Source organism: Hippopotamus amphibius, chromosome 11, assembly GCF_030028045.1.
Source record: "Hippopotamus amphibius kiboko isolate mHipAmp2 chromosome 11, mHipAmp2.hap2, whole genome shotgun sequence".
NCBI classification, from domain to species: Eukaryota; Metazoa; Chordata; class Mammalia; order Artiodactyla; family Hippopotamidae; genus Hippopotamus; species Hippopotamus amphibius.
In genome coordinates this window covers 5,242,565-5,530,922 of record NC_080196.1, presented here as the reverse complement: position 1 = coordinate 5,530,922, position 288,358 = coordinate 5,242,565, and the positions used below count along the sequence as shown (strand labels likewise).

The 288,358-nt window shown below is 45.4% G+C and overlaps 2 protein-coding genes across 2 annotated transcripts; one reads left to right on the top strand and one right to left on the bottom strand.

Moving 5' to 3' along the window:
- Window positions 1-49,663: 49,663 nt before the first annotated feature.
- On the top strand, window positions 49,664-75,340 carry TXNDC5 (thioredoxin domain containing 5). The gene is made up of 10 exons (XM_057698344.1): window positions 49,664-49,968; window positions 53,751-53,900; window positions 59,160-59,265; window positions 63,113-63,209; window positions 65,922-66,037; window positions 67,526-67,612; window positions 68,187-68,330; window positions 70,895-70,977; window positions 72,396-72,525; window positions 73,654-75,340. Exons 1-10 carry the CDS (start codon window positions 49,700-49,702, stop codon window positions 73,774-73,776), a joined length of 1,305 nt encoding a protein of 434 aa, XP_057554327.1. The 5' UTR covers window positions 49,664-49,699; the 3' UTR covers window positions 73,777-75,340.
- Window positions 75,172-216,473, bottom strand: BMP6 (bone morphogenetic protein 6). Its single transcript, XM_057698343.1, has 7 exons — window positions 215,059-216,473; window positions 99,835-100,027; window positions 86,120-86,268; window positions 85,203-85,400; window positions 77,736-77,812; window positions 76,767-76,877; window positions 75,172-76,665 (listed from the first exon to the last, which is right to left on the bottom strand). Exons 1-7 carry the CDS (start codon window positions 215,681-215,683, stop codon window positions 76,516-76,518), a joined length of 1,503 nt encoding a protein of 500 aa, XP_057554326.1. The 5' UTR covers window positions 215,684-216,473; the 3' UTR covers window positions 75,172-76,515.
- Between the last annotated feature and the right edge of the window lie 71,885 nt (window positions 216,474-288,358).

The following is a 288,358-nucleotide window of genomic DNA, read 5'->3' as shown; positions in this document are numbered from 1 at the left end:
CAGTTGCTTTGGTTAAAAAATACATGATGGTGTGACGAGATGAGGGTTTGATTGACTTACTGACATGGATCACCCTCTCAATGTCTGACGCATCCTTCCTTCTCAAGGGGTGGCTTTGATAACCTGGAGATGTGGTTGAAGGTGTCTAGGAGGCTGGATGTGCTCATTCTGAGCCTCCCAAAGGGCATCTGAAACTAGTATTAACTGTTCTACTCACCTCACTTGTCCTTAGATGTCGGGATGGTAGACATGTTTTGCAGGCTGTGTCAGCTCCACAGGTTAGATGCAGGAAGTGGCACCATCCTTGCCAGTTTCTGTTGTCAGTTTTTAACGAAAATTTCCTTCCTGGTCTCATAGAACTTTTTAGAATGATAATTAAAACAGCAATAAAGGAATGATTGTTTTAGTAAGAAGTTCAACACTTACTATAAATCACTTAAACTACAAGTTCTGTGCAGCATAAATGCTCATAATCTTTATTGGTTTGAGAAAGGGCAGCGGAGAGCAAGGCATCTGACTTCTGTTTCAAAGTCACAGAGCTTGTTCTTCAACAAGGGCTCAAAGCAGATGTCAGAGTTGCCTTATGGGAATCTTGATACATAATTGATGTTTACAGAGTGATTTAAGCTTCCACCTTGAAAGCTCCCTTGTCAGTGGTAACTTAATTACACTCTGTGTAAATACAGTGTACTCTTTCCCCTCACCTAACACCCACTCCTCTTCTGTTAGTTATTGTAAACTAATCAGCATCATCTCCAGAAGTATTTATCACACATCTATCAGGGGGTTGTGCTAGGTCCCCTAAAAATACCTCTCTGGATTTTATAGTCCTCCTTTTTTCTTGATATGTGGAGGGCTTTGTTTTTGTATGTTGATCATTTAAATCCCCTGAAGAAAGGGATCTCAGAGTATGTCTTCCCTCAATGAAAGCCATGTTTCCTGGCTCTTCTACAGCATATTTTCAGTAAGATTTTGGCAAGTGCAGATGAGGCTTAGCTACAGATGCTTCAGTGTGGGTAAGGACCACACATTTTGGTTGAAGCACTGGCCTCTTGGTCTGTTTAAGATCGTGGTTAGCCATCTGATGTGAGTAGCAGCTCATTTCTTGCACTGGGCAGGTCACTAACCTCATAAAGATAACTCAAAAGTGTCAAGGTCAGAAAGGCATAGTATTGACTTACTTGTTATGAGGGAATTTGAATGCACAGAGCCCTAAAAATAGAATTCTGAATTTTGTGGATCTACCTCCCTTTGGCTGGCCATCTGGAGGGCAGGTGGGAAGGGATGTAGCATTCCAGAAGCCCTAAGGGTGTCTTCTGAGTCATCTTCTCCATATAGAAAAATGGGACCTGGTGGGGAAGTGATTCCTCCTTGCTCCTTGTGTGTATATGAGACAAAGCTGGTTTCTGTCAGAATAGAATGTACTAACGGGTAATTGGTGAAGAATTATTTTCCAAAATTCTGTTAATGTGATAGATTTTTTTTTTTTAATTTTCAGAATGCTTATAATGGAATGAAATAGGCCCTTGTCTTAGCCACATTAGACAGCTTTTTTTTTTTTTATAAACAATTATGCTTTGAGGCAATAATATTTTAGAACAGAGAATGGATTAAGGGAAAAGTGATGACACTGAACACATTTAAGGCAAATCATCTGAAAGTTAAAGAGAAGCAAAGACAATTACTACTATATTGCCATATTTTCTCAAATCTAAGATGCACTTTATTTTTTTACATGTTACATTTCTGAAATGGATAGCATCTTACAATGGATCTCTATATTTAATGTGACAGTGTTACTTTCCTTCCTCATCTCCCCCAAAAGCCTGTTATAAACTCATCATCTTAAAAATCAGTGGCACCAGGCCTCCCTGGTGGCGCAGTGGTTAAGAATCTGCCTGCCAATGCAGGGGACACGGGTTTGACCCCTGGGCCAGGAAGATCCCACATGCCGCAGAGCAACTGGGCCCGTGCACCACAACTACTGAGCCTGTGTTCTGGACCCCACAAGCCACAACTACTGAGCCCACATGCTGCAACTACTGAAGCCTGAGTGCCCAGAGCCCATGCTCTGCAACAAAAAAAACAAGCCACTGCAATGAGAAGCCTGCGCACCACAACAAAGAGCAGCCCCTACTCACTGCAACTAGAGAAAGCCCACACGCAGCCACAAAGACCCAACACAGCCAATAAATAAACAAATAAATATTAAAAAAAAATCAGTGGCATCTTAGAATTAATGGAATACAAAGGCCAAGAACGAAGCAGAGATAAATTTTCCTATATTTCCTCAGAGGCTGTCATCTTACATATTAAAGTTTCAAGATTGGTTTCCTTTTTGATCACGTGATTTTCCTCACAGGAGTGCCCCACGTGAGGGTGATCATCCTAATCTGTTTCTTAGATAAAAAATGTATGCAAAACCGTCACCCATTGTGACATTTAGAACTTCCTAATTATTATCGGTTACTGGCTCAGCATGGTGAGAGAGAAAATATAAAATTCAGTAACGTTTCCATTTGGAGCTAGGCTTCTACACATCCCTGAACACCTTCGCAACTGCTGTGTAATACACGTGGCACCTCGGACACGCTCTGTTTGCACACCAAGCAGGTATCCTGCAACACAGTCTGATACCAACTAGCTGGAGTGAGTGTCACACTGCACGGGGCTAAGGCTTAGTCTCACGAGGCTGCTCCTCTTCTGACACCAGCCCGAAGTCTCAGGCACCCGCGCTTCTGACGGACTGGCTGTAAATGCCAGGGTTCCCCTGGGATAACCCATGGAACTCAGGAAAGCGCCGTACTTGCGAACATGGTTTTATTATGAGGGATACAAATGGGAGAGATGCCCAGGGCCAGGTCCGGGAGGGTCCTGGGCAGAGGACTTCTGTGCCTCTCCGTGTGGAATCTGGGTGCACCCTCCCGCAGTCAATGTGTTTCACCAACCAGGAAGCTCCAGGGTTGGGGGGTGAGGGTCTCGTTAAGTAGCACAATTGATTAAATCATTGGCCGCATAATTGAACTCCATCCCCAGTCCCCTTTCTGGAGGTTAAGCCAGTCCCAAATCCCAACCCTTTGACCAAGTGGTTGGTCTTTCTGGTGACCAGCCCCATCCTGCAGCTCTCCAGGGACCCACCTTGAGTCATCTCATTAGCACAACAAAGACACTCCTGCCACCCTGGAAATTCCAAGGGTCTCTGGATCTCTGTGACAGTAACTGGGGACAAAGACCAGATATATATTCTCCTTGGTGCCACGGAGCACGATTCAGATGTGGTATAAATTTCTATCTTGTGTCTCTGGCGGTCCTTTCCGTTGGCTTTCTCCGCCCGCTGCCGGATCCTGGGATATCCTGCTGCCGTCTGCAGCTCAGCAAATCCCAAACCACGCTCAGCTTCATGCCCTGGATGAGCTTGTCCTAAATCCCCCATCTTGGTTTATAGAAGCCACTGTCCTCCTGGGCATCCAAGCTCCAAGTTTTGGATTCATCCTCGACTCTCTCTGGTTATTAAGATTTCCTGTTAATCTTGTCTGATCCCATTATTCAGATCACTTTACAGCTTTTTTGAACCTGGGCTCCCTGATAATGTGTTAAAAGATCCAAAAGCCAACAAGTCATTAGAACCCAGACCATGTTCAACTCCACACACTTCCTCACTTTGTCCTTCCCCCCGGGAAGTCCCCTCTGGTTGAGAATTTCTGGGCTAGATTATAACCAAATCACACATATGACTGTAGTCATCCTCAGCCCTTCTGAATCAAAGATCATCGGTCATGTTCCAAGGGAACTTCCTCCCTGTGCCTCTGACCACGATGCCATTAGGTATCTCGCAAGGCAGGTTTGGGGATTGAACTCTGGGGTAGGGCTGGGTGGCTTGGGAGTGGCAGGGAGAGCTGGCAGGCAGTAGGTGATTGTAGGTTGCAAACAAACTAATCTCAATTTTCCTTTCCTTTTCCTTGTTATTCTATTTTATACATCCCACCAATCAAAATTTCCTGCCCCACTTCTTCTTCTTTTTTTCTTTTTTAATATTTATTTGTTTGGTTGCACCAGGTCTTAGTTGTGGCTCACGGGCTCCTTAGTTGTGGCATGCATATGGGGTCTAGTTCCCTGGTCAGGGATGGAACCCGGGCCGCCTGCATTGGGAGTGCGGAGCCTTACCCATTGTGCCACCAGGGACACGCCCCCCCCCCCCTTTAGTGCACCCATTCATTCACTTGACCCTTCATTTCTTCAATCCTCCCTGATCTCCTGAGCACTTCCTTTAGACCAGGCGCTGTTCTAGCATCAGGATAGAGCAGCATTTACCAAAACACAGCCCCTGCCCTCTGGAGACCCCAGTCTGGCGGCAGGGGCCACAGGTAAGTAAACAGATACAAGAGAACTTCAAGATGTGCTAAGTGCTATGAAAACAGTATTGAAATGGGCTAAGATGATAGACAGTGCTGGGGGGTGATTGGATGCTCAGCGAGGATTCTAGGATTACACTGTGCAGAAGCCAGCGGGTGTGGAGTTGAGAACACGAGATTGGAGGCGAATAGAACTCTTTTAGGACCATGAAGGACCACTTGACCTTAACTCTGAAGGTAGAGAAATTGAGCCAAAGTTTGTTCAGCTTGAGTTGGCTCCTGTTCCCATCAGGGAAAGCCTGTGCTTTGAGAGAGCCCCAGAGTTGTCTCCTGGAAGCCCAGTGTGACAAGGCCACCCATCCAGCTGCTGTGTCCTCCCACGTTGCTTGCCTCACTGTCTCCACAAGAGCTTCCAGGGGCCCGTGCTGGCTCCTACTGAAGGGAGGGCTCAGAATGACCCTCCCTGCTTCTGCTGCTTCAGATTCCGCGGCCCCTCTCTCTCCCCTCTCCTCTCTCCCCATAAATAAACCTTCCTTCTGTTTATTCAGTCTCTATTTCCACCACACACAAGGTCACAGTCAGCCTAAGGGCCCTCCTTGAGGTATTCTGCATTCAGGAATCTTGGTGGGGAGCACCCCTCTCGGGACGAATAGGAACAGGCACAGCAGTGACAGTGAAATGTGAAGAATGTCTAGGGGTGGGGAGCGCCCTGCAGGCACGCGGTGCTTTTTCACAGGCAGGCAGCCCCTCGATGACTGAGTGCCTTATTATTAAGTCATGCAGGGGGAAAAAGTCACTTTTGGCCTGAAACCAAATATGGGAACTTTCAACACCAAAGGCAACTTTCTCAGAATGTTTTATAAGGAGCTCTGAAGTTTCAAGTCAATGTAATGCCCGGCTTAAAGATATACTTTTGTTGTAGTTTTTCATCGTAACTCATTCGAAATACAGGTATGTCAAGTTCTAGTCGTCTGCTCTGATTCATCAGGACAATGCTATGTTTAATCCAAATTAATGTAATAGATTACAAAATACCTTTTTGTCTATAGTTGTGTCCAGAAGGTCTGGAAATGCATTCTGGCTTCCTGTTGTTTTCCTTCTACCCAATCCATGCCCACTAAGGGCCCACATCCCTCTGCATGGCCTGGTAAGAGTCTCTCTCGCTTTCTCTCTGTCTCTTTCTGATCTCTGAGCAGTAGAAGTGGAAGGAAACAGAAATTAAAAGAGCTTTCTCATTGGTGTTTCCTGTAAGCTGGAGTGCTTTTTAGTGTTTCCCCTTCCAGCTACTGCTGAATTGGTGGCTCTGCCCGCTGTGAGTCCACAGAAAAAGAAAGTCAGCAGAGGAACTGACCAAACTAGAACACTGTCATCCGCCTAGCTACACCAGAGCCGATTGTGTAAGGACTTCACCAAATATCAGGAAAAGCCTGCTCACAGATAATTAAATTAAAAGTTGCTCAGGGAGACCGTGTTACATTCAAGAGTGTCAGTGGTAACGGTACTCCAGGTGGAAACAAACAAGCAGGCAGTTCCCAAGACACCTCCGTCAACAGTGCCTCAGGCCTCCGAGAACGTGGAAGCCTCTGGGGTTCATCAGCTCCTGAAGTTCTGTCCCAGTACTGGACGGCTCTCACTATTAGACAGTTTTCTTTCATTGTACTGAAATTTCTCTACCCACTGGAAATAGCTCTGCGTCTGGGGAGAGGGGGAAGAGTGCACAGAAAAAGCCCAGTTTTTCTTTGGGTTGCAAACACCATCCTATCTTACCTCTGGGTTAAACACATGGATTTAAGGGAATAATTTTCAAATGAAGTTTTTTCAAGTCCCCTCAGCATCTTGCTTTTCCTCCTTCTGAATTGTTTGTAATTTGCCTCTGTCTCTCTTACATGGTGACGTTCTGAACCCCTCCTTTCAGTGCCATCTTCCCTCCCATCATGGTATTTCTGCAGGACCAGTGCCTCAGGCAGCGCCCCCATCTGGGAAAGAACCCACTACTTAAACTGATACCCAGGACTGAACTTCATGGAAATTGAAGTTAATTCCATTAGCAATATACAGATCAATCTGTTTAATAATTTTAACGTGAGTGTCACATTTGCTTTCTAGACATGAATAAATAGCTTTCTATCTTCTATATTTGGGAATGGTTTTTATACTATAGAATTTTTTTTTTCTTTTTTTTTTTCTTTTTTTGTAAATCAAATAAGATTCACCAGTGGAAATATAGAGCCTATTGGGAGGATTCTTTGATGACGGTTTACCATTCTTTCTTGATATTTGGGCTATCCAGAATTTCATAAATTTTGGTAACATTTTTTTCCAGAAATGTTTTCTAGCTCAATGAGTTTGCTGAATCTATAAGCATGCACTTATACAGAGACTCCTCTTACAATATTAGTGAATTTTCTGATTATTTTTAGAAAGTGAAAAAAAATCAGGGAGATGGTTTTTAAGATTGTTTTAATATTTTGTTTGGCTGGGAAACCCAGAAATCTCCAAATCCGGCCGTGGTTCAGTCAGCCCTCTTTTCTGAAGAGACTCCAAGGGAAATATAAGAACAGGCAACAATAGCAAAATGAAACAAAGGAAAGCCAAGTTTAATTTCAGCTGGGACTTTGCCTTTGCCCTGCAGGGTGGACTGGCAGTAGGCTGGGCTGGGGCTGGATTGCGCAGCGTCTTCTGGGTAATTGAGGATGAGTAGAACCGAGCAAGCATATAAAATGTTCATCTATGTTTTATTACGTGAGTAATCAGATATTACCAATAAATTGGACTGACGTCTTATTTTAAATCGATGTGAGGCTAATTAGAAAGTTTGGTCACATGGTCGTTGGTATCATTCTCAAGTTAAGGAAGGGTAAAGATGAAACAGAATCCAGCTATTTGGGCTTCCATACGCCCAAGCGCAAGGTGGAAGCAGAAGAGCACACTTTGCCACACGGAGAGCTGCAGCTGAAATATCGCGTCTTCATATTTACTTCCATTTTTCTTATTTTTCTAAGTAGTTATAATTATTGTGTTATATTGTTTTAACCACTTGTGATTTGGGGGAGTGTTTTTTGGAATTTCCAAAGAGTTCTTTTTTTAACCAAACTGGTACTTACTGTATTTTCTTTGTGTATTCTGCATTTTTTCAAAGACACTTTTTATTCTGTTTGATGCATTTTTGAATTCTGCCTGTTTCAAATTCATATTGTTGTCCCTGATTTCTTTTGGTTTTTGTATGCCTGAAATATCATTTCCCCATTGTTTTGGTTATTTATTTATTTATTTATTTATTGGCTGTGTTGGGTCTTCGTTGCTGCACAGGGGCTTTCTCTAGTTGCGGCAAGTGGGAGCTACTCTTCATTGTGGTGCATGGGCTCCTCATAGTGTGGCTTCTCTCGTCGCAGAGCACAGGCTCTAGGCCTGCGGGCTTCAGTAGTTGCAGCACATAGGCTCAATAGTTGTGGCTCACAGGCTTAGTTGCTCCGCAGCATGTGGGATCTTCCTGGAGCAGACGTCAAACCTGCGTCCCCTGCATTGGCAGGCAGATTCTTAACCACTGCGCCTCCTAGAAAGTCCCCCCATTGTTTTTTTTAATTCTAGGAAGATATACATAACATAAAATTTGCTATTTTAACCATTTTTAAGTGTAGACATTGGCATTAAGTACATTCACAATGTTGTAAACCATCACCACTCTCTGTCTCCAGAAATTCTTCATAATCCCATGCAGAAACTCTGTCCCCATGAAACGCTAATTCCCCATTCCCCTCCCTCCAGCCCCTGGTAACTTCTATTCTGCTTTCTGTCTCTATGACTTTGCCTTTTCTAGGTATCTCATATACGTGGTCTCACACAACATTTGTCCTTTTGTGTCTATGTCACTTAGCATAATGTTTTCAAGGGCCATCCATGATGTAGCATATGTCAAAATTTCATTCCTTTTTATGGATGAATCATATTCTATGGTATATATATTTGTATTTTGTTTATCCATTCATCTGTCAGTGGACACTTGGGTTGTTTCCCACTGGCTATTGTGAATTATGGTGCTATGAACATTGGTGTACTAGTGTCTCTTTGAGGCCCTGCTTTGAATCTTTGGGGGTATCTACCTGGAATTGCTGGGTCACATGGAACATATAAAGTTCTATGTTTAACTTTTGGAGGAACTGCCAAACTTTTCCACAGCGGCCTCTCTATCCTTTCTTTCTTTCTTTCTCTCTTTCTTTCTTTCTTTCTTTCTTTATTTTTGGCTGTGTTGGGTCTTCATTGCTGTGCAAGGGCTTTCTCTAGTTGTGGCAAGCAGGGGCTACTCTTCTTTGCGGTGCACGGGCTTCTCTTGTTGCAGAGTACGGGCTCTGGAAGTGTGGGCTTCAGTAGTTGCAGCATGTGGGCTCAGTAGTTGTGGCTTACAGACCCTAGAGCACACATGCTTCAGTAGTTGTGGCTTGCAGGCTCAGTAGTTGTGGCACACAGGCTTAGTTGCTCCTTGGCATGTGGGATCTTCTTGCACCAGGGATCGAACCCCTGTGCCCTGCATTGGCAGGCAGATTCTTAACCACTGCACCACAAGGGAAGTCCCTATCCTTTTATTTTTAACCATTATGTGTGGGTCTGGTTTTAGTTGTGTCTCTTGTAAGGCTTTTCTTTTTTACCCCAAACTTTCTTTGATTTTTAACTATCGCAGTAATTTGGCACATATATACTCTTTTTATTTTATTAGGACTTGTCTTTAATAATTTTCAAAAAATAGTCTCCAATCTCTATTTCCTAACTCTAAAGTTAAAAAATTAAAAAGATGCTTTTTGACCTGCCTTCCTGCCTACAATTCCCATGTAAGCTCTGAAATTTAAATTGTTTTTGTGTCTTCATTTTTACTCGGTACTTTTACCTCCAATCCTGATCTTCTTTAATAAAAATAGGAGTTTGAAATTCAAGTTCTTGTTACTATTTTGTCGTTTTTATAGGTGCATGCATGTTACTTTTCAGATGTTATGTTTCACATTTGCCTTGAGTTTAGCAGCCATATTTGTGACCATGTTTCTACAACTGTACCTTTAACTGCCTTAGAGCTCACAGCTAATGCTTTTAGTCTCGTTTTCAGCCTTTTTGGTTTCATTTCTTAATCATCTAAATAGACTATACCTTCAAATAATGTTTTCAAGAGGAAATGAGTGCCATGTATACTCAGATACGAGGCAGCTTTACCAGGAGGCTCGTAACCTTTAAGCTTCAGGTCTTCTCACTTGCAACACCCCTGCCAGTTCCTCATCCCTAACGTTGCATCCGTAACACTACGTGTTTTGTGAAAGTTCCCCAACTTGAACTTTAGAATCCACAAAGGATCTGCCCTTGGTTCTTACTGATTAATCCCTGAGTATATATATTTACTGCTTTCGCATGGGAAACATTTACAGAGCTCAAAGCAAAAAAACCAATCAGATTTTTAAAAATTTATTTATTTATTTATTTATTTATTTATTTATTGGCTGTGTTGGGTCTTCGTTGCTGCACACGGGCTTTCTCTAGTTGCGGCGAGCAGGGGCTACTCTTCATTGTGGTGTGCAGGCTCCTCACTGTAGTGGCTTCTCTTGTTGTGGAGCACAGGCTCTAGGTGCGTGGGCTTCAATAGTTGCGGCACACGGTCTCAATAGTTGTGGCTCACGGGCTCAATAGTTGTGGCTCATGGGCTCTAGAGCACAGGCTCAACAGTTGTGGCGCACAGGCTTAGTTGCTTCATGGCATGTGGAATCTTCCCAGGGCAGGGCTCAAACCCATGTCCCCTGCGTTGGCAGACAGATTCCCAACCACTGCGCCACCTAGGAAGTCCCCAATCAGATTTTTAAAATCTTTCTAGGAAATGTATTTTTCCTCTCCAGAATTCATGTGAGGTGTTTGTTTGTTTTTGTAATTCAAAAATTTCGCTAGACTATGTCACCCCCATCCCCCACCAGTTCCTGCCCTGGGTTTCCTCTTCCAGCTGTCACTGTCTCTGGATGATTGTAGAAAGAGAGCTGTGGGAGCTGGAAGGAGGACTTTGCTCTGATTGTCAGAAGCAGCATAACAGAGGAGGTGGCCAGGTTTGAGAGTCCAGGCGTCTATCCTGGGTTTCAGACCGTGGAGTAGGAATGACATGTTGGCCTACCTTCTTCCAAATACGGTAGAGCTGTCATAATGTGTTAGAGGCATGGGTTATTTTTCTCAAACCAGTTCCACTAGCCTTATAATTTGTGGCAAGATCAGCCAGATTATCTTTTAAATAACAGTGTTATTGACATATAATCCACACACCATATGACTCACCCTTTTAAAGTGCCTAATTCAATGTTTTTTTGTATATTCACAGATATGTGCAACCATCACCACAGTTAATTTTAGAACATTTTCATCACCTCGAAAAGAAAGCCCGTACTCCTTAGCTGTCACTCCCATGCCCTTATCCATTCATTCCCTCCATCCCTAAGCAACCACTAATCTACTTTCCACATCTGTAGATTTACCTATTTGGCACATTTTGTATAAATGGTATCATATAATGTGAAGTCTTTCGTGATTGACTTCTTTCACATAATGTTTTCAAGGGTCATTCATGTTGTAAACCTATCAGTAATTTGTTCCTTTTTTGTCCAAATAACATTATGAATATTATATTTTATTTATTCATTCATCAGTCAATAGACCTTTTGGCTTTTATGAACAATGCTGTTATAAGCATTTGTGAAAAAGTTTTTGTGGGCATATGTTTTCATTTCTCTTGGATAGATAGCTAGGAGTGGGATTTCTGAATTATATTCTACCTCTACATTTAACCCTTTGAGGAAGTACCACACTGTTTTCCAAAGTAGCTGCACCGTTATACATTTGCACTGGCAAGTTTAGAAGGGTTCTGATTTCTTCACATCCTCGTCAACACTTGTTGTCTTCTGACTTTTTCTTTATGTCAATTCTTGTGGGTGTGAAGTAGTATCTCATTGTGGGGGATAATAATCTCATTGCGGATTTTGTTTTTGTTTTTTAATTTATCCTTTGATGTCTTTTTTATTTTTTTTAAAATTTATTTTACTTTTTGGCTGTGTTGAGTCTTTGTAGCTGCATGCAGGCTTTCTCTAGTTGCAGCGATTGGGGGCTACTCTTTGTTGCAGTGCACAGGCTTCTCATTGCAGTGGCTTCTCTTGTTGCAGAGAACAGGCTCTAGGTGCGAGGCCTTCAGTAGTTGCAGTGGGTGGGCTCAGTAGTTGTGGCTCGCAGGCTCTAGGGTGCAGGCTCAGTAGTTGTGGCGCACAGGCTTAGCTGCTCCACGGCATGTAGGATGTTCTCAGACCAGGGCTCGAACCTGTGTCCCTCTGCATTGGCAGGCGGATTCTTTACCACTGGGCCACCAGGGAAGTCCCTCTCATTGTGTTTTTGATTTGCATTTTCCTAATGACTAATGATGTCCAGCATCTTTTCATGTGTTTATAGGCCATTGTATATCTTCTTGGGAGAAATGTATATTCAGATACCTTACCTATTTTTATGTTGGATTTTTTTGTGTTTTTATTGTTGAGTTCTTATTAAGAGTTCTTTACATATTCTGGATACTAGCCTCTTATAAAATAAGTGATTTGCAAATATTTTCTCTCATTCTTTTTGTCAGCTTTTCAGCTTCTTGATATTGTCTTTTGAAGTTTTTATTTTGATAAAGTCCTATTTATCTAGTTTTTCTTTTGTTGCGTGTGTTCTTGGTGTCATATCTAAGAACCACTGCCTAATCCAAGTCATGAAAATTTGTGCCTGTGCTGTCTTATAAGAGTTTTATAGTTTTAGTTCTTACATTCAGGTCTCTGATCCATTTTGAGTTAGTATTTTTATATGGTGTGAGGTAAGGGTCCAACCTCATACTTTTGCATTGGACATGCAGCTGTCCCAGTACCATTTGTTGAAGAAAAAAAAACTATTCTTTTCCTAGTGAACTGTCTTGGAATGCTTGTCGAAAATCAATGGATCTTAAATATAAGGGGTTATTTCTGGACTCTCTACTCTGTTTCATTGATCTATGTGTCTGACGTTATGCCACTATCACAGTCTTGATTTCTGTACCTTTGTAATAATTTTTGAATCGAGAAGTGTTAGTCTTCCAACTTTCTTCTTCTTTTTCAAGGTTGTTCTGGCTATTCAGGGTCCCTTACAGTTCCGTATGAATTTTAGGACCAACTTGTCTATTTCTGCAGGAAAGCCAGCTGCAATCTTAATAGGGATTGCATTCGCTCTATAGATAATTTGTGGAGTATTGCCATTTTACCAATAATAAATTTTCTAATCTGTGAACACAAAGATCTTTCCATGCATTTAGGTCTTTTAAAATCTCTCTCGGTGGTGTTTTGTAGCTTTCAGTTTACAAGTCTTGCACTTCTTTTGCTAAATTTATCTCTTTTTTATGCTATTGTAAATGTAATCATTTTCTTAATTTTATTTTCAGATTGTTCATTGCTAGAGTATAGAACTGCAATTGGTTTTTGTACATCAATTGTGTATTCTGCAACCTTGCCAAACTTATTTATTAGTTCCAATACTGTTTTAAAGATTGTTTAGGATTTTCTCTATGCAAATAGGGTTAATATTACTTCTTTCCTCCTTTCTGGGTGCCTATTTTTTCTTTTCATTGGCTAACTGCCCCAGCTAGAATCTCCAGTTCAATGTTGAATACAGGTGTTGAGAGCAGACATCCTTGTCTTGTTCCTGATGTTAGGGGAAAGTTTTCAGGCTTTAAGCACTAAGTATGATGTTTGCTGTGGGTTTTTCACAGATGCCCTTAATTGGATTTCAAAAGTTCCTGTCTATACCTAGTTTATTGAGTGTTAGAATGAAAAGGTGTTGGAATTTTTCTTTTTTTCTTTTTTCTTTTTTTTTTTCTTTTTTTAGGGGTATACCAGGTTCAATCATCTGTTTTTTTTTTAATTTTTATTTTTTTTTGGGGGGTACACCAGGTTCAATCATCTGTTTTTATACACATATCCCCGTATTCCCTCCTTTCCTTGACTCCTCCCACCTCGAGTCCCCCCCACCCTCCCCGCCCCAGTCCTCTAAGGCATCTTCCATCCTCGACTTGGACTCCCTTTGTTATACAACAACTTCCCACTGACTATTTTGCAGTTGGTAGTATATATATGTCTGTGCTACTCTCTCACTTCGTCTCAGTTTCCCCTTCACCCCCCGCCCCCTCCCATACCTCGAGTTCTCCAGTCCATTCTCTGTATCTGCATCCTTGTTCTTGTCACTGAGTTCATCAGTACCATTTTTAGATTCCGTATATGTGAGTTAGCATACAATATTTGTCCTTCTCTTTCTGACTTACTTCACTCTGTATGACAGATTGTAGTTCTATCCACCTCATTACATATAGCTCCATCTCATCCCTTTTTATAGCTGAGTAATATTCCATTGTATATATATGCCACATCTTCTGTATCCATTCATTTGTTGATGGGCATTTAGGTTGCTTCCATGTCCTGGCTATTGTAAATAGTGCTGCAATAAACATTATGGTACCAGTTTCTTTTGGGATTATGGTTTTCTTTGGGTATATGCCCAGGAGTGGGATTACTGGATCATATGGTAGTTCTATTTGTAGTTTTTTAAGGAACCTCCAAATTGTTTTCCATAGTGGCTGTACCAACTTACAGTCCCACCAACAGTGCAGGAGAGTTCCCTTTTCTCCACACCCTCTCCAACATTTGTGGTTTCCAGATTTTGTGATGATGGCCCTTCTGATCGGTGTGAGGTGATACCTCATTGTGGCTTTGACTTGCATTTCTCTGATGATGAGTGATGTTGAACATCTTTTCATGTGTGTGTTGGCCATCTGTATGTCTTCTTTGGAGAAATGTCTATTGAGGTCTTCTGCCCATTTGTGGATTGGGTTATTTGCTTTTTTGGTATTAAGCTTCATGAGCTGCTTGTATATTTTGGAGGTTAATCCTCTGTCCATTGTTTCACAGGCAATTATTTTTTCCCATTCTGAGGGTTGCCTTTTAGTCTTGTTTATGGTTTCTTTCGCTGTGCAAAAGCTTTTAAGTTTCATGAGGTCCCATTTGTTTATTCTTGATTTTATTTCCATGATTCTAGGAGGTGGGTCCAAAAGGATCTTGCTTTGATGGATGTCATAGAGTGTTCTGCCTATGTTTTCCTCTAGGAGTTTTATAGTGTCTGGCCTTACATTTAGGTCTTTAATCCATTTGGAGTTTATTTTTGTGTATGGTGTTAGGAAGTGTTCTAATTTCATTCTTTTACATGTTGCTGTCCAATTTTCCCAGCACCACTTATTGAAGAGGCTGTCTTTTTTCCATTGTATACTCGTGCCTCCTTTGTCAAAGATAAGGTGCCCATATGTGTTTGGGCTTACTTCTGAGTTCTCTGTTCTATTCCATTGATCTTCCTTTCTATTTTTGTGCCAGTACCATACTGTCTTAATCACTATGGCCTTGTAGTATAGTTTGAAGTCAGGAAGCCTGATTCCACCCACTCCATTTTTCCTTCTCAAGATTGCTTTGGCTATTCGGGGTCTTTTGCGTTTCCATACAAATCATAAGATTTCTTGCTCTAGTTCTGTAAAAAATGCCATTGGTAATTTGATTGGGATTGCATTGAATCTGTAAATTGCTTTGCATAGTACAGTCATTTTCACGATGTTGATTCTTCCAATCCAGGAACATGGTATGTCCCTCCATCTGTTTGTGTCGTCTTTGATTTCTTTCATCAATGTCTTAAAGTTTTCTGCATACAGATCTTTTGCCTCCTTAGGCAGGTTTATTCCTAGGTATTTTATTCTTTTGGTTGCAATGGTGAATGGGAGAGTTTCCTTAATTTCTCTTTCTGCTCTTCCGTTGTTCGTGTATAGGAATGCAAGAGATTTCTGTGCATTAATTTTGTATCCTGCTACTTTACTAAACTCATCAATGAGTGCTAGCAGTTTCCTGGTAGAGTCTTGAGGGTTTTCTATATATAATATCATGTCATCTGCAAAGAGTGACAATTTTACTTCTTCTTTTCCAATTTGGATTCCTTTGATTTCTTTTTCTTCTCTGATTGCTGTGGCTAAAACTTCCAAAACTATGTTGAATAATAGTGGTGAGAGTGGACACCCTTGTCTTGTTCCTGTTCTTAGAGGGAATTCTTGCTGTTTTTCCCCATTGAGAACAATGTTGGCTTTTGGTTTTTCATATATGGCTTTTATTATGTTGAGGTAATTTCCTTCTATGCCCATTTTCTGGAGAGCTTTTATCATAAATGGATGTTGAACTTTGTCAAAAGCTTTTTCTGCATCTATTGAGATGATCATGTGGCTTTGTTCTTTATTCTATTAATATGGGGTATTACACTGATTAATTTTCATACATTGAATCAATCTTTCATTACTGGAAAAAATCTCACTTTATCATGGTGTCTAATCTGATTTATACATTACTGGATTTGGTGTGCTAGTATTTTCATGAGTATTTTGCATCTGTATTTTTAAGGATATTGGCCTCTAGTTTTCTTCTCTTGTGAAACATTTTTCTGGTTTTACTATCAGGGTAATGCTGGCCTCTTAGAATGAATTGAGAAGTGTTCTCTCATCTTCTATTTTTTGGAAATGTTTGTGAAGGATTAGTGTTAATTCTTCTTTAAACATTTGTCAGAATTCACCTGTGAAGGCATCTCATTCTGAGCTTTTCTTTGCAAGTAATTTTTGATTAATTAATGTGTTTGCTGCTATAGGTCTATTCAGATTTTCTGTTTCTTTTTGAGTGAGCTTCAGTAATTTGTGTCTTTCTAAAAATTTGCACATTTTATCTGGGCAAACAATTGTTCATAGTATTCCCTTATAATCCTTTTTATTTCTGTAATGTCAGTAGTAATGTCTCATCTTTCATTTCTAATTTAATAATTTGAATCTTCTGACTGTTTTCTTGGTCAATCTTCTGACCAGATTTCTAATTTCATTTCATTGTGGTCAGAGAATATACTATGTTTCATTTCAATCTTTTTAAATTTATTGAGACTTGTTTACAACCTGTTATACTGTTTATCCTGGGTAATGTTCTGTGTGTACTTGAGAAGGATGTGTATTCTGCTGTTATTGGGTAGAGTGTTCCATAGATGTCTGTTAGGTCTGATTGGTTTATAGTGTTGTTCAAGTCTTCTATTTCCTGTTGATCTTCTGTTTTGTTTTATTCATTATTTAACATATGGTATTGAAGTCTCCAACTATTAACTGTTGGAAGTTCTATTTCTTTCTTCAGTTCTGTCGGTTTTTGCTTCATGTATTTTTGGGTCTCTGTTTATTAGGTACACACATGTTTATAATTGTTATATTTTCTTGCTACCTTGACCCTTTTATCTTTATTAAATATTGTTCTTTGTCTCTGGTCATAATGTCTACTTTGTATGATAGTGGGATAGCCACCCAGTTCTTTTGTGTTTAATATTTGCATAGTATATCTTTTTCTACTATTTTTCTTTCAACTGATTTGTAGCTTTGAATCTAAAGGGTGTATCTTGTAGACAGCATATAGCTGGGTCATTTTTTTTTCATTTCTTATCTATTCTGCCAGTCTCTGCATTTTGATTGGTGTTCAATCCATTTAAATTTAATACAATTACTAATAAAGTAAATTTTATGCTCGCCTTTTTCTATTTGTTTTGTATATGTGCCTTTTTTTTATTCTTCCTCTATTCTGCAATTACTGCCTCCTTTTGTGTTAGATATTTCCATTCTTTAGGAATGGGCCTTTGGAGGAGCTCAAGTCCATCTGCCTCCTCCAGTGACTGCCAGTCTTATTTTCACTGTGATTGTGGGGGCTTTTGGTTTACAAGGTTGTCACAGAGGCTGGCAACGGGAATGGGTACATGGAAAGTTAAAACATCTCAAAGTTTGCTCTTCTTACTGAAATTCACGTCTTTATATTAGACACATGCTCCTCAGATTGTTGCAAGTCTTTAGTTAATTTCCAGAGTTTGGAAAAAGTTGATTTGGACAAATTTTGAGTGTTCCCGTTGCTTTTATGAAGAGAGATGGTTTTCAGGAGTTTTTACTCCACCATTCCTGCCCACATCACCCCTTTTAAAATCTTTAATCAAATTATATCACAACCTCCTTAAAATCTTGCAAAGCCTTCTCTTTACAGTTAAAATTCCAATCCCTCCACAGGGCTTATCAGGTCCTGCATGACTTTGCCCCTGCAGCCCCTCTCACCTCACTGCCTGTGGCTCTGCCCTTCTCACTAGATAGCCTCTCTGTCCTTTCTCTTCCTTGAATACACGGGGCTGGTCCTTCTGTCATTAATATCTGAGCTCACTGTTACCTCCTCATAGAGGTTGTGCCCTCCCCCACCCTTTCCCTCTTTATCCCATTACCCTGGCTTATTTTATTTTTAACATTTACCACTATCTGCAAGATCGTACTTTTTTTGTACGTTAGCCCTCTCCCTCACTAAACTGTAAACCCCATGAGAGCCAAGGCCCGATCTGTCTTCTTCTCCGCCACATCCTCACTGCATAGAACACTCTTTGGCCTATAGTTAGGTATTTACTGTTGAATGAATTAAGAGCTAAGTTCACAGTTTACAGGCAAGGAAAGACCCACTTCGGTTCTTAAAGAGGATTAGAACTTTTTCTCCCCTAAAATTTCTCCAATCTATAGTCTGGCTGTTAAAATGAAGTTCATAAACTTTCTCCTAAAAGACAGTTTTTACAGTTGTTTTATGAAACTAATAATAATCTACATTAACTATGCCCAATATATATTCTTAATCCCTGGCCTCATATCTTAAGATCTTGGTTTATTTTAAAATTCAACTTTGTGTGCTACATAACCCCAAAGATCATTTTCCTTTCGTTAACACTAGGGAAAAAAAAATCACAGGAAATTCTGAAGCATTTCAGTCTCTAAAGTGGGAACCCTTAAAATCTGAAAGGAAATTGAATGGTAATGAGCTGTAGGAGGCAAGACCTGTGTGAATCTATTCCTCACGCTATCACTTCATCTGCTCAGTGCTACGTGATTCCCACAGAGTAACCAAACCCCAGCTGTATTTAATATGACTTTGCAACTTTTCCCTGCCATTTTTATGTTTAAGAACCGTTTTTCCCCTTGTGCCAGTCCTTGCAGGGAAGAAATCTGTGAAATTATTGTGGGTCCTCGTGGCGAGCACACTGGGGTGTGGCCTGATGACACCCTGTGTAACTAACGCCACTCTATCTATCCAGGAACTGAGCCGTGTCCATAAATGTAGGGGTTCCAGTACCAGATGTCAAAGAGTCAGGGTTTATTTAGGGAAGGAAATATGTCATTGAGTGATTAACTCCTAGAAGCAATAGCTAAACTTTTGAATCACCTGAATTTATTTTAAAGTGCCACTTTTCTTCTTTACTTCGCAGTTGGAATTATTTACTAGACACTTGGGTTTTCAACGAGAAAATAACATGGACACCTGTCAGCATCAAGAGTTTCCTTTTATGGTTTGACTGTAAAATTAGCCCAGGAAACTCAGCAGTTAGTAATTTCCTACGAGAGGAGCTTTTGAACCTTTCCAGGATTGTACCTGGGTGGATTCCACTCAGGTGTATGTTCCTGGAGTCAGGGAGCTGCCTGTGCACGTGGAAGGATGCCGGGAGCCAGACCCACGTGGCACAGTGACACGGTGGGGTAGGCTGCTTATAAGAAAAGTTTCATTCGAGGAACATGTGGCCCCCAAAATCTTTCCCAATTAAAAAGGAGAGCAAGGGATTTCCCTGGCGATCCAGCGGTTAGGACTCAGCTCTTTAACTGCTGTGGCCCGGGTTCAGTCCCTGGTCAGGGAACTAAGATCCCACGTGCTGCGCAGTGTGGTCCCAAAAAAATGGAGAGCAAAAGGTGGCCCTGTGCTTCCACTGCATGCAAGTGTCAGGCTATCTCATTGGCTTGGCTCACCCCAGGCTGAGAGGCACTGGCGAGCCTGCTTTGTTGGTTTGGTTGGTTACAGCACGATGCTAATAGGGCCCAAGGATGCCCTGTCTGGTTTCTCTCAGGTCAGTTTGCTTGGTTCAGGGAGAGTCTAACCCAAGGTCACAAGCATTACCCCTGGCCATTCACCTAAACCCAAACCATTCCAAATTTTCTTACACAATTACGTTCTTGGTCCCATAGTAGGAGATAATGGTAGACAGCCTGTAGAAGTCACTTTCTAAATGCTCTCTTCTTGGTTTGTCTAAGTTCAAAGTTTGATTCTAGAAACATTTCTTATGCAGATGAAGGCATTTTAGTAGCTACTTAATGGGAGAATTGACCAGATTGTATAAGACATACTTAAGCATTTGTTAGCTGATTCATTTAATGTATACAGAGTATGTGTTTGGGACCAGGTTCTAAGAATACAAAAGCCGGAAAGAAATCATTCCTGCCTGCCCTCAAAAAATTTACAGTGTAATTAATACCCAGATTGAGTTATTCAATATCTGAAAGGCCGTTGGAGGAAAACTGTAGGGGCGGGAAAATGTAATATGGGGTCACGTGAAATTCAAATATCCTCACACAGTCCTAAAGATAAGCTTTTTATTTTTTCTTCTCATTAAAAATATCAAATCTATTTCTCTTGCTGCTGAAAAATAAATAGTAAATAACCACTCTGAAACTTTATTGCCAATAAACATAACATATACATATAATAATACAGAAAAATTAATGCCAGGTACTTTTAAAAAGGAATATAAATTGAGTGTCCTGTTTAAGAATATAGTCCTAAAAAAACCTAATTTTATTAGTTTTTCATTCTTACAGATTAATCGTAGAAAATTTAGACTACACAAACCAAAAAGAAGAAAATAAAAATTACCCATCATCCTATTACTCAGATATAAACAGATACCACTTAGATATATGCCTCAGGAGATACCTTCCAGCCTTTTAATTATATAATAATAATGAACATTGGTTGTATATATAACAATAGTTAACATGTTAGCATGCTGCTAGGCCTATCACTTGCAGCATCTCATTTAATAAATGGGCTCAGGCTTTGCACATGTTTTGTGGCAGTTTTTTTTTTTAATTTTATTTATTTATTTATTTTATTGGCTGTGTTGGGTCTTCGTTGCTGCACACGGGCTTTCTCTAGTTGCAGCGAGCAGGGGCTACTCTTCATTGTGGTGCACAGGCTTCTCACTGCGGTGGCCTCTCTTGTTGCAGAGCACAGGCTCTAGGCGCATGGGCTTCAATAGTTGTGGCACATGGGCTCAATAGTTGTGGCACACGGGCTTAGTTGCTCCGTGGCATGTGGGATCTTCCTGGAGCAGGGATCGAACCCGTGTCCCCTGCATTGGCAGGCAGATTCTTACCCACTGCGCCACCTAGGAAGTCCCTTTGTGGCAGTTTTTAATTTAATATATTGTATGATGCTTTCCTTTTCACTAAATATTCTACTAAGGCATCATTTTAAATGGTTGCATGGTGTTTTAATATATGATGTATTTAACATAGATGTATTTAATCAAATGTTTAAATTTTTTGAACTTTTTTTCATATTATAATAAATGCTAGTGATGGGCATATTGTTTATAATAACAAACAAAACAAAACAAAGCCCGACAAGCAAGAAAACGTTTTGTAACCTCCAAGATTATTTCCTTAGGATAAATTCTTAAAAATAGTTCTGAAAACAATCACTTGAACAATTTTAAGTTCAATAAGTATTGCCAAGAGATTATCCCTTTTTGCACTCAATGTCCATATTTCCAGAACATAAGGATGGGCTGATATTTTTCCATCATGTAAACCGTCTGTTAATTTAGGACACAATGAACTATGTTACTCCTCTTGGTCTGTCCCTTCAGCAGCTGCAGCTTTGGAGTTGCCAGGAAGTCACCTGACTGGCAAAATCATGGACATTTGGGCTACCGTCAAGAAAAACACAAATAACAAATGTTGGTGAGGATGTGAAGAAAAGGGAGCCCTCTTACACTGTTGGTGGGAATGTCAATTGGGGCAGCCACTCTGGAAAACAGTATAGGTGTTTCTCAAAAAAACTAAAAATAGAACTACTATATGACCCAGCAGTTCCACTCCTGGGTATATATCTGAAAAAAACAAAAACACTTAATTTGGAAAGATATACACATGCCAATGTTCATAGCAGCATTATTTACAATTGCCAATATATGGAAGTAACCTAAGTGTTCATCAACAGATGAATGGATTAAGAATATTCCATTAACAATGGAATATTACTCAGCCATAAAAAAGAATGAAATTTCGCCACTTGCAGCAACATGGATGGAGTTGGAGGGCATTATGCAAGTGAAATAAGTCAGACAAAGACAAATACTGTATGATATCACTTATACGTGGAATCTAAAAAATACAGCAAACTAGTGAATACAAACAAAAAAGAAGCAGACTCACAGATATAAAGAACAAATTAGTGGTTACTAGCGGGGAGAGGCATTACATGGATGGGAGAGTGGGAGGTACAAGCTATTGGGTGTAAGACAGGCTCAAGATGTATTGTACAACACAGGGAACATAGCCAATATTTTATAATAATTGTAAATGGAAAGTAACTTTTAGTGTATAAAAAATTTTATACACTAAAGGTGAACCCAGTGACCTGTTAAGAATAAAGATGCAGATGTAGAGAACGGACTGGAGGACACGGGGTTGGCAGGGTGGGGGTGGGGCAGTGGGGGGAGGTGCGAAGGGGAAGCTGGGGCGAAGTGAGAGAGTAGCATAGACATAGATACACTACCAACTGCAAAATAGATAGCTAGTGGGAAGTTGCTGTATAACAAAGGGAGGGCAACTCGATGATGAGTGATGCTTTAGAGGGCCAGGACAGGGAGGGTGGGAGGGAGTTGTGGGAGGGAGGGGATGTGGGGATATATGTATAAATATAGCTGATTCACTTTGGTGTACCTCAAAAACTGGTATAAGAGCATAAAGCAATTATATTCCAATAAAGAGCTTAAAAAAATAAAACTTTTTTAAAATAAAAAATCATGGACATTTTAGTGGGCTCATGGAACCTACTTATAACACTGGGGGAGGCAATGCAGTTGCCTTTCTTTCAATTCAAAGAAATGAATCACAATAAGCTTGTATAAATTCAAATAGGTAGTGAAAGTTTTTATGGGTTAAAACATACACTGCAACTTTTTTTTCCCCATAGTCCCTCCTATCACCATAACATCCAGTTTCTGAGATGTGGCTGAGGAATTATTGAGAAAGTTTAGAAGGAGGTGGAAGTCTAGCCCAGCACTGTGGGAATACTTGAACTTGGAGATCACATCTGAGAATCTTACACCCTTCTGGACTCTGGGCATCTTGAGACGTGCAGGATCTACCGTCAGCCCTGGAAAAGCCCCCAAAAGTTTCTGGCTGTTCTCAACTGTGGCACTAAGCAGATCGCTTAGATCCTGAGGATCCTATGCAATGTTCACATCAAATAGTAGAGACATTAAGAGGTCAACTCTAATAGACCCTTAACACAAAAGAAGTTTATTATTGTCTTTTAAGACCAAAGAGGATGCCGGCATTGGTTACATATTAGAGAACTGTAAAAATTCCATCTTGGGAGACAAAAAGAATAATAGTGATCAAGGAAATTTGACCTCAAACCTCTCCCCCACTTATATGCTTCCCAGTTGCCCCATTGGTTTAGATTTTATTCTGAATCTTTCTCTCTGGCATCATTTGCTACTATACTTGTGAATTCATTTTGTCCCCTAGAGAAAACTGTGTAATGTAATTAGAAACCTTAAAAAAATTTCTTTACTCACAAAAATACCAAGCACAAAAATTAAAAAAACAAAACAAACAAAACCCTAATTATGAGTCTCACCCCCTCCAAATAAATAATTAGACTCAAGTTTGGGTCCTTCAGAAAAGGATTTCAATGGTGACTGGTAATAATAGTTCCTTTTTCTTTGCGGATTCAAACTGTAAAAAATAGTTAAATATCACTTGCATGCGGATGGGCTTATCAGTATTTTGAAAGACTCAATCTACTTCCTGTGTTAGTTTAGAAGGTGGAGAGTAGTAACATATTTACTTTGGTCACTGGGGCTGCTGGTTGAGTGTTCTATTTTGTTCCAAATTATATTACTCATGGCGTCATTTATAATAGGCTTCCTGAGTTTATACTCTACCTAGAAGCACTTAAAGTCAGTCCAGAATTATTTCTTAGGTTATAGTATTTTTAAGGCTAAAAAAAGTCTTGTACCATCAATTGTACATTTATTAAATGTTCATTGATAAGCATGTGGTTTAAAAAGATTAATGTTTGGGGACTTCCCTGGTGATGCAGTGGTTAAGAATCTGCCTGCCAATGCTGGGGACACGGGTTCCATCCCTGGTCCGGGAAGATCTCACATGCCTCGGAGCAGCTAAGCCCGTGAGCCACAACTACTGAGCCAGCAAGCCACAACTACTGAAGTCCAAGTACCTAGAGCCGGTGCTTCGAAATAAGAGAAGCCACTGCAATGAGACGCTCGAGCACCACGATGAAGAGTAGCCCCCGCTCGCCACAACTAGAGAAAGCCCATACACAGCAATGAAGACCCAACACAGCCGAAAAAATTTAAAAAGAAATGTTTTGCCTTGAGGAAGGAATAAAATCATGAATTTAATTTAAAGTAGGATACTTTTCTGGCTTCTGTTAGATTTAGCTAATCCCCAAAGAATAGAATTCCTGGTATAACATTTTAAGTCTCAGTATTATACGTTGAGTTTAAATATTGATGTTGCTTTCCGAACAGGCTTTCCAATGAAAGTATTACTATTTCAAATTTTCATACTTCCTCACTATGATATTTATTGCATGTTGGGATATACCTTCAATTTTATAAGGAAAGTTAACAATGATAAAATAAGCATAAGCTTATGTTCTCGCCAACCTTCAAAAAAGAGCTCTACCCAGTGAAAGAGATATGACTTGGCTAGTGTGAAACTATTAAAATGTACTGCAGCTTAAGTGATTATATGCAGTATTTAACAATATCTTTTACTGTATTCAGTAGACTTAAGAGTTATTACTGTTGTTTATAACATGTATATATGTATGTATACACACGCACCACTTCTTAAAATTGGGCACAATATTTAAAAAAGAAAACACAATTCTTGTATATTCAACAAGAACATTTATTAACCATGTATCAAACACCTTTTATATGCCAGGTCATTACAATAGTTTTGTTGCTGTTAGAGGAGATTTGTCATGGCAAATGTGCCCTTTGTCATGGCAACTAAGCATTCATCTTTAAAGCGGCACTTATGGCTATTTTAGTCATTTGTGGATGCTTCCATTTATAAAGACAGCTTTACTAACAGTTCTCAAGATACGTGGAAATGCTTAATATAGGATCCTCAAGTTCTTTTTTGGGGGGTGGGAGTTGTGCTGCTTGGGGTCTTAGTTCCCTGATCATGATCAGGGATTGAACCCAGGCCCCTTGCAGTGGAAGCGCAGAGTGCTAACCACTGGACCGCCAGGGAAGTCCCTCAAATTCTTAACGACGCCCTCACCATTATTTTGCCTCTGTGTGTGTGTGTGTGTGTGTGTGTGTGTGTGTGTGTGTGTGTGTGTGCGCGCGCGCGCGCCTTTCCTTAAGCGCCTTCATTTTCCCCCAAATCTCCATCATGTGGCTGGATTGTGAGAAATTATGTGCCTTTGAATTCACCCAGAGCTGTTGCAAAATCTCTCTTCACGATAGTTCTTCCTTCTCGGATGGATTTCCTTTCAGGGTCTCCCCTTAAAAGATGCCCATCCCTGACTTTATTAAAACTAGGACCTCCAAGAAACATTTGGGTGACTGAAACAATACAGAACTTACAAATGGGGGCCGAGGAGACCAGTTTTCAGGAACGTGATTCTCCCCTGTCCACCTCTGGCTTGTAGAGCTTTCACATGGAAGCCGCTCGTTCTTCCCCGAGATGCCCCCCAGGCTTGAGAGACGGGGCGGGTGTCCGCTCACCCCTCCCTGTTCCTCAGTGCTGATTTTCACAGAGAAAAGTCATAAAACAGAAGCAGCTTTTCCACCCTCAAGCAAAACAAGTCTTCTCCTTTGAAATGGGAGAAATGCCACTTTTGTCATTAATTCACAAATCTTTATTGAGGGCCCCAGAACTGTGTTGGGGCTTGGGGAAACAGAAATGCAGAAAAGACAAACTTTGATGTCCCTGAGCTTCTGGTTTAGGGAAGGAGGCAGACCATCAACAAGTAATGACATGGTGAGCAGTCTCGAGAAAAGAGAAGTGTCTCCTTGACTGCGGAGGGCAGAAAATCAGGAATGTTCGCAGAAGTCAATACCTGAGTCTCAAGGAAGGACCTGGCCAGTCACAAGCACTACTCTCTTAGTTACAGACTCCATTCGATACCTGGTTAGGTAAAACAAACCCTCGTCTTTCATGATAACCCTCTGTTCTCGAGAACTTTCTGTACTTGCCTCAAGGATGTTATGTGGGAAGATTTCTCGAATATGTCTGTAAGTGTTCTTCCTTGAATGGAAAAGGCTTTCTTGGTTACTGAGCAGATGTGTTTCTGGAAGGGGGAGGCACAGACTAAAAACTCTGGAAGCCAACCATAGAAGAGTAAGCAATCCTAGTCCTTCTTCTTAGAGAATTCAGTTTAAAGACAAACAGACAATATGTGGAGTTATTTGCACTGTTTGTTGGGAGTCATGATACAAGTATGGGAAAGGTGATTTTCGAGGACCAGAATCAGTGAATCACACACATCATAAGAACACGACAGTAATTTGAGAGCAAATGAAATGGCCAGTTGAGGAGCTGCGGGGAGGGGATTGGATGGGACATTATCAAAATCTGGCAGAGTTCCCCAGAACTAACCCAGGAACGTGTGAAACTCGCAGGCTAAACGGGGGCAGGAACCGGGGGGAGTAGGTGGGTCCCCAGAAACCTGGGAGACTTGGTCGCCCTTAATTTAGGTGAGTGCGTGTCTACCCACCAATGACCCCTGACCCTTGACAGGGTATTAAGAATCTGCATGATGGTGGAAACTATGTTGTGAAGGCAGAGAACACAAAGAATGTTGTGACTCAGAACCTTCGGGGCTTCTCCCGTCTTTGCCGTTTGCTGAGTGCATCATACGCAGCACAGATCTTAGTGTCCTTAACCGCTCTTTCCCACATGGGACACACACCACAGTGCATCATCAGGAATGTGGTAAGGAAGAGTCGGGGGGAGGAGGCAGGTGAGGCACCCCATGAGAGGACCGTCCACAAACAAGGTGCTGCTCTGTGCCTGGGGTGCATCTGTGCAGCTTCTAGAAGGCCAAGGGTGTCCTGTGAAAGGAAAATCAAGCTGAGAAAGGAAGTCATGTAGGAAGACTTTTGCTTTATCTGTGCTGTTGGAATTTTAAGATTTTCCAGCAGTAAGTATTAATAGGTTACTTATTAAAAACTGAAAGAGTACAGAAATAGAACAATGTTTTTTTGGGTTTTTTTAAATTAATTAATTAATTAATTTATTGGCTGCATTGGGTCTTCGTTGCTGTGCATGGGCTTTCTGTAGTTGCAGAGAGCGGGGCTACTCTTTGTTGCGGTGAGAGAGCTTCTCATTGTGGTGGCTTCTCTTGCTGCAGAACATGTGCTCCAGGTGTGCAGGCTTCAGTAGTTGTAGCACGTGGGCTAAATAGTTGTGGCTCTCTGGCTCTAGAGCACAGGCTCAGTAGTTGTGGCACACGGCCTTTGTTGCTCCACGGCATGTGGGATCTTCCCTGCCCAGGGATCGAACCTGTGTCCCCGACATTGGCAGGCGGATTCTTAACTACTGCACTACCAGGGAAACCCAGAACAATGTTTTTTTTAGAGGAATATCTTATCAGTTAAGGAAATTTAATGTAAAAGAAGTAGCTTATTTTTCTCTTTGGATATAGGTCCATAATCCTTCATTGTTCTGAAATCCAAAGGGCTTTCAAAACAATTTTTTAGAATAAGTTTTCAGCAAGCTTGTTTGATGGTAGAACATAACCTGAACTAATGTTAGGCTAGTGTTTATTCATTGCTTTACTTACACTTTTTGTAATTGTACAGACTGATAACATGCTGCATAATGCATAATACAAGAACCATTTTAACTTTTTTTTAGTATTTTTTATTGAAGTATAGTTGATTTACAATGTTGTGTTAGTTTCAGGTTAGTACAGCAAAGTGCTTCAGTTTTATATCTATCTATCTATCATCTATCTATCTATCTATCTATCTATCTATCTATCTATCTATCTATCTATCTATATCCTTTTTCAGATTCTTTTCCCATATATGTATTTACAAAATATTGAATATAGTTCCCTGTGCTATACAGTAGGGCCTTGTTGTTTATCTGTTTTATACATAGTAGTGTGTACATGTTACTCCCAAATTCCTAATTTATTCCTCCCCCTGACCTTTCCCCTTTGGTAACCATAAGTTTGTTTTCTAAGTCTGTGAGTCTGTTTCTGTTTTGTGGATCAGTTCATTTGTGTCATATTTTTTAGATTCCACGTATAAGTGATATCATACGATATTTGCTTTCTCTGACTTACTTCACTTAGTATGGTAATCTCTAGGTCCATCCATGTTGCTGCAAATGGCATTATTTTCTTCTTTTTATGGCTGAGTAATATTCCATTGGGTGTATATATATTATATATACCATGTCTTCTTAATCCATTCCTCTGTCAATGGACATTGTTTGCTTACATGTATTAACTATTATTGTAAGTAGTGTTGCAATGAACGTTGAGGTGCATATGTCTTTTTGAATTATGGTTTTCTCTGAATATATGCCCAGGAGTGGGATTGCTGAATCATATGGTAGCTCTATTTTTAGTTTTTTAAGGAACCTGCATGCTGTTCTCCATAGTGGCTGCACCAATTTACATTCCCACCAACAGTGTAGGAGGGTTCACTTTTCTCCACACCCTCCCCAGCATTTATTATTTGTAGCCTCTTTGATGATAGCCATTCTGACTGGTGTGAGATGATACCTCATTGTAATTTTGATTTGCATTTTTCTAATAATTAGCAATGTTGAGCATCTTTTCATGTGCCTATTGGCCATCTGTATGTCTTCTTTGGAGAAATGTCTATTTAAATCTTCTGCCCATTTTTTGATTGGGTTGTTTGTTTTTTTTTATATTGAGCTGCATGAGCTGTTTGTATAGTTTGGAGATTAATCCCTTGTCAAGAACCATTTTAACTTCTGACAATCTGAAAAATTCTGATATATCTTGACCCCAGAGGTTTCATATAAATAATGGTGTACCTCAATGTGCACATTAAACACATAAATAAAATGAATACTCTAGTGGCTCTTTCTAGAGATTTGGTCAGGATAAATGTAAGGACCTCAGATCTGGTAACTTTTCTGAGGGCATCATTCAATGCAGCAGATGTTTACTGAATTGATACTTTGAGGAGAATATCAAGATGAACAAGAAGTGATTGCTGCCCCCAAGGAATTTGAATTATAGTGGTGAATGCATTTCCACTTATATTTAATGCAAATTACGTTGAAATCGATGCTGTAACAGGACTATAGTCAGAGAGCAGAGATGGGTGAGGATCAAGAACCCTGTGGGGGTGGGAGAGAGGAGGGGTCCAGACTGCCTGGAGGAGGCTGAACGAGAACTGTCTTAAGTCCTGATAGTTTCATGCCTTTCCTTTCTAAGTAATACATTGTGTTGTTGACACCTTGCTGTGAGACCTTAGAGGCCGGAAGGAATCAGCATTCCCAAAACATTCCCCAGGGTGATGTGATGCACTTTAAGGGCCACCACTCCTTTAGCATTAGCGCAAGCAGTAGTCAAGAGTCTTCCTAACCCAGAGGGGGCGCTGTTGTGCAGAGGCCGTCTCACCCAGATCTTGGGTTCCCGAATTTGTTACCTGAAACGGTAATGTTAAAGCCTCATTTTTTTCAGTGGTTGATATTAAAACACGTTGGTTGTAAAGCCACACAAAAAAGGAGTGGGTAGTGAAGGAATATTTTATTACTTAAAATAAATTTCATGTAAAAGAAGTAATTTGTAACTTCTCTTTGAATATAGGTAGTATAGGTAATTTGTTTTTCTCTTCGAATATCGGTCCCCAGCCCTTCATTGTTCTGGTTCATTGTTTGAAACCCAAAGGGCTTTCAAAACAATTTTTAGAATGTTTGATTAAAACATAATTAAAGCCAGTTTTCCCACTAAATCCTAAATGCACTAGACCAAGCCCTGCCAGTGAGTAAATGGGAGCAGAGGAATTTTTTTTTCCCCAAAGGCTCATTTGCGTCCAGGTGCCTTATGGTTGTGGTGCCACTAGTTCCTTGGAAATTGCACCCTTTTCACTTCTTCCCGCTTTTATAATTACAGCGTATACAGTTCCAAAATATGGATATAATAGCATATCCAGAATCACATGTAGAGAAGGTGTGTGTCCTTTAATGGGAGAGCATTTGCACATAGAGAAATGTGTGCCGCATCCTGTCGGACACAGGGGAGCAGCTGCAGAATTAGCAGGCAGGAAGCAGCCTCTTTCTGACCTTTGACAACTCTGGTCTGTACGTGGCACAAGTGAGCTCTGGCAGCCTCCCTGAAAAGTCCCTGTGATTCGCATGATAGCAGGGAAAGTAGCTTAAGGACTAACAACACAATCACATATGTACTCATTCAAACCCCAGCCTCCTAAGCCCCAGGTTGTGAAAGCTCTGATGGGAAACGGCTCTAAAGCGCACATCATTCCTCGAGGAGGGAGCTTTGATCATGGCTCTGGGGGAAACTAATGGCTTGTGTCACGGTCCTAATTCCACAGTACTGACAGTTGCCAAAGCAAAAAAGAACACGGAGAAGAGAATAACTGTTACAAAAGTGTTTTCTCTCAAGCCCACAGAACCTGTCAGCTTCACTGGAGTTGCCTTCCTTCGAGCGTATGCCATCTTCTGGGCTGTCAAACTCCTAAGATTTGTGGGTGGCGAGATGATGTCATTTGTATTCAGCAGCTTGTAGTAATTTCCACTCCCAGCCCTGCTCAAAGGTTGAGATTATTGCAGTTAATGGGATCTGAGCCTGCAGATGAAAGCTTCACTTCTCTTTTCCATTGAGATCACAATACCCTTCTCTTTAGCGGGATGACAATTGTGCTGTCACCAGCATTACGTCAGGCTATCTCCCTTGAAATGGCATCATCTAAGCGTGTAAGCACAGCTGTGAAAATAAAACATTTTACTGGGAGCTTGGTAAATCCTTGTCACATATTAATTCATTTGCCTTTTTAAAGCAGTATCGAAAATGTAATGTAAGAGACGTGGCTGCGGCAAATAAGTCAAGGGCAAGATTCAGGAGCTCAGGGCTGCCCTGGTGGTGCAGTGGTTAAGAATCTGCCTACCAGTGCAGGGGACACAGGTTCAAGCCGTGTTCTGGGAAGATCCCACATGCCGAAGAGCATCGAAGCCCATGCACCACAACTACTGAGCCTGTGCTCTAGAGCTCATGAGCCACAACTGCTGAGCCCACACATCACAACTACTGAAGCCCATGAGCCTAGAGCCCGTGCGCCACAGCAAGAGAAGCCACTGCAATAAGAAGCCTGCACATCGCAACGGAGAGTAGCCCCTGCTCACCACAACTAGAGAAAGCAATGAAGACTCAACACAGCCAACAAATTAATTAATTAATTTAAAAAAAAAAAGATTCAGAAGGCCAGAGAGATCAGACTGGGTGCAGTGTCCAGGCCCAGCTGATGTGTTCCCATCGCGGGTCTTGCTCCTGCCTGAGGGCAAAGGTTCCACTGTGAGTTAGGGAGAAGTGGTCCTCAGCAGCCCAGTCGAAACCACCAGCCCGCCGTGCAACTTCATGCTTTGACCACAAGAGGGGGGCCACTGACACCGGGTTTATCACCAGGTGGTAAACACAAGGGGAAATCACGGATCATTTCAGATTCTGGAGACAACATTTGCTGTGTTGTTATTGAAATCTGAAAAGGTGGGTACCCTTTACAACCAGTGATCCCAAATCTAGAGATGCGTCACCAAATAAATAGAACAAACATACAGGGATCCGATATTGTCACCTAGCCATGCAAAACAAAAGAGGTTCCTGGTGTTGGAAATAAGCTTCTGCTGGTGGATGGGAGAGGATTAGAAATAGCTGAATGTGAATCAAAATGTGAACCAAAGGAAGCGCATCCTTTATTCCATTAATGGCAATAACTGTCTAACTCCCCGACAGGGCCTACTCCGTGGTTGCCAGCAGTGACTTTGCCCATATTGTTACCGAGTCCAGGCTCATACTGCTCGCTGCACGACCAGCCAGTAAATCAAGAGATGAGTTGTTGGGTTGGGAATAGTGACTTTATTCAGAAGCCAGCAGACCGAAAAGATGGTGGACTAGTATCCCAAAGAACCATCTTGCCTGGGTTTGATGCTAATTTCTTTTATCGAACAAAGAAGGGGAAGGTAAAGTTAAAAAGGTGGTGAATTGTGGCAGATTTTCCTGGTTCTGGTCAGACTACAGAGGGCATGTGTTAATTTCTTCTTCCCTTCAGCCATTCACAAGTGGACCTGATTAGGATGTTTTCTGTGAGCTTAAACAAAGGTATTCTAGCTTAACACTCAGGCACAGGGAGGCAGGGTGCCTGGAGATGGGCCACTCTGTAAACTTTAAGTTATAGGCAACATCCCTTTAGTGATTAACTTGTAGCAAAAGCAATTGGATACAAAGGTTTAAGTAAAAGAAACAGATCCAATATGGAGTCAGATTTGTTTTTCCCTATTACCAATACTTTGTGTGAAAAGGGCACCTCCTGAGAACCCTGGGACATGCCTGTGCAGTCATAGATGGGGTGGGCTGTGAGCAGCTTGGTTTATCTCTCACTGGTCTCGGGCTCTGCTGTGTTAAAAAGCACAGAGAGGAAAATAAGAAAAGGGAGTTCACTGTGATATCAGAGAAGCAGTGGGTCCTTTGAACAGCCTGTGTTTCAGGGGCACAGCCACCAAGGCAGCTGCCACCGCTCCCGGGGCGCCTGTCTCCTTCCGAAATGGAAGGATATCCTGAGACAGTCTCACCCAGTGAAGGGAAGACTTGGATGGTGTTTGACTTTGCTCGACTCTGGGGCTTAAACAACAGAAATTTGTTTTCTCACAGTTCTGGAGGCTGCAAGTCCAAGATCAAGGTGCCAGCAGGGTTTCTGTCTTCTGAGGCCTCTCTCCCTGGCTTGCAGATGGCTCTCTTCTCCCTGGGTCCTCATGTGGTCCTTCCTCCATGTGCATCTGTCCTAATCTCTTCTTCTCATAAAGACGCCAATTATATTAGATCAGGGCCGACCCATATGACCTCATATAACTTAATTACCTCCTTAAATTTCTTGTGAACTAAAATACGGTCACATTCCAGGGTACGGAGGGTTAGGACTTCAACATGTGAAGCAGAGGGAGGCGGATTCAGCCCATAGATACCAAATAGCATCTCAGAGTTTGTGTCTCTCACCAGCTAAACCTAAGCAAGCTTACTGGTCAGGCTGGACAGGACAGCAGTGGTGTAACTAGGAAGGACCCCTCAGGGACCTCTAAGACGGCCCCAATTGGACTTGGCTTTAGAGCTCTACTGTCAAGTTCTGTCACTAGGCCTTTTTTCGCTTTTGAAAAAACAGCTATTGTCTTATACAGGGACCAAATTTAGGGCTGCTGTGGAAACATTTTCTTCTAGGGAAAAGAGTGGATTTCTTCCTTCACTTCTTTAAAAACAAGTTTCCAGGGTGTAGGACATTTCTTAAAAATCCATATGAGGCCCTTGTTATTGTGTCTGTTTTGCAGACAAAACACTTTGCCAGGAAGCCTTTGGCAGACACAGCCCTGTAACTCAGAAATTCCAGCTCCATGACAGATGTGAGCAGCTGCCCTGGCAACGGGAGCTGCCCGACTGCACGTAGCAGGACAACGCCCCCAAGATGCCCGGGTGTCTTCCTTGATAGGAAAGGGAGGATGCCGCTGTGAGTGTTGGGATTTGGCTGGAAGAACAGGAATAACACCACTATGTTGATGAAAAATGCAAAGGGAGTTTTAATGGAGCAGAAAAGTTACAGTTACATCACTGGGGTTTGCCCATCATGAAATACATTTGGTTTATTTTATATTATGTCTGACCTATGTGTGTGGGGCTGTAGATTCTTCCATGTTTAGTAAAGTTGAGCAAGAAGTCATAACTGACTAAATACTAGATATTCAAGATCTAGTTTTTGGTGTTGGTCAGAAGGTTTACAGTTCTCCCATTATTTGTAAGCATGGAGATCAAAGACCTGATTTTGTTGCCTTAATGGAATCAGTTATAAAGTGTCTTAAACTTTGGTCTTCTTTACACACATGGACTAAAAAAGAGAGAGAATAGAAAAATAGAAGATAATGACATATCCAGAAGAAATTAAATTTGGACTAAAATTCTTTAAAAGGAGATTTTTATCTCTATGGAGATATTTTACTAAAAATTTTAAAAGAAGTAAAGTAAATGAAAATGGACTTGTGTTAGTGTTTATAAACAACTTTAAAATTAATTTCATTGCCTTAAGTGTGAGAAATTTTGAGTCAAAGAAAGGAAATTTCGACCTGCTTATTAGATAAAATAGACATATTGAACGAGGCATCATTCTTTGAAGAGGAATAAACAGATGCTAATTCTTTAGACACTTGAAGTGTCTGAGAAGTTTTGTTGTTTTTTCACAGATGGGTGCTAATTCACTCTGAATTGGTACACATATAATAAATGTTACAATATTTCTAAATCAGCTGTTTATAAAATAAAATATAAAGGCTGAGGAGTCTCTCATTGGACATTAACTTTCACCTGAATTCTCAGTTCAAAGCAAACAAATTCATGCATAGAGTCTCTGTAATCATGAAGGCAATGTCTCATTTACAGTCTATCTATGATGCAAAAAGGGAATTAACGTTCTAATTTTTCAAGTTTAGAAAGTGCTATTTAGGAAAGCCATGTTGTTTAAAAGCAAAAGAAGAGAAAGAAAGCCCTGCTATAATCACTACACCTAAAATAATTATGCTCTTATTTTAAATAAAAGTTCTAGATTGCTATAGAATGAATATTCCTGTCCCCCCAAATTTCATTTGTTGAGAGCCTAACTCCCAATATATTGTTGCTACCAGGTGAGGCCTTTGGGTTCTGATTAGGTCATCATGAGGGTGGGGCCCTCATGAATGGGATTAGTGCCCTTATGAAAGAGACTTCAGAGTGCTCCCTCACCCCTTCTGGCGTGTGAGAACACATGGGAAAGACAGCTGTCTAGGAGCCAGGAAACAGGCACTCTTCACCAGACACCAAATCTACTGGCACCTTGATTTTGAATTTCCCAGCCTCCAGAACTGGGAGAAATAAATGTCTTTTGTTTATAAGCCACCCAGCGTATGGTATGCTGTTATAGCAGCCTGAATGGGCTACGACAGGGACTTTCGGGTAAAGAGGCTTGGCTTTTGGATACAGTTTATTTTTGAACACTCATCCCCTACCAGTTCCTAAAGAAATCGTGTAAGAAATGTGAAATTGGGGAAAGCATCCATGTACAGAGAAAGCTAAGGAATCAGACCATCAAAACGGCAGAAATTAACCCCTCCCTGAAGGTATGGCCTGGCCTCCTGGGGAGTAAGTGGGTCTTTACTCCTGGCCCCCAGGAGTCTCTGGGCTTGGAGGGCTGAGTTCTGGAGAGGAGGATGGGCTGCAAGACTAACCTGGAAAGCACCCCATGAGGGCTGTGGGTGTGTAGACTGCAGGGGTGCCCCATGGACCATGTCAGTACAGGCCTTAGAGATCCAGGCTGCTGTTGCTAGTGGAGGGCTATGGTTCCCAGCTCTGGAGAAGAAGTTTCCTGAAGTGCAAACGTGATTGTAATTGTAGGGATAAGCAGCCTGGTGCAATTGGGCTGGAGACCCAGGGGGACAGGACCCCTTCCCTGAACAAGAGGCTGCTGCCAGCATCCCTGGATGATGGCCAACCTTTGCTGACACAATAACGGCTGTTTAGAAAAACTGGGCTGAAGAGGCAGATTTTCATGGGCGTTCTAGCCATAAGCTGGGGCCAGGCGACGTGGCTTCTCCACAGATAGAGGAAGAATTACAGAGACCAGACTCCCTCATCAGCATAGCCTGTGGCTCAAATGCTCTTTGCTACCCTTAGACTGGATCATCGGATTAGCAACAGTCAGTAAGCAAGGATAAAACCAGTGTGGTGTCTATGATAAGATTCTTTATCATGAAATCCTACCAGGAAGATTCAGAAAAAGTGCATATTTTTGAAAAATATTTGTGGCAAAAAAAAAATGAATGTTAGATACCATCTGTTCTCTACTCTCAAAAATATTTTTTAAATGCTCCCCATAAAATTAGATGAACTGTAAAATAACGTGACAATGGAAGATTATATTGCCATGTAAGCAGCACTTAAAGGGAAATAAATGAGGTGTGAAGAAATGATTTAAAACTCAGCAGATAACATCAGAGTTTCAAAATGCATTAGAAGCAGTAAAGAGCAGAATCAACCCTGCCAAAAATTATTTTAGCAATACGGAAGACAAGCTAAAAAAAAATATGTATATATAATGCAAAAAAAAAAAAGGAAAAAAGAACTTGGGGGATTTCTGGTCATATATGGAGAGCCAATATGTGGATAACTATTTCTGAAGATGATATCAGAACAAATGGAAGAAAAGCAATATTTAAACATATATAAAACTTCTTAAAGACTGAAATCTCCAAATTAAAATGGCCCACTGAGTACTAGGCAAAATGAAGAGATTCAAACAGTGAACATGCCCAGGTGAAAGTTCTGAAGTTTGTGTAAAAATAAAGAACTCTGTTAATGCCATGAAAGAAGGTTACATACGAAGGGAAGGAAGGAAGGAAGGATGGGAGGGAGAGAGGAGGGAGGAAGGAAAAGAAAAAAGAAATACAAACTGGTCTCAGAATTTTTGTTAATAATATAGATGCTAAAATTAATGATATAATCAATGTCTAGAGTTTTGAGGGAGAAAATTTGTGACCCAAAATTCCTATGTTGCCAATCTGTCTTTCACCTGTCAAGAAAAGAGAGGTTCTTGACATTTTCAGAGATTCAAGGGCTCATAAACACGCAGTCCACGTGTAGCCCCTTGCTACTCAAAGTGTGGTCCACAGTCAGCAGCATCATATCATCTGGGACCTTGTTGGGAAGCAGAATCTCTCCTCAGGGCCCACATCAGAACTATTGAATCAGAATCTGCATTTTAACAAGATCTCCATGTAGTTTACATGCACATTAAAGTTTGAGAAGTACTGTGCTAATAAACCAAGTATCCAAGTTGTAAACTGCACCCCGCCCCCGCAATAGTGAGTCATAGTTGAGGACCCCAGTGAACATTTAAATTAAATACCATAGAGGACTTCCTAAGTGGCGCAGTGGTAAAGAATCTGCCTGCCAATGCAGGGGACATGGGTTTGAACCCTGCCCTGGGAAGATTCCACATGCCGCAGAGCAACTAAGCCCATGTGCCACAGCTACTGAGCCTGTGCTCTAGAGCCCATGAGCCACAACTACTGAGCCCATGTGCCACAACTATTGAAGCCCACGTGCCTGGGGCCCGTGCTCCACAACAAGAGAGGCCACTACAATGAGGAGCCTGCACACCACAATGAAGAGTAGCCCCCGCTCGCAGCAACTAGAGAAAGCCCGTGTGCAGCAACGAAGACCCAACACAGCCAATAAATAAATTAAATAAAGTTAATTAATTAATTAAAAAATTAAATACCATAGAATCAAATCTTAATAAATGTATACTGAAAGTCTACATATACATTTCATAACATAAAATAATAACCTGAAAATAAATGTCTCTAATCTAATATAAATAGAGAAGAAGAATAGGTGACAGAAAGTCAAGTCTATTGCATCATATGGTTCAGAAATATTTGATAAAATTTTTAACTTTGGGATTTTTTATTGTTGGAATTAGTAAACAAGTGTGTATATATTCAAATATGTTCTTGAAACTCTTAAAGACAAATGATACTTAAATTATAAACTTGCTTTCTACAAACTATTTGAAAGGAGGAAAATTCACATGATGTAAAAGAAAAAAAATCAGAACACATTCTTTGTGACAATAAATGTAAATGGGATAAACTCCCCTATTCAAAAAAGTAGGCAGATTTTTGTTATTGAAAATAGCTTTATTGCTTATCTTCAAATAAAAGAAAATATAATGTACAAACCAGGCACAAAAACTCTCCTGAGCTCTGATTTTACACAAATAATCATTATAAGTGTTCTGATGGTCATTTTCCCAGAAAACAAATACATTCAGTTTTTACAAATGGGACCATTCTCTGCATGTAGTTTTTCAAACTACCCATTAAATGTGATGTCTGGGTGTATTTGTAGTTATTATTTGCTTGTTTGTTTCATATTTTCATGCTTAGTGTTCTTTGGATGTGTGGTTTGACATATTTCATTAATTTTGAAAATTTCATTTAAAATATTTTTTTCTGCATACTTATCTCTCTCCTCTCCTTCTGGGAAACTAATTACCCATTGTTACTTCTTTTTCCAGCTCTTGGAGCTCTGTTATGTTTTATTTTTCACTTTTTTTTTTCTCTTTGTGTTTCAGTTTGGGTAATTTCTGTTAACATATTTTCAAGTTTATTGATTCTTTTCTCAGCACTCTCAAGTCTGCTCAGAGCCTGTTGAAGGCATTTTTCATCTACGTTACCACAGTTTTCTTTCCCCTAATATTTCCATTTAACTTTCTCTTCTAGCTCCCACCTCTCTGCTGAAATTTCCCATCTCTTTATGCAACGTTGTATGCTTTTTTCCCCTAAGCATCTAACATATGAATTATAGTTATTTTAAATTCCTTGTCTGATCGCTCCAATACACGGGTTACCTCTGAATCTGGTTGTGTTGATTGCTTTGTCTCTTGACTTTGGTTGTTTTTGTTTGTTTGCTGTTTGTTTGTTTAATCTCATCTTGTGTGTATGTCCTTAATCTTTGGTTGAATGTTAGACATCATGTATAGATCAATCGGCATTGAGGTAAATAGTATTTATACATGTAAATGGGGATGACTCTTCTGTTAGACGTTGTGTTGGGAGTTGAGTAAATATATTCAGGAGTTGAAGTGGGTTTAAGTTTTCCTGTTGTCATGGTTACCTTCAGTGAAAACTGGCTTCAATTCCTCTAGCATTACCTTGTGCTTAGGGTGGGGGCTGGGGTCCAGAGGGTTTTCTCAATGTTACTGCTCTACCCTCAACTTCCAGTCTTCCTGTGTGCCTGTGCCAGAGAGGGGGAGGTCTCCGTGCTCTTGCCCCCTTTCTAGAAGTAGACTGTTCTTGCTTATTAATATCTTGGTGCTTGCTAGCCTTGTAGTGGGGATGGGGAGGGGTGGTTCGCTGTTGCCCAGCTTCAGTCCTAGGCTGGTCCTCTCTGCCTGAGTCTTAGAGGTGGGGCTTTCACAGTGATCCTGCTCTTTTCCCCATGATAGCCAAACTGCCTCGTATCTGTGGTGAGTCTTGTATGGGATACTTCCCTGCCCCTGTCCTGGATGCAGGAGATGTCACTTCAGTCCTGGACCCAGAATTGTTTCCTGCTCCTGCTCCAGGGGTAAAGGATGTTCCCTTTTTTTAAATTAATTAATTTACTTATTAATTTATTTATTGGCTGTGTTAGGTCTTCGTTGCTGCTCATGGGCTTTCTCTAGTTGTGGTGAGTGGGGGCTACTCTTCGTTGTGGTGCATGGGCTTCTCATTGCAGTGACTTCTCTTGTTGTGGAGCACGGGCTGTAGGCACGTGGGCTTCCATTGTTGTGGCATATGGGCTCAGTAGTTGTGGCTCACGGGCTCTAGAGCGCAGGCTCAGTAGTTGTGGCGCACGGGCTCAGTTGCTCCACGGCATGTGGGATCTTCCTGGCCCAGGGCTCAAACCTGTATCCCCTGCATTGGCAGGCAGGTTCTTAACCACTACACCACCAGGGAAGTCCCGAGAATGTTCCTTTTTTTTTTTTTTTTTTTTTTAACTTTTCCCCAGCCGCCCAAGCTTACCAGTGTCCCAGCAAACTATAACTTTTTTTTTTTTTAATATGGGAGAAGGGTCCAATCAGCGTTTTGTGCCTTTCCTATAAAAGCAGCCACTCCCATTTCCCAGGTCTACACTATCAAGAGCAGGGTCTCTTGGTCTCCTGCTCTGCTCCCTGTCCCTCTTGTGAGTATCCAGTGGAGGTCCCTGTAAAACACCCTGAATGTGAGTGCAAACTCCCTCTGTGTGCTCTCAGGGGTTCTGTACTCTAATGCTAGCCCACACTTGGCCCTTTGCACTTCATTTTAAAATCTTGCTGAATTCTTCTTACCCAGGTGTACAGCCCCAGCATCTCTTCCTGCTGTGCTCTGCCGTAGATGATTCAGTGCTTATGTCCCATCTTTCCTTGGAGGGCCTGACTTTCCTTGCATTTAAGGATACTTTTTTGCACTGTGGCCTCAGCTCTCTAATAAGTGAAAGTTAAAATGTTACCATTTTTTCTGGATTTTTTTTATGTTGTTATAGTGAGGAAATACTTTTTTTCTGCTTTTCACGTCCTAGGTGGAACCAGGCTTGGTTTGAAATGCTTTATATGTAATAACTCATCACTTCCTTACAACAAATCTATAAGTTAGATATTATTATAGTCCCCGTTGAACATCCGAAGAAACTTAAGCACAAAACAGTTAAATTATACAACATTGGGACTTCCCTGGTGGCACAGTGGTTAAGAATCCGCCTGCCAATGCAGGGGACACAGGTTCGAGCCCTGGTCCAGAAAGATCCCACAGGCGGAGGACCAATTAAGCCCGTGCACCACAGCTACTGAGCCTGAGCTCTAGAGCCCGAGTGCCACAACTACTGAAGCTCGAGCACCTAGAGCCTGTGCTCCACAACAAGAGAAGCCACCGCACTGAGAAGCCCCTGCTCACCACAACTAGAGAAAGCCCAGGCGCAGCAACAAAGACCCAACACAGCCAGTAAATAAATTAATTAACTAAAAAAAATGATTCAACATCACATAGCCGGAAGAGCTAGAGCTGAAATTCAAACTTAAGCAGTGTGACGCAGAGGCTGCACGATTCACCACAAAAATGCCCAGCCATACATATTGTAAATGGTCTGAATACACCATTTTTTTTAAACCCAGTCCTCTCCTAAGGGATATTGGGTTGTTTCCAATAGTTTTCTATTGTAAACAATTCTGCAATGAACTTGTGAAGTTACTTCCCAAAGATAAAGTCCTCAACCTATTGCTGGGTCAAGGGGTACACGTGTACTTATTTACATTTAAAATACCTATTGTCAGATTGCAACAATTGCGTTCATTAAAGTTAAATTTAAAGTTTTTTTTCAATTACAGAATTACAAAAGTGATATGAAGACATGTTTATTGCAAAAAAAAAGCAGATGAAAAATATTATATATATACACATACACATGTGTATATGTACACACACACACACACACGTGGAGCTCACTCCAGTCCTACTGGAAACCCACTGCTCTCCTCTAACTACCACTATCGCAGTGTAGTGTATGTTGTGATAGAATTTTGAAAAGCAGAGAGAGCGTTTCATGCAGAAACCACGGAATGAGCAACATCTGGCCAGGGCGATAAGGAAACCAGCCTTTCTGGAGCAGAGTTACACAGTATGAGAAACAAGTTTGGGAAAGTAGAGGGAGTTACGAAAGCCATGCACAGGGTTTGTGATGCAATGTAATGAGAAATATGGAGCTGCTCTTTACTGGGGGCAAGGCAGTGACACGCTAAACCTGTTATCTCAAGATGATCTTGGCAAAAGTAGTTGCACGCAATTTGGATGGGAATACACAGAACTGGTCGTAATAGCCAAGATACTAGGAGGACAATCCAAGCAGGAAGTGGTGGCAGCCTGAGCTGAGCAGCGGTATTAGAACAGAGGAGGAGGCGTGGAATATGACCGAGTATTACAACTTAGGACAACCGTTCGATTAATTTACCCAGCTTCCATCCCGTCGTCAAGCGCTGTCAGTCCCCCGCCACCCCGCATACGCTCTCACTCTGCTGCCTCTCTCCTTTGCTCCCTCCCTTGACTAAACCACAAGGCTGGCAAAACCCAACTCCTTGTCTGCTCACGGCTGTACTGCGCAGGGGAACGTACCTGGAGGAAGTCCAGGTGTGTCCCATTGACTTCAGGTGGGTCCCCGAGGCCACCAGGCCGTCATGCCAAACTGCCCTGGCCCATCACTCTCCCGTGCTTTTCTAGACCTCAGACTTCCTCTTCCCTCTCCAAACTCCAGTACTTCTTCCCCCATCTTCCGTCTCAGCTCACGATACTGGCTCCCATTACAGTGGCAAAATGGAAGCCACCAGAAGAGAACCGATACAAGCTCCTACCACCAACCACACCCACCCACCTCTCCAGATCAGTGCTCACCCCCTGTTCCGGCCCTTCTCTTGTTAGAGACAACGGTCCGTACCCCTTGGGCCAGCCAACCTCTCCTCTTGTGCATGTAGTCACCCCTACCCTCACTCAGGGGCATTGCCCCGACCTCTGCCTTCCCTCTCCTACAGCATCAGTGCTACCTCCTTTTCTGCATCATCCCCATCAGCTTAGAAACAGGCTAATTGTTCTTTCCAGTTAAAAAATCAAAACCCTCTTGGCCACACTCTCCCCTCCAGCTACTGTTGTGTGCCTTTCCTTTTCTTTACTAGAGAAGTTTGTGAACCTGTTGTTTACACCCACTGTCTCCATTTCCTCCCTTCCTGCCCCTCTCAGAGCCACTCCAGCCAGACTCTGCTGGCACCTCTGCACCCAAACTCCCATGATCATGGTCACCAGTGACCTAACATTGCTACATCCAGGGGTAAGTGTTCGTGCCCATCACACCGGAACAGTCAGCAGGAGGACCTGTCAGTGGTCCAAAGTGGGACAGATGTGAGAGGGATTAGGGTTCTAGCAATGATTAAACCCAGTCCAGAGGGGTAAGCTGTGATGGGCCGGGGCAAACCAAGATGTCAGCAGATTTTAAGCAGACACTCACTCCTTCCTCTTTGCTCTTGGCCTTCAGGGCAGCAGTGAGCAGGATGTCTTCCTGCCTTCCTGGCTGCTCCTGGTCAGTCTCCTTTTCCCGTTCCTCCTCATCCCTGGTCTTCTTCACAGTGAGGGGCCCCAGGGCTCAGCCCTTGACCCTCCCCTCTTCTCTATACTCCCTCCCACAGTGACCTCATCCTAGCTCAGGGCTGTAAATACCATCTACAAGCTGATGACTCTCAATTTTATCTTTGGTCCCATCTATCCCCTGAACCCACATACCCGCCTGCTTACTCTATGTATCTGCAGACTTCTCCAAATTAATATGTTCAATATTGAGTGACTTTTCCCTCCCAATCCTGTTTGCCCTCAAAGTTAATGACCTCTCAACCCTCCCAGTTGCTTTGGCTAACAATTTCCAAGTAATCCTCCACTCCCATCTTTCTCTCACAACCCTCCTCTGCTCAACGAGCAAATTCTGCTGGCATTTACACCAGAACAGATATAGGATCTGACTACTTCTCATCACCCTGCTGCCTCCACCCTGGTGTGAGTCACCAGCATCTCCAGCTGGGATTGCTGTAACAGCTCCCTAACTGGCCCGGGTATGTCTGTCCTTGCCCCCTTTCCATTCCTCAGTGCAGCTCTCAGAGGGACGCTGCTGCAGAGGAAGTTGAAGCATGTTGCGATCCTGCTGAAACCCTTTTCATTCATAAAAGACAGTGTTCTCCACCTCACACCGGTCAGAATGGCCATCGTCAAAAAGTCTACAAACAATAAATGCTGGAGAGGGTATGGGGAAAAGCGACCCTCCTACACTATTGGTAGTAATGTAAATTGGTACAGCCACTATGGAGAACAGTATGGACATTCCTCAAAAAACTAAAAATAGAGTTACTATACGATCCTGCAACCCCACTCTTGGACATATACCCAGAAAAGATGAAAACTCTAATTCAAATAGATACACGCACCCTAATGTTGATTGCAGCACCATTCACAATAGCCAAGACATGGAAGCAACCTAAGTGTCCATCAACAGATGACTAGATAGAGATGTGGTATATTTATATAATGGAATACTACTCAGCCATAAAAAAGGATGAAATAATGCCATTTGCAGCAACATGGATGGACCTAGAGATTATCATACCCTAAGTGAAGTTGGTCAGACAAAGACAAATATCATATGATATTACTTTTATGTGGAATCTTAAAAAAAGGTACAAACGAACTTATTTACAAGACAGAAACAGACTCACAGACTTAGAAAACAAACTTAAGGTTATCAAAGGGGAAAGGTCGGGGAGGGATAAAGTAGGAGTTTGGGATTAGAAGATACAAACTAGCAGGTACAAACTGCTATATGTAAAATAGATAAGCAACAAGGACCTACTGTAGAGCACAGGGAACTATATTCAGTACCTTGTAATAACCCATAATGGAAAAGAATCTGAAAAGGCATACATGCACAAACACACACACGAAATTGAGTCACTTTGCTGTGCAGCTGAAACAGTGTAAATCAACTATCCTTTAATTTAAAAAAGAATGGTTAAAAAAAAAACGAAAAAGAGAAAAAAAAAGCCAGCATTCTGACTCTCAGCTGCCTCACTCTGTGCCCAGGACCTTCAGTCTTTTCCTTTGGACTTTTTCTGTTGAGAGCAATCCTCCAGCTTTGCCCTCTTTCTCAACAATTCATTTGAACCGTCACAAAAGCTCCTTGAGAAAACTACGGTTTCTTTTCTTCTTCAGATTCACCTTCCAGAATGTTCTGACCAACAGTTAGAACAACAGGATGTCAACGCCTTCAGTACCTGCCTAAAAGTAGCATCTGTAGCCCAATAATAGCTCAGGATGCACCTGTTAAAGGGTTCACCTGGTGGCATTTCGATTTCCATATTAAGAGGATGTTCTGTGGGGTCCTGTTCCCAAAGTGGCAACACACTGGGGGTTCATTTCACTCTCAGCAGGTGGAAAACTGCTGTAGTCCACCTCCCCACCCCCCCCACCCCCCATCAGCAGCAATTCCTGCCACTTGAGTTCTCCCCGCGCTCACCGGGATGAGGACAGCTTCATCCCTCACCTCTCGGGCTGTTGGGGGGATCCGGGGGCAGCTCTTGGAAGCCTGCAGATTTACAAGAGGAGGGCAGTGTAGCAACACTGTTGGTGGTGGGAACACTGACTCCCTGCTTCTTGTCTTATTTGTTAGGGATGAGGCTGTGATGGTGAGGGTTCTTTCTCAAGGAAGCCATTGTTTAAGGGAAAACAAATGTGACTTTCATTCATTCATTCAACAAACATGTATTAAGTGCCTGCACCAGACATCGTGTTCACATCTCACCCCACAGGGACTGGAGGGGAAACCTGACCCTACACACAAAATTACACAAACACGTAATTACTGTTCTGTTCCGGGATCCAGAGAGAAAGGACAGATATTAGCAGAGCATAGTGGAGGTGGGTGCTAACCTCTGCTGGGGGTCAGAAAAGTCTCCCCAGAGAGAATTGTATTTACTTCGTTGTTATAAAAATTCAACTTCCCCACTTTTAGGCTTTCTTGAGCTGGAAGGCAGGCTGCTCAGAGGTGGGAATCTAAGGGTGCTCCTGGCGGCCACCCTCTGATGCACGTGTACATTCCAAGCGGGGCCTGGGAATTCAGATCAAGGACCGGGCACAGCAGCTGGGGATGCTGAGCGACTCTCAGGCAGGGGTGTTGGTGAGTCGTGCAAGAATGGCAGGCCTGTGATTGGCTCATAGAAGAGGAGAGTTGTTCTAGGCAAAGGGAGCAGCTTGAAGTCTGTTTGGAAAAGAGTAAGTTATTAGTCTTAGTGGAGCCTGGGAGAGAGAGATGGGTAGAAAAATGGGCTCTACATGCCAGGCATGTGGGTTCCAGGGAGAGAGTGGTGAGTGTGACAGATAAAGCCATACAGCTTACTGCTGGAGAAGAGGGCCAGCCAGCCACATGAACACGTACATCCACAGCAAAGTGACATCCAATTGTGAAAAGGGCCTTGTGGAAACTAAACTGCGTGGCGGTGGAGAGAGCGTGGTGAGCAGAGGGCGGTGGCTCCAGAGGGATCCTCTGGGGGAGGTGTCGCCCCGGAGGTGATGGGGGGCAAGAGACCCAAGTGTGCCACGAGTCACGGGAAAAGATGCAAGAGGGAGCAAGCTCGGCCGTGCCAGTGTGGAGGCGGGAAGTGCTGAGGGGATTAGGAATAATCCAACGGCTAGAATCCAGGGCAGCAGAGGCCACGGGGTAGGGGAGGAGATGGCATCTTTCCTGGAGGCCCTTGAAAGCGGAAGCAAAGAGTTGGGATTTTATTCTAAGAGAAAAGGAAGCCACTGAAGGGAATTAAGTGAAAGAGTGTTATGATTCATTTGCAGCTGCTGTGCGGACAGGTTGGAGGGACTCTGGCACCCAACCATCAGGAGACTCTCATAGATGAACGAGATAAGGGACGTGGGGTAGTGGGGAGGGGGACGTCGACTGGAGCTGTGTTTCAGAAATGGAAATGACAAGCCCGCTGATGTGACCTGCGGGCTGTGGTGGGACTGAGACCAACAATAGGAAAAGGGAAGCAAAGTGTGCAGCCTGGGTTTCTGGTTTGGGGACATACGGTTTTCTGAGATGGAGAAACTAAAGGCCAAGCAGATTGTGGGGAATCCCAAGTGGGGGTTTGGGCTCAGCCTCTAGCACAGGCAGATGGTGAGAGCAAATAGACAGCGCTCAGAGACAGGTCTCGGCTGGTAACAGACATGTTGGCGTCATCAGCTTGTAGACAGTGTCTCACGCCAGGGCTGTGGATGAGATTGGCTAAGGAGTAAGTGGAGAGAGAGGACCAGATGAGTAGGTTGGAGGCTGAGAAGCTAGCATCTTGGGGCTGGGCTGAGGGGCTTAAGATGGGATGCATGGCATGGGAGACACAGTAGAGAAGTGTTGATCCGATGTGGGTCCAGATGCAGGCAGTGCTGGTTGTCCTGGAGCCGCCAGGAAGCCCAGTAGGACAAGAGAGCGTAGCGTTCCTCGGTTTTGCCAGCGTGGACATCTTCAGTGACTTTGGTGTATGGTGGGTGTGGGAGCCAGGGGGGCACAGGCTGAAGAATGAACGGACACAGTGATGTGTGGATAGTTCTGGAAAGATTTTGCTATGAAGGAAAACTAAGGAATTGGGGTAGTAACTGGAGGGTCATGAGGGCAAGGGATGTTTTCTATTTTTAAGTTAGGAAATACTATGTTTATCTGTGGGTGGGAATGACCCAACAGAGAGGGAGTGGTTGGTAATTAACGCAATAGAGGAAAGACTGACCGGAGCAAAGCCGGGAGCCGGTGAGCAGGTGTGTAAGGGTTTCCTCTGGCTGCTGTAACAAACTACCATGCACCTGGGGGCATAAAACAGCACACGTTTCTCCTCTTACAGGCTGGAAGTCAGAAGTCCAAATCACTGTCCCTGGACTAAAGTCAAATTGTCAGTATAGCCAAAGGTCCCTCTGGAGGCTCTGGGGACAATCCGTTTCTAGCTTTTCCCTGCTTCTAGAGCTGCTTCCTTCCTTCACTGTCCCTCCCTCCATCTTCAAAGCCAGCAGGCAAGCCTCTTCAAATCTGTCTCTGCTCTGGTCACATCGTCTACTCCTCTGCAGTCCAATTTCCCTCTGCTTCCCTCCTGTGATTACATTTAGGGCCAACCTAGGCATTCCAGGATAACCTCCCCACCTCAAGATCCTTAATTTAATTACACCTGTAAAGTCTCCTTTGTCCTGTAAGGTAACACTCAACCGATGTGGATGGGCTCTGGAGTGCTGCAGAGGACTGGCCTTGGCTCAGAGAGGGGAGACTTCCTTCTTGTAACTAGATGGGAAAAGGGAAAGAGACCCATGCAGGGCTGTGAAGATTTGGTGGCACAAAGATGAGGGAGTTTCTGCTTTTGGCTTCAATTTTCTGCAAGAAGTTGACAGCTGAGAGGGATGGTGACTGAAGGAGGGCGGAGAGGAGACCAGAGAGGGTAGAGGTCTGGAAGCATCGCACAGAGTGGGAAACTTAGCCACCTCTCAGGCCTGCCCAGGGTCCATGCGAGAGAGCCTCGCCAGGTGTTTGGCATATGATGAGAATCCATGGGATCTAATCAGGAGGTGGGGGAAACAGAGCAGCTGGGTGGCTTCTATGGAGACTGAGCAGAAGATGAGGGATGATCCGGAGCTCAGGGGTCGTGTTGATGGGACGCTGAGCGAGTGAACTGTAAGTACCAGAGGGGTTGGGCAGAGTGGGATGCCCCTAATGCAGATTTTGGAGACAGTGCAGTTTCCGGTGATGACACGTTCCGGGGTCTCCCTTGGGGAGGGGGCTCGCAGGGGAACAGAGGGATGGGTCAGCCACCTGGATGCTGAAGAAAACAGAGTGGGAAACAGCCACCTCTCGGGCCTGGCAAGAGAGCCTGGGCAAGTGTTAAGCATAGGATGAGACTGGGTCCTCCACCTGGAGGCTGGGGATGAAAACATGAAAGAGGTGTTCCTGTGAGACAGGAACCAAAATCTTCAGTGAATGGTGAGGGTGGAGCGACCCAGAAGAGGTTAGATGCTAGAAGCGGGCAGGGGACACGCACCAGAAGAGCAGTGGGTGCTGTATTCAGTAGCATCCGTGGAAAGGGAGCTGGCAGTTCGCAGGAGGAAGGAGGAGAAATGGTGTGGAAGGAGCAGTGCGCGTGAAGAAGCCCGGGTTTTCTTCCCCGTGTGGAGGGAGTCAAAGTGTGAAAGACAAATAGCTAACACTTGAGAGGGTGTGCCAGTGCTTTGGTGGAAGAGTGTGGGAGGTTTGAGGCACACTGGGATGGGAGGCTGGCAAATATGGGATTTTTGGAGAGAATCCCTGAGCTTCTAGTGGTGAGTGAATTTCACAGGACGCAGAGCACGCGGAACCACATCGCTAAGGGCCTTGAGGGGCAGACTGAGGACTCTGTTTTATAGTGTAGGTGGGGGCTGGGGGGGGTAGCGGTGGGTGTTCATAGCAGACGATCATGGTCAAAGGCAGGCTTTGGGAAAGTTAACTTTCCAGCCTCATGAGTGAAAGAGGCCCTTAGAAAGACCAAGATTAAGTTCTGATCAGCATATGAACAGTGAGAATGGTGGAAAGAAATGGTATTTGGCAAGAAATGTGGTTGACTTAAATCACAGGAGATAAAGGAAAAGGAGGGAGTGATTGGGAGACGATTCCCATGTGTTGAGTGTAACTGGTTGGGAGAATCGGTTCTGAGGGGAAATGGATGGCTTGGTATTTGGCAAACCGCGGTCACAGGCTGAGGAGTGGTGGGAGCAGGGTGATGCCAGGTGAATCACTGGGCGCCTCCCCTGGTGTGGCAGCAGTCACTGCCTGGGGCTTCCCAGACTGAGATAATCAAGGACAAGCAGGATCCCAGCAAGCACCCCAGTGAGCCTCCTGAGTTAGCTTCAGATCCCCAGGGCGGACCTAACCTTCAGTTACCACGTGCAATCAGGCGCGAGTGCAGGTGCGACCTGTGAGGGGCTCCATGCACACGACTCACACCTGGGGAGGCCTCGCAGTCGGTCCACGTTCCACGGGGGCACTGCAGCCAGAGGACGCGTGTCTTTATAACCTTGATGCACCTGGGGAGTTAGGGCGCTGTAGGACGCCAGCCAGGCGTGTTTCGGAGGAGCAGCCCTGCGGGATTTGTGTCTAAGAGGACGCTTTGACCTTCCCTCCTTCTCACCCCCAAGGTAAGGCAGGGCGGGGAACACCCGCAAGGGTTTCGCTTGGAAAGCGGGTTTTCATCACACCTCTGAGGTCAGGCCCAGAACCACAGTTGAGGTCCAGCCAAGAACCTGACTCATTCAGGTGTAAACCCCGCCCACTTTTGCTCAATTTCCTGAATTCTGCCGACAGCAGCTCTTTCTTCCCTTTGCCTGGAATCCCGGGGTCTTTGTGTACGCTGCGATGAACCCAGGCTGACATCCCCCTGGGTGGCCTCCCGGCCTGGCCGCTCCGAGCCTCCAATACGCAGCCCTGCTCCCGGCCAGAGGGGACACAGCCTGAGTGTGCGGGGGCGCGGGCGCCCCGCGGGGTGAAGCCAAGCCGTCCCGGGAGCTGCTGGAGGCCGGGCACGGGAGGCCGTCCGGGGCCCGGGCCCACTCCCTCCCCGGGTTCCCAGCCAGGCTATCCCGGCGCGCGCCGACCGGGCCTCGGCCGGGCAGCGGGCGCGCGCCGGGAGGGGCGGGGCGCGGGCGGGGCCTCCCCGGGCCGGGGGGCGGGGCGGGGCGCGGGGCGGGCGGGCGGTGCGGAGGGGCCCGGCCGCCGCGGCGAGAGCGCGCCCAGCCCGCCGTGATGCCCGCGCGCGCCGGACGCCTCCTCCCGCCGCGGCCCCGGGCCCCGGCCGCCCCGCTGCTGCTGCTGCTGCTGCTGCTGCTGTTGCTGCTGGACGGCGGGCGCGGGGGCGCTCGGGCCCAGGAGCCGGGGGCGGCGGCGGCGGACGGGCCCCCCGCGGCCGGCGGCGGGGACGGGCAGGACCCGCACGCCAAGCACCTGTACACGGCCGACATGTTCACGCATGGCATCCAGAGCGCCGCGCACTTCGTCATGTTCTTCGCGCCCTGGTAACTGGCCGCGCCGCCCGCCTCGGGCTCCGCGGGCACGGGTCGGGCCCGGGCCCCGCACGGTGCGCGCAGGGGGTGCGGGGCCGCGGCCTGGGGGCGCCCGGCCAGGGGCGGCGGGGCTTCCGGGCCGGGGGCCGCGGGGGGCGGTGCGGGCCGGGCGCTCGCGGCTGACGTGGCGCGCGGGCCGGGGCGGAGCGGGAGGGGGCGGTCCCCGAGGGCCGGGCCGGAAAAGGCCGCGGCCGCGGCTCCCGCGCCCCCGACCCCAGCCCCCGGGGAGGGGGGGGTCGTCGCCCTCCGGGCCGCGGGCAGCTCAGACCCCGTCCGGCCCCTGTCCCCCGGTCCCAAACTTCTGCGCCGGCCGGAGGCAGCGGCCTGCGGTGCGGCCGGGATCCGGAGGCCACGTGCGGCCGCCCCGGCGACCCGGGGTTCGGCCTGCACGCTTGAACTTCGGATCCGGTTCACTCGCCGCAGGGCAGACCCCCGGCCCGAGGGTGTAATGGAAACACCGGGACTCACAAGGCGTGATTTCCCACTCTGTGCGTTCGTGAGCTGGAGAGGGGTGGCCCAGGCAGAAGAGGGTTCCTGCGCTCCCCGGGGAGGCGGAGAGCAGTGCGGACTCTGGGGGCTCCTCTGCAGCTCCGGGTGGGTGGGGAGCTGTGCTCTCGGTGACAGCAGTCACTGGCCCCGGACCCAAGGCTGTCCTCTGGCACCAGCTCCTCTGCTCTCTTGGTGCCTGGTCGTCTGCAAAGTGTGAGATGGGAAAAGTCACACCGTTGAAAAAACGGCCTTCCTTGCCGTGGTTGTCCGGTGGGGGCTTTGGTGTGGGCCTCGTTGCCAAACCCAGAGACCCCTGCCCTGTGAGTTGTCCTACTGAAAGACTTCCTGTCATTCATAGCAGCACGGGGACAGAGTGCCTTCCTCCCGGGGCCTAGCTGCCCACTGAAGGGGGTCCCCAATGGGCTGAGCAGACAGACAGCCAGTCTTAGGGCCCAAGGCCCTTTGCAGGCTTTACTGCGAATTTGGCATCCTTCCCCAGAGGGGAGGAGGCTCCCTGAGATGTGGGAAAGGGATGCAGAAGGACTAGGAAGAAGATGCCCAATAATACGGCCTATTCAGAAAATGTGCCGGCGGAAGTTGGAGGAAACTTCTCTTTTTCTCCCCATATTCAGGTTATTACTGTATTTCAGTTCATTTGAAGTTAAATTAGCACTTTTGGTCTGGGTCAGACCTGTCATTTTTTAACAATGCATCTATGGGATACATTGTATTTCAAGTTCCCAAGAGCCAAGGGGAGTTGAATTGTTAGAACTACCAAGTGGTAGAGAGAATACTTGGTAGGGTAGAGTAATGGATGTAGATAGTTACTTTGTGAAGGGTATTCCCAGAGTAGCTATTGCAATTAAATACACTATTTAATTGTTTGTTTGTTTGGTTTTTTTTTTTTGGTGCTAGGGCTTAGTTGCTCCGCGGCATGTGGGATCTTCCTGGAGCAGGGATTGAACTCATGTCCTCTACATTGGCAGGCGGATTCCCAACCACTGCGCCACCTAGGAAGCCCTACACTACTTAATTGAAGCCTACTTCCGTGAAATAAATTTGCCCATGGATTTTTTTTTCTTTATATTTTAAAGAAACACTGACATGTAGACGTCGTAGGTCCATGCAGTGTCCCAATGGAGTTTTAATTTTGGAGTCTGTAATACTCTCCAGCTAGTCCTGGGCTGAGTGAGGGAGAGGACCTGCACTTGGTCTTAAGTATATTCCTGTTTCATTGTGTGCGCCTTATAGACTTTTAGGTGGATGCTCCCAGAAAAAAGTTAACTTTTAAAGTTTTTGTTTGCTTCTTAATAGTCTACTATGAAATATTTAAATAGAGATGTACAAGTTTCTATGACAAGATTTAAAAGTGAGACTTTAAGAGCAAATTGGAATTCAGATGGACTACACTGTGGGCTGCTCCTCATCTCTTTCCATTTCAGTCCCTGGAATGTTGGGAGCCCACGTGTGATTTGGGGGCAGGAGCTACTGAAACATTGATCTGTGTGTATTTGCTCTGAACTTGGCAGAGGCAGGGTTGTCCTACTGCTTTTGTGCCAGCATCAGGTCATAGCTTCTCTATGGCCAGTTTTCAGGTCACATTGGATCTGACGACAATGAGGTCAAGGTTGGGGCTGCCTCCTCGAAAGGACCAGGTGGCTTTGCTCTGTTATGTGACCACAGACTGCCTCTGAATGTAGCTGCTGTCTCAAAGATTTGTGCTGTAGCCACAAGGGTCCAAAACCAGAAGTGCCGACTGCGGGGCACCCATGGACCCATTAGTAAGAAATCGCCTAGCGCTCAGTACATGCCAAACATGGGCATCCAGCTGTAGAAAGGATGATGCTTGTCTTCTTGGCACTTGTACCATACATACTTAAATCTAACAGTGGTTTTCCCTCACAGTTATCTTCCAGAAAAGAGGGATTCATATTGTACTTTAATCTCTTATGAAGCAGGATTCTCTTCTCTGGCCAAGAAAGTGCTGCTTGGGGAAGACAGGTTAGCTTGAAGCAAACTTTTCCAGTGCTTCCTTTAGATGCTTCCTGGTGAGATCATCTATCAGAAAAGAAAAGAGGCAAGGCGATTTAACACTGATTTTATTGAGACGTTATTTTGAGGTTGAACTCAGTTATGTGTTGGGTGTTCTTTCAACACTTTAAAAATCTATACAGCAAGTAGATATTAGTACATCGTAGACATCATGAATACACAGTTACCAGATGAATGGGAAAAACAAACAAACAAAAAACCAGGTGCCATAATGCTGTGTGACTGTACTTGAAGCTTGAGATAACGTTTTCAGGGTTGGCGCATACAGAATCCAAGCACAGCCCTGTGGACAGCTGACAATTAAAGGTGATGATCAGCCGTATGACCCAAAAAAGCAGGTTTAGCGACGGGAAGGTGCTGACGCTGTCAAGAAGTGTGACAAGTAGAAGTGAGAATTCTAAGTTGATGTATTATTTTAAATATAATTTTGAATGTTTGTGTATAGTTAAATTCATACAATGACTATTATCAGTATACATGTGAGCATAACAAATTTAGAAGTTTGGGATGGCCACAAGCTTTTTTTTTAAGCTTCTCACTGGAGAGAATGCAGAACTGATTTCATTTTGAGGCTGCCTCACACCGGGAAGAGACTGGTTTTTGTGGTAGAGGAGACCTGACCCTAAAGGGGCCATGGCAGCGGGAAGCGCTGAGCCGCTGCCCCAGAGGCAAGCGAGGGAGCTCTCCAGAAGAGGAGGGAGGAGAGGGTAGACACCAGACAGCCTGGGCCGACTTCCTGGAGGAAGTGACACGCACACTAGTAGGAGTCAGCAGGTGGGTTTAGGGAGGAAGTGTCAGGGAGAGGAGTGCTGATTCCCAGGGCCCAGCCAAGCTACGGCCCTTTCAGGAAGCTGGAAACTTGGCAGCATGGCCCAGCGGTGGGCGGCGGGGAAGGAGGACAGCGTGGACGGAGGTCAGATGGGAGGGCAGCAGAGGGCGGGTCCAGGGGCATCGGGCACAGCGCCGCGCTGAGTTTTGATTTCGCGCTGAGAACAATGTGGGATCTCTCCGGAAGATTTAAGCAGGGGAGCGAGGTTCTGCGGACACTGTGAGCTGTCCAGCTCCGTCCCCGCTGCAGTGTGAAGAAGGGGTCGGATCAGAGAGCCCCGCTGCCCTAGGAAATGGCTGAGGAGGTGGGCCGGGCACCCTCAGACCCCACGCTCAGCATGCTTGTTCCTGTCACCTGGTTCCAGGTGTGGACACTGCCAGCGGCTGCAGCCTACCTGGAACGACCTGGGAGACAAGTACAACAGCATGGAGGATGCGAAGGTCTACGTGGCCAAGGTCGACTGCACGGCCGACTCGGATGTGTGCTCCGCCCAGGGCGTGCGCGGGTACCCCACGTAAGTGACGGGCGCGTGCGCATCCTGTATCCTCCGGGTCTTCCTCGGCTTTTTGCCAGCCACCTTCCACCAAGAAAGTTCAAGTTAAACTTTTGGCAACTTCTTTGTAGTTCTGAGGGGTGAGGAGATGCCGACTATTAAGCAGGCAGTCCCTGTTGTTAGGGAAAGGTTATATTTACACGATATGTGTACTAGATACCTTTTTGTACTTTGGGAAAAGCCTTTAATTAATCAGTTGAGTTTTCCTGTTTATAAAAGAACGTGTCTGTGAGACAGAAATGGCAGTCTCAATGAGGTCCTGTCATATTTGATGTTCACAGATACGTTTGCACAGTGAGCACCAGGTGTCATGCATTTTCATCTGAATTTTTGGTCAGGTATTAATTCCTAAGCCTCCTTTCTAGAGTTCTTTCCCACGTGACTAGCACAAGGGCTGTTTCTATTGGAAAGAAGGTGCAGTCTTTCTGACAAGTGATACTTACCCCCTACTTCCTTGACAGTTAAAATAGTTTTTTTGGTTTTAAGAACAGAAATTGAAACGGGCTTAATGAACAAAAGAGGGGATTAATTTGAAGGCTGTGGGGGAAGCTCTGAGACTCGGCTCCATGGGTTTGGAGGCCTGTTTTTCTGTGCACCCCATCCGCCCCTTAAGGTGACTTAACTTCCCGTCTCTCTGTTGCCATGGCAGACTTGGGCCTGCCACTGATTGGCCCAGCTTGGATAGAGTGTTCATTCCAGAAGCCATCCTTGTGGCCAAAGAGGCAGGATCTTGTCGGAATACAACAGCCCTGTTCAGACTCAACATTTAGTGTTGGAGTGAAGAGCACGTCTCCAAAAAAGGGAAGATGCTGTTTCCAGAAGGATGAGGGAGGGGTTGGGCACTGCAGGTCCCAGAATATTTGTTCAAATTGACGAACGAGTCAATCCTATGTGAAACCCAAGCTGATCTTCAAAGCTGAGGGACTACGTGTAAAATGGCAGGAGCTCTGGGCGGGCACCCAGATGCCACGGTTTGGACCCAGCTCTGCCGTCTGCTTATCCTGCAGCTCCGGCTGTGTTCCTCAGCCTCTCCGTCTGAAGTAGGATGCTGATACCTGTCCCCCCATAACATTGCCATGTGTAGTGACGTGTGCAAAGATACCCATCTGACTGTACCCTGTAATGTTAAGGTTTCCCCTAACATTTGGAGATTTGGCATTTCCATAAAGGGCTCTGGAACTCTTGGTCTTTGGTGACTGCTTGCTAATCTGAGTGCAGTAACTCAAGTCTACATCAAATCAGAGCAATAGGGACAAAATTTCCTGCTACATGTACCTGCCTGTGGGCATCACTGTCCTATGCTTTACTGCGTTGCCTTTAAAGTAAACTCTGCTTGGATGAAGAGCATCCCAAAGAAGTAGCCAGTGGGTAGTGGGACCGGTTTCTCGTTGAGAGCCTGTTACTTTCAAGGTGCAGGAGCAACAGAGATGGTTGGCTGTGGTGTCCACTCTTAAACAGCTGGCTGTGTGTGGCCATGTGGCTGTGTGCACCGTAAACCACGCCGTAGGGAAGGTGAAACAGGACCAGTAACAGGACCGAGAAGGCAGGTGTTAGGGGCGTGAGAGAGAGAGTAGAGGGTTCCGCCTGGACCCAGTCATCCAGGCTCTCTGGCCACAACATCACTTAATCCACAAATGCTATTCACAGAAACATCTGTGACACATTCATGTTGGATCAGGTGTCCTGATTTGTTTTTTTAGAAGATAGGGTCCCCCCAAGAAAACCATGCACTGCTTTTGTGTTGTTGAAAAGAACTGCAGTGAGCTCCCGCTACGTGATTTGGGAAGGAACCTTGTGACCATCAGAGCCCCGAGAACAGATTTTTTTCACAGAATGCAGAAGGTGGGGGGCAAGCTGCATGAAATGTAGTGGCCTTAGGGCATTCATAGGTCTACCTGTGTGAGCTTTTACTTCTAGGCATGTTTCAAGGCCTGAATCTGATGATGCTGTAAATGCTGGGGGCGTGTGGCGTCAGCACATTAGCTTTTATGTCATCCCTCCCCGGCACCTTTAACTGGAGTAAAGGATTGGAGAGGGAGGGGTTCCCAGGTCCCTAGAGAAGGCTGCCTGTGCTCGGGAAGATGTTTTGAGGTCTTCCTGTTGCGCGAGAAATCATCTTTATCACCTGGGAAAATGCTAGCAGGGGCAGGGCGGAAGGAGGTTCCCCAGCGCTGCCATGTGCAGCACCACTGCAAAGAACAGAAACGTTTTCCCTCGCAGTCCCCGAGGCCAGAAGCCTGAAATCAACGCCTCCGCAGGGCCATGCTGCCTTTGAAGGCTGTCAGGGGTCCTTCCTCACCTCTTCCCGGCTCCTGGTGGCCTGTGGGCGGCCTTTGGTGTGTAGGAACATCCCCAGTCCTCCTCCTCAACCTGCTTTCTGCTGTGTGCACGTCTCTCTGTGTCTGGATTTCCCCGTTTTATGCAGACACCAGTCATGCTGTGTTAGGGCCCACCCTCATGACCACATTTTAGCTTGATAGCCTCTATGCAAATGGTATTTCTAAATACGGTCACATTCGGTGGTAGCGTGGGTTAGGGCTTCAGCAGATCTTCTTGGGGACACGGTTCAGCCCACAGCACCATCTCATCTGTAGCAGTAGAGCTTCCGTCACGCTGTTTTCCAGAGGGACCCGGTAATGGGGGACCTTCTCCCCTGCGGTCTCCTTGACTGAGAAACAGACCCCCAGGAATGCAAGTGCCCATGTGGAGGTTTGGGAACAGCAGAAGAGTTTGGGGCTGTACTTGGGGCGTGAACCCCATGGCTCGCTCTGCATCACCGCTTTCATCACCATGTACAGTGAGAATGGAGTCAGATGACCCGCAGGGGACGCTGTCCTCTTGCTAGGCTCTGTGAACTTAGCTGGAATCTCAGACTTGGGCAGCTTAGAAAGATTTTCAATCCAACAGCAGGAAGAGATTTAAAAAATTAGTTTTGCTTCGCTCAGTGTACACCAAATGAGAAAAAAATCACAAGATTAAGTTTTGCTGCATTTTAACCTTAGCAAAGAAATGGGGGATGGATTCAACAACACCTGGTCCTTTCTGATGTTGTGAGGATCCGCTTGCTTCCATCCTGAAGCACTTTGGTGGAGGGAGGCTCTGGGGCAAGAGGAGGGAGTGGAGAGGGACAGAGCCCGCCTCTAGTCCCCTGTGGGCACAGCATACACTCCCAGAGCACCTGGAGGTGGTGGGTGCGGTCGTCTGCGGTCGTCTGCGGCCGTGAGGGCCTGCTTTGGAGTCGCTTGAAGCGTTAAACTAGACGAAGGAAGGGACATACTGGCCAAGTTGAGTTAGATTGTGGCTTTTTGTCATGGTTATAAATGTATAAACTGCTAGGGAAGGGGACATATAGTCTTCATTGGAGACACACTGGGGTGTCCGCTAGCCCATCACAGGATCGGAGCGTCTAGGTGAGGCCAGTAAGCCCGCGTTTGCCTGAACGCCTTCTACAGCCAGTATGTTGGTTTTCTCGTTTGGTGTGAAATGTCACTTTACGACCTTCGTGCGGTTAGCCGTCCAGACCCACAGTTCTGACTTCTGCGTATCTTAACCTCATATTCCGATGCTGCACGTCGGGCATCTCCTAACAAAATCCACATACGTGCTGGGATGCATTAGGGGTGTCTTAGGGGAGTAGGCTCGCCTCCAAACGCTAGCCTGTGTTTCTTTGTTTTCCACCCGTAGCCATATTTCCCTCCATCCTGATACCTTCTCTTCATTCTGTCAATAGAAGAATACTTCCCTCCCCTCCCCCCACTCCTTGATGCCTTCTGTTAAGTTTTATCTGGAGCCTATTGTCCTGTCACAGGGACAGAGTGACACAGGGTCTCGATGTGTTCATCTCGGCCTCTGGTGATGTCTTTGCTCCCCTCCAGAGGCAGAGTTCTGTGCTCTATCTGCAGATACCTAGTGTGTATGGAAAATAGAAAAAGATGCCTTCTCTGGGGGCAAGTGAATGGGCTGTATCAACCAACGTCAAGGTGGTTGTTGTAGTTGGAAACTTGAACTCTCGCAGTAGCTGGATATTCATGCCTTGTAAGAGTCGAATAGCTGACAGGATAGCTTGGAACTACGTTTACTGCAAAACAGTGCTATTTCTACTGCAGTTTTAAATTGTTTTTTAAAATGCAGAACATAAAATCTACTGAAACTAAAATTAAGACATATGCCGTTTATAATCTTGATTTTAGTTTCCACATGTTCACTGTTAGTATATAAAAACTGATAAAAAACAATGCAATTGATTTGTGTATGTTGATCTTGTATCCTACAACCTTGTTGAATTCACTTACTGGTTCTATGAGGTTTCTTTGTATCATTTCCTTGAGATTTTCTATGCAATCATGTCACCTGTAAATAAGGAAAGTTTTATTTCTTCCTTTAAATTTTGCATGTTTTTCCTTTCTTTTTCTTGCCTTATTACAGTGACTAGAACTTCCTATGTACTATGTTGAGTAAGAGTCCTTGCCGTGTTCCTTATCTTAGAGAGAAAGAATGCAACCTTAGTTATGATGCTAGTGAAACCAAAAGTGGGGTCCAGGTGCTCGCTGCTCAAAAGCCAATAAAGGGACTTCCCTGGTGGCGCAGTGGTTAAGGATCTGCCTGCCAATGCAGGAAACACGGGTTTGAGCCCTGGTTTGGGAAGATCCCACATGCCACGGAGCAGCTAAGCCCGTGCGCCACAACTACTGAGCCCGAGTGCTGCAACTACTGAAGCCCGTGCACCTAGAACCCGTGCTCTGCAACAAGAGAAGCCACTGCAATGAGAAGCCTGCACACTGCAACGAAGAGCAGCCCCCACTCGCCGCAACTGGAGAAAGCCCGTGCAGCAATGAAGACCCAAATAATAAAATACATTAAAAAAAAAAAAAAATCTACGGCGGCCGGGGAAGGATAACAAATACAGGGCAGGGAGCACTAGAAAGCTAGAGAGCTGTGCACCTGCACCCCCGTAGCTTGGGGTTTAACTCTCAGCATTAGGCCTGACGTGTTCACCTCAGTTTTGCTTTTCTTGAAAAGCATAAGACACTTTTAAAAGTTCGGGATTAAGTGAGCCTGTTACTGCCTAGAACATCACTTTCCTTGCTTTTCCGGGTGTTCCCCGGGAGTGGCCGGTACCTCATTTTTCTGATTGTTTCGCTAAATGAGTTTGCTCTCTGCTCAGAGGGGTTTGAAAGTGCTGTAAAGTCTCCTCCACCTAATCCTCTGTCACTCTTTCAGCTTGAAGTTTTTCAGGCCTGGCCAAGAAGCTGTGAAATACCAGGGTCCGCGGGATTTCCAGGCCCTGGAGAACTGGATGCTGCAGACGCTGAACGAGGAGCCCCCCGTGAGTGCGCGCGAAGCCGCCCCCTCTTTCCTGCTGCGTTTTCGGGGTAGTAAAGAGGCCAGTTTAGGTACCATCTTAAAGCAACGTCTTAGTTTTTTTAGAACTCATTGATCTCATAAGTAAAGATTCCCTTTTTTTTTCCTCAGTTTTTTTATTGTGGTAAAATACACACACTGTAACATTCACCCTCTTCCCTGTTTTCCAGCACACAGTTCAGTGGTATTAAATGATCCATAATGTCATGCAGCCATCACGTCCGTCCATCCACAGAAACTTCCACCTTCCCGAAGGGAAACCCTGTCCCCGTTAAACACTAACTCCCCCTCCCCGCGCCCCGGTACCCACCACTCTGTTTTCTGCCTGTATGAATTTGACTAAGTACCTTATGTAAGTGGGAAAAGATGAACTTTTAACAACTTTTTTATCATGGAAGAATTCAAACACGCACAAAAGGAGAAAGAGAAGTCTAATGAACGATGGGCAGGAGTGTAGAGAGGAGGGTCTCGTGTGCCCACCCCCAGTCCCCACAGCGCTTTCCATTGTTCGGACCTTACTTTGTCTTCCCTGCTCCCCAGGCCGTGTTTGGCTGCAGAGTCGGTGTCATTTGTGACGATTTCAGGATGCAGCCCACAGAGAGGCACTTATTACTTTATGCCCCTCTCACATGTAATTCAACTCACGCTCATTCCTCAGCCCCAGAGATGGACGCGTGGGGTCAGGGCCGGGCCTCTGCCGGAGTGGCCAGGCCAGGCCAGCTCCACCCTCCCTCCCCTGGGACCTCGGCTCCACCGCCCACAGCCTCCCGCCCCCGTCACTCCTACCGTGTACCCACAGTGTGACTCTTCCCTTGTCTTCTGAACCCTCAGCCCCACAGCCCTACGTGGCTTTGCTGATAACATAATGCAAAACCCTTGATACTCTCAGTGTCTTAATGGCCTCCCCTCCTCTAAGAATAATATCAGGAAATTGTGGAAACTGATTTCTGAGTGGTTGGTTTTTTTAATTGAAGTATAGCTGATTTACAAGGTTGTGTTACTGAGATATTTTTTAAAGACGTGGCTCTGTGTAGAACGTTACTAAGAAAAACCTGCAATCCTCCTCTTCTCCAGTTGACATGAGGAGTCTTGTCTTTGTTATAAGTCCTTACGGTGGTGAGCCCTCCGTTGTGTCCCTTTGTGTGGGGTGCTTTCGGGTTAGTGCTGAGTGCTCAGGCCCGCGGAGGCCGAGCTGGACTTGGACTGGAATGGAAAGAGGGCCCTTGTTCCCATGCTGTCTGTTTCTGATGAACTGTTGGGAGCATCTGAAGTCTTTGAATGTAATTTCCATTTCAGCACTTAAGACTGTGGTATTGCATCATGTAGGCATTCCCTGACTTGAAGGCTGTCTGTGCTCCAGGGGTCTTTTGGGGGCCCTGTTGCTGTGGTGTCATCTTTCAGGGTGTCTTTGTGGTCCTTCACTCTCCCCCGAATTCTGTGTAGAGGTCACAGCTAATCAGAAACCCACCTGCTTCCTAAGTGCTACTTTGCTTCACATTTTTAGAAGTCTAGCACTGTGTGTGACGTGTGCAGTATTGAATACGTGTTAACCAGGGACATGTCTAATTTTGGGAACAAGGAAAAACCACAAACCTCGCAGAGAGTAAATTTGCATCTTTGTCGTGACAAGCAGGTGTAACTTTCACATAGAGTTAAACTTCAAGTTGTTTTTCTTGTTCTCGGAGGGGAGGAAGCCAATTTTAAAGGGGAGTTCACAGTCTCCAAAGACATTTAAACTTTTCACCAAAAAGCCAGTCTTCTATGATGACTTTATTCAAGAAACCATCATCCTGTGTCAGGATGGCAGAAAGAGTTCATCTCATGAGTCAACTTCCCTTTGGGGAGTGGACCCCACAGTACAGGCTGGGGATGGGGCGGCTGGGCCGAGGCTCTGGTGGCTGTCCTCAGGGGAGTGTCCTGGGGGGCGTGGCCCGTGGAACCCACCCGAGACCTCAGTTACCCAGTCACCATATCGGTGTCTCAGAGCAAGAGGGATTCTCAGATAATTGCTAGAAACAATGACGGGTGCCTTATTATAGAAAATATTCTAGAATATTCAGACTTCATTTTGCAAACTGAAATTCTTTTCAGTATGAATTTTGCTTTATATTGTAAGCAAAAACTTTTTTAAAAAGCTTCTGTACTTATACCTAAATAACTTAATATATACATTTTCATATTTAAATAGGATAAATTTAGATTTTTCCCTTCTGGTGTTATGATATTAAAGTCAAAGAAAAGAAAACCTGCCACTTCTTACATTCTACTCCAATTTTTATATTTCCATGTTTCCTTCTGTATTTTTTTCTTAGAGTAGTAATCATATAAACATGGTTCATTTCACTAATGATCATTTAAAATAGCTGAATCATCTTTATATGGACCATAGTTTATGTCATCTTGTGGATCTGCCAAAATTCAGCTCTTCTCTCTCAGTGGATATTCAGGTTATAATTTTTCTGTCATCAGAAATGCTATAAAGAACATTTTTATCTTTGCAAAGGACATTTTTTTTTCTACTTTGGAGTGACTTTTTAGAATATATTCCCAGACATAAAATTGCAAGGCAAAAAATAAAACAAGATCACGTTTATGGCTCCTGACGAGTAGTGCCAGATTGCTTTCTTAAGACTCTCTAAGCCACATGGTCACCAGCCCAGGGAGAGGGTGCCCGTTCTGCGATACACTGGTGTCCCCTTAATGGCCATCTCTGCCTGCCACGGAGCACGGGACGTGCTCTCTCGGTGCCATAAATGGACATTGTACTACTGCAAGCCCTTTGAACATCTTGCAAAGGGTGACATATAGTTGTTTCGCTTTATTGGAACTCACTGGCTGTTCACTTAGTCATCCCTCTCTTGGGCATCCTTTTGTCTGGGTACTTAGCACTTTGAAAGTTTTGTCAAGCTAGCAGCAGAAAAGAAAACTGCATGGTGCTTTACGATTACAGCTCTGCCCGGCTTTGACTGTCAGCACTTTGAAAGCTTTTAAAGACTTAAACTTGGATATTCTTTTTAAAAGAAATGTCAACCACTAGATGAAAACTGAGTTATACACACCCATGCGTGTATAGCACAGTGGGGATTCAGTGGTCTTCTTTTCACCTCTGGTTGGAGGCCATGGCTGTGTTGGCCTAAAAAATTGAGACATTTCGAATGGTGTGGTACAGTGGTTCGTAATTAGTTGTCACCCTGGTGTCTGCTCAGATACTGGAGAAGCGCCTTTTAAAAAAGCCACTTCTTGTCCCTTCACTGTGTGTTTCTGTCCCAAACTTAGTCCTATGAACTACATTCTTCCTTAAAAGCACAGCCCGTGTTTGCCCTGTGGTTTTCTCTTTGCTGCCTTTCATCCACCTGAATTTTCCTTCTCATCATCTATTCTATCAGCCTTTCAGTTTTTCCTTCCTTCACAGGTTTCCTTACATTTGTGTAAATAAAGAATGGCCGGGCCCTCCTGTTCTCCCATGGTTTCTCATGCCCTGTTCTGTCCCTTTTGTTCCCTTCTGTATTCTGCGTGACGTCTAAGGTCATGTTTCAAAGAACCAGACAGGGTGCTGGTTTGGGGTGGGCCATCCCTCAGTTTGTCTGCTCTGTTGGGTGGGGTCTGGGGGCAGCAGAGGACAGGCTGGGGCAGGGAGGTGACAAAGCCGCTTCCCGCCTGGGGGCCCCCCTCAACACAGCAGTGCCCCTCAAAGGCTCTGGGTGGCAGGGGAGGGTGGAGAGCATAGACGGTTCCAGACGGAAGCCTTGATGGGCTCCTCCGGGTCTTCACACATCACCCCCAGTGACGCTTGTTCCGTCTCATCCCATCAGACACCGAAGCCCACGGCGGAGCCGCCGCGAGCCCCCGAGCTCAAGCAGGGCCTGTACGAGCTCTCGGCCAGCAACTTTGAGCTGCACGTGGCACAAGGTAGGCGGGCGCGTGGTTCTGCACCTCTGGGTGCCTCTGCCCGGGCCACCCTCCTGGATGCCCGGGCTTCTCCTCTCGCTACTCGAGGGCTCACAGCTCGCGGCATTAGGGGCTTGTCAAGGGTCCGTCTTGTCCAGTCCCAGTGCCCTTCCTCTCGGAGATGATTTCTCCCTTTGTCTCCATCCTTGGGGAAAGGCCAGTTCTAACGCCACGCTGAAGCCTCAGGTGCGGAAAGCTCACCAGTTGCTAGTGGGTGCGCTTACTTAACTGGTGCGCTGGCTGGACAGTGCATCCTTGGGTAGGAAAGTGTTTATGTTAATGTGCATCATATGCTTATTGACCTGAGGCAGAAACAAAGGTTTCTCTTATCTGTTTACACCAGAATTTAGTGGGACCGTTATAACACGTGAATCAGAGGAGGTGTTCTTTACATGTAAAATATTTTTTGATATGAAACCTCATTTCTTGAAAATAGTCTCCTAAGTGTCAGAATGACCTGAGTACAATTTCTAACGTTAGTAGTGTATGAGGCCTTTCCTTACACGTGCGGAAGCTTTGGCTCAGCAGTGAAGGGCTTGAACGTGAACTCAGCCGCCTTGCCGGCCTCCACTCTCAGGTGCTGCCAGGGAGGGAAATCCTCCTGGGAGACTGAGTCGGAAATGTCCTTAAAAGGGCTTAAAATTGTATCTGGCCTTGCAACTTCCTGCCTGTGGAAGCTGAAACCCACCCCACTTAAGATCTGAAATCACTTGTGATGCTTTCAGCCATTTTCCATTTTTAATTAAAGATGGTTATTTAATTGGTACTGATGCTCTGACAGTGGAACTTCAGGGTTTCTGTCCTAAGGGGAGTCACTGTAACTAAGCATCGGGCTTGGGCTCGCTGCAGGACGTACTGCCAGGGCCACCCCGTGACAGACCACCACCCAAAGCCCAGCCCCATCCCTCCTGAGCCAGTCACCCCGCGAGGGGCCGTGTCCCTGTGCCACTGGCGTGAAGGTCTCTCCTCGGACAGCAGTGCAGTTCCTGCCCGGACTCGGTTCCCTCTGATTCCCAGTGGGTCCTGGACCTCCTGTCTCCACCTCACAGCACAAAAAAGTAGCGACCTTCCTGTCTGCAGAGACATGGTTTCAGCCTTGCAGAGCAGCTGCTAATATATACTTTAAATTTGTTTTGCTTTATTTAATTTTTTTAAGTTGAAATATAGTTGATTTACCATACTGATTTAGAAGCAAGTTCCCCCCCCCCCCCCATTTCCCTCCAGTGCGTCATTGCTGCCGTGATGAGATGCTACCGTGAGCACTGCCGCGGCAAAGTCCGACTCTGAGCCCGGGCCACACGGCAGCGTCCGTTGGGTGGTTGTCTCCGTGGCCGCAGCCTGATTTTGGTTTGGTCTCAGCCTGATCCCTTTCTGGCCCTAGGCTGGTCAAGGTGGAAGAACCTAGATGAAAGTCTTCCGTGTCTAAGTCGTGATGTTGTGAGGCTTGATTTTTTCCCAGCCAAGGGACTGACACAGTTTTTTTAAAACTTCTATTTTATTTTGAAATAAAACCCAGGTACAGAGAATAATGCAGGGTGCAGTGAATGGTCATAAAGCGGTCACCCCATAACCACTGTCCAGCTGAAGACAGGAAGCTTCCCGTGCCCCATCCCAGTCCTCCCTCCTCCCTTCCCTCTCCCTCCCCTGAGGAGGCGCTGCCCTGAATGTAGGGAAACCACCGCTTGCTTTGCTTTTTTTTTTTTTCTTTTTTTTTTTAAATTGGAGAATAATTGCTTTACAGCCCTTTTTGGTTTTATCCCTGAAGTGTGTTCTTCAGCAAGTAGTTTAGTTTGGTTTTTTTTTTTTTTTTATTGTATCCCTTCTAAGTCTTGTTTAATCTGCACGTCCCCTCAGCCTCTCTTTATCGTCCGTGCCTCCTGTTTGCTGAGCACACACTGTCTGACCTGTCCGGCCCCCGCAGCAGGGACTGGGCCGGCTGTATTCCCGTGGTGTGGAGTACAGTTTCCTTGTACACATCGCCCTGATGTCTCTTTCCTGTGAGTCAGCAGCTGAGTCTGGGGACATTATCGTTTTCTGTTTGATGTTTTGGGGGGTGTGAGCAAGACTGCACAGCGGAGACGTCTCTCTGTGACGTCAGCAGCCTTGCCCGTCACCGCCTAGATCCGTAATCCGTGGGGCGTGCACAGGCTGCTGTGATTCGAGCATCCCTCCTTCATTCTCTCAGCAAGAGACACTTCGCCTCCTTCGTTTATCACTCGGGTGTCCAGTTTACCTAAAGACAGGCTGAGTGCCTGATCCTTTCCCTTTATTGCCTTGTTTTCCAGATAATGAGTTGGTTCCCTATTGTCACCCAAAGATGACAAATTAGTTTTGTTTTTTTGTTGTTATTGTTGTGGCGTGTGGGCTCAGTAGTTGTGGCTCACGGGCTTAGTGGCTCCGAGGCATTCTTCCTGGACCAGGGATCGAACCCAGGTCCCCTGCATCGGCAGGCAGATTCTTAACCACTGCGCCACCAGGGAAGCCCCAACAAATTAGTTGTTAAGGATCGTTATGAACTCACGGAGAGAGATGTAGTTGATGGAGAGGCCCCTTAACCAGTTGAAGGGTTCATCCTGAACTGAGCTGTGCAGGAGGGTAAAGATGACATGCTTGCATTCATGCTCTACTTGGTGGATGTAAATCACACTCCCTCTCTCCCCCCACCCCCCGAAGGAGACCACTTTATCAAGTTCTTCGCCCCATGGTGTGGTCACTGCAAAGCTCTGGCTCCGACCTGGGAACAGCTGGCTCTGGGCCTCGAAAATTCTGAAACTGTCAAGATTGGCAAGGTAAGTGAAAGCCCTTATTAAACTGGAAGTAGACTGCCTTTGGCTGGATTAATTAGCCGGGTAGCCCATTATTCATTCTGTGCGCAAAGTCGCAAACCTGATTTATTAATTCCATTTAGCATGCCACTTGATAATTCATGTCACCTTCACAGATGGCAGCCCGGTTTTGTGTGCGCTGGCTTTTCCACAGCCTAGAGATAAATTATGGCTTTGGCTCCTTGGTTTATTTTGAAGCAATGGCCAATTCTGAGTTGGCAGCCCCAGAGCCCCTTCTGCAAAGATATGGGGCAGAGCCTTAGAGAGCGTTCACTGGACGTACTTGGAGACCATCCACATTCGAAATCACCCAAGAGCTGTTTCCTAAAGGACCCGCGGCTCCGCGCTCACACAGGCATGCAGAAGACCTGCCCGTGGGGAGCCCCGGCTCGCCCTGCCGCCTGGAATTCTTTCCCACTTTGCATAGGGCAGCCAGAAGTGATGGCTGACAACAGGAGTTTCTGGAACTATCCAGAGCAGCTTCTGGGCCTTCAGCCCTTCTAATCTCATCCATCCTTCTGCACCCATCAGACCCCCTGCCTGAATTGCTTTCATAAAAATCTCACATTCTACTTTGCCGGGGGCCAGTTTGTGTATGGAAGTAATGCGGTGTGTCCAGGAACCGTAGTTAATAAGATGACCTACCTAGCACAGTGAGATGGCCAGAAGCATGAACTTGGGATTCAGACAGACTTGGCCGGCCCCCCCCCGAGCAGCTTCTCTACACCTCAGTCTCCCCCTCTGCAAAAGCCAAGACGAGCTCCAACTGTGAGGCGGGCGAGAGGGTGACAGGAGAATGCCCAGTACGACGCTGGGCACGAGCCAGTGCCAGGACACTGTAAGAGTTGTTGTTAAATGAGTTTCTCACTGTTGCCTGTTAAACACTTAATTTGACATCTTTTCAGTTTTATCTTTACTGTATACCAAATACTCCTAATTTAAAATACTCCTTTATACCAAATACTCCTTTTCAGTTTTATCTTTATTATATACCAAATGCTCCTCGATTTTAAAGCTCCTGAACCTGAGAATACATTTCGGAGCTAGCTTTGTGACGGGTGAAGGGTTCTGTCCCTGACAGCTGGCTGTCCCCTGCTCCACGGGTCAGGCCAGGCTCCCTTTCTCCATCTGCTAACCCGCTCAGGGTAAAGTATTGCTCCGTAAAAACTGGCATTTTTAAGTGAGTGAAACGAAATCACGTCTCTAAAGTAAATCACATCACCCTGCCCGTCCCCCCCCCCCCCCCCCCCCCCCCCGCCCCGCCCCGGCTCAGGTGTATTTTGGGAGAGCTTTTAGGAAAAGTCTCTCCAAAAGCTTCAGCTTGCTGGCAGAGATGCTGCAAATAGGGAATTTTAGAAATTTTCTTTCTTTAAAAAAGTACTGAGTGTCCAAGTGTCCATGTGTCAGGAAGGCTTGTGGGGAAACTGATGGGCTCGTGGTCTGTGTTTCTAGGTTGACTGCACGCAGCACTATGAACTCTGTTCGGGAAACCAGGTCCGAGGTTATCCTACTCTCCTCTGGTTCCGAGATGGTAAAAAGGTACGTCTTCAGGTCTTAGTGTTGAGACAAGATGCGTGTCTTAACCACAGCCGAGCGGTCGAGTGGTTTCACGGGGTGACGTGTTGCCAGCCTGGGGGGTCCGGGCACTGGTTTGAAGGAATACACATCACGGAACGTTCTCTTCGCTGGTAAGGTCTGGGTAGTTGAGAGAAGCTGCCAGGTGTTATGGGCTCCTGCAACATGCCAGTTTGCTCGGGTTATCTCTAGAATAAGCCGAGTCAACGGCCCTAGGGTAACTGCTCCGGTCACCAGCTCTGGGGGGCTCAGTGCTCGCTCTCGGGAAGGCGCTTACGCCTGCTTCATCCCTGGCTGATGGGCAGCGACCAGGCTCTGGTGACCCTCAGCTCTGCAGAAGGCAGGCGCTGGGAAGCTCTTTGCCCGGAGCCAGACTCCGGTTGATCGCCTGCGCTTTGCATTTACACGTGAGCCGCAGACACCGCGGAGCCGGGACACGCAGGCGGAGACGTCCGATGGGGGCGGGTGTCGCGCGGGCGGGCGGAGGTTGAGCATTCGCAGCCCTGACGTGTTTCCGTGTGGCCCTTGTCCCGGACAGGTGGATCAGTACAAAGGGAAGCGGGATCTGGAGTCGCTGAGGGAGTACGTGGAGTCGCAGCTCCAGAGCACAGAGACGGCCGCCCCGGAGCCCGCCCAGCCCTCGGAGGCCCCCGCGCCGGCGGCCGAGGCCGCGGCCGAGCAGGTGGGTGCTGGCCGCTCGCGCCTCCAGCCACGGTGCGGGGACGGCCCGTGGGCATTCACGTGCTGGGCTGGGGTCCACTTTTCGACATGATGTTTTCTTTCACTGCTTTTATGTGCTTGTAGGGGCGTCAATGTAAACATAGCTTCTTCCTTTAAAGAACCCAAAGTAGGTGTGAGACAGGATCCTGAAAGCATGTAGTATCGGTGTTTCTGGACAGTTCTTCCCTTTGGTTCAGTCATCACTGCACGTGAAGGTATTTGCTGTGAAAGCTGGCTGCTTTCTTTTAGACCTGTTTTGTTCATTTCCACAACGTGCTGCAATCAAGGTGGTAACGTTCCCTGAAAGAGCTACAGCAGAAAGGCTGTACCTGTTGGAATGTCGACGGCAAAGTACTGTAGGATGCTTTATTTGTCCAGGCGGTCTCTGACTTACCGAGGCGTCCTCGTCCTGTATTCAGACAGTGTAAGGTTCTACATTCATTCATTCTGCATTTATCAAGCATTGTGTTTCAGACACTGTCCTAGACCACCAGGAAACAAGAGCAAATAAGATCATTTTCCGCCTGTGAAGAGTGGTGGGTCTGCTGGGGGAGATAGGCGGGAACACACACACGTGGCTATCGTGGGGGCTGTGACACAAGTCGGGGTAGAGAGGCAAGAAGTGTCACTGGACAGCTGCAGGATGAATTGGTATTTGCTGGAGGGCCGTGGGGGAAGGCTGCCCGGTGGACAGGTGTGGGCCGGCCGGGTGTGCTGGGGCCCAGCCCACACTGGCTGGCGGGAACCGAGGGGTGAGAGGAGGAGGAGGGCGCCGTGCGGACGCAGAGAGGAGCTGGACTGGAGAGGGTCTTGACAGCCAGCCGGGGGTCTTACATTTGTAGGGAGCCAGGGGAGGGCTCTGAGCAGATCTGGATTTTAAGAGAGCTGAATGGCCGCAGCCTGTGTGAAGGAGGCGGGAAACTGTTGTAGCTGGAGATGAAGGAGGCTGAGACCGCCCCCGCCAGGGGCCATGCTGGTGGGGCCGTTGGGAGGGAGTTCAGCTCCACAGGCACTGTCCGGGTGGGGGCGGGCTGGGCAGGGTTCCGGCACAGCCAGCGGGCGACGCACCAAGCAGGAGACGAGGGACGGCGGGGAGGGGCTCCCTTTTCAAGGTGCTGGCTTTCGGGGCTGTGGGGGGTATGCAGGTGGCGACCGTTACGTGTGTGAGTCTGGCGCTAAAGCCGGATGTCTGCCTCGATGAGTAGGTTCACGGGTCTGCAGCTTTGGGTAGAAGCGGGTGGTGAAGCCGTGGGTGAAAATGAGATTCTTCAGGGGGAGTCAAAGTAGTGTTGTCCCAGGAGAACAGTGCTTGGGTTTCCTAGCTAAGAACCACAAGGCCTGTCTGTCCGTTTATTTCCAAAGCAGAAGCCTTCTGTTGCTGCTTCCGTTCACACCACGGCACCCCACAGCAGGGCGCCCTGGGGCTGGGGGGCGCCTCCCCGGTGACCCTCCAGCCTCAGCACTCACAGGAGGGACGGGCCGGTGTCTGGACCCTGGGGAGAGCAGCCGCCGGGCCCAGCCTCCCAGGGTGGGGCCGGGACGGCCCCCGCCCCCAGCGGGACTCTCCTAGGTGGGGGCCTGCACAGGGTTAAAGTCGATGTTTTGGTTTAGGAAGTAAACTAATGATTTTGTCGTTATGGACCATGTGTCAAGGGTGTGTGTGTCACAGTGGTTCTAAAGGTCATCCCAGGTCGAGTGTAATGATACGCTGTGGAGGTTTCATCAAACCCAGAGTGGTTTCTGTTTATAATAACGTTTTCCACCATTAAGCGGGGCTTTCAGTGAGGATGGCGTCATGTTTCTGGACAGAAAGGTGGCAGCGTCTAGATGGCGCCTCGGCGTGCCTGCCTGCTGGTCACAGACACACGGGACTTGGTGCTGGACTCAAGGCGGGGCGACCCAGTACACGGAGCCGTGGGATACATCACCCATACTCTTGCTCTCAGGAGAGGACTGCAGACCCGTTTTTGGAGAAACACAGATGTAATTTTGTAAAGAACGAGCAAGATAGACTCGCTTTAGAGCAGACTGCCTTGTGGCACCTTTGCCCTAAATTCTCCAACCAGAGTTCAAATGAGCAGTTTTTATTTACTTTGAATTTAAAAACTGAAAGCAGCTATTATCTGTAAAGCACATACTGCCTGTGCTTGTGACACTAAGGTCCTCTGTCACGTAGAAGAGAGAAGTTTTATGAATCCGTAGGATGAGAGCACTGGAGTTGCTGAGAAAAGCGGTGTGTGTACAAGGCTTTAGGGACGCCCGTCAGTGTTCGAGGCTCCAAGCCCGGGAGGTGCAGGCTCGGGCCCTGCCCACCTGAACCCGCCTGGGCTGGCCGGGGAAAGCCTGCTGGACGTGCCCCGCCCCCTCCACCAGCACCTCCTGGCTCAGGACTGCGGGACCTGTGATGAGTCACTGCCCTTTTGTGGCGCTTTAAGAGATGCCTGACTGGTATTTCTGCGATCCCAAAGCGTAACCCGGCTCTGCTCTATGTGGTGTATTTGAATGGTGGCTGTTCCTTTCCCCAAGGGCACTGTGCTAGCCTTGACAGAAAGGAACTTCGATGACACCATCGCAGAAGGCGTCACCTTCATCAAGTTTTACGCTCCATGGTAAGTGGCTGAATTAGAAACTGCTGTGTCCTCGTGCACTTAAGTCACATTCCTATTTTTCAGCTCATAAGCCAACCCTCCAGACTCTGTGTTGGGCAGATACGACCTATTACATGTAGTTACGCTGTAGGGAAAAAGGAAAGGTTATCGTTACGCGCCTGTATTTAGATATGTGAAAGTCTGATGGTGTATGGAGAGTGAGGTTAGAACTTAAAGGTCACTCCGCTTTGGAGAAAACATCAAAATGGAGAATTATTATCATGGTCATGTAAAACTGAAGTTTTGTGGTATCTGGGCACTTTTCCAAGTAGATGGCTTTTTGGGATTAAAAACACCATGATCGTCATGAGGTATTAATAGCTTTGCCCTTAGTCTTTCTGGACGTTATAGAGAAATTGAGTAGAGCTCAGCTTTCCGTTAGAGCCACGCAGTATGTCAGTCACCTGCCCCTTGGCCCTCGGGAACCAGAACAGAGAGGGGCTGCACGGAGCCTGAGACCATGGCATCTGGAAGCAGCGGGAAGACGGTAGGTTCCAGGATGTGCCATGAACCACTACGACCCTGCGTGCCCTTTCGATCTTTTGAACCCAGCTTCCTCGGCTGTAAAATGGGAAGAGCACTTTGTCTTGAAACAACCCATTTGGAAGGACAGTGTTGAGGAGCGTGTGAGGTTGTTTCACCACATGCCATTTCTGCTCCTTAATCTGTTCCATTCCATGTATTCCTGAGAAACAGTAACAGCAGAGATAAAAAGCTAACGAGTGATGGATCTGTAGGACTTGTGAAGTTTTTATTCTTCGAGAGTAGAAACACTGGTAAATAATGCCTTTAAAACTGTTACGTATTTTCTATTTTGTAGAAAACCTAAAGCTGTAGAGATCAAGTACGAGGACAGAAGAGCCCCTTCCATGGAAGGGGAAGATGGTCAGGAAGGGGGTACAGTAACAGGTGGAAGGAGGGTGTGAACAAAAAACTTAGCGGCCTCAGTGCTCACACATCACTGACGCTTCAGGGAGGCTCTGAGGGTGTTGTGAACATTGAAGACCATAAGAAATCGAATCTAGTTTTGGCATTCAAGTGATTTTTTTCCTAAGTGTTTTTCTGTTCATCTCCTCCTGCTCCTGTGGTACACTCATAAACCAGGGAGCCCACAGTTTACCGTATCCTAGAGATGGTTTCAAAGCTAAACGTGTTTTCACACCATCTTGTTTCCACCAGATTATCCGGATTGGGTTTGAACGCTGTGTGTGGGACGGGGGAGGCAACGTCAGCGTGCCCAGTGCGAGAGTCGGACGTTGTACGAACTCTAGGCAGGTGCTGGCTGCCTCCTACAGAAAAAACGGGCTGGGCAGTTTTTTGAAATGTAGGTGCGTGACCTTGATGGGACCTCAACAAAGCTGCCACTGTTCTGTCCCCAGGTGTGGGCACTGTAAGAACCTGGCTCCTACCTGGGAGGAACTCTCCAGGAAGGAATTCCCTGGTTTGGCGGAGGTCAAGATCGCCGAGGTGGACTGCACTGCTGAACGGGGCCTCTGCAGCAAGTACGCGGTAGGTCCACGCGGATGGCGGCTCCCGGGCACAGGACTGGGGGGTGGAGTCCAAGTGCAGCTGTCATTTGGTATCGTGGACGCAACCAAGATAACTCACACTGCCCTCATCCTCCCGACAGAGCATTTTCTGTGTCCCTTTTGAGATTTTTTTAGGGTTTGTTTTCCATTTGAGAAGCAAAAGAGCTGTTCTCTGAAAGGAAAGGCTTTCTTCTGTGCCTCCTGTGAGTGCACACAACCCAGCGGGGGCATTTCAGGCCTTGCCACCTGGGTGAAAAGTGGGTGGTAGCTGGGACTCCGAGCTTAAGGGCCGGGCCCCACCTGCGCGGCCATTCTCATTGGCTGAACAGTCAGCTGGCCTGTAGCCTTCATCGTAAACACCTAAGTGGCTGACTTTCCAGACACAAGGCAGTGCTCAGCACAGGAAGTATTTGATCCTACACTTCGCCCTGAGGGGGCCACACCAATGGGCCAGGCTTGTGGCTTGGGTTCTTTATGTAACTGTTGCCTTCTTTCGAAGCTATTAGCGCCATCAAATAGCCTAGAACACTGGCAATTTATATTTTTCCATTTGTGTTGTTTTCTTAAAACACTTCTGGGGCCTCTGGAGTTTATGAGAATAGAGGTAGCACAGACTGAGTCATCTCATCTACTTACTAGAAGGTGCCAGTCATTTTTCTTCTCTGGTGCTTTAAAATTTGTTAAAGAGAAAAGAGGTGAGAGGTGAGCAGTAGCTGGCAAGTGTGTGTCCTTGAGGCTCTTGCTGCTACTCAGCATGGACCACAGAGCGCCCAGATACCTCCAGGAAGCGCGTCGGAAATCTCAGGCCCCTCCCTCTGCACCGGCTCCCCAGGCGCCCGTATGCACGTGAAAGGCTGACACTCCACTTCAGGGTTAAGTCACTCCTTGATGCTGATCTTGAAAGTAGTTTTGGGTTGGAAAGTGAATAAAGAGCCCCAAGGCTCTGCTTTCTGAACACTCAGGTGCTGTTTTGATGGTCTGTACGTTCTGAAAATTTAACTGTAGACTTTCCTGGGCACAACTCTAGGATCTTTTCTGATTTTATTTAAGAAGCACTTTGTGTGTGACTCAGGGCATTGGTTTACAGACTTTTTTTTTTTTTTTAAAGGTACGAGGCTATCCCACATTGTTGCTTTTCCGCGGAGGGAAAAAAGTCAGCGAGCACAGCGGGGGCCGAGACCTGGACTCCTTGCACCGCTTCGTCCTGCACCAGGCGAAGGATGAACTGTGAGCTCGGCTGGAAGCCGCCTCCCGCCTGGCCCTGGACGCGCGGTCCGGTTCCTGGTGCTGGGGACTCGGAGATCCAAATGTACTAAACACGTGCTATCTCCTCCGTGTGTGTGTTTTTTAAGCCAACACACCCTACAGATTCTTTCCTAAGTTTCTCTAAGTAAATGTGTAACTCATGATCCCTTTGCAAACTAAATATTTCCAGTGGCGACGTACCACCCATCTCCTTTCACGTTCTCTTGGTGAAATCTAAGTGGTTTCCTTTGAGACTAAAATAGAATTGAGGAAAATCCAATTGCCAGACTGTTTTTGGCTCCTGAGTGATTTTGGTGAAAGCATCATCCAAAGCATAGTTTTCGAGCCACCCTCACACGAGTCCTGGAAAGGTGGCCTTGCCTCGTGGTGGTGTGGAGTCGCTCTGATCTGAAGGTCACAATCGACTTGTTAATAACGTGGTTGGTCCGTAGCCTGGAGCAGATTTAAACACAAAGCCCCGTCGCCTCTGCAAGAGCCCCTTTCCCAGCCCCTCCTGGATCGTCTGTCTCTGTTGATACCTCTCACGGCGAGCGGTAGTGACCGTGGCAGAACTCCTGACGCGTGCCTGAGTAAGATAAAGCTGACGCCATGATCGTGTGTCGATACTTGACCAACTGCTTATGACTGTCCAAGGGATGTTTCTGTCCCTCCCGAGTGAGACAGTTCATTAGTTAACACGAAGCCAGAGTCCACGTGAACTTTGAGATTTGATGTCTCCTGTGGAAACTGTGGACGTGGAAGGTTCCACACTTTGTCCTGACTATTCTAATTAACTCCTAGCAAGAGTCTGGTTGTCTCGGTCCCCGGGACCGGAGGACCAGATGAGCTTTCCCAGGGCTGGGTATCAGGGACTGAGGAAACCCTGCAGCCCCACGACGGAGCCCTCATCGGAAGCAGCTTCAGACTCAGCAGCCTTTTTAGAGGCCGCGTCCTGTACTTTGTCTGCCTTCGAGGAGGTCAGCCTTCTGTGTGAAGAGTGGGATTCACGTGACCTCAAGACCAAAGACGGAGGGAGGCAGGGCTGTGTCCGGGCAGAAGCAGGCCATGTTACCGGCGTCCTCCTAACTCATGCCGACCTTTTTAGGAAGCGGTTTTACCCTCACCCTTGGAAGTCAGCAGCCGTAGGACTAGGCTCCCGTGAGGTATGTACCTGCAGGGCCTTAGCCATCCTTCACTCCCCGTGATAACACTCTTCACCCCACGCTCAGGCGATGCGGCCACTTGGCACACAGTACCTGGTGGTGAGAACCTTAGAAACAAGACCCCGTCCGCTTTCTGCGGCAGACGACGACAGCAGGATCTTGGCCAGCCTCTGCCTTAAAGGAAATCTTTATTAATCACGTATGGTTCACAGATGTTCTTTAAAAAAAAAAAAAAAAACACAAAACCCCCAACTTTCTAGAGAAGCACAGTCCTCGTGAGTGGCTTCAGCTTTGCATCATGAGTCTTGTTTTAAAAGAAAATCAAAGTGGTACAATTTGTTTACACTATGATACTTTCTAAATAAACTCTTTTTTAAAAAAAAAAAAGCCTGGTCTTTTCTTAAATGTTACAGCAAAACAGATATAAAATAGACAATAAATTATAGTTTATATTTACAAAAAAGCTGTAAGTGCAGTTATAGATCATAAATGTATTATTTAATCAGTTTAGTATGAAATTGGTTTCCTAGTACATGATCGTGAAAAAGATATTTTAAAAACTATTCTCTGATTTAATCTGAGTCTGACTTTCTACAGGAGAAAACCGTGGTTGCGGTTCGTAAACCGCACGCCCATCCTAACCTCTTCCTAAGGCTGGGTGCCCGTCCCTGTCTGGCCCCGCGATGCGGGATGCTGTCCAGTAAAAGGCAAAGAACCATTTTTTTTTACCGACACAGCTGAGAGCCGACGTTGCTGATGTAAACGTGTTTTTCAAAGAGCCAGCCCCCGAAGGAAGAGGTGCGGGCATGCAGCTCGGGTTAAAACGATGGCTTTTACAAAGGCTTCTCATCCCCAGAGCCTCGCCTCCACGTGGGATCACTCTGGCCTCTGGTTGGGTCCTAGCAAAGCAAATGGCAGGTGCTGGTGGGGGGAGGGGGAAAGAAACTGTGGTTCAACTGAAATAAGTGTATTTTCACACCGACAAAACGCCCACGCAAACACGGAACAGCACAGCTGAGACAGAAGGCACTTTCAGGCCGCCCGGCTCCCGCCTGGCTGTGGATCCCACGTGAAACCGACCTTCCCGGGATGAGAGCTGAACGGAGGCATTTCCCCCCATTCCCGTTACCTGTAAAATCTACCTGTGAGCAACTACTGAAACTGCCCATATTTCAGCCAAGAAGAATTTTACTTTGAGATTATTTTCCCTATTTACTTACTACAACCACAGAGAGCTTGATCTAAGGCAAAAACTAATTTTGGTGGGTTTGGTGGGGCAGAGGGGAATCCTTCAAAGTTACATTTCTGTAGTCACAAGACTTCATACTACAGACGCACACCGAGCTTCCTAGGGACCGACAACTACTCACGACATTTACTATGTGAGCAAGTTACGGACGAGGTCCTTTAAGATGTCCGCTGGGCAGAAAGGCAGCAGCGGGCAGGAGATTCTGTCGGCGTCTTGTCCCGCTTTCTTCGTGCTTCTGGGTGCTTTTTAAGGCAGGTGTAACACAGGCGTCCAAGTCCAAGGCCGTGCATGTGTCCCCAGCAGCCGTCCTGTGTCAGTGGCACCCACAAGCCCTTACGACCATGTTCCTGTATTTTTTCAGGATGACGTTGGAGTTGTCGTCAAAGTAAAGCACCGAGATGGCGTTCAGTTTCGTGGGCGCACAGCACGGTTTGGGGACGTACTCGGGATTCATAAGGTGAACCTGTTCCAGACACAGGAGGAGGGGGAGGTGTGTTAGGAGCGATACCCGGCCCGGGCTCACGCCCCACCCCGCCCCGTCAAGCGGATGCGGCCGGCGCTCACCAGGGTCTGCACGATGGCGTGGTTGGTGGCGTTCATGTGCGCATTCAGAGGGAAGGAACACTCTCCGTCACAGTAATTGGCAGCGTACCCCTTGGGCGCAATGATCCAGTCCTTCATTTGAAACAAAAGGAAGCAACAGGAAGCGTGAGTTACGTGCACGCCTCGCATCACCTGGGCTCTCAGGAACCCTGCGAGAAGGTATCGCTCACACTGGGTAGCTAAGGAGACAGACGCAGGAGGTCAAGGTCACATCCAAGGGACAAAGCAAGGGTGTGAACCCGGCCAGTCCGACTCTGGAGCCCTCACTCCTGCCACAGGCCCACAAGGCCCTGACCTGCTCCCAGCCGGCCTAGGCCTGGAGGCCCACAGGTGGCCGGCTCCACGAGCTTGGACCAAAGGAGCCTCTCCAGGAGCTCGGGTACTGTCTGCCACGTAATGACACCTGCAGCACTGAACACCTCGAATTTGCCTCTTTTCTTATAAACTAGTGGTGGCTCTCAGGAGGGAGGCAAAACGTGTGTGCACTTCTAGTTTCGGTGAGCCAATGTAAGGCCCTTGGAGAAGTTCATTATTAGACGTCTTTTTTAGCCCTTTCTCGAAACACAATGAACATTTGTTTAAATGCCCAAAGCTATACAGGCCCTGTGGACCTTCAGAGAGTGAGGGAAGAGCACCGGGACGTGAGGGGCTATTGATGTGGAGGCACGCAGAGCCTGCGCACCTGGGGCTCCCTGGAAAGGTCCCGGCGCCAGGGTGGGGCGGGGGGAGGCTGCTTCCTGCTCGAGTGGGTGGGCCTTTTGCCACCCCCTCCAAGACCCAGGCATCTGGAAAGGCTCCTAAGTACCGTCACAGGAGGAACATTCTTGGCCCTCAAGTTCAAGGTCTCTGATGATGGCTGCTGCCTCTGAGGTGAGAAGAGACTGCTGAGAAAGGGCCCTCGTCCCCCTCCCTGCCATCCAGAGCGCTCACCTGCCACCCCAGGTCTTGGAAGCTCACGTACAGCTCGTGCTTCCTGCAGGCTGTTTTCAGTTCGCTGCTGTTATAATCTGTTGGAGGCCAGAAGATGCAACGATCAACTCATTCTTCATTCACAGACTCGCCCGGACCGTCAGCCCCCGGCGAGCCGGGCGCAAGGGCCCCCGCTACACAGCGCTGGCGCGCCCACGGCGCTGCAGGCTCCCAGCTGCGCGGTGTGGGACACACTCCACCTCGCCCACTCTGGGGTCACTGCCGGGCACACGACCCGTCATTACTGACCTGAATGGACTCCTTTCAGCAACAGTCATTTGCCGTGACCCCCTGTGGGACCAAGATGCCCCGAACACCCTGGGGCCCTGACTTGGAGGACTGTCGTATTCACATGCAAGACACCAGGCAGGTTCTGCTCTTTCTAACAAGGACCATCCTGCAGCTGTACGGGGCCTGGGAGGACAGCTGCTGGGCCAGGAGAGCCTGCTGAAGGGGGTGCCCTGGAGCTGGGCCTGCCCGGCAGGCTGGGAAGTGGGGGGGGCGGGCAGGGGAGGGGGACACCACAGCAGGGCCCCTCTCTCCAGCCCCACGGCCAGGACTGCGCCCTGTGACCTGCACTAAAGCAATGACCCAGGACAGCAGCAGCCCAGGTGCACCTGCTGGAGCGCACACACCTGCTCTGGCCGGGTCAGGACCCGCGAGCCTGGCTGCACGGCGCCGCGAGGAACACGAGGGTTCCTTAGACCAGGCTTTCATGTTCGGCCTTGGCGGCTCAGGGAATGGAACCAGTGCCGCGCGCCGTGCGCAGCTCACTCCAGTGCAAAACAGCATCCGCACGCTGTGCGCGGGGGCTGGAGACAAGCCCCGCCGGGCGTTCAGACGAGGGACAGCGAAGAGGGAGCGAGAGAGGAAAAGAGAGCCCTTCTGATAGAATGACGTTAAGGACGTGTGACGCGCTCCCCGAGCTGGGGAATTTCCTGCGTGGTAATCCAGCTCCTAGCGGGTCCCCAGGGAGCTCAGGATGCTCCCCAGAAAGACCACCACGTGATCAGAGGTTGGAACTTGGGCCGGCCTGACCTCCGGGGAAGGGAGGGCGACTGGAGATGGCGTTCAGGTCGTGAGACCCACGTGACACCTCTGGACACAGGGCTGCGGGAGCCTGCAGGGAAAGCGACCCGCCGATGGGATCCTCTCGGGTTTGCTCCTCCTCTGCGTCCTTTCTAATCCAACTGGGGGCATAAGTGGAGAGGTTTCCTGAGTTCTAGGAGTTGCTCCAGTGAATCATCAGACCCGGGACGGGGCGTTGCGGGAACCCCTGAATCTCATGGAGTCAGAACTGCAGGTGGCATCCGAAGGGGGCCGAGCCCTTGACCTTATGGCAGCTGTGCTCACCCCAGGCGGTGAGGGTCAGGACGGAACGGAACTGCAGGACCCCCAGTTGGTGTCAGGACACAGGCAGGGACAGTTGCTTTCTGCCGACAGAACTGAGACGATGTGGGAAAGGACCACACAGCCAACAGGGTGCTCTGGCTGACCTGCTGTGGTCTCCCCAGTTCTGGCCTTTTCTTCCCTTGGGCCAGATGGCTGGGAGATTCTCAGGGGGGTGGGGTGGGGATGAGAAGGGCAGGGACCCCATCACGCAGCAGGCGGGGCTGGGCAGCCACCCAGGAGCTCCCAGGGAGGTGGCTGCCCCCGAATCCCTGCAGCCCCAGGTCGGCCCAGGACCCAGGGGTCCAGGCAGCCAGCCCGCTGTCCTTTCCAGCCCCGAGAGAGGAGGAGAAGCAAAGGGGAGACATGGAGGGGAAGAGGCAGGAAAGAGACAGAGTCAGAGTGGCCTAAGAAACCAGGGGGCAGGGGAGGAGCGAGAGGGCTTCTGCAGACGGGCCCCCCGGGCCGTGGGGGGCTGATCCTCCCCACCCCCACCCCACGCCAGCTGCAGGCCCCACGCTCGGCCAGGAAAACACTAGAACAGCAGGAGCACAGAGCATGCTGTCCACACAGCCCAGCTTTTCTGAGCTCAGGATACAGAGTCTTCCCAGAGGAAACATTTTCTAGAGGGAACGATTCACTGCTCGTACGTCCCTTCCCTCCGAGAATGACAAGGGCAGGAACGAAGAGCAGCTGTTAAGATGGCACCTCTGTCCGCACGGGCCTGGCCGCTCTTGCCCCATCTCCAGCCTGATCCTCCCGGCTTATCCCAAAGGACTCTCTGGCTGCCACGTCCCCCACAGACTCCGCGCGGCCTCGAGAACCTGCTGGAGGAAGCCCGGCTCCTGTGCCCCAGGCACTGCGGGACCCCGGGGGCCGCACTGGGATTTTGATTTCTGGTGTCAATGATCCCGTAAAGTGTTTGGGGGGGGGGGGTGCCAGCTTGATTTCCAGAGTCTCGATTACGGTTCGCACGAGAGGCAACCCTGAGGTCCTGTTCTTCTATGGCTACAGGATTTCAAGATCTTACACAGCTGCATTTAACCTGGGCAGTGGGGAGGCTTTGATCTCTTCTCAGCCTTTGTCTCCATCATAAAAGAACATGGAGCTACGTATCTTGAAAACAGACACTTAGCTTCCCTTGAAGACTGAGCCCCGAGACTCCCTGCTCCACGCACCTCTGTCCCTTCCTAGAGGGACCCCGGCCCCCAGTGCCCTCTCGGGCATTGGCAGCTGTTAGTGAATCACTCGGGCATCTTGCAGCACCTGTTCCTGCCTCTATTACTCAGCATTACTGGCCATTAGCACATGTGTTAGGAGTGAACCTAGGGACGGAGCAGGTGGTCAGGTTCTAGTCAACTTCACTCCTTGGTAACTCCTATCCTAAAGGGGCACAATGGCAGACGACAGGCGAGTATTACAAATATGAAGTTTGGAGCAATTCCAACTCCCCAGCTGCTCATACCACGCCTGTCCTCCACAGCTGTGGAGAATTAAGTTCTGATTTCATTTAGAAAGCCCTGGATGAGCCTCCACCTCTTGACCGAGACATCTGGGAGACAAGCTGCCAGCCCTAAAATTTGAATTTAAGATCAAAATGACAAATTAAAATTCCCAACGCCTTTGAAGAACTATAAACGGCTAAGTCACAGCCCTGACCACGTCCATCCTTCCCAAGCGCCGGGTGTCCATGGTGGATGAGCCTTCACCTTTGCCATGTCAACCCACGGAAGCAAATGATGAACTAGAGGGGACACCTGCCAGGAACTAAAAGGCCAAGCAAACACTGATCTGTGAGAATGAGACCCTCTAGTCTCATGAAATTCCCCGAAATCTACAGCAAAAGACATCATAGTTATAATATAGTTATAATCGCTGTTTTGCAAGTGATGCGCTCTGGTTATCTTTCTTATGCTGGAAGCATCCTGAATGGTCCCAGCTGGAAAGTTCGAGGGATAGAAGATATGAACTCGCAACAAGAAGGTCAACAGCATATTAACACGTAGCAGGGCCAGCTTCTCTCCCAGGACCCTTACAGATACATGTTTGAGTGGGGTGGGAAACGACAGAAGGAGAATTTACTCTTAAGAGATGCTCACAGGTAGCATCTGAATCAATGAAGAGCTCATTCTGAAGATGAGAGAGGGTCTTGAGAAGTTGCTGGTGCATGGACAGTCAGCAGGGCTGAGTGATGGCCAAGTGAACATCAAGGATGAACAAGGGGACTTCCCTGGTGGTGCAGTGGTTAAGAATCTGCCTGCTGATGCAGGGGACACGGGTTTGAGCCCTGGTCCGGGAAGATCCCACATGCCACGGAGCAACTAAGCCCATGTGCCACAACTACTGAGCCCATGTGCTGCAACTACTGAAGCCCGTGCTTCTAGAGCCCATGCTCCACAAGAGAAGCAAGCATACTGAGAGTATGCACACCGCAACAGAGTAGCCCCCACTCGCCGCAACTAGAGAAAGCCCGCATGCAGCAACAAACACCCAATGCAGCAAATAAGTTTATATTTAAAAAAAGAGAGAATAAAACTCTTAAAAAAAAAAAGGATGAACGAGGTCCAAAACTCAGATAATCCAATTTGACATGAATTGTTCAAAGTGGCAGAAAATGTTTCAAAACTATTCATCTGCCAAAACAAAAAGCAACTCTCAGTCACGGTGTTAGCAGCCAGCAGGTAGACATGGCAGAAAACCTGACTCACCAGCTGAAGTGAAATCACGTTAACTACCCCCACCCCAAAGATGTCTTGGAAAGATCCAAGACACCGGGAAAATGAGCTAGAACAGAACCTAGAATCACCACATGGAACCACCCCTCAAGGCCATTTGCTCACGACCCTTGTAATAGGTCGGTCAGGTGGTGTCAGTCCCCCAGGGGACAAAATCATGGATCCTGAAAGAAAGATACTATGAAAGGGGGGACTGGCAGGAGGTAGAATGAGACCACCCAGTGAGAGTCGGGAAGCTGCGGACGGGCTGCCGCAGGAGCAGAGGGCTGGCTGGTAGCCCGGAGGCTGAAAAGAATTGCCAGAGTCACTAGAATCCCCAGTGGGCTGCAGAGCATGGCTTGGACCAGGACTAGTACAATGTGTGTCAGACGCTGCACGATATGGTCCAAGCCCACTGGAGAAGTGCAACACGGCAGCATCCGTCACCTGCTTGGAGCACACAGCGGCTGAGAAGCGAGGGCAAGTCCAACCCATCCAGGGAGACTTCGGTCCAAACCCACTGTTCAGTGCGTGTGTTTGGAAAGTCCAGCTTGAAGGCCAAGGACAGATGTGAGAGCAGATTTTGGTGGGCGGGAGGAAGGGGAGGAGGTGCACGGGCTCTCGGACTTTCCCTTGTTGGGGACTGGTCCTGCCGTCTTGGGCACTGGTGGCTCAGTTCCAAAAACAGCCACATATTTGCCGGCCGTGTTTCCCCCTGGTGACGGGCAACTGGATGAAGGATGCTAAATGCTGTACCCAGAGGCAGGACGGTCTCTGGTGGGCTTCTGCTGCTGGTAGTGGTTGTTTCCGTGAAGAAATATCAATTCCCTGGGAGCACACTGTGGAAGACGGGGGGCAGCAGAGGCCAAACAATCTCTTCCCTCAACCGCCCGAAAGATTCACAAGGGGAAGTCCCGCCTGGACTCACACCCGAGACCATGGCTTTTTGTCTTGGCAGCATCTACCTGGTTCACGAAGACCCAGCAGCATCTGGCCCCACAACAGCCCAGAAAGAAAGCACAGACCGGAGGGTCTATTCCCCTGGGGAGCGGGCCAGATCCTTCTGGAATTCCCTTCTCCAGGAGCAATCTCCTCTGCATGTCTGTTCCCATTAATGGCAAGAATAAGTAAGGAGGAAAGAGCCAAACAGATAAAGCACTTCAGTGGGCCTAACCTGGGCCATTTCTCGGACCCATGCGAAAGGGTCTTTGAAGATAGTTAAGAGGGAAGGAGGACCCTCCGTAGTAATGCTTTCTTGGGGGTCGGGGCATTTGTTATGAACTCTTTCCCTTAGTGCTGCTGAAAGGAACAGAGCACATTTGAAAGTACGGGGTTGAGAGGTGGGGCGTGGGGGCAAGTGGGAAAACCAAGAAAAAGCCGATATACTTGCCTCTTATTACAAATTAGACCCCCTTTAATAGTCACATTGAATTTAAACTCATCAAATTGAAAACGAAATGCTGAAAGCGACCTGGAAGAGAATAAATCAGTGACACCACGAAAACCCAAATCGGAGATGACATGTTTTCTCAATTAAAAAAGAAATTTATGTGTGTACTGGTGGGGGAGGGGATGTGGAATAAATCAAGTGAAATGTGCATTTTAAAAAGCAATCAACATCTCAAGAGCTGCCTTCGGGTCTGAGGTCCCAGGACCAAACTGCCCACAGGGCATTAATGAATGGACGCTACTGGCCGGCTGCACCACAGTACCCCGAGGACAGCGCTGAGACGATTACCGTTCAGCAGGCTTCCTCCCCAGCGAATAAAGGCAAGCAATCATTTCTTCTTCTTTTTCTTTAAACCCCAACCCTGACTGTTTCTAGTGGTAAACACAGGAACACCCACGCTGGGCAAAGCTTCCAAGAAACACCAGGAGGACAAGCAGCAAAATGTCACATCACACTGGGTGGTACACCTTCAAGTTCCACATCCAAGTCACTGGTAACAGAAACGGCTGAGTCAGAACCCCAAATGAAGACGCTGCTTCCCAAAGGAAAACTGGGTGATTTGGAAAGTTCCATGAACTCTTTCCGGCCATGGAAGATGACAACTGTTAAACAGTCACCTGGAAGAAGTACTGCACCTTCCAGAAGTGTTTTACATCCCTTCCGAGGAGGCTAACATACACCCTGAGAACTTCCTCTGGCTGGAGGCAACTCATCCTTGAGCCAGAGCAATGCTTCTCACTTAATCCCAGCAAAGCCACTGAGGATCAAGCATCCCCACTTGAAAGCTAGGTAAACTGATGCCGAACTGGATTAGGTTTGTCCAAAGTCAGAGAGTAGTAATCAGGGAAGCAAGATCTCTGGCTACAAAGCCCACATCAAACCTTCAACTTTGTGCTTGATTTCTAGGCTATTTAAAGGGAAAGGAAACCCAGAACTTGCAAGCACCAACTTTAGAGTAAGATGCACGTTGGTTTGAATTCAACACTGACTAGCTCTGTGAGCTGGGTGTCAGAGGGAACACCTGCTCCCCCTCCTTCGTGTTCAGATCAGTGGACTCCTGTGACTCTTCCCCAAAAGGCATGGCATGGGAGTGAGCATTTCCAAAGGTCCACTGAACTGACACACGGGCAGTGGGAGCTGTTTCCTCTCTCTTGCTCTTTGAACCTCCCTGTTCAGGGCAGGAGGGGGCACTCTCCATGCCCTAGCTTCAGGGGTGAGCTCCAGGCCCCAGCCTGGCTGGCTGAAGCTACCAGGAAAGAGATGCTCTCTTTCTAAAGCTGAGGTTGCCTTCCTGACCACCACATCAAGACAGGCTTTCTGAGAATGCCACCAACAAAGGAAACTAGAAAAAGAGAGATTCCATCTGAGGCCATGGATCTAACCACATCTAAAGGTAGAAGCCTGAACTTCCCAGTTAAAGGCACCAGTGAAATCCATCAGAGAGGGCTGTTGGAAGTTACTTTTCCATCATTTCCAGCCAAGAGCACTGACAAACACAAGCCCGCCTTATACGAATGTACAAAGTTCGTACATCACAACTTCCCAGGCGTAACGCAACTAGGAGAAAATCTAGGCACTCTCAGGACCTTTATGGGGATGAAAAAGAATTGGAGAAACCTGACCAAACAGAAGGACGCTTTTCTGGAAAAACAGACTCTGAGGCTGTCTGCAGCCTGAGACGATCTTGGGGTAACAAGTGCTCCGCTCCGATGGCCTAGGGACCCAGCTAGATAATCAGGAGCTGACCAGGCACCTGCAGGCTTCGCGTGTGTCTGCAGAAGCTGTGCAGCCTCTGAAACCATCGGCAGGTCCCGTGTCCTCACGGACGCCCCAGAGCCCACAGGCTTCCTGGAAAGACAGGGTTGTCGGACCCACCTGAGGCACTAGAGGCCCGCGACACGTCCTGGGCAGGGGTGGAGCGGTTGCGGCTCTGCTGTCGGCGCCGCCCGGTGGCCGACCTTGTGCTGCGCACGTGGACCTCGCTGGCCTTGAAGAAGGCCACCATGAAGGGCTGCTTGTCGTAGGGGCCGTCCCTCCCCACCAGGCCCGCGGCTTGGGGGTTGATGTTGAGCCCTGGAAGGCACACCAAAAGCACACCTCTGTGATGCCACGGAAGCCTGGCGTCCACCTGCAGCTATACACCTGAGCCTCCCAGCTGCCAATCAGCAAGGAGCCCGCGTGAGCGGAGGGATGGGACGTCCTCGGCCCTCCTGGGGCTCCCTCCGGATGGGCAGAATCACCCACTCCTTCCTTCCAAGGTTCCTGGAGGCAAAGCCAGGGTTGGCGGGACCCCCAGCTCCCCCACTTCTGCTGGTCTCTTCCCTTCATGTCCATCTTTCTTCCCGATCATACGCCTCCCACCTGGTGAGGCGACTTGACGGGCAGACGCGCCCCGTCCGAGGGCCCGAGAGGGGACCCGGAGCTGCTGGACTTTGATTCTGTAGGAAGAGCGGGTGTAGGAAGGGCCCCCCACAATCCTATTCAACATCAGAACACAGAGCCCGCTCCCACCTTTCTCTTATATCTCAACATGCCCCCCCCCCCCCCGCCTCTGCCTGGGCACTGCCCTCTGTGGTACTCGTAGACCCTGGACCCTCCAACCGTCTCCAAGTCCTCGCCAGGAGCCGCGGGGAAAGGCTTGCTTGTCCACGGCGGCTCTGGGGGAACAGAAGATGAAGCAGAGGGCCTGCCCGTCTGGGAGCAGAGGGCCGGCCCGGAGGCCCGGGCTCTGCCACACCTGCCGCAAAGGGAACGGAGGCCACCCACCTTCGGCCTGCCTGGGGCCAACTCACCGTCCCGCGTCACCACGCTCAGCTGCAGTCCCATGTTGTGCTGGGGGGTCAGGACCCACATGTTGCTGGTGGCCGTGATGTCGAATTCTAGCCAGCCTTCTTCCGACGCCCACACGGCGTGGGTGTCCAACAGAAACAGGTCGGAGTCTCTGAAAGGGAGCAAAGACGGCAGGATGAAGGGCGCGGGGCCCCCGGCTCACCCCCGCTCCGCCCTGCCTGGGGTTAGAACACAGATGCCACCCTCGGATGAGGGATGGTGACCTGGCCTGTGTGACCTCATACAGGACACACACGTGATGCGATCTGGGGAACCTGCGTGTGCTGGGGTGCCGCACGGCCACCAGCGTCCTCCTGACACAGGAGGGCCCCTTGGTGTCCCCAAAAGCCTCACTACGGCTGCTCACGCCAAATCTTTCTCAGAATCAAGGTAAATTTAAGATAAACAAAGAGTCCTATTTTTCCGTGCTTTACAGCTAACGACCTCTAAAGAGAGAAAGTGGGGGTGGGGGCAGTGAGGAAAAGGGTTCAGAAAATATTAAAATCAGGATCCATAAAGATGAGCATGTACTTTGTTTACTTTAAAAAAAAAATAAGGACCCAACAGTCCTCACATGTTAGTTCCTGTGAAAGGAGAAGCCAGGATTCACATCCTATTTCTGAGTAATCATCAATTCTTTTCTTGTAAGGCCTTTGCATGGCCTGTGGTGAGAGCGGCCTCCCTCCCCGTGTGGACCATGGGTTTTAAGTCTCTCCCGGCCCCGCTGTGAGCCACGCTGGGGTCCGCTGAGGCACACTCACCGAGCCCATTCCTTCCACTGACCTCCACAGGGACTACTTTTACTTTTTTTTTTTTTTTTTTTTTTTTTACAGTTTCCAACTAACATGACCCTAGGGGTTGTGGGAAGACAGCGTGAGGGACCCGCGTGCTGTGATAAGGGAGCGTGAGGGACGGTCACCTCAGTGTGTTGCAAGGACACTCAGTCTGAGTTGACATCCCAGGGTCTCTGGCACGAAGTGGCCTGGAATTCCCATGACAGGGAAAGGGGAGGTTTTGGCCATAGAAAGAGTCAAATCCCCTGGTGCTGGAAATATTTTGCTGCAAGAGCTTACAGGACAGGAAAATAAGTAGAATTCAATACTAAATTTAAGATGAGTACCACAGTGCTAACAGTGTACATTTAAATCCGTTATAAACCACTTGCATCTACTTTGCTCTAGTCGTCCTAAAAACTAGGTAGAATATCATTATCCCCATTTTACAGCTGCGGAAACTGAGACTCAGATGTGAGTTTACCGAAATGCAGCCAAGGTAAAAAGGTGTAAGTGAAAACCATCCGGTGGAAAGAAATAACTGGATTCAGAGTTTTCCACAATGACTTCCAGCCTTTTGAGATTATTATGAAAGACAACCTGTGACAAATGAATAAAATGTATCTCTAGTCCCTCAAAGCTTTGGGAGCCAGTGAAACATCCGAGTTAAAAATGTTAGGCTTCTCAGAGGGGAAACAATGTTTCCTGTTTACATGGCTCAAAGTTACAAGGCAAAGCCATTGTCATCTTTTCCAAGCTCAAAGCAGTAGGTGCGGCTACACGTCGTTTACTCAGCTGCTGGACAGAGTCTGCAGGGGGCACATCCCTGCCTGCCATCTATAAAGTGCACCCCCCTCCCCGCATGTGTCACACCCCCTGCTGACAAATTACCCCCCCATTACCGAGGTGAACGTGGGCAGTCAAACAGGGGGTGTTCGTGGAAAACAGCAAGAAGGGACGGCAAGTCCAAAGCTTTGAAGTGAAGATGTAAAAAGACATCAATGCTGTTCTGGAAGGTTGGAGAAGACCCTCATCCAGAAATAACACAGACACCGTGAACAGCAGTGTGGGAAAAGTCTGGTCCCGAAGGCAGCACGAGACATGATCTTGTCAGAGAAGCGGTTTCTAGAATGAAGATGCCTAGCGTCACTGGTTGACAAAACCCTTAATGTGCAACTGGCACATGTTTTCAGGACTTAAAACAAGGATGCAGGGAAATACAGCCCAAGATATGAGCGTGTCATGGCTGGCAGAAAGAGCTGGAATGAACTTTTATACTCAAAAAGTAGAGTTTATGATAAAGGAACGGGAAGTCTGTTACCAGAGAAAGTGGGGGAGGGGACAGAGGCCATCATCCAAATATGGGAGCAAGAAAGCAGAGAAAAGGAAAAAGAGGAGCAGGGCATGGCTTCAATAGGGAAAAGGAAGAATGCACAACCATGATGGGGAAGAAACAAAGTCCACAGGGTGAGCGGGGTTTGGTGGACACAGGAGCCTGAGTTTCTACCCTGACTCTGCTCCGGAGTCACACTGGGACCCCCAGGAATTGGTGGTACTTCTGGGCCACACCTTGCTGACTGCTCAGTGAGGACGACGCCAGTTCAAATTCAGCCACTTAAACCTAGGATGCTCAGGTCCCTTAGAAGGGAATTGATGGAGAGCGTGGGCTTCAAATAACTGGGCTCAGTGGCTAAAGGAACAGCAGATACTTCCTGTGTGCTTTCACCACCCAGGCACTTGCCGAGAGCTCCCTCTGCTCCTCCGGGAGGCAGGTCCTATTACGCATCTCTTCTGGAGCTGACGGCATGCAGCCTGGAGAGGGTAAGTGTATGAAGGCCACACAGGTGTTAAGTGGGGTGACCTGAGCTTGAAACCAGAACTCAGGCTCTCCGCCACCGCATACCTAAGAAGCAGAGTCAAGAAAAGTGCAGCGCAGACAAATATCATATGATATCACCTAGTTGTAGAATCTAAAAAAATGATACAAAATATGAAATAGACTCACAGATATAGAGAACAATCTTATGGTTACCCAAGGGGAAAGCAGGGGAGGGATAAACTGGGAATTTGGGATTAACAGATACATATGCCTGTATATAAAATAGATAAACAACAAGGACCTACTGTACAGCACAGGGAACTATATTCAGCAGTTTGTAATAACCTATCATGGAAAAGAATCTGAAAAAGAATATATACGTGTATAGCTGAATCATTTTGCCATACACCTGAAACTAGCACAATATTGTAAATCAACTCCACTTCAATAAGATTTTTTTCCTAAAGTATAGGGCAGAGGTAGCAAATACCCAGCAAGGGCTCGGAATAAAGTCAGAGATTAAAATCCACTGCACATCAATGCCACTGGCGGCTGGATACAGAAAACACGTTCAGTTGCTCAGGGCTGGCAGAAGATCAAAAACCATGAGCCACATCTCATGTCAGGGTCAGGGGAAAAGGGGTGGAAAGGTCGTGCAGGAAGTAAAGGTTGAGATGCCTAAGGTCTGCTGCTAGGACTCCAGCAACCTCACAGGTCTCGCCCTCCTCCCCCTCCCAAGCACAACGCCCTCTGTCTAGACTGCAAACACCACTGACACACATTCAGAAAGGGTGAGGAACTCTCACAAAGGATGACAGCCTTGAGGAGAGACTTTGCTGGGTTGACACTTCCAGTGACTCAGGTATTTAAGAGACACTATTTACAGCAAGTCATTAAAACGGGTCTGGTCTGACCCACATCTGTTTACTTCTCTTCAATGACACATGACCTTCTCAGTCTGCGGACTCTGTCAAAGTGTCACCTCAAACAAGATGCACCCGATTTTGCTATATGAATCACAGGGGTTCCCTTCTAAACCCCACTCCAGTGGAGTCGAGGTCTTCTTTAGGCAAGAAGTGCAATTTTCAACTAGAATGAAAGTCAAAAATCAATCACTTTAGACAGTAAGGCAAGGATTTTTACTTTTTTCATATGTAATGTATATAGAGGATTATGTCTAAACTTTTACCAACTAAAAAGGTAGAAAAGAAATAGGATATTTGAAAACAGCATTACAACTCAGAGTAAACTGCTACACACACACACGGATTTGAGTAACAAGGGTGAATGAACATTATTATTCTATAATCAGCCAAGTGCTCACTGATTTTATGCCACTTGAATTTACCCACTTTTCACCTTTAGGATGAGCATGGCATAGAGAGAAGGTTCATATATCAAAGGCACGTAAACTCTGTAAGGGATATTTCATCTTCGATAAACCCATACAAATCACTTTGCTGCCAGGATATCAACACAGCCCTGCCCTTACACGGTCTTCACCACAGAGCTGCTCCTACATGTACCAGTTCCTCATGCCCACCAGAAGATGCAGATACTATTCACACCACCGCAGGTTTACAGAGCAGGAAATCGAGGCACACATGGTTAAGCAGTTTGCTCGCTCACTCAGCCGGCACGCGCGCAGCTGGGATTTGAACCCAGGCCACTTGGCTCTTAACCATCACAGCAGAGGTGCTCAAGGTCAGTGGGCATCAGAATCCCATGGGGGCCTTGTTAAAACACAGACTGTTAGCATCTCTGGGGCGGAGCCTGCAAACTCGCATTTCTAACATATTCCCAGGTCTGGGGACCATGCTCAGAGCCACTGTTCTCCCCGCACGCTCCCTCTCTCAACTACGAGAAGAATGACCTTGGCCTGCTTTTTAGGCTTAAAGTTCAAAGCTGTCTTCTCTCAAAATATCTTGCTCCTCTCCTTAAAATAGTGCAAAGTCATGCAGGCTTCACAACTGTTTGATTGTCTTAGGGACTGGCCTTACCCTTGGGGAGTTATCAGGCTAGACTAAGAATCACAGGTAAGATCAAGTCCAAAGCAGCCGTATTATTAGAAGGTTTGCTTCTATGTGTTCAAGACAGGGACAGAGGAAGAAGGCGGAAAATGACTTTGTAAAAGTTCATGGCCACCTAACCTGTCCTCTTTGGCTACACAGACACAAGAATGTTCCGACACACCGGGGGCATTTCCTCCAACTCACCCCAGTGATGGAGCACACATTGAATGAGGGTTCTGCAGCCCTTTAAACATGTCATGGGCAAATCTTAGATATTTTAGTTCTTATCACCAACCCCACAGCCTCGTCCTTGCCCACTATGGGGAACTAAAAGAGGAAAAATACTGTTAATTTGTGATTTTAAAAGAAATAGCAAAAAAATCTTAACTATAACTATGGCCTGCCTCCCACAAAGCTGGACATCCTGGTGAGGAAAGCCTGGCAACCTGTTTCTGGGAATGAATGAGAGAGAAGGCATAGTTTCCAGAAACAAAAACCTATTTTCTTTTCTCTGCCACATTTAACCAAGTGGATAAACAGTTCAAACAAGGATTTCTCCTGCTCTCCACACCCTGACATCCCTCTCTCCAAAATGTAGCATTCTTCTGAGTGTATCCAATTCTGTGTGATAACCTTAATTCCTCTCTAACCTTCTTGGCTACCCTGTGCCCTTGCAAAGAACTTCAGGTAGATCGTTTTAAGTCTAAGGAATATGCTCTTGACTAAGAAGATGAAATTAATGGGTTACATAACTGCAGTTGTGGGTCAGTTACATTACCCCCTTTTCAGGGGTAAAGGAACAAATACGGAAAAGTTCAGTGCTTGCCTGGGGCCCATGCTGAGTGCGCCAGAGATTATCAAGCAGGCAGTAAGATTTCAGCAGTCCCTGGGGATCAGACCTCTGAAAGCCAGATACAGAAAGAGAAACAGGTGTGGCTGGGCACAGTGATAAAAAGGCTTTGACTTTCCTCTGCCCAAAGGACAGTAGGGTTTTCCCCTCCTGGCTTTCTCAAGTTTGCCCTTTTCTTCATAAAAGAAAATGGTCCCAGGTATCTCACTTTCATGTCAGTGGAGATAAGAGTTCCTGTTACCTCACTTCAGGAGGCAGCACCGAACATCCGAAAGAATTCGTAGAGCAATCCGTTGATGAGAATCAGCCTGTGAGAAATGCTGTTCTAAGAAAACCTCTCTCTTAGGTCCTGGCTCAACTACCAGGTTCAGGTCTGGTCTCCAGAATTATACTGTTAATGACTCAAACATCAACATTTGTGGGGATTCATTATAAAGGTTGCCAAAAAAAATAATAAAAATATGATACTTCAGAGATGGATGCTTCTGGCTACGATGTATCAAACTAACACTCCTGCTAAGAACAACTGAAAACACAAACCTGTTTGAAGCCATCTTAGAGCAACCAGGGAAGGCAGTGCTTTATGAGTCAAGAGCTTGGAGAGGAGAAAAATGCATCGAGGTGAGCCCTGTATTTGCTGCTGCTTTTTCATCTCTGGGCATTTGTTAATTCCTAGCATGACACAAGGATGTCAAACAGAACGGAGCCGCAGCCTAGAGCCTGGAGCAATGCTGCTGGCTGGGGACACACACTGGAGCGTCAGGAGTTATGACTTGAAGGGCTACGGTCCCAGAGGAAAGGGGCTGTAGAGAAGTGAGCTCATGAAAGTGATCTCACAGAAGTTTGGGTTCACTTCCTCTAGGACCTTGGCTCTTCAAGTCCTGGCTGCCATGAACTCCAATATTTCCATTTGAGATACTTGCCAAATATTTGGCTGCGTCTGCATGGAGAAAGAAGCTGAGAAAACAAGCAAAAAGAAACTGCTTAGAGGATTAAAAAGAAAAACAGAGTTTTTGGCAGTCTCTCAATACTGGGGAGTTAAAAAATTAGAGTTCAGAGCCCACCAAGGAAGAGAACTTCTGGTAAACAACCTAGACCTTCAGCTGAGACCCCTACAGAGCTAAATTATAGAAGAAAAGGAAAACCAGAAACAGAGAAGCCTTAACACATCTGGAACCCAGCCTCAATTAAAACAAAAGAACAAGGTGATCTGCCTGCCTGTATTTTATCTTCCTTTCAGAAGAAAATGAAATCTAGTCTGGAAGGAGATATCAATATCTAGAAATGATTTCATAAATAATGCTGAGAATTTAATTTCAAAAAATTATCAGGCATGCCAGGAAATCAAACCAAATGAGGAAGAAATCAAGGGAACAAACTGATAATAGAAATAGACCCACAGGTGATCCAGATAACAAAGTTTTCAGACATGATCTCAGAATCTAGCCTTATATTAAAAGGATAATAAATCACAAGTTGGGTTTGTTCCAGGGATGTGAAGTTGGTTTAATACTTGAAAATCATTTAATGTAGTATATCACATTAACACTGTAAAGGAGAAAAGTCATATATAGACATCTCTTAGTAACCTTGGGTGACTAATTCCAGGACCTAATCCTGGATACCCAAAATACCTGGATACCAAAATCCATGTATGCTCAAGTCCCTTATATAAAATCATGTATATAGTATTTGCATATAACCTACCCATATCATCCTGTATATTTTAAATCATCTCTAGATTATTTATAATACCTAATACAGTGCAAATGCTATGTGAATAGTTGCCAGCACACAGCAAATTCAAGCTTTGCTTTTTGGAACTTTCTGGAATTTTTTTTCAAATATTTTGACCCATGGTTGGTTGACTCCATAGATGCAGAACCCATGGCTATGAAGGACCAACTATAATCACCCCCCAAAATTCAGAAAAGATAAAATCCACATCAATTTCTAATTTTAAAAAACTCATAGCAAACTAAGAATAGAGGAGAATTTCCTTAATCAAATAAAGAGTATCTACAAAAACATTTACAGCAAACATTATCCTTAATGGTGCAATATTAAATGTCCCTCCCCTTATATTAGAAATCTGATAGAGACTTCCAATCTGAGATTAGAAATCTAACAGAAACCTGAATGGAATTCAACATTGCACTGGATATCCAGGGAACACAATAAAATAAGAAAAAGAGAAGCAAAAATATAAGAATTACAAAAAAAATACAAATGATATTTATAGATGACATGATTATATTCATGGAAATTCTAAAATCCCGCAGAGAAAAATTATTAGAATTAATATGCAAATTTGCAAGGTTGCTGGATATAAGCTCAATATATAAAAGTCAACTGTATTTCTATATGTGGGCAAAAAAGAATTAGACACTGAAATTTTTAAAAGCTAATAACACCATTTACAATAGGATAAAAACTTCAATACCTGGAATAACTCTAATAAAAACATTCAAGACCCCCCAAACTGTAAAATGTTATTGAGACAAATTAAAGAAAGCCTAAATAAACACATTCTTGGACTGGAACACTCAATATTAGTGAGAGTCAATTCTTCCCAAACTGAGCTCTAAATTTAATGAAATTCCAAACAGAAGCCAGCAAGTTTCTTTTGTGGAAACTGAAATGCTGATTTTACAATATACATGAAAGTGCAAAGGGCCACCAATAGCCAAGAAAATCTTAGAGAACAAATTTGGAGAACTTATACACCAGATATCTCACATATCAAGACTTCTTATAAAACTAAGAGAATCAAGAGAATATTGGTGGGACTTCCCTGGTGGTGCAGTGTTAAGACTCCACGCTCCCAATGCAGGGGGCCTGGGTTCGATCCCTGGTCAGGTAACTAGATCCCACATGCATGTTGCAACTAAGAGTTCACATGCCACAACTAAGGAGCCCATGGGCCACAACTAGGACCTGGTGCAATCAAATAATTTTTTTTTAAATTATCATTTTAAAAAAAGAAGAGTACAAAATTGGTACAAGAAGAGAAAAATCAACCAAAAGAACAGAATAAAGATCTCAGAAACAGACTTAAATATACACGGTCACCTGATTTATGACAAAAATACCACAAATGTGCATGGAAAAAAGATAGTAATTTTAATATAATGGTCCTGGGTCAGTTAGGTTTTTCTGCTTTCAGCTATCTAATCGACGTCTGTAGTTCACCTGTGATCTCAAATATGCACTCCTGTAGAGTTTAGCTCATTTTGGGGATCTAAATACTCCCATACTCCACTGCCTCTTGGGCATCCAACCATGACTCCGACACGTCCCAACCCGGACTCATCTCTATCCCCCACCCCTGACCTATTCCCAAGCTCCCTACCTCTGTGAATTGTTCAGAGAAGCAAATCAAATTAAAAATTCTGGAAAACTAGGGGTTTTTTTTTGCCTTTTGACAGTTATTTTCTCTTCTGGGACAATTATATTCTATCTTAAAATAGGTCAGAATTGGTGACCTTTGTCACAAATTTAGTTTAAACAATGATTCAGCCTGGCATTGTTCTTGGGGACTCCACCGGCATGGCCTCTGGGTGGCCTAAGGAAATCGTTCTCGGTTTTAAAAACCAACTCTAACACAGCATTGCCGGATCCCCTTGATTCAAAGATGCATATTTTTTTTAAGTAAATTTATTTATTTATTGGCTGTGTTGGGCCTTCGTTGCTGCAGGCTTTCTCTAGTTGCTGTGAGCAGGGGCTACTCTTCACTGTGGTGCGCGGGCTCCTCACTAGGGTGGCTTCTCTTGTTGCGGAGCACCAGTTCTAGGTTGTGGGCTTCAACAGTTGCAGCACACAGGCTCAATAGTTGTGGCTCACGGGCTCTAGAGCACAGGCTCAATAGCTGTGGCACACAGGCTTCGCTGCTCCATGGCATGTGGGACCTTCCCAGAGCAGGGCTTGAACCTGTGTCCCCTGCATTGACAGGTGGATTCTTAACCACTGTGCCACCCAGGAAGTCTAAGGCGCACATCTTCCAATCCTAAGGATTCCGAAGTTAGCATGCAACATACGAACCTAACTGAAAAAAAAAAAAATTACGGAAAAACCCATTTTGCCTGTTTGCACACAGAAGAGTAAGTTGCGATATTGCTTATACCAGGAGGAACTGAATTTTAAATTTGGTAATAATTCTCACTTTAAATGTCTTCCAAAGGACTGCACCATGATAGAACATGAAAAAGAAAAGTTATCACATACACAGAAGACAGACCATCGCTGCCAAGCAATACAATTGCCCAAACATATAGAGTAGAATATGGAATTTCAAAACTATCGGAGGCACGTGTGGCCAATTCACGTCCCAAACAGAACCATCTTTCAACCCTGAAAAAAAAATCTCTCACTAGCTTTCAACAGAAGCTGTTTGACTCCGACCTCTCAGTATACAAAATTGAGTAAGAAGAGTCAAAGTATGTCTTTAACCAAGTAAGAAATGTACATGAAAATGATATTCTTAAAGGCCCCCAAGCGGCACTATTAACATATAGGTACTACAAAAGTAAAGGTCAAGAGCACGTGTTATGAAAAGCAACATGCTACCATCATGCTACTACACATGATCATGGGAAGCTGACAGTTAATCAGAGCAGCCTTTACTCTCCAAGTATGAAGACAGGTTAGTGTGTACGAGATGCAGGAGAAAACAGTAAACGGACAAAGATATAATACTGTGAATAAGTACAAGTGCTTCTATATAAATGTATTCGAGTCTATTTTCTCCTCCACACCTCTCCTCTAGAAAAACTGCTAATAGATTCATGGTTCACCACTGGATCAATGAACGTTTGCAGAGGATTTCCATTGCAAGGCCTCGAATTCAGTACCAGGGCTGAATTCTAACAGACACATCTTACCCCCAATACAGCTGTCTCCTATGCCACCCAAACAGAAGCATCCTTGAGATGTTTGCATCCAAGCTAAGGAGATGAAGATGCAAGGCATGCCATAAGGGGACCGCTTACCTCTTTCTGGCCCTTCACCTTTATCTCGGGACTGTCCTGCCCATGTCATTAGGGTGACTTCGGGGAGGCAAAGCAGACCATAGTTTAGGCCTCATCTGCACTTGACAAAATCCATATGTGCCCATTTCATCCTTCTAAAGGGTAACCTGACTGCCCCGCTAAATGGGGCCACGGCTAAATCCTAAGGAGGGAATACAGGGGAAGGTCTTTTCCAAACCCTAAGCACTATACTTCCACCAGGGTCATCATTAAAACATAACGATTTCTCACATCAGACAGTAACATCAAACTCATCTTAAAATATCAACCCCCACGCCATACTGCAGAGTAAAATTTTAAAGCGAACTACAAAGGGCACCCTGTGCTTCTCTGACAGGACAGCGTATGCCGTGGGGCCCCATCACCCCACCCCACAACTTGCTCCAGATCTTTTCAGGACGTAGATTCCATCTCAAGGCTTATTTTCAGGTTTTGAACAATGTACCAGTTGTCTCCCTGTTCTTCCGCAAAGCGCCATCTATTCAAGTCATCACTTTTTTGAACTTACCTGGTCCACTGATTTCTTACCAGCCAGAGGAAGAAGGTTTCTGCAGAGTCGCAGCAATGGCCTATCTTCCAAGGATCTTTTCTGACCCTCCCTGGGTCAGGCGCCCTAGCCCTTTACACCAGGAAGCCCAACACAGAATTTCTTCTGTCTCAGCTGAGGGTATGACTCAGCATTGAGAAACCTGCCTTTTTTTTTTTTTTCCTTTTTCAAGGAGGCCAGCTCTTTTGCAACACACACATGTGTCAAGCTGATCTATCAAAAGCTACAAATTTCACTGAAACACAGATTAGACAGCTAAGTTTCTTCACAAGCCTGGACAGTCCTTTTCAGCCAAGATACCCCAAGATGATACAGATGGGGAGATTGAACCTTCCCCAGAAGGGGTCCCGCAGTTCAATCTGGAGGCCTCTGGAAGAACATCAGGAAACCACAGGCGGCCTGGGCTCTGGGCCCACTGATAAGAAAAGAAAATCTCCTCCTAGCCAACCTGGAACTCTTCAAAAGCATGAAATTCTCTCAAGTCTCCCAGGATTCCCCCTTCCCTATGCACAAAAATTAAACACATCCAATTGCCACACGCTCCCATCCTAGAAGGCAGAGCAATTACAACTCTGCTGTGACAGGGAGTCGGCAAAGGTTGGGACCGTTTGGGAGTTTGTTTTCCAAGCTCGCTGCTGGCCTGGAGGAAGCATGACACCACCATCTGAAGCTCAAGGCAGCTGTTCGTTTTTGGCTGGAGCTCAACATAAACCTTACAAATGGTCTGCTAGCGCATGCTCGCTCTCTTTTTTTGAAAATAATAATAATTTTGAAAAAAATCCACAGTCACAAAACCTCCAATCCAGTGTTTTCACCATAAAGCTTTTCCTGCAGAACAGAGAAAACTATGTTTTCCAAACAAATGTCAGAGCCAAAAAGGCACCAGCAGGTTACTTCCATCAGAGAAAGGCAAGGGGACCGATGATTAGGCAGACTGAAAATCAATGGCTAAAGCAGTTCCGAAGACTCACTGAATACCAACGCTCTCTGAAATATCGAAAGATGAAAATCTAGCAAAGAATAATTTACTTTTCAAAAGAGGCCCTTAACAGTTAAGTCAATGAATATACTTTTATTTAGGAGTGTAAATCAGACATCAGAAAACCTCCCTTCCATTCTGACATGTTGGTCTGTTATAAAGATCCCGCAACGGCTCTATTTTACTTATAACCTAACTGCCACAGCTGCGAATTCACACACCCATCCATGAATGTCCAACACCAGGACGTGTCCCCAGAGCCTGGCATGTCCTTCCTTCTCCATTTCCCTCATTATCGACTTGAATATGCATCAGGGCCAAATGTTGGCAGTGCTCTCAAAACAGTCCTTGTACAGGGCAAGTTCATGTTTGCTATTATTTTAGTGTGTGTATTTGAGACAGACCCACACACGGATCCGTAAGTTCAGGAGAAACCAAACTCTTTCCTTTGGACCTTCTTGGTCCAAACTTTTGTACTTTCTTGGGGAGGCAGCAGATTTCCAGACCAAAAGCAAGAATCTGGAGCTGGTTTATAAAACTAAAGCTAATAGAGTCCATAAATGTGGGGTTCCCTCCCCCTCAGCATGTGGAATCTTAGTTCCCCAATCAGGGATCAAACCTGTACCTCTTGCATTGGAAGCTCGCAGTCTTAAAAACTGGACCACCAGGGACGTCTCTCTTCCTTTCAATTTCTTAAAAAATATTCATTTATTTGGCTGTGCCGGGTCTTAGTTACAGCGCGTTGGATCTAGTTCCCTGAGCGGGGATCAAACCTGGACCCTCTGCACTGGTAGTGCAGAGTTTTAGCCGCTGGACGGCCAGGGAAGTTTCCTCTTCCTTTCACTTTTACCTTCGCATTTACCATACAACTGCCAGGCTGTCCACCACCTCCTGCCCACTGAGAACCACGGGCAGTGCTAACCTCTGCATCAGGGCTCTCGGTTCTAGCCAAACCACTCGCCTGAGTTCAAGGTCATGGGCTTGTTTTTTGTGTTCTACAGGACTGAGATGTCTGCTGTAATACTTCATCCCTCTACTCCTCCAATCCTCTTAAAAAAAAAAAAAAAATCACTCCATGGAAGTTTTTCTTTATTTGCTAGGCAGCCCCAAGAACACAGTTCTTTTGTAAAATAGTGTGGCCTCATTTCAGGAAATAATATAGACATGGAAAAAAAAAGCCTATTGTTCCCTTGCACACACATGATAAAAAATATACTTGAGACACGTATACACACACTCACTCAAAAACGTCTTATATCTTATATATGTATACGTTGTACGCACAAGCACATAGCCTTCTATTTGCCTGAACCAGCAGCATTTGTAAGCATCCTCAGAGAATCTTCAAGTGCGAATTTATGCAGCCACACTCACCCCCCATTCAAAGCAGGGGCTGAACAACAGTGGCAAACATTTCATTCCCAGTAAATTATATCCTTTCTGATCACAAAGGATGCTTAGTAAATACCACTCACTGGCTTGCTTCGGAAGAGAAACCTGTTTGGAAACTCTACACCTTAAGAGCAAAAAAATCTTCTTGCTGGCTAAACGCTACTGTGTGCTGACCTTAAACTCTAAAGCCACCTTCCACAGACATACTCAGGTTTAGAGGGTGACAGGGTGAGGAACAGGGGCCAGCCCCACCCTTTGGGGTTCCTTGAGCCTCCATACCTGTGCTGATGCTCCTGTAAGACTTGGTAAATGCTGATAAGAAAAGTTTGGTTTTTAAAGCTCCCCACAACACAGTCCTTGTAGATTCGGAACTCTGCAGCCGTCACCGCCTCACCCTCAGGAATCTGGGATAGGTTGAACTTGAACTCTTTGTGGTGTCGCTGGCGAGGGGAGAGCTCCTTGTCGTACTCCACTATAGGATTAAACAAGAGAGAGTGACAACTATTGTTACTTGGCTAAGTGCCACAGGCTCACCTCTAGAAAGTTCCCCCGTTTCCATTCATAAGTGGATTACCAGTTACCCAGGGCTTATGGGAGGGATGGGGGGGGGGGGAGGGGGGTGGCGGAAAGAACCATTGGCTAGGCTGCCAGGCTGAGATTAAGATCCTTCATTTTACCCAAGGATTAAATACAATTCTTAGATGTTCTTTAAAGACTTTAAATAGTTTAACCAAGTTGCGTGAAAGCCAAGTTATTTAAACGCCTGGCTTCGGGTTTCCTCATCTGCACAAATGATGTCAAGTTGTAAGAATTCAGGAAACGTGACTAAGAACGCCTCTGCCATCCTGGCCCCACTGTCCCCTCCCAGTCCTCCTTTCTTCCTGCTGCCCCGTCCCCTGGGGTTGGTTCCTTCTCTCCCCACCAAGCAGCTGACAAGACCAAGAGCAGCCCTGAGCTAACCTTCGGTGAGGGTCCTGGTGGTGGGGGGAGGTGGAGGGGGGGCAGTGCATCCTGCCTGGGTCTGAAGCTCGAAGGGTCCTCCGGTTTTGCCCGACATCCAGGGGAAACTTCTGCTGAGGGTTTAATGTGAAGCCTCATAGAAAATATTGCTCTAATTAAAGTCCATCGCCCTCCCTCTACTGCGGAAAACTGAGGGCTGAACGCCTCTGAGGGGAGGGCTCCTCTGGGTTGTGAAGCTGCCAGGGTCTCTATTTAACCTACGTGCAGCACCCAAGTGTGAGGACAGAGATGTGGAAACACATCACCGACGGGATAACGTGCTCTTGTCTGAGGCTTTTTTAAAAACTGGGAAAGGATGGAGTCCGAAAGCTTAAAAAATTTTTTTTTAATTTTAATTTTTTTTTCATATTTGGGCCGCGCTACACAGCTTCCAGGATCTCAGTTCTCCAACCAGGGATCAAACCAGGGCCATGGCAGTGACAGTGCGGAATCCTAACCATTAGGCAACCAGGGAACTCCCTAAAAGCTTTTTTTAAATGAATTTTTTTCCCCTGCATGAAGATAAACTATGGAAAACTACAAACGAGTGATTATCATTCTTCAGATGGCTATGCAAAGTCCTGGGTGAGAGAAATGCTATCCGCCTTGGATGCTTCACTCATAATTGTTGTAGGAGAGAAAATGAGCAACCTGTTTCCCCCCACAAATCCTGACTCTTTTCCCTAGAGCTCAGAAATGCTTCTGTCCTGCTGCTCCTGTTAGTTTTTTTCTTAATGGCAACCGCAGTAAAATCTCATGAGCACGTTAATCCTCGATGCCAGAGTTTTTCCAGGGCTTGTGGGTAGAAAAAAAAAAAATCAAGTTATTTGCCACCATTGGAGGTGCTGTTCTCCGTAATCACCAGAGAAAAGCCTTGCAGATTTAGCTTCTTAAAAAAAAAAAAGCCAATAACTCTTTATACGAACTTGAGACCTCAATGGCATTGCAGAAGCTAGGGAAAGTTAAGCCATCCACCAGGACAAGGTTTTAAGTACAGAATTTCTGAAACTGCCATGTGACTATGCAACAAATCTCTTAAACTCAAGTTATCCCTTTTCTGGGGCCGGGGGGGTGGGGGCAGAGGAAGTTGTTAAAAAAGAGTAAGCTCTGTCTTGTGTAGGAGCTTGAATATAAGTTTAAAAAGAGGTCCAGCCAGAAAGCAAACCATGGTTCAGTCCCAACAAGAGAACAGGGTTTTTAATTAGTGGCTAAGCATGCAAAGCAATACTGTTGGGAGTTCACTCAAGGACACCTGCACCTGATGCAGGATCACTTTTCCCTAAAACTGATCTGCCTTTTCAGTTTGATACGTTATCATCAGCAGTTAAAAAGTGAATCAAATCTGATTTCCCAAAGACGCTTTCTAAAACAACAGTCACAGAGCTTTTCTATAGGGCCTCTTGGGTGCTTAAAAACTTTAATATCAAGAAATGAAAGCATATTCTTTAGATTCTTTTGAGAGAATGCATAAGAATTCCTCCAAGAAGTCTTCCAATCGCCCTTAATATAAACAACAGAAAGAAAAACTATAAATGCGAAGCAAGACATAAAACAGTGACTCAAAAAAAATAAACCAGTGACTTAAGATACTTCAGTGATAAGGAGGACAGAAAGGGACATTCCAATACATGAGAAATATGTTGGTCTTTGGAGAGGTATACCACCCTCAATAAACCACACCTTCGTGTATGCACACCCTTGGGTGGTCGCTCGGCCCTGAGCTGGCTCTGCAACCTTCTCTGGACCAATACGAGGCAGCAACAGTGGTGCTGAGTGACTTCTGAGAGTAAGTCATAGGCTTGGAACTTCCTTCCACTTAGGTGTCTCGGAATGCGTGTCTGGGGAAAGATGGCTACCACGTAAGAAGTCCGACGACTCTGAAACCCCTGAGGCTATGAGGAAGTCCAAGGTAACCACGTAGAGAGGCTGTGTGGTGCACAGAGACACAAAGGGAGAAGGAAGGAGGGAGGGAAGAGTCCAGCCAGTCTCTAGCCACCTCAGCTGAGGCGCCGGACGTGGTATGAAGACGCCATCTTGGATGTCCAACCCAGCGGAGCCTCGGGTGACCCCAACCCCAGCGACCACCTGACTGCACCTGCCTGAGGGACCTTGAGGGGGAGCCACCCAGTTCATCCCAGTCTTTTCACAAGACCATAGGAGACGATAATAGCACCTCGCTGTTTGCAGCCATTATATTTTGGGTGATTTGTTACACAGTAAGAGGCAACAACACATGGAGAGCAGGGAGGGCAGGAGAGGATGAGAGAGGAAGAGAGAAGGGGAGTCTGACCTTGCCAGGAAGGGGAGAAACTGCACGCAGTTCTTAAGGAGGAGGGATTTCGAAATCCTGGGAGGCAGTGTGTGCGACTAAGGAAGAGTCCTGGCAGCCGCTCACAGACAGATGTGAAGAGATAAAGAATCTAAAAATGAGAAAGTAGAAGCACAGTTCAAAGCCTTGCATTTTATCACCGTGTGAATTAGAACTCATTGCCTTATATGTACATTTTCCCAGTTCTCCTCTAGCGGATCCTGAAGCACTCCACATCCTCCTGCTTTTCCTTAATCCTTCTCGGAGGAGATGCGTGGTCTCCTCAGGCCCCTGGGGAGGCTCTGATTACTGCCCACCTCGTTTTAAGCTCTCCCACCTAAACGCTTTATTGTCTCCTGAACCTCTCCTTACGCCTCCTTAGCTCAAAGCTGCACCGTCTTCCTCACTCTTCCCACGAGACCTCAGCTATCGGTCACTGGCGTCAGCTTGGAACGCCTCCTCCCTCCCCAGATCTTCTGCCCACAGCTGAATTTACACGGTGCCCTTGCTAACGTCTCAGAAGGATCGGAGAGATAGGAACGATCAGGTCGCCGCCTACACGTGCACGTGAAGACCACCGCAGTGAAACGGTAACGGTTCCAACGAGCTTGGCGGTTCCCCTTCAAGCTCTGTGAGCTGGGTTCCCTAAACGCCAGACAGGTCAGGAAATAAGAGAGAAGACTGGGACTTCCTAGGTGGCGCAGTGGGTGAGCATCTGCCTGTCAATGCAAGGGACATGTGTTCGAGCCCTGCCCCAGGAAGATCCCACATGCCGCGGAGCAACTAAGCCCATGTGCCACAACTATTGAGCCTGCGCTCTAGAGCCCGTGAGCCACAACTATTGAGCCCATGTGCCGCAACTACTGAAGCCCACGCACCTAGAGCCCGTGCCCTGCAACAAGAAAGGCCATCGCAGTGAGAAGCCCACGTACCACAACAAAGAGTAGCCCCTGCTCACCACAACTAGAGAAAGCCCATGTGCAGCAACGAAGACCCAACACAGCCAATAAAATAAATAAATAAATAAATAAATTTATTTTAAAAAAAAAACCCCTCAAAAAAAAAAAAAAGAGAGAGAAGGCTGAGGTGGGGATCCAGTGCTCAGTACCTATCCTGTAGCCCCTGCATCTGGCTTCTCAAAGATGGTCCCTGGGTGGCATATGATGAAGCGGTAGCTAAGAGTGTGGACGAAGTGTGAAGCTGTCAAATGGGTTTGAATTCCAGCTCCCCCTTCTCTTACTCAGGTGAGACTGAGCAAGAGATTAGCCAAAATTTCAGCTCTCAGTTAAACGGGAAAAATAACATTTCTGAGCATTACATGAGACCATCTGTACAAGACAGGCGATGGCAGAGCAAGTGCTCAGTGAATGGCAGCTGTGAGGGTCATGAGCTGGTCTCTGAGAATCTAGCTCCTCTGTGCTGAGAGTCTGCTTTCGCCGAGTTATTCAGGTCTCCTCTGGAGACTGCGATGCTTCCTCTAAGTGAGCTTTTTCCACTGGAGGACATCCATTCTCTGGAAAGGGAGGTGAAATCACTGTCTTGAGTAGCATCAGTCTTAGCGTTTGACTGCTGAATACAGTGCTGTGTTCTCTGAGGCAACCATTCCTAGAATTCTCTTATTTCAAGGACCACTGAAAACATTTTTTTAATGGTAATGACCTCACACAAGGCACTACTGTTTCTGTTTGCCTTTTGTAAGGACAATGAAAGAAAGAAAACCAACTGCACCCTGTTAAGGCTCCGATTTTATTTTTAAAGGTCCTTCTAACACCAGATCGAGTAGGAAGGACGTAATTCAAGGATCTATGCAATCCTTGAGGCTGAATCGATTCAGCTTTCATACAACTCACTCTGTTCTCCCTCTGCCTCAGACGACACCAGCTGAAATTTCAGACCCGCACCAGACCTCCGGCCAACAGGTAGGAGTCACAGCCCGAAGGAATAAACGTTACTGGGTTAAGATTATAAAAGTAAATTCTGTAGTGTTATACATGCAACGGTATGTATACATGTGTAATTTATGGAGTTAACGAAGCCTAACAACAAAACACCAAGGAAACCAGCACCCAACCTAAAAACTGGACGGTGACCAATAGTCCTCCCCAGTGCCGTCCCCGACCCCCACCCAAAAAGGACCTCGGATCATGAACAGTGTCTGGCAATCCTCTGCCTTTTGTTTGTGTGTTTGCTTATGCCACATTCAAAGGCTTGTGGGATCTCAGTTCCCCAACCAGGAACTGAGACCTTGCCCTTGGCAGTGAAAGTACAGAGTCCTAACCACTGGACGGCCAGAGAATCCCCAGTCCCTTGTCTTTTAAAAAACTTTTACTACGTATGTGTGTATCACTAAATCATAGACTGTTTAGTTTTTCTTTTTCTCTTAAAGCCTTTCCTTTCAGAGACATGCTGGAAGTATTACAGGCACCCAGGGAAATGTAGACACGGCCACAGCGAAGCACGAAGGCTACCCAGGCAGGGGCCTGCGCTGCGCGCCAGCTGGTGGGGCGCCGAGGTTCCACAGGAACAGATGACTAGCCGCTCTTCTCCTTCTGCAGCCCCACCACGTGTCGATCTATTACAAGCGTGGGCATTTTCTTAATACGTGTTGCTGGCGATGTGGTGAAAGTAAAACCGCTGTGTGCTGCTGGTAGGGATGTAACATGGTGTAGCTGCTGTGAAAAATAGTTTAGCGATTCCTCAAAAAAATCAAACAGCATCACCACATGATGCAGCAGTTCCACTTCGGGGTATGTATGGGTATCCAAAAGAATCAAAAGCTGGGATGCGAACAGATATTTGTACACCATGTTTTGTTCATAGCAGCTTTATTCATAGAAGCCAGAAGATAAGAAGACTCCAATATCTACCATGGATGAATGGTAAACAAAATGTGGTCCATAAATACAGTGGAAGACTATTCTGCCATAAAAGTAGAAATTCTGATACATGCTACAAAACAGATAAACCTTAAGGACATTTTGCTAAGTGAAATAAGACAGTTACAAAGGGACAAATATTGTATATTTCTACTTGTATGAGGTACCCAGAGTGATCAAATTCATAGAGACAGAAAGTAGAATGGTGGTTTCCAGGGGCTGGGGGCACGACAAGTTGGTATTTAACGGGTACCGAGTTTCAGTGGGGGAAGATGAAAAAGTGCTGGAGACGATGGTGGTGACAGTTGCACAACAATGTGAATGTACTTAAAGCCACAGAAGTTGCACAGTAAAATGGCTACAATGGTAAATTTTATGTTATATGTATTTTACTATGATAAAAGTGGATATTTCCTTCCTTCCTTCTTTCCTCCCTCCTTTTCTCCCTCCCTCTTTCCTTCTCTCTCTCTCTCCCCCTCCCTCTTCCCCTCTCTCTCTCTGTCTTCCTTCCCAGACAGCTTGTGGGATCTCAGTTCACCAGCCAGGGATTGAACCCGGGCCATAGCAGTGAAAGCACCAAATCATAACTGGTCGACCGCCAGGGAACTCCCCCACAAAAGTGGACATTTTCTTGCACAATCCCAACGTAGGATCACACCCCAGTTAAAATAATTCTTCACTGTCCTCCGATACCCATCCATAATTAAATTTCCTCAAATGCCTCCAAAACTGTCTTTCTGCGGTGGTTTGCTGGAATCAGGAACCAAACAGGGTCCATTCCTTACACTTGAGCCTCTTCTCAACTAGCAAACCAGGAATAGAAAGAATTCTGTTAACCTGATATAAAGACGTACACTAACAACAGTCTTAATGGTGATACATTTGAACCACCTCCTTTAAAGCAAAGAAGCTGAGGATGCTCATTTCCATCTTATGTTGGAGTCCAGCTCAGTGCTGCTAAGGTTAAATAACAGGAAAGGAAGAGGACATTACAAACTGTGGACCTAATAAGGAAGTTCAGCAAACTGCTTCCCTGACTGTCTCAGTGAGTAGCAGCTGCTATAACAAAAACACTATAGACAGGGTGGCTTAAACAGCAAAAACTTATTCCTCATAGCTCTGGAGGCTGGAAGCAGGAGATGGGAGCACCAGCAGGGTTGGGGTCTCACTGAGGGCCCTCTTCCTGGTTATGTCCTCACATAGCCTCCCTTGGTGCACACTCGCAGAGGCAGAGAGTGTGTGTGTGTGAGCTGCAGTTTCTTTTTCTTGTAAGGACACTAATCCCATCCTGGGCCCCCATCCTCATGACCTCATCTAGACCTAATTACCTTCCAAAGGCCCCCCCCCTCCTAATACTGTCTCATCAGGGATTAGAGTTTCAACAGTATGAATTTTAGGGACAGAAACACGCAGCCCATGACATCGACCTGAAGGTGTTAAACGTCATGTGTTCGCTACCTTTCCAATCTACGGTTCGGAATTTTTGCATTCGTGTTCATAAGAGACCCTGGTGCCGGTCTCATATCATCATGTGGTTTGGTTTCAAGTTACACTTGCTCTTGTCATAAGTTGGGGAACATTCCCTTTCTTTTAAACAAATGATCTCTTCCTTGAAAGTTTGGCAAACTTATCAGTAATATCTGATCCCGGTGTTTTCCTTTGGGAAACATTTTTAATTACTCATTCATTTTCCTTTAAACATATAGAAATATTCAAGCTATCCTTTTTTTTTTCCTTAACTCAGTGTGTATTTTCTAGAAATTTGTCAATTTGGGTTTACTTCTTTAAATTTATTGCCAGAAAGTTTTTCAGAGTATTTTATTATTAAATCTCTGCTCTATGTTATTCTCATTCTAATATTGTTTATTTATGATTCCCTTTCTCTTGCTTCATCTTACTGAAGGTCATTTTCTTTTTATTTCTCACTACTGCTTAATTTGATTGTGATAAAGATATTTTAACATAGGTATTTTCTGAATATCATCCCACAAAATCTGAATCCTATCAATTGAAGTTGTCTAGAGAAAAATAAAGACACCACCTACTTCAACTGCAAATATAAAAGACAGAAGAAAGACAGAAGGAAAAGAATGGAACACTCTCTCTAGTCCATTTAAGAGCAGTCATATAGTCATTACTTTCTCAATAACTGGACTCACTCAATGGTTAATTCAGTATAGTTTAGTTCAGGGAATTACTGTTGACCCCCGAACAACTCGGGGGTTAATCCGAGTGTGACTTATATAGCTGGCCCTCCACATCCTCAGTTCCTCCAAATCCACGGATTCAACCAGCCATGCACTGTGTAGTATGAAGTATTTACTACTGAAAAATATCCCCATATAAGTGGACCCACACAGTTCAAACCCCTATTGTTCAAAGGTCAACTGTGCATTCATTCCACAATAAGTTCTACATTTTCAAATGCTTAATGCTTCCACTTATAGTTATAGACCAAACTTGAAAAAACTGAACCCCCTTTTTAAAAAAATTACCATTCCATTGATAATTATAAATCTTTTTTTTCATGCTACGGCACAAGTTGTTTTCATTTTAGGCAAAAGAGAAAGTTCTGGCTAGTTTTCCAAGGGTTGTAACAATGGTGGCCATTTGACTTTTCTGTTGCCAGTTTCCAACCTTAAATAGTAATAGAGACACTGAGTTGAACTCTCCAACTCACTTTTTAACCATAGTGCCATGACCCTTTACCCTCCAGGGTTCACCAAATATTTCTAAACATTTGCATTCATGTTTTGTGGGAATCACAAAGATCAAGAAGAAGCTATTTTCCTGGCTGCCATGCTCTAAGTGGCTTTTTTCCCCCTAAATTTTACTTTTTATTTTAAATAATCATAGATCAACAAGTGGTTGCAAAAATAGTAGGGTAGATTAAAAAAAAAGTGGTCCCATGTAACATCTTGTATAACTAAGAACAACAACAAAACCAGGAAAGTGACACCGGCATTAACGCCTTAGGAAAACTACAGACCCTCCTCTGATTTTACCAGCTTTTATGTGCACTTTTTTTTGGGTATGTGTCAGTTCTGTGACATTTTGTCCCATGTACAGATTCCTAAAAGCACCACCACAATCCAGACCCAGAACTGTTCAGTCACCATAAAGGAACTCCCGAGGCTGTCCCTGTGATTCCCCATGGCTTTTTAAGACCAGACTCCGTACACATATTATAAAGAGATTTAGGACCAGAAATCAGTGCCTACCCATCATCATTAGTAGTAAGGGTGAACCAAGTCATTTTTTATTTTGAAAACCTCGTTTTAGAACCTTTTCCCCTGCCCCCAACTGATGTTAACACCACTTGAGGCTCAATAGCTTCAATCATGTCCATCTTACGGTGGAAAAAAGGCACAGACCTCAGCTGACACGAGAGAGTGCACTCAGGCTCCTGATGCACACGGGTCATGAGGAAAGAAACTGAACAGGGGCGGCCTTGATAGAGTCCCATGGATGGCAAATAGACACAGTTTTGCCTCCTTCTAAGGACTGCTATAAAGAAGCAATCAGACTGCATTTAGTAAACACCAGTATATATAACATGCATTTTTTTCACAAATAAATTGAACATCTTCAAGTCAAAACATATAAATGGGACAGCCCAAAGAGAAAAATCAATGCTCCCACACCTCTGGTTTCAACAGCACAGAGCGGTATCTGGCCGAATGTCCTTGCTGTGACTGAGAGGAGAATTTTAAGTCTGTATTCATTACATCAGATTCATCATTCCTTCTGATGACACATGACCTGGTGTCTCAGGTTGCTTTCATGTCCTTGTGCTTGATGTGCTGCAGCTTCTCTACAATACCCTGAACTGTGCATTTCCGATTACATATTCTGTGGGGATAACGTTGGACTTCATGTATCTGTGGCCATCTCCCATTCATTCTGAAAAAGTCTTAGCCACTAGCTCATAGCGGTCTCCCCTGCGTCAACTTCAATTTCCTTTGAGATGGCAATTGGTCCAGCTCTTTAGGCCTATCTACAAGTTCACCAATTCTCTCTTCCGTATTTAATGTAGCATCTACACCATCTATTAGTTTGTCGTTTAACGATTTAAAATTTTCTTCCAATAGCTTTCCTTCTTGTCACGGTTGCTGTGTGGTCTACTTGGTCATATTCCACTGTCCTGTGTCACTATTATCTATTATTATTCTGTTCTTCATTGTTTTGTGTGTATTTCCTACATAGTTGTCTTCCCTTTTCTAACTTGGTGTCTTTCTTTTTCCTCCATTACTTGGATGTTTATGAAAAGTACAGACAGTTAGGCTTCTCTTTACCCTAAAGAGTCAAAACCTCTAGAAGAGGAAGCTGAGAACTTGAATACTAACAAGTACTCCAGGTCAAACTTCTGATCACAGATGTTAGCCAAGACCGACTTAACTTCTAAAACACGGGACCTATCTATAATGGAATGAACTGCAGAGACTATTCAAAGGTATTGTGCAACTGTGTCTGTTTTCTACTATACGAAATCCCTGGGGAACTTCAGCTGTGTTGCCCTCCCATCTCTCCGGTGACGTTCCTTTTGTTGGTTTTACCTCCTTGGGTGTTTAGAAATTTTTAGGTAATTTTTGTTTGAAATTCATCTTAAATGTTTAAACCAGTGCCGCTTTTCCTCAAAAAAAAAAAAAAAAAAAAAAATGCACATTTGCTTCTGAGAGGAGCACTACCAAGCTGGAATCGGTGATCTCTTCTGGAAGCTTGGAGGGCCCTGGCTCCACGTGGACCTGCCGGGCTCGCTCTTCCACCTTGGCCTGGACCCTGAGCTGGTCTCCTGGTTTGAGTGGTGTTGGTATTTGCACTCCCAGACACCTGGCTTTTATGTTTGTTTGCTCACAGGAACAACCAAGATGTCTCGGAGTCCCTGACATTCGTGCCTGAGACATATTTGCCTCTGTTTATCCTGGACCTAGTCGTATTTTAGCAGGAGGGCCTCACGGATTATCTAGCTTGCAACACTTCCAGAATTTGGAGCCTTTATCTTTTGTGTTTGGAAAATAACATTTGGGACACATTCCTCTCCACTCCAAACGATATTATAAAACCCGCCTAATGTTTGAAGAGTTTACCAGCACCGCATAAAAACCATCTCATCTGTCTCTCTGAACGGTCCCAGCAGGCAGGCAGAGCAAACACGATCACCACGGTATCCACAGGACTCTGAGGCCAAAGGCAGTGAAGGGGCTTCCCCGCACCACTCACTTTGATGACTTCAACTAGGGTTTCATGCTGATGCCTCCCACCCGGCATCTCCAGCCACGGCTCCTCCTTAAGGAATGTGCTTGTCTTACTGCCGGGTGCACGTCATCATCCAGATGCCCCCGGTTGCCCTGGAAGCCCCAACACGCACAAGAGCAAACGTCTCAGTCCTGCAATTAAGCTGCCCTGTCGCTTCACCTCTGTCCTCCCGGCCAGGCCCAGCCGGCCAATCCGTTGCCACCTTGTGTGGCTTTCACCATTTAGGACCACGCTGTAGCGCCGAGCCACACGCAGCTCTGTACATGTAAGTGATGCAAGTGAAAAACGCAGTTCCTCCATCACACCAGCCACATTAAAAGTGGCCCGTGGCCACGTGCGGCTGCTGGATGCGCTATCAGAAAGCAGGTCCTGCTGTCACAGCAAGTTCCACGGGACGCACTGCTCTAAAGGTCTCTCTGACCACCCGTCCTGCTCGCTCCACGACCGCTGCCCCTACAGAGCCCGGGCCCGCGGCCTCCACGTCTGCCCCCTGGCCACCTGTCCCCACACTGCAGCTCGTGCCACAGTCACACACCTGACCTTGTGGCGTGCCTGCTTAGATCCTTCAATCCCAACTCCAACCGCCTTCCAGCCCCCCCCCCACCTTCCCCCACCTCAGACTCTTCTCTTGGGGGGTATTAAGCTGTTCTATTTTTTTCTGATCACACTCCCCAGGACCTCATACCTTTCCTTACCTATACAATAATCGCCTTGCCCTTTAAAAGGTCTTTGAGATGAATGATAAAGAAGATGTACTGTGTATGTGTGTGTATACATGTGTATATATATATATATATACACACACACACAATGGAATATTACTCAACCATAAAGGATGAAAATTTGCCATTCACAACAGTATGGATGGACTTGGAGGGCATTATGCTTAGTGAAATAAGTCAAAGAAACACAAATACTGTATGTTTTCACTTATACGTGGAATCCCCAAAAATAAGATGGATGAATAGAACAGAACGGCAGCAGACTCACTCACTCATAGAGAGAACAAACTAGTGGTTATCAGTGGGGAGAGGGGTGGTGGGAGGAGCCAGATGGGTGTAGGGGACTAAAAGGTACAAACTACTATGTATAAAATAAGCTGCAAGGATAGACTGTACAGCACAGGGAATAAAGCCAATATTTTATAACTTTAAATGCAGTATAATCTACAAAAATATTGAATTACTATATTGTATACCTGGAACTAATACAAAATTGTAAATCAACAATACTTCAGTTAAAAAAAAAAAGATCGTTCCCTCCCTCACCTCCAGGATGAAGACATGACAGGCCCCCGGTTTTGAAAATGCTTTGGTGCTCTTATGTAATGCTAAACAAAAACAATTTATTACAGGCAAAAAATAAGGGGAGTTACAACAACGTTCTTACTTCACCTATAATTATTAATGCTTTGGGGAAAAATATCAAACTGAAACTCTTTAAAAACTGTTTCCACTCACTTTTCAGTGCTTCTCTTTTGCTAGAACTCTAACCATTACTCACCATACTTAATGGGTAATCGGTAATATTTTAAATCTTCCTTTATGGCTGTATTCCAGGAAGCCTTCCTTAACTGCCTTCCTTCTCCACTGCATGCCCTCATGTTGGTTATGGGATCCTCACTCTAGCTTCCGATAACATCCCATGGAAATCATGCCCCAACCTCATTCTAAGATGGCCAGTAGTTCATGTGGCTGCTACCTCACCGGCTGGACTGTAAGCTTCTCAAAAGCAGGGCCCATGACACGTTTGCCCTCATGCCCCGAGAGGGCTTAAGAGTGTTTGTTGAATGAATGCAGGAGCCAGGACTGAGGCCCGCCCCGTGCTCTTCCCTGTGCATCACAGTATCCCCAAAGGGCAAAGGAGCCAGAACAAAGTCAGGCTTCGCACTCCAGCCGCAGGGATCTTTCCTCAAGCCCGGGGGCATCCTCCAGAACACAGACAGCAAAACTGGGGGCCCGACTGGACATACCTGTCCAGCTTTGTTTTTTTTTTGAAGCCACAGCACTATGGGCCCAGAACACCAATTTTCATATTGCATTGCACTCAGCGTTCAGGATGCAAACTCCAAGTGTGTTAAATATTAAAGAGCAAAAGAAAGAAATTAATTTGCTCAAACTACTTCAATTATACTCAAGCCATACCATAAGGTCACCATGCACAGGAAAGACAGAATGGGTTTTTAATCTCATCTTGAATTCAGAGAAACAGACCTCTGACATTCTTTCTTTCTTTTTTTTTTTTTTAAACGAAGTGAAATTTGCATAACAAAATGAACCATTTTAAGGGGAACAATTCAGGGGCATTTAGTACATTCACAATGCTGTGCAATTACCACCCCACCTGGTTCCAAAATATTTGCATCACCCAGAAGGGAAACCCAGGCCCATTAAGCAGTAGCTCCCCTCTCCCCCTCTTCCTCCAGGTCCTGGCAACCAGCAATCTCTGCCCCACCTCCATGGATTTGCATAGTCTAGATACTTCATACGAACGGAGTCATATCACACAATCCTCTGCGAGTTGCTTCTTTCACTCAGTGTAATGTTTTCAAGGTTCATCAGTCGTGTTAGCACGTATCAGTACTTCACTCTTTTCTGTGGTGGATAATATTCCGTTGTATGTACACACCATGTTGCGTTTATCCACTGGTGGACAGCTGGACCACTGCCACCTTTCGGCGGTTGCAAATAGTGCCTGTGAGAACGTGCACACACACATCTGAGTGCCTGTTTTCTATCACAGACCTCTTTCACTCTCTTGTTCCTCCTCTTCCTCTCCTTCTCAGCCACAGCTTCCCCAGAGTTAACGCTGGAGGCACTAATAGTTATCTCCTAGAGTTTCAACACAGCCTGTCCTCCAAACAAGGGCGATTAGCTAAGGACCCTCCTCAGGACCAAGCTGGGCAGGACATCTGAGCAGAGAGGCCGGAGAGTCACTGAGCGTTCAGTGAACACGCCCTGCACCGGCTCTGGCGCATAGTAGCTTCATGATACACGTTTGCCAACTCTGGTTATAAAGGAGGTTAATTCAGAGGGGTTACAGGAGAGACCACGAGAAGGAGAAGCAGATGTGCAGACTAAGCGAGAGTCGAGAGAAGAAAAGGGCACCTCAGAGGTCAGCAAAGGGGGAAAATCAAGCTCTGATGAGAGAGGAAGCTTCTCGCCAGAGACATCCTGGGAAAGGTGAAAATGGAGGCACCCTCACCAAATGGCCATTGTTTCCTTTTTCGAAAGTCGGGAGTCTAGCCTGCAAGAAAGAGTACCAGATCAACAGGTGGAGGCTGTGAGGTCCAGACGCAGCTTCTTTCTAGCCTGTCAGCTGACTGAACTCTTGCCACGTCTACAGAGAGGCCTAAAATCTGGAAACAAAGATAATATGACTTTATCATGTACGAGAACAGAATTCAGTAACCCACTTACTACGGGGTATTATGCTTGTGTTTACTGGTTTGGTGACCATCCTCCAAAGGTGAAGTAACTTCCATCCACAAGGCAGAGAGAATTCAGACCCCGGGCACTAAGATGCTCGGGCAATGCCAGGCGGGGCTATAAAGTATGAGATGATGTGTTTTTATTAAGAGCACTGCTAGTCAAGATCACGCGCACCAGGGGTTTTCTTCTTATACGCCCTTCTCTGGCCAGTAAATCCTACCACCTCCATCTCCTTCTTGCAGAGACAGAGCAAGAGCATGAAAAATCCACAAAACGGAAAATCAGTCCTTAAATAATTGAGAAGTGAACTATGTGGGACCGGTTTCTCTAGCTGGGTGGCAGCTTAAATAAACACTAAATCCTGCCTTTTTCCACAGTGGACCTCTGACCATGACACTGGAGCTATTTGGTTTTGATGAAACGGTCCAGTTTTAAAAGTTAAGAGTAAATGACAGGCCAGCTCCTTGTCCTGGTTCCCAGGGTGAGCGGGGTTTCAGATTCCTGGTCAGTTACACCACATCGGATGACCCCTTATTATCCGCGGCCCAGCGTCAGGCCATGCCAAGCACAGGACGTGTGGAGAGGCCTTTCTCATGCTCCTCGTCCAAGCACCAGGTGGCCTGACAGCAGCGGGCCAAGGGCCACACGACCCTCCCTCTTCACCCCTACCACACCCAAACTCATGGCCACAGAGAAAGAAAACACATGTATTGGTACTGAGGGCAGGAACCCCCTCCAATGTGCGCCCACAGGGGCAGGGCATCTTGTTTCATTGCCTTCTGTGTCCTGAGTGCCTGGACCAGCACCTGCACAGAGCAGGTGGTCAGTGTTTATTCATTGAACCAGGGGACCACCCACGTGCAGGCGATGGGGCCACACTTTCCGAGCACCAGCCGGCCTGGCCTGGCTGCAGCGAGAAACAGGCACTTGAAAATTTCCTGATCAAGCTAAGACCTCTGGTTCTACACTGAGATGCGATCACGGCTCCTGCGTTCTCAACAAGAGGATGGAAAAGTCCCCCCATGGGGGGCAAGGCAGTCCCCACAGCACAGCTGAGCCACCTGAGCACAAAACACAGAAGAGGGCCATTCCTTTCCTTTCAGAGACAACACTCAGATCACCATATCCTTGCAAAAACACAACAAAACGCTTCTCCCAGGGCTGTTCGCGAAGAACCGCTTTCCCTTTCTGGGGCACCAAGCTGTCCTGGTCCCTTTGAACAGCAGGGATGCCAGTATGTTCAGCCCTAATTGACTCCGAGTGTTTACTGGCAATGCTTCCTACGTTAAAAACAGCAACAGACACACCAAGGTTAAGCATTTAAATGTATGATTTAGAAGAGAAAAAAAAAACACAACAGAAAACACTAATAAGAGGCTCAAAAGAGTGGGAAACATGGGGCCTCATCACGCCCATCTTCCTGTTTCAAAGAAAAAAAAAATCATGCAACTTCTGAGCTGATAACCAGCTAATCCTCACCTGAACAACATAACTTCTCAGGCAGTTTTATTTATAAGAGTAAAGTGGACTCCAACCTACCAAAGTGTTTGTGGGTCCTCAGAGATAATGATGGCAGACAATACAAAGTCGGAAAGACCGAACTGAGCTGGGAAACATTCAAGTGTGACAGATCGGCGGTATGCACTTGTCTGTGTTTGTCATTTGGTTCTGATTTCCTAAGTCATGAGTGGGGCAAGGAAAACATCTCTGGGCTGAGCTGGAAGCTCAGGGTCTCATCTCCTCTTCCTGGAGCCCCCGTGAAACTGTCATTTTGGATGCTCTGCTCTGGGATAATTTCCGTGCCTAACACGACCTCGTCAGTTCACCGCAGGGCTGAGCTCAGGACAAACCAGGCTGGGGAAGATTCTCATCCAAGCGTGTATCTGCGGGAAGGCAGAAGAACAACACGCTGACGGCCAAAGGCTTCTCAGTAACTCTCCCTCCCTCTCCTAATTCAAAACATTGTACTTCATCCTTGCTGTAGCACCAGAGGACATTCTTTGCTCCGGTGATTCACTTCATTTTCCTGAGAACACAATGGAGAGAGGCTCCCAGTGTAGAGTTACTGATTTGCCTCCAGATTAAGTCCAAGCTAAACTGCTCACTTAACATTTTGTTTTCCCCAAAGCACAGCGGGTCCACAGGGTGGGGGAGTCCACATGGCGGGCGGCTCCCTGGGCCAAGTCACAAGATCTGGGTTCTTTGGGGATCTCAAATCACAGACAGAGGAGACCAGCAAGCAGGCTTGGGAGAAGTGGGCTCCAGAAACACGTGAGGACGTCTACAGAGCTGATGGGAAATCACCGAGCGCACTTGCCCTTGGAGTTCGGATGGACACAGGGCTGTGCTTGATCTGGACCAAGTCCAGCCTCGCTCGGGCACTGAAATGATCAGAAGTCATGGTTCACAGGATAAAAAAAAAGACAGTGGAGAGGAAATGAATAGAAAAGAGGCCGCCTGGGAATCCCAAGAGGCACCCTACGTAAGTCAGGAAGCAGCGTCAATGAGGCATCCACCACGCAGCCGCGGAGGGACCACTCTGGTGCCATTTCACGGGCAGTTGACCTGGATCCCACTGTACTCTCAATGCAGGGGCTGGGGCCCGTGCACAGTGGTACCACCAGGTGCTTCCCACATTGGTCTTCTTGCTTTCTCTCTTTCGGTCTGGCATTGGCAAAAATCAGACAAACCAAGCCCAAAGGAGAGGGAAAAGTCATGAGTAATTATCCAAACTACCTCTGATCATCAGCGCCTTCCCCACAAAGCTCGCCACCAAAGCCATTCGCGATCAGTGCAACTCATGGGCTGGATTTGAATCTTTCTCTTTTTAATAATTTTTATTGGGGTATAGTTGATTTACAGTGTTGTGTTAGTTTCAGGTGTACAGCAAAGTGAATCAGTTATACATATACATATATCCACTCTTTTTTAGATTCTTTTTCCATATAAGCCATTACAGAGTATTGAGTAGAGTTCCCTGTAGTCTTTATTAGTTACCCATTTTATCTACAGTAATCTCTTTTTAGAGCTTTCAGATGCCCCATGATGGCAGTAAGGAGTCCAGCACAAAATAAACCACGAATGAAATAACTTGCCCTCAGGTGATTCAAACCCGTGCTGACAGTGGTATTTCCGGAGCCCCTCTAGGGGCAGGACCATCCCAGCCCCCTGAATCACCTTCATCCTTTCGACGAGAAAGCTACTTGGGAGAAAAACACACCAAAGGCCTTCGCCACACAGGAGAGCACAAAGACAGAGTGTGACACTTGGGACAGGAAGAGTTTGACTTGGTTGCAAGTGACCTGACAAGTAAAAGGAAGCTGTTGGTTTACAGCCCTTTTGAACCAAGAGGGAAGTCCAGCCAACCGGGCTTGGAAACAGGGAGGCAGCCAGTTGGCAAGCCTCTCTGAGTGTTCTGGAAGGATCTGCAGCCACTGTGACGTGGCTTCAACTCACAGATCCCGGAGTCCACTCCATCTCTGAGGTCCCCCTTCATCCCGCCCCTGGCTGAAAGCCTTGTGAGTGGGACCAGGCAGGGCCAAACAGGGAACAATGGACCATAACTGGGTGGGAGAGCTACGGAAGGGTTGGGAATGACATGACTTTTTTGTGGCCCTGCCTCAAACAAAATGCCGTTAGGGAGAATGAGAAGATGGGAACGTTCTCTTGGACAGGCTGCCACTGGACCATGGTAGACAGAGCCCCTGATATCACGTGGTGGGAAAAAGCAGTGCATACTTCAAATGACAGCTTGCAAAAACACTTGGTCTCTTCAAACCACTATCGTTTTGAAAGTTACTAGATGTGGCCAGATGTTATCCCGACCTGATGGTGCTCAGCAAATCCAGCAAAAGAAGAACCTAGAAGGTGAGCGTGGGTTGAAGGTTTGCACACATTCAGTGGTGCATCAAGGCTGTGAATCCCGAGACCAGATGCCTGGGATTTGGCCCAGAGAGCCTCCTGCATGTTTCCGGCTCCATCAGCAGGAAGCCAAAGATGTCTTTCGGGCAACTGCCTCCACTTCTCACTTTTTCCATCTCAGTTTCCTCACCAGCAAAGCACTGGAAACACCAACACTAATCCTACCTGAAAGTGAGGTGTGACTCTGATCGCCAGTACTGGAAAGAGAACGGAAATATACATGTTCCAGAAAAAGCCAACACTCGATATTCACCTAAACAATAAATCACTACATTCAACTGAATATTTATGAAACATCTATTATCTACAGAACATGCTAATAAGAAGGCTTTGGGATTATCAGAGCAGCCTCTATAGAGTTCACATTTGCACATGAATAATTTTAAAGGTCATTAACAGGCTCCTAGGGATATTACCAATACAAAGTAGTACATTATATTGGATATTCCGTTAAAGCTCCTCCCATCCCCCCTCCATGTCCTTGAAATAAATTAAAAGACTACACAACAATAACGTACGAACTTCTCCCCTCTATTGTTTTCCAGTCGGAAAGGATTGATAAATGTCTATGGTCAAAAGCGGGTTTGATGAAAGGAGAAAGGGAGTCTTGTAGCTGTGGTATCACTTCCTAGAAGATTCACAACAGCCACAAGAAGAAGCGCCCAGCCAAAGGAAGACCCCTGGTATTCACTGGCTTTTGCTCAGAATGTTCTGGAAAGGTCTGGAGGTTGGGGGGGGGGGGGTCCTGGACCTGCCATCAGCCGACAATGACATCAAATTACCTCACTTCCTGAGTTCTTCCTCTGAGCTTAGAGCCCTGCTTGGCTCCCCTCTTTTTCTCACAGCACCTCCCAGACACCAGCTAGTCCTGCCGGCTCCATCTTCAAAACCAACCCAAAGCCGAGCTGCTGCCCAGCTCGCCGGCTGTCGTCTGTTATCTCAACCACTGCAGTAGGCGCCTACTGTTTCTGGTTCTACTTTGCCCGTGTGGCCTATTCTCTACACAGCAGCCACAGCAATGCTTTTAAAACATAATTCAGATGATGTCACCCCCAGTATATAACTCTCTAATGCCCTCTCTCCAGAAGCTAAAATATGGTTCAATATGCTTAGGGTGGTACACAAAGCCAACCCTGATTCAGGCCCCGGCTTGCTCTCTGACCTCACTTCATACCCCTGAAGGCGTTTTTCAATAGGGCAATTCCATGAACACGCCAAGCATGCACCTGCCGTAGGATCTTTGCACTTGCTGCTTCCTCAGTAGTAAGATGCTCTTACTCCCGAGACCCCCATAGCTCACTCTCTCGCTTCCCATGCCTGCAGGCTCAAAAGCCATCTTCTCGGGGAGGCCTTTCCTGACCACCTAACAGCACATCTGCTTACTCCCCATCCCAGCTGGATAGGTCTCGACAGCATTTGTCACCACCTGGCGTTACCCTGAATTTATTAACTCACTGCCTGTCCTCTTCCCTAGAATGCACATTCCATGAGCACAAGAAGTCTATTTTGCATTTTTACATCCTGCATGCCTAGAACTGGGTGCAGCATGTGGTTGATGGCCAATGATTCTTCTGAATGAAGGAGTAACCTTGATTTTATTTTCTCCATTGGTGAAAGGGAGGTAATAATTACTCACCTGCCTCACAAAACTGCTCAAAACCTAAATAAGATAATATATGTGGCAGCATTTTGGAGAGTATAAAGTGCAAAATTCTCTACGTGAAAGGTATTCTTTCTATTTGCCCACTGGCTGGGGGACACAGCAGAGCCAGTAACTCAGTCAGTGTCACCTACAAGTGAGCTGAGCAGATATTCAGAAAAACATAGTGTTGGATGCATGTTGGTGGTAACTGCAGCCCCTCAACTGAAAACCTGTTCCATGCAAAAAAGAAAAAAAGAAAAGAAAAAAATCAGGGCCAATATAAGATAGAAAAACGTAGGAAAATGAACATTACGGAAAAGATGGAGCAGGCCTGCTGTAATATGTGAATTCCACATACACAAACTTCAAGCTGAATCAATACCAGAAAAATAGGAGGAAGCGTATTCCCTGGGACAAACCCACACAGCACAGATCCCGCTGCAGTGCTGGGGGCCGCCGTGGTTTCCACAACTGAACGGCCGGGAGGAACCGAGTTGCTCTGGCTTAAGACCCCAGCACATCAAAAGCCTGAAGGTGGCCCTGACGACTTCTGTTCTCTCGGGCTCTGGAAAGTCACACCCCTCTTCTGGTAATCTGTACCATTTTGCTTCATTCTGTCCTGTTGCTCCGAGAGGCGTGGTAACAGCTAGGAAACAGGACCTAACAGAGGGTGAGGAAAAGGGGCACTCAGGGGTTGGCAGTGCTGTAAGAAGAGGGAGGGGTGGGCCTGAGGGGTGGCAGGAGGCCATTTCCACACCCACCCCCGGGATGAAATTAAAACCCACAGAAGCAGGTCAGCAAAGAGGCTCCGGGCTGTGATCTGGGGTGGGATGGGGCTACGGAGCAAGGCTCCAGCTACCAGGAGGTGACGGGCAGACAAGATGCTCGAACACACCAAGCAAATCCTGCACAGAGAAAGGCAGGCACCTCCCCCGTCAAATGCCAGCGTCCCCAAGAAAGTACTTTGCACAGTCAGGATACCATGCGGTCAGTCCTTGGCTGCATGGGGAGGACCGCGCGTGCAAAGTTGAAATCATAAGCTTAAGGCCTATGTCAGGTTAAATCTCATTCCCAGCAGCTCTTCCTCCTCAGATTCCACATGGCCCAAGTCCCTTATCAGGCCCCTTTTTAATGTCCCTAGTGTCAAATGCTCTTAGAAAGTAGAGAATGTCTTGCTTAAACAAAAATATATTGAATATTGGCTGTGCACCAGTTTCCGAAGTGATAGACACGCATCATCCCACCCACGCAGCATGATGGCCGCATATGGCAGTCCCCGTTACTCCACTGCTGCCCATTTGGGGAGACCGACTCTCAAAGGGGCGAGGAACCTGCTCCAGGTCACGTGATTGACAAGGGCAGCACTGGGACCTGACCCCCAAAACCCATGCTGTCTCCTTACGCTGCAGCTACAGGTCCCACGGGAGAGATTCTGGGAGCATGGGCAGCCTAAGAGCTGGACCGACACTTGGCAGTCTTGACGGGTACATGTGAGAACACCAGACGTAACCCTGAGTCCCCCACTCAGGCTAAAAGCCAGCCCTCAGGTGGGGACAGGAAAGTCAAAGCCTGGGGCCCCAGAGCTCAAAAATCTTGGCTCCAACAGCCAGACCCTGATGGATGAGGGAGGTGGAGCCTCAGGGCGCCTGGGTGCCCCGTTCAGCTCAAGAAGGTTGAGGTTCCCCAGGAAGAAACAGGAAGAACAGCCCACGACAGCCAGGAGGACATTCAAGGGGAGAAAGGGGCCGGAGGAAAGTAAAGATGAAGCAGGGGGAATCCAGTGACTAGAGAAAAGCCTGCACCCTTTCCCTGGGCCAAGCTCACCTGCCTCGGGGGATGAGCGGGCTTCAGGAGCGCAGGTCCTAAAGGGGCTGATGGTGGCCAGGCCACAAAACGCTCAGAGCTAGGAAAGCTCCTGGACATGGCTCCTTCGGGTGGGAAGAGCCGAAAAGTCGTCAGCAAGTCCAGAGACCCAAAGGAAACACTTTTCTGAGAGTATCTGAGCTTCTCAACCCGCCACAGACCCACCTAGGTTTGAATTTATTGTCTAGAGGTAAGCGCTTTAATCCTGTATAGAGAACACTGCAACACCCAAAGTGATCTTAATAGCAAAAAAGAAACTATTGCATATTTGAAAGTTGCTAAGAGTGTAGATTTTTAAAGTTCTCAGCACAAGAAAAAAACATGTAACTATGTAGGATGGACTTTTTGTGGTGATCACTTCCCAGTATATACAAAGACTGAATCATGTTGTACACCTGAAACTAATGTAACATTATATATCAATTATATCTATCTCAATTTTAAATTTTTTTAAAAAGAATAAACCTTTACAATGTATCTATTTACTAAATTGTATGTCATCTGTAGCACACATATATATTAAAATGTACGCACATACATTTTTAAAGACTAAGGATATACAATTCTAGTTAGCAGCGATGATAGATTATGGATAATTTCTATTTATTTTTGCTTATCTCTTTTATAAATTATTTATGATGTAGTCTATTTACAATAAAAATCCACTGCATTATTTAAAATAAAAAAATTTTTAAGTACATCACTTAAGTGGACCACAAAGTCCTCTAATTTCACCAGCCTCTTAACTTTATTTCTCAAAGAAGCTGTTAAATATCCTCAGATGTCTAGAAACATAGTTGGAATGCCTCTTTTCATCTGATTAAAAAACTTACTCACTGTAGGCCAATTTATGGTAACCCTACTACAAAAATATGCAGCTTCTGCTTCTGGCTGAAAAATCACAATGTTACCTCAACTTCAGCTAGAAGATGGACAAACAACATTTATGACTGAAAGACTATTAATATGCTGAGTTTTAGAAGAGAATTGTAATTGGGGAAAAAAACTAAATACGATGAAAAAGAATTTCCAGAAAGGATTCTTGGTTCCCATGGAGAGGCACGTTTTGGTCTCATATCATTGCTAAGACCTTCCAGGTAGGGCCTTGAGGTTCCCTCATCCTTCCCGTTTTCCCTTCTCTCATCCTACTTTCCCCCTTCATTTCTCTCTCCGCCTACTTGTTTGCCACGTTCCAACAACGGCTAGATGCCTAGATCTGGTAGTAAAATGCGCTGTGGTCAGGCATGCAACCCCTAAACATTAGCACACAAGCTGACCCAGATGAACCTCAGCCAGCCAACTGCGAGCGACAAGACAGACAAGGAGATAGGTGTGCAACATGCCCTGTCCACTCGGGCTGGAATTTCCTCTGGCTCATTTTTACCAGCTGGATCTTAGAGCAGAATCTATAAATAAGAGGTGCACTGACTTACCACGCTAGTTTGCCCAAGAGTGAGGGGTCTTCTAGGATGCAGGCCTTCTAGTGCTAAAGCCGGGATAGTCCCAGGCAAACCAGGACGAGTTGGTCATATTACTGCCATAGAACATCCATGGCAATAAGACCTCAGACTCCAGAAGCTACCTGGATTAGAGATCACACGTATCCGTGTGTGGGCACACACACCCAGTCACACACGTACCCCCACACACAATCACATACACATGCCTTATGGATGTTCCTGTGTGCATCTCACACCAGAGCTGGTCCCTTTCTTTCCATTTCCTGCTCCAGCCAACTCTCACAACTCACCTTGTCATTCTAACTGAGGTTTCTCCCTCTAGTTACTCATGTCCTCGTGTCTTTCCCTGGTGAAACACGGGATATCCCTGTCTGAAATCTGAAAAGAACATCCTGCCAATTTCATTTGTCTATGTTTCTCATAAAATGCACGCATGGGTTCAAAGGATCACATTTCCCTGGATTGTGATGGCCCTTTCCTTTCTTTGATATTATCAACATGTCTGCACATGAACTCGGACCCAGGTGAACCCTGACAGTTGTATGTGACGTGATCCTCTGTTCGCTTTGAACACAAGGACCACGGTGCCGGACCCCAGGACACCAAGTCCGGGACAGGGCAGGCTTGTCTGAGAAGAAAATCAGGGTCCCGGCACCACGTGACCGTGGCCACGCCAGCCAGCAGCACTTCCCCTTGGGGCTGGTTTGTGACTAGGGTTTAATCAGGGACAGTGTCCACGAGAAAGGAAACCTGAAAAAGCACCAGGCCACCATGACGGTCACTCCAGTTGTCAACAATGCACAACTCACATAAAGAGGTCAGTTACCACCCACAGCTGCTAGCAAGTTTGGGGTTAAAAAAACTCCCCAAATCAAACCTAGAAGCGCTGAAATATTCACAAGTGGTGGTAGCACGTTACATAACATGAGCCTACGAGGAGTATTAAAGATTCCAGAATCCCTTTTGTTTTTCTCCCCAAATCCCCTTCAGTGGGATATAAAACGTCCCTGAAGTATAAAACAAACATGATGCTGTCTCTCTCATCTTACATAAAAAAGTGATATTTAGGAACGCTTTTTTAGACTTCCACGGCAGTGAGGTTAGCAAAACTGGACTGCTTCCCTGTCTCTAATTTGTATGTATTTGCTTATTTCTGATCTATCTCAATTCTGCATGTTTTATAAATTCTGAGAAAAATCAGCAGAACGAAACGGTCTAAACCACGGATTTGGTCTATTTCATGCTCTTAAAAAATCTCTTCAAGAGTCCAATTATAAATGTGTTAAAAAAAACACCGTGTGAGCATGGAGACATGATCTAAATGTATCCACCTGCTGGACTCGTAACGTGATTACCCGTGACAGACGGGGACTGGCTGGCTTAGTCACCTTGGGCAGACGGCCTGACCTTCCCGACCCCTGTTTCTGCACTTTTCAACAAGATGATGCCCAAAGCCCACTGCATTTCTATCATGACAGGAGGTATTAGGGAAAATCTTCAATAAAGGTTCAATAAAAATTTAAGAAACACTTATAATTCAGCTTTAAAACATAAGGCAGTTTTCTGCCGTAGTAAACATACATCATTCTTTAATGACTGAGGCTCCTGCGGAATGTCTATGTTAGCTTCCACTGAGAAATAAGATAAAAATAAAATAATGTCTGCTTGAAAGAATCTTGAAGACACAGCACACACCTCTCCCCCCCACAACCCCCCCAACACAAAATGTAAGAATCAAATGAGCTTATTCACACAGGTAAGAGCACTATACAAAGTGTCAAGTTCATGGGCAGGGCATTATTTTAAATTAGGCTGAATGATTGTTTGGCCAAGGACCTACAGAAGTTGGTTTCTCCAGCGTGATAATGGTGGGAGCCTAAATCTTTGCTTTCCCTTTTTTGTTTGTTTGTTTTAATTGAAGCATAGCTAATTCACAATGTTGTGTTAGTCTCAGGTGTACAGCAAAGTGATTCAGTTATACACACATATATACACATACATATGCTATATGTGTGTGTGTGTGTATATATATATTCTTTTTCAGATTCTTGTCCCTTATAGGTTATTACAAAATATTGGGTATAGTTCCCTATGCTACACAGGTCTTCGTTGGTTATCAATTTTATACACAGTAGTGTGTATACGTTAATCCCAAACTATTTCATCCCTCCCCCTTTCTCTTTGTTTTTGAATTTGTCACTTTCTTTCCTCATTAGAGTTCAGAATAATAGATAATCCTGATAACTGAAGGATATGCTCTTAGTCACTTAAGTACCATCACAATAAAAAGACCAATTAGCTAATAACCAGGGTTAGAAATAGTAGATGAATAAGTTTTTTGCATTCTACAGGATTTTCCCCTGATACTATAGTGGGTTTTCTTTTTAGCCTAATATATAACCCCTCTAGGGAAACTGGACATGAAGGCGGAAAAATAAAGCCAAAAACAACCACCACCAAAACAAACAAGACTATACGCTGATGTGCTGATGCACTTTAATAAATAGAACCAGTTCTCAGAATTTAATTAGTTGGTCTAAAATAGAGGTCAGCATACACATAAAATGTAATCTTTCCTAATTAGAAATTTTACTTTGGGCCAGAATCCAAAGTCATATACCAGTGGAAAATGCATGGGTTTTTGTGGTCAGACAGATCTGGGCTGAAATTCCAGCTCTATCACTTATCAATTAGTGTGACCTTGAAAAGTTATTTGACCTCTGAGCTTCTTACCTTCAAGATGGGGAGAACATCTACTCTGCCGGTTGGGGAGAGGACTTACCTAAAGGATGCTACGCAGGTGTCATACAAAGGTAAACACCATCCTCTTCTCCCACTTCTTCTACTTATTTTTCCATTCTTTTCCTTTCTTAACACACCTGTCACGAAAACATATACACAAGCCTCTCTAGCAATTTCCCATCCTACTAGTTGATGACTTCGCAACCTAGAGGGCAGGACTTCTGTAGGTTCTGTGGTAAATGTTTACCATAAAAGCACACGCCCTCACCCCTTCCAAATGTCACAGATTCTGACTGCAGCCACTCTGCCAGCAAGCACCACTTAAGCCACATTGACACACAAATGATTAACAGAAGTCCCACCGACTATTTGGTTTCTGGCCAGAACTACTATTTCTATGCTACTATGTTCTATTTCCTCTTGTTCTATTTTTGAATAAACAGGTTGTATTAGGAAGTCCAGCAACTGGAAAGACAAAGGAAAATGTTAACACTAAGCACATCTTTGCTGTGAAATGCTCATAATTAATTACAACAGGAATGAATTCAACCATTTCCCTCCATCCTTAAAGACCTCACTATAGCAGTTATTACTCTTTAAAAATTTATTATTAATGATTCCACTATATGACCCTATGATCATGTTAACCTTTGAAATGTTTCATTATAATGTGATTTCAACCAAGACTATGGTATTGTTATCGCTACCTTAAATCTTAGCAGCAAAAGCAATGATAGCAACTCTTTATTGAACACTTATTATGTGCCAAGCAGTGACAGGCTCTCTACAAACATCTAATTCATTTTTTGCAACTCCCAATATCACTCTAATTTACTGATGAGAAACTTGCCCAGATTCCCAAAGCTGATCAGTGTCAAAGCCAAGATTCCAGGCCATAGATGTTTTACCACCAAGTCTGGCTCTCAGCCCCTCTGCTATTCTGCATGCACTCACCCGACATTACCTCCAGACCCACCAATTTATCAGTGTTTTGGCACCACATCTTCCAGAAGCACCTGGAGTAAAGGCTCTGATTGCTTAGTGAGAATCCACAGCTGACCCACTGATTAAATCCCAGGAACTCTTGGTCTTATCATGAGAGAAAAGATCCCAGAAAGGAAAGAACAAATAATCCCACAATAGGTAATTTGGGAGCTTGGCATCACATAATTTGAATACCTTAAAAGACATCTAAATGATCTCATTTTATATCCCAAACAGGTTAACCAAGACATGTTAGTTCCTGCCGGCTGAGGATACTAAGGCACTAAGGGATCAAGCCACATCCTTGCCTTAGGGTGGACTGGGCCTCCTGACCCTCAGGCCACTATGTGTCTCCTCCCAATGGCCTGAGGAAAGAGATGTAATGAGAGAGAGGAAGGTGGAGAGATGCTCCCTGTGGTTACTACTGAAGAATTCAGACACGGGTGGCAAAAGAGAAGACCAAGAGGATATGTGTGCTTTATGTAAAAGGATAAAAAATATCCTGCAATAAATCTGAAGAACAGGGAATTCCCTGGAGGTCCAGTGGTTAGGACTCCACGTTTTCACTGCCGAGGGCATGGGTTCAATCCCTAGTTGGGAAACTAATATCCCACAAACCACGAGGCACAGCCAAAAAAAAAGAAACAACCCTGAAGATCAGCATAAGGTAGTGAATAACAGGACAGAAATGGGGAACACAAGAAATAGCATCTTAAGGACGAAAAAAGTTAAGAGTTTTGGCATTTGGCTGTGGCAGGCAAATTCCTAAAACGGCCCCCTAAGACCTTTTGCCCTAATCCCCAGGACTGAAAATAGGATGAGGTGTCACGCCCTGATTATATTACCTGGCAAGGGAATTTTGCAGATTAATTAAGGCTAATAATCAGTTGACTTAAGGTTAATCAAGACAGGGGTTACTATCCATGTGGGCTTAATCTAGTCCCAGGAGCCCTTTAAAAGTAAAGTTGTTTCCAATGTGAGTGGCAGAAGATGAAAGCAGAAAACTTCCTGGCATGATGCCATTGCTGGTGAGGCTTCTAGAATCCAGGGCAGTCCTGGCTGACAGCGAACAAGCAAAAGGGGACCTCAGTCCTACAGCCACAAGGAAATGACTTCTTCCCAAAACCTGGACAAACTTTAAGGTGAGTGCTTCTCCAAGCGTTTTCAGAAAAGAAGCTGGCTTGGCCAGTATCTTGATGTCAGCCTTATGAGACTCTAACCAGAGCACCCAGCCAACTCCCTCCCCACCCCTATCCCCAAGATTTATGGTCTACAGAACAGTGAGCTGACAGGTGGATGTTGTTTTAAGCCCCTAAACTTGTCATGATTCATTATGTGGCAGTAGAAAACTAATATACTGGCTGACGTGGGTTCAAATCTTGGCTCTGTCCTTTCTACAATCTGTGATCTTGCACAGGTTACTTCAGCTCTTTGTTTCCTCATCTGTAAGTGGACATGATGAAACACAGCCCAGAAAGTTGGTGGGAGGACTGATTAGCTGCCTGGTCCTGGCCGGTGAATAGCCGAATCCCCCACACGGGCCCCCAGGTGGCGCCACCAAACAAGAACAGCTGGGTTTTCGTTCTGAGTCCCTGGCTGGCCCAGGAGAGCGGAGCGGTGAGGGGACCATGGGAGTGAGGAGTCCATGTCTGGCTATTCACACCTATGACTGGGGACTCCAAGGGTAAACTGTAGAGAGATGCTGTGGAAAGTTCGCAGAACTTGTAAAATATTTTACGTGATGATCTACTTAACACCCATGTCATTCCAAATGTATTTGAGGTAGTCTACAAAATAAAACTGTACACCAGGATAAAAATGTATAAGTGAGAAAACTGGGGGAAAGGAAAGAAAACCAGAGATATACAAACTGCGTGGTATTAAGATCGTTCATCCACTCTAAGGATGATGATTACCTTCCCAGTAATCACTGAAAACAAGGATACAAGGACAGTGACACCATTCACAGAGAAATTTGCTCAGAAAAAGTGTAGACCTGGGAGAGGGTCCTCTTGTGGGTCCTTATAAATGGGACACTACATCATTTCGGGAAAGAGTTGTTGAAAATGCACCACAGAGAATGAATTGGGAGATTGGGATACCAAATTGTATGCTCTAAATATATACAGTTTATTTTATGTTAACTGTATCTCAATAAAAGTTCTTAAAAAAAAAGAAAATACACCACAGACACATATTTCTTGGGTTTTTCTTGGTGACTTTTTGCATATCTTAGCATGAATTTTAGTATTTTTCTTTGTGATCTGTGTAGGTTTGTTATACAAAAGGAGTAGCTTTTTGTCTTATTTGTTGCTTATCATATTTGCAACAAATACATCAGAGTTAGTATCACAAATTTATTTTAATTTTGTTTATATTTTGACATGAGTTTTAAATTTTTATGTAGTCTAATATGTAGGTATGTATCTCCTTACATATATGTGTAAGGAACATGCATGCATACTGTACATATATTATACAATTTCCCATTACTTGATAGCTGGGATGCATTTTTCCATCCAGAGACCAGGTAAATAATTACCTTTATTTTCTTCCAGTTTGTAATGTTTATTTTTTAAGACTTCTGCTGCCTACTATTTACAATAGGCAAGACATGGAAACAACCTAAATGCCCATCAACAGATGAATGGATAAAGAAGATGTGGTACATATACACAATGGAATATTACTCAGCTATAAAAAAGAATGAAATAATGTCATTTGCATCAACACGGGTGGACCCTAGAGATTCTCATACTAAGTGAGGTAAACTAGACACGGAAAGACAAATATTCTATGGTACCACTTATATGTGGAATCTAAAATATAACACAAATGAACCTATCTACAAAACAGAAACAGACTCAGAGACATGAGAACAGACTCGTGGTTGCCAAAGGGGAGGTGAGTGGGGAAGGGAAGGATTGGGAGGTTGGGGATAGCGGATGAAAACTAGTATATATAGGAGGGGTAAACAACAAGGTTCTACTGTAGAGCACAGGGAATTATACTCAGTATCCTGAGATAACCATAATGGAGAAGAAATATGAAAAAGAATGTATATGTGTATAACTGAGTCACTTCGCTGTACAGCAGAAATGAACACAACAGTGTAAATCAACTATACTTCAATTAAAATTTAAAAAAATAAAATCTAAGACACTGGGAAATAATTTCTGTTGCCTAAGACTATTGCATTTCAGAACGCATCTGAGGTTCAGGCCAACATTCATGAGAACTGGGATGGGCAATGTTCTTTCAGCAAATAAAAGGAACCTTTTTCTAAGATTGAACGTTTAGATACTTGTTATCTGGAACTAATTCACTATCGGTCTTGAGAACAAGTAAACAGATTCCCTTATTTCTTCTCCCTGAAGTCTTCCTATTTTCTCAATCCAATTATAACACAGCTCTATCAAAGTCTATAAAATGTACCAAGGCTTGATCTAACTCAACCCTAACCCAAAACAACTCAATCAATGTTGAATTTGGAATCTCAGCCCTTGGTCCGCTACTCCCGCCCTGTTTTCCCCACTTGAACACCTGCCTGTGTTTACACAGAGCTCTGAGCAGAGGCACTGCCCCGTTCTCGCATAACCATTTGCAGGACAGTCATTTTCACATATACATTTTTTCCCACTTAGTTAGGAATCCCAGTTTAAAAACAAACACATAAATATTTTCATCACCGGAGGCTTTTAAGGCCTAAAGAGAAAATTAGGTGCTTCTATTATAGAACTTATCTGTAGAAAGACTTCTCACCTCCGCAGGAGTTTAACTGGGAAAGTTTAACCAAGCGCAGAGAGAACCCATGTGAATTTAATAAAGGGGAGGGCGGAAGATGTTAGAGAGACAGTGAGGAGGCCTGGAATCTATTAGGTCAAATTATACCCTGTGTTACCGTCAAGTGGAAGAACAGAAAAGAATACTACCCTGAACTTGGACCCTATTTCAGAACACTGAGTATTTTATAAACAATGTCTCCTAAATCATGTTCTCAGGTAGAGAGTGGGTCAGAAAGGGCCCCCTGAAAATGTTTCTAAGGGATAGACATTCGTCCCAACAGGGGGGCCATCCCCATGACAACTAGTTACCAGGCCAACAGCTATGCCTACAAATCAGACCTTCTTCCCAAATATTCATTTTCCATTCTCTCTTCCACTGTTGATTTCTCCCTCCTGTCATTTTATCCCTCAAGCAAGCATTTCCTACTCCACGAGCTGCCACGTACCCTGAATCTTGGCTTCCATGGGCCTCCATGCCCATCTGACTCTGGCTCCAGGAACCACACCCTGGGGACTCCCAGTTCCTGCCCCCAGAGAAGCCAGGAATGTGGGGCATCTGGGGCGGGGGTGTCTTGGACTCGTGGGCACAGGAGCGAGTGGGGTGGGAGATGTGGATCATCACTGCTACAATAACAGAGGACCATGGCCAGGGCGGGGGAAGGAGCCGGGGATACAGGGGCAGGTGGGTGCCGTGTGAAGAAGACAGCCGTTTACCTACGACCTTTGACCCCATTTGGCATGAGCGCCATCATTTACTACACGGGACTCTTCAGCCACAAAGTGAGCTGCACTGAGCTAACTATGCACTTTTCAGGCCCTCAAATGGCATTTCCCAATCAGGGGAAAAGATAAAACAGCTGGGGGGGGGGGCGCTCTGTTTCAGTCCCAAGGATGCAAAGCAGGGCTCTGGCTGGGTCAGAATCCCAGGCCCAGCTGTAGGATGCCACACAGTTGCTACCCTCATGGGAACACACCAGAAGTCTGCTGCATCTCAGATGCACCGTCCCCAAGAGTCTGCTGGCCAAGAGGTGGCCTCTCTCATTCCCTCTGAGATCCCCCTTCTCTCAAGAAAACATAGGTTGACACTTCACAAGCACTTTTCGTGAAATATAATGCGTGCTACGATTACACAGAACGAATCCTCAGAACATAACCTTCCTAAGGGACCCTCTGGTTGATGTTCACATTTTGCAGCCTTCGATGGAGAAACATGTAAGACAGAGACACCGTGAGCTCCTCCAGGGCGGTGACTTTCCATTTCGTTCATGTGTCGTGCTCGTCACTGAATGCGGCACGGGGGCTGGAGCCAAGCTGGTGCTTCCGGGAAGGGTTTGGTGCAGGTGGAGCACGTACGCCGAGGAAGGCAACGCGGCCCCTGGGCCTGGCAATCCCCCCAGCTGCCTCCGGAGCCTTGGCATGGACACCTGAGCTAAGCTCCGTGTTCTCATCTGTACATTCAGCCTGCTGAACTGGATCTTCTCGGACACCCCTTGGAGCTTTAGGGTATTCTGCACCTGTGTTTTGAAACGCTGGGCATCACACAACTTGAGTAGCACCATTTTATTACGGATGCACAAGATGAGGAGCTAAGCATGGAGAAAACGTCTCATCCTTACTCTTCAGTGAGCCAGCTAAACATGTATTTTTATTGGTTTTTTTTCTATCAATACATACAATTAACCAAAAAAGTTAAATCTAACTTTGGGAACTTGGAGAGCAGGCCATGGAAATATAGGTCTATATATTTTTTTAAATGGCTTAAAAACTTTGAGCTAACAATCTCTAGCAGCCATCAAATATTTGCTCAGTGAACAAATGTATAAATAAGTGGCTTCACCGTGTGAGAGATTTGGGAGAAGTAATACATGTTCATCATCAGATTCTGTTTCACCTAACTTTGCTGTCTTTGATGTTTTATTCCCCAGAAGACTTTCGAGGCATTCAGACCAATTAGGTTAGTCTGTACACAGCCTTTTTCTCAAGCCGAGTATAGTAGAAATTCAAACACAATCACAGGCTGTCTGCCCACTGGGCTCTAAACTCAAGAAAACAACAAATAGCCTTTGAGGTAATAACCGAGTCCGTCTATTTCACAGAGCCTGAACGTTTCCTCCACTGAATGGCGGTGGGTGGGATATAGTCAAGGGTCCAGAGTATCTCCTGGATTAAATGTTTTCTGGCCTCCCTCTGAAGAGAAGAGCAGTTAGTCTGCATTTCATTTTTAAGCCGCGTTTCATCCCTTTCAGCCTCTATACAGCCACACGTGGGAAGAAAAAACCCTGTTGCTCCTGCTACGCATTCTTTTTCCAGTTCTTCTGGGCTGTTCTTCCATTTCTGTTTAGAACAGCTAATCTTCCCCAAACCTGGATGGAGTGCAAGAGGCACATCTTGCATCTCCCTAATCACACAAACAGAAATAAGACTTGGACACCGTTAACCCCTTCAACAACGGACAGCTTTCTCCTGGCCACAGACCCAAGGAAGGTCCAGGAAACATGAGATATCTGTTTCCTGCTTATTCCAATCAGTTTAGTACAGGTTGCAAAAAAGCTACCAGAGAGTTTCATCTAAAGAAACTCAAGCCAGAAGTTTTTAAAGGATGAAGGTTTAAGCCATTGCTTATAAATCTGTATCATCACAGACACTAAAAAGGGGCATATTTCTGTACTATACACCCATGAGAAGAAACAGGGCCCTTGCCAAAGCAACTTTTTTGTATTTAAAAAAAATCAGTTCTAGGGACTTCCCTGGTGGTGCAGTGGTTAAGAATCCGCCTGCCAACGCAGGGGACACGGGTTCGAGCCCTGGTCCAGGAAGGTTCCCACAGGCCTTGGAGCAACGAAGCCCATGTGCCACAACTACTGAGCCCGAGAGCCACAACTACTGAAGGCCGTGCTCCGCAACCAGAGAAGCCACCGCAATGAGAAGCCTGAGCACTGCAAGAAGAGTAGCCCTCGCTTGCCACTAGAGAAAGCCCGCTTGCAGCAATGAAGACCCAACACAGCCAATAAAGGAAGGAAGGGAGGCAGGAAGGAAGGGAGGAAAGGAAGAAAAACAATCTTTTAAAAAAGCAGCCGCAGCTTGGCGACAAGGAGAGTCCTAAAGTTAAAAAAAAAAAAATTAGTTCTAGATTTTCCTGTGATCACAAATTCTCTGGCGTCCCAAGGCCCAGAAGTACGTATGTGAAGAGGATGGTTCTGACCCCAGCAGCTGAACATCAACCGGGTTTGCTTTGTCAAGGTAAATAAAATCTGACAAGTTTGGTGCCTGTTGGAAAGGCAGACGGGAGGGGTTTCAGGGACCAGCCAGGTCGTTAGACCTCCCATGTCCTGAGAATAAATGCAGAGTTGAAAATGGACAATCAGAACTTGCAGTCTTGAGAAATTAACAGCAGCACAGAAATCCCAGGCCATTGGTTTTGGCCTGTTTGCAGTGGTCCCCCACCTCCCCGAGAGGCACTGAGCAGCTTCTGGTCAATGAAATGGGCGTGTAATTGGTCTACTTCAGAAATGCTGCTCCATTCACCTATCAGTAAATGTTCAGATTTTACAGACGTCTGTCTTCCACCAACCAAAAGCAGGAGCTGGCTTTCATTCTAAGTGCAATCCTTTAATTAATATACATACTTATTTTCTTTTAACATTTAAAAACTTTAAAAAAGACTGGCAACATTCACAGGCCATGGAGGTACAGTAGGGCTGCATTCCATGCTGGTCTTCAAGATGCACTTAAAGTGAGATGGAGGGCCAGGGAAGTCTGCCCTTCCTGGGGTGGTTCAAGTTGTCCTCTCCCCTTTGGGACTGCCTATCCCCAATTTCCTCTATAGCAAGGCTTCTCAAACTTAACATGCCTCTGAATTACCTGGAGAGTCAGTTAAAACACAAATTGCTGGCCCACCCCTAAAGTTTCTGATTCAGGAGGTCTGGGAAGGGGCCTAAAAGTTTCAGGTCTAACAATTCACCAGATGGTGCCAACGTGGCTGAGTCGTGGACCACAGTCAGAGAAGCGCTGCTCTCTGTGCATGGAAAGGGTGGAGACGGGACAGGACATATGGGGTTCCTGGGGGCACTGTTCTCGTTCTCAGCCACAGTCATAAGGAAAGCATTACGTAAGAGGATGAACCACGGCTTCCTACTCCTGAGAGTAAATGGAGCATCGATGATCTGAAGCAAGAGATGTTGCGGTTAGATGTTTATAGAGTTGTTCACGTTGAAATGGCAGGGAGACGGTGGAATCCTCTCTGCGGGAAGTTATTAAGACTAGAGGCAACTTTTAGTTCAAGGCTATGATGTAAACTGAAGACGGGAGTAAACCAATCCCTTCCCATCCCATGATAGGTGAAGTCTGTCTTTTCCTACTTGCCTAGCTACAGCAGATTAATCAGCCTCTTGATAAAGCATGAGACTTTAAACTACATTTTTGTTTTAAAAGGTAATCTAGCTGAGATGGACTATTAAGTGGAAAATAATTTCATTAGGATGCAAAATATTTAGAGTTGTCCAACTCAAAGAAAGAAAAAGATAATCAAGAAAAGGCCTTGGTATCCACGGATTTACTGGTTCCAGGAACCGCCTTGGATACCAAAATCCTCTGATGTTCAAGTTCCTTATGTAAAACAGTGTAGTATTTGCATATAACCTATGGACATCCTCCTGTAGACTTCAAATCATCTCTAGGTTACTTGCACCTAGTGCAATGTAAATGGTATGTAAAACAGTTGTAAATACAATGCAAATGCTATGTAAATAGTTGCTGGCATGGCAAATTCAAGTTTTGCTTTTGGGCACTTACTGGAATTTTTTTTCCCCAAATATTTTCAATCTGAGGTTGGTTGACTCCATGGATTTGGAACCTGTAGACACAGCTTTGACCTGCTCCCTTTATTTAAATCACTTTTTTTTTCCAACTTGTCAGGCCCAGAAGTAGTATGTGTTCCTTACAATCAGAGAAAATATCCAGAGCCATTTGCACAACCACGAAAGCCACACGTTTGCAAGTCAAAAATCTAGGTAGCGAAGAAGCTAAAATTTACACATGAGAAAAGCTACATTTTCAGGATGAGAATGCAAAGGATTATAAAGATGTTTGTCCACAAGGAAATCAGCTGGTTAGCAATCCTAGAAAGGGAAGGTAGGGGATATAACTTGTAGGTTGCCTACTCTTGCTGTAATAGGGAAGAGACTTTGTATTCTATTACAAGTTAACCACTAAAGGGATGTTGCCTATAAGCTTCAATTACATATAATGGCTCATCTCGGGGAACCCTGCCTCCCAGGTCATGAGCATTAAGCTAAAATACCTTTGTTTAGCTCACAGGAAACTTCCTGATCAGACCCACCTGTGAACGACTGCAGGAAGGAAGAAATTAGCACATCCCCTCCGGAGGCTGATGGGAACCAGGAAACATCTGACTTTACTCTGTCCCCTTTTAGTATAAAAGCCAGAATTCTAACTCAGGCAAGATGGTTCTTTGGGGCACGAGCCCACCATCTTCTCAGTCAGCTGGCTTTTGGAATAAAGCCTCTATTCCTTGCCCCAACACCTCGTCTCTCGATGACTGGCCTGTTGTACAGTTAGCAGTATGAGCTTGGACTCAGTAACACGGCTACGTGGTGATCACTACAACAGAAATTGATGTCACCGAGCTGGGTGCAATAGCAATGCCTGTGTCACCATCATGTGAAGATCCCGCTCCCCAGGTGACAGAGAAAGTCCACAGGGGCTGGGACTCCAGAGGGAGCACTTGCCTCCGGCACCCGGGCCTCTGGGAGGCTGGCACCAAGTGGTTAACTGGACGTGTTGAGCAGGCTTTGCGGAAAATGTGTTCAATGTTAATCTCCTAAAAAGCGTCCAGCCGCACGGCTGACCCCACATCTCAGAGCACGGCAATGCTCACACGTGGGAGCCCGCATTCTTTCCAAGTGGACACTTCACACTTGAGCAGTAATGAGACACAATGTGGCTGGAGTCATGTGTCATTCCAACCGGAGATAAACAGACCCAAATGTGCCGTCCACGATGACCTCGCTCAGTGTGGGAAGCCTCGCTTGGGACATTTTTCACATTGCAGAGTATTTAAGATTCTTAATGGCCTTGTGACTTCTGTGCTAGAATATTTTATGATCTCTGCTGACCCTCAACATGCTCTTTGTGGGGTTTTATTTTGCCTTACATGGTCCGACAAGAGCTCTTCTAAAACGGAAAAGCTCTTGAACCACACATCGACACTTTCCTCTCCCCGGTCATAATGAAATATGTTCTTGTTGATTCCCATTCATTCCCATTCCCTGAAACCCCCACAGAACTCTAATGGGGTTAGATCTAGTTTCCTTCCAGAGTATCTGATGCATCTATACAATTAAAATTCCATTCAACCTGAACTATTAAAATAAGACAGGAAAGACTTGGTTCTTTAAGTGAATTTAGCAGAGACCTACAAAGAATAGCAGCATCTCAGTGTCTCAAATTAAAAAGATACACATCTCATGCTACTTCTTAAGATGACTGCAACCATGATAAAAAAAAAAAATGTGCTGAATAGCTACAGACCACTTCACATACCTGTATGTCAGTGTGTAGCACTGCAATCCAAAAGATAACGTTTATGAACTTCACATCATACACACGGGATTGACAGTGAGCTCTCGGATAACTCTGGCTTCTTCGCACGGATGACAGATGAAATGACCAGCAGAGCTCTTTGACATGGGACAGACTCAGGTGGGCCCCGGAGCCTTTGTGTTGCTGTCTACTAGATTTGATTGACTCTCTAAACTAGGGATGAAAAATTGAAATGGGCCAAGAAAATCTACAGCAGATCAACAACAGTATAATGTAAATAGGGTTACGTTTTGAATAATAAAAGTCCTGCAAATAATAATTTGCTTAAGAGACTCACAGACACAGAGAACAGACTTGTGGTTGCCAGGGTGGGGGTGGGGGAAGGAAGTATTTGGAGTTTGGGATTAGCGGATGCAAACTATTATACATAGAATGGATAAACAAGGTCCTACTGTATAGCACAGGGAACTACATTCAATACCCTGTAATAAACCATAATGGAAAAGAATATGAAAAAGAATGCATATATGTAAAACAAAATCACTTTGCTGTACAGCAGAAATTAACACAACATTGCAAGACAACTATACTGCAACTAATAATACTTTGCTCTCTTTGAAAGATTTCAGCACTCTGGTGTGACCTGTGAGTTTACAAGCATCAGGTTGGTGGAGAAAGGAGACAGTATTTCTGGGTAATGGTTGTTCTTTATACACTAAAAATCAGTCATAGAAAAAGATGGAAGGTATTTTTAAGTCTACCACTCCAGTCATGGAAATCACCTAATTTAAATCAATCCAGTACAGAAGCTTGTCTATAAATGTTTAATAAGAGTCCTAAGTATGCCCTTTCTCTTCCTAACACATATATATATAACCTACTAACCAACATTTTATGTTTAAAATAGAAGCTGCTCAAAGGAAGGGAACACATTTTTCTTTGTGTATTTTCTGAACTCAGCATAGTAACTGGCACGCAGAAAACACTAGCTGTTTGCTGAATGAATGAATTTTCCAATAATGGGGAAAGAGGAGTCTTCCAGCACTTGCCTGCATGTCTTTGGTATCAAAAATCTTTATCCCCACTGAAGTTCAGGTTGAATGCAAAATTACTAAGTTACAAAAGTTGGAAGAGGCACACGAAAAGATGCTCGACACAGCTAATTATTAGAGAAATGCAAACCAAAACCACAATGAGATATCACCTCACACCAGTCAGAATGGCTATCATCAAGAAGTCTACAAACAATAAATGCTGGAGAGGGTGTGGAGAAAAAGGAACCTTCCTACACTGTTGGTGCAAATATAAATTGGTACAGCCACTATGGAGAACAGTATGGAGGTTCCTTAAGAAACTATTTAAAAATAGAGTTACCATAGGATCTAGCAATCCTACTCCTGGGTATATACGTGGATAAAAACATGGTTCAAAAGGATACACGCACCCCAGTGTTCATTCTAGCACTGTATACAACAGCCAAGACATGAAAGAAATCTAAATGTCCATTGACAGATGAATAGTTAAAGAAGATGTGGTCCATATACACAACGAAATACATTACTCAGCCATGAAAAAGAATGAAATAACGCCATTTGCAGCAACATGAACCTGGAGATTATCATACTAAGTGAAGTAAGCCAGAGAAAGACAAATATATGATATCACTTATATGCAGAATCTAAAAAAAGAAAAAGATACAAATGAACTTATTTACAAAACAGAAAAATAAAACAAATAAATGCCTTAGGTAACTGGTCCCAATAGTCACTGAGCTGCCTGAAAACTCTGCCCGGACATTCACTATGTTTAAGACCAGGATCTCTACTGAATAATAAAGAAAATATCAAAGAAAAAATGGGCAAGAGTGTTGAAAACCAGTTTACACAGCAAGATGGCTAGTGGCAAAAAGAGGTAGGATTTTTTAAAATCTATAATGTTGTAAGTGGGAGAATCATTAAAAAAAAGAATGATCAGAAGTGAGGATTAAAAGCAAAAGAAAGTTAACAATAATCCCCTCTTGGGTTTTTCTTCTTACTTAAACCTTTGCTTTAATTTCCTGCTTTGGTGGCTTCATTCAGGCTGCTGACACAAAAATACCACAGATTGGCTGGCTTATGGACAACAGAAATTTATTTCTCAGTTCTTTAGGCTGGGAAATCCAAGGTCAAGATGCCAGCCATCTGGTGTCTGATGAGAGCCCGATTCCTGGTTCACAGAGGCCACCTTCATGCTTCACCCTGTGTCCTCACATAGCAGAAGGAGGAAACAAAGTCTCTCTCATGACTTTTATGAGGGCACTAATCCCACTCACGGGGGCCCACCCATATGACCTCACCTAACCCTAACTACCTCCCAAAGATCCCACCCCTAATGTCATCACATTTCACCATATGAATTTTGTTGTGGGGGACGCATTCAGTCTGTGACAGTGACTTTGCATCTAACTTGTAGTCTGAGGTTATCCTAAAGAGAAGATCAAAATTCTTTAGCTTGGGACTTGGACTCCACTGAACTGGTCACCTACCCCATTCTAGACATTTCCATCTCTTATAATGCTCCAAGTAGGTCCCTCAGATCTCACTGGAGCAAACTCCTCATTGTTTCCTGCCCATTTTTCTCTCATTTATCATTTTGGGTTCATTGTGGAACATCCAACTTTGCATGTCAGCAAGTGTGCTTACCTTGGGACACAAAAAGGGGTACCACAAAGTCCTTGAGCTCAGAGCCCTCATTTCAGGAGGATAAAATGCAATCATGTTGATGACAATAGTACACAGTAAACTGATTACCATGTTTCATCCAATCTAAGATGCCACTGGTTGTAAAAAGAAAAGAAAAGAAAAGAAAAGAAAAGAAAAGAAAAGAAAAGAAAAGAAAAGAAAAGAAAAGAAAAGAAAAGAAAGAAAGAAAGAAAGAAAGAAAGAAAGAAAAGAAAAAAAATCACTTATGCAATGGCTAAGAAGTTACAGGCACAGCCTAACTTCAGAAGTTAAATGTGGGGAAAAAGTGCATCTTGAAATTAACGAAATACAGTGGCATTCAAAGGCTGGTGGAGAAGGAAGATCACACCCAGACTATGAAAGCTATAAAGGAAAGGTGTGCTGAAGGGGATGCCATGTGAACTGAGACTTGATGGGGGTGAGTTCTCTAAAGATGGAGAGGACGGCATGGACTGGCTCCAGTAGGAGAGTACAGGGAGGAGAGGTGGACATTATGCTGGACCTTAGTTTGCATGAAGCAAAGAGGTGAAAGCCAAGACAAGCTGAAGAACACTAAACACCAGCTGGAAGCCGTGGAGGGGTCCCTGAAAATTTTATGTAACGTAGTGACGCACAGATACCACCAATCTGGTAGCGGTATCTAGGATTACGTCACAACTGTATTCAAATGCTTCGACGTAGCCTAGTTAGAACACATCCAAACTCCTTTTCTAGGAACCCAAAGCCCTGAATAATCTGGCCACTGCCTCTCTCCTTAGCCTAACCTACCTCTCCTATAGGACCACTGATCCAGCTGCACTTGAACCAGCCAAGGTCACCTCCCTTGGGGCGTTTGCACCTGCTGTTCCCTTTGCCTGTGATGCTCTTCCTTGGCTCCTCGTAAAGCAGGTCCTTCCCATCTTTCAGTTCTCTCCTCACCTCCTCAGATGGAGGGACCAGCCCTGGCCAACCCCATCCAAAGACTGTTCTTTTCCATTCAACCCTTTCTCTGTTTCTTTCCCAGCACCCATCAAAGCTGGAGGTGATGTTATTTGTATTCTGTTTACTTGTGTCTAGTTTGTTTCCCTCCTTAGAATGCAAGGCTCATCGGTGGAGGGACCAGGTCTCTCTTCTCTTCTGTTGTGTCCCAGCCCCTGGCAGCATCTAGCATGAAGCAGGCACTCAGTGCGGACCTGCTGACTGATGAGTAAGTGCCTGACCCGCCCCTCCCCTCCAGCACACACACTCCGAGCCAGGAGGCCAGATGGACCCCAGATTGACCCAATCTCAGCATGTGGAAAGAGGGTGTTGCCTAAGGACGTGTCTCTGGGATGAAGAAACCATGGTGATGCTCCGAGGTCAGAAGATCGTTCAGAGGAGGAGTCACAGTCCACTCAAGGGCACGGCCACCTCCCTCTCCTTTTAGCAACCTGCTCACTAGAAGCCGGTTTCCAGCAGCCACACCGTCCCTGCTGGTCATGTGACCACCCTGCGCTTTCCCTTACCTGATAGACGGTCTAACTCAAGCTTATCAGGTAATAGTGTTCTAACTCAGCCATGCTTCAAATCCAGGGTCACAATGAACTCCATACCCAATCCACTGATTCTGACCACTGTATGAAAAGCCCCTTACTTGTGACTCTTCCAACCCCTGGAAACCAGGGTTCAAGAAGGATGAGCTCCTAGGGCTACCCTCATGAATGCCACTCCATTACACGAATCAACAGTCTGCAGGACAGGGACACACCTGTCTAATCCACTGCTGCATAGCTGATGCCAGGAACACAGTGGGGACTCAATTTTTACTGATCAAGTGAATGAAAACTTCCAATAAGACGCTCTTCTCATTGGCCTCAATCCCAAGTTTCTTTTAAATCCAAAATATCTGCAAACGATGGGGCCTCTCCTTTAATAACTGATGATAATAAGAGATGAACTGAATTAGGCAGTGAATTAACTGGCTCACATAAGGTTCTCATTCAAGCTGAAGATCTCTTGAGCAGTCCACCAAATGCCTTCTAAATGGCCTGCTGGCAAGCTCTCTGTGTTCAGGAAGCTGGTCTGGAATTTGCCCTCTGGATCTCTGTCTGGTTAAGGGCCCTCTGCATCTCCCTGACAGAAAGGGCTTTCTACAGATCTCGGGGCAGCGCATGTGTCACCCTGACCTAGATCAGGCTGATATGAACCATCAATTCTACTATAGAACCATCTGCACCCCACCTTGCTAGATGTCAGGCAGGCTGCCACTTCTGCCAACCAAGAACCACATCTACTACGTCCTCTCCAGAGACCACTCTCATAAGAGGCACCCCCAGGGCCAAATCCTGAGGAAACCTCGTGGAGATACAGAAGGCATCTGTGTTCCGGCTGCACTCGGCAGGAGCTGAACTTCCAACCACCCCAGTCTGGCACACAACTCCCAAACTTCGGGGGAAAAGTGGAGGAAAGTGTTTCCTCTGACACTGCCCTATTGTCTGGACAGACCTCTTTCGTCCCTGAGCTATTTCGTGAAACCACCTGAGATCACAGGGATGCCAAGCCTGTGGGCAAAGCATGACTTGGCAACATCCAATTGTCCTGGGCCTCGGCATCTGACCGCTGTGGATCTCAGAGCTCCATGCTGACCAGAAGGAAATGATTTCCTGTTCACCTGGATTTCCTCTTAAGGATGTATTCAGACCCAGCCTGGCAGAGCTCAGCCCGAACGTCAGATGCTGCAGGTGCCTCTCTCTCGAGTTTCTCAGTGCGTCACTGCTCTGTGGTGAAGAGCTGGACTGAAGTCCAATGGCACCAGGCAAGGCCAAAAATAAGAGGACTGGCCTTCCAGAAAACAATAAACAACGCAGTTGGGGAATTCGGCAAGGAGATTTTTCAGAGGATATGGTTTGAGTTCATAACTGCTCTACTAAAAAGTTCATGCTAAGCCACTAGAATGAAGCAATGTTATTCATCTGCACAGGAGGGGTCACCCGTTTGGAAACATTTCGCTTCATCCTCTCCGCCTTCATCACTGCATTCTGGAAGGGAGACGCGTTTCTCCTTTCAAACTAAGTGGCCAAATGAGAATGCTCTCAATTATGAAAAGCTTACATACAGCTCCCTCCAACGTGAAGCGAGCTGATGTTTCTCCCTAAAACTGACATAGAAATGGTTGGGATTGACCAGCTCAACTGATCAGACTCAAGGCCAAGTCCAGGATTTGTGGCCCATCTTTGATTTTATTTTATGGCCACAACCTGAATACCTACCCCTGACCAGTTCAGGCAAAGACTCACTGGCACTAGAAAATATGCATTGAATATAATTTTTTAAAATTGATGAAGTATTATTGACAGCGATCCCATTCCTAGGCATATACCTGGAGAAAACTCTAATTCGAAAAGATACAGGCACCCCACTGTTCAGAGCAGCACTATTCACAATAGCCAAGACATGGAAACAACCTAAGTGTCCATCATCACATGGATGGATATAGAAGATGTGGTACATACACACAGCGGAACACTACTCAGCCGTAAAAAAGAATGAAACCATGCCATCTGCAGCAGCGGGGATGGACGTAGAGATGATCACACTAAGGGAAGTAAGTCAGACAAAGACAAATGTCACACGGTATCACTTATATGTGGAATCTAAAATATGATACGAATGAATTTACTTATGAAACAGAAATAAACTCACAGACACAGAAAACAAAGTTATGGCTACCAAAGCAGAAGAGGGGAGGGATAAATGAGGAGTTTGAGATTAACAGACACACACAACTATATACAGAACGGACAAGCAGCAGGGACCTGCTGTAGAGCACAGGAAGCTATACTCGATATTTTGTAACAACCTATAAGGGAAAAGAATCTGAAAGAAAGTAGATATGTACATATGTATATACGTATGTACTTGGTGTCTTTTTTTTTTTTATAAATTTATTCATTTATTTATTTATTTGGCTGTGTTGTGTCTTCGTTGCTGCACACGGGCTTTCTCTAGTTGTGGCGAGCGGGGGCTACTCTTCATTGTGGTGTGCAGGCTTCTCATTGAGGTGGCCTCTCTTGTTGCGGAGCACGGGCTCCTGGTGTGTGGGCTTCAGTATTTGCGGCACATGGGCTCAATAGTTGTGGCTCACAGTCTCTAGAGCGCAGGCTCAATAGTTGTGGCACACAGGCTTAGTTGCTCCGTGGCATGTGGTATCTTCCTGGGGCAGGAATCGAACCCGTGTCCCCTGCATTGGCAGGCGGATTCTTACCCACTGCGCCACCTAGGAAGTCCCGTGTACTTGGTGTCTTATAATAAACTATAGTGGAGGGGAATCTGAAAAGTGTGTGTGTGTGTGTGTGTGTGTATGTGACTAAATTGCTTTGCTGTGCACCTGAAACTAACACAGCATTGTAAATCAACTGTATTTCAATAAAAAAAATTTTTAAATGTGTAGTATTATGGAATCAATTTAATCAGTTGGTTTGAAAAATAGTCATTCCAATAAATATTTTCACTAAGCTCACGGACATGAAAATGAAATGTACAATAAAAAGAACCCCAGAATTGCTAAAAAAGTAAACTCACCCCCCAAAAGGAAAAGAAAACTTCTTTAGTTAGTAGGAGAGCTACCACTGAAACCCCTTTCATAAGAACAGAACCAAGAGATCCCGCCATCCAGACATGAAGACCTGGCTTCCCAGAATTGTGGAGCAAGAGGAAAGGTGCAGAGGAAGAGCAGTTTCGGGATGTAAATGTTAACAGAGATTTTGTGAGACAAAATGGCTCAAAGCCAGAGGCCAATATGTGGGGATGTGTGAGCTCTAATATTTATGGACATTAATGATTAGCTACGAAGTTTTCCACTGGAACTATTGGACTCCGTGAGACAAGTTTTTTAAGTCTGTATGTAAAAGCTCTCTCCTCAGGAGCTTGAGGAATGTTCATATTTATTACCTCATTTGTCTCTCCTTCTTGCTGTGAGGTAGGAAGGCTCAGGGTTATCCCATTTTACAGCCTGTATCTGAGATAAAGGATAGCATCCCATGTGTCCAGAAGGGGTCATGAAAGGAGGGAGGATGTCATAGGGTAAGGAGGCTGCTTTTACATACAACACACATGTACACACTCCCTTTATCATAACAGCATTTGCTTCTTTGGGATAAGATAAAGATAATATAAACAACACAAAAACTCCAAAAACATCAGCCCTAGAACCTCGTCAAATCAGGACTTCATGCGTTTGGCATGTCTGCCTCCTGGATGGTACCCGAACCTATCGACACTCGCGCTTCTTCACAAGCAAAGGGTTCCCTGAGCAAATGGACAAACGTTCCCTGTGAAGGGTCTGCTGGTAATGAGGGTGGGGATTAAAATCAAAGGTTTCAAGTGTTAAAGATTCTAAGATGATCTGCTTTTAAGCCCTGTAGACATTTTTTTTTTCTTACAGACACTATAATACAAGGGAAAGCAGGTTCTGGCTGCTGCTGTTGTCGACTCTAAATCACGACTGTTTATTTATAAAACTGAGCTGATTGGTCAGGATGCTTGACTAGCTAATTATCCGTTACTGCAGGTATTTTAAGTAATGGCCCTGTGCTTATAGGGTGTTGGCACTGCAAGAGACCTGAAAATTCATTTTGGTCTATCCTCCGTATTTACAGTGAAAATCCGAGGCCCAGAAGAGCTAAGGAACTCACACAATGACATTCAGTTGGCACCAAATAGCCTCTCTTTGAAAAAAAAAAAAAAATTATAACTTTCAACTCTTCAATAATTTCAACAGGCCTTCCCCAAATTAACCCAAGTTAGTGGCAGTTTTCTGAAATCGACTTTATACACAATTACTGATTTAGCATCTGACCCCCTGCTTTGATTGGCTGAGAGTCGGTGACCATCGAAAATCCACAACGTAAATAACCCTTGAAATGGATAATTGCGAACCGAGTGTAGTAATTTTAACAAATTAGCTTGGCACGCGGGCCTTAAGATGAGGTTATTCTGTTGAACAAGCGGCTCTCTGGTCTCTGCCTCCTTTGGAGTCCTTGCCAGAGTTTACCATCCGAACCTTGGAATTCGCAGTAGCCCAAGTTTTCATGCTCAATGTTGGAAAGTTCGAGTAAGCTTGTTACTCTTAGGCTACTGACCAATTAAAATCAGTACATGATGTGGTGAGAGAGAGTGAGTGAGGTCAGGAGGTAGTAATTAAAAATGATGCAATGAGATGACCCAATCTCCCCAGCCCTGCCAGAAGGCCCGTCGGTGACCACGCTCCTGGTGTGCCTGTATCATGCTGGCGTCTGGCCACGGACTTGGTGAAATCTAGCCACCTCTAATCCTAGCTGGGGTTTCTCTGGTTTCCAAGCTGAGACTGGTCATTAAGGCTGAATGTAAGGGAATCACCTTATAGACCGTCTTCCTTGGGCTACGTACGATGTGCGGATCAAGGACGATCTAGAAATATTCCACGTCAGCAGGTATGTGACGTGTCCGTGCACCCTGACCCGGAGGCTCATGTGTGGCACAGAGCAGGTCCGTGCAAGGGTGGAAGGAGTATCTGAGTCCCCACCCTCAACATGAACGGGACTGACAAGATGCCACCGTCTTTGGGAGGAGGAAAACACAGACCCAGGAACATGTGGAACGTGACTGTTAAACTGCTGTGTGTCTGCTTGCTTCCAACAACAACCTGGGATGTCTGATGAGACACCAGGGGGGAGCTGGACGGGACGGTGGTCGTCCAGCACGACCTCTAAGAGCCTGCGTAACTGGGAACGCGCACTTGAGCTCCTCTGTCTCAGGTCTGCATCTGCAAGGCCATGATGACGACCAAGGTCATCTCTGCTACAGACTGAATATTTGTGTTCTCTGCCCCCCAAATTCAAACGCTGAAATCCTAACCCCAATTTGATGTGACGGTATTAGGAGGGCGGACTTTGGGAGGTGCTCAGGTCATGAGGGTGAAGCCCTCTTGCATGGGATCAGTGCCCTTAGAGACCCCCAGAGAGCTTCCTCGCTCCTCGCACCACGTGAGGACACAGCGAAAGATAGCTGTCCAAGCCTGGTTAGGAAGCAGATGCTCACAGACACCAGATGCAGGTGCCTCGATCTTGGACTTCCCAGCCCCCAGAACTGTGAGACATAAACGTCTGTTGTTGATAAGCTGCCAGCCTATGATATTCTGTTACAGCTGCCTGACAACTAAGAATCTCTGTAGGTCCTGCTGAGCCCAAAGTCCTCAGCGCTCTGGTCTCGAATCCAGTTTGAAACTTAGGACTCAGGGCAAGAATTTGGCTGACTTGGCCTAAAAGTAGCCTGTGGCCCTTAAAATATAAGAAGGCTGACGGAATCTACAGAGAGAAAGGTACTCTGTTCATTTATGTCCATACATGAAATATAGGGTGATTGTCACATTAAATCCAAGATGTGGTCTCCTTAGTACTTCACTCAACCAAACAAGTCAACTAATTAAGAGACCAACATTAGACAACTAGAGTTTCTAGGGGCATATTTAGCTTAAGGGAAAGGATGACAGAAGTATGAGGTTTACAACATGATGGCAGGTAGAAGTCACCCCATCCCAAGAGAAGGATGGACCAATTGACGTACCCCATCTCTTCAACTACAAGTTTCTGCATTTCTCAAAACATCACGATGGAAGAAATTATCATAGAGAAGTTCATGTAGTAAGAAAAAAAAGAAATACACAAGAAACGAAAAAGTTGAGTTGAAAATAATTTCTCTTTCACCTTGGGGTCCTCGAAAGCTGGCTTTTTTGCTGCTGTTGTTAATAAAACTGAAGTCTAAGAGATGAACCGAGCGATCTCCTGGCCCATGGAACTTACTATTCATGCAATTCATGCAGTCTGTTCTCCAAGAAAGAGATTTACAGACCCAGAGTGAAAAATAAATCAAAGGTACGCCCGTGAGTAATGCCCGACGAGACAGCGGCATGATGACGGGTCGCCATTTCAAGTTTGACGGTTTACTGCTTACCCTCGACACCCACTCGTGTGTCTCACCTGAAACACAATTTCACGTTGAAATAATTTATAAGCAGCCATTTGCCAAGGTCGATCGCTAACCTTCACTTTTCACGTGATGAATTTGTAGGTGCTTATTAGGATTAACACACATCACCTCTCAGAATATTAGTTCCTGGGCTCTAGATGCCAGGAGCAAGTCGAAGCAACCATACACTTCACTGCTTCGGATTTGTAACAGCCCATGTTTTGTGTGGTGGATGGTGGGGGGTGGCAGTGGGGGCTGCCTTGCTAGATTTATTTTGGAGCTTGAGAACTTAGGGGCACATGAAATAGAGCATACATGTAAAAATAAGCACCACCTGAAATTTCCAGTGTGTCATCTCCATGAAGAGTCTGATGATGTATATTTGTTGTAGTTACTGCAAAGTTTCCTATTGCTTTACCAAAGTCTCCTCATTATTGGATCTGTTCGCCTACGTTGAAGCTTATTAGGAAAAGGCAGTACTTAAAGATGTTTGAGTCCAGAATTTTATAACTTACATTGATAAATAAAAATAAATCCCAACCCACATGACCAAAGAAAACCTACCCAGGGTTCCATTTATGCCCCTCAGACGGTGCTGATATCTGGAAAAGAGAACCAGTTATCCGGAAAGATTTGGATGCTATGACTTGAGACTCAGAAACTGATTTCACTAATTTACAGAATTCAAAGATTTGCTTCAATGGTGAATTCAGCAACTTTTTGTTAAAGAAAAAAAAGTACGCTATTAATTTCTTTATGGAGTAAATACTGTCTGAAATGCAACTAAAATTCCAGTATGTACTGATTATACTAAGAGGAAAGCAGTGAAAAAGAAAACAGCGTTGTTTTATAATATGACTTTTTCTGGCAAAATAGAAACCTTCTCACTATGATTTCTAGGTCCCATAAAAGTTAACACTTTGGACACATGATAATTTTCTCTTTCTCTAAACAGGCTGTCCATAATATAACTGAAAAGAATTCAGGAAAAATTAGCTAAGATATTCTGGCATCAAGACAAAGCCCAGAACTAACATTCCTACACACGAGGAAGGGAGAGATGTTATTTAACATGCCTTCATGCAACGATGTGGGGAACAGGGTGAAAATAACATACTATTTTTCCACCAAGGCAGAAGGAATTTTCCTGCTGCAGAACCAAGGTCTTCACAGCCATCATGGCTGCGGTCTGGCTGCATCCTTGGACAGGCTGCCAAGTATTCCTCCCTCTGGTCACCGGAGAGCTCCCCACCAGCAACCCAGACGGCCCTCCCCCGTCTTCTTTCAAGACCTCTCTGCAGAGTGTGACATTACCGATCCCACCGCCCTCCTCCCTAAAGGCTGTTAGATTTCATGCATTTCCAGGTCTGTACAGCCTCCTCCCCGGGATAGTCCTCTTCCACGTGCATCCGCCCCAGAAACCGTGCTGTCTTCACCCTCTCCTCAGGCAATCGCATCCACCCCATGGTGTCGACCATGGCTCCACGCTGCAGACTCCAAATCCTACACTTCAAGTCTTGACCTTTCGTACAAATTACAGACTTGATCCCAAATGCCTGCTTGACACATCCCAAGGGGACCTCACACTCACCATACGTCCAAAGGAACTCATCATCTTCCCCCCAAACCCACTGTGATAACCCTCCTTGTCAGGGTTAATCTTCTGGGTCACCTTGACCAGCCACGGTGCGCCCAGATTAAACACTGTTTCCGGGTGGATCTGTGAGCGTGTCTCCGGATGACATGAGCACCTGAACTGGTCAACGGTCCAGAAGATGGTCCTCCCGATGCGGGTGGCATCATCCAGTCTGCGGGGGGGTCCGAATACAACAGAATGTGCAGCAAGGAGGACCGCAACCCCTTTTCTCCCATATCGTTGCCTGAGTTGAGACATCTCTGTGGAGCCCTATACCAAAGTCACGAGGCAAGATTCCAGAGTTCATCCGACCCGCATAGCAACCAAATTCCAGAGCTATCTCGACCCCCACAGCAATCTTTGACTCATGACTTGGGCTAGCCGGTAACTGGACCCCATATTAGGGAAGATATTCACCATATAGGACCCTAGCCTATCACCTAATGACACCTGTTGCCTTTGGCGCACTGAGCAACCCGATTAGTGCTATTTTCCTAGCAGGAATTTTCTGTCTTGGGGTTGTTGTATAAAAGTTGGCTGTGAGCCCACCAGAGCATCGGCTCTCCCTGGTCTGCCAGGAAGTCATCTCGCTGTCTCTACAGCATCCCTTCTAATAAACTCTATCCTCGCATCCCTTCTCTCTAATAAACTCTATCTTCCTTACATCCTGCCTTGTGTCTACAAATTCTTTTCCAACCCGTGCTCGGACCACGACCATCTCATCTTCTCCTGCCCTCGACCATTGGCTCCCCTGGTTCTCAGGCTTTTGAGCTAAAACTGAATTACACTAGTAGCTTTCCTGGGTCTCCAGTTCACAGAGCCCAGGACTTTTCCATCTCATGTTCACATGAGCCAATTCCTCATAGCAGATATCTATCTATCTATCTATTCATATACATTTATAACGTATTGATGATATATAATTCTAACATGTAAACATATACTATATGACTTGATGTAAGCCTACAAACCCAGGAGATGTCCTATCAGTTCTGCTTCTCTGGAGAACCCTGACCATCACAGGCCTCATCCTCGCCCTCACAGAGGCATCACCTCCACCCACACATCCAAGATGGGCGTCTGCCTCGTCCTAAACACCTCACTCCCTCCCCGCCCCTCCCCTTTCCAATCAGCACCAGGTCCCGCCAACGTGACGTCCCCAGTGTCCTCTGAACTCGTCTCCTGTTCTCCACCCACACTGTCACTGCCTCGGCCCCGGTCCTCATTTCTCTGCTTCCCACGGTCAAGTTCTATCCCACGAAGCCTCGTCGCTGCCGCCTAGCAGTGCTCCTGGTTACGTCACTCCTGATTAAATTCCTTCGACGGCTTGTCATCACCCACAGGGCTGGATCTAAGCGGCTACAAGACCAACCTGCCCTCTACGGCTGGGACCCCGCCTCCCCGTCCTCCCCGAGGGAGAGGGTACCTTACACCTCCGCAGCCCTGACCCCCCACCTCCTCGGGGTCGGGGGTACCCCCTCACCACCGAGCACACCCCCCAGGTCGTCTTCCCGGCCAACTCCCCCTTTCGTAGGACCTGACTCTGTCCTCAGGCTTATCGAGCCAGTGGAAGGCCTTAAGAGCAAAAACAGGTCTCCCAGGTGGTAAGAGATTCTGCCTCACATCATGACCGTGGCATCAACTCCCGCCTGAGGTTGCAGCCTGCTGGCCGCTCTACAGATTTGGAACTGTCAGCTCCACCACTGCATGAGGCGATGCCTTGAAATAAACATCTAACCATCATCCTATTAGCGCGGCTTCTCCGACTGATACAGGAACCTGACCTGTCCTTGTGAGGTCAAGGAAGTCTGCCAGCATATTGACTTTTAAAGGAGATGAAGGGTGGGGAAGGATAAAAATAAGCAGACAGACGTGAACTAGACTAAGAAGGCAGAACTGATGTGATTTGGCAGCTGAAATGGGTAGGTGGGGGGTAAGACAAAGGAAAGAATTAAGATGATGCCCTCCTTGCTGGTTTAGGAAGCTGAGTGACAGCGATGTCACTCACTGGCCAGGCAGCATGGAAGTGAAACCGAGAGGGGCTCACTCCGTGTGGGGCTCCCGGCACGGAGGCCTCTGTGTCCCCCGTTTCTTGTAGGCAAGACTCCAGCCTCCATGCCCTTCCCTGAGTTCCAAAGGGCAGATCAGTTGCTAATCAAGAGGGGAGCAGCCAAGGAAACACCCAAGGCCAGATTAAAGGGACCAGAGCAGCGCATCACGATCAGGGCGGTTAGGGACCAACCAGCTGAGACCCCGCACACCCGCTCATCTCATCAGCAACCCCACCCTTGAACTGTTGCTGTAAAGCTCCTCATCAAATCCGACCAGGTTGGGACACACAGTTTGTGAGGGGAGGTCAGGAGCCCACTGTGGCCCCGTCTGCCTGGCAAAGCCATACTGCTCTTCTTTTCTACCTCACCCAAAACCCTGTCTCCGAGATTCAGTTCGGCACCCGTGCAGAGGCCAAGTTTCTGGCACCAGAAGGAGTGGCAGGCTTGGGGGCCAGGATGAAATAAGTTCCCTATGTGGTGAATTTGAGGGGCCTCTGGGACTTTCACGGGGTGATGTACAGAGGGCAGTCAGGAGGTTCTGCAGAGACAGACAGACAGACACACACACACAATTCTGGGTTAGAAATAGACTTAAAAGACATTGGCCCAGTGACACCCAAAGCCCTGGGAGAAGGTGAGGTTGCCATCAAGAGCGGGAAGCGGTGGAAAGGCCAAGGGCAGAGCCCAGAGAACACCAGCACATGAGCTGTCTGTAAAGATGTCAGAGGCGGGTGGGGAGCCAGAAGGCGCAGAGGAAAGACCACGAGCAGCCGCACAGAAGCCAGGGAAAGACGATGCTTCCCAAGGGAGAGAAGTCACGGCAAAGAGGACCGCACAGAATAGCCTCGCTGGGCTGGTGGGAGCCGCGAATGAACAGGGGGCTGATGGGTCTACTGGAAATACTTCAGAATCATCCAAAGTGGCTGAAATCGTTTAAGTAAACTGGGGAACAAGATGTGATTCTATTTCTGCTGGGAGAGCGCAAAAATCAACATTTGAATAGAGAAAGGAAATAAAATTTTGCCACTTCACAGGCCATCATGCATCCCCCACCTGATGGGGGAAGCCAGACAGAGGTGTCAGCGGAGGGAGGGGGCAGGGAGAAGCCGGCGCGCTGGCGCAGGGGGAGTGTGGACCGACGGGAGCATGTCTGAAGGCTCAGGGAAATAGCCTGCACCGGCGGTGGATTTGAACCTGTGGAGGGGAGGGAAGATCAGTGGTTTTGAGGAGACAGGAAGAGCTGGAGCTGGAAGACAGACGGCATCAGAGCTCTTCCATGTGACAGGAGGAAAAGAGGAAGAGACGCTCCTTAGGGAAGCTTAGACATGTGGTGGCAGGAAATCCTGCAGGAAGAAGAATTTGGAGATGCAGCAGCACCTTACAGGTGTTGAGAGAGGACCTGGGCGGCTTTTGTTCTATTTTGTTTTTACTGCAAAGGCCTGAAGGACCACGATGGACACTGACAAACTCTGCCAACACCATCGACTTGCTACTCGCTGCGAGATGCTAGGAAAATTCTCCCCACGTCAAAGGGGCAGGAGGGAGGGGACCACATGCAGAAAACACTTGAAAACAAATGCGAACAAACATGCACACACACACCAGTAAGAGCAGCTGTGCATACGAGGTCCTGAGTCAGCATCACAGCAAGTGGTCCAGGTTCAGAAACCCAGCTAAGTGAGGCGACCGGTAAAATACAAATGGTCTTTGGAACCCAGGGCATCACTCAGAAGAAGGGACAGAGGGGATGATCCCAAGTGGAAACCTGACGAACTCTGGGCGACGCCTCCAGCACTGGCAACACTGAGAAAATGGGGGACACGGGCCCGCCGGCAGCCCCCACCCGGGGCCAGCTGGAGGGTGTGACAGCAGCGGCCCCCAGGCCCGGTGAGGCCACTGCACACGGGCCAGGGTCAGAACAGGCCCAAAAGAATCTTCTGCATCTTAAAAAGATACAAGGGTCAGTGTTTATAGGCCAGCCAGGGAGCGTCTCTGAAGAAATCACACAAGCTGGGAAATGATGACCAACCCAGAGCACTTCCAGAAAGGAAGTTGTCAAGACACTTTAGAACTGACCGCTGAGGAGGAAGTTACCCACTATCCCTGAGCCTCAGAGCATCTGCCAGCCTGCCTGTCAGTCTGTCTGTCTCCCCCTCTGACATTTTCCCTTCCAAGTCCATGTGAACCACAGTCTCGTGTGTGTCACTCTTCTTTGCATTTTACTACCTATTTTTAAACTTTCCATCTACTCTTCAGATACTTTAATTTTACTTTTCAGAGTGTTTTTGGAGGCCCTTTTCCTTAGATGGCTGCTAAGAGTCATGTACTGTAAATCAGTCCTCTCCCAAGTGGGGTCCATAAACCCCTGGGGTGGGGGGCTGACAAAGATTTTCTGGAGGGGGCATGAGCACGGATGCTTTTTAAAAGTACAGTACATTCCCAGAACATCAGTTTCCATGTGAATTCTTTCCTAAACCTGATAAGCCTGAGATTATGCTGGTTCTCCTTCCCACCTCCTTTCTCTCCCCTCCAGAATCTGAGAGCACATTAGAGGGGGTAAGAGTGCCTGGGGTGCAGAATAAAAAGTGTAATTAGAGGATGCTCTCCTGAGGGAGAGCCCTGGAGAGAAAAGTATAGAAAACTTCTCTTCAAAACACAGAGGGAGGGACTTCCCTGGTGGCACAGCAGTTAAGTATCTGCCTGCCAATGCAGGGGACACAGGTTCAAGCCCTGCTCCAGGAAGATCCCACATGCCATGGAGCAACTAAGCCTGTGCACCACAACTACTGAACCTGTGCTCTAGAGCCCGTGAGCCACAATGATGGAGCCTGTGTGCCGCAACTACTGAAGCCCACGCGCCTAGGGCCCGTGCTCCGCAACAAGAGAAGCCACTACACTGAGGAGCCCGCACACCACAATGAAGAGTAGCTCCCACTCTCCGCAAAACCCGCGTGCAGCAACGAAGACCCAACACAGCCAAAAATAAATTTTTTAAACCAAATTTAAAAACAAAACAAGCAAAAAAACAGAGAGATGATACAATAAGGGAGGGGGAATGTCTTATTTCCACTAGCTGACAAATTCACTGCAAGGCCCTTGCTCTTCCGACCTATATATGTTAGAGTTTTAAATCCAGAAGTCAGATGGTTGTTTGGAGATACATGTTGACATGTTTGCATAAACTGAAAAAATACACAGTGACCACTTCTGATTTGCCCGATTTGTTTCATAATGAGGACTGGCTTTGCCACTGTTTGTTTTACACTGGTGAATGGTTTCCAAGTGTGAAAATCCATCACTTCCACATTTTGATTGAAAATATATTTAAAGCATATGTACACTGTTACAATGGGCCTTTAAAACTATTCAAATTTATAGGGAATCTTTAATTGTTGCCTGAAAAATGTATAAAGGGGTTCCTGGTTTCTTCACATAAACAATCTGTATGTGTATATACAAGAGTAGATGCTGTGTTTCTTGTTTGAAGTTGAAGTCACTCTTAGTACACATAGGGTTTAGCTGGAAAGACCGATACATGACCTCCTAGTCCTTTCTATATTAGATGCAAACGATGACTTCTTTCTCTAGTCCTTCTGAGCACTAGAGAACTACTTCCAAGCCTATCTGCCCAAGAATACCTGAAGGTCTAAATTCAATTGAGTACCAGCAAAAGGCTTCCCAGGACTCCCTCTTCCAGGGATTTAAGAATGTTCCCTAAGACATACAGATGGCCAATAGCACATGAAATGATGCTCCTCATCGTTAATTACTGAAGAAATGCAAATCAAAACGAGATACCACCTCACACCAATCAGAACGGCCATCATTAAAAAGTCTACAAATAATAAATGCTGGAGAGGGTGTGGAGAAAAGGGAACCCTCCTGCACTGTTGGTGGGAATGTAAACTGGAACAGCCTCTATGGAGAACAGTATGGAGGTTCCTCAGAAAACTAAAAATAGAGCTACCATATGATCCAGCAATCCCACTCCTGGGCATACGCCCAGACAAAACTATAATTCGAAAAGGTATATGCATCCCTATGTTCACAGTGGCACTATTTACAGCAGCCAAGACATGGAAACAACAGAAATGTCCATTGACAGATGAATGGATAAAGATGTTGTGGTACATATACACAACGGGATACTACTCAGCCACAAGAAAGAATGAAAGAATGCCATTTGCAGCAACATGGATGGACCTGGAGATCATCACACTAAGTGAAGTAAGTCAGACAGAGAAAGACAAATGCCATGAGACCACTCATATGTGGTAATCGAAAATACAACACAAATGGACATATCTACAAAACAAAAACAGACTCAGACATAAAGAACAGACTCGCGGTTGTCGAGGGGGAGGGATGGGGTGAGGGAGGGAAGGATTGAGAGTTTGCGATTAGCAGATGCAAACTATTAAATATAGGATGGGTAAAAAACAAGATGCTACTATAGAGCACAGGAAACTATATTCAATATCCTGTGATAAACCATAATGGAAAAGCATATGAAAAAGAGTATATATATATATATATATATAAATATTACTGAGTCACTTTGCTGTACAGCAGAAATTAACCAATTGTAAATCAACTACACTTCAATAAAATTAAAAAAAAAAAAAAGAAATGTTCTCTAGACTTGGACAAGGACTTCCCATATACAGTCTTGTAACTAAGCACTACTCATCAGTTTCTGTTACTTCTAACAGGTCCCATTGATCACATGCGGTGTGAAGGATGCTACACTTGAAACAGGCATCCAGCTTGACGTAATTTTATCAAAACGACGTTTGATTAAAAAAAAAAAACAAAAAACAGCCTACCATAGTCAGCAATCCAGAAGGTGGATAAAACATGCCAGATATAAATGTAAGCCCACCAAGAAGTAAAGAGGAAGGAGGAGAACTCCAGAAGGGAAACGCCAAGATCAAGTGATTTATGGGATTCTCGGTAAGCAATCTCGTTATTGCCATAACGAAAGTAATAAACATTCCATAGGAGTTAAGAAATACGAATTCCAGAAAAGCTCGACCAGCGTCGGACAGTTACTAAACTGAGAGTCTTCATTCCAACCTAACACTCAAACATGCCAGAGTCAAACGTGGCCTCGACCCTTTCAAACAGAGCAGAGAGTGGCCAAAAAAGTGCAAGAATGGCTCGCCACGCGAAGCAACGGCCCCTCGCCTTGCTAGCAGGGTGGCAAGGAAACAGCTCCCCAGCTCTGAGGCAGTGAGGACTCTAGCAGATTCCTCTCAGAGCTTTTTCACAGCCTGCAACAATTCATCTGTCAAAAAAAGTGCATGAATGGGAAAAATCCAGCAGCCCAGCCAAGGACTGTGTTGCAAGTGTCTGAGATTTTTGAGAGCTCGCCAAACACGCCTTTGTGGATTGTTTTCATGCTCCTGGCTTCGCAGCCTCTCATCCCGAAATCCCTGATAACTGTTTTAGAGGTGCAACTCCACTTAAGACACGGACTCAACTTGGGCTCTTTTAGAGAAATCCGTGCACATTTCTCAACACAGATGGTGTATCTGCATATGGACCGCTGGCCAAAGGACAAGTCAACACATTTTCCTTTTCCTGAGAGCTGACCCACACTTCGCGAGCTCACGATTCAAGGACTGATCTCCCCAACTCCCTATCCTGGTGTCCCTCCCCGCTCTCTTCCACGGGACTCGTGCGTCTCCCCACCCCCACCACCTTTCTCAGAGCGTCAGTGGACAGGGAACAAGAGGAGGCTGAACTCAAACTACTCAGCTGAGCTCCGTGTGGCAGCTCTGGGCAGAAGATGGCAACAGGAGAATGTGAACGCCGTTACCCAGATTTGGGGATTATCTGCGGATCTGTGCTTCCTACCTCGAAAGGTCAGGGATGATTAACACCTGGCTGCTGGTGGAGTTCCAAGCGGGACAGCCCGTCAACGTGGTGGACCTTCCAGGCCATCCTTCCTTTGACCGCTGAACTCGGTCACCTGCACGGGGCTCTTCTGCGGACGTTCTGAGTGTGCATTATCAGTTATACATCATTGCTTGCCCTTCTTCTTTCTGGGCTGTCTCCTGAAATGCTTGGGAGGGCTTGCTTGTCACTGGGGCGGGGGTGGGGCGGGGTGGGGTGTGTGTTCCAGGCCGACTGAACCTACCAAGGTTTGGGACACACACACAACATTCTAACTCACAAAGCAGCAACCTGCTAAGCGATGGCCAGCCTATAGCGACAGGTGCTGGCCAGGGGCGTGGCATGGTGAGCCGTGTGAGGGCTTTTACTAAGGAAGCACTGCCAAGGTTGTGAGCTGAAAGGTTTCCGGAGGGATTTTATTTAAAAAAAAAAAAAAAAAAAAGAAAGGAAAAACAGACTAAAGAAGGGGAAAGCAGCTGTTTGGAAATAAACTGTAAAACATCTGCAGCACACGAGCAGAATTCTCCAAGTATGAGCATGCAGTTTTAAAGGGACCTCATCTTGCAGAAACAACACTCCAACTCCGTAGCAGACACCAAAGGCAATCCATCCTTTGAGGTGTTCCTAGCGGGGCAGAGGAAAGGTGTGGCCAGGTGTGCTCTGCTAGGGAAAAGGCCAGTTTTCCTGGCAGCCCCAGAGCAAAAGTGTCCTCTACCGCACCACACCTCAAGGAAGGGAAAACTCAGAGGAAACTAGGCAACCTGGCAACATCGTCTTATCGTGGGTGGAGCTTAAAGAACCACACACACAGGGATCTGCTCTCCCTCTGCTGGGAATCCTAGGCTTCTGCTTCGTGCATTTTCAGGACTCTTTGGGGTCCTTTCGTCAACAAAAGGGCAAAGAAACTTTCTGCATAGTTTCCTCGGCTTCATTTGCATCAGTGCAATAGAATTCAGAGATTTTTTTTTTTTTTAATCAAGGTTCAAGGGTCTAAGTAGCTCAATTTATTTTTCAGTAACTAAGTTACCAGAAACTTGTAGCGTGGCTGTATTTATTTTCTGCAGGAGGCTCCAAGTTGGCAAAGAGGTCCTTGGAAGGACATATTTCTTCACGTTCTCTTGATCTCAGTGTGTGGAGATTCGCTTAACAGCTGTTTTATGTACAAGTGTTTTTTCAGCCACGTCCTCCCCCTCCATAAACAGACTTTTTTTTTTTTTTTTTTAGGCAAGAGAAGCCTGCAAGACACAACAAAATATGAGGCTGCTCCTCACGCCTCTGCCAGCAGCAGCCCCAGGAAGAGTTTAAGAAGATCATCGTGTGGCGTGGCCCCACCTACTCCTTTCATAGCTTCAGATGAAACTGGAGTTGAAAGCAAGAGATGCTCCTTCCCACCCTGTGTCAGCTACAGAGGCCCCTCTCCACGGACGGCCTCGCAAAAAGACACATCAAAATAAACACGCCAATTCTACTAAATGTCTGACACGTCTGAATTTCAAACTCAAAGACCCCTCTTCTCATCCATCAAGGAAGCTCACAGAGAGGACCCAGAGTTCTGACACATGAAAAGAGAAGAAGAGAAAGAAGCCAAATGAGCATCACTCTTTAAGCTCCAGCTTTGTATTACTTACAGCAATCATTCCTTACGTTTTTTGAAACAACATTTATTTGAAGAATGTCAAACTTGGTGAGCCTGTTAGCTTCTTTCCCTCTGTAGCCCTGGGGGGCAGGAGACAAGCAGTGTTTTTGTCAGTATGGGAAGGGGATCGTCACAGCCCTCTGGTACCGCACTGCACTCTTAAACCTCAGTGGCCCTCCGCCAGTTGCCTCGAACAGGTGTCTGGGGGAAGATCGGTTTCCTCCAGAATTCATCTAAACTTTTTTGTCTCCGTGACTAGTCCTCTTGGTTTGCCGGTGAAGTATTAGTGATTCCTGGCTAAGAAGGTGGCAGATGGGTCTAGGGACCTCCCCTGAAAAGCCCACCTCAGACCGTAATGAACACAAAACCCTCTGCCACTTCCGCCACACACTCTGGAGCCGGGGAAGGAGGAAGTGGCTGGGTGACTGGTGATCCAAGGTGGGAGGCAGCTGGTCTCTGCGGGAACACCTGGACCCCTGCTTCCCTCCGCTGCTCCTATAAGCTCAGGGTTAGCATCCTACTGAGAAGTAAGAAGATTTCTTACACTCCTTCCAAGATCAACTTACTACACTTCCTTCTCTTATGTGTTTGATCTTCTCCCATGCTTGTATCAAATACTATCATCTGAAGTTCAAAGGATTTTCTAAGAAAAAGTGAATTCTGCCAAACGTGTTCATTGGGGATGAGGGGGAAGGAACTCTGGACAAAGTATCTGCGTTGAGGCATGAATTTTTAAAAATGTATCCTGGCACAGAAAAGCTTTACTTTGCAATAATATTTGTGATAACAGTCTAAACACATTACTAGCACATGATCCAAATACACACTCAGACACATACACCTAGACCCATTAAGCTGTACTTAAGACAGCCAATTCATTTTAAAAGAAATTGGCACTGTAGATGACTAATTTTCATATTTCTTTTTTAAAAAGACTGATTTAGATAATAAGCAGCGGAGATGCAAGAAGATGAGTCACACATCCAATAATGAAACTCAAAAAATGTCAACAGTCACAAAAGGAAACTGGCAAGGAGGAAACCACATTTTAGCACATTATGTGCATTACAGAGCATGAAGGTCAGAAATAAAGGCATCTTAAGACATGGAAAGGAAACCATAAACAAAATGAAAAGACAGCCCACAGAATGGGAGAAAATATTTGCAAACGATGCAACTGACAAGAGGTTTATCTCCAAAATTTACAAACAATTCATGTGGCTCGATATCAAAAAAAACAAAAAACAAAAAACAAAACACAACCCAATCAAAAAATGGGCAGGAGACCTAGATAGACATTTCTCCAAAGAAGACACACAGATGGCCAAGAGACACATGAAAAGCCGCTCAACACCGCTAATTATTAGAGAAATGCAAATCAAAACTACAGTGAGATATCACCTCACACCAGTCAGAATGGCTATCATCAAGAAGTCTACAAACAATAAATGCTGGAGAGGGTGCGGAGAAAAGGGAACCCTCCTGCACTGTTGGTGGAAATGTAAATTGGTACAGCCACTATGGAAAACAGTATGGAGGTTCCTTAAAAAATCTAAAAACAGAGCTACCATATGATTCAGCAATCCCACTTCTGGGCATATACCCAGACAAAACTATAATTTGAAAAGATACACGCACCCCTATGTTCACTGCAGCACTGTTTACAATAGCCAAAACATGGAAGCAACCTAAATGTCCATCAACAGATAAATGGAAAAAGATGTGTTACACATACATAATGGAATACTACTCAGCCATGAAAAAGAATGAAATCATGCCATTTGCAGCAACATGGATGGACCTGGAGATGATCACACTGAGTGAAGTAAGTCAGACAGAGAAAGACAAATGCCATATGATATCACTTATATGTGGAATCTAAAAAAAATGATACAAATGAATTTATTTACAGCACAGAAACAGACTTAGAGACGGAACTTATGGTTACCAGGGGTAAGGGTGGAGGAGGGGAGGGACAGACTGAGAGTGTGGGGTTGACGTGTACACGCTGCTCGATTTAAAACATAACCACCAAGCATCTACCGTAGAGCACAGGGAACTCTATTCAATACTCCGTAATAACCTAAATGGGAAAAGAATTTGAAAAAGAATAGATACATGTATATGTATAACTGAATCACTGCTGTACACCTGAAACTAACACAACATTGTTAATCAACCATACTCCAACAGAAAAATTTAAAAAAAAATAAAAGAAAAAGAAAAACACACACAAACAAAACTAATGAGTTATTTCTTTCTGGAATCTTCCATGTATTGTTTTCCAACAGCAGTTGACCTCAGTAACTAAAACCTCGGCAAGTAAAATCACAGATAAGGGGGGACTACCACATACTGTTTGGATTAGAAAGCCGCAGAGAGTACAGGATAAAAATATAATTGTCTCACTAACATTTAACAAATATTTATTGACCACTTTACTAGGTAGAAGCTGTTTGAGACATAAAAGAAGGATTTAGATTAATTCAAGGGTTGAGGAAAACTAAGAGAGTTTGAAGGGTCTTCCTTGCCTTTGAAAAGAACCCAAAATGCTATTGTGGTGGGTGGCCAGTCTGGTGCCAGTGACACACAGGAGACGGGATTAAACTGGTCACAGAAACACATCACAAGGGTGAGAGCATCTCAACTCCTCAGAATAAGTCATGATAAATTAGCACTACAGTTAAGTAGAAACAGCACAGAAATAAATGACTGGGTGTGTGCGCTATCTAGATTTGACTTATTCAAACACACACACAACCACACACAGCCTATGAAGTAAGGTAGAAGGAGGTGAACCAGAGCTGCAAATTGGTTTCCCAAAGGCAGCCTGTGGTTTCAGGGAGGAAAGAGCAGACGCACCCAAACGCTGCCTCCAGACACCACAAAAAGACACAGTGAGCACCGAGGAGGCACCAGTAAAAGGCTGTTTCTCATCAATCCCTCTTGACCTCAGATGGCATCACTTTGCTATTTAAGTATCCTCCCCGCTTTGGTGTCCCCATCTCTAAAATGGGGTTAAGGGCCTCACGAGAACACAATGCAGAAGAGGTGAAACAGCACACCTGAGGACACTTTGGAACATACAGAGCTCTATGTAAGAGTAACAACATGTTACGATCGTTCTTAAGGAGTACACTATATGCAAATTAAAGCCCCTTAGAGATGAAATCCACCCAGGTGAGGAGTGGAGGTAATAACTTGAGCATCCCCCAGAGGGCACCATGGCAACTTGGCACCACGGCCAGCACACGTGAATGTGGGGTCTGGCTGGTTGGGAGCCCACCACCACCATATGCTGGGCTGTAACCTGGGTGGTAGGGTAAGTACTCGGGTCCTCTCGCTCGGCTCCTTTGGGTGACCTACAAGGATCCATAAATTGCCAAGATGACCCACCCTCCAGCACCAGAGTCAGGAAATACTGGTACTGCCTCCCAAGTGGTAGGGCACGCCTCATGTTACATTAACATCACAGATATTTGAACACCTACATGGTTGAGGGGCTGGACTACGAACGGGGGGAAAACAAAGACGTTGGACCATACCTGCCCACAGAACATTATAATCTTATTGGAGAAATAAGACACGAATGGAGAAGGTAATCAGAGAGGCAAGAAGATGACCAGATACCAAAAGAACGAGAGAGGCCACAGAAACAACAGTGAAGGGGAAGAGTCTGCTGTCCCAGACTCCAGACAAGCCCTGCCCCTGACTCGTTCAGTCAATCTAGGAAGTCACTTCATAGAACCAAACTCCAGGGAAACAGTGCAGGAAGCATGGGTTCGATCCTGGATCAGGGCACTAAGATCCTGCAAGACGGGTGGGGGGAGGGTGATAGGGAGATAAAATAAAACAAAACAAGACCATTTCAGGAATTCCCTGGTGGGCCAGTGGTTAGGACTCCACACTTCCATTGCAGGAAGCATGGGTTCCATCCCGGATGAGGGCACTAAGATCCTGCAAGACAGGGAGGGAGGGTGATAGCGAGATAAAATAAAACAAGACCATCTCAAACTCTTTTCTAGGTCCGAAATCCCAAGACTGTGACAGCTGTTCCAATTTCTCTACTTCTTTCAAGTTTTTCCTTTCCTTCATTTAAAGAAACTTAGAAACACTGCAGCCACAGAAACAATGTCTAGGAAACACCTCCATGTTCACTCATTTACACAGAGACAGAATCTTCCAGTGGTCGAGGGGTGGGATTTCGAGTCAGACACACCTGGACTCTGCTGTCACTGACTCTGAGACCTGGACAAGGCACTGAGCTTCTTCAGAGCCTCAGGCACCTCCAGGGTTGTCATGGAAATAAAAATCAGACAGCGCATTTAAAGAACAGAGTACAATGTTTGCTGCATCGTACTCAAAATTACAGGTTAGCTGTTAATAATGTTTGTGTTTTAATGTCACACACACACACACATCTACTTCCTACAGTGTGCATTTATCCTGCATGTACTCCCACTGCTTTGAGATGAGGGTACCTAAAAGGTACCCTCGTCATCACGTCTGGTATGACACAGCTCTCCCCACAGTCTCATACTGTGCTCTGAGGGTCAGCCGACAGTCAGTAAACAGTTATTTAAAGTAATTTCCAAACGGCACAGCTGCCTGCTCCGAGAAGCTGCGCCTCTGAATGGAAGCAGGTAACCAGCCTTCTGAACCAACAGGTAATGTTCCTTATATAGAACTTATTAGCACTCATTTGGGGAAAGGAGGGAAAACAGAAGGGCAATAACATCACTATTTGACGTTCTAGAAGCCAAAGGAAACATCAAAGTATACAGGCAAGTCCTGGACGGGCGGGGGCCACAGGGCTCAAAGTCTCTGCCGCCCAGGCAAGCAACCTCCGAGAAAGGTCACCTGAGCCGCTCCAGCCCTAAATAGAAAGGTGTGTTTGCAGAGAGTACTAATTTGGTAGTTCTGATGTGTTTGCTCGGGTGTTACGCTTTACTTTCAGTTTTTTTCCTCCTCTGTTTATTAAAAAAATAATGATGCCAGAAAGATACAGGTCTTCATTAGGTCGATGTGTTTGTTTTGCTTTATTTTAATACTGGCCCCAGACCCTCCCTCTCTTCCTAGCTTCTCTTCCCCGCCTGCCTTCCTGAGCCTGCAAATGCCAGAAGTCTTCTAAGAAACAAGGGCCTCCCTATGTCTGCAACTGGCTTCAGGGAGCTCCGTGTACTCTCCATCTCCCTGTTCTAGTACAGGTACCTCAGGGAGAGGTACTAGAAGGCACTGCGGTTCCCTTCCCTCAGGGGGAGCTGCAGAATGCTCTAAAGAACATGCCCTTATAGACTGCCATATATACATTACCAATAAGAAAAAAAATCAAATTGTACACTTTAAATATATGCAGTTTACTACATGTCAACTGCATCTCAATAAAAGTTCTTTTAAAAAAATGCCCTTATAAAGCAAGTATTCATGGATGACGTTGTATAATTTTTTAAAACCACAGTGTGTAAAAATGTATCCAGTCCATTCTCTTACCCTGACGGCTGCCTATGTGAAATATGTGCTCACGCAAGCATGTGTGTGTGTGCTGATGGTCTGACAGGTGAGGTGCGCTCCGGGGCCTCGTGCTGGCACCCAGGCTGATAGGACCAACTCGGCCTCTGTCCTTCACGTCACCCTGCACCCTGACTGAGAAGATGCCTCCCAGCCCCGAGGATGACCTTTTCAGCTGGAACATGTCCTTCCTTGAGGGGGCAGAGGAAATGCCCCACTTCCCGTGGGACCCCTTGGGTGAGGTTGTCATTCAGAAAGCTACGGCACCATCCCTAGCTCTACAGCAGCAACCGTTTCTGATTAGGACCCACCAGTGCTGGGGCTTGCCCTAAGAAAAGGTCTGGGACTAGATATTTAAGTTGTGACCATATTACATCCCTAAGGACTCAATTCTCACCCTACTGTAGGTCTTTTTTTTGTATATATACATCTTCTCCTACGGTCATAAGGAAGTCAGGGTAAGGCCTGAGTGACTTCCTGTATCAACAGAAGTGTTCATGTAAGATACATTATCTTTAAATATATAATATGAGTCATACTTTTTTTTTTTTTGGCTGTGCCGTGTGGCACTCGGGATCTTAGTTCCCCAACCAGAGATGGAACCCGGGGCCCTCAGCAGTGAAAGCGCGGAGTCCTAACCACTGCACCACCAGGGGATTCGCTAATTAATACTTTTAATTTGACAACAACCAATAGTAAAGTTGGGAAATGAGCTGTGAGAACAAATCTGGGGGAGCAAAGCACTGAGGAGACAGCCCCAGTGACCAAGCTGACACCGGGAGGTTCTTCCTCCTGAAGCACTGGAAATGGGCAGGGCACTTGCTGACAAAATACAAAGAAGGGGTTCCTTGGGCACCATCTTTTTTCTTGGGGACCCAAGAAAGCAAGCCATATATATAAAGCAGAGAACCTAGTGTCATGCTACTCTCTCTGTTAATTTGTCTTTTATGATATCAAAGTCTCTATGAAAGTCTCTTTAAATGTTCAAGTCCAGGGACTTGCCTGGTGGCGCAATGGTTAAGAATTCACCTGCCAATGCAGGGAACATGGGTTGAGCCCTGGTCCGGGAAGATTCCACATGCTGCAGAGCAACTAAGCCCGTGCGCCACAACTACTGAGCCTGTGCTCTAGAGCGCACAAGCCACAACTACTGAAGTCCATGTGCCTAGAGGCTGTGCTCCACAAGAGAAGCCCCCCATCACCTCAACTAGAGAAAGCCTTTGCACAGCAATGAAGACCCAACACAGCCAATAAATAAATTTATTAATTAACTTAAAAAATGTTCCAGTCCAGTCCCAGCTAGTTAAAGCTTAGCCAAAGTGAAAAAATGGAAGGGGGGATGTGAGAAGTTCTGTCAATGCTTCATGTATAACTTGGGCAACTATCTCAATGACTGGATTCCTTATTTCAGCTCTCAATTTTGCTTAATCAAAAGTAAAGCATTTCCTTTCCAAGTGCTGCAGTCCTTGCCTTTGATTCCCTTCTTGGCTATACAACAAATTAAACAAAACACTGTCTAATGTTTTAATTAATATTTTTAAATTAAAACTCTAGAAAGTCCTATATTTGAAGTGCTATTTCATCCCGATGTGAGCAGAATGGATGGAAAGTTACTAAAAATGCATATAATGTCTTCTGAAGAGATGATGAATAATGATGCCTTCTCTGCTGCCCCAAATGTGCACCTTGGTTTTAGAATCATGGAGGAGAGATTAGATACACTGCATTAAGTCACTGGAAGTGATGGAGAACACTGGCAATTTCCTCCACAATAATCAAGAGGAGCTAATCTGACCTGGAATACCAAGCAGAGAAGCTCATCTTTGATTTGGGATGCAAGGTAGTGGGAAGGTGACAGAATCAGAAGTGACCTTCCACATTCCTGCAATGGGGGGAAATAAGCCTAGATTCTCTGCCAATGAGTGGGCAGCTTCATAGGCTAAGGGTGCATCTTCTTCCCAAGGAGTCCATTTTACTCATTAGGTGATAACTTAAAACATATTTTACATTTAAAGAAACAAGGTGAGGACCTCCCTGGTGGTGCAGTGGTTAATGATCTGCCTGCCAATGCAGGGGGCATGGATTTGGGCACTGGTCCAAGAAGATCCCACATGCCATGGAGCAACTAAACCCATGCACCACAACTACTGAGCCTGCGAGCCACAACTACTAAAGCCCATGTGCCCTGGAGCCTGTGTGCCACAACTACTGAGCCCACGTGCCACAATTACTGAAGCCCACGTGCTCTAGGGTCCATGTGCCACAAATAATGAGCCCACGTGCTGCAACTACTGAAGCCCACATGCCTAGAGCCCATGCTCTGAAATGAGAGAAGCCACTGCAATGAGAAGCCCGCGCACCACAACGAAGAGTAGCCCCCACTTGCCACAACTAGAGAAAGCTTACACTCAGCAGTGAAGACCCAACACAGCCAAAAATAAATAAATTAAAACAAACAAACAAGCTGTATTATGGATGGAAAGCAAAATTTGTATGATTTTTTGAGAAACTTCAACAAATTTGAAAAAAATATCTGAGGCCCTTGGTGGTGGCTGTGGGTGCTCCAGACCTTTTCAGAACACAAGCTGGGTCTCCACAGCCACTCAGGTCACTTCGGCAGCCCTGTGATTCTCAAGATCTCTCATCAAGGGCATCCTTGGAGCAAAGAAGAGAGACGTTTTAGGATCAGATATCTCCAGCTTAGCTACAGGTCCACAATTTTACCTTTCATGTCTTATCTTAAACATTCATCTGAATTCCCAATGTGTTTCACAATATATCCATGCTTGTTTTAGTAAAGAAATAATTTCTTAAGGCCTTTAGCACTGAGGAAAACAGAGGGTCTGTGAAGATGTGCTGTGTGATCCTTCGTACCTTAGGAATCCTCCGAGGCTATGTTCCCCTGTGGAAGCAGTTGGGGGAAAGGACCCCAGGCAGGAAGCTGGAAGATCTCGATTCTACTCCAGTTCCCAACACCAGGCAGCTGTGGGTCCCTAGGCCAGTCACTACCTCTCTGAACTAGATAAGCTCTGTGGTGGTGAACCTGGTGTATCGACTTGACTGGACCATAGGGTACCAGATTTTGGTCAGACATTCTGAGTGTTTCTGTGAGATTCTGGGTGTTCTGGCACGAGCTTAGCATTTAAATCAGTAAAGTGTATAAAGCAGATTGTCCTCCCTAATGGGGGTGGGCCTCCCCCAACCAGGGGAAGGCTTGACTAGAACAAAATGCTGACTCTCCCCCAGGTAAGGGAGAATTCTCCTGCCTGACATCTTCAAACTGGAACATCAGCTCTTCCTGCCAGATGAGCTGGGACACTGGCTCCTGCTGGTTCTACAGCAGCTTCCAGTCCTTGGCCTTGAATTGGGACATTGCATCTGCAGATTTTGGACAGGCCAGCTTCTATAATCGCATGAGCCAACTCCTTACAACAAATCTCTTTCTGTATATGTATATATACACACGCCCTGTTGGTTTTGTTTCTCTGGAGAACCCTGACTGATAAATACAAGCTCTAAATCTCCACCACCTCCAAAGTATCCTAATTGGAATTACACATTCAATGCTTTTCACTGCCTCTCTCCCCCACACAAATTCTAAAAATAATTGGCACTTACTTATTGGACACACTTTGCTCTTTCCTTCTTCTAGTTTTTATAGCCCTTGAGCTAGTATTACTGGGGTTGGGAGGGGGAGAGGAGGTGGAACTCCACTTTTTTTTTAAGTAAAATAGAACAACATTTCTTAGAATTTCATGATGTACCTTAATGTGAAAAGACTAAGTCTTGCAGAAATAAATCTTTTCAACTGCTTGGAATCCTTTTCTTAAAAAAAAATGAAAATATAATATTTGTTAACTCTACCGCCACAAAGTTCAGCATATGTTTTGAAAAATGGGAAATGGGAATAACCGTTCAGGCCCCAACAATGGCCTCTCTCTCCTCACCCGCCACCCTAGTACGGCAGACACCAGGTAGCTAAGCTGTGATTCACCCAGGTGGCCATCTGGAGGGAAGCAGGTGGCTCGACTCCTACTGAGACAGTGTTATGAGCTTCCCATCTTGTATTTCTCCCTGGCACCTACCAAGGCAGTGATGGGGTGGAATTACCCCTCTTCACCTCAATACCCTCCAGCTGCCCTTGGCTTCCACTTGGATCTAAACTCACCTGTAGGATCCAGAATAATTTATCCTTGACCCACACCCCACTAGGACGTGCCTGCTGGTCAGGGCTGCTATTTATCCTCTGTCTTGTCCTCTGGCCCTGGAACCAAGCGTTTCACCAACCCTCTATCCCCCGGCACAGGGTCTAGCACATGAAAAGCACTCAACAAACATCTGTGGAATATGTAAATGAACAAATAAAACTGCAAAGCAGTACCTGAAATACTGGAACTTTCCATAGTGTGAACCTAATTCTGACAGCCTTCTGGCAAAGACCGTGAGAACCCGCTACAGGGTCCTTCTCTCCACGGTTCTCAAACTCTTGGTTCAAGGCAATAACAAGGAACAAACAGCCTCCTAGCATCTGGGGATGCACGAAGGATATACTGTACAGTGTATCTGTACAGCACAGGACAACACAGCAGACTGGGGCCGGCTTAAATACCTGTAAGCTACAGCCCGAACTCAGATTCAGCAAGGACTCATCGGAGGGGGTGGGCGGGCGTCAGGACCATCTGAACTCAGCAGGCACAGGGGACGTCCCACCTATTGTGTGACGTGGATCTGCCCCTCAGCTGCCCAAGAATAAATCAGGCAGCCAGTGCTATTAGGATGGCAGCCACGGGGGCCAGTGATACCTTACAGATTGAGACAGTTAAAGCCAGAAAAGATGCCAAGATGATCTATTCAACTCCAACCCCACGAATGTGAAGACCAAGGCCAAAGCGTTGCTAAATAACTCAGCTCAAGTTTAAGAGTTTGGAGCGAGGACTTACACCCAACTCTCCTGGTTCCAAGTCCAGTATGTTTCCTACCACACCACCCCGCTTGGGCTTCACTCAGGCCTTAAACCTGCTGCCGAGGCTTTTTAACGCAAATGTTCTGACACTGTTTTGAGAAATTCTTGGAAACATCTGCTGACATTCTTTCAAGCTGTCAATCTCCAGACCCCACGTGCAATCCACCAACCACAGCACACAAGGTAACTTACTGAGGTTTCTCATCCCGCTGCCATTACCCATCTCTATTAGGACACCAAATCTGCCAGCGCTAAATGATAACAGCGGCACCTGCGTATAGAACTACTACAAAAACATGTTGTTACAAGAACGAGTTCGCTGACGGGGTCTGGGGCAGGCCAGGTAGCAGGTACGTAACCCCAGGAGCACACCTTTGCTACTTCTGCTGCACGCTTGGCATCTAGAGTATACACGAACTAAGCAAGAGGCCGAACCAGGGTTCCTCCCATGGATTTCCTTTCTTTTCATTTACTTTGGAAATGTTTTCTTCTGGTGAGAGACATGGAAAGGAAGATACAAGTTTCAGGTTGTGCTCTTGCAAGACAGGTACACGGTTATAAATTCTTTCATCCGATTCGGTTAAACCATTTAACAGACATGACATCACAGCTTTCTTAAAAGCTTAAACTTATTTCAAAGTAAAAGGTTTAAAAAAGAAAGAATGGAAGAAGGCAGGCAGGAAGGAAGGATGGGAGGTAGAAACAGTCCCATGAGCACCGAGCCCCACCTGCGTGGTCAGCCCAGCAGGGAGGGTGTCTGGGTGCCACCAAGCAGGGACTCGTCCGTATAGTCAGGGTGCAAGCACAGATCACGGAGCCAGCCGAGCCACGTGAGGAGACTTGGGGAGCTGCCAGCGGCGCAGTCAGGAAGCTACTGCCCCAGGATGGTCCCTGGACCACGACCATCTCAGCCACCCCCAGGGAAGCAGGAAGCTAACACTGGACCAGTCAGCTGGCCCCAGAGGCTCACTGGGCTCACGAGATCTGCACCGACCAGCAAGTGGGGACCTCCCGCCCCCTCAAGTCGGTTCTGACTTCAGTTCCTTCACAGTATATCGATGGGGGAATGTACATCACAACTAGAAATGTACTCTGGGAGGAGCATGGAGTGGATGCTGACCAGGCTGGCATACCGTACATCCTGCATCCACCAGCCAAAGAAAGCCCTCCTTCCATGAGCAAATGCCTCAAGGCAGGAGGTTGATCCTCACTCTGAATCATCCCCTTTCTAGGCGATCCCAGCTCAAATCCAAGCCCTCTTCCTAGTTAGCCAGATCTCCACAAAAACAACAGGCTCCAAAGAAAAGTTTCCAAAAAAGACATCCAAACACCCAACAGGTACATGAAAAGATGCTCAACATCACCAGTCATCAGGAAATGCAAATCAAAACCACAATGAGATCCAGTTATAAGATAAATCAGTACCAGAGATGTAACGTACAACTGATAAATATAACACTGCTGTATGTTACATATGAAAGTTGTTAAGAGTAAACCCTAAGAGTCCTGATAATTTTTTCTATTTCTTTAATTTTGTATCTATATGAGATGACAGATGGTCACTAAACATTGTGACAATCATTTCACAATATGTGTAAATCAAATTATTATGCTGTACACCTTAAACTGATACAGAGCTGCACGTCAATTACATCTCAATAAAACTAGAAGGAAAAAACAATAATGAGATATCACCTCACACCTGTTAGTACGGGTACTATCAAAAAAACAAGAAAGAAGTATTGGTTGGGGATGTGGAGAAAAGGGAACCCTTGTGCATTGTTGGTGGGAAAGTAAATTGGTACAGCCACTATGGAAAACAGTATTCCTCAAAACCTTACAAACAGAACTGCCATATGATCCAGCAATTCCACTTCTGGGAATATATCAAACGGAAATGAAAACACTAACTCAAAAAGCTATCTGTACCCCTGTGTTCACTGCAGCATTACTAACAATAGTCAAGAGATGGAAACAACCTAAGTGTCCATCGATGGGTGGATGGAAAAAGAAATTCTGGTATAAATACACACACCAGAATATCATTCAGCCATCAAAAGAAGGAAAGCCTGCCATTTGTGACAACATGATTGGACCATAAGAGCATTATGCTAAGTGAAATAAGTCAGATAGAGAAAGACAAATACTATATAATGTCACTTATATGTGGAATCTAAACAAACAAACAAGCAAACTCATAGATATGAAGAACCAATTGGTGGTTGTCAGAGGTATGCCGAAGTGTGCATATGTTGAAGGAGGTCAAAAGGAGGTATGGGGCAGGGGAAGCCGGGACGAAGTGAGAGAGTAGCATTGACATATATACACTATGAAATGTAAAACAGACAGCTAGTGGGAAGCTGCTGCAGAACACAGGGAGATCAACTCGAGGATGGGTGATGACTTAGAGCGCTGGGATAGGGAAGGTGGGAAGGAGTCACGGGAGGGCGGGGATATGGAGATATATGTATAAATACAGCTGATTCACTTTGGTGTACCTCAAAAAGCTGGTAGAAAAGTGTAAAGCAATTATATTCCAATAGAGCTTAAAAAAAAAAAGTAGGTACAAACTCACAGATATTAAGAAAGAAAAAAAAAAAAAAAAACTAACCCACTAGACACACGGCCACCTCACCGGAGTCGGCTGCAGAGCAGACCCTGAACTGTCCGCCCACCCCAGCCCAAGCCATGAAGCCGTCAGGAGACACCTGACGGACCACTGCCAGACACGGCCCTCAGCAGGCCCCCTGTCTGTGCCCAGCTCCCTCCTGGATACCGAGACTGCCCTCGTGTCACCTTTGAGACAGTGACCCTGCTCTACTCCCCACTCCCAGAACTCCTGGGAGCTACTGTTCTTCCCTGACCCCATTTACTTGAGCTGGACTCAACCACCTGCTACCAAGTGAGCCAGCAGCTCTGATGTGACGGAAAGAACAAAAGAAATGAGTTTAAATTAAATCCTGGTGCTGCCACTGACAGCTGAGTGAACTAAGCAAGGTACCTCCACACGCTGAGCTTTGGTTTTCTAATATGTAAAACTGTGAATCTGGTCTACCCGAGATGTTACAAGACGCTGAGACAAGATATTATGCCTAGCGGGCCAGGGCCAGGATGAGCACTCAAACTGTCCTTCATCCTTTGGTTTTGTCCTACCTTCCTCGCCCCCATGTGCTTGGGGATGAGCAGGGCACGCCTGACACCCACCGCCTACCTCTCTGGACCTCCCCTGACCGCCTACTGCCAGCACCATCCCGGCCAGCAGCCCCTTCCGGGGCCTCTTCTGAGCCTGGTGGTTTTTCAACCACAATGAGTCATAACCAGATGTAATAAAATACTGGAGTCTGCAAAAGAGTCACTTTTTTTTTTTTTTTTTTTCTTTTTTTATAAATTAGATGAATTGAGGCTATCCCCAGCCTCGCTCACATACCAGCACTTTCTCGGGTAGAAAGGAAGGAGTCAGGTCGGAGGCTCGTGAGCTGAGGATTTCTCCACCACAGACCTGATAGAGCCGCCCAGACCTGGAGCTGGTACACCACGTGGATCTCTTCATGGAAAAGCAATTTCTTTGCGGAACCTTATTCTTGTCTGTAGGACCCATTTGGCGAAATCCAAGTTCCGTCACTAATCGCCGTCTACTCCCCAGCTTGGCTCAGGACTGGTCCCTCCCCAGGACAGATAAGCTGGAATGACCTGGACCCCTCTGGAAATAAAAGAGGTGATGGTCAAAGACATGCAGGGCTCCTGGCCCTTCCATACAGTCCCAAGAAATCACTGCAAACAGGTTAAAAAGCCATTGCCTCCAAATTCCAAACAGGCTCGAGAAAAGGGCCTCTCCCAGAAGAAAGAAACGGAGGGAAAGAATCTGTCCCACTAACTCTTCCCAAACATGAAGACCAGAAGCAGGACAGCAAACACGTGGAAGTCCCAAATGACCCATTCACCTGCACTTGGATCAATGACACTAGAAGACTCACCTTAGAATGATGTACTATCAAGATTTTTAAGTCCTAAGCTTCAGTTTACCTGTCATTCACATTTCTCTATATCCCTATTCCTTTAAAAACCTTTGGCTTTTGGATGGATCTAGATTATCATACTATGTGAATTAAGTCAGAAAGAGAAAGACAAATATGTGATATCCATTATACGGAGAATCTAAAAAAAAAAAAGGATATAAGAGTATTTCTTTACAAAACAGAAACAGACTCACAGACTTCAAAAACAAACTTAACGGTTACCAAAGGGGAAAGGTCGGGGAGAGGGAGGGATAAATTAGAAGTCTGGGATTAGCAGATACACACTACTATATATAAAATAATAAGGACCTACTGTATAGCACAGGGAACTCTACTATTTTTAGGTGATTATTTAGGATATTTTGTAGTATCCCAAATGGGAAAAGAATCTGAAAAATAGATACACATATATGTATAACTGAATCACTTTGCTGTACACCTGAAACTAACACAACATGGTAAATCAACTATATACTGCAGTATAAAATAAGCATTTTTTTTAATTAAAAATAATAAAGTGAGAAGTCACACACACACTTTGGCTTTAGGATACTCTTTTGAAAGTCTGCAAATGCCCCTAAATACTAACAGAAATAGAAGTACGGTACACACGCCGTAGTCACCTGAATGATTTGCATATTCGTTATGAGCTTATGTTTATGCATGGTCCAGACCTGGGGCCAAGTCTGGCTCACCTGTCCATCCTTTCACTGCCCCTGATTGTGTCTGCAGGGAACCCTCCACAGCCATCTGTGCCATCCGCTTCCTCCCCGCACCCTGCCCAGCCACATTCACTAGGAAAACGCATGGTGATGAATGAACATGACTCATAGCAGATGTTCCCTGTCCTTTCATTCCAAAGGGAAATAGGACCTACCTGGCTTTGCCAAAAATGCCATCATCTACAGTAAAACTGGGTCTACTGCCGTGTCCATGTGTGTAGATGGAGGTGAGGAGCAGAGAGAGGGTTACACTGCGGTTTTATGCGCACCACGTGAGAGTGTACAAGTAGAAACTACAGAGACACCATCCACGGGGCAAGAGCCTACGCAAACTGAGAACCTAGGTTCTCCTAAGCATCGTTCTTCTGTCATCTTCCTGACCGTGAACAGCGTAGAGGGGCTAAAGTGAGAAATCCCCCCGGAGAATCTGAAATAAGAGAAAATTGCCTTCGGAAAATGAAATTTTAAATCAACTCATAATGAGTCCAATTAAGCCACCATAAAGAGAAAGACTGGCTCCCAGGCTCGCAAGGCATGAAAATAATCAGATCAAATGTTCTATAAAATATCTAAAGAAAGAAGGTAAGAATGTGCTGATCAACAGTGAGTCAAGGGGGTGCCTGTCAGCTACTGGTCATGGGACCTTAGGAGGGAAGGGTCCAGAGGTTCAGACAGACAGGTTCTCCCCAAGCACGCACAGAGTTAGGGGAGCCCTGGCCTCAGGGATTCCGGGTACAACCGTGATTTTAGAAGCTCCTGCATTGTGGTTCTGGTTTTGCCTAGTGATCTGCTTATAATGTGCTCCGTTATATGGAGAGCATGTCCTGGAGGGAGGACCCATGCACTTGACCCTGTGTGGCAGTTATCCATCTCACCATGAATCAGTAAACGGGCATCACGTTTGGGACCTGGCTTGTGCGGACAGCCCGCACCTCCAGGGAGAGAATATCCCACCATCTGACTACATTTGTCTGGTCCCCTCAGTAGTTATGGTCTCATCCTAAGTCAGTACATTCATTCCTGACCTAAAGGGCTATAGGTCTTTACAGCTATGGGACAGACTCAAAACTCACCAAGCAAAAGACTCCCCACCAGGTGTGATTCTGCACATGTAAGAGTGAGAAGGATGATGTGAGAACGTCCCCAGCTATGAAAGATGACAACACAATGGAGGGTGTCCCATTAACTGAAGCCCCTCGCTTGGCTTAGGACCTGGATGACTGTGGTGAGGCCGGGTGAGGGCAGAAATGCTCAGAAAACAGAGGAAGATGGACATGGAGTTCCCAGGGGTGATCCTGAAAGGCGAGGATGGGGACAGGGGTGACCAGTGCTGGCACTGGCAGGGGCACAGACCGAGTGACAAGCTCCCCGCCCTTTTTTTTCTAGCCACAAGCATGCGGGATCTTAGTCTCCAGAGCAGGGATCAAACTGGTGCTCCCTGCACTGGGAGCACAGAGTCTTAAACACTGGACCACCAGGGAAGTCCTGAACAAGCCCCTTTTTGTGACAACTAAAAGGACTTCTAGTAAAAGGAGTGACTGGGTGAGGTTTCAGGTTTCCACTGTCCAGTCCACTGTGCCATCCCACCCTGTGACCCCCCCCTCACAGCCCCCCACCCAAAGTCTTCAGTAAAATCTACCACTAAGGCTAGATCGCATGGCTATAAAGAGCATCAAAACACAGACTCTGGGGCTGGGCTGCGTGAGCCTGATGTCGGGCTCCACCACTTACTACGTGATCTTGGAGAAAGTTACGTAACCTCTCTCTCTCTCTCTCTCTGCCTCAGCTGCCTCATCTGAAAAATGCGACTGATGCCAGCATGACCTCACACAAGTGCTCTCTGTGTGTGGCATTATTATGCGGGAGGGAAGATTTCACAGCCAGGTCCACTCAGGGCTGAACCTCTAGGCACAGAAGCAGACACCCAGCGGCTGCGGGCAACAGAACCACACAAACACCAAGACAGCAGGGACCTTGAGGACAACGTGGAGAGGCTGCAATGCCATCAGGTCCAGGGCTTAAGGAGCTGGACGAGCCCAGCTGATGTCTGCATTAGACCAACAGTAGTGAGCATTTACTGAACACTTACTATGCGGTGGGCACACACCTGCTTTTCTGCAGAGGTATAACTTGGTTGACCAGTTTGATTTTTGAAAGAATTAAAGAGGGAGGAGGAGGAAAAAAATAAGAATCAGAGCAGAACGAGGGTTTCCGTCTCACCCCTGATAGGCAAAGAGGCAGAATCTACTCAGTTACATTGACTTTCCAAGACAAGGAATCACCCATGAGCGCAAAGAATTCCGCTCAGCTCTCAGGAATGCTGAAGGTCAAGGACCCTCAGTGCTGGTGCTGAGCGTTTAAAACGCCTGATGCCCAGGCCTCCTTCCAGAGATGGAGTCACTGGTGGCTGTGGCCCAGGCGTCAGGAGTTCTAAAATTCCCATTTGAGTCTGATGTGCTTTCAAGATTAAGAAGCACTGCTGTCATGAATTTTCATCTACTCCCAGGTAGGCTGTTTCCCAAGCTCTTTCTAGCAGAGATCACCTGGGCTAACTGTTGAAGCTACCAATTCCCCAGGCCCCTCCCCTAGGATTTCTGAGTTAGTAGATCCAGGATGGAGCCCAGGGACCTGCGTGTTTCCAGGCACCCCAGGTGATGTGTATAATCAGGGAGGTTCAGAAAACAGGATGCACTTTTAGGAAAGGGTGGAAACAACATCGCAGAATCAACAGGGAAGTTCAGTTGCAAATAACGGCTGTCAGTACAGCCGTGCCGCCTGAGGCACCCTCTGGGGATCCGTTCCAGGACCCACAGTGGCTCAAACCCCTTATACTGGGCCCTCTGCATCGCGGGTGTGCAGGGGTGACGGTATACATGTTTATATCCCTCTTTAGAGTTGTGTTCCAACCCCAGTCTGCGTCCAGGACTTAAAGGACAGACAAAATGTGAAAAAAAATTCCCAGTTCTACAGACAATTGATCTTTACTTGGTGGGCCACAGGCCGAGATGACCATCACTGTGACATGGTTTCTGCCTCTTCTTCAGGGATCATTTTTTTCACTATTATTTCGACTAAGTCACCAGGACCTAGTATTTGAAATTAATGTAAGCTATACACATATCACTGAATAAGCACTTAGACAGCAATTCATGTAAAAGTATATTCAACTGTGTAAGAACAGGATATGGCTTACTTTTTTAATTTTAAATGTTTTATACTGTATTATTTAAACTGTATCACGCACTTTAAAAAAAGGCAGAAAGCTTCTGCATTCATTTTTTAAGTTCACACTGTAAGTAGCTATATAATCCTGATATCAAAATTGGACAAGGAGAGAAAATAACTGGAGATGTATAGCAGTCTCATTTGACTATATCCAAAGATCCTAAATACAGGATTCTATTAAAATATTTGTGTATGAGAAGGGTTTATTCCAGGATGCAAGAATGATTCAAGATTAGAAAGTCTGCTTACATAAGTAACTACTTAAGTAACTTGAAGGGTACCCCTTGTTGCCATTATATATTTTATTATAATAAAGAATTTTTTTAGGACCTCTCAGAGGTCATAGACAATGAAAGACAAAGAAAAGACAGTTATGAACCCTGGAAAGAAAACTTCAAATTTATCTTTATTTGTAGATAATATGATAGTCTACCTCAAAAATCCAAGAAAATCAACCTCTCTGCACTTTTTTCTGGTTTGACTTTTTAAAAATAATTGCAATTATAAGTTACAATTTACAAATTATAATAATACTTTTCCAAATATTTTTTCCCTGACATTCCAAAACTCTTACAGCAACTACCTAAAGTATTTCCCCACACTTGATTTTTCTGTGACCCTACCGGGTAAGTCTTTCAGATTTTTAATTCACAGGCTGGAAAATGCAGAAAAACAAAAACCTAGCAGAGGTTATATGAATAGGGATGTGATGACCAAACACCTGTGCTGAACTTGACCCCAACTCAACACATCTGAGCATAAGCTCCTGGCTTTCCAACTCTGCTGCACCCCGCAATCCGCTGGGGTATCTTTAAGTGAGTGTGACACCCACCATGACTGATTTAGGGTGCAACCTGGGCATCGAGCTTTTAAAAGCACTTCAGGTGATTATAAAACCTAACGAAGTCTGGGAACAGCTGACTTAACCAGTACCCGGGCTGCTCATCATCTTGGCAAGTCTGGGCTCCGAAGAGCTGAGAGCAGAGCTCTGCTTCATCCTTTCCAACACCTGGCTCAGGTCCTTTTACTTGTAATCCGTCTCTGTTCTCACTTGGAAACTACCTGGGACATCTGAGTACCTTGTTGGCCTTTGGCTTTGTTCATCCTAACACACCACACACTTACCGAATATGTTGGTTCTGCGGGAAAGCATGTATCCCTTTAGAATGGTTTATCTAGTTAGTACAGTAAAGCTCCTATCAGCTTTACTGACCGCCTGCTGTGCAGGTGCTGGGGGGTGACAGCAAGGATAAAAGCCCCAACTTGAGCTCCCGGTGTTGACAGTTTACAATGTGGCAGAAAAAGGCACAACATAACCATAACCACAAAAACCATGCCCAAGCATAACGAACTGTGATGAGTACAAGAAAGGCACGAATCTAGGGAGAGAGATGTATCCCTTTACTCTGCAAAACAACGAGACGGGAAGAAGTACCCAATCTTAGAGGGCTCCTGAAACATGAAAGAGGAGACCCTCAGGTCCCTGGCAGGGTGGGGAGGTGCGGCAAGGAGATGCCAGCCCAGCTGGGGCGACCTGAGGAGTACGGGTGGTGGGGAAGTCAAGGTGAGGCCTCTATGGAGACCGAGGAGACTGAGGTTCAGAAGCAGCTAAGCAGAAGACAGCCTGGAGAAGAAGCAGATGCAAAGGGGGCAGAGCCCGTGAGAGAGGTCAGGGTGTCTGGGAAAACCCAGGGGACCCAGCTCTGACGAAGGCAGGGCACCAGATGCCAGTGAAAACCAGTCACTTTCAGTTTCCAGTTTTGCATGTAAAGATCCTGGAAGTCACCAATCCATCCTAAGCACAAGAGAAAAAGCTCAACGAGTTGAAAATACACAGCTCTTCTTAACCGCATCAGACAAGTGAGGTCAAGGGCAAGGCACTGCCCAAGAACTTAGACAAGCAGAGACAGAGGATTGTAATTTACGAGAGCAGAGACTGGTGAGCAGAAATAGCTAGGGGAACCAGCACTGGGGTAGGAAACCCTGAGCTGTAATTGATGAATTGCTGGAGGGTCCTTATAAACGATTCTGAGAATTAAAACTCCAGGGGACCCCAAGCTTTTCTGAGTTTCACCTTCAGGAACTCCACCCGGTTCTCACAGCGAAGATTAGAGGAAAAAATCCCCTCCCGCTTTCACCAGGAAGAGGGGAAAGGGGTCATTTTGAAATTCACCAGAGCACTCTGTTCCTCTTAAGGAGGCCTGCAAACATGAGAAATTATTTCACTAGAGTTCAGCCAACCTGGGAGAAAGGAAATACCCAACTCTCAACCCCTGCAGCCATCCTGCCCCACCTAAGGGGGGAAAAAAAATGTGGAGCTTGGTGAAGCTCACCGCCTGGAGCAAAGGTTCGCTACAACACTGAGATCTAATCACAGGGCTGGAAAACACTCTCCCCCCTCCCACTTCACCACATTCTCTGGGGCTTATGTACCGCAGTTCCTTTGATGCAGCATGTCATGTCTGTCTTTCAACAAAAACTTACAAGGCATACTAAAAGGCAAAACAGCACAGTTTGAGGAGACAGAGCAAGCTTCAAAACTGGGCTCTGATATAGCAGGGGTGTTGGAATTACAAGATCAGCAAATTAAAATAACAATGACTGTCAGGTACAAAAGATTCTCCAGCTGGCACTCGAATAAAAATTATCCCTGGCTTGAAGACACTAACAGTATCACATTTTCGCCTAAGATAACAAACAAGAAAAATGACAGCTTTGTATCTGGGAGACAAACAGCTGAGAACTGAGTTTCCTGAGCACGCCCTCACCAACCTATTAAATCCGACTCTCCAGGTGACACTCAGGTAGGTAAAATATCTGTGTCACCCGGCAAAGTCTCCTGCATGAAGGACATGCCTTCAAATAGATTGATTTTATTGAATTGTGCACATTATTCTAAAAACAGCGAGCCTAAATTTAGGCACAAGTAAATAACCTGCCATTACATACTTTCCAGTTAATTATTTCTAATAATCCACGTTAGCAAACTCCTCCTTAGAGGCAGACTACAAAACCACTCAGAAAATCTGCAGATAAGATAGAATCCTCAAAACTCTCTATAGGATCTTCCTCAAAAGACCACTTGGGAGCACGCACTGAATGCAGAAGGAATCTCCCACTTAAACAAGGTCTGCCATCACAGGGCACCAAACTCACTGTACCAGACAGAAGAGTGGCCCCCAAAGAAGGCCACAACCTAATCCCTGGAACCAGGGAATGTGTTACCTTATACAGCCAAAGGGATTTTACAGGTGCAACTAAGTCATAGATTTTGAGATACGGAGATAATCCCAGGTCATCCAGCTGGGCTCAACATGGGAGGCAGGAGAGTCAGAGTAGGAGAGGTGATGAAGAGGGGGAGAGAGAGCTGAGGACGGAGGAAGAGGCCACAAGCCAAGGAATGCAGGTGCCTCTAGAAGCCGGAAAAGGCAAGGAGATGTATTTTCCCCTAGAGCCTCCTGAAGAAACGCAGCCTGGCCAACACCTAGAATCAACCCAGCGAGACTCACGTCAGACCTCTGGGCTACACAGCTGTAGGAGAATAAGCTCATGTTGTTTCAAGTCACTAATCTTGGGATAACTTGTTACAGCAGCAAAAGGAAGCACCCTGCCACCCACCAGCGTGTGCCGAAGTGGGTCAGGCCAGCGAGTTCACGCAAGAACAGGAACCGGGGTCCCTTGTCTTGGGAGGTGCTGATGTTGACAAGGTGAGGAACGAACGTTGGCTGATGTGTGCTTCTGATGCACTTATGTGTTCTTGCTTATGTCAGGCAGGATCACAGAACAGAGTTCACCTACCTCAACCAACTGAACCAAGCAAGGACTGACCACCCCAGTTGTTTGTTTCTGGGGAAGGCAGGTGAAGGGGATTCTTCTCTTAACCCGAAACAGTGAGAGTTGACGTAATTACCTTCATCCTTAAAATCCTGAGAAGCAGGTAAAATAACAATTATGTTTAAATGAATTGGGGTTTCCCCTCTCTGGGGAACCAGCCTGGCATCTTTGAGAAATAAACCTACAACCCCAGGCACGCCTGTGCCAGCCATCTAACTTAACCAATCAGGAGGGAGATGCAGAAACCAATTAGCCAGCAATTCAAGGCTTTCAAGTCTCAAGACTGGTCCATTCCTGGAACATTTTACAAGCACCGTTTGTTGGAACACAGCTTTATAACGAAAGGGAATGAGATGCATCCCAGTGAGAGTGAAACAGGACACTGTGTGTGTGTTTGACCAAACCTGCATCGTGCAGATGGAGCCCCAGGTGACAGAGTCACTCCTCACCCTTGGAGCACACAGCACATCCCTTTTGAGTGGCCAGCTGACCACTGCGGGGTGTGCCCCACGTCAGTCTCCCCCAAATCAGCCACGAAACACCAGGTGATTGGTCTTAACAGCTCCAAGGAACGGCTAAGGAATAAGACATTTTGCACTCTGGAGGGGACGCAAGTTATTCAAGTCAAACATTTTAAAAGTTCAATCTCTGATCCCTCTTTAAAGGGGCCAAGAGCCGAGGTGACGGTGACACACTGAGAATGTTACTGCAAGCAGGGAGAGGAAAGGAAGGCGACTGGGGATGAGACAAAATTCAAACGCATCACAAGTCTCCCCAGTATGGAGAGAAAACTTGAAGTCAAACTAATCCCCTGGCACGCAGTAAGTGTTCAATACAAGTCTATTCAGTGAAGGCAGGAACAGAACCCTCGAGCTGTCAACAGCCGAGGTGACAAGATCTCCAGGCACAAAATAAACTCCTTCTTGGCTTCTTTCTCCTGGTCCCCCTCTGGCCTCCTTACGTCTGGGGACCCTGCAGTGCCAGCAACAAGAATGTGGTGGCAACTGAACCACAGAATCTGACCTCCACGTTACAGCGTGAGAATGGACCACTGAGGAGCATCCTCACACGTGCTCTGTGGGCATTACTGACATCCTCCCCATCAGACGGCAAACCTACACTTGTGCAGTAAAGCGGGAAAATACAGGAGTGTGGTCTGAGACGTGGTCTTAGTGGAAACAGCTACAACAGTCGGCTTCTGGGCCCATGGACTTCTAATGTCTTTTTCTCAAAGTTGCAGATGATTTAAAAACAACTGGAGAAAGAGAAACGTCCCCATCCATCCCCTCCAGAAAAGGACAACCCCCTGCTTGTATATTCAACAGAGGTTTCATTTGAGGAAAGGAGATGAAATTTCACACTTTCCCCCAAAGCCTTCCCACACAAATCATTCTAAATACTTGAACCGCCTGAGCTGAAAACGCAGGCTCGCCTCTCCACCCGCTCCGCTTCTCCTGGAGCGCGCAGCGGACACCCGGTCACGTAACCCCTCGCCCCCGCTGGGGTCCCCCTGGCAGGGCACCGCTGTGTTTTTTCACTGTTTCTGAGGACAGATCCTTCACTCAGCAGCTGTGTTTGTTTACTGGATGAGAAATGAACACGGGACACATGCGCTTGGTCCAGCAGAGTTTTCCTTTTGGCATCTCCCTCTGCAGACTACACAATATCTCCGACCTCGTAGTCCAGTTAGCATTTGCCATCGACGGGAGACAAGAGGGTGGGCAGAGAGGATGTCACCGTGGAGGGGACATCTGCATCATCTGCTCTACAGACAGACATCGATTTTTCCTTCAAGCAGCATCAACAGGCCACAACTGGGTGTCCACCCGAAACTGCCATTTCCATACAGCAGAGGGACAGGGTCCCCCCTTCTCAGACACCAGGGGATGGGTGGCTCTGAGTCCCTTGAGGTCCCGCCCAGGCATGATGGAGCCCACTCGGCTGTCCAAGGCCACAACCCACACTTCCACATCTGGCAAACTGTCGCCTGTAGCAAGGTGCTCGTTGCATGAAACTCATCAGCCTCCTTTCTAAGTGGTGTTTTAAAAAGATGAGGGTAAAAGTCTCTGGCATAAAAGAAAAGGCAGATGTTTTCTTGAAACTTTTTCTGTTCAGAAAAAGACTCGGGTGGTGTTTTTAATTCCCCTAACAGTGCCCTCTCCAACTTTTTAAAATAAAATCATCTGAAAGAGGATCATTATTTGCTATAAAAAATACCAATCTTTCCTTTTTTTTTTTTTTTTTTTTTGGAAATGAATACTTCTGATCCTCTTGTTTCAAAGTAGAGGGGTGTCTTGTGCTTTCATTTCTCTGAGATGTCTTTTGGATTATTCCTCCCCAGGGTTGGCTGCAGAAAGAGGAGGCTGAAAACCCTGGTGAGCTGTTTCCAAGTTCTAAATTTGCTTCTGGGATATATGATTTGTCCTTCGAAACACAGGTTTCTAAAAGTTCACCTGGTTATCTAAGACTTACAGAATCCACAGGAGTATCTGCAGAGTGGAGTGTGAGGGTGGGAACACAAAGGGGGTCCAGAGGGCAGGTGGGAAGCGGAGCCAACGTACAGGGTCACATTTTATGGGCTGCATCCCAGGTGCTCAAAGGCCCTGCCTCTAAGCTCCCAAATGTCAGCTGGCTGCACACTCGTGTCACCAGGCAGCTTAAACACCAAGCCAAGCATGGAGATACCCTCTGGCACCTGACTGCTGCTCCCCTAGAGGGGCAACCATGAGTTTTAGTGCACAACCAGTGCTCTGATAGGATGCTGCGGTTGCTGGAAAAACACAATGTGTGGACACATACTCAGACACACACACTGAGCAGTATCTTTTTATTACAACAGAATATACATATGTTATAGATGCTGTAACATTTAGAGCTAGAAGGAATAGTTCGTATACCACGGATTCAGATTAAACTCACGTTTCTAACAGTACGTACTGACTGTTTTACTCAACAAACTCCCAGAATATATTTATGTCCTTTTTTTTTTTTATTATTTATCTTATCTCCCCTGATAGGCTGTAAACTCCAGGAGGTCAAGGCCTACTGCATAAGGGTTTGAATCCTGGTCAGCCCTTACCAATAGGAGGTGCCCAGTAATATGGTGAAAAATACCTCATTCTTAAAGCAAACTTTCAAGTATGAATACAGTGTCAACCCCGGAAATTACTGGTGAGGCCTGGACATATTCTGTGAAAAGTAACACGTAACATTTCATGAACAGGTGGCTACCTCCATCTCAATGAAGACCATCTATTTCCTACACCAAATGCAAGGTAAGACTCTGCCCTGTCCTCCAGGAGGTGATGGGCAGGGGGGCACGAAAAAGTGAACAAATGACAACTGAGCCCTCAGGAAGTGCCAACCAAATGCCATGAAGACTTTGAGAAAGGGCGTCTGCATCTACCCCAAAGAGGTCAGTAAAGGCTTAAGGAAGGAGTGACAATTTGAGATGGGCCTTGAAGGTTGCGTAAGAGCACGTAAAGGAGAGCTGCACATGGTGAGGGTTGAGGACAGAGCCCACTTTGGTGGCTGTATCTGGGTCTTCGGTGCTGGCCCAATCTATTCTATTCCTGTTGCCTCAACTAAATGCAAACCATGGCTACTGGTTTGGTCACCCCTCAGCAGGACTGGAATTTTCTATGCTACTAATTGATCACACTGAGTCCATTACAGAATATTGTGTGTCTGTCTCCATCTTACCAAATGAGAAGCACGCTTGGAATTCTATGTTAAAATAATACACTGTGTTCCTTCTGTCTCTGGCCCAATTATGTGATGTTGGAACAGTCTGCTGGAAAACTTGCAATAATGACCAGCCAAGTGCTGAAGGGCATCATGTTTTGATTGTCAAACAGGTTGCTTATGATGCAAATCTATGACTTCAGAAGTGATTTCACAAACATTTTGGTAACAGCGATCTGACTCAAAACCTCCAACGTAGTCTCATAAAACAGCTGTGCGTGTAAGTCATCCAAAGATGGTCCTTGAGAAATGTTACAGAGAAAAGCATAAAATAAGAAGAGAAAGTCTGCATCTTGAAGAGGATATCGTTTCGCAGCGCACCTTTAACACTAAACACAAGGCGAGGGCCAAGGCCGTGCATCATTGAATGGGGCCGGTGGGGGGGGGGGGGGGGGGACACTTGTATAGGCTTATTTTACAAAATAAATTGGAGACTTTCCACCCACTGATTACAACACTAGGCAAAGAAAACTCACTTGGGAGGTCCCGTAAGACAATGCTTATTTCACACAGAACGTGTTGATCCGTTCAAGACTTTCGCTTTGATTTTTACGTTTTATTCCCCAGGCATCTGTTTGCGTGTTAAAATGCGACAGTCCAGGAGAGTTAAGTGACTTGCCCAGGGTCGCCCAGCAGTCAAGTCAGGGTGGGAGGATGGCATCCCTCACTCCACTGATTCCTTCCCTCTCATCCACACACACACACTTACAAAGACTCAGGAAAAGGGCCAAATATGTTATAATTCTGCATTTTCTGTTTCAGCTTCACTGCTGTTTATCACACCAGCTCAAAAACAATGCGCAACTCTGGTTTCTTAAAAATAAGAATGAATCAGCACGTGTTCAAATTTTACCTCTTTGTTCTTTTACTCCACTTGAGCCTTTAAAATCTGAGGCCCTTAATCCCATACAACATGACCCTTATTTAAAATTCAAAGCAAGTTCACACCAAGAGCCTTAAAGAGCATGGGTTTTACTGATGAGGCAACTGGGATCTAGAAAGGTTAAGTGACTGCAAGGTTACCAGCTAGTTAGTGGCAAACCAAGACTAGAAACAGAGTGTTCTGGACCTCAGCATGCTGAGTGGTGACGGAGGACCTCCGAAAAGCTGAATTCTAACCGCCTAGAGCACATGGCTTGCATTTTTTCACCCATGCTCTGACAGGTCCCCTCTACCTTGAGCTGCCCAAGGAAACATCTGACAAAATTCACACCCTGTGGAATTATCCAGGAACGATGTAGGATCTTCCTAAGAACACAGGTTTCTAGTAAGATGGAAGATATTACTAAGGTTGAAGATACTTACATCGTCGTGAGGGACGTAAAGAACGTCTAACAGCATCTCTTGAATCACTGAATGAGTCCCCAGATCAGCAGTGAGAATGACATTCTGAAAAAGGAAAGTCTTCTTTGTACCAGGTTACCATTCAGAAGGTAATTCCATAGCTAACATGTGCCAGACTCCGAGCTCAAAGACACACAGGACTAAGACAGCCCCTGCTCTTAGGAGCTCGTGGTCTGGCCGGAAGCACTGGTGAGTAAACAGACCACTCGCGTTGGTCTGACACGAGACAGCTCTGCTCCACCACTGCCCACGGCCTCTCCTCAAACCACAGATACACCTGTGGACAGGTGAGCAAACAGAGTAGGGAACATGGGCTCCACCTCCCGTGGTGCATACGAGCCCATGGTAGGCGGGTAGAGAGGGTGAGGGGGGTTGTGGTTGGGTTGCAAAGAGACTGGACACCAAAATTGCTAAGTACAGGCCTGACCCAAAGGCTGCACTCTTCTCGTGGGTCAGGTTTGGCAACGGGCCTCCCTCCTGTGACTAGTCCCCCTGAAGCATCCCCACGCTTCACCTTCTAGCCACTACCACCACAGCTATTCAAAAGAAGTCAAAATTAACATGCAAAGACCACGAAACACCACAGGGAAGAGAGGGGGTTTGTTGATCCTGTTTTAAATAGGCTTGGTTGCAAACCAGAGCTGTCAGGATGGCTGTTTTCCACAACACAAACCTGGTGAGGTCCTACAAGGACCTAACAGAAACCCAGATGAATTTCTTGGTCCTTAAAAAAAAAAATGCCTGGGGGTGAGTGTTCAGCCAGAATTCTCTAAATCTATTCCTGTTTCTGCCAGTCATGGCTAAGCCTGAGTGAGAATCTTTGTTCCTCTATTCAGCTCCCTGCCTGGATTGAGCAGGGATATCACTTATCTAAGGGTGTTGGCTACTCAACTCGCATTCACATCCTCGGTGTGAATTCAGAGATGCTGAAATATACACAGATTACCATCATTCCAGAAAGAAGCCGAGTATAAGTCTGAAAGGTAACGTGGAGGGGGCGGGGATGTCTGTGAAAATTGTTGTATATTTGGTTGCTGGTATCCCCATGCATAAGCACTCTTCTCTAACCAGAAAGACTAGTTTGCCATGATTTTGCGTCTCTTCTATAGAGCTTTGATCTAGGAAAGGAGCCACTCTAGAGAAACTGTGAAGATAATTTGAGGCAGGATTCTCAAATACGTGAACTTTCAGAGAGTGGCCACTTTAGCAGGTTAGGGAGTGTGATCAGCAGTCGTGACTGAGGTCTGTGGAAAGAATGAAGAGGAAGACTAGATAGCATTTCCTCCCTGCTCTACACAGGGAAGGAGAGCAAAGGGAGAGACTTCAGGAATATTTATGAAGATGAAGCTCTGGATGGAACCATAAAAGAACACCAAAGAGTTGCTGGTAGGGTGGGGAGATGTAACAGGAGGATTCTGGAAACAAAGCAAGCAGCATCTCTGAAACCAGTTTTGTTTCAGCATAAAGAATTTCCTCGTCAAGAGTAATAGTTGAGGTAAGTTCCTTTTTTGGGGGGAGGGAATGAAGAAATTAGAGACAATTTGTAGCTTCAAGGGATCAAAGGAAATTTGGGAACTCACAGTTGACATATGTATTGGGTTGGACAGTAGCCCCACAAAATTCATATCCTTCAACGTCAGAATGTGACCTTATTTGGAAATAGGGTCCTTGCAGATATAATTAGTTAAGATGAGGTCACAACTGGAATAGGGTGGGCCCTTAATCCAATATGACTAACATCCTTATAAGAAGACGTGAAGAGACATAAAAACAGCAGAGAGAGAAAGAATGGCACATGAAGACAGAGGCAGAGTTTGGAATGATGCCTCTACAGGTCAAGAAATACCAAGGTCAGCCAGTAACACCAGAAGCTAAGAGAAAGGCATGGAACAGACTCTCTCCTAGAGCCTTCAGAGAGCACAGCTCTGCCAACACCTGGATTTCAGACTTTTGGCCTCCAGAGCTGTGAGAGAAGAAACTTCTGCTATTCGAACCCACCCAATTTATGGCACTTTGATGTGGAAGCCCCAGGAAATTAACATAGCATACCACATATGCATTTTGCAAATGAAATATAACTAGTATAGTCTTTAATTTGATTTCTTTATACCACACAATGGGAATTTCCCTTCTGTCCATGAAGACTGAACACTATGGAAGTGCACTCCCACCATAAAACAATTAGAAAACAAATGAATAAAAGTTATGAAACAAATGACATAAGTCCTATGATTGCCCGAGGTCACTGCCTAGAGAATTTCAGTTTGGGGTGGGGTGGGGGGCGGGGGTTAGGTGGACAGAGCCCAATAATCTCACTGAATTCAGGAGACTGAGACTGGAGTTTGGGGAGGCCAACGTAGATGAATCTGCAGGGCTGAATACCAGAAAAGAAGGAGCTACACGGAGAGAGCAAGCTCCAAAGATATGCAAAGGAGTCTTCTCTAGCCTTTAGCTGAATTCTGAATAGCTCATGTCTGAGAAAAGCCTCCAAGGAATGGAAAGAACTATGGCAAAAAAAAAAAAAAAAAAAAAAAATTACCAGAGCTCACACAAGGCTGGGAAGTTTGTGTTCCCAAGAACCAGACTGTAGAGACATCATAATATATGGAGCATTGGGTATAATCTTCAAAAAGAATGTACCTTAGTAGGGGAATAAATTTTTCCTAAAATAAAGGCTGATCTGTGTCCACTATAACAAAGCATAAAAGCAAACTTCAAAAGGATCCTCAAATAGATCTGTAAGTTGCTTAACAGCATACCAAAATAAAAGTTAACTTTCCTTAGAGGAATATAACAAAATCCAGCAGCACACAACACTAAATCAAAAATGAACAGGCATGCAAAGAAACAGGAAAATATAACTCATAACCAAAAGAAAAATAAATCAATACAAAGACTCAGATAAAAGATAATAGAATTAGTAGGCAAAGACCTTGAATAGCTTATTACAAATCTTAAAAATACTCAAGAATGCAAAGGAAAATATTAGTATGCAGAGAAATAAACAGAAGCTATAAAATATGCAAATGAAACTTCCAGAAGCCAAACAAAAATAAACTGGAGGAGATTAACAGCAGTTTAGATGATGAGGAAGGAAACATTAGTGAAGTTGAAGTCATAGAAGCAGAAACTGTGCCAAATGAGACAGCACAGAGACAAAAAAGACTGAAAATAAATGAACAGGTGAACTGTGGGATAACATAAAGCAGTCTAGCATTTTTGAAACTTCAGTACCAGAAGGAGGGGAAGTAAAGGGGAAGTCTGAAAAGTGATGTGAAGAAGTAACAACCAAATTAAACAAACAAAAAAACAAAAACAAAAAAACACCCCCCAAAAAACAAAAAATGATCTGGTGGTCTCTGCCTTTTAATTGGAGTGTTTAGATCATTTAAATTTAATACAATTACGAACACGGTTGAGTTTAAATATACCATCTTGCTATTTGTCTTCTATTTGCCCTGTCTGTTCTTTGTTCGTTTCCCCCTCTTTTTTCGTCTTTGGATTAATGGTGTATTTTTTATGATTTTATTTTATCTTCATTACCATCAATTTATCACAGTCAACCTTTAAATTCTTTACCATTTCACATACAATGTAAGAACTTTACAAAGTATACTTCAGTTTCTCCCTCTGGTCCTTTGTACTATTGTTGGCATATATTTTACTTCTATATACATTACAAATCCTTAATACTGTTATTTTTGTTTTAAGCAGTCAATTATGTTTTAAAGAAATTAAAACTGAGAAGTCTTTTATGTCTATCTACATATTTACCATTTCTCGTGCTTTTTATTCTTTTGTGTAGATCTAAATTTCCATCTTCCTTATGCTTGAAGCACTGTTTTTAACCTTTCCTGTAATACAGGTCTACTGGTGATAAATTCTCTCAGCTTTTGTTTGTCTGAAAAAGTCTCTATCTCCCTTTTTGAAACATTTTCACTTTCAACTTCTAATTTTTTTCAAATTATAATTTTAGATTGACAGCATTTTTTTTTCTTTCTGCACTTTAAAGATGTCATTCTATTGACTTCTACTCTGAATGGCCTGATGAGAAGTCTATCATGTTTATCTTTGTCCTCTGTATGTAATGTGTCTTCTTTTATATGACCGGGATGTTTAACTTTATCACTGGTTTTCATTAATTTTTTTTATCATGTGCCTTGGTGTTATTTTTTTTTCAACAAAAGTATACAGAAAGCCAGTAAAGATACAGAAAGCCAGTAAAGATACAGAAGATTTGAACAGCACTATCAACCAACTTAACCTAATCGCCATTTATTGGAGACTCCACCCAACAGCAGAATATATGCTCTTTTTAATTGCACAAGAAACATTCACCAAGATATGGTTTCAAAACAAGACTCAAATTCAAAGTGACTGAAACCATCCTGTGTTCTCTGATTGCAGTGGAATTAAACTAGAAATTGGTAAGTCCTCAAATATTTCAAAGTTAAACAACATACTTCTAAATAATCAACAGGTCAAAGAAGAAATCACAAGGGAAATTATTTATATCTACTGAACTGAATGCAAATGAAAACACAAGAGGAAAAACTGGTGGTGAGAGGGAAACCTATACCATTTAATGGTTATTTAGAAAAGAAGAACGGTCCGTACACCGGAGTGATAAACGTACTTATTTATAATTTGGGCACTCAGAATTAATTTTAATTTGCAGATTTCTGGGCAAAGTCTCAACCTGACTTCTCTCCCCCACTTATCTCCCAAGAAAACAACTCAAGCTCTTTTTAAATATAGGCATTTCTGAAACAAAGAGACCTCTGCCTGTCAGCTCTGTGGAGAAGGAAGGCTGTGAACTAGCTCAGTGCTTCTCAAACTTTAATTTGCCTATGAATCACCTAGGGGGTCTCCTAAAAATGAGCATCTGAATCAGCAGATGCAGGGTTAGGCCTGAGATGATGCATTTCTAACAAGTTGCCTAGTGAGGCAGACCACACTTTCATGGGCAGGAAACAAGAACCCCGTCCTCCAAAAAACACATCAGCCTCATTTTAACCAGAAACAATTTCTCCCACCAAATCTTTTAACTTCCTCCTGTGTCCTCTTCCCTCTCTGGAGAAAATGCCAAGAAAAGGTCAATGGGTGCTGGGGGCAAAGCTACTTAATAGAGAAGAGACAGAGCTGGCCACTGACTACTGGATCAATTAAGTAGCAGGTGCCCACCTGGGATCAGGACTGACTTTAATAAGTATTACTTTCAATGGTCTGAAACCTTTTTGAATGCCTAAAATTACCTTGGACTCAGACCAGTATTTTTTTTTTTAACAACAGTAGTGCTATTACCACATATAATGAGAAATCTTAAAAATGAGGTTGGTTCTGTGCTTAATATTACCTGCTTCTGCAGCCTGATAAATCCTGACTCCTAGCTGACCCTGTGTCTTGAGCCCCTGAGCTAGGCATAGGTGTTTATTCTGCCCAGCAGACAGTACTCGGGCACACCACAGTCCTGTAGAAGAGGTTAATGGGTAAACGGGAAAGTACGAAGGGCAGGAGAAAAGCGGAGACCACGTGAGCTGGGCTTCGTGGAGCTGTTCCGTGTATCCACCCACAGTAGAGTCCACAGTGCTGGAAGGATGGTTGTACTCTGAGTTATAAAAATATTCTGCACTCTGGGGGCAAAGATTTTTGTTCAGCTGCATCTTCCTTATCTGCAAATTGCCAATCCCAGCCAAGAAATGGAACATTGAGTTTTTTTGAACTTATTGCTTCCTGGCATGGAAAATTATATAGAATTAAATTTACCCCCTTTTTAAAAAAAGAGAAAACTTTAATTCCAGGTATAAATTCATTTCTATTAGGACTTAAAGACTTTTGTAAGATTGACTGAATGACTATAGATAGACTTTCTTAATTCATTCATTCAGCAGAGCCAGTAGAGAGTAAGGACCCCTATACACGTCATGAAACCAGCCTGGAATGAAACGTTTAAGTAATTCATATAGAGGACCTGGATTATGCAGCTTTAGAACAGAAGCCAGCAATCTACAGCTCCTGAGTCAGCCACCTAGTTTTATAAATAAAGTTTAATGGGAATGTATTCCCATTAAAGTCCTATTTTTTGAAGTACTGCTTCTGCACCACTGGAGCAGAGTTGAGTAGTGGTCGCAAAGACTCCGCTTGCAAAGCCCTAAGTATTTGCCATCGGGCCCTTTAAGAAGTTTCCAACCTCTGCTCTAGAAGAATGTGCAAGGACCCAGAAGTTTGAAGAAAGTGGAAACTTATTATACTGAGCAGAAAGCTCTCAATATCACAGTACAAAATTTAAATGAAGCATCTTTGTGAAGTCGTGAGTTTCTAACACGAAGGGTTTAAGCAGCTCCTAGATGACCCCCACCCTAGAACTGTGGCGGAGGGGATGGAGGCGCCATTGGAAGGGTTTCTAAAATCACATCTGTAATTCCGCATCATTTTATGCTATCAGTCGCACAGAGGTCCACATGAGACTTCTTAAAACATCGTCTCCCTTGACTCACGAAGAAAAACATCTTACATTACAGCTAAGAGAATCTAAAGAAAACAAGCATCTTGAAAAGGAGCGCCCTGGGTATCTTCTGATGGCCAGTTCATCTGTAATTGGCCCACAGAAGGGACGCTGCTGGACAGAAGCCATGTCTAATTCTGTGGCCATTACAGCTCTTAACATACCGAGATTGCTCCACAGAGATTCGTAAATATAATTTAATGATGTCTGTGTAATCCAGATTGCCAAATCTTTCTGCAGTCTTACTCTTGGGCACAGAATGTATGTGCCAACCCAGTTATAGACTTCGAAGTATCTGCAGCACCGCTGGATGTTGTAGAACAACAGTAAGGATTGTTTTCTGGAAATCCAGGTGGGTGGGCTCACAGAGAAAGAAGGCCTAAGAAGCCCAAGATTCATCTTTGCTTTTTGTTTCTTCACCAAACTGCTTTTATAACATAGCAAATTAAGAGCGGTTTTTTTTTTGTTTTTTTTTTTTTTTTGAAGTTTCCAATTAAAGTACTTGACCTGTCTACTGAATTTTTAGTAGACTAAGCCAGGTTCCATTCTCCTGCCAGAGGAACACACTTTGCAATTCTCAAGCCAATTCTTTCTCTGACCAATTTGGCAGCGATTGGCTGAGCTTGCAGGTAGTAGTGAGAGCAGAGAGCTCCCAGTAAAACGTTCATTTTTACAGTGTTGGCTTTCACCTAAGTATCAGCGGGAGGCAATACCACTTGGTCAAGTCCACAGTCAAGCGACATCAAAGGCCCTGAGCTTAACGTGGCTGAGTCCAGACTAATCCAACAACATTTGAAGCGTTGGGTTGTAGCCAAGGACAAGTAGATTGAGAACTTCCGTCCTGACTCTAGATTAAGAGTAGCTTAGACAGCATCCTGAGACGGACCCATCCCCCATCACAGCTGAGACAGTCCAAGAAGAGACACAAGGTAGACAGAATCACAGCTCTGACATCACAGAATTGGGGCAGATGTGGAGGTAAGGAGGTTACCTGGCACTTAACCTCAAAGTGTTTGATGCCCATGGAAACCATACTTAAAAAGAAATAGTAGCCAAGTTATTAAAAATCTTACCATTTATTAACTCTCTTTCAAATAAAGAATGTTCACTTTGTTTTTCTTAAAGAATAGAGAATTAAAAAATCAAAGAGGCTTTTTTTTAACTTCAAATTCCAGAACCAGCTGGAAAAATCTCAAGATACACCTAGTGGAGGTCCCTATATTTATGGAGTTCATTTAATTAAGTAGCAAAAGGACAGGTAAAACACAAGCAGAGCAGCCAATGAAAATAAAAAGTTATTGTAAACGTCACTCTGGGGCATCTCAAGCTAAATCGTGGCCATTGTGCAAGTTCAGAGACTCAAAAGGAGAAAAATATCGGCTCAACTTCCAGACTCAGAATGCTTCCGACTTCTCGTGCCCTACTTGATACACCCCAAATAGATTTCTATCCCAGAAGCTGCTACTCTCCAGAAGGCCTGTGTATCTACGTATCAGCCTCCTCCTGGATAACCTGGCCTATATATCCCATACTCCGGCGCCTGGCAAAGTAGCTGGTACACAATAGGCACCACCAGCGTTTAAGTGGATGGATGTACACATGGCACTGATAGCAGGAAAAGTGCCCTCAGCATACATGGGACCCCTTCTTTAGCCTCCCTGTCTGTCACCATTCTTACCCATTATCATAATAAGTGCCTTTGTTTCTGTGAGTTCCATCATCTGCCTCTTTAAATCCCACCCACCCTTCCGGCCACAGGGCTTCTCAAAGTCTGGTCCCATGAAACACCTGACGAAAAGCCGTTTGGGATGCTTCTTAAAATGTGGATTCCTTGGTCCCATAGCAGACATACTGATTCAAAACCTCTGGGCGGGAAGCCCAGGATGGTACACGTTAAACACACTCTTGAAATTATTCTGCCATCCATCATCCACAAAGTACATTTAATGCCAAGTCCAACCTGCCTTCAGAGATCAATCAGGCGATGTCACACTGTCCCCTCTGCACTGGGGACCGTGTATGACACAACTATTTGGCAAAAGACTCCAGCCCTACACACAACGGGGGTGTAGGCTGTTTCTTTAGAGAAATGTCCCACAGGCCTGGCCAGAGAGGTAGGTGCGGGGCTCCTGGCTCCGGTGCAAACAGACAAGGGTTTCTTTGACAATGTACTGCTCATCTTGACCAGTAATTTATCTCCTGCCTCAGGCTGCAAGTAAATCTGAGACAATTTACAGAAATACAATGTTACAAAATAAACAGGAAGGAGATGTGGAAAAAGGAACAAAAGAAAAATAGGGCAAGAAAGACCATGTTAACCCAGAAAAATAAACACCATATAGTAAATAGTAGTTCTAAGTTTCCTAGTGACCAGCAAAGATGGAAACATGACCATTTACAACACTCACCTAAGACAAAAGTTGGTCCGAAAAAAATTATGAACTTGCCTAACACTGGCAATCTGAGCTAAGCAGAGCATCGTATTCTGAAAAGCATATCAATAACACAGAATGCCAATCCCTCCCCTTCCCCAGTGGAGGTGCAGTGGTTTGTCAGTGGTTACCTTTTGTAGATGAAACACACCCTAGACAATGAATAGCTACAGGAAAGTTCTAAAGCATTTCTACTGAAGTTTAGAAAACCAGTGGTGACAGTGTGGGAGATGAAAGTGGCAGAACTAGAGATTCTTCCTATTTTACTAGGATACATGATTGGGCTGAACCATGTAGGGACTTCCAATTTTTTTTCACAGGTTCATCCTCTGTTGATCCCAGGAATAGGACAGCATCGTCACGGCAGCATACTTGCAATCCTAGAGACTAAGGCCATGATGGGATGCAAGAAAATTATAGACTGCGGAGATCATGGGACTACGGAACTCCAAAATTACAGGCCTATGGAATTGCAATGTTTCTCAGTACATGACGACAGTTCAGACCTCGACAGTCAAATCTTGGATCATTCAGCTTGGGTAGGCTTAGTAATGGCCAACGTCCCCACCCAGGCAGCAGCAGACCAGAGGCACTGAGCTTACTCACAGGGTATCTGTGGTCCCCACAACCGGGGTCGCCCCCAAACATCCTCCTTTATCGCACCTTATGTTGACACAGTGCTTCAGCTTTATAAATTTCTCTCAAAAACATTATCTTAATTCCAGAAAGCACATGCCTAAGTGCTTTCCAAAAGAAGTTAAGAATCTACACGTACTGCCCGATGTTTCCCAGTGTTCTTTCCTGATGGTTTCCTACCCTCAGCATCAGAAGACGATGTGTTAAATTACAGGACAAAGAACATGAAGATTTTTTTATATGGCCTCTCACTGCCAACACATCCAATAGCAGCATCCAACTGCCGAGCACTGAAGACATACCAAGCGCACTGCTAAGCTCGCCACAGGGAGTATCTCAATGAATCCTCACAAGAACCCCAAGAACTCAATGCAGTTGCTGCTTCCTATTTCTACAGGTGATAGAACTGAAGCACAGAGGCCTAGGGAGCAAGCCTCACGTCCAAACACAGGCAGTGTGCCTCCTCCATTCACATATTCTAATCCAAGGGATCTCAAGGGACCAAGACCGGTGCCAAGACCCTGCATAAACACGACTGTATCCATTTTTATTGCTGCTGTAACTCATCCCCACGGACTCAGCAGCTTAAAACGATGCACATCTATTCTCTCATGGTCCTGTAGGTCCGAAGTCTGACATGCATCCCCCTGGGCTCAAATCAGGCTGTTGGCAGAACTGCTTTCCTTTCTGGAAGCTCTGGGGGAGGGTCTGTTTCTTTGCTCATTTGAGTTGTCGGCAGATCTCAGTTCCTTGTGGTTGTAGGACTGGCATCCCCATGCCCTCACTGGCTGTGAGCGGAGGGCTGGTCCCGGTTTCCACAGGCCACTGCGGGCCTGGGCTTCAGGCTACTTCCTCTGTCTTCAAAGACAGCAGAAGCAGGGGAGTCTCTCTCACCCTCGGAATCTCTCTTCCCCTCCCTCCATCACATACCTATGGCTCTGCCACCTCTACTTCCGTTTATAAGGACCCCAGTGAATCATCATCCACGATAATCTTCCTATGTTAGGGGCAGCTGTCTAGCCATCTGAACCCCCTTTTGACATGGAAGGTAACACATTCACAGGCTAACACTGGGGGCAGGTACCACGAGGGCCAGAATCCTGCTACTGCAAATACTCCCAATGGTGACCATCCACACGTGTCTAAACCAGCTCTCACACACAGGTGGGCCTGTGAACTGAACCTTGTAAACAAAACTTTCTTAGGAGTAGGTCCTCATGTGATTAACTGGGGAGGTAGAAAGGAGAAGAGCATAGAGTGGCACTGGCTAATTCCCAGCCCCGGGAGACGACACCTCTCTTCACACTACCCACCACAGGTGTAGATTGGCCAGCAGACCGGAGAGAAACCGGGTGGCAAATGAAGCAGAATTTCCATCTGGCAGTCCCGCTGCGCTAAGCTGCTGGTGGACGAGGCTCGGGTCACTGCTGAAGTCTCCTCTTGAGCCCATTCATTTCAAAGACGGAAATGTTCTCTGCACCTTGACCATAGTTCTATGCTCCCAAACTTGTGTTTTTAATTTTAAGGAGAAAGGAGGGAAAGCATTCCAGGAAGACCAGGTGAAGTCTAGTCAAACATCTATTTAAATCATAACCTTTCAGATTTTAGTTCCTGGAAGGAGTCCTTTTTCCACCAGTGATCATCATTTAGGTGCGATGCGTGAATTCGTCACCTAATTTCCCTCCTTTATTAAACATTCCACACTTAATTGAAGGAAAGGAAAATTACAGGAACGCCTATGACTTCCACATCCACCAGCAGAAACCCACTTCTCTGTACACTCAGTCTGAAGGTCATGTCCCCTCATGAATTAATCACATCTCCCTGGCACTCCCATAATATTTTATCTCTATCATAGACACCACCACATAAAGGGGTTTGGGGGTAGGGGTCTATGCTACTCTATCTTTCCCCATCCCTACTGTGGTCAGCGCCAAGCTGGGTGCCTTAAGAGGACCCCATAAACACTGGACAATCAATTCAACCTGTCATTTCTAATATGGAAGATAATCCCTCGGTTTCAGGAAGCTTTTTTTTCAGGGTGTATCACCCAGGACACCTCAGATGCCATCTGGTCAGAGGCACACTCTCTACCACTCCATCTCCCAAAAGTAAAATGATGCAACAGTAGAACCAGCATCCTTTTGTCTTCCTGTGCTACCTGTAACCATTTTACAAACAGATCTTTTTTGCATTCTGTGGAGAGTATATAGATATTCACCGTAAAATCTTTCCATTTTTCAGTACATTTGAAAATGTTCACAACAAAATGCTGGCCAAAAGTAAGGGATGAATCATAACTTGGAATTTGCTTCCTCAAACAACGTGTGGAAGTCAATCACAACATTTGCAGGAATCAACAGGGAGGAAGCCAAGAACTCATTGTGGAATTATAAACGAAAAGCGCTTAGGTAAGAGTTTGGTAAAACATGTTTGCTGCCCAGTAGGAAAAACCATGTACTGTAGTTGACCTTAGAATCATGGAAATAAATTCCTCATTCCAATGAAACGTCCTGGTGACATATTTTATTTTTGCAGAGTGAAACGGGGCTACCCCGGTCGTCCCTGTGGTTTTTAGTGATGCAAGGTGGCACTTTGGGAGGAGTTTCAGTTCTGAGCTCAGCTTCCTGTGAGCTGGGCCCCAAGCACCAGAAGAACCACAGCAACAGGTCACTCCATGGGGGAGACAGAGAAGGATCAGGTACGCAGGAAGAGCAAGCATTTCCACTGTCCTGAAGACAAAGGCCTCAAGGATAAGTGAAGCCAAAGGATGATCTGCTTCAGAAAAGAGTGTCTCGTGTCATTCAACCCTGAGAGGAGAGTGGAAGTGCCCTGGTTAGAGGATGCCCAACAGATGCAAGACAAATCGTGCTCCTTACAAGAGCCAAATGGGAAAAAAATGAGGGGTAAATAGTACAAAGGCTGAAACACCTCAACCTTAAAATTCCCGACTTACGTACTATTACTTGTTCCTAAAGACGGACAAAAGTAAAAATAAAAAACAAAACCATCAACTAGCCAGGATGTGGAAGCATCCTAAGTGTCCGCTGACAGATAGAAAAAGCAAACATGGGATACACGTATGATGGAACAGTATTCAGCCTTAAAAAGGAAGGAAACCCTGCCGTTCTCGACCACGTGGGTGAACCTGGAGGACGTGATCCTAAGAGAAATAAGCCAGACCCGGAATGACAAACACTATGTGACCTCACTCACACGTAGACGCCACAACAGCCAAACTCGTAGAAGCAAAGAGGGGATGGTGGTTACAAGAGGCTGGGGGAGAGGGAGAAACCGGAAGAGGCTGGCCCAAGGCTACAGAGTTTCAGTTACACAAGATGAATGGTCCCCGAGATCTCTTCCACAGCGACGTGAATACAGTAACAACACTGTAATGTATACTTGCAAGGTATACTTGAAATCTGCTGAAAGGGTAGATTTTAGGTATTATCACCAAAAAAAAAAAAAAAAAAAAAAGGAAAGGAAAGAAAAAATGCTAATTACGTGAGGTGACAGATCCGTTGATTGTGGTGCTATTTCACAATATATCAAATCATCACGATGCACGCCTTAAATATATATGATTTCTGTTTGTCAATTACACTGCAACCAAGCTGGAAAATATATCAATAAACTATTTATTTGGGGTTGTGGGGGTGTAAAGGGAGTATAAACTATATAATATACCTTCCTCTACATCTACGTATATTTTTAGAAGGTATAAAATTCACAAGATTATCACTTGATGGGATTTACGAGTCTCAAATTATTTTCATAGCTCCTGTGGCTACATCTTCGCAGTTCATCAAATAAAAATGTGAAAGAGAACTAGATTTGCTACGTCTCTGGCCTCTATCAACGTCATCTCTCCCCTTTCCCTCCACGCTAAGGCTAATACCTATCCTGGAAATGAAAGTGTTTATGTCTGGCATACTCTGGTAGGGAGAGCAAAAATGAAGTGGATAGGGAAGAGAAAAAAAAAAGGATCTCTGTTCCAGGACCCACCTGTCTCATTATACATAATTTAAGTACTGAAGAGCTGTTTTTAAACAACTTTTCTAACGGCCTAGAAAAAGAAACATCCCATCTTGCATGCGCTTACTCTGATTTGACATTTTTTCCGACCGATTTGGACGCACTCGTGCCCACTTAAGCGTTCTCTCCGGATTGGCCGCTCAGACTTTCATTCTGCCTGATTCGTTTCACCAATGGTCTGGAAAGACGGGGAGGCAATAATGCACGTCTGTTCCAGGCACCCACCCAAGAGACCACCCTCCCCCTGGGTAGGGGTATCTCAACCCTGCCCTTGGTATTGATCTGGTTTGGGTTTTTAAACGCTCCCTGTGGCCTAGTGGGGAGCTGAGTGACTTTGCTTCAATAGACATGATGTCACCCCCTCAGCCCTTATGTAAACAGAGCGTCTAACACCTTCACAATGGAAGCCAGGCCAGCCGCCTCCAGGAGAAGCTGACAAGATAAGCATTCTGCATCAGCACCTGCGGGCAGAGCCGTGGCACAAGCAGGAAACTTAAACTTAGATCCAGCTGCACTTCTTTCTGACTCCTATGAATACTTAAAGTCATAATGACCTCAGATAAAGGGAAAATAACATTTCTCCTCCCGGAGGCCTTTTTTCTTTTTCTTTTTCCCTCCACTATCTAGTCACAGAATGTAAACCCTGGGAGAAGAAGGCAATGTCTCGTTTTATAACCACTGGTGCGAATGGAAGTTCGCGAGCATCCTCAGATCTGCAGTGTTTCACTGTTTAGAATTCTCTCATTCAAATGGTTGAGGTTATTCACGATGAGAGAAAGACCACCACACGCAGTCATTATATTTTAGAGAAACTGACCCTCATCCATCCCAAGAGCATCTACTGAGTATGACGTAAGGTAAGGCTAGGTACGTGGGGGGAGAAAGGGTGTCTGGAGGAACCAAGCATTGCATGATAAAGAATCAGAGTGTTGAAGTCAGTGTTGAAGGTAATCTGCCCAAATCTACCCAGCTGGCAGGTGGCAGCGCCCACACTGGAACTCAAGGCTCCCAACTCCCTCCTCTAAGCTACACGGAGCTCGTCTGCAAACACATCTGAACTGTGAATGCCACTTCACGCTGTCCTGCGCTGGGGAAGGTCACTAGACCCCAAATGTTCTTCCCCAGAGTCAAGGCACGTGGTGAGCCAATTTCCAAGAGGCTTCCTTGGGAAGATGGTATTTGAGCTGGGGTTTAAAGAACAAGTCGAACTGAGAAGGTGGAAACGGGCAGTGATGCAACGTAAAGGGGAGAAATCAGGAGAAAAGGCCACAGGAAGGAACGCATGGAGCAGACTTGGTTGGTCAAATGATACTGGAGACAAAGAGGAGGGGAGGGCATGAAACGGAAGGCATGGAGTCACTTGGCATCCTGGCTTCCGTCGGGGCCACGAGGATCCAATGAAGGTGACGGTGGGATAACAGATCACATCTGTGCTGCAGAAGCACCGAGCTGGCGCTGACGCAAGGGGGGACCAGCGGGAGGGGAGGCCGGCATGGAAGTCCAGGCCAAGCTCATAAAGACCTCACCTGGGGAATGCGGGGAGAGAATGGAGGAAAAGATGGGGAGACGGGAGTGAGAGATTTCAGAAGCAGAAACAGTAAGTCGGGCAACTGCCTGGGTGTGGGAGTGAGGACAGAGATTGAGGGTGACACTAAGCCACGAGCACCAGGGTCTCGGGCCCTCGTCAGCACGCTCACGTCCACGTGGGCTTGTTCAAGCGTAGATCAGCAGAGCACCCGAGGCCCCACGGGTCCAAGAAGGTTTTCACTGCACGTCAATAAAAACGAGAGATCTGTGCTGACTTGAGAACTCCAGGTGATTGTCCTGCAGTGAGACGGGTATGGAAACAGAGACTGCCCAGAGGGTTTGGTAGCAACTTGACTGATCATTTTATATCAGTGGAATCTGATCACTAAAAATTAAGGCTTGATTTTATATATATTTTGTTTTTTCCATTTCACTTCTCTAATTGTTCATTTTTAATGAATTTGACAAACGTATGGGTCCACAGAAATTTAGACATTTTTAAAAACCCAACTGGGTCTTGCACAAAGACAGTCTGAGAAACAACCTTTGACTACACTTTCAACAGATGGGGGAGCAAAAGGGGAGCACATGAGGAGGGGCTCTGAGCTGAGACTCCTCCCTGCAGCTGACACCCGGCCGCCTGAACCCACCAGCTGCCGGGGCCCCATCACCATGGTCCGCTCACCCTGCACACGCATCACCTGAAAGCTGGCGCCTGGCCACCAGCACGCCATGTGGCCACATGTTATCTCCGAACTGCTACATCTGAGTGTGGCCCCCCCCCCAAAGCCACAGCCATCTCCGCCCCGTGTGGAGGTCGAGGGCCACATGCCAACCCTCTGAATCTTTTGCTATTTTTCAGGAAATGTCTCCACACGGCCATCTGGGGGACAGAAAAAGAATCGAGTGAGCGAGTAGCATCACAGAAGCTAGACAGAGAATTTCTCAGGACTGTACAGTGGGTGGGGAAGGAGCGTCAGAGGGTTAAAGGCTTTGAGAGGAGGGTGAAGACTCGGGGCAGAGTGGTTAGTTGCCTGTGATAGAAGAATGTCCCCAGAGTGATGGGGACAGAAGTCACACGGCAAGGGGACAGGAGAAAAACGTGCAACAAGGGAATGGTGGCGAGGCAGGGAGCCGGAGAGACAGCTCAGCAACTTGACCGAACCGTTCCATCGTGTGACTGGGTGCTGCCTGGAACATTAACTCTAAGTAATAATTTTCTCCCCAAATCTCAACATCCTCCCCTGTGTACCTACTAATGCTTAATGGACAAGGGTGAGTCAAAAATTATTCGCACTCCGGTTATATTTAAACGTCTGTAAATTCTACAGCCGGAGTGCGGATAATTTTTGATGCGCCCTCATAAACTTGCAGCTGTGAGTCTGTTTTTGCCTTGCTGAGATAATAGGGTAAGTCACATCAGGCATTCTTTAAGGCAAAAGGCCATGAAGAAATACAATACTGCCGCCCCTCCCCCCCCCCCACAAATGCAGTTTTCTATTTAAGCTTACAGAACACTTGGAGAAGGATAAGCATAGCAGAAGAAAGTTAGCAGCACATTGGGGTCTACTTTGGTAAATTTCTTGGACTTGTGCCCTACCTCAATTGCCAGAATTTAAAACAGAAACACAGGGAAGCATCTTTGTGATACTTGCCAGAAGGATCAAATTTTTTCAACTTGAGCGTTGAGGAAGAAGATGCCAACAGGATCACTAACCATCCAAAGGGCCCCAGATGCTTGATCTCAAAATCAGAAGAGATCTGCCTGTTTTTATTTCAAGCTCCTAAAATAAACATGGGATTGAGGTCAGTCACCCCTGCAAAGAGCAGGCTTGACCCCAGAGTTCTCTGATCCAAGAAAACCATTCACAAGCATCTTCAGTAAATTCCATTCTTAAGGATGTTCAAAGCGTATAAGAGGAAAAGCATGAACAGCAACAGCATCAATGAAAGATGGGAATTTTCACGACGCTTCCTGTGTGCTAGGAAATTACTGCATTTCCTGGCATAGGCAACTGTTTATAAGAATAGCTCTGGACATATTCACTACCTTGATTGCAGTGATGGTTTCAGAGGTGCTTATATAACTCAAAGTGTATTATATTGTATACTTTAAATAAACAACTTATTGCATGTCAATTATACCCCAGGAAAGCTGTTTAAAAAAAATAATCAGGGACTTCCTAGGTGGCGCAGTGGTTAAGAATCTGCCTGCCAATGCAGGGGACACGGATTCGAGCCCTGGTCCAGGAAGATCCCATGTGCCATGGAGCAACAAAGCCCCTGCGCCACAACTATGGAGCCTGTACTCTAGAGCCCATGAGCCACAAGTATTGAGCCCATGTGCCACAACTACTGAAGCCCACGTGCCTAGGGCCCGTGTTCCACAACGAGAAGCCGCTACAATGAGGAGCCCGCGCACCACAATGAAGAGTAGCCCCCGCTCGCAGCAACTAGAGAAAGCCCGTGTGCAGCAACAAAAACCCAATGTAGCCAATAAATTAAATAAATTTATTTTTAAAAAATAATAATAATCAGAGATACACAATAGGGAACACTCCTAGAATTAATTTCTGAGCATTATATAGTCTGGGGTTTCTCTGCTGTGTTCCAGAGAGTTAAAAAGCGGTAGCAATCAGGGTCCAGTCAGGGAAAGAGAAATCACGGCAAGTGTCTACAAGAGAGGGAACTGAATGCAGGGGAGTAAAGGCATCGCAGCGGGAAAGGCACGCAGGTTGTGGTCAGACAACCCACAGATAAGCAATAGCCAGAAACCACGTCTATCCTCTGGAAAAGGCAGAGAGCCTGGGCCCACCAGCGGAAGATGGCACCAGGCGGCCCTTCCAGAGAGGGCCAGAGCCGTGGAAGAGCAGGAGCAGCCGGGAAGGCAGCCTCCTGGGGTCCCACCCCCGCCCTACAGAAAAGACCAGGGGAGGGTCAGGGGCGGCTCTTGGGGTAGAGAGGCCCGGGTCTGGCATATGGATGTTTCAGAGGGCCAAAAGGGGGCTACAGAGCAAAAGTCAGTTCAAAAAACTCTATTAAAGCAAGTTAGCAGAATTCCTTACTGCTGGGCTTTCATATGCTCCTAGATGCAGAAATCTCAGAGAGTAATATGACCTAAGGTGCTTCCATGCTCCTCCTCTGCAGAGCAGTTGGGAAAAGTCTTCCGCGAAACACTAGTGGGAAAATGCTGATCTAGCCCAATACTCACATTTTACAGACAAAGAAAGGCCCAGACATTTGGTTAAGGGGCTTGAACGTGCTACTATAAAAAGGAATAACAGGAAGACTAGAGGCTGAAGCTTCCTGCATCTTAATCAAGTGCTCTTTCCTCAACTCTACACTCAAGAGGCCTTAAGCACTTTCTAGTGCCACCAAGAACATCAGCACTTAACCGCTCTAGTGAGCGATACATCATTTTGGTGGCAGAAACTACCAGACTCCATGCAGATGTATACGATCTGCTGTTAGGTCAATGGCAACCTAAGGTACTCATCACTACAGAAAAAGAACAGATATAAAAGGAAACAAAGGCAACAAAGCTGCCAAATTTACTACTGGGAGGAAAAGAAGAGAAGAAAAGGAAAAGCAAGAGAAGAGGGGAGAAACTAAGCTCCAAGGGGTACCACCCACATCCCTGCAGCTATGCTGGCTTCCACATCTTATCATGACGACACGCATGTGCACATACAACAACAGACACAAACAACCTCAATTAAGCAGATGAAATAAACAAGGTGCCAGATTGGTGGGAAGAGTTCCAAAAGGTGGTGTTAGGGGATTCTGCCCTACACAGACCCCATAAAAAATGCAAAGGCCTGTTGCATGGCCCCCGGAAGAAATGCAACTCTCCAAATATCTTCAGCTGGAGACAGCTATGTCTTCCTCACCTTACCCTCCACAAGTCTCAGCCCTACCCTTCGACAGCAACTCACTTTTGGCTCAATTAAACTTCTATCCCACCAGACAGAGAGGTAGTTGAACCACCCGCAACTAAGTCAGGTGTTAAGGAACTAAGCTGAATTTCTCAAATCCACTGATACGACCCTGGTCCCAAGCTCCTCTTTTTAAGAGGTTTCATCTCTACAGGGATGTAGGAGGAGATAAAGGAGGTTACTTAGCTAGAATTCAGTGAGAAAATGGCCAACAACACAGCTGACACAAGAACTGGGGAGAATTCATAGAGTCTCACCTGTACATTATTTGTAAAGAAAGGGTCACCAGGTCCCAAACTAACTCTTTGATCAACAGCACTCTTTATGGTTACCGCATTACTTGTGTATATTACTGCACTTTCTCATTTATTTACCATTAGTCTGGGTAGACCTTTCTCATAGAAAACAGTTCAAAGCAAATGAGCCTAATCTACAAAGACCTCTGGTTTACGGAGTCTCTACTAATTTAATTTTAATCTGATCTAAACAGTCTCTCCTGAGGACACCTTTTCAAGTCCCCTGATCCTGCCACTAAAGCCAGTAGAAGGTATTTTTGTGAGTTTTTCAACCCAAAAGTCACAGTAAGTTTTAACAATATTTTTTCTTCCTTTCAGAAAACTTTAACCCCTCCCCCAATAACCTCCCAAATTTTAATAATTTACAAGCACAGAATTCCTCTAATTCTTGTTCATTCTTCAGGCCTCTTTCTTCTACTCCCCCAAATCCCGCCGAGCATGGATCAAACAGGGCACAAGCCAGAGAGAAATTTAATCACTCATATCTCTGCCTGAGGGATTGTCTAGGTACTATGGTGACAGACACCTCACTGAAAGTATGTGGAGGAAAAAAGATTTTTAAACTCCTAGACTTAAAGAGCGAGAGAGAGAGAGACATTTCTAATGGATTTGGTATCAACACACAGAAGCACAATATAAGGCCTACAGAGTCAATCAAAATTACTTATACACTGATGGAGTAAAGCAGCAGAAACAAAATATTGTTCAAAGGTATGTTGTTTCTCTTCCCTCAAACTCTGCATATTTTGAATTTTAGGATTTTTATTGATTTGTTTTTCTGGCTAAATGTACAGTTTCCCCACAGAAGATTTTTAGGGCAGTGAAACTACTCTGTGTGATGCCATGACGATGGATACATGTCATTAGACTCTCATCCAAACCCACAGAACGTGACAGCACGAGGGACCTGCAAGGCGAACTATGGACCCTGAGTGATGGCGATGTGTCCGTGCAGGTCCGCTGATTGTCACAGATGTCCCACTGTGGGGGGGGACGGTGGTCCCGGGAGGGGGTGTGCGCACGCGGAGGCGTCGGGTCATGTGGGAAATCAGAGCTTTTCACTCAATTTTCCTGTAGACAGACTACTCGAAAAAGTGAATTTATTTTTACTTTTTTACTGCTAGTTTACTTTTTTACTGCTAATTTATTCTGATAGAGGCGTGTTCAGTAAAATCTGGAAAACTTTCAGTCCTTCCTCTTCTAGTTTACAAAGCTCTGTCTTTAGACTATTTCAGTTCATAGATCGACAAGGGGGGAAGGAGAGTCAGTGGTCTCAGAGATTAAGCAAGGCCAATTATAAAAATCTCCTGGCCTCATCAGCACAGAGAACAGCCCCCACCAACGGTGCAGTGAGTTCATGCTCTGCTGATACACGGGTCAGACTTCTCTGCCAGCCCAAGTTCATGAACAGGAAACCAACAAGACTGTAAACACAGGGACAACAATCAACAGACGCAGATGTTTCGGGCTGGAAGTTACACTCTGGACAAGGTGAAAAGGCTAAGTGGCAGCAGGGTCATAATACAGCCGTCGGTGGATATCAAAGCTCAGCGTGGAGCGGGCTCCTGGGCAGTGCCTTCTGCCTCCCGTGCAGCCACCCGCTCCTCCCCCCTCGGACCCCTTGGATGATGAGAAAACAATCTGAACATAAAATCAGCGTTACGGAGCAAGGCATTTCAGGCGTAGGACAATTCCCAACCTATCTGGCAGGGTCAAGAACCAAGGGCGTGTGCCTGTGAACCCAAGAGCCAGGAAGGCTCTCCCACTCAGAACCAGAACCTCATTCTGCAAAAATGTTTGAAGGGGAGTCTTCAACCCAGTCATCTGGGACTCGGTTAGAGATAACAGGACCGTGGGGACCCATCCAGGAATTACTGATGTAATTTAGATAGCATCTCTATTATGGACCCGATCTCTTTAATAATGGACATGGGCAGGGCAGGAAGAGAATCAGTGTCTGCGGACATCAGTGGAACAATGCCGCTCAGGGCAACGTGGTTTTCAACTCATTTTTGGAGCAAAAACAATTCTTTAAGGTCAACGGTCCTTCAACCTACCGAAGAGGGGGATATTTATAGAAATACATCATTTTTTTCTTTTCTAAAAGCAGAGTTCTAGGAGAGAATGCTATCCCCCAAGAGAACCCACCAAATTCCAGGTCTGGGCTCCCCGCCTCCTGCCCAAGGCTGTGGTCCTGCATGCTTTTATAACTTCTCCTGAATTAACCACTCACAGCTGACCGACAACTCGACAGCCCTACTCCTCTGCTGCGTTAGGCTCTCTGTGCTTCTGCTGGTTGTGCCTCAGCCTTAAGATGTACCAGCAGCGAGGAGGAAACAGTCCTGAGTACATCTAACAAATGTAACTGCAAACCCAAGAGATGACATGGCATGCAAGAACCTTTTAAGCTGTAAATCTAGGAGCTATGGATGACACAAATGGACCAATCACCCCCAACTGCCTATTGACTGCAGGAGCCCAACTTAAAAACAGGCTGTCCGTTGCTGGGCATGTCACAGACGGTAGCTGTCTGTCCCCAGCCAGCTCCAGAGTCTAACTTCATAACGAGGCTGAAATAGTGTATATTTACAGTGGGAAAAGAAAATTGCAGAGAACAATATTTTCTTAACACTAGTAAATCAAGTGAAAAAATCCAATCAACTTCAGTGAACTACAATGTCTTATTTCTAAAGCTTGGGGGTAGAGAGGATAAGTTAGGAGTTTGGTGTTAACATATACATGCTACTATATATAAAATAAACAAGGACCTACTATATAGCACAGGAACTATACTCTATCTCATAATAACCTATCAGGGAAAAGAATCTGAAAAAGAATCGATATATATATATGTGTGTGTATAACTGAATTATTTTGCTGTACACCTGAAACTAACACATCGTAAATCAACTATACTTCAATTAAAAATTTTAATAAAAACACACTAAAAAATAAAAGCATTAAAAAAAAAAAAAAAAAAAAAACTTGTGGGCAAAGACCAGTAGGTATAACTCTGCAGTTCTGAAAATTTCTAGCATGCACAAAAACTTCAGGGGTTGACATGGTCCTGGTTCTTTAGCAGCTAATTTTCATGAAAACAGGAACGGCTTTCCTTCTCCTTGACACAATTGTCACCACTTTCATATATTCCAGGTAGGACTGGGACTCTTCTCTGGTCCCAAGTTTCTGGAGGCCAAGAGGTGCAGGAGGGGGGAGCCGGGAGGTAAGGGTATTATGAGAAAATGTGATCGAATAAAAGCAACTCAGCTGTCCCGATGAAAACAAGAAATGAAGGCAACAGAACACACCAGCTCTTTGTGGGGAACACAAAAGGGGAGGAAAAGATGCCAGCTGCCCCCCATACCAAGCCCCTGGGTGACACCATGCAGCCAGGACACTGTGGCCTGCCTGGGACAGGGCTGGGTAGGGAAATGGCCTGGGGAGGGTGAGGGGAGAAAGATTAACGGATCACAGCTGTTTACACGCACGGGACTCTGTAAGGGGCTCATATCTTAGGAAGTGTCTATACTGGTTTCTACCCCTTTTACTCAGATACCTAAGGGAAGCTTAGCCTAGTCAGGAACACTGCCTACTTTCCTTCCCACTACTGGAGGCGCCAAAGGTGGCGATGTGACAAATTCAGACAAGATAAGAGGGTAAAAAACCAGAGTAAGGCTCCAAGTGCAAAAGTTAAGAGAAAATGGCAACGGCTTTATATTAAAGGAAAAAAGAGCCTTCCCGGGAATAAATCATTTTTAAATACAGGATGGGAAACAGTGGAGGACTGACCTGAGAAAAAATTACCCAGAGCTGGTTAATTACCCAAGAAACTGTACAGGCTTCACTTTCCTTTCCTAACTCAGCTTCATAAACAGATGAACAAGAGGCAAAGATGAGAGAGCAGTTGGTTACCTGAGAGTTTGCTGTCCTACCTTTGACATCCAGTATTCACCCTCCGAACCCCCGTATCCAAGGAAAACACTGATGTGAAACCCAATATTTAAAGTAGCTAAACTCAGGGACTTCCCTGATGGTGCAGTGGTTAAGACTCCACGCTCCCAAAGCAGGGGGCCTGGGTTCCATCCCTGCTCAGGGAACTAGATCCCACAAGCATGCCGCAACTAAGAGTTCACATGCCACAACTAAGACTTTGCATGCCGCAATTAAGGAGTACACCTGCTGCAACTAAGACTCTGTGCAACCACTTTTTAGAAAAAATTTTTAATTAAAAAGTAAAGTAGCTAAACTCTGAAGACACAGTGATGAAACGATTACATGCTGATGAAAGTGCTAAGTCTGGGGGCTTTTTTTCCCACTTACACAGATGTTTATATCACTAGGACTCCTTCCTCCATGCTATTCAGAGGTAAGCTCTCAAGCAGAGGGACCAAGCATGAGTCAGCACATTTCAAAAGGATTTCTACCCATTCTTAGAAGGACAACCAGAGGAAACCCCATCTGAGGTCTAAACAATGGTATCTGCTTGCCCTTTGACCTGAGTTAAAGAACACTTTGTACAACTTTTTTGTTGAAATACCACTGAATCTCACATTTACTATTTGAAATCTCTTTAGGAGACCATCTACTGCTTCTTTGAGCCACACTCTTGCAATCAAATTCTCCAAACTAATTTTGCTGTGAATAGTTTGCAAGCATGGATTTATTTTCTGCTAACAAAAATCTAAGTACAGGCAGTTTAAATGAAAAATTGGACCACTGATCCTAAGAGAAAAAGACAGTACAGTGTATCTGGTCACAAAGCCAAGCAGGGAATATTCCATTTTTCTCCTAATTTATGTTTCCCAAGAGTAATTTTGTTCAGAAGATTGCCAGTATTTTTCGTACAAGTTTCCTGTTACTTGGGCTAATACATGCTGATTCCTTTTTCTGACCATAGTTTGTGTTTTTTATTTCATTTTATCCTAGCATCTGTAGATCAACACTTCATTAATTTCAAATAAATAAATGAAGTCTGAAATGCAGAGACTGAATGAAATCTTTGCACTACTCTCTAATGTAATGCATATTACAAATGAATACACGTGGGTAACTAATAAAGAGGATTAATAAAGCATGATAATACACATCAGATATCATGCATCCCAACATCCTAAATGCCTTCACTTTCCTCAAGTGTTTACTTCATAAAAATCAGGTATACCATTTGTAAGTGATCTAAATAAAATCAGGGATACCCTTCCAGCTTAGTGAAATATGAATTTTAAATGAACATGTCGACTTTCATTCAATCTTGATTAAGCGCCTCCTATACGCTCAGCATAATGTTAGGAACTTCGGTTACAACGGTGGATAAGCCTGGTTACTTTTTGAGGCTGACATCCTAGAGGAGTGACAAACAAATGAGTAAGCAAATTTTAGAAGGAAAAAAAAAAAACACACTCCTTGTGAGAAGTGCAACCAAGGAGATACACAGGGTGCAGAGATGGTAAATAAGTGCATGGGGGTGGGGCAGCACCAGTTTCTATGGAGTGGTTACAGCAGGAGGCTGCTTCTCCAAGGTGAATTTTAAGCTAAGACCTGAGATATTTCAGGATACTTCTCCAAGGTCACCAAATTGGCAGGCTTGCTTATTTGGCTGCCAAGACATTTTTTAGCATTAGAAAACAAGTAGAAAATGGCATCCGTTGCCTGGGTTGAATGCAGGTTCACGAGTGCATCCAGCTTGCCCGGAGTGCATCCAGCTTGCCTGGCAGGCGCTCTGCACACCAGCCGGTTTGGAGCAAGGAGGTTACACATCCCCAGACTACTCACCCTGAGAGAGTGTAAAACCGTCAACATAAACAGCAGTGGGCCGGTCACATGACCAGCCTTTGGGACGCATGAGAAATGTATCCTGTTGATTCACACTTCCTGATAACCCCTCTGACAAGACTCAAAGCATTTTTAATGTATTTCATGAGTAAGTTACGCGCCTGTCCCAGGGAAAAAGGATGTTTACAACTATGTAACACATTCCCTTATACTTTCCCTTTGTAACTTACATAACTCAGTAGGTGTAAGAATACTTTAAAGTAACCCATGCTGTAACCGGTATCTTTCTGTAGGTTCTTTAGTCATGTAATGCAGTAGCTAACATGCCATTGACACAGTAAGAAATCTGTGGAATTCTCCCAACATACTTATTTAAGGAATCCACATTGCTAAGCAATTACTTCCTCCAAATGAACGGCCCTTATGCTCAGAGCTATGATAATCAGATTGTATCACATGTTTAGCCTCTGGTTATGAAATCCCCATTTTCCTACTGCTAAATGGTTTAAGATTAAATGGAATTGCTTGACTGGCAAGTGGCTCGGCTTGTGATTTGGATTCTACTCACCTGGAAAAGATATTCTCCTCTAACTACACATGTGGAGTCCAGGATTGGCCCTACGGATGGTCATAACTTGCGGTCAGAAAGCCCAGTGGTGTGACAGGAGGGGCGTGGGACAGAATTCCCTTCCCAGTAATCTTTTTCCTTCTGTATTAGCCTATCCCAGTCCTGAAATGACACCATTATTGAGTTCCCTTGGAATTTTTCAGTGCTATTTTCTGAATCTTTAAAAGTCTTTCTGAAAAATGAAAATATCCCCTGGGAGATACTATGTTAAACCAACGGCTTTAGCACAATTAGTTGCCAACCAGCTTCAAGCAGTGCGACTGAGAAGCAGTGGGTACCTGCAGACCTGGAAAGGTTGGAAAAGCAAGGAGCGGGGAGAATTTGGAGATCACTAAACACAGTGAATGTCACCGTACTTTACAAACTTGCCTCAAGCCAATTCTCATAATTTCAAATACCAGTGGTTCCGAACCACTGGAATCACCTGGAAATCTTTAAAATCGCTGATGCTCGGCTTCCACCCCGTGCATTAACTTAACTGACACAGGGTACCACCTGGTCATCTAGCCTTCAAAGCCCCCAGGTGGTTCTCACATACAGCAATGTTTGGGAGCCACTGACATAAGGAAGCATTGCTCTTAATCTCTTTCTGGGGTGATGGGATTCCCTTCAGACATCGGGATCCCCAGGCCAGCGTTTCTTGACAGTGGTAGCACATTAGAAAAAGCTAAGGCACAAGAAAAAGGAAAAGTAAAAAAGAAAAAAGCCAGATCCCACCCTCTGAGACTCTGACTTAACTGCTCTCAGGAGCAGCCCAGCATCCCTTACATCTTTCCCTGCCCCACGTGACGCTTGTGATCAGTCAAGGTCGGGAACCATGGTGTAAAGCCCAGGAAATGTTTTCTGGAGACAGCAATACAACTGTCCTTGAAGGAACCAGCAATTCTTCCCACTTTGTTCAGGTTGGGACTACCCCCCAAAAGGCAATAAAACGTTCCCCCAAGGCTGTGGGGAAACTTAGAGGAGGGAGGCAATGAGGGAGAGGCCAAGCGGTGGAATTTACTAAGCCAGAAGCAGCAGAGATGTTAGAATAAGGAAAAGCACTGGTTCCTCCCCACCCCACCCCCCACCTCCTCTGCCCTCCCGCCCCAACTTTGCTGACTGGCATGAGAATTTCCCTAGAATACTTCTTGGAGGTGGCTCAACCTTGGATTTGGTCCCATAAATTGTGAAAATTCCTGCCCAATCAGAACCCCTGGCACCGCAAGGAGCAGGACTGGCAGGCCTGGAGCCTCCACTCCCTGTGAGATTCTGTTTCATGAGTTTCCCAGGAGGATTTCTGCACCACTTGGAAGCCAGTCGTCCTGCTCCATACGCTCCCGGACCTCGCCCCTCAGCCCCACTCCTCCTTCCTCCTCCCAAAGCTCAGCGGAGTCGGGAATCATCGCCTAGATATACTTGTAAAGGACTCGCTTAAGTTTTTCACGTGAGACTCATTCCAATAAGTAATGTCCTTAAAAGACGTACGTCTTCGACGTGGCTTGGAGACGTGAGTGCTCCTTTGGCACTCTTTGTCTGCTAACCCACTTCAGGGCCTGGGCAGAGCCACGCGTCCTGCACCGGAAAGGAAATCCGCGGAGACCCACCCCACCACGCGGCTGCACCCACTCCGGGCGTGGCTACTGCGCCCCACTTCTCCCCGCCGAGAACGCGTCCCCTACAGCGCTTTGTCTATGCTAAGCTGAGTCCGTTTATGAATGAAGAGCAGCACAAATCCGAGGCGCTGACTCTGGAAAAAGTCTTCCTTACACCATTCTCCTCTACAGATGCGAAAACTCAAGGGGGAAAAGGCTGTGTGACTCCGTCCGGGTTTGCCACAGAACATTTGCGGCTGAGCCCGATTTAGCCGCCCTTGAATTTCCATTCTGTTGCCTGGCAACCAGTTCAGACCAGCTCAGGGCCCAATCCCGGCCCCCAACCCGCACCCTTTCTCTGCCCGTGCAGCTTGAGTCGCACTGCTCAGAGGTTCAGCCTTTTAGGGCACTGGCCAAAGGTACTGGGTGGGGGACCGCAACTGCGCTCGGGGTCTGGCCCCAAACCCGAGCGAGCCCGGCCTGGCCGGGACTGGCGCGCCTTCCGCGGTCCTTTCAGGACCTCCTTCTGCATCCCTCCTCCCCCAATTCCGTGGATACCACTTCACACAATCACTTCAAGTTTCCAAAGTTCTCAGCTGCTATCGGATTCCCTAAAGTCCCGGTGGGAAAACTGGCACTCGGAGCGTTAAGCATGCAAAACAAAACAGGAGGGGAAATTGTTTTAGAGCCTTCTCCTTCCCAGCTGGCTCCACTCGGGCCGGACTTTTCTGCCACAGTCGAGTTAACGTGGCCCGAGCCGGGCACCCACGGGAAAAGCGCGGACTGTGCTCCGGCCGCTCGCAGAGACGCGCCAGCCAGCGCCGCACCCGGGCCCCAGCGCCCCAGCCCGCCCGCCGCCTCCCGCCGCCGCAGCGCGCAGCCCGGCCCGGGGCTCGGGGAGCGCACGTGCCGCCCCCGGCCGCACAGGTGGTGGGACGGCAGCCGGCCTGTCCCCGCCGCGCCAGCCCGGGTCCCCAGCGCCAGGGGCTCCTCCACCCCTCGCTCCCCCCTCCCCGGGCCCAGGAGACTGGAAAGGGGAGAACGTTCTGGTCGTTACGCTACCCCCAAATCCTTACCCAGGTTCACAAAGCTCATGACCATGTCGGCGTCGTTGAGGAAGGCGCTGTCCTGCGCGCTGGTCAGTGGGGACGCGCCGCCGCCAGGTCCGGTGGCCAGGAGGCTCCTGCTGCCGAGGGGGTGCGCGGCGCCGGGGGGCGGCTGCCGGGGCTGGGACGAGCCGGCCCCTCCGCGCGGCCCGGGCTGCCGCCTCTCCTCGTCCGAAGCCCCGTCCTCGTCGTCGGCGGCGGACAGGGAGTTGTACAGGTCCAGCATGAAGAGGGGCGCAGACTTCAGCCGCCCCGGCGGGGGCTCCCCGCGAGGCTCCTGCTGCGGGAGCGCAGGGGGCTGCGGCTGCTGGAGGCCGTGCAGGGGCCGGGGCCGGTGCGGGAGGCCCAGCACCGAGAGGATCTCCTTCTGCATCTCCCGCTTCTCGTGCGTCTTGAGCCGCCGGTAGAGGAAGCCCGAGGAGGAGGTCTGCGGCGGCGGTGCCTGCTCCGCGTGGCCCGGGCTCCCGCCGTCCCCCAGCAGCGCGCCCCCGGCGGCGGCGGCGGCGGGCAGGGGCGGCCGCAGCGGCGGGGGCCCGCAGCAGCTGCACAGCAGCCCCCACCACCAGCACAGCCACTGCGCCCTCCGCCCCAGCATCCCCGCCGGGCCGGGCTGGCCCCGTGGGCCCCGCGAGGCGTGGAGCGGCGGAGCGAGGCCGGAGCGCGGCCGCGGTGGCCCTTGGCGTGAACAGCCCCCGCCACCTCTCGGCGGGCTCGCTTCCCTTTCCTGGCCCTCAGTCCTTATCTCTCATGGTCGTCTGGGGCCCCTGCAGTTGCCCAGGCTGGAGGGGAGGCGAAGGGGGCGATCCCCGGGAGGACCACACTCCCGCGCAGGTCTCCGGGGGCGCAAGGTCCAGGCCAGGTGCGTCCGAGTCGGGGCCGCGCTGCAGCCGGCGCCCTCGCCCCTGGGCGGGTCACAGCGCAGTCCCTCTGGGGTCTGGCTGCCCGCGCACGTGCGCTGCCTTGCGCCCTCCGGGGCGGCTGGACCGCTCACCAGCCGGGGGGAATGTCCAGCATCATCCCCGCGCACGCCCCTCCCCGGCTTGCACGGCCGCCGCGAAGCTGACCCGGCCGTAGGGCCCCGGCCGTGGCGACGAGGCGTCCCCAGACGCCAACCTCCTCCGCGAGACTCAAACTTCCTTCTCGGTCCCGAACTCCTCAACCCTCCGCCCTCGGGCACTGTCGCTCCCCCTCAAGATCTCCGCGCGCCGTTCCACTCCCCAAGCGGAGGCGGTGAGGATCTTGCTTTCCGTTCCGTGCTCGCTCGGCTGCCCTGCAAACCCCGCTCGCGGAAGGGATGGGAGGGAAGCGGACCCGTGCGCGGAGCGGCGGCGTCGGCGCGGGAATTCGCAGGCGCCCGCCTCTCAGAGCCGCTCTCCCCGCAGCGGCCAACGTGGGCTTTCTGGAGCGCGTCTCGCTCAGGTACAGCACTCCAGCCCGCGGGACGCCCCGCCCTCCTGGTAAAGGACGGGCTGGCGGCCAATGGAGAGGCGCGTCTCGTCTGTATTTAAATAGGCCCGCCCCCTTCTTTCACCCTCCCTCTCCCGGGAGGCGTCGCCTCCGCCGCGCGTAGGTTTCAAGTACAGAAAATTCTCGGAGGCATCCGAGGAGTGGCAAAGGCAAAGAGGTCATGGCTAGGAGGAACGATCTGAGCAACACCCCAATGGGAACCTTTCTCTTTTACGATCGCATGAAAGGCCTAAATTGATGCCTTAACTAAATAAAAGTAAAATCAGCTGTTAAATCAGTGCCACCTGAAAGCCGTCATTTTCCCCATTCCTTCCTTAGTTTCTCTAATTGATGTAACATAGGCGTTGAGCGTGCACGTGGCTTCCAAAGGCAGCTGATGGGAGTTGGGACACACCCTCAGCGAAGCTGCTCCCAAACGCCACAGACGGGGCCAAATAGAAGCCAAACCCGTCGCCTTGAGGGCTGGGGCTCCGAGTATTTTGATTTATTTCTTCATTTGGGCTTCGGCTTCGTTTCTTAAGCCAGCACCCGAAAGAAAGGGAGTGTAATCAGATAGTATAATAGAAAAGCGCCCCGCCCCCAGCTTCTTGGAAATGTTTCAGTGCTTCTCCAGTTTGTCTGTTAACGTTGCATTTTAATGTATGGAAATACAATCGAATTTGCATGGTGCAAGATCAGTAAAATCTGAGGAGAGGTGGTGAAGGTAATTTCAGCAAGGGCCAGGGCATGGCATGTCCCATTCAGGATCAGAGACAGGGCCCTGAAACTCGCCTTGCTGGGAGAATTAGACAAGGTCAAGCATCTAAAACTCGTTAAAATTTCATGGCAGGCTCGCTTCTCAGTTACAGACACTGCCCCCTCCACCCAAACAACACCACGACCATCTGCCATTCCGGACGCACATTCGTTTCCCCTTACTAGGGCCTGTGTGCCACAATTACTGAAGCACACGTGCCTAGAGCCCTGCTCCGCAGCAAGAGGAAGCCACCGCACTGAGAGGCCCACACACTGCAGCGAAGAGTAGGCCCCCCCACCCACAGAGTCTGGAGAAGCCCGGCCCGCAGCAACGAAGACACAATGCAGCCAAAAATAAAATAAATACGTTTATAAAAAAAAATCAAAAACCGCAGTACTGACCTGGCAGCCTTGGTTCACATAGTGCAAGGCATTTGGAAGCCAGACCTACCAAATACATATAGACTATGGAATCTGTGAACTTATAAGGTCATGAGGTTTCTGCTGATCCAAGTCTTATAAGCAATTTTATCTTGTTTCAAAGAATCTGTTTTGAATGGGTAAGCGTCTTTACCTCCCACCATCCCACCATCCACGGGATCCTTCTTAGCTGTTGTTCTGTCTTGGCCCAGACACAGTGGTCTTTACGACAAACTTTAATTTTACAAATGTCCCATAGCCATCGATCGATCCCTGACAAGGCAACGTCAGCAACACTGAAGGCCCATCGTTAACTGTCTGCAGGGGTTCTTTTCATCTGAAAAGTGGAATACATCACTATGTGGTCTGGGATGCCAGACCCCTTAGAATTCAAGAGGCTCCATCACTTCTTTCTTCTGTCTGGGACTTGTTACCAGCATAAAATCATTGCAGTGCATAAAATCCCAGCAGCTAAGAGCTCTGATCAGAAGATCTGAAATTTCAGCGGGTGTATGCAGGCTTCCTGCCAAGAGCCTCCTCCTTTCTCAAACCTAGTCACACCTTCTTAAGACTTCTAGTGAAACACAAGCAGAGTGAAAGCAGCTCTAGCCCATCAGGGCAGTGAGTACAGCACTGGAAAGCTGTAAAAACCCTGAGCATAGAGCACTTAGGAAGGGCTATGCCATTTAAAACACAAAAGCAGGGACTTCCCTGGTGGCGCAGTGGTTAAGTATCCGCCTGCCAATGCAGGAGACACAGGTTCGAGCCATGGTCGGGGAAGATCCCACATGCCACGGAGCCGCTAAGCCCGTGTGCCACAGCTACTGAGCCCAAGTGCTGCAACTACTGAAGCCTGCATGTCTAGAGCCCGTGCTCAACAAGAGAAGCCTGCGCACCACAACGAAGAGCAGCCCCTGCGCGCCACAATTAGAGAAAGCCAGTGCAGAGCAGTGAAGACCCAACACAGCCAATAAATTTATTTAAAAATAAAAAAAAATGCAAGAATGTTACCACTTAAAACACACACACACACACACACACACAAAAGCAGATTGTGACCCATCTATTGCATATGCACCTGTCGTATATGCATAAATGACCCAGTGGACAACACACACAAACACACCTTAGTGATTCCTCATCAGTTAACATCTGAGCAGCAGCCCTGATTCAGGTCTGCCGCGGGCTCCCATCTCAACCAAGATGCACCCTCAGGTCCTGATGTTGTGGTGCTAGAGAAAGGGGGTGCCTCCCGATGACAAACACAAGAGCATACGACTCGCCTAAGAGCCAGAGGGTACGTATGTGACATGAGTTACAACAATGATCACAAAGACGGTGACATTCAACTGAGGACCACAGAAGAGGGCATGCTCTCCTCACATCCCCACCGCCCCCAACATGTGCACGTGTTTGTCAGAAGACACTCAGACACAACCTTGGATCCATTAGGGGCAGAGAGCATAAAGAGATATGGCTCTGAAATTTTAATAACTTCAAAATTGGGACCTCTGCTTCTTCAAGTGAGTCGGAACTCTGGGTAGATAAGGGACCCCTAACCACCACCTCACCCACTCCCTGCTTCTCTGACCACTCCCCATCGTCCACCCCAACACTCCGCAGAGGACAAGGGGGCTGGGCGAAGTCCAGATATGATTCAGGGCGGAGGGAGTGAGGGCAAGGCACCGGTCTGGGGTGTGTGACCAGAGGGAAATCAGAGGGAACTTCGCCCCCTGCAGGACACCAAAACATCACCGCCCTTTGCTCTGTGTGCCTGGACAGGCTTCGTTAAGTTCTCTGTACGGGTCTCCAAAACATCTGGGTGGAAAGAGGAGGAATTCGGTCAAGAAGCCGGATGTGGAAGCCAATCCGTATCAAACATCTGGTGGCTTGGCTGACATTTCACGCAGATGGCCTTCAGGTTTCCGGAAGTAGGTTGCCTGTCCCACTCCTGCCCATGAAATGAGGGAGGGAGGAACCCTCACGGTAAAGCGCAGGATCACCCTGTGCCTTTGGTGATACCGGGAGAGGGTGAGAACCCTGTATCCAGCTGTTCCTCAACGCGCAGGGCAGCTCACACGATGCAGTCTTTAAGAGAGCAGTTACCCATGTTCCTTTCATATTATGTGGGTTTCTATTTTACATTTATAACACACATGACCAAGTAATTTCTGTTTTTAAAAGATGCTGTTTATTAATTTGATATGTTAGATATTCTATACTCTATGCTTTCCTTGGAATTATATTATTAGCAATAAACTGCAATTGCAGTCTTTGATTGATTGATTGATTTTATTGGCTGTGTTGGGTCTCTGTTGCTGTGCGTGGGTTTTCTTTAGTTGTGGCGGGGGGGAGGGGCTACTCTTCGTTGTGGTGCGCAGGCTCCTCATTGCTGTGGCTTCTCTTGTTGTGAAACACGGGCTCTAGGCGGTGGGCTTCAGTAGTTGCAGAACATGGGCTCATTAGTTGTGTGGTGTACGGGCTTAGTTGCTCCGTGGCATGTGGGATCTTCCTGGAGCAGGGATCAAACCCGTGTCCCCTGCATTGGCAGGCGGATTCTTAACCACTGCGCCACCTAGGAAGCCCCCAGTCTTTGGTTTTTATACTAAATCACACCTGGGCCCCTTTCAACTGACTTTTCTAAAGATGTAAGTCGCTGCTTTTAGAATTACTTTAACGTAGAAGTGTAATAAGCTATGCTGCTCTTGTGTTTAAAAGCCTCAGGTCTGGTCACCTGGAATCCTTGGGCCACTTCACTTAAAACACTACAGTTTTATCTTTTACATCCATGTGAGGGTTTGAGTATTCCTTAATGGGAATTTCTCAATATAATAATTTGCTCAAACCTTCAAAATATCAATTTGGAGTTGCACGAAAAGGAAATATGGTAAGTAAATGTTTGCAGAGTATGAGAAATGAAAATGTGAGAGTTACATAAACATTGCTTCTGAAAGCTACACCTGTAAGGCAGGCTTCAAAATACGTGTCTCATCCAAAAGTCTGTGGCAACACTTACATTCACTCACACTTTCCTTTCACTGTCAACTATTCAAAAATGCTGGGCATTCACTTCAAAATATCATCCCAGCCATCATATTTTCCTACTCATGAAGGACATCTGGTGGCAGAGTGAAAAACTAATATATAAATCTGTTTCCAGAGAGTTTTTCCACACTGTAACCCAAATGGCAAATCTGTTACTTGCGTGTGCCTCAGACTTTTCTCACCAGCTCAGATGTTGATCATCCGAGGATGTAGCCTGGCGACAAAATATCAAGCCACAGCATCTTTAGAAACATCCAGAAGGTTCACTTTTGAAATTTTCATTGGATACCTGACATGGGCAGAGGAAACCTTAATTTTTCTTTTTAACTGAGTAGAACAATGCTTAACACATTTCCATGACTCGCTCTACTGTCCCTGAAGTTTTGTTCCAAGAAATCAGTGGACATTTAGCTGCACTGGGCAGTGCCTGAGGCCTCTGAGCTCCACCCCGTCTGTGGTTCCCTCTGGACGCATCTGTCGTGGATGTGTGTCTTGTGTGTCAACGAGGAGGTCCCATGAAAAGGTGACATTCTGGTGCTGCCAGTCCCCTTAACTAGCAGAGCTGTACCCAGGGGCATGTGAGGGGCAGGGAAAACCACAGTGACTGGATAAAATCAGGTTAAAAGGAAAAGCAAGGCCATCTTTTAAGGAGGAAGAGAAAGTCTGAGGAGATGTATGCCAATGGGAAGGCAGATGTCGATACTAATTACCCAGTCTGCATTCATTCCTTCATTCCTTCCTCCCTTCCTTCCTTCCTTCCTTCATTCATCTGACAAATATTTGAATGCCTCATGTGAATGCCAGGCACTGTCCTAGGTTTGGGGATACCAACGAGTCAGATTTCAGGGGGAAGACTGACAATAAACAAAACAGCTAAGAAAATATACATGGGTTCCCGTAATTTTTCCCGTGTTCCACCTGTGAATATGTTACTGTACATGGCAGAGGGGACCTGGCAGATGGAATTAAGTTTGCTAATAAGCAGGTCACCTTACAACAGGAAGAGTATCCTGGAGTCACCGAGTGCACCCAGTGTAGTCACAGGGGTCCTAGAAAGCAGAAGAGGGAGGCCGATCATGCAGCAGCCTGCGAGGGACTGGAGCCGCCTCTGCTGGCCTCAGAGGTGAAGGCGCCACAAGCCAGGGGGTGCAGGTGCCTCTAGAAATGCGAGCAGACCTCAGACGACAGCCGGAAAGAAAACAGTCCTAATTCTGGATTCTGTCAACAACCTGAACGAGCCTGGGAGGGGACTCTCACCCAGAGACCCCAGGAAGGAGCCCCGGGCAGCTGACGCCCTGATTTCAGCCTCATGGGACCCAGAGCAGAGAAACCAAGCCTACCAACTCCGACCTACACAACTGTGAAATAAGAAGTTTGTGTTGTTTTAAGCCACTAAAGGTATTTCTTTCACAACAACAGGAAACTAATTTGTATACAGTAGGGTGACAAGTACTGTGGAGAAAAACTAAACAAGGAAGAGGGGGTAGGGAGTGTGGATGGTCAGGAAAGGCTTCACAAAGGAGCAACACTTGAGTCCACGTCCGACAGAGGAAAAAGAACCAGCCCTGAGGATATCCAGGGAAGAGCTTTCTGCATAGTGGAAATCAGTAAGTGCAAAGGCCCTGAGGCAGGGGCACGCCTGGTGAGTCTGAGGAAGAGCGAGGAGGCCAGTGAGGCTAGAGCAGAGGAGAGGGGATAATAGCAGAAAATCACATCAGAACCCCAAAAAGGGGGAGCATTGGGGACCAAGGTCATGGGGCCCTGGGTGTTCTCGTAACGAATTCAGCTTTTGAAAGTGTAAGATGGCGCCACAACATGGATACACCTCACAGACATGATGGTGAAGAAGGGGCACCAGACACAAAAGAACAAGTATCGCAACTCCATTTATGCAAAATTCAAAACCAGACTATTCCTGGCGACACAGTGCTTAAGAATCCTCCTGCCAATGCAGGGGACACGGGTTTGATCCCTAGTCCAGGAAGAGCCCACATGTTGTGGGGCAACTAAGCCCATGTGCCACAACTACTGAGCCTGCACTCTAAAGCCTGTGAGCCACAACTATTGAGCCCACATGCCACAGCTACTGAAGCCTGTGCGTGCCTAGAGCCCATGCTTCGCAACAAGAGAAGCCACCACACTGAGAAGCCCTCACACCACAATGAAGAGTAGTTGCCACTCACCACAACTAGAGAAAGCCTGCGTGCAGCAATGAAGACCCAACACAGCCAAATAAATAAATTAAATTAAATTTTTAAACAATTAAAAAAAAACCAGACTATTCTAGAAGTCAGGTTAGTGATTACCTTTCAAGAGAAGAGTAGGAGTAACTGATTGGATGAAACCAAGAGGCATGTTCCTAAGAGTTGGTCTATTCTACTGCCGGGCTGGTGGTTATACAGGCGTGGTCAGTTTTAATAATTCATGGAGTGGTACACATATCATTTGTACACTTTTTTTTAAGATTTTTTTTTGATATGGACCATCCTTAAAGTCTTTATTGAATTTGTTACAACATTGCTTCTGTTCTATGTTTTGGCTTTTGGCCACAATGCGTGTGGGATCTCAGCTTCCCGATCAGGAATTGAGCCTTCACCCCCTGCATTGGAAGATGAAGTCCTAACCACTGGGCTGCTGGGGAAGTCCCTGTACACTTTTTTCAAATGTGTTATTATTGATTAAAAAACAGTTAAGTAAAGGACTGCCACCACCAACAATAAGAAATATGAGATGGGAGGGTTACTGGATGGTTTGAGCAGAGTGACATGAGTTGACTGAAATTTTAACACAATCGCTCAGGCCACTGTGTTGAGAACAGGACATAATCAGGGAGGTCAGTTAAGAAAGTCTTGCTAATGCTCAGGTGGGAGATGATGGTGGCTCATAGGGGACCTCAGATGGAAGCAGTGGAGAGAGAAATGGTTGGATTCTGGACACATTTTAAAGGCAGATCCCATTGTCAAGAGGAGGCACTAATTGCAGATAAAAACAACTCATGCCAACATCTTCTCCCGCTGTATAAGGCCAGCAAAGCATGATCTCCCCACTGCACAAGGCCTGGGGTAATAGTGTGAATTTGCAGTGAACTGAGGAAAGCAGGGTTCATGCCCTGTTGATTGTGGGTTAATATGACAGCACTGACAAGGGGTGGCCTGAGGGGCTTTAGCCAACCTGTAATCTCCATCACAAAATTTGCTCAAAATAATGAGTGCTTGCTACCCACAAACAGCTTCAAGACAAGTACCCTGATAGCCTTCCAACAAGATTCCATACATAGTAATTTAACAGCTCCATCTCGGAATAACAATCTCTTCCCAGATATGAAGTTTGGTCATTAAGAATGAATTTTTAAAAGGACTTCTATAAATGGGGTATCCTGGATGGAATATTGGAGCAGGAAAAACAAGGATACTAGGGGAAAGATAATGGAATGTGAATAAAGGGTAGTATTTAGTTAATAACAATGTATCAGTATCGGTTCATTAGTTGTGACAAATATACCATAATAATGTAAGACATTAACAATTGGAGACACTGGCTGTGGGAGACACAGGAACTCTCTGTACTGCCTTTACACATTTTCTGTAAATTTTAAATTCTGCTAAAAATTTATCTGAAAGAATATTCCTATAGCTTTCATCTTAAAATATAATAATTAAAGCTCGGCTACCTCCTCTGCTGTAGACAGTAATACTATGTGTCTTTATTCCAGATAGATTTATAATAGCAATGGTGCGGACCACTGTTATCCATCTCTTTTCTCTCTTTTTCAGGTTGGGTGAACTCCGCTGGGTCTCCTGCAGCTCAGGGGCTCTAACCTTTGTCAGCTCCACTCTACTAGAGCCTATCTGGGGAGTTTTTTATTTCTGTAATTGTATTCTTTTCATTTGGTTCTTTGTTTTTTTTATATAACTTCTGTTTCTTTGCTGAGATTTTCTGCTTTTTCATTTGTTTCCAGAGAATTTGTAGTTGACTGTTGAAGCATTTTTAACGATAGCTGCTTTTATATCCTTGATGATTTGGGTGAGAGGAGATAATCTGACATCTGATTGATCTCCATGGTGGTGTCAGTAGATTGTCCTTTCTCATTTCAAGTTGGGATTTTCTTGATTCTTGGCATGATAGGTGGTTTGGGGGTTATGGGTTTTTTTTGTTTTGTTTTGGGTTTTTGTTTGTTTGTTTGTTTTGGTGTGTTTTTGTTTTTGCATCCTGGGCATTCTGTTATGTTACAAGTCTCTGGGTCCTACTTAAATCTGTTGCCAGGCATCACTCTTCCCAGGTCTAGCAGGCAGGTCCTGGCCTCCTTCTATAGCCGTAGTTCCAATGGCAAGTTCATTTTCAGGGGATCTGTAGTATTATTATGGTCTGCGTAGCTTGTCCGATGCTGTCAGGGTTCCCATCATCCCTGTTAGGGCTGCCTGAAGGGCCAGAGGGTCTTCCCTGTTCAGACCACCAGATGTTTCTCCATGGGGTGGGGGTCCTTCAGGGACAAGGAGGCTCTCCTGGGGTCAACTTTTAAACACCCACATATTGACGATCTACAGTAAAATATTGGTTCCAGGACAACTTCCACCGATGACTGCCTAAGAGTCCTTTTTGTTGTTCATCTTATGATATGGAGTCCATGATTTAGCTGATTTTAACTTAAATTCCATATCGTCACAAACACAAATAGAGGTGACTTCTGGTATTAAAACACGGTTAAAGATAAACAGGGAAATCAGAAATTATTAGGTTGGGACCAAGTAATCGTGGAGGTATCTAAAATCATAACAGAAATTAACCATTGTATTTAGCTCTGAGATTGCTAGCAGACAAGCCAAAAATGGAAATAGTGGGTTATATAGTCCTCGTAGTTTAATAGAAAAAATGCAATTGTATCTGGAGAACTTTTTCTTGCACTGACTCCTCAGAGGGTTTTTTAAAAATATAGTTCTTTTTAGAAATAACTCCTTCCGCCTGTTGATGACTACATGTTCATTTTTCCTTTGACGGAATAAGCCAAATCCACTTCAATAGGATGCATACAGTATATTCCAGAAGGAAGTAGACCGTGCTGTTTGGGATTTTGTGTGGCATTATTTTTCCCAGTCTCACGTGGAGGCTAGTGAATTCACCCTGTGAACAAGTGCACGAGGGTGGTGGGCCGAGCAAGTCACAGGCAGCTAACTTTTCAGTCACCCTCCAGATCAGCAGTCTGATTAGTTCGGTGACACCCTACTCCACCTCATTTCTACCTGGCCAGAAATTGAAATTACTGTGAGCTCTTTTGTATCCCAGCCCTCACCACAGTGCCTGGCACACAGTAAGGTGCTAAATCAACATTTGTCTAATGATAGAATTTTACTGGTTAAAGGCTTGGGTGGGAAAAGAGAACGCATAGGACATTTTCCCATCACATACTCTACCAGAAGAAGATCACAAAACACAAAAAATTACTTAGCTTATTTTGCGTTGATGGCAATAAATATCAACGTCACTCAAGTATAAAAAAAACACAAAAAATTATGTACATTCATAATAAACTAAATTGTAGCTCATAATAATAAATATTAAATTATTCGCTACACATAACCAAGATGTCAGGCCTTTAAAACTACATTATTCTTTTCCTACACAGACATTAACATGGGATCACCAAAACTAATTTTAGCAGTCACCTCTACTACTTAAATGTGTATAAATCACACTCATAAAAATGAGACTTTCATACAGAAATAAAACTAAAATTTGCCAATACACCTCAGAGTAAAAATGTTATTTAAGGATTAGTAAAACATTTATTTTCCTAGCATGTGAATAGGACACTTGTTCTCATAATTTTCCTTCACGTCCTTCACCAGAACTGAATCTTCTGGCATCTGGAACAGATTCTTTCAGATGCATACATACACCTGTTTCAAATTCAGACTCCCCAGAATCAGTAAAAGAAAGCTGTTCCAGACACCAGTGGAGCGGGGCTTGTGTCCTCCAGGCACTTTGCTAAGGAAAGAAAGAGATCTGTGCCTGCCAGAAGATGGGAGCTGAAGTGAAATTTTGTAAATGTTACTTATATGTAATGAATGAAATGATGTTAGTATCACTTACAGGTTTAGGGAAGTGTGTATTTCATGTTAAGCCTTTTACCATCCTTGCCTTAGTTCTAAGTCATTTTTTTCTTACTTTTAATCAGAGGAACTCAAGGCACATTCTTTTCAAGACAGCTGTGTTCCAGTTACGCAAGAATTGGTGCTAGAATCACTGTACAACAGAGCGACTCTGGTCGACCATACCCGATTGTGCACTTAAAATTTTGTTGAGGGGAGATCTCGTGTTATGTGTTCTTACCCCAAAAAGGGAGGCGGGGGGCATAAGGAAACTTTTGGAGGTGATGGAAGTGTCTTTGACCTTGATTGTGGCGATGATTCCATAGGCGTCTGCTTATGTCCAAAATCATCAAATTGCTTACATTAAATATGTGCAGCTTTCTGTATGTCAATTATACTTCAATAAAGCTGATTTTTTAAAAAGTGACCTGAGGTGGAAAAGACAAGCAAGAGGCATATCAGACAGGATCTTGAGAAATTTTGACTTTCAAAGGATAAAGGGACAGCACCAAAGGGTTTTAACCAAGGGAAGCACAGTCTGATCGAGTATTTTAAACTATTTAACTGGCTGCTTTGCAGAGCATAAAAGCAGGAAGGCCAAGCGTGGAATAATGTGGCAAGTCAGGGGACGGACGATGGTGGCTTAGATTACGGTGGAGACAGTGGATGGATTGGATGTGTATTTAGAGACAGGAAATTATAGGACTTGGTGACAGATTGGAATGGGGGACTAGGGGAGAGGAGGAATCAAGGATTTATACTTGAGCAAACTGGCTGATGCCTCCATTACTGAGACAGGAAATTCTGGAAAAAGAGAATTTAGGGAGAAGGAAGTTGGAAAAGAAAAGCTCTATTACAGATGTTGCATTTGAGGCCCCTTTGAGATTTCCAAACGGGGTACCAAGTAAGCAGTTAGAGAAACTACTGTATCATTCAGAGGAAGCACTGGCTGAACAAATTAATTTCAGGTTTGTCTGTATAGAAGTGAAATTTAAAACCTGGGAATGGGCAAGGTCACTTATGGAAGGAGGGAGAGGAGGAGGAAGACAGAAGTGAGCCTGGGAAACACCGAGGTTCAGGGCACAAGTAGGAGAGAAGCCAACAAGGAGAGCAGGGTGGCTAGAGAAAACACGACCCTGTGAACCATGGTGCATGGAAATCAGCAAAGGACGTGGGACCAGTCCACCGTGTCGAAGGACAGAGAATGTGCCTTGGATGTTGCAACACGGACATCACTGGTGACTTTGACAAAAATAATTCCAGTGGAGTGGGAAGGGCAGACGCCTGATGGATTAGAGCCGGTGAGTGACTGGGAACTGAGGTGTGGAGGGACCACAGAAAGGTGACGTGTTCAAAAGCTTTTTGTAAAGAGAAGCAGAGCAATGAAGGGACAGCCGGCCGAGGACAAGAAGCCTAGCGGGCATTTTATTTGTGACAAGGGGGGGGGCAGGAAGAAGGGCAATTTGTCAGGGATAACAGGAGGAAAGAAGGGGAAATGGCTGAAGATGAGGAAGGTGTGAGACGTAACTGCAAGAAGATAAAATACAACGTGTCATCTATTTTCTTGAAGAAGAGGAGGCCCGGTCCTCAGGTGAGCTTGGGAGCCACAGAGGGCAGGTGATGTGGTGTGAGGAGCGGTGACTTCATAGAGGCCGCTAACGTGGCCCTCGGGGATCTGGCCTCCCACTCTGTGAATTTGTGGCATCTCTGCCCGTTGAGTGGGGGCAGGACTCACTGACCTCTGATGAACAGAAAATGGCAGAAGTAATGGGATGTCCCTTCTGCGGTTAGGTTATGACAATACTGCGGTTCCCTCTTGGATACGCTCTCGCTCTGAAGGAAGCCAGCCGCTATGTTTCGAGCTTCCCTGTGGGGAGGCCCACCTTTCAAGGAACAGAAGGCGGCTTCTGTCCAACAGCCAGGATGGACTGACGCCCTCAGGCCAGCAGCCCACAAGGATCTAAGTCCTGCCAACAACCACATGCGTGAGCTTGCAAGGGATCCTCCTTCACTCGGTCCTTCAGGAGAGTCTGAGACCCCCAGGTAAGCTGCACCCAAATTCCTGACCCACAGAAGCCGTGCGATAATAAATGTTGGTTGTTTTCAGCTGCTAAATTTTGAGGTGATCTGTAGCAACAGAAAACTGATATAGAGAAGAAAGCAAGAAATCTTGAATAAAAGAAATAAAGTTAGAGAGCTATGGTTAGGATTGACAGTGTTAAGTAATCAATTTATTAAGAAGCCTCAACTCAGTGGAGTCAAAATATAAAACATCTTATAGTTCTCCAGTCTAATGCCTTCAACTGTGCTCTCTCAAACCCCCATTGGCCCTTCCTTGGCACAGCTGGGGAAGATTTCACCACCTGCCGCTCACTTTCAGTCAACAAGTCCATACAGTGTAACACTTCAATGTCTTTACTAAAATATCAGACAAAATTTTGAAGGAGCACCCCAAGCTCAGTGTTTGGTGCACAGTTTGGATAACCAGTGCTCAAAACCTTATCACAATGTTTCACAAAACTTATGGTGGGGGGGGGGGATAAATTAGGAGATTAGGATTAATATATACATTATACGATATACATGTAATAATATAATACGTACATATAATATGTATATGTTATATACACTCTACTATATATAAAATAGATAACCAACAAGGACCTACTGTATAGCACAGGGAATCACTTTGCTGTGCAGCGGAAACTAACACAATGTTGTAAATCAACTATACTCCAATATAAAATAAAGCATTTTCTTAAAGTTGTAGCAAAAAAAAAAATGTTTCACAAAGGGTATTGCACAGAACATTATAGCTTCTTAGCATATTCTTTAGAATTCTGCCAAAACAAACCAGAAAACCTAAACTGTTTTTATTTTCCCTAGAATTCATTTAAAGTATAAGAAAAATGCTTAACTGTATTATGAAGTTGTGTGTTTCCTCGTTCTCAATAACCTGCCCTTTAAAACATGCCCAATCAGAAAACAGGCAGATGTTGAGTGTGACTGCCTCATGCATGAACGAGCAGCTTTAGTCTGCTTACTGATGGATATGAACGTGTCTTAATTTATTACTGTCTTGATGTACATCTTGATTTGATGATCATTGATCTATATTCAGTATCTTGTTTGATATCTTGTTCTTTTTCCTTTGATATCACTAATGTTTAAATGGATATTAATATGTTTGGAATGATTTCTTGAGGAGTTAATTCATCAATGAGACAATATTCCATGACTCTAGTCCCAGTTTGCAAAATATCTCATATGCGCCTGCTGGTGTTGTGTCAGTTTTATAATTTAAATGTGTTCAGTATTTAAGAAAGCCTGGGATAGGCTGACCTATAGAAACTCTCAAGCACTGGAATTACTGTTTTATTTCCAAATATATTTTCTTGACTTCTGAAACTGTGCGTGAGTATGCACGTGTGCGTGTGTGTGCGATGTAAAGTTATTCTTCTCCCTCAACACCCTCCTTTATCAGCACCTTAAAGGGCATGGTCTGGTTCTGACACACCTCTTCCCCCTCTCCCTCCTAGGCCTCCCTCCTCCAGGGATAAGGACTCAAAGAAACAAACAAGAAAGCAGAGTTTTTCCTAAACAAATGATGTCCTATTGGTGGTGGTGATGGGGAGCATCTTTGGTCCACTCTCCTTCATCTGATGCTTCTGCCCTCTGCCAGTACGGTGGCTTCTATACATCCAATACATGTGTTGTGGCGGCTTGGGGTAGTGTTCAGGTTTACCCCTCCTTTGCCATCACTGAGAACCCCTTCGGAAAGGGGTACCATGTTTCTCCTTGGCACCAACAGTGGTCCATGCCCTCAATCACCTCCCCACATTGGGCATCCCCTTGTCAGCCCAGATGCCCTCTGCCTCTCATCTAACTTCTGTGCTCCTTATTATTGAGCCATGGAGGCCACTGAAGGCCTTTTCCATGTCCCCTGAAGGCTGAAGAGAACTACAGTGAGGCCCCCAACATCCATCTTTTTCCATCCGAAGCACGTTAAGCCACGGTCGGTCTTTACTCACCCTGCTGGCGAGGGTTAGAAAGCCTCTCACTTGAGAAATCTCAGGCAGAGGTGGCACCGGTTTCCATGGATACGTATACTTGTAACCTCCGGGGGACGCACATTAAGCTCCCCCACGAATCCCTTCACCATGCTCCCCTCTGCTCTTACAGCGATCACAGAGTAAAATAACAGGTTTCCAGCTTCATGAGCATGAAGCCAAGGAGTGCGACACCAGCCATCTCTTCCTGTGATTCACTCATCTCTACAAGTGAGTCTCTCGATGCTCCCATGGACACTTGGGAAGTGAAAAAGCCATGCGTTCCCCACCAGGCCATCAGCTCCTGACTCCAATGACTCCCTCTCTCTGCTCTCCTTGGAAGTATGAGGGGAAGACAGGAGTCACGGCCGGAGGGGGTAGGGAGCCTCCTGCAGCCTCTTTAGTCATTGCTGATGGAGTGTCTGCCCCTAAAAGTGCTCAGTTGCTGGAACGTATTGCTTCTCTCGCCTCTGTTTTGAACCCCCAGTGACTGAGCCCGGAAAATAGTAACTGTCTCACTTTGTGTGACAAACAATCATTGGCGAGTTTTCCAGGGAAAGGGAACAGCGTATGCCAAGGCCAAGAAGCAAGAAAGACCACAGTTCCTGATAAGTAAATCCATATGTTTGATTTGCAAGGGCTCTAAAACCTAAGTCAAAAGCTGAGGCTAAAGGCACAAAAAGGGACCTAATGGTCAGGGGACCTGTACGCCCTTCTAAAGAGTAAAAATTACACACTATAGGTGATACAGAGTCACGGAAGAGTTTTTTTGCAAAGGAGTGACAAGATTCAGGATGGGTGATGCCTTAGAGGACTGGGACGGGAGGGTGAGGGGGAGTCGAGGGAGGGAGGGAATACGGGGATACGTGTATAAAAACAGATGATTGAACTTGGTGTACCCCCCAAAAAACAATAAATTAATTAATTAATTTTAAAAAATATTCAGTTTGTACGTTAGAAGGACAACTCTGCTGGCAGTGTGGCAGGTAGATTATGTCAATGTGTCTAGAAACAGGAGGAAAGGAAGGAAGGAAGGATGCTGCCATGTCTCAGGCGAGAGAGGAGAAGGCCTTGAACTAGCGCAATGGCAGCTGTGATGGGAGAAGTGAACAGAGATGAAGGCATTTAGGATATAGACCAGATCCATCTTTGTGATTAACCAGAAGCACAGGAAGAGGGTGAAGGAGATATTTATAATGAACTATTGGTTCCTGACTTGAGGAACTTGGTGGATAGCAAAGATGGGGTCCAGCAGTAGAAGATGATGAGTTCCACTTGGGATGTACTGAGTTTGAGGTCCTCATAGGACAGCCACATGGAGCTGCCTAGTTGGACGTACAGGAATATTCCTGAGTACCACCTGGCTGGAGATATCGATAATATGGAAGTCGGAGGCACGCATGTGAGCAGGGTAAGTACAGAATGATAAGAGGACTCAGGACAGAGTTCCAGGGACCACTGACATTTTAGGAGTATGACGAGGAAGAGGAAACCACCAAAGACACTAGGAATTTACCACTGAGGTAGGTAGGAAACTAGGAGAGAATGGTGTCGTATTGTTCAATACGGAGGAGATTCCACGGTGAAGACACTACAGGAGGCGTCAAGTAAGATGGCATTTGAGGTGTTTCACTGGACGTAACCACCAGAACCACCAGAACCTACTTTGAGACCCTCAGGAGTGAACTGCAGAGGCGTGGGAGCTGAGGTCCAAGGCAAGTCAATGCAAAGTGAAGAAGAAGAGAAGACAGAAGCAGGAGAAGGCCCCCTGGGAAGGAAAGACGAGACAAGGCAGGCTGGAGTGGGGTGCAGGGTCACGAATGGATGGGGGGGGGGGGGCAAGGGGATGTGCTGGTGGCTCTACTTCAGTGCAGAGAAGGGAGAGGAGAATGACCTTGAGGGTTTACCGCCGTTCTGCCCGCTGAGATGACCATGAAGTCTAGAGATGCCTCCTTCTAAACTAATCACGGGGCTTACTAAACTTTACTTACCAGCCTCAAGAAGTATGTAATTCTCCAGGAGAATTCAGTAGCCAGAAATTAAATTTCCAACACCTACTTCTTTGCCTAAATCTCTGCTTTTAATCCCAAGATAAGAAACACAGAAGCCAGGAATACCACCTCCTTGTGACGTCCCAGGGACTCTGCTCCTCTGATTGGCCAATAGCATGCGTCTGTCTCACACACTCAGCACCATCACCACCAATCTCCCCTTCAATGACAGATGACTTTCCTTGTGCCCAAATGCTTTAGTACATTTTACTTTCAAGACCTTCCCTTCAATCCCTGCCCAGCTCACACCCCCTCCAGATGGCTATGAAGCCTCCACTTCAACCCACTCCATTTGGTTCCACCCCCACCACGCAGGGTCACTACTGGCCTCCATTTGTCAAATCCAGATACAACTTTGGCCATTAACTTGACCTCTACCTTGTTCTTAGTATACTTTCGGCTCTTGGCTTTTATGAATCCCTCCTCTCTTGGCTTCATCCTCTCCCTCCGTCCAATCCATTCTCCATGCAGGAGCCATGATGGTTTTCAACATAAACTGTATTTCTGCTCAAATCTTCCAATGGCCTCCAAAAATCCTGCTGACCTCTCCAGCCTCAAAACCTTGCCACTGCCTTCAACACTCACTGCCCTACACACTCTTCCATTTCCTGGGAGGTGCCTGCACCTCCCACCTCGGGGACTTGGCACATTTGTTCCCTCTATCAGGAATACTCTTCTCTTCAACTCCCTGACCCTTCACCTCTCTAAATCCTACTTGAACGCTTAAATGTCACTTTCTCACTTCCCACTCTACAGGGAGTTCATGTAATAATCTCTCATAGCACTCTCTAGGTTTTCTTTATAATATTTATCATAGTTTCAACTATTTATCTATTTGTGCATGATTATTTAATCTAGAGTATCTTTCTGACAACTCTGTCACCTCCTAGAGGGCAAAGCCTGTGCGTTTTCCACCCAGAAGGCAGCATTGTTGTGGCTCCCGGGAGGGATTCAACAAATACCTGCTGAATAAAATGAATTATTACTTTGAAATAACTTTGTCCAATTTGAAAATAATAATATTCTCAGTATATTAATTATATCATATTATATGCAAAGAAATTTTTCTTCGGAAAAATTTCTCCCCTTTCTGGTTATAAGATGGTGCAGTGAAAAGATGTAACACAGCGGAGGACACAGGGAGACAGCACTAGCACTGCCCTCCGAGTCACAGTTTTCTCATTTGTAAAATAAGAGTAACAATCATACTTAACTGGTATTAACAGGAATTGTTGTGAGGACTGAAGAAGGGAAAAAATAGGAAAAGTGCTTTGTAAACTGTAAAGTGCTAAATAAACATAGTTATTAATATGCTGCTGCTACTGCTAGGTTGAATTCTTTAAGGAAGGCTTATTTCCTTATTAGTTTTCCTTACAAAGAAACAGCTCAATTAATTGCTTTCTGTTTTTTGTCTTTGTTTTTCTTCTTGGCCATGCCACACAGCTTGTGGGATCTTAGTTCCCAACCAGGGATTGAACCCTGGTCCTCAGAGTCCTAACCACTGGACCACCAGGGAACTCCCAAGGCCAGTTAATTGTTTGACGATTGCAAAAATATATAGCTGTCACCTGGTTTTAGGTCACATTTATTTTTTCAATTTACCTAGAAATACACACCGCACCCTCTGTTGAGAACTCGTGGAGTCTCTATTTTTTAAAAGGTGCATTTTGGGGTTTACATATTGGATTAGCTTATTGCAATTAACTCATTGGAATTCACCTATGATTTAACTTATGTTGAAAAAAGCAAGAAATAGGGCCATTAAAAGTCAAAAGAACAAAGATCTGAAATAAACAGGATTCCTTTGTATGGCTAAGATAAAAGGACATCTAGCTCCAAAGTGCAGTGTACTGGGGAAAAGAGGTAGGGCCTGTGTCCTTGCAGGAGTCTTGAGATTGCGTTCTTCTTAAATTTTGAAAGACGGCTACATAAATACACATCAGCCTCTCTTGGAGAAAAGCTTTATTTATATATCAAGATGGCAAAAAGCCTACCTAAGTGAGTTTTGTAGTTCAGTCACTGATAAACTCAAGAAAATTTCATGTGAGGAAGTCACCCACATCCTCTTACCCACAATTTCTGCTTTCTTTCTTTTAAATGGCTCACGGGACAACCAAAGGGGGTGGCAGTGGGGGAGGGGCGTGGGGAGGTGGGGGGGGCGGGGTGGGGAGGGGCATTTGGAAGTCAGACTGTGATTTCTAGTCTCATGTCAACTTTAAAGGGCATCAACTGTTTCTTTAAAAAATTACATTCTATGCACATGAATACTAACATATTCTTTCTTAAAAAGGGTATTTACATAGATCCGACTTTTCAAAACGAAAACTAATTTACTAATTTAGAAAGATTATTCTTCACCACTGTAAATTTAGTCAGTTATGCTGAAAGTGCTTTCATAAAGCTGACAAAGTAATTCAATAGACCAGCATAATGGTTTATTTTTGCTGAATTTTTTTTTTCAGTTTTACAAGACTGTAGATATATAAGCCCTACCTACATCTGGACCATCATCCTGATGTCTGAAGCATGCTCTGTAACTGCCAAATATGTGATAAAACTGTCAAAAAGTCTATGGATGCAGCTGCATAAATCTTGAAACTAAAGTCAAAGTTCTATTTACTCTGTAACAGTGTAACAGTTGCACATTTCACAGCATTATGGAAAGTAAAACTCTCACCCCAACTGTTGGTTTTTTTTAACTTATGCTAGGGAGATTTCTTTCATGGCTGAGCATTTACTAAATTGTTCTGTTCCTAAGATGAAATGTTTTATATATATATATATATTTACTTTTTATTGACATGTAATATGCATTCAGAAAAGTGCATATGTCTTAATGCACAGTTCGATGAGTTTTCACACGCTGAGCCCAGCACCCAGCTCAAGAAATAACATGATCAGTCTTTAGACCCCCTTCTAGCAACTCCTCCTCCCAAAGATAACCAGAGTCCTGACTTCTAACAGTGTAAGCAGCTTTGCCTGGTTTTGGACTCCACATAAACAGAATCACGCAGGATGCTGACTTGTGTCTGGCTTGTTTTGCCCAACACTGTGGTTTAAACACCTTATTAATGTGTGTATAGTCACAGGCTAACCTCCACAGTACTGTGGTTCTTATTCAACCATTTAACAAACATTTGCTGAGCTCCTCATGTGTGCCAGGAACAAATGAATCTTCGTTTCTATAGATAACATTTCAGTGCTCATTTGTTGATAGCAAGTCAGTAGAGAAAACGTAAGTTTCCTAATGTGTCTTTCAAAGTGGATTGCTTTGCCAAACTGAATTTCAGCAACTTCCAAAATAATCTCAAAATCATGATACACATAAGGATACAGGCAATACTTTGTTTTTCTCTCAATAGACACAACATCCATTTGTATTAATATTCACTATGCTTACTCAGTATCCTCAGTGTTTTCTCCTATGACATTTGTGATCAAAATAAGATTTGTGATCTGAATTCTTGGGAACAGTCAGTCCTCTGGACCAATTTGTTCTAAAGAACGTGGTGTGATTCAGGGACACACTGAACTTAGCTGCATGTTCCAATTTTACCACCAGTTAGCTGTGTAACTTTAGGCAAGTTCCTTAACCTCTCTCTGCTGCTTTCCGCATATATTAAAAAACAACAACAACAACAAAAACCAAAAAACAAACAACAAAAAAATGGCAAACCTTCATAATTTCTGCAGATTATCCTAGTTTGAAAATTCTATTAACTTCTGTTAAAAATGAGAACTAATTCTACAATGGGATATTATTCACTCATGAAAAAGAAGGAAACTCTATTTGGAACAACATGGATGGACCTTGAAGGCGTTATGCTAAGTGAAGTAAGTCAGACAAAGACAAATACTATATGCGATCACTTATATATGGAATCTAAAAAACAAACAAAATCAAAATCAAACTCGTAGATACAGAATACAGGGAACAGATTGGTGGTTGCCAGAGGTGGGGTGGCGAGGAGTGGAGGCAGGGGAAATGCGTGAAAGGGGGTCAAAAGGTACAAACTTCCAGTTATCAAATACGTAAGTCCTGGGGATGTAACGGACAGCACAGTGACTACAGTTAACAATACTGTATTATATATCTGGAAGTTGCTAAGAGAGTAGATCTTAAAAATTCTCATCACAATAAAAAAGACTTTGTAACTCTGTGTCGTGATGGGTGTTAACTAACCTTATCATGGTAATAGTTTTGCAATACATACGTACGTCGAACCATTATGTCGTATACCTAAAACTAATGCAGTGCTATACATCAATTATATCTCAACTTTAAAAAGTGTTCCCTACGCTTTTTTCCCATCAAAATATGTTACAATAAACCTTCTAGTACAAGAGTATTTTCCAAATCAGTTTAATTTTCCTAGTTTTCAGGTATATGAAAGAACTTGCTAAATATAAGAGAACCAGGCTATAGAAAGCAGAAGCTCTATCCATTTAAAGACGAGTAGCTGCCAGCGTGTTCTGACTGGTAGCAATCCAATCTCAGACCAATCTCAGATGAGTCACGTACTCAGTAGTGCTTCAGCCCCATTTTCTGTAGGGTAAATGCTTGAAGACAGTGTATAAAGAGGGTTTATACACTTGCCTTAGAGAGGTAGCTCCCTACCACACCCAAGAACTATCACAGAAATATCATTTCTTTTAGGATAACACCCTTGCTATTGGATGAAAAGCTCCAAAATTATATTTCCACCTTTTAAACTGACATTTAAGTACCTGAATGCAGACCTGAGTCTGGCCTCAGTGATAGTGTGCACAGCAGAGCATAGCTTTCACTACGGAGCATTTTCTAAGCGGCAGCCCTGAGCCATGACAACAATAGAACACAAAATCTGGGTCTATTTTCCAAAGAGAAAATAGATCGGATGTGTTGCCTTTGCCCTTATTTCTGTAAAACACTTGATTAACGATCTCTCACAAGTAACAACAATACAAATAGCACCTTAAGAAGTTAGCCCTTAGAATTCTTAAGTCTAACCACAAAGCTTAAAAATGCAGTAACTGGGACTTCCCTGGTGACGCAGTGGTTAAGAATCTGCCTGCCAATGCAGGGGACACGGGTCCGATCCCTGGTCCAGGAAGATCCCATATGTCAAGGAGCAACTAAGCCCGTGCGCCACAACTACTGAGCCCACAAGGCACAACTACTGAAGCCCACGCACCTTAGGGCCCATGGTCCACAACAAGAGAAGCCACAGCACTGAGAAGCCTGTGCACCACAATGAAGAGTAGCTCCCACTCGCCACAGCTAGAGAAAGCCCCTGAGTAGCAACGAAGACCCAACACAGCCAAGAAAATAAAAAATAAAGTAAAATAAAAAATGCAGTAACTTAATAGATAAGGGACAAGTTCCAACATTTCCTCTGCATCCCCTTTCCTATGCATTCCCAAAGGGGAAAACTGGGATGTTCTTCAAGTTTCAGTGGTGATCAATAAAGGAAGCCAATCGTCTAGAGGATGTTGATAAACAGACTCATATATCGTCTACTGGAGTCTATGCCTGTTTTGCTCTAAGTTTCTGGCCTCCTGCAATTAACACAGATGGAGGAAAAAGCAAAACCCCAAACAGAACCAATTGATATGGGCTTTCTGTCACCTCCAAATGGGAAATTACCAACGTTTAAATCAAACCCCAATCCTATTTTGGGTTTATTTGAAGGAGAAATATATCAACAAGGATTTTTTTTTTTACCTCTAAAAAGTAAGTCATTACTTACGTAAAACAAACACCCCAGAAAGGAAAGCTCCATCACCCTTCGCCTGCAGTGGGATTTGGGCGAGTGTGCTGACGCAGCTCGGGACTCCATGTGCCAAACAACAGCTGAGCTCATCTGTATGCAGTTGGTAAATCTGAAAAGGTAAACTGCAAGAAATGTGGCATCATGACACCAGAAGGGGAAAAAAGTCATTTCTGAGTCCGCTGTTCTTTCAACTCTTTGAATTCTTGCTTCAGCGGCTCTGTTGAGTCACAGCCGTGATCGGCGCTGGCACGAACCAAAAATAACACCACGAGCTGCAAAGGTTACAGGGTCTGGGCCAGCTTTTTATGACCACACAGCAGTACCTTTCTGTTCAGTGGAAATGTAACATTTAGCTTGTAAGGGAAATCTTTCTCAAGCAGGTTCTTATTCAAAGTTGTCTCAGGTCTGCCCGGAGTGCTGTTTCTGCTCTGCTGACAGCCGGCGGCTAACGGGGAAAACACACAGGATTAGAAGGACACACTGACCTTCAAGGGGCTTCCCCTGAACCTCCAATGCCGGACAAGACCACTGATGGAGGAAACAAAGCATGTTCCTTAAGCAACACAGAATCTACATCTGACTTTGATTAGAAAACATAAACCCTTTTCAGAATCTTTCCCCTTTCTTCCCCTCCTCCCCCCACCATGGCTCTGCTTCACTTTTTCCAATCATACACTGATATTTGGAAAGTTCCATGTGCTTCCATTAAGAAAAATACAGAGAAGGAAAAAATACATAGTAGCCATCTCTCATTTTGTATGTGAGTCTTAGTTATAGGATTCTCAACAAAAAATAAATAAATAAAACCCAACTGTGTGTTCTTTGAAAAATTTAGGTCTGAGAGTGATAAGCCTATTTTGCTCTAAGAAATGACTTGTATGTTCAAGGGATGCTTTGTTTTGTAATCTCGCCACAAGGATTTGTTTTGCCCTGATCTTCCTTTTACTCCTTTTATCATTTATTCAACACATATTTATTACACACCTACCACCTTCTAGGCGTCCAGCTACAGAGGCGAGTGGCATCAGCCCTTGTGATGGGGAATCAAGCTGGAAAGAGCGATGTGAATCAAAGAATCACAGAATAAGCTTGGCAAAACAATTGTGATCGGGGCTCTACAGGAGAACATCGCACTTTAGGGCATAACGTCAAGAGAGTTGAACCTAATCAAGGAGGTCAAGGACATCGATCGCTAAGGAACAGTCGGGCAGAGGTGGGAAGGGTGGGGCAGCTCACTGGGAGTGGAGAGGGAGCAAAGAGAAGTCCAAGTGGAGGACCACTGTTCCCTGCAGCATCAGGAGAACTAGAAACAGGGCTGGGTAGAGCCCCACAGGGAGTAGGGATCGAGGGATGCGGGGCTCAAGAGCTGCGTAGGACAGAGACCACGCAGGGACTCGTAGCCACTAATAAACATTATAGCCTTTCTCCTAAGACCAGCAGGAAGCCACGGAGGTAGAGCAGTGAGTAAGTAGTGGGTGATGTAAGCAGATTTCAGCTTGGTGTTTGTTGTACAAACTCATGGTTGAGTAAAAAAACAAAACTCCGGGAGACGCAAGAATGAATCATTGCCTTAATTATTAATTATTGCACGGAATATCCCTAGCAACACCAGTTTAAGAATAAACTTGGCACATGCCAATTTCCTAGCAGTGACAGACAACGATTCTTCTCTTCATGGTCATAGAAAGTTGACCCAAACCCTGGTAACCTTTGCCATGAGTCATGTCAGTTTTGGCCAGTCCCAACTCACCTATTTCCAAAACACTGGAGAGGTGCTCTGGCACGACAGGTCCAATGCCCTCAACAGGCCAGTGCATCCGAGCAGGCTCAGTCCTCGGGCATCTCCAGATGCATCATCTGGAGGAAAACGCAAAGGCCCGGGGCAAATCCCAGGAGCCCGGTGCAATGACTGCTTGTCAGGGTGGTAGAGCCTTAACGAGAGCTATCCTTTCAGAAGGCACTTTTGTGTTTGGTTTGTTCTGTATGAAAGCGCCTTCAGACTTTCTGAAACTAGCGAGCAGTCCTGCTGTGGTGACCTTCCACGGTCTACCTTCCCAAGTCAGGATGCACAGAAACCTACATGATTAACCCGCTGCAGGTCCCATTACCCAGAGAAATCCACACCTGGGAAGTCGGCTTCCTGCGCTTTTCACTCTCCTCCTTGCTACCTCCTACTAGCTAAGTCTACCCAGATTCACAGCCACACACACGCACAAAAATCAGCAAAGTTCTTACAAGGGAAAAGTGCTTTTTAAGGTTTTTCAAAATGTTTTCAAGAATGAGGAGGATGAGATGATGGTGTATAGGCAAGGCCCTGCTCTCTCTCCCACCCCCTTGCACAAGCCAGTCCCTGCAGAACAGCACAAGGCAGCTGTGAAAGGGATGCAAACACACAAAGCTGAGCAGACCCGCAACAGACAACGACGAGAACGCCCTTCACAGCCCTGGAGTTGGATGGAAGGAGCCCACGTCACGTGCAACAGTGGAACCAGGTCAGAGACTCCGGCAAGGGCTTCACCCTCAGTAGGCTCGTCTGGTCAGGACACGTTATGACTCTCATGGGCCTTAGGCATTTTTGCCTTCCTGGCCCCTTGGTATAAAGACATATATATTAATATTATATATTAAAACAGATTTTTCAATCTAAAAGTTAACGTTTCTTCTTCTGCCTTTAGAAGAAATGAGGACATTTTCATGGACCCCTACAGTACTGTGGGGCCTCAGCACTGAGCCCCCTGCACGCAGGGGCCAGGCCGGCCTAGACTGTGAGCGCTGTGCCCCAAGGAGGCTCACGGACACACACAGATGCTTCTGGTGCTCTGTGTTCAGGTGGCCTCAGGCCCACAGGACACTCCCCACGCTCCTCTGTCCCAGCGTGATAATGGCTCTCATGTCCCCATGAACCCCTGAGCTCTTTGAGGGCAGAAACGTACGCAAGTTGGTCAAAAATTATCCACACTCTGGCTGTAGAGTTTACTTTAATTAACTTTTAGAAAAGACAAATACATCATTTTTCGACATAATCTCCTTGCTTTTTTAAAAACAATAAATTATTTATTTATTGGCTGCGTTGCATCTTTGTTGCTGCACGCAGGCATTCTCTAGTTGCTGCGAGCAGGGGCTACTCTTCGTTGCAGTGCACAGGCTTCTTGCGGTGGCTTCTCTGGTTGTAGAGAATGGGCTTTATGCCCTCGGGCTTCAGTAGTTGTGGCACATGGGCTCAGTAGTTGTGGTGCACGGGCTTAGCTGCTCCATAGCATGTGGGATCTTCCCAGACCAGGGATCAAACCCATGTCCCCTGCATTGGAAGGCGGATTCTCAACCACTGTGCCACCAGGGAAGCCCCTCTCCTTGCTTTTTAATACATTTTGTCCATCTGTCAGCAAGCTTTCGTATTCCCTCATTAAAAAGTGTTTTAGGCTGAACGGTGAGCCTTGAATGCACTGCTGTCTTCACTTCTTCATCAGAAGTGAATCTTCACCCTTGTAGGGCTGCTTTCAGGGGACCAAACAGATAAAAGTCCAATGGAGCAAAATCAGGACTATAGGGAGGATGCTTTAACACCTCAAAACAAGTTTTCACAGAGTGTCAACAGTGTAGCAAGAGCTGAAGCCTAAACTTCGGATTAAACTCAGAGGACTGCTGTCCAAGGGCATTGTGGTCTTGCATGACGATGCAGGTCCGCACACTTCTGCCCACAGTGTCGACATTCTGCAAAAACTACGTTTTGAGGCATCCTCCCTGTAGTCCTGATCTTACTCCATTGGACTTTCACCTATTTGGTCCCCTGAAAGCAGCCCTATGAGGACAAAGATTCACTTCTGATGAAGAAATGAAGACAGCGGTGCATTTGTGGCTTGCAGCTCAGCCTAAAACATTTTTTAATGGGGGAGTATAAAAGCTTGCTGACAGGTGGACAACGTGTATTAAAAAGCAAGGAGATTATGTCAAAAAATGATGTGTTTGTCTTTTCTAAAAGTTAATTAAAATAAATTCTACAGCCAGAGTGCAGATAATTTTTGACTCACCCTCATATTTTGGGCAGGTCTTCCTCCTCATTTATCAAGTGCCCAGCATTTCATAGGGATTGGAGGAATGTTTGTTGAGTGAGTAAATGTATTGAGCTGGAGTTCAGGTTTGGCTGAAAAGGTAAACACAGCCACACCTGCTGGGGTAGGAAGACTGTGAGCCTTGTCTCAGGGCCCTGCAAGGACGCTCTTAGCAGAGTGCTGAGAACTCAGGCTCCAGGTAAGACCTCTGGTGGGGCTCAGGCTGAACTTCACAGCGGGCAGCTGTGGGCACGTTTCCTACCATCTCCAAGACTCGGTTTCTCCACCATTAAAGTGGAGGATCACTGGACTTCCCTGGTGGCACAGTGGTTAAGAATCTGCCTGCCAATGCAGGGGACATGAGTTTGATCCCTGGTCCAGGAAGATCCCACATGCTGCGGAGTAACTAAGCCCATGCACCACAACTACTGAGCCTGTGCTGTAGAGCCTGCGAGCCACAACTATTGAGCCTTGTGCCACAACCACTGAAGCCTATGCGCCTAGGGCCTGTGCTCTGCAACAAAAGAAGCCACTGCACTGCAACGAAGAGTAGCCCCTGCTCGCAGCAACTAGAGAAAGCCCGTGAGCAGCAACGAAGACCCAGTGCAGCCATAAATAAATAAATTCATAAAAAAAAATAATAAAGTGGGAGATCGTGGAATTATAGTAAGAATCCAAGGAGATAACAGTGTGGGGAACTTCGCACAGAGCCTGACCTGTATAAAGAACAGCACAAGAGGGTGTGGAAAAAAAGGAACACTCCTACACTGTTGATGGGAATGTAAATTGGTGCAGCTACTATGGAGGTTCCTTAAAAAACTAAAAAAAGAGCTACCATGTGACCCAGAAATATGTCTGGAGAAAACACTAATTCAAAACATACATGCACCCCAGTGTTCATAGCAGCACTGTTCACAACCACCAAGACATGGAAGCAACCTAAGTGTCCATCACCAGATAAATGGATAAGGAAGACGTGGTGCATATATACACAATGGACAATTACTCAGCCATAAAATGAATGAAAGGATGCCATTTGCAGCAACATGGATGGACCTTATCATACTAAGTGAAGTAAGTCAGACAGAGAAAGACAAATATCATATGGTATCACTTACATGTGGAATCTAAAAAAAAAATGACACAAGTGAACTTATTTACAAAATAGAAATAGACTCACAAACATAGAAAACAAACTTATGGTTACCAAAGGGGATAGTGGTAGTGGGAGGGGAGAGAGGGAGAAATTAGGAGACTGGGATTAACATATACACACTATGATATATAAAATAGGTAAACAACAAGGACCTACTGTATAGCACAGGAAAAACTATATTCAATATCTTGTGATAACCTATAATGGAAAAGAATCTGAAAAGAATATATATATATAACTGAATCACTTTGCTGTACACCTGAAACTAACACATCATAAATTAACTATACTTCAAAAAAAACCTATACTATTAAAAACATCATAAATTAACTATACTTAAAAAAAACTATACTATTAAAAAAAAGAACCAGTACACGTTAAATATTATTGTCATTTAGCAATAGATGTATTGTTGAATATATCTGTTTTACGGGGTCATTGTGAAAGTACAGTGAGATAATAAAGGCTGAAGGGCTTCCTTAATTGGGTTGTAGTGAGAAAGTATTAAGATAGCGGAGTGCATTGGAAGACCTGAATCTATATCCCAGCTCCAAAAGGCTTTCAGCAAAGTATTTTACCTTACACAGTCTCACTTTATTCATCCACAAAATGGGGGTAATGCCCACCTCAGAATGTGGCTTTGGGGATGAAATGATATCATGAATATGAAAAAAAGAGCTTTGTAAAGTCCACGGTGCTATAAAAATAGTTTCTGCCCCGCTCTCGTGACTGGTAACCAGTACCCAAACCTATAAATCCACGGTTTAGGCTTAAGAATGGCCATCATTGATCTCAGTCTCTTTCCTCCTAATTCTTTCCTGTTCCCCTTCTTTTCCCCTCTTTGCTTCCAGAGTCCTTTGGGTTTTAGCACTGCTTCCTTAATGAGATGCCTTGGAGTTTATTCATATTCTTAACCCCTTAAACTTTGGCTAAAACCCATTGCTACCCTAAGGTTCCTCAGATGATCTCACTGTGGTGGCAGTTTGAAATCACTGGAGGTGAAACGCTCTTGAAATTTCTCTTTTCTCAAATTACATGAGAGAACAAAAGGCACCACCTTCTATTCAATTCCCCTTCCCTGCAATAGACACATAAGGATTTCCTGCCCGTTTATAAGGCTATTGTTCTAAGTTTAGGAGGAAGTTGTAAAACAATAAAACAGGAGGGAAAAAAAAACAGCTCTCTGATAGGTTTATCCTCAAAGGTAAGGTCCAAGTGACCCCTCATTGCAATTGACAGTTTTAAGCCCCCAAACAGTCCTGTCTGACTTTGCTCTCAGACCTTGCCACTCCAGCCGCTGACTCACCCTCCCAGAGGAAAGGGTGGGGTTGTCAAGAGTAAACAGAGAGCAGGATACCTATGCCTGAGGACCTTGGGATCTTAGCATCTCGGGGAGGAGGGATCATCAGGATGGAGATGTGGGCTTGACAAAGATCACTGAGGATCAGCTCACATTAATATTGCCAGTTTTTCACTTCAAACACTAGAAGCGTTTGCCTATGAGTCAGCAAATATCTCCTTTTGCTTTTATGGTGAAAAGTAGATTTTCCTCAAATTTCTGAAGTTATTTAGAAGAAAGGATTCTCCTTTCTTACCCATGGCATCTACTTCTTCCCCTCCGGACACCTCTCCCTCCATGCGGCAGACCTGAGAATCCCAGGGGAGAGGTTAACTGGAAGAAGATGCCCCCGATATGGGCATTTCCCCATCGACTGTACTCACTACCAGGAGTGCCCTGGAGGACAAACATCATCCAGAGCTTAAAATCCCCCTTCTAATGGGGCCTTCGGGGTGACCCTCTTAGCCTGGCATCTCTAAGGACCATCGGTTCTGCCAGGCACCCCATTGCCCCTTGCCTGACACAGGCGGGTCCAGAGGTCTTATCTAGACTAGTGCACCCTGCTTACCTCACAGCACATGCCTGGCCCAAGTTTGCCCATGTAGATTCTCCCAGGAATGGGGAATTGGAAACCAGAGGCTGCACATCAGCTTCTGTTTATGTGACAAGTTGGAGGAACACAAATATACCGGAGTTGAGAGAGAGCCATGTTCTACCATCTGCACTGATGCGCAGCACCTGACAGTCTATAAACAATAAAGCCCCGTGAGAAGACCAGCTAAAAACATTACCCGGTCCACGCTCGCTCTGCTCACCGCACAACAGGCCAGTAAGTCAGAGACGAGGTGTTGAGGCAAGGAATACGACTTCATTTGGAAAGCCAGCAGACCAAGAAGATGGCAGACTAGTGTCCCTGAAAAACCATCTTCTCAGGATCTGGATGCCAATTTCTCTTACAGCACAGAGAAGGGGAGGAGAAGAGGAAGTAAGGTAAAAAGGCCATAAGTTTTGCAAATGTCCCCTGGGATGGCCAGCCTTGGGGAGGGGATGTGCTAATTTCTTCTTTCTTGCAGCCATCCACAGGTGGACAGGGTCCAGAGATGTCCCTGAACAAAGGCATTTTGGTTTAACATTCAGGCAGAGGGCAGGGTTCCTGGAGGCAGGCCATTGTGTATAGACAGTATTCTTTCAGTGAACAAAAACAATGGGAACCAAAGGTTAAAGTAAAAGAAACAGATCCAACATGGAGTCAGATTTGGCTCTTCCCTGTTACAAAGGGAGGGTGGGAGAGGGAGAGAAACGAAAGGAGAAGAGAGTAGGTGACAGTTGTGTGTCTGATGGCTCCTGGTTCCTGACTCCCGTCCCTTCTGCCCCCAATACCCTTCTGCTTCCCTGTCCCCAGGCTCCACAAGACACACCTGTATCCATGCAATTAACTCCCACCCTTTATTCAAGCTAGCTTGGGTTGATTTCTGCTATTTGCAACTACAATAGACCTTGGAGTTGCCTCCTTACAAGCATTTTCCTTTTCCCGGGCAACAAGCATCTTCCTTTTCTCGGGCAACTATCTCTGTTTGCTTTCTGTTACCCACGTTTCCTCAGCGCCACTTATGTGCTTTAAGGACCTGTAATTTCAGAACAATACATATGACACAGGCTTAAGGTAACTGAAAAGCTGCAGGTTTAGGAGTGGACCCAACAGCCACTGAGGCCAAGGAGAGGTGAGGGGCAATCTTCTGGGGGCTTCTAGAATGACCCCCTCACTCACTCCTGTGGTCCTGATGAAGAAGAGGCAGACCAGGGGGTTGTTGACAGCCATGTTATGACCACATAGAGGACACCAGAGACTGCTAAATGGAAAGATGGAAAAGAAGCCTTGCTTCAGAAGACATCATTGAGCTGCCAAATCAAACCATTCCTGAAGTCCACCCTCTCTCAGACTATCCACTGACATGGTCCCATAAATCCCTTTAACTAAACATCTTAACTAAAATTCCCGAGACACTACTCAAATGTACATGCTTCCACTGCAATAATCCCAGACTACCTCAGTATATTCTGGAAGAATAAAAAGGAAAACAGGAAAAGAGGGCTTGACTGGAAAATCAGAGTCTTCCAAGATACCAGCCGTCCTCTGCCACCAATTACCAATGGAACCTTAGGCAATTGTGTACCTTCTTTGAGCCCAGGAACTCCTCTGCAGCGTGAGAAGGATTAGACTTCCAACACTAACATTCTACGATTTTAATTGTAGACCCTTAACTCCAACTTATTGAGTCCTATGGGGGGTAGTTTATAATGACATATGTGAATTGCTCCATACGCTCAAATTCAGAAACTAACAACAACAACAACAAAACATTTGACTGGCATTAAAACTCTCTGTGAGGCAAGAAACCCAAGATTCGAATTCTAACATGGAGAGGCAGAAAGAGGAAATGAGAGAATACAAGGGAAGAGTCTTCTGGCTGAGCCCTGTTCGCAGAGGTCAAGCCTTGCAATATTTGGGGTTACCATAACCGAGGAATCCGCAGGTGGGTGGCCCTGCTGGTCACACCCAGCTCGGGGACATCCCTGACTGCAGCTGTGTGTTTTGGGTGACCTCCAACCACGGAAAGAACAACGGGTCCATCAGGCTTTGTCAGAAGGATCTAAGGGTGTCATATTTAATTTAGGCTTTGAATTAGTTGGAGAACGCACTGAACTCTTAAAAGTTAGTATCTGTTACTGATATTATTTTTCCAGACTTTTTTTTTTTTATCAGAGATTGTTTTGTTTCTCCCTTTCGTGGCATGGTTACTGCTAAGAAAATAAAACCTACCCCAACCCAGAACTCAGAACTGATACCCCAGCTTCTCTCCCTGGAAAGAACAACAAAAATAAAACCAGCGTAACTGACTTCCACCACAAAGGGCACATGCAAGATTGTGCGTACACACACTCACGCAAATTCATGAGGAATCTTGGACCCAATCGTGCAGGAATCAAGCTGGGACCAGACCTGCCATATGGATTTACTTTTACTGGAGGTTTCCAAATATTCAATTTTAGAGCAGACTTCGGTACCATATTTTTCAAGAAATCTCTTCTCCCCACAACTTTAAATACAGCTGTGCCAAAGTCAAGCATGATCTCAAAAGAACAAAGCAAGAAAAGTTCATAGATCATCATCTGGTAAAGTACCAGGGAGATATCATATGACAGGATCAGTATATCAGGCCAATTTTAAGACTGATGTCTACCCATACTAGGGAAAATAATACTGGAGGAAAATATAATTCTAGAGATCATAAGAAACAGTATGGTGTGCATTTCCCAAATGCCTTTAGATTAGCTTTATAAAAATAGATGGTTAGTTTGGTTGGCCAAAAATGTATTTCAAACAAAAAATATTTCACAATTTTCTCAACTCACAGATTCCAAATTTCAGAACTATAAGGAATCATAGTAATTACCCAGTCCAGTCTCCTCATTGTTAATTGGCCTATCTATACTAAGTTATGTAGAAAACTTGTCTGGAATATGACTAAGCCTATTAAGAGTGCAATATTCAATATAGTATGATTTTGTTTACATGAAGTTCAAAAACAGGCAACACTAATCCATGGTGTTAGAAGTCAGAATATTGGTTCCTTCTGCAAGAGAGGAAGGGGGTAGAGGAGGGGCCTCTGGTGATTCTTCTCTTGATCTGGGTGGTGGTTCAGTAAGTACATGAGTTACGACATGTATAATCAAGCGGTGTGCTTATAATTTGTGCAATTTGTGCATTTTTATATGTATGTTATACATCAACCTAGAAGAAGTTTATTTCCAAAAAAAAAAAAAAAAAAAAAAGCCTGGATAACCAAATCTAAGTCAAAAAACAAAAAAATGTCATTTTTTTGATCCAACATTTAATTTGGAAGCATATTAGCTTCTTACTCACCTTTTTAATTGACAAATTCACTGGTTTGGGTGCGCACTTCTATGCGTAGAACAAATGCATGAAGTCAGACCCCCATGACCAAGAGACAGAACAGTTCCCCACCCCCAAAGATCTCCTCAAGCTGCCCCTTTGCAGTCAAGCTCCCCTCCACCCCCACCCCCCCACATTCAACTCCTGGCAACCACTGATCTGTTCCTATAATTTTTGCATTTTCCAGCATGTCATATAATTAGAACCACACAAAACGTAGTCTTTTGAGTCTGGCTTTTTTCACTTAGCAAAAGGCATTTGACATTCATCCACGTTGTTAGGTGAACCAGTAATTTGCTCCCTTTTATTCCATTCTGAGTAGTATTCCAGTATTTGGATGTACCATGGTTTGTTTATCCATTCACCAGTCAAAGGACATTTAGGTTGTTTCCAGTTTGGGGCATTTGTGGACAAGTTTTTATGTGAACAAAAGTTTCCAGTTCTCTTGGGTCAATAGGGGGAGTGGGATTGCTGGATTATATAGTAATATATGTTTAATTTTATTTAAAAAACTGTCAAATTTTTTTTTCCCAAAGTGAGAATGCAAGCACTTAATATTGTCTTTTTTAAGAAGTCATTCTAATTGGTGAAAAGGTTATCTTCACAGAAAATATTGGCCCAAGATTCTGCTAACAGTATATACATAGTAAGTTTAAAATTTAGGAAGAGATAGTATACCTTTACATAATTCTGCAGACCAATTGAAAGTATTCTACTTTCTTAAAAATAATGAACTATCTTTTCAATCTGAATTTCTTTCATATTTGCTATTGAATATCATATATTCATTGGCCATTCATATTTCTTTCATGGGAATAGCCTGTTTAGACAATTTGCTCATTTTTGTTAGTATTTTAAAAGCTAATTCGAAAGAGCACTTTGTGTTTTATGGAAAACAGACTGTCAGTTGTCATTATGTTGTAAATAAGTTTGTGCTTTTACTTTGTTTATGAAGTTTGCTGCTACGAAGAGATTTTCTTAAGTTTAGAGTCAAATTTATAGAAAGCTCTTTCCCACTCAAAGATTATTTTTAAATCTTCACCAATGTTTTCTATTATTTTTTTACCTCATTTTCTTCTGGTAAAATCTATCTAGAATTAATTTGGGGGTGACAAGGAAAGCATCTCAACCTACTGAGATTAAATTAAGCAAAAGAAATTAAAATCTGCAGGTAAAAGGTGGAAAAAATTTTTTCTTAAGATTATTTTCCAGAAGTGATTTTTTAAATTTGGTTTTCTCTAGTCACTTTTGTTTGATGTCCCACTCCAGCTTTATAACTTTTTGAGATTTTTACTTTTTTCAACTTTCATTAAAGTTGAATGTAACAGAGGCTTCTTGGGGAAAGGTGCTATCAAAGTCTGCCCTTAAAGTAAATATTTGGAATGTAAATATAAATTTAAATGACATAACTTGATCTTGAATAGTTAAACAGACACCCAATGCCATTTATTTTAAAATCTCCACTGGGAAAAATGTAAATTCAAATGGCAATAGTTTGATCCCAGTAAATGTAAATTCAAATGCATCATGTTATCCTAAATAGGTCAGAATATTCCCATCACTATCTGTTAAGCAATTCCTGTTTCCCCTCCACTGATTTGAGATACCACTTTGATTATATACTAAATTCTAATTTGTTTTTGGATTTACTTCTAGATTTCCCCATGATTTTCCCGTATCAGTCTATAAAATTAACTCTTCTGCAGTTTCATCATTTTATGTCTTTAAAAATGAAAGAGACTAAACCTCAAAAATTTTTGTATTTTACTGTGAAAATTAACAGATACAGAAAAGTGCATAAAATATGTAAAAGGCATTATAAAGAGAATGCCTGGGTAAACACCACCCAGGTCAAGAAATAGAACTAAAATTTTTTTTTAAGTTGTCTCCCACAAACTACCTATTTAAAATAAGAATTATCAGCTGGTTCTGATGGTCTGACAGTCACATTTTCAGTCATTTAGTAAAAATTTGGATGTAAATTGATCGTGGAACTACCCAAACTCCAGTAAATAAGAAGTAGTTGGTTAATTTTGTTATTTTTCTAAGTAAATGGGGTTTAAACCTCCTTATAATTCCATATTGTACAACACAATATTTTTTCCTTATTATATAAAAAGATTTTTCTGAGTATATCACTTTGTAAAAAAAAAAAAGGACATTTGAACTTAAAAAGGACCCCTCTGCAGACATTCAGAAGGATTTGCTAATTTATAAACAATGAGGGCTGCACTGTCCAACATGGCAGCTACCAGCCACAGGTAGCTCCTTAAACTTAAGTTAATTAAAATTAAATAAAATTTAAAATTGAGTGTTTCGGTCACACTGGCCACATTTCAGACGCTCAAGGGCCACACGTGGCTAGTGGTGACCCCAACTGCTGAGCACAGACACAGCATTTTCATTGTCGCAGAGTGCTCTACTGGATGGCTCCCGTCTAGACCCTCCTTGGCTTCCACAACTGATGTGAGGGGTCGAAAACACTAATTCGAGTTGTCTTTAGAACATACAAGACATTCAGTTATAATAAACATAGGAAACAGTGATCAGAAATTACTGAGAGAGAAAAAGAAATGTACTAGGAACGGGGGATATTGTACAATGGAGCACTAAATCTTGTTCTAACCTTGTTTAGCCAAGCTAAACATATAAACAAAACATCCAATGAATCATATAGTTCTCATTCAGCAGAAGGAAGCACACACTTTTATTTGGCAAGACATACTGTTTCCCGGCGATAATATTTGGTGAGAAAATATTATGGGGACCCTTCTATCAGTGTAACCCATGGGTGGCTGGGCTGTTTAGGTGGCCTCTGCTCACCCTACACACCTTGAAGTTAACTCCTCACATCAAAAAAGTAGCAAAACTCATGAGCAAGTGGTGTTGATTTTCCTGAAGTCTTTTCAAGGAGATGAAGGAAGGATTACGTCACCTAGCACAGGGCAAAGTCTCATCCAACTTTGTGCTAGCTCTCTCTGTCCTTGTTCATCCCGAGGACTTTTCTCTGGTCCCCCTTCAGCTAAATTTTCTTTTCTTCCCCTCCCCCCATTCCCCAACTCCTCAGCCACAGCCTTTAAAAATCCTCTTTATTGGTCCCAGCCCTTCAGCTCGTACCTTTCCACCCACACCTCGCTAAGTGAAGCAAAAGCTCAGTGAGGACCTGAAAGGCAACTCACAGTAGCCCCTCCAGCCCACTTCACGGGGCGGGGCGGGGGGGGGGGTCTCAGTTTATCTTCCACATAGGAAATACTAGGCCACCATTATGAATACCTTTAACAGCAGTTCTGAAGGGAAAAGGAAGAGCTGGGGCTGTGACATTAAAGTATAATTTAGTGAAGGCAGTTCTTTAGAGAATTAAATCAATGTGGTCCAGGTATTTTGCTTTCTGCTAAACTTTGCAGCCCTCAAGGCAAAACAGAAAAACAGACATACATACAAGAAATGACACGTCTTCCTTGGGCAGAGGGAAACATGCAAGTTCTCACCTGGAGGACATTCTCTTTTCTAGTTCTACAGCTGGCGACATCTGGGACTCAGGGGAAATGACTTTTCCAAACACAGAGATCATTGAGAAGCTGATCTGAGGGACTTCCCTGGTGGCACAGTGGTTAAGAATCTGCTTGCCTCATATATACAATGGAATATTACTCAGCCATAAAAAGGAATGAAACTGAGTTATTTGTAGTGGGGTGGATGGACCTAGGGTCTGTCATACAGAGTGAAGTAAGCCAGAAAGAGGAAAAACAAATACCGTATGCTAACTCACATATATGGAATCTAAAAAGATGGTACTGATGAACCCAGTGGCAGGGTAAGAATAAAGATGCAGATGCAAAGAACAGATCTGAGGACACAGGGCTGGGGGCTGGTGAAGGGGAAGCTGGGACAAAGTGAGAGAGTAGTACTGACATATACACACTACTAAATGTAAAATAGCTAGTGGGAAGCTGCTGCATAACACAGGAAGATCAACTCGATGATTGGTGATGATTTAGAGTGGTGGGTTGGGAAGGGTGGGAAAGAGTTGCCGGAGGGAGGGGATATGGGGATATATGTATAAATACAGCTGATTCACTTTGTTGTACAGCAGAAACTGGCACAACAGCATAAAGCAATCATACTCCAATAAAGAGCTTAAAAGAAAAAAAAAGAATCCGCTTGCCAATGCAGGGGACACGGGTTCGATCCCTGGTCCAGGAAGATCCCACATGCCATGGAGCAACTAAGTCTGTGCACCACAACTACTACACATGCATCTAGAGCCCGTGTGCACCTACAGCCCGTGCTCCACGACAAGAGAAGTCACTGCAGTGAGAAGCCCACGTACTGCAATGAAGAGTAGCCCCTGCTCGCCACAACTAGAGAAAACCTGCATGCAGCAATGAAGACCCAACGCAGCCAAAAATTTTAAAAATTAAAAAAAAAAAAAGAAACAGATCTGACGTTCCAGCATATGTCTGTCTGAACAATTCCATTACACCATCATGCCTCCCTTATTGACCACAGCATGGGATAGAGTAGCTATCCAAATATCCAAATATCATGGTAGCCCCCAAATGTGGCCCTGTCTTAGGGTCCAGTTAGCCAACATTGGTCGCCATATGAATTCCCCCAGAGTGGCAACCCTCTGTTGACACCACACACTTCAGAGGAAGGAACGTAAAAATTATAGTCTCTGTGCTTCCCACCCTGTTTTGCAGACAGAAATTAATTAGAAGTCTATTTAGACACTGAAATCATAGAATCATAGGAGTGGGAAAGACACCAGACGCATTCTGTACAGCTTACTGCTCCATTATAAATGAGGTCACCAGGATCCAGAGAAGTTAGGTGTTTTGTTTAAAATCACTAGCAAGTTAGGAGCAGAACCAGAAGAAATCAAGGTTGACTGCAGCTCCAATTATTTAAATTAGAGGCCACAAATCATTGGCCTGTACTGTGCTTTTAATTCTTTGCTAAAATTTTAGAGTTGGGAAATGTTACCCCATAAGTCTGCATTTCTGACTTGAAAAAAAAAATCAGAAGATTTGCGAACATGGAATTATGGCTGCCTCCTTTAGGTGAGCTGTGAGCCCCTCAGTGCATAACTGGCACAGGCTCCCTGCTCCCCAAGCAGGCAGTAAGCTCCCCACGCTCCGGATCCCGCACCAGCGTCTAGCCTGTGATTGGTACGTAAGGCACATTAACTTTTGAATGGGTGTTGCGTGGATGTTGGGTTGACATCTTGCTATCGAGGGTCTTGAGAAGAGGCGCAGTCTTCTGGTTCACGGTTCTGCTCTCCATCCTGATTTGCTAGCTTGCTGGGCAACATTAACACCCATGGAGACCACCCAGTAGTCTGCCCACTTCACGGGTCCTTGCCCCCCTCAACTCCAGCAACCCTCCCCTCTACTTCCCGCACTCCCCACCATCACATGCAGAACCTTGGAATTCCTTTGAAGCATGAAATGGCCAACATCTCCTTTCTCTGACCAAAGCTCCATCTTGTTAGCTCTGTCACCCCCTTGCTTCCACCATACCCAGGGACACAGCTGCAGCTCTCTGCCACTTTCTTGTCACCCAGCCTGTCATCAGCGCTCCCAACCATACCTCCCTCCTTGGCGAGCCCAGCCTCCATGCTCCGTGTCATAGAATCTCAAAATGTTTTTCAGACTCAAAAGGAATATTGTGGTCTAATAATTTCCGAGCGCTTTTCAGAAACATTTTTAGAGCCCAAAATGTGTAATTTAGCAATTTAAACAAATGCCCCACTTTGAGGAGGTTTTTGGTCTGCCTTTTATCTTTGTTTGGGGGTTCCCCCCCCTCCTTGTGCACCATAATTTCTTCTTTGTTGAACATAAGGTTTGCATTGTGGTGTGTGCGTGTTTTAGTTATCCACCAGATAAAGCAATATGTTAACTGTACTGAAAGCTTTGGGTTTATCATTTCTGGGGCAACTGTTGAGAAGAATGTAACTACCAGAAACAGAGCCTTTCTGCCCACTGTAGAAGCATCACGTTCAAACGTACTGAAAACTTAGAAAGTCGGCTTTAAAGGCAAAGATACCAACCACAGGGGGATAACATATAATTGTGCCATACAGTGAACATTATACTTCCAAATGAGTAAAAGGCCACAAGTGGGAAAGAGAGCTGAAAAAAAATCCAAATTTCATTAAAATAACGGTTGACGACAAAGCTGAATTACCTCTGACAGTCACACTTGCATGAAAACATCTGTTCTGATGCATGTGTCAAGAGATCCAAACATCGAAATCTGGAGAATGAATGAGCCATTGTTTAGTCTGCAAAGGGGCACGGTTGTGTAAATGAAGATACAGTTGGGGAAAAAAAGGTACAGAAAAGAAAGATTCCAATAGAAACCTAAGAAAAACGCAAACGCATGCACAGAAACTTCCCCAAAGACTGAGAGAGCAAAAATCCTGAGGAACAATGCAGCAAAATGAGAAATGGCCCTTCAGTGGCTCAATAGCCTGAAACAAAATTGGAAGGAGGAGGGGTCAGTTATGCAAATGAAGCCAGGAGGGTGGGGTCTTCGCAGGAGTGATCAGAGGTCTGCAGGCTCCACATTCCCCCTCAGTGTCCCAGCAGAGGCCACTCCCAAGAAATAAGCAGTGAGACCCAATGCGAGTCTTCAGCCCCTTTATACAGGGTCATTGCCCTCCGTCCTCACTGTATGAAATGTCTGGGGCTGCCACTTCAAACACTAGGAGTTGCTTAAACAAACAATCCCAGAAGATGAGCAGGCAGGTTAAAAAGAAGGAAAGGAAACAAGAGATGGACTGCCTCGGAGGATCATCTTCCAGATATAACAACAATGACCACTCGAGTAGTATGATTGGGAAGAAGAGCTAAAAATAGAGATTTCAGCCTCCTTTGTTTTGCCATCTAGGCTAGCCAAAAAATTCTTAAAAATAATTAAGTCAACAGCCAAAACCAGAGGGACCCCTGGTTCTACCGTTTCCAACATCGCCTTATGATGTGATGTATCCTCATGGGGAAAAGAAAGAACCATCCACAGCCACTCCCTTCAGAGCTATTTCATCCAAACATGAACCAAACCGCTGCAGAACAGCCCGAAAACATAGCAATGGGAGACCAGCCAGGAGGAAAACTGAACTCCCCCACCATGGGCTGCCTCACGTGTAGGCTTGGAAAGCCGCTTTCAGGGGAGACCCTAGCTAAACAGGCCAGCAGCTTCAGAAGCACCCAGTCTGGGTACCAAAGACTGCCCACACCCACCCTGATGCACCAGTGGCGATGTTCACGGTGTGTTCTAGTGGCTGTGGGTGAAAAGTCAGGAAGCTGTGCTACCGCCAGCCATCCCCAAGCTCTTACCTCCTGAGTGGCTGCTCCTACCACCTCTCCTCTGTGTTTTCTGATTTATCTGTCACAAAACATCCTTTCGCATCCTTGCTCAGAAATGTTTAGAGTCCATTCAGTACAGTCTTTGTGTTCTGCATTCAAGGCCTTCTGCAAATGGCCTATGCTTAGTTTCATCTGACTTGTTTTTCTATACATACTCTGCAATCCTGCTCAAACAGAATGCTTTGTCTTTCCCAAAAACTCTCTGAGTTTCCCTCCTTGGCGAAGCTCTCCTCTCTCTCGGGTGATATGTGAATTCACTGCCCTTTGAGCCTCCATCCCTCTTTCCTTCTTTCAACACACCACTGCTTCCCCAGCCCTAAAACAGCACCATCCCAAGAAGAAGGGTGTCCCTCAAGAGTGCTGGAACTTTCTGGTATTTACTTCCATGCTTTCTGTGGGTCTCCTCCTGACGTCAAGAGCAGGTCTTCATACTCCCAGACTCATATACCTCCAGCAGCCAGTGTGGTGCCTTGCACATAGTGGGTACTTAATAAATATGTTTGAATACTTATGGTTGAACTGGATTGAATTGTAAAATAAGGTTTATGTAGTTCAAGCTTTGGGTACCCTGAAACTAGTTTCATAGCATCACAGAATTTTAATGCCAGAAGGAATGGAAAGACCATCTAGTTGACCCTACAGATGAGGAAACTGAGACCTGGGAGATTTTTAATTAGTCCAAGGACACACAGTCAAAAACAAAAACGTGGTCCTGGGAACAAGCTCCCCGGGACTTAATTCTGACAATCGTATGGGATATTAAGGCACGATAATGATATGTTAATTTTAGAATATCTCTTGAGGAAATTGTCTGATTTCTCAGCTGTGTGTAGAGAGCCTGCTGCATACCAGACGCTGTGCTAAACATTCAAGGGAGGGGACCACTGCCTTACAAGTACCTAAATGAAAACAGTTATTATTATCTTCAGAAAGGCAGGGCGTAGACGGTCACTTCACCAAGATCCCGCACAGTGAGGCTACGTGGAACCAGAGACACCCTGACTCTGTCAGTGTTTTTAATTCATCACAGCTCCCCTGTACACGCATATTTCATTTGTTTCCCCATCTGTTCTCATCTGTGCCTTCCGAAAGAAAAGTCTTAGTTTTAAATCCATGCCGATATTGCTGTCTGCTTTCATTTTGAACTCCTCTCATACCACTCCTGGCTGCAGCTGCATACACTGTAGCCTGGGTCTTTCATGCAGATGATACAGAAGACTCAAACTTCTGACACTATGAGGTTTCTGACGGGTCATTTTAATCTGGGAGATACACACCACTTCCCCAGATTCCAGAAGAAGGAAGAAAAAGAGGGTATGTAGAATGATCTGAACGATTTTAACTCCTAATTTGGCCCTACTCCCCACCCACCCCTGCCTTTTTCATCTTCCCTTTCCTTTTTCATCTTTTCAAACTCACTGTCTTCTAACACAATACAGAAGAGGATGGGATGCTTCCTAAGATGCATCCTAGATCAGACATCTGGAAATCAGCCTCTGTTCCGTGCACTTCTTCATGGCTTCTCGCTTCTATTTCATTTTAATTCCTTTGACAGGCATGAATGCTTTTGGACATGTCACCAGGACTGCTCCCTAAGCAGCCTTACTTCTTTTCAGGACCTCTTTCCTTCTGTGCGCATTATTTAGGCACTAATGCCTCACGCCATACAAATCTTCATAAAGCTGACATTGTAGTCTTTGCATGAGCCTTCTGGTTCAAACACCCAACCGTTTTCCAAGCATGGAACTTCGCACAGAGCGTCAGAACTCCAGCCAAGCCTGGGCGGAGAGGGGTAGGTCAGAGGAGTCTCCGTCATATTTTAAATTTTCATTTCTTCCATTGGCTCACGCCCTAAATGCTATTTAACAGTAGTTAGTGCCAATTTCCTTTGTTTCCAGGAATGTATCTCATGTGTACCTAATATGAATGTAATTCCTTATCAGAGTTGAAAGAAGAGTTTGCACCAAGGATGAACAATCCTCTCCATAGATTTCAGAGTGAATGCACTTGGTTTTATCGCTGGCTTATGGCTTCTCCTGCCTAAGAGTGTTTTGGTTGCTCCGCCCTCAAGCAGAGACAGCAGATGTGGGACCCACTATAAAGGATTTACAGAAAATAGGAGAAGTCTGAAGACGGCCACACATAGATCAGTGAGAAACATCCGATTCCTTCATCAACGGGGTCAGTCTCTCTCAAAGAACATTCTGTGGGTGTATAATTCCAAATATTTTCGATACAAATTAGCAGATATTGTCATTTTCCTTTGCTCAGAAAATATATCTGTATTCGTCAGTGTTCTCCGGAGAAACAGAACCCATGGGGTATGTACACAACACACACACAGATACACACAGAAAGAGAGAGATTTATTTTAAGGAATTAGCTCATGTAGCTCTGGGGCTGGTACGTCTGATATTTGCAGGGCAGGGCAGAAGACTAGAAACCCAGGGAAGAGCTGATGTGGCAGCTTGAGTCTGAAGGCCTCTGGGGACAGAATGCCCTCTTCCTTGGAGGACCACAGTTCTTCTCAGGCCTTCAACTGATCGGACGAGGCCCACCCACATGATGGAGGGTTATCTGCTTTCCTCAGAGTCTACTGACTTCAATGGCGAACTCATCTGAAAAATACCTTCACAGGGACGTCTAGACTGGTGTTTGACCAAATATCTGGGTACCATGGCCTAGCCAAGTTGACCCATAAAATTAACCAACTGCACTGTCACATGCTCAGTCTGAGGTTTTTCTACAAGAAAATTAAAACATGATATTTTGTGCAGGATCTTCTAGTTTTCCAAGTACTTTCTCACTTTGGTCTTAAAGACATTATGCCATGAAGATCTTACAATTGGGACCACCTGAATATTGGAAAGAATAGGCCCTTTTACGAACATGTAAGTCCTTTGCCTGGAATTTGTAATACAGCAATTGCGACAATTGATGTAATAGACGGTTTTATTTCACCCACTCAATCCATCATACGCCTGAAAATTGTGAGGCTGGTGGTTCTCTTTGGGGTACACCTCATCACCACGTGTAACACTGTGTCTATGGGGAAATATATTCAAAATTGTACATCGAAACACCATCGATATTCTGCCTCTGCTGGTGAACAGAAATGGGAAAAGTGATTATGTTCTTGGATCCTGGGAACTTATTTTTTTCTCCACATTTGCATAATCATCAAAAGCGATCACTCTATGTTTTTATTAGCTGATATTCTCTAACCCAAGCAATCCCTGGTACCCAGGTATTCATTCCCGAGAACAAAGAAAATGTATTCTAGAGAGAGTCCCTTCTATACCTGTTCCCATAAAAAGGTTGTTTATTAAGAGAGGGCCAGCTCGTCTAGATAAAAGTAGAGGCATTGTTTTAAGGGCTCAAATAACAGCATTCAGTCGTGATGTGAAAATTGGAGTTAATTTTTTTTTTGTCTGTGAATATACAAAAGCATGGAAATAAGAATAGAAAGTCTAAACTGTGTAATGGAAAACAAAAAAGCTCACAAATCCCAGCTACATGCTAACACGGTTACTCTGTTACTGGGATGCAGCCGTAAATAAAAGCTCCCAGGCTGATAAGGGCGGCAGATACAATGCTACATATTTACCAGATCTTATTTTATTTTCTGCCTCCTGGGCCACGTTTCCCTGCCTCCAAGCAGTTGGGTGCTGCTCAGGGTGAGCTGTTGGAAGTTCACGCCGGCTGATGACCTGCCCGCCCCCCCCCCCCCCCCACCTCCCAGCAGGACTGTCCACAATCTGGGGCCCACTTTTGGCAATCTCACAGACCACACATTTAAGATTTCAGTGTCACAAGATCAAAGGAGCCTGGAACCCTGAGAGACTGCTTGATAAGGAGCCACCCAAGAAAGCCATCTGACCAGCATGATGTGAGCACGAAAAATCCTTTGTGGTATAAAGCCACTGAAATTTGTGGTTATTTATTAGACATCATGACCTATCCTGGCCCCACAGAATATGCTAGCTAAGTCTTGCAATCTGACAATAGAAAACAGCATTTTTTAAAGCAAGTAGCATATGCTAAAGAAGATCTGTCCTGAGGAACATGATTCAGAGACCAACAGATAGCACAGTGGATCATGTAAACTGCTCAAAGCCTGTTTATCACACAGGGAAAAGCCTCCTTCATTCAGCTGTTTTTTGTATTGGCCAAACTTCCTGCGTGTCCCTCCCACGGCCTGGCCATTTCCTCCTTTTCTAGGCTCATCTTCTCCTTGTTTCTCATCTTATTTCTGGAAATACCAAACCACCTGTGTTCCTTGTATAGACTGCCATTTCACGACGCTGCTCTTTCTTTTCCTCCTGCCGGGACTATTTTTCCCAGCCATCTTTAACTAGTTACCTGTCAAGTTTCCACAAGAGAAACAGAACCACGGGACTGACACAGAACAAGGGGTTCGTTCCGCAAACCACCAGCGAGAGCTGGATAAACGGTGTCCTCGCGGCTGTTGTTTCTACATTTGATGCCGAGGCTGAAGTCTGCAGGGCAGGCAGGTGGGAAGGACAGGTGGGTGTGCAGTGTGGATCTGCTGAGAGCCCAGAGGCTGAGTGGGTCCCAGGCTGGCCTCTCATACCCCTGCCTCCAGTGATGCTGTCGGGGAGGCTGGCATCCTGCATCACAGAGCTGAACGCAGCCCCGGCCCAGGAGTCAGAGAGGCTGAAGGAGGGAGGCCAGTGGGAAGGGAAGCCCCCACAGGCCTGGCTGCTGCCTCATCCCCACAGGTAAGTCCACAGACCTACGACCACAGGTGACCTCCAGCTGGCCCTGCACACAAACATGGCTGCAGCTCCTCTCCCACCTACCAGACTCCACATAAGAGTCTCCTGTGGTCAGTCCTAACCCAGGACCCTGTAGGAAACGGGGTTCTGGGGAATGTAGTTCCAGCTTAGCCGAGGGGACCAGTATGAGGTCACCACATGGGCTAACTTCTACTCAATTTTTTAAACTGAAGTAGAGTGGATTTCCAATATTGTGTTAGTTTCAGGTGTACAGCAAAGTGATTCAGTTATACAATCTTTTTCAGATTCTTTTCTGCTAAAAGGTTATTACAAGATATTGACTATAATTCCCTGTGCTATAAGTAGGTCCTTGTTGTTTACCTATTTTATATATAGCAGTGTGCACCTGTTAATCCCATAATCCTAATTTATCCCTCTCCCCACATTTCCCCTTTGGTAACCATAAGTTTATTTTCTAGATTTGTGAGTCAGTTTCTGTAAATGAATTCACTTGTATTATTTTTTAGATTCCACATATAAGTGATGTCACATGACATCTGTCTTTCTCTGTCTGACTTACTTTACTTAGTATGAGAATCTCTAGGTCCATCCATGTTGCTGCAAATGGCATTATTTTGCTTTTTTTCAGGGCTGAGTAGTATTCCACTGTGTGTATATATATATATATATATATATATATATATATATTTATACCACATCCTCTTCATCCACTCATCTGTCGATGGACACTTACATTGCTTCCATGTCTTGGCTATTGTAAACAGTGCTGCTGTGAACACTGGGGTGCGTGTAACGTCTACTCATTTTTTAAGACTCAGCCGAGGCAACACCTCCCTCAGGAAGTCATTCCCAGTTCCCGGATTTTGCCCAGTGTCTTGCCTTCAGAGCATTCTGTGCACAGCGCCATCACAGAACCTCACATATAGGTATGGAACTTACTATCTAATGTGTCTTTCTCTTCGGGTGGAACGTAAGGTCCCTGAGGGCAGGGGCCACACGTGCCACTGCTCCATCCTGAATGCACTTCCTGGCACACAGTTGGTCCTCCGTGACTGTGCTCCAGAACCCTCACCGCTCCTGCCGCCAGTAATTTATTACCACCCGCCTTCAAACTAGGATCCTAGTTAGAATCACAGATGGAGAAGGGCAGGAAAAGCTCCCTCCTGCCTTGTGCTCGAGTCCAAAGGCAGGCGCATCCCACCTCCAGCTGACCCAAGAGGGTCACAAGAGGCGCAGCCCCCTAACTGGGGGTCGGGGGACAGGAGAGTTTAGAATAGGAACTAACAGCCATCCAACATTTCTTAGGTGACAGGCGCTACTCTAAACACCTCGCATGCTTGGACCCATTCCGAATTGAGTTCTGGAAGGTGGGCATACTTACCCCCGAGGAGGATACAGGGCTGTTAAGTCATTTGCCCACAGCTGGTCCAAATCACATCTGGATTCCTCTGACTCCAAAGGCAGCTTAGTCTACCGCCCTCCCCCACCCTGCATTTCCTCCCCACCCCAGCTTGGGGACTGCAGGTGGCTGGAATGGCCCCATGTGACTCAGAGGGGCCTTAAACTAGGAGAGAAAGAAGTAGCGCCATCGGCTGGTGCTGGGAAAAGGCCTGAGATGCCTATAAACGGTCCTCCCTGAACGGGCCCCACCCTCCGCCCCGCAGAGGCCCAAGGGCGAGGCTGGGGCTGGAGTTGCACACCGCGTCCCTCCTCCCCCACGCCGCCCTCCACGCCCTGGGGCTGCTCCGGCCCCAGCCGGCCACCCCCCCCTTCAGCGTCTTCCTTCCGCCCACATCTTTTCCTAACGCTGGCGATCTCGGTGGCTGTGCTGCTGAGGGTTGCCCTGGATAATCCCGTTTGAAATAGGGCCTTCCAGGCAGTGGGTCCCAGGCTGGGATTTCCCCGAAATCCCCCCCGCAGCTGCGCCGGCCCGACTCTACTCCCCAGCTCTCCGCTGTGACTGCGTGGTGCCTCACAGTACTTGGCTCTAGGAACAAAGCGCAGTCCCTTGGGGAGGATCACGGAGGGCCGCACGGTGAGGTGGCCTTTGGACTCAGACCAGCCTGAGTGCGAGTCCCGGTCGTGTCGCAGGCAAGCTGCTGAGCTGGTCTGGGCCGCCCTTTCCTCACCTCCAAGGGGAAGGCAGTGCCCACTCTTGGGTGGCTGGGAGAGTCAATGGAAAGGAGGCCCGGGAACCACGCAGCGCAGAGCTGGGCACAGGGCCGTCACCGTCGTGGGGACTCTCCTATCGGGAGACGTGGGAGGAAGCGGCTGCTCTTAGACCAAGTTCACGGTTCTTTTTCTATCTTTTTTTAGTCCAAGTATAGTTGATCTACTATGTTGTGCTAATTCCTGCTGTACAGCAAAGTGACTCAGTTATACACACATATACATTATTAATATACATATATTTTTTTAGTTTGGGGTTAGGAGATGCAAACTACTACATTTAGAGTGGATAAACAAGGTCCCACTGTAGAGCACAAGGAACTATATCCAATCTCCTGGGATAAACCATAATGGGAAAGAATATATATTAAAAATTTTTAAAAGTTCACCGTTCTTGTAGCCCTAAACTGTTCAGCCCACAGGAGACTCAGAGCCGTGCAGGTCAAATAAAGCCACTCCCATTCCTCCATGTAAAAAGCAAATACTGCTTCTCTACTAGACCATCCCCCAGAATACCTATGGCGTGCTGACCCCGTGTCCCGTGCTGGACATGGGGAGACATCAGAAGACATCAAAGACATATTTCCTGGCTTCAAGGAGCTTTCAGTCTAAGTGTTTCGTAAAAGGAAGATATTTTGGATCATGTGAATAAGGGGTTAACGGCAGCTCTCTCTGCCTTTATGCTGTTGCTACTTCGCAGCAGTAAATTCTCAAATGAACTGCACTTGACCCTGTGCACACAATCATGTTATTCATATTCTTATAAACAGAGGGTACAGTATGTATAATTTCCTAGATTTCTGGGAGGAGATGTATCATAACTAAACTCCAACTTTTCCCTTGGAGAACCAGTCCCATTTGTTTCTGGTTAGCTTCAAAGCAGAAACTAATTTTTTCCTTTTATGTGTCAGTAACTTGAGTGAAATTTGTCACTTGTTTTTATGAAAAATTCTTTGCCCTTGCCTTCACAGCTTAAAAAAAAAAAAAAAAAACCACCCACAACAACTCATACTTCCTCTATGGTACAAGGCACTTGAAACGCAGTGACAGAAGGCTGGTGTCATTTCTAGTCATGGAAACTAACAGGAGTCCCACAGAATGGCCTGACCCCGTCTGTCCGACGAGTCTATTTTCAAGTGTCTACTGTGGAAGCAAGACCACTGGTGACATCTTGTTCCAATTTAAGCAAGGTTGAGCTGTGGGCCAGCGCCTTCAAATCATAACCAGCCCAGAAATTACCTCCTACCAAAAAACCACAAGGGTTAGACTCTGTAAGAATTAGTCCTGGAAAAGTTGGAACTCTCTGATCCGAGCATATTTCTGAAGCCATCCAGTCAAGAACAGCGTTTTCCTTTTCTTTAGTTGGGGGATGCCTTGTTTGTCCTGGGATGAATTACCAGTGTGGTTGGGGGTGATGAAGAGTACCTTTATTCTGCCTTAAAACGAACTGACTACTCTTTCACCACTTCTCTGTGAGCCAGAGCTATTTAGAAGATGCTCAACCTATTTTTACCTTTCTATAGACCTATTTAATAGAGATACCATGTCATTAGCAAATTCCCAAAAAACATGAGCTGACACACTCTCTCAGAAATGACTCAGAGTCAACAGGATGTCTCTCTAGGAGCGTGGCTCTCCCAGGGGAAAACTTCCTCTGGCCTGCATTTTCCGTCTCCAGCATGCCTCAGTTCACCCAGAGGACCACGAAGACTGTGACATTTCAGGGAGGTTCCCTGTGTCATCCCAAACCCCAAACATTATTATATACACCGTGGCTTTGAACTCTCAGTTTATTTAATGTCTTTAAGTTCAAGTGACCAGTGAGCAAGGAAAGGAATAGGAATGGCCCTGAGATGATTCAAATAGGCTGGGTACACCCAGGATAAATGAGCAGTCAGTTCACATCCTGGATCCAGGAGCGTAACGTGTGTGTCACCATGGAGATGATGAAAGGGACTGAGGAGGGAGAGAGATGCTGAGGGCAGGGGTCAGTGGTGGCCACCTGGACCGCTCTGGCAGTGAAGACTGGCAATACTGGTTTACAAGACCACGTGGCTAAAGAGCCCACCTGAGATGGCCACTGGTGTTACGACCTGAATTGTGTCCTGCCCTAACCCCAAAAATTCATATGTTGAAGTTCTAACCCCCAGTACTTATGAATGAGACTGTTTGGAGGTAGAACCTTTAAAGAGGTAATTAAATTAAAATGAAGTCACTGATAGGTGTCCTTCTGAAAGAGATTAGGACACAGACATATGCATAGCGGGGAGACCATGTGAAGACATAAGAAGAAGACGGTGACCTACAAGCCGAGGAGAGAGGCCTGAACTGATCTTTCCCTCACAGCCTCAGAAAGAACCAACCCTGCCCCCACCTTGATCTTGGACTTCCAGTCTCCAGATCTGGGAGGCAGCAAATTTCTGTTGTTTCAGACACGCAGCCTGGTATTTGTTCCAGAAAGAACAGCAGCCCTAAATAAATATAACTATTGACTGGGATCTGTAAAATCAAATTATTCTGGAATTTCTGCCAAACTTCATATATTTCCAACGTTTTCTCAAATTAAACAAATTCAGAAAAGCTTTTCTTTGGGATTAGGAAAAGTAATAGCCTTCGAGAAGCATTTACAACCACACTCCCAAATCTATTCCTATTTTCCTCACTCCTTTCATTGTCAACACTGGGCGTCCCCAGCCTCTCTCTCCCCAGGTCCTTTTATTTATTTATTTATTTATTTATTTTATTTATTTATTTATTGGCTGTATTGGGTCTTTGTTGCTGCGCGTGGGCTTTCTCTAGTTGTGACGAGCTGGGGCTACTCTTGTGGTGCGTGGGCTCCTCATTGTGGTGGCTTCTCTTGTAGTGGACCATGGGTTCCAGGTGCATGGGCTTCAGTAGTTGTGGCTCACAGGCTCTAGAGCACAGGCTCAATAGTTGTGGTGCACAGGCTTAGTTGCTCTGTGGCATGTGGGATCCTCCTGTGGCAGGGCTTGAACCCATGTCCCGTGCACTGAAAGGCAGGTTCTTAACCACTGCACCACCTAGAAAGTCCCCCAGGTCCTTTTAAATCCCCGGTCAGCTGGCTTCATCCTCCCATCACCAACAGCATCTCTAAGCCACTTCTTTTTTTTTTAAGTGTTGACAAGATGCAGAACAATGGTAATTCCATCCATTATTTTTTTTTGAAGTATAGTTGATTTACAATATTGTGTTAGTTTCAGGCATACAGCACAGTGATTCAGAGGTGTATATATATATATATATATATAATATTCCTTTATTCCTTTTCAGATTTTTTTCCCTTATAGGTTATTACAAAATATTGAGTAGATTCCCTGTGCTATACAGTAGGTCCTTGTTGGTTATCTATTTTAAGCCACTTCTAAATGCTTCCCCAATGACCATCTTCATCTCTGTAGTAGCTGACATTAACATCACCCCCAACTTTTCTCCCTTACTTTTTTTAATGGAAGGAATACTTGCTTTCTGTGGAAATTGTGTGCTACGGAAGTATATGGAGTTCAAAGTAAAGACCCACTCCTATTCTGCAGCCTCAGTGTCCTTAAAACACTGGCGTTCAACGAGGAACAATTTTATTCCAGGAGGACCTCTAGTGGGTAGAACCAGGGATGCTGCTGCACATCTCACAGTGCGCAGGGCAGCCCTTCCTCAAAGGTGATGTGGCCCCAACAGTGCGGAGGTTGAGGAAACCCGCCCCAGGGGTAGCACGGAGATGAATCTGCACGTGTATTTTCTCACTCTGTCTCCTGCTGCTGGCACCCCCATTTGCTCCAAAACTCCTTTCTGAGCACCTACTATGTGCCAGGCACTATGGTGGATATGGGAATGAAACCAACATGGTTCCCATCCTCAGAGGCTCTGCGCCCCGGCCGCGGAGGAGACGGACCAGTTCTCACTCAAATAAATATGTAAATGGGCACTGTGTAAAAATACAAAGGAAAAGGGTAGTGTTTCTGAGAAAATAACTACAAAGACTTAATTGAAGTTGGGCAGTCAGGGTGGGTCCCTTGGGAGAGGAAACATCTGAGACCTGAAGGATGAATCGGTGTGAAACAAGTAAAGAGGGAGAATGTTCTCAAGACAGGACACAGCGCATGTGAAGGCCCTGGGGCAGGCACTGGAAGAAAACAGCATCGTGGCTGGAAGCTACTGAGCAGTGGCTAAGAACACTGTGAAATGATGTCAGACAGCCAGGGACAGCCTCAAGATTATATACGTTAACTCAAGTATGGGGACACCTATGTATCCATGATGTGGAATGAGCAGGACTAGTGAAAAAAAAAAATTTTTTTTTTTTGGTCTCCTACTAACTCTTCTCTGGGTTAGTTCTTCTCTACTCTCTTGGATAAAATCTAGGACAGGCCCCATGAGTTTTCTGGTCACTTCCAAGTCATAAAATGTCCTCTGATCACTTCAAGTCACAGAATTGACTCCTCTCTGTAATTAAGATGTCCAGGGCTTATTTACAATAGCCAAGACGTGGAAGCAAGTTAAATGTCCATCGACAGATAAATGGACAAACAAGATGTGCCGTATATATGTATACACACACACAAACACACTCACATACACACGTGCGCAATGGAACATTACACAGCCATAAAAAAAAAAATAATGCCATTTGCAGCACCATGGATGGACCTAGAGACTATCATACTAAGTGAAGTTGGACAGAAAAAGACAACATACGATATCACTTATATGTGGAATCTAAAATATGACACAAATGAATTTATCTATGAAATTGAAAGAGTCACAGACACAGAGAACAGACGTATGGTTACCAAAGGGGAAAGGGCAGGGAGGGATAAATTAGGAGTTTGGGATTAGCAGATACAAACTACTATTATAAAATAGATAAATAACAAAGACCTACTGCATAGCACAGGGAACTATATTCAATATCTTGTAATAAACCATAATGGAAAAGAATCTGTATATCTCTATATGTAGATATATCAGAATTACTTTGCTCTACACCTGAAACTCACACAATACTGTAAATCAACTATACTTAAATTAAAAAAAGAAAGATGTCCAGTGCCATATAAAACTCCACACTTCACTGGAAGCAAAACTTCCCCCCATCCAGCTCAGCCTACTGTAGCCTGGCCACTCGCACTGGGAAGAGAGCGTGTCTTCAGTCTTTCTCCAGCTGGTCTTTCTACTTTTCCTCCCCTGTTCTTTCAGTTCTTTGGGGACAAAGCAGGATGAGAGGGAAGAGAGGGACGGGACTGGTCCCAGTTGTCCAGTCCTATCGTGAGCCAGCCTGAAATCAACCTGGGCTTCGCAGATGTTGAAGCTCCTTCTTCCTTTCATAGAATGTTATGTCAGTTCTCCAGAGACCACCCCATCCCTCCCCATTTCTGGAACATTCCCACCTCTCTCTTCTTTGAGATAAAAGTGTGTGCCGTCCTCCAGCTGGCCTGTTGTGCCTCCTTCCCCATGGATGCACACCCCCAGCTTCCTCTGCCAGCCTCCCCAGGCCTCTGGGTAGCCCTCCTGGGCAGTGTATTAGTTTCCTGGGGCTGCTGAAACAGAGTGCCGTAGACCGGGTGGCTTAAACAACAGACATTTATTGTCACATTTCTAAAGGCTAGAAGTCTCAGGTCAAGATGTCAGCAGAGCTGGTTTCTTTTGAGGTCCCTTTTCCTGTATTACAGACTAAATAGTGTCCCCCCAAAATTCACAAGCTAAAGCCCTTAACCCCCCAGTGTGACTATATTTGGAGATGGGACCTTTAGGGAGGTAATTAAAGTTAAATGAGTTTATAAGGGTGGGGCCCTAATCTGATAGGATTAGTGTCTTTGTAAGAAGAGGAAGAGACATCAGAGTGCCCCCTCCCCCTCCCCCCAGTGCACATGAAGGAAAGTCCACGTGAGGACGTGGAGAGAAGGCAGATGTTTGCACACCAAAAAGAGAGCTCTCAACAGACACCAACACTGCTGGTGCCCTAATCATGGACCTCTAGTCTCGAGAACTGTGAAAAAATAAATATCTGTTGTGTAAGCCACCCAGGCTGTGGTATTGTATTATGGCAGCCAAAGCACACAAATACACATTTGCTTGTAGATGGCCATCTTCTCTGTGGGTCTACACGTGGTCTGTCCTCTGTGCAGACACATCTGCATGCTAGTCCTACGACACCAGTTAGATTAGATTAGGGCCGCCCTAATGACCTCATTTTAATTTTACCTCGTTAAACTCTATATCCAAATACAGTCCCATTCTGAGGTCCTGGGGGTTAGTACTTCAGCATGTGAATTTTTTTTAGTTAACTTATTTATTGTCTGCATAGGGTCTTCATTGCTGCACATGGGCTTTCTCTAGTTTCAGCGAGTGGGGGCTACTCTTCATTGTGGTGCACGGGCTTCTCTTGTTGCAGAGCATGGGCTCTAGGCACGTGGGCTTCGGTAGTTGTGGCACACGGGCTTAGTTGCTCTGTGGCATGTGGGATCTTCCTGGAGAAGGGATCGAACCCGAGTCCCCTGCACTGGCAGGCGGATTCTTAACCACTGCGCCACCAGGGAAGTCCCAGCATATGCGTATGAGGAGACACAATTCAGCTCATCAGAGGCAACATCTAAGAACCCACAGGAACTATCACAAGACAAAGTACACACCTGCTCCATGGAACTCTTTACCCCTGACAGTCCAGGCCTTTCCCAACTGTGGTCTCACATTGTTTAGATTTTTAGGCATGAATCACACATCATCCACCATGTCCCTTAACCTCCAGGAGTTAAATATCTACCTCCTTGAGGGTTCCCATTAAAGCCTCCTTCCTTGGGCTGGAAGTGAAGGAAAGTGGGAAAGGCACTCCCTGATGGGGTGAGAGTAGAAATCACAGAACACTAACCACTCTCTCCAAATGCCTTCTGTAATTTCAAACTTCCTGGATACTTGCTTCAATCTTTTGATACTCTTCGATATATGAGTGGCCAAAGGTTGCAAAACTGATTTTTTGACATATCTTTTTCAAGTCCTGCATAAGTGATCTTACTTTGGCTTGCAGGAGAAGTTGGCATCGAGTACCACGGCATCAAGTCAACTTTAACATCCTTGTGTACCTGTTGTTATAGATGATAAGGGGCCGAGTTTTTCACACAAAGTGCCCAAGGAGAGCAGTTCTAGGCCCATCAGGATGTCAGCTCCTTTCTCTGTGATTCTCTTAGCTCTGCCCTCATTCATATGTTGGCTTCATTCTCAGACAGGTAGGTAGCAAGGTGACTATAGCAAGCACAGACATCACCTGCAGACAGGACAGAGGCTACAAGTCTTTTTACATGGGAACATCTTGTCAAATCCATGGACCGGAATCAGGATACATGTCCTCACTGAGACCAGTCACTGGAAAGGGGAGTGTATTTGCCATGACCGTCTTAGTCTGATCAGGATTTATACCTCCTGAATGTGTCCAGAATGGAGAACGGAGCAGCTCTACCTGCCCACCCCCCGCCCCCCAAACCCAAGGAGAGTCCTCGGCAGCCCACAGCAGCGCTAACCGCTAACTCAGTGAGATGCTTCCTGCCCTTACACCCTCGCCCTCCCCTGCTTCAAACCCTAAAGGAGCCAAAAGAGCGGGGAGCACCAGCCAGTATTATTTTTAAGATCTACAGACGAGAGTCTGGTAACCAAACCAACTGAGATGGGTGATGAGCTGGGCCACCTGCTGCCCAGCTGCCAATGGGGACCCCGTCGGGGACAGTGGCTGGAGCTTGGATCGCCCCAAGTATGCAGCAGCAGCTGAATTAGGAACTTGCACCTGAGGAGAACGTGGGGGTACACCAGTGAAATCGAACACGTCAGCTGGTGCGATACATCAGGTGTGAATTCAGCTTGTATATATATATGTATGTATACTTTTAATAGAGGTTTTTCTTTTTTTTTAAGGACTTTTGAGATATAATTGACATACAATAAACTGCATATATTTAAAGTGTACAAATTTGATTTTCTTTTTCTTATTAGTAATGTATATACGGCAATCCCAAACTCCCAATTCATCCCACCCCAACCCCCTGCCCCCGCTTTCCCCACTTGGTGTCCATATGTTTGTTCTATACATCTGTGTCTCTGTTTCTGCTTTGCAAACTGGTTGATCTGTACCATTTTTCTAGATTCCGCATATATGCATTAATATACGATATTTGTTTTTCTCTTTCTGAATTACTTCACTCTGTATGACAGTCTCTAGGTCCATCCATGTCTCTACAAATGTCCCAATTTTGTTCCTTTTTATGGCTGAGGAGGGTTTTTCTGGGAAAGTATAAATTGCAAAACCAACCCCAGAAGAGGCAAGAAAAGGATAACACTCCGATTACCACAGAAGGAATTAAGACATCTGTCAAGGACCTAACTAACAATCCCTACCCCCCCCACCCGGCCCCCCACACACACACCCTGAGAAAGCTCAGATGGCCTCACAGAGGCCTAAGTCTAGAAGGGCTAAATAACCCCCACATCTATTTAAAATTTTCTAGAGCGTGGACAAATAAGAAAACATCCCAACTGTTTTTTTATGAAGCTGCCATACCTTCATACAAAAACTTGTCAAAGACAATAACAGAAGAAAACGCCAGATCAATCACCCTTAGGAACAGCAAAGAAAAGATCAACATTGGGAAATCTGTTAATATAAGCCACACAGGAGATCACTACAAAACATAAGCAAATCAACCAAAAAGTATTATACAAGGAAATGCACTATAATATGACTAGATACATATAAACAGCAATCCATCAGAAAAAGATGAAAAAAATTATATTTATAAAAGTAACCTGGGGACTTCCCTGGTGGTACAGTGGTTAAGAACCTGCCTTCGAATGTAGGGAACATGGGTTCAAGCCCTGGTCTGGGAAGATCCCACATGCTAAGGAGCAACTAAGCCCATGCACCACAACTACCGAGCCTGTGCTCTAGAGCCCATATGCCACAACAAGAGAAGCCACTGCACTGAGAAATCCACATACCAGAACGAAGAGTAGCCCCTACTCACCACAACTAGAGAAAGCCCGTGTGCAACAAAGATCCAACGCAGCCAAAAATAAACAAAATAATTTTTAAAAAAAAGAATAATGCCATTTACAGCAACATGGATGGACCTAGAGATGACCATACTAAGTGAAGTCAGAGAAAAATAAATATCATATATCATTTATATGTGAAATATAAAAAATGATACAAATACACTTATTTACAAAACAGAAAAAGACATAGAAAACAAAATATGGTTACCAAAAGGAAAGGGGAGGAGAGATAAATTAGGAGTATGGGATTAACAGACGCACACTACTATACGTAAAACAAACAACAAGGACCTACTGTATAGGAAATTATATTCAGTATCTCGTAATAACCTATAATGGAAAAGAACATGAAAAAGAACACACACGTAACTGAGTCGCTTTGCTGTACACCTGAAACTAACACAATATTGTAAATCAACTATACTTCATAATTTAAAAAAAAAAAATACATGCAGAAGAATGAAGCTGAACTCCTACCCCACACTATATACAAAAATTAACTCAGAATGGATCACAGACTTAAATGTAACACCTAAAGCTAGGTGAACCTGACCTGTAAAAAGACAGACCTGCCTCTTCATTTTCTCTTATGTGTAACACAAACACAGCATTCATTATCCACCCCTCCATGTGCCTGCAGGAAAGTGCGCCCCACCTAAACATGGGAGCAAACCCAGGAGGCAAGGGGTCCAGCAGTGGAAAGAGCTGAAAGAAAGCTCCACGTGACACGGCCAAGTGGGCCTGCAGACGGGCCAGTTCCTCCTGGAGCTGGAGGGCAGAGGCATCCAGGAGAGACGTTTCCAGGAAAGAAAAAAAAAAAGGAACCAAACACCTGATACATTTGAGTATATTTAGAACATACTGGACTTTCACAACTGCAGGAGGGGGTTGGAACCACAGGCCCCCAAGAAACTACGCCAATGAATCGATGACCAGATAAGACAATTATTAACATCTGAGAAGTAAAAACACTTCATGAGAAAGAAAATAGACTCTGAGGTCACTCTTTGGCTGGGCGGTGAACAATATTTACCTGGCTCTCATAGTGCAAACACAGAATATTGATTTAACAAAAAAACCAAAGCTGTTGGGAAAATAGGAAAAGACACGAGTTTGGATGTGGGGAGGGTGATGTAAGAGAGCTAAAGCCTTACTTTCTGCCATCTACCCATCTGCCACCTTCAGCAATTACCAACATTCTATTTTATTTGCCCCACCCCTATCCTGCCCCATTTACTGTGCCTGGAGTATTTTAAAGCGAAGCCCAGACTTGATGGTACTTTGCTCATAAACAGTTCAGTATGCACCTCCAACTGACAGGACCTCTTTCTGTTTTACATAATCACTGTGCCATTATCACACCTAATAAAATTAACAATTCTTTAATATCATCTAGTAGCCTGACTATAATTAAGTTTGCTGATTGTCTTAAAGGTATGATTTTGCAGTTGTTTTGTTTGAATCAGGATTCAAATAAGGTCCACACATTCTTTTGATTGCAGTGCCTCTTAATGCTGTTTCATTCTCTAACAGCTCCTGTTTATTTTTTTTTCTGTCTGTCTTGGTGGCTGTTTTTTTTTTTTTTTTAATTTTTATTAGAGTATAGTTGGTTTACAATGTTGCATTAGTTTCAGCTGTACAGCAAAGTGAATCAGTTATACATATAGATATATGCACTCTTTTTTAGATTCTTTTCCTATAGGTCATTACAGAGTATTGAGTAGAGTTCCCTGTGCTATACAGTAGGTCCTTGTTAGTTATCTATTTTATATATAGTAGTATGTATTTGTCAATCCCCGTCTCCCAATTTATCCCCCTCCTCTGCTTTCCCCCCGGTAATCATAAGTTTGCTTTCTACATCTGTGACTCTATTTCTGTTTTATAAATAAGTTCATTTGTACCATTTTTCTTTTAGATTCCACCTATAAGTGATTTCATATGATATTGGTCTTTCTCTGTCTGACTTATTTCACTCAGTATGACAATTTCTAGGTCCATCCATGTCACTGCAAATGGCATTCTTTCATTCTTTTTTATGGCTGAGTAATATCTCATTGTATATATGTACCACAACTTCTTTATCCATTCCTCTGTTGATGGACATTTAGGTTGCTTCCATCTCTATTTATTTTTAATGTCATTGATTTGATGAGAAAACAATGTCTTTTATCCTGTAGAATGTCGTGCATCCTGGATTCAGCTAATTGCTCCTTTGTGCCATTAAACTTGTTCCTCTAGCTCTCATGTTTCCTGTTTGAAGAGACTCAGGATCAATTTTTAGACAGGAATATTTGCTCAGTGATGCCTTGCACTTCTCCTCATACTATATCACAAGGTTGCCCCACTTTGAGAACTGCCCAGATGGGTTATTAGATTCACAGAGCGTCAGCCCAAACTCTCCAGCATGAAGTTCTTCACCAACTTTTCAGCTAAAGGCTTTAGTATTTGTAATATATCGTCTCCAAAGATCACCACCAGCAATTCCTCCCACCTCTGGCCCCAGAATAGTGAGAATTTGTGCATGTGTCTGTCTGGGTTCAGAATTGCCATGGAAGAGTGATTGCCATGTGGTTCTCATTCTTCCCTCTTTCAATCAGGCGTGCTCACTGCTGGCTTGCCATTGTATGTTGGGCATATGGAGAGGAGATAACTTCTTAGTTCATAGGACCCAGGTCAATAGGAGCCACACTTGAGGACGTGGTTTAGATAACAAAATCCTGGACTTTGAGATGATGCCAAAATGGAGACATTTGGGGGAGATTAATTAAGGGTATTTTGCATGTGGAAGGGATGTGAACTACTGTAGCTAAAAAGCAGACAGTGTTAAATTGTGCTCAAGGCTGGCCATGCCTCCCATCAGTGCTGGGGTCTGTTTCCTTTCCCTCTGAACCTGGACTGACTGTGTTTTTTGCTTCAACCAATAGAAGGTAGCAGAGATGACACAGTGTCCCTTGCAGGTTTAGTCCTTGAGAGACACGCTAGCTTTGACAGCTTCTGCCCCCACCCTCGTGGAAACCAACCACCACGTGAAGAAGCTTGGGACAGGCTGCGAATGATGAGAGGCCACCGGGAGGATACCCAAGGCTCCCTGGTGACAGCCCCCAATGTCAGTGGGGCCATCTTGACATTCAAGCCCTGGCTGAGTTCCCGAAAAAATGCAGCTACATGAGTGACCCCAGCTGACCCACATGATGGTGGTCTGTCATGCCACCATGACAGCAAAGATGGACGATATATAGATGATAGACAGATAGATAGAGGATAGATAGATACATAGATAGGGACACCAGTCCATGGACGACTATTGCCTGGGCTCATTAGGGGTTGCAAGATGGGATTTTCTAATTTCTTCTTCACTGAGTAACTGGAAATCTGCTAAAAGAAAAAGGAGACCTTTTCCCCAACAACCACTTCTTTTCCCTGAGAGGATAAATATAAGAAAGGGAGGACAAACACTTGTTGCCTCCCTTTACTTTTGAATTTTCACTGTGCCCTGTAATTCCAGTTGACCACTGAAGTTTGTGGGGTTTTTGCTTTTATAGTTTTCATGTTTTTTTAGTATCATTATGAGCCCTTGGATATTTGTAAGTTTTAACATATTTTAATCCTTTGCAGTTATTAGCCTTACTGATACTCACATTGTCCCTTCTTTGGCCCCCTGCAGCCTCCTCCAGTTGGATCTGTGTCCTTGCGACCTGACCCCATTAGTGTTCATAGCTTCCTTCCCTTCTGGCTTAACAAGATGCCCCAGGTTCACCATGTACATTTCCTGCCCCAGACCTGGAGTCCGCCATTTCTCCAAGGAGTTCTAGTTCCTTTAGTGGGAAGTGGAACCTATTTATTTTTAATTTACATTCCATCCCAACAAACTTAGAAATTAGATTTCCCAGTCCCAGATGCTTAGAAATATTACATTAGAAATGGGTTGCTAGAGACATACCCTCACGGCTGTGAGAGGGACAGCTAATAGCCTATTAATAGCAGAGAAAACTGGAAAAAAAATATGAAATGCAGACAAAAGAACTCAAAAATTTCATCAGTCTGGCCCAGCCCCAAACTTGCATTCTCTAAAAAGAGATCTTCAGTGTCCCCATTTGAAACTAATCTCTTCTTCCAGAATTTCCTTACATTTTATTTATATCTCTATTATGATATTTGTCAAGGTGGTATTGTTTGGGTCTGTTTGTCTAGATTAGTATCCCAGATGCCCATTAGAATCATCTAAGGAGCTGTGTATCTTAAAAAATGAAATGAAAAATAAAAATATTTTCATCGAGATATAATTGACATATAACACCGTATTAGTTTTAGGTGCTCGCCATGGTGATTTGATGTATTTGATGTATATGTTGCGAAAGGACTACCAGACTAAGTCCAGTTAGCAACCACTGCCACACATAGTTACAATTTTTTGTCTTGTAACAAGAACTTTGAAGAGCTATTCTCCTAGCAATCTTCAAATATATAGACAGGATTCTCAACTATAGTCACCATGCTGTGCATTACACCCCAGGACTTCTTTATCTGATACCTGGAAGTTCGTCCCTTTTGGCCCTTTCACCCATTTCATGCACCCCAACCCCTTCTGCCTCTGGCAACTGTCTATCTGTTCTCTGTGACTATGAGTTGGTTTTTGGCTTGTTTGTTTTAGATTCCACATATAGGTGAGATCATACAGTTAAAAAAAAATAATAAAAACAATAAAATGATGTCTGGGTCCCACTCCCAGAGAGTCCTATTCAACTGGTCTGGAATGGGGTCATCTACATGTTCTTAAAAGCTGCCGGATGATTCTGATAGTCAGCCAGGGCTGAGTCACTGGTCTAGCCTATGACCCTGGAAGGGTGGAGACCCACCAAGTTATCCTTGTATCTCCCAGCGCTGCGTTACCCAGAACTGCCATTCAACAACGCTTGTTGTGACCAGGAATCTTGAATCAAAAATAGTTTATCAGGGAATTCCCTGATGGTCCAGTGGTTAGGATTCTGCGCTTTTACTGCCAAGGGCATGGGTTCCATCCCTGGTCGGGGAACTAAGAGCCTGCAAGCCACATGGCATGGCCAAAAAAAAAGGTTAATCATTTTCAAGACAACAAACTGGAGAATGTGTCCCACCCTATCCCCTTAAAGGACTGGACCCAGAATCCCCTGGGAAACTTGACTGTTCAGAACACTGTATTTCCAGATGTGTTCAGATAGCTCAGGGTTTCAATTATTTGGGAAAACATTACTATATTGCTGAAGACTTTATCCCAAAACATTAAATCTCTGGTTCGAAGGGTAGGTTGGAAAGACTCCCACAAGAGGAGAGTTGAAATCCGCATGCAAACAGTATAATGTGGGAGACATGGTAATGTGACTTGAGATTGAAGCTACCATGATGTGACTAGGGACCAGCAGTAGGTTTTCTGAGCAATGCCATGGTGCTCTTCATGGTGGCACCTAATCCCAGCTGCTCCTGTATGTGGCTCATTGGAACTTCTGGTGGGAAGGGAATAAATGTAACTTGTGCAACATACTTTTCTGTATTCTTTCAGGGCTCAGCAGTGTGTTAGTGTGTTAGACGTAGGACATAATAAATGTTAAATCTTTTAGAAAGGAACTGCACATGTGCCCTCCTGTATGAGGACTGTATCCAACCTCAGTGAGGGCCACATATTTTGACTATTCTCATTAACATTATACAGCCACAGAAGCATTGAAAATATGATCCTATTTTAGGCGTAACAAAGAACTACAATTTTCTCTAAAAATAACCAAGATTGGAATTTTCTTCCACCCATGAGAGCGCTATGTTTATAAACACACAGTCCCAAGACTGTGTCAACAACATTCTAAAACAAAGCTTCACTTTGATAATCACATAGAATAAGCATTGCTTCCTTAAGTTTTCGAAATTTTTTTTATCCTAACAAAGTGAGGATCTTTTTTTTCCCCCATGAAACACAGCCTGTCTGGTCAACTGCGGTCCAATCCTGGGTGCCTGCAGAGGGACAAGATGTAAATTATGGAGAATGGTGCCCCATGCCCTGAAACTGACCCAGGCCGAGAGGGTCCAAGATTCCAGCGTAAGCTCCATACAGGTCAGACCTGGTCCTGAGAACAGCCCTGTTTGCAACTTATATATGTACTTCCAATTCCTAGAAGCCAAATACCTTAGGATAAACTCTAGAGCTAAAGTGAAGTCTTGGAATGAGATCTGCTGTGGTCTTTAAGGAGAATTTTCTGGACCTGTTCTGGGTGTGGATCAAGAACATGACCAGTCTATGGGAATGTAAATTGCTGCAGTCACTATGGAGAACAGTATGGAGGTTCCTCAAAAAACTAGAGTTGCCATATGACCCAGCAATCCCACTCTTGAGCATATACCTGGAGAAAACTATAATTCAAAAAGTTACACACACCCCTATGTTCATAGCAGCCCTATTCACAATAGCCAAGACACGGAAACAACCTAAATGTCCATCAACAGATGAATGGATAAAGAAGATGTGGTACATATACACACTGGAATACTACTCAATCATAAAAAAGGATGAAATAATGCCTCTGCAGCAACATGGATTCAACTGGAGATGATCATAGTAAGTGAAGTCAGAAAGAGAAAGACAAATATCATATGATATCATTTATATGTAGAATCTAAAATATGACACAAATGAACTTATCTACAAAATAGAAACAAACTCACAGACATAGAGAACAGATTTGTGGTTGCCAAGGGGGAGGAGGGAGGGGGAGGGATGGAGTGGGAGTTTGGGATTAGCAGAGGCAAATTATTATGTACTGGATGGATAAACAACAAGGTCCTACTGTAGAGCACAGGGAACTAGAGTCCCTATCCTGTGATAAACCATAATGGAAAAAAATATGAGAAACAATGTCTGTATGTGTATAACTGAGTCACTTGACCATACAGCAGAAATTAACACAACACTGTAACTCAACTATACTTCGATAAAATAAATTTAAAAAAGAAAGAACTTCACCAATCTAGAGTCCAAGTCACACGATGCAGAACAAGCTACTTCTAAGTGGAGAATGAGGGCTTTATTTATCAGTTTTCTATCCTTCAGGAATCCTCAGGAAAGTGAGTGTAGATTTGCCATGTGACTCCTAGACACTCTCTTGAAAGCAAGTGCTTTCTCCTTTAGTGCCCTTCCACCTGGTGAGGTGTTTGATGGGTACAGGTGCCATCACATTACCTGTGAGCGTGGGGCTCAGCAGGGTGCTGTACATCCTGCAGTGTACAGGAGAAACCCTCACACCAAAGAACTCTTACCTAATTCCTGGTAGCACCTCCTCTGAGCTTAATAATTAAGTTGCTCAATGACCAAGTTGGAAGTTAAGACATTAAGACCCACACTGCTCATTTGCCTCTTCTGCTGTAGGCCGGTTGTGATCACCTGTTTACTATGTTATTGAACAGACAGCCAAGCTCATCAGGAAAAAGGAGAGAAGAGTACATTTCTCCCCCAAGGAGGGGATCATTCATTGGTGGGACATACTCATCAGTATTTGTCCTTAGCGGAGACCACAGTTTAGCATTTAGGGACATTGAGGGGATATAAGACTTAATTCCACCTTCTACTCAGCCCATAGTCTGAATTTGAGGATGGTGATAAGAAAATCTAGAAATTAGCTTCAGCAAAACGACACCAACAAAAAGAAAATACAACCAAAAGCAAGTCCAACACTAGTTAATTGACAATGTTGTGTTAGTGTCAAGTGTATATCAAAGTGATTCAGTTATACATACACATATATATATTCTTTTTCAGATTCTTTTCCATTATAGATTATTACAAGACATTGAGTATACTTCCCTCTGCTATGTAGTAGGTCCTCTTTTACCTATATCATATATAGTAGTGTGTATATGTTAATCCTAAACTCCTAATTTGTCTCTCCTCCCAGCCCCACTATTCCCTTGGTAGCCATAAGTTTGTTCTCTATATCTGTGAGTCTATTTCTGTTTTGTAAATAAGTTCATTTGCATCATTTTTTTAGATTCCACATATAAATGATGTCATATGATACTTGTCTTTCTTCACTTCATATGATAACTGCTTGGTCTGTCCATGTTGCTGCAAATGGCATTATTTCATTCTTTTTATGGCTGAATAGTGTTCCGTTGCATATATGTACCACATCTTCTTTATGCATTCCTCTGTCGATGGACACTTAAGTTGCTTCCACGTCTTGGCTATCACGAATGGTGCTGCTATGAACATTGGGGCGCATGTGTCTTTTCGAGCTTTGTCTCTCTTGGAAGATCTCCTTGCCTGTTACTATTCATAGTCACATCTGAGATGGTCTTAAGAGGTAAAGCCTGACTCAAAGGCTATACTCTATAAACCCTCTTCTTAGTGACATGAATTTAGGTTTGAGGAGTATCTTCAAAATTAAGCAATCACAAATTGTACTTCGACTAAGCTTGTATTTTTATTGTAACCCCTCAACGAAGACCACAGAAGGCAACCAGCATACTCCGACACCTGGCACTCTTCCCACCAAATCTCGGGGTGTTACCCTTGGTCATCCATGGTGTGAGGGCCAGTACGCAGCAGGCAAAAATTTGACCAGCATTCACTACCACTTAACAAGTATCGTCACCTTTACAACCTGGGATAGAGGATTCCTTGTGACTTCCACTCAACGTTCTATTCCAGAAACTGCTACTCGCTAATTCTTACTCCTGATACTAATTTATCTATCACTTATTTACTCAACAAATATTTCTTGAGAACCTATTATGTGCCAACGATTTGCTCTCAGTTCTGTGGATACAGTGGTGTAATAAATCAGGCAGGCAAGATGCCTACTTTCATGGAATATATAGTTAGAATTCATTCAGTTCCAAAAGGCCAAAACTCCAACCCAAATAGGCGTATACACACACACACACACAAAAGTAATTTATTAGCTAAGATAACTGAAAGTTCAGGGGTAGTACTGGCTTCAAGCGTAGCTTTGTGTGAATGCCAGAGAGGGTTGCCAGGACCCAGTTTCTCTTCATCACACAGTTACTGGCCATAGCCTATTCTGTGTTTTGGCCTTATTTTCAGACAGTCCTCTCTTCCTGATCACAAGATGTCTACAGAAGATCTAGACTGTATATCTTCCAGGCTTTCAGCCCAATAGGATTTCATTTTATTTACTTTGAGTCATACTGGGTCCCTGGCCAGGGAACTGAGACACTCTGATTGGCCAGACTTGAGTCATATGTTCTGTACCTCAAAGGAGCCAAAACCACCAGAAGTAGATGGAATGAAAGTGGATTATGGGTGGTTCCCCAGAGCGGTACTGGGGTGTGGTCATCGGTGAAGAGTGAATGGACACGATCGGCAAAAGCCACCCGACAGATCCAGAGGTGTGTGGACGTCCTGACTCACGTGCACACCCGACCCAGGGCCTCCAGGAGTTGACGGTTCTCCATCCAGCCAAGAAATATCTGAATCAGTGATTCACAAGAGGCCAACGAGTACATGAAGTCCAAGTCCCGAGTCAGGAGGCTGTTGAAAGAAGGTATGGGCGTTGCGTATGCCCACGGGCCTGTGGACTCTCCTGAGCTTGTCTTGTGCGTCCTTTCCACTCATCACCCCTGAGATCTGGGTGAGGTTATGTGTCCCTAAGATTCAATTTCGCAGAGACTTGGGCTCCAGAAGAGGGGAGCGGCGGGGAGAAGGAAGGCTGTAATTCCATAGTACCCGACTTCTCAGACTCATTGCCAAGAATTACTCAAAGTGAGAGAATAACAGGATAACAAGATGACTATGACACATCTTTTCAGAAAATATATTTTGCCCAATAGAAAATTTAAGACATGACTTATATAATAAACAGATATATAATGGAGTAGGATGCAAAATTTACATTCATTTTTAGATCAACCATAACACTTCAGAGACATTTTCAAGCTTGCTGTGAATACTCAAAGGAAAATAACTTGCATAATGGAGAGAAAAAAAAAAACAACCTCTTTTCCCCAGACAGAGATTAGGAAGCATGATCCTCATCTAAGAAGTTAATCCAGCCTCTCTAAGCAGAAAATTCGGCATATTGGCAAAGCCTTTCCAGTAGCTAAGGGAGCAGCCCCGGGTACGGCTGAGCAATGGGCCTGTGTATTATCCCCAGCAGACACCCTGGGAAACAATCTGAAATCCAAAATGAACAGAACCCCATTGTGAATAAGTAGGCTTTGCAATTATAGCACTGTGAGGAAAGTATTAATCTTTTTCTTTCTGCTAGACAATCAGGAAAATAAATATGCACTTTCACAACTCACATCAGTGGCAGGGCATAAAGAAGAACAGCCTTGGACAGTCTGCCAGGACAGTCTCATAGAAGAGTCTGACACAGGATATTGTGAAGCAATGGTACCAAAGTCTAGCGCCTGGACGAGGCTGCAGGACTTGGAATAGCCAAGAGCCAGAGCCCCTAGGAGGCTGTTTCTAGCCTGTTGTACTAAGACTTTGGGAAAGTACTGCTGGGAGCAGAAAGATCTATCCCGGGGCATAAGAACCCCTGCGACTGGGTTTCCTGACAGCAGGCAGAGAGTCAAGGTGGAGCTTGCAGGAAGGAGGCACAGGGCACAGAGGGCCGGGGGTCTGAAGGCAGAGACGGGGTGCATCCGAACAGAGCGCCCTGCCGGACGCTGACTGCCCTGCATGCTTGTCCTGGGACCATGGATACTGTCAGCATATGGTTTGCAATTCTTTTCACTATATGTTGTCATTGCCTTTTGTTTTCTCCAGTCCTTCAATAAAATCTGATCTGCCCAGAGAGCGATGTGTGCAAGGCTGTAAAGAGAAGCTCCACAGAGCTTCAAAGAGGGGCGTGAGGCCTGTCTCACTAGAGTAGAAACAATTGGAGAAGTGAGGTGGCCTCCCAGCTCCCAGTTCCCACTGCGGTCATGTTGGCCCTCCTTTCTTCTTTGGGATGTTGCTTTGCTCTAACAGGTGGTCCACATGTGAGCTGCAGGGTGCCACCCCCTGTCCCACGAGTCCAAGGGGAGCTCTGGCCCAGGGGGCAATCCAGGCCAACCAGACATCTCACCCAGTTTTGATCAGCGGAAGCTAGAAGAAGCCCCTTCCTCTCAGAGGGAGAAGAGGGGAAGGTTGTGTGAGAGCGGCAGCCATGATTCTAACCCTTAGAGAAAAGTAATTTAGGAGAACGACAGGGGCAGAAGGAGAGGGGGGGTGGGCAGGGACAGAGCCCTCGTCCTGGGCATCCCTGCTTCTCTACCATCTGCTTGTGTGAGGAATCTATTCCCCTTTTCCTAGGCTGGTTGGTGTTGGATAATTATCACTTGAAAGCAAAGATCCTGTTCGGTCAGTGTCCTTTATATCACATGTACATGTGCATGCGTGCCCACAGACACAGACACACACGCACGCACACGTGCACACACACACACGGACACTGCAGACAATGGATTATCTGAGACCAATGGTGAGGTAATTAGAGCCTAAAGTAGAAAAGATGGCAACATAGTTTTATGAAGTCAAATGTACTCCTTGGGAGCAGGCAGGAGACATCCATCCCTCTTTCCCAAAGATTATGAAGGGAAGAGACTTTTTAAAGATGGGAAAAGTGACAGTTTAGATCTGCAAGTTTCAGAGTCAGAACTAGAATACAAACTTTGGGACATCTAGACTAGAACTCTTTCTGTGACACCTAGTGGACCCCACAAGTTAAGAGGAATTTTGATAGTAATAGGAATGCGTGTTTATAGTAATAATTTCTCCAAAAAATAACAATCATTAAAATATACCTCAGGTTAACTTTTACATCTAAGGCTTCAGAGTAGATTCGGAGTTTTACAACATGCCATTATCGTCTAAGTAAACTCTGACATTCCTGAGACGTTGCTGATAAGAATCACTTTTCAAATATTAAAACCAAGATACGGATCTCCCCCTGAATGTGTCCCAGAAAATCAGAGCTCAGATTCTGTTACAGAAGGACAGTAACTAAGGGAGGCTGCTGTGGATTGAGCTATGCCCCTCCCCAAAATTGTATGTTGAAACGGTGACCCGCATCATGATGGTATTTGGAAATGGGGCCTTTGGGAGGTAATTAGGGTTAGAGGAGGTTATAAGGGTGGTGCCCTCATTATGGCATTAGTGCCCTTGTAAGAAGAGGAAGGGATTGCTCTCTCCCTCTCTCCCTGAAGTCTAAGGACAACCCTTAGACAACCATCTGCAAGCAAAGAAGAGAGTTCTCATCAGAACTGAATTGGCTGGTACTTTGATCTCGGACTTCCAGCCTCCAGGACTGCGTGATATAAATGCCTGTTGTTAAGCCACCAGGCTGTGGGACTTCGTTCTGGCAGCCAAGCTGATGAACACAGAGGCCAAGATCACAGACACTGCAACCCCATGTCCCAGGTTTCCTAATTTCCAGTCTGGATTTCCAGAAGGTATCACATTGTCATGTGAGACCCCAGACTACATGCCCCCTCTTTTTTGTTTCAGAAAAGAAGCAGATAGAAATGGGTTGTCCCCGAGAGTCTGGATGTGGTAACCTAGGAAGATCTTTATAGAAGGCTGAGACACATCCAGTGTAGAACCCTGAGTCCTCAGTGGCCTCTTACTAACCTTGACCTAGCTAATAACTTGAGCAATTAGTTTTTTTTAAATATGAAACTTTGCTAGAGACAAGATCAATTTTCATGGGAAATGAAAAATCTATAAAATTAGAGCCACAACCCCCCGGTTCAGAGAGTTCCTGGTCACCGGCCTTCTTAGAACCTGTCAAAATACTACCTTATATTCCAGAAGGATGTTTTTCATTCTATTGTGGAGAAGTGGGTGTTTGATTAAAAAAAAAAAAGTGCTAAGTACTAAAACATGAACAGATCACTTTAGTCAAAAGTCTTTTTTTTAAGACATGAAATAATTAGAATGGTATGGGTAGCCTGCTCTTGCAAGCTTATAGCTGGAGCCACTCTTCTGACCTTGAGTGCTTGTTTGGAAGGGCAAAAATCATTTCTGAAAACTGACTGTAAACACAAGCAACGGAGGGGTAACCAACCGTGAAAGTAATTCATTACAAGAGTTCCCACTTAGCTGCACGTTTCCTACAGTAAAACACGTCTAGAAAATTGCTCACATTATAGACCCAGATGCCCTATTAGTTAAATCTTAATTTTAAAAAATTACAACCACATACAGTACCCTCAGATGCTGGCATCCGTGCAGTGCCCCACTCCCATCCATGAGAGCTAGTTTTCTGAGAGCCCAGGGCGTGGTTTAATTTGGAGAAATGCTAAGGTGAAAATAAGGTGGGAAGGAAGAAACTGCAAGTAAATATATGAATTCTATTATAATAACATTTTTTACTCACAAAATTGAAGCATTAACAACATCGAAAGTAAATAAATTACCAATCATGTTTTTTATTGTGGCAAAAAAAACCACCACGTACCATGAGATCTACTCTCTTAACAGTTTTTAAGTGTACAGTTAACTAAGTGTAAGTGTATCGTTAACTACAGCCACAATGGTGGTAAAGCAGATCTCTAGCACATTTTGTCTTGCAAACTGAAACTCTGTACCCATTTAAAAGACACTTCCCATTTCCCTCTCGCCCCAGCCCCTGGAAACCACCATTCTACTTTCTGTCTCTTTGAATTGGACTACTTTAGGAACTTTGTATAAGTGGAATCACACACTATTTATCCTTTTATTTCACTTAGCATAATGTTCTCAAGGTTCGTGTGTGTTGTACCATGAGTCAGAATTTCCTTCCTTTTTAAGGCTGAATAATATTCCAATGTAGGTATACACCACAATTTCTTTTACCCATTCATCAGCAGATGGACATTTATGTTGTTTCCACCTCTTGGCTATTGTGACTAATACTGCAGCAAACATGGGAATGAGGGATTTCCCTGGTGGTGCAGCGGTTAAGAATCCACCTGCCAATGCAGGAGACACAGGTTCAATCCCTGGTCTGGGAAGATCCCACATGTTGCGGAGCAACTAAGCCTGTGTGCCACAACTAGTGAGCCCATGTGCCACAACTACTGAAGCCCGTGCACCTAGAGCCTGTGCTCTGCAACAAGAGGAGCCACTGGGATGAGAAGCCCACGCACCACAACAAAGAGGAGCCCCCACTCACCACAGCTAGAGAAAGTTTGTGAGCAGCAACAAAGACCCAATGCAGCCAATAAATAATTAAAATAAATTTTGAAAAAATAAAAATTAAAAAAAAATTTAAAAGACATTTTAAAAAAAAAGCCAAAAACAAAAACATAGGAATGAAACTATCTTTCCCAGATCCTGATTTCGATTCTGCTGGAGAAATACCCAGAAGTGGGATTGCTAGATCATGTGGTAGTTCTATTTGTAACTTACCAATGATATTGTATACATATGAAATCTGCAGTTACGGTGTTCTGCTATTAAGTTTCATTTATCACGGTTCTAAATCTTTCACCATCTCCCTTGTTCTGGTTTTAGTAAAATACTTGTTTTCTTTATTACACATAATGAGCATGCAAATTTTTTTCCTTTTTTATAACTAATGTTATGACATGGACTTTTTCATTCTTGCTGTGATTTTACAGACACAGAGCCACTTGGATGTATGAGAAGCTCTGTGAAGCCCTTGCTCTCCCGCAGCGTGGGTGAGTGGGTGTTTCTTCATATCCTTTCCCACTGCCCGGAGTTACACAGTTTGACCTGCCTAGCACCCCTTCAGGGCAAATCAGGAGCTGTCAGCAGCTCTGATTAATATCTGAGCTCCCACCTTCCATAGACAGCAGAATATATCTCAAGTCCCAGTTACATGTTCCTCATCTTCCTTTGTGTCTCCCAAGTTTTAGTGGAAACTTCCTGATCTTTCATTCACTTTATCTTCCTTTTCTACTCCCAACCTCCCAATTTTGTCCTTTTCTAACCCATAAACTTGAGGAACAAAGTTCTTGCAGTTGAAAACATGTCTGCAGGAGGAAACCCTGCGTGATGCAGCAGTGGTGGGGAAGGAATTACACGTCTCCTCTGAAACCAAGTTTTAAAGAGGTCGGTTGAAATGTGGAAGAAAGCAGCAGCTATGGGGGTCCACAAGGAACAGTATAGGCTACTTATTAGGCGTTAATTCTATTGTAAAGAACTCAAGAACCCACTGACAACAGAGGCACAGGTTACATTCACCAAAGACGGCCACAACTGTATCTCACATCCCACACCATTCATTTGCAATTGACCTTGACATTCCTCCCACAGAGGGGTGGGGTCCATGTTTCCAATCCATAAATATGGGTAGGTTCATCACTCTGGTGAAAGGGATGTTGTGTGACTTCAGAGACTAGGTCATAGAGGTGATAAAGTTTCACCCCAGTTCTCTTGGGACACTTGCTTCTAGAGGTCTGAGTAACCATGTCAACCATCTATCCGTTCTGAGGCCACCATGCTGAGAGGAAGCCCAACTAGCGACCACATGGAGCATCTCTGAGAGTAAACAAAGAGAGATGTCTGGCCAGCCCTAGCTGTTCCAGCTCCAGCCACTGCCTGACCTCAACCACATGACACACTGAAGCCAGAACCACCCAGCCAAGCCCTTCCTGGATTCCTGACCCACAGAATCCACAAAAGATAAGCCACTGAATTTGGGGATGGTTTGTCACACAGCAATAGGTAACTGATACAGAATTATTTATCTTTTGTCTTCCTCCTTTTAAAATATTCTCTCACCTAGTCTTTTTAAAAATTGAGTATTGAGTATTGAATAGACTTTATGTTCATTCAAATGATTTGTATTATAAAGATACTCAGATAAGTGTCATAGGGGTTAAAAGAGCTGACCCTG

Bases quoted from the DNA above. Each gene is read 5' to 3' on its own strand.
- TXNDC5 (XM_057698344.1), top strand. From the start codon at position 49,700: ATGCCCGCGCGCGCCGGACGCCTCCTCCCGCCGCGGCCCCGGGCCCCG. The intron at 49,969-53,750 runs GTAACTGGCCGC...ACCTGGTTCCAG, and splicing joins GTCATGTTCTTCGCGCCCTG to GTGTGGACACTGCCAGCGGC. The intron at 72,526-73,653 runs GTAGGTCCACGC...TTTTTTTTAAAG, and splicing joins GCCTCTGCAGCAAGTACGCG to GTACGAGGCTATCCCACATT.
- BMP6 (XM_057698343.1), bottom strand. From the start codon at position 215,683: ATGCTGGGGCGGAGGGCGCAGTGGCTGTGCTGGTGGTGGGGGCTGCTG. The intron at 85,401-86,119 runs GTGAGTTGGCCC...TGTGCCTTCCAG, and splicing joins GAGCGTGGTGACGCGGGACG to GGCTCAACATCAACCCCCAA. The intron at 76,666-76,766 runs GTGAGCGCCGGC...TGTCTGGAACAG, and splicing joins ACGCCATCGTGCAGACCCTG to GTTCACCTTATGAATCCCGA.